Source organism: Grus americana, chromosome 19 (assembly GCF_028858705.1).
Source record: "Grus americana isolate bGruAme1 chromosome 19, bGruAme1.mat, whole genome shotgun sequence".
In the NCBI taxonomy this organism is placed as follows: domain Eukaryota; kingdom Metazoa; phylum Chordata; class Aves; order Gruiformes; family Gruidae; genus Grus; species Grus americana.
In genome coordinates this window covers 12574245-12860568 of record NC_072870.1, presented here as the reverse complement: position 1 = coordinate 12860568, position 286324 = coordinate 12574245, and the positions used below count along the sequence as shown (strand labels likewise).

The 286324-nt window shown below is 47.4% G+C and overlaps 1 protein-coding gene and 4 long non-coding RNA genes across 19 annotated transcripts; 4 read left to right on the top strand and 1 right to left on the bottom strand.

Moving 5' to 3' along the window:
* The first annotated feature begins 43161 nt into the window (after positions 1 to 43161).
* On the top strand, positions 43162 to 166341 carry LOC129215138 (uncharacterized). Of its 8 annotated transcripts, none has more exons than XR_008579916.1 (5): positions 43162 to 43213; positions 133216 to 133401; positions 134331 to 134688; positions 155983 to 156213; positions 162206 to 166341. It is a non-coding gene; the product is annotated as an uncharacterized LOC129215138 (long non-coding RNA). The 8 variants fall into 8 exon arrangements; XR_008579910.1 differs by having other exon boundaries at positions 133216 to 133418; positions 134334 to 134688; XR_008579914.1 differs by having other exon boundaries at positions 133216 to 133418.
* A 1152-nt stretch (positions 166342 to 167493) lies between these two features.
* LOC129215141 (uncharacterized) lies at positions 167494 to 173839 on the top strand. The gene is made up of 3 exons (XR_008579918.1): positions 167494 to 167536; positions 169792 to 169843; positions 173568 to 173839. It is a non-coding gene; the product is annotated as an uncharacterized LOC129215141 (long non-coding RNA).
* Positions 173840 to 188234: 14395 nt separating this feature from the next.
* Positions 188235 to 221947, bottom strand: WSCD1 (WSC domain containing 1). 8 transcript variants are annotated; one of them, XM_054847791.1, is made up of 11 exons: positions 220834 to 221947; positions 220544 to 220588; positions 218582 to 218880; positions 211004 to 211700; positions 206044 to 206158; positions 204661 to 204845; positions 201383 to 201504; positions 194604 to 194769; positions 192943 to 193107; positions 191922 to 192122; positions 188235 to 190029 (listed from the first exon to the last, which is right to left on the bottom strand). In XM_054847791.1, exons 4-11 carry the CDS (start codon positions 211428 to 211430, stop codon positions 189677 to 189679), a joined length of 1734 nt encoding a protein of 577 aa, XP_054703766.1. In that variant the 5' UTR covers positions 211431 to 211700; positions 218582 to 218880; positions 220544 to 220588; positions 220834 to 221947; the 3' UTR covers positions 188235 to 189676. The 8 variants fall into 8 exon arrangements, with proteins under 8 accessions (XP_054703766.1, XP_054703764.1, XP_054703763.1 ...); XM_054847789.1 differs by lacking the exon at positions 218582 to 218880 and having other exon boundaries at positions 220834 to 221032; positions 221121 to 221947; XM_054847788.1 differs by lacking the exon at positions 218582 to 218880.
* A 7545-nt stretch (positions 221948 to 229492) lies between these two features.
* Positions 229493 to 237694, top strand: LOC129215137 (uncharacterized). Its single transcript, XR_008579908.1, has 2 exons — positions 229493 to 235816; positions 236322 to 237694. It is a non-coding gene; the product is annotated as an uncharacterized LOC129215137 (long non-coding RNA).
* Positions 237695 to 273362: 35668 nt separating this feature from the next.
* LOC129215142 (uncharacterized) lies at positions 273363 to 275097 on the top strand. The gene is made up of 3 exons (XR_008579919.1): positions 273363 to 273573; positions 274243 to 274278; positions 275032 to 275097. It is a non-coding gene; the product is annotated as an uncharacterized LOC129215142 (long non-coding RNA).
* Positions 275098 to 286324: the final 11227 nt, after the last annotated feature.

The window sequence follows — 286324 nt, the reverse complement described above, 5'->3', positions numbered from 1 at the left end:
GGAACAGGCAGGTAAGGGGATGGTGCTCGCACCAGCCCTGTTATCCCAGGACAGCTGCAGGCTAACACCGTGCTCTGACACGGGTTAGCCTCACAGCCCCGGACAGCCATGGGCTCACATCTTGCACTGCGAGACAGGAACCAAAGTGGCTCTGGCTGAAAAGTGTCACAAAACTTACCCTGGAGCACAAGGCCAGCTTTATCCTTACAATCCTTTTTTTTCTTTTTCTTTTTCTTTTTTTTTTTTTTTTTTTTTTTGCCGGGGGTGGGGGGCGGGAGGAGAAGGCCGGGTTTATTAAAGAAGTTGTTATTTCCTCTCTAAAAAGCACAGCAGGGCTTATTTCGGAAATCTATGCTGCAGTGTCATCGTGTGGCTGCTGGCGGTACTGCCACGAGCTAAACGGCCCGTGGCTGCAGCCCCGGGGCCGGCGGGGAGCGGAGAACCGGGCGCTGCTCGCCAGCGCGTCCGTCCTGCCCCCAGGCTGCGCAGCAGGTTGCTGCATCGCCCCGAGGCTACACAGGCTTTGGCACTGTTACCATTCAGTAATTAGTAACTTCAGGCTCCCAGCTAGGTTAAACACAACAGCCTCTGGCTAAAGAGACCAGTAAGCCAAGTGTCCAAAGAGTGGAGCGCGCCTGAAGCCTTCCTGTGGCATCCTTGGTGCCCTGCATGCAGATATGAGAGCTGGCTGCTAGGAGTTTGCCTCAGCAAGAACAGAGCCATTTGTGAGCATCCAGAAAATATGAGCCAAAGGAAAATACCTCTCCGAAGGATCTTCAAAATACCTGAAAACAATCTGACTCTTTCCTTCTCGCAAGGTGAGGAAACGGCTGTTACAGGTACATCGACTGTTGCCCTGGTCCTGGAGGTGCTGTGCTTACCCTGTCCAGCAAAGTGACCCCTGTTCCCAAGCTCTGTGAGCTCCCAGGGGAGAAAACAAGGCTATTCATTTTTTCAGAATGACGTCTTTCTAAATTGCTGAGCTCTAGAAGGAGGGTGAAGGACCTGTTCATTTGCAGAGACAAAGGCTGTACGAAAGCAGCAGTGGCCTACACTTGCTGCACATCTGAGGTCTGAGGGTCCATAAGGCATATGGATAGGGTAGCACAAAGTTAAGATTGAGAAGCAAGCTTCCTTTCTCTTTTGCTCTCGTTGGTTTCAAAATTCCCCAGATTTGTAGTCCGGTTTGGTGTGAAAGTGGAAATCGCTTTGGTCACTAGATGGCAATAAAGAATCAATGTGCTCTTACCTGGTCAACAGGGAAAGTTTGTAAGAGCTTTGCCTAGATTTGCCCTGGGAGAAAGAACTGGAAGACGGTAGAGAAACCATGGAAATAAGTGTGCAATCATTCTGCTTGGTAATGAGAATTTGTTTTGTTAGGTTGTATTCGATGGGTTGTATCTACCAAGCAGAAAATGAGTATCAGATTAAAAGTATAATTCTGAGTAAGAAAAGGAAGCTCAGCCTCACCAGGACAGGTACTCAGAGAATACGGCATCATACTCCTGAAACACTGCTCATGTTTCAAATACACTGGGATGTCAGTGTTTTACCCTGAAGCTTAAGACTCATTTTTATTCTTTATCAGTGGCAGGAGGCAATGCATGTCTGTATGATCCTCCTTCCACGGTAAAAACTCACCTACCTGCCTCTCCATACTTTTTTCTTTAACCAGTCTTTTGTCACAGTGAAAACTTTAGTGCAAACCTATGATACCAGAGTGGAGCACACCTCGTATTTGTCCATGCTGGTGGCTTCTCCTCCCTACACTGTGTGCTGTATCTCAGTTTTGCTTGGAGGTTAATCTCGTTTGAAGGCAGGAGTTTTGTGTGTACAAAAAATTGCAAAGCCAGCTGGCATATCCTACTCCCATATAGTAGTGTGATTTGAAAGCAGTGTTATGGGAAGCAGAAGGAACTAAATGAAGAAATTAAAAAGACAATATACCCTACAGTGAGCCGATGGGGAGAGGCTGAATGACCTATTTTTGGATTTGCCCACTGCTGCTTCTTAGTGGTTCTGTTGCAAAGGACAATGTGGCATCTCAGTACTTATTGCTGTCTTCTATGGGATGTGGATTTTCAGTAATCCAGAGGGTAAAGGTTGTCTCGTAAGAGCCAACACAAGGCCCCCATATCACTTCAGCATGTTTAAAGAAAAAATAAGCAGCATGTTTTTTACAAACCATACTCAACTATGTAACTTGCATAGTACCTCATGATTGACAGCTCTGCATTTGCTGGTGAAGGGCTTTCTGGGTTGGGATAAAACTTGGCAGAAACTTGAGCCCAACTACTTTTTTGATTATTTAGAAAAAAACCATAAAAACTAAACAACCTACTAGATAGATGACCGGGACTGGTCATTTCTCTATGGTATATGAACATTTTTCCCAGCAATTCAAAAAGAAATGCAGTTAAAGTGCAAGTAAACAGTGGGGGAGATTGAGTGTTAAAAGTAAATGAATTGGGTGACTGCCAGTAATTTCAGAGCTGTGTGTTTCTTTGATTTCAGAAAGGCACGTTTCCCACAGTGCACAGCCCTAGATGCTGTCTTTGCCTGGGTGTGTGCAGAAGCGGTGCAGCTACTTAGATCAGTTCTTATTAACAGCTGTCAAAACCAATCGCGTTCCCTGGAAGACAGAAGAATACATTAAAAGGATAGCAGCCTTATATATAGCTGTGCATCCTTATGTGTCACGCCATTTCGTTCTTGAAGTGTTGCTGGCAGACTCCTCCTTGGATTTAATGCAAACTCTTTAATACAGGCCCCTTACGACGTGCTGGTCGGGAGCAGGTTGATAAACATGCCCGTCAGGCCAACAGCTTGGTTTTAAAAGAAAAATTCAATAACATTTTCTTGGCTTTGTAAAAACGTGGCATTTCATTTCTACACCGTGAAGTATAATGATAACGGTTGTGACTGATGATTGCTTGGCAAGCCCATGGAGATAGTTATTGGACAAATATTCCAGCTGGCTGTTGGGAAGTCACACTTGTACGCATCGGTGCAAGAGAGGCACATGGAGGTCTGTGGTGAATTCTTCAGTGGCTGATCGGACTAAAGATATGCTCAGCCCTTCTAAGAGTTACCCTGAGACCAAGCCTCAGTGCAGCTTGGGTGGCTCATGAGAGTGCCTGGGTCCTGTGAAGACAGTAATCGCTGGCGGGATTACTCCAGCGAGCGGGACTGGGCACTCTGTCCTGCAGCTGAGTGCGAGCGGTGCTGTGGTGGTACCTGCTGCGTAAGTGTTCATGTCTGTGGGGGAAGAAGGAGAGAATCAGGCTACCCTGTCTGAATCGGAGGATGTGGCTGGCTCCAAAAAGGCTCTTCAGTGTGTTTGATTCTCCTGCAGTGCACATGCTGTTATCTAGGGAAAAATGGGGAAAGAAATTCATCAGTGCTTGCAAATCAGTAGACCGTGGTGAGATTAATCTCCCAGAGCTGCAGATGCCTACAGAGGAGATTGCTGCAGTTCTGTCAGTACCTCAGGTCTTTCAGACCCAACAAGGGCCCTGGGATGTGGTTCCTTTGGCCCATTTTAGACGTTTACTTCAGGATGAGGCAGACTGTGTCCTGGAAGTGCCTGGTTTTCTCTGTTGACTGCAAAGTGTGTCTCAGTAACAAGCTCAGATGTAGACCTCTGCCTGTCTGATGAATCACACCAAAACCAGTACAAACATTTGAAAGAAGGGAACTGCTCATCTTAGTCATTTCCTAAGGCCAGTCCTTTCCAGTCAAGGCAGGTGCCGCCTTAGGTAGAACAAAGGAGAGATAAACGAGAGTTATCAATTAATGTGTCAGTAATTATGCTTGTGTGAAGTCTTTATGACCAGAGTAGGTTTGATGGGTGCTTTTCAAATCATAGTCACCCGCAAAGTATTATACAAAGTGCATGGTACAGTGTTCTTCCTCCACTGCAACTGGCAGAGGCTGTGCAGCCAAGTAGCATGGCTTTGCTGTTTCTACTTTACTTCAGCCTCATTCAGTTATGTGCTTAATCAAAAAATTAATGGCAAATTCAGGATATTGGTCTGTGAGGTGCTGTGCACACAGCTAATGGGTTGTGCATTTTGTCAAGCTTTCTGCATTCATTATTTGCTTGTGGTGGGTCTGACTGAGCAAGGGAATCCCTTCACACAGTTCAGGAGCATTGGTTTATGCTCACAGATGCTTGCAAACTAAGGACAAACGTCAGAAGGGGAATAACCACCATAAATATTCTATGTGGGCATCATAGCAGAAGCAGGTCTTTAGAAAGGACTTAAATACAGTTGGAGCAGAGATTTTATAGAGAAGTTGTGGGAGGGGAAAGTTAAATCATGTCTGAAGTGTCACACTGAAATGAATATGCCAGAATCTGGAGAGAAGAAATATTTTCCTAAATATTTCTTACACAGAGTGTGGATGGTCAGAGAACCCTTATAATATTTTTTTTTCCTCTTAATGGAAAACATATAAATAATTTTCATTTTTGGGACCCTTGAAGCAGGCAGTGGCCACAGGTGGCATGCTGATGTAGCAGTGCAGGGCAGAGAAGGCTGGAGACTCCTCACAGGTGGCTCTGATGGACACAGGTGTGTTTGAGGTGACAGCACCCACTGACACTCAACACCAGTGGCATTTCTGGAGCAGAGGTGCTAGTCTTTTCAAGACATCAAAGCAGCTCACTATCGGGTCACAGTCTTTGTGTCATTTTGCATGGCTACAACACAGTGCTACAAGTCATTTTAATCACTGCAGCTGGCTGAATTGACCATTTGCTTTGTGAAGGGGGTCCACTGAGGTGGCTGAGGAGGTCCTCGCTGAGAGATGGTCCTTGTCCTTCCCAGTGGCACAAGAACCACACGAGGGAAAAGAGTGCACACCAGAAGGTCATTAAAGACATGTCATAGCAATGAGCTCAGGAAGCAAGGGCAACAGCATTAAGTTATGCCTCACTTTCAAAAGCTTCTCTCTGTAAACTGTGCAAGTTCTCCATACGTAGGCTGAGTGTGTCTACAAGTGTGTAATATTTACAGATGCTCGAAAACGTATATACACATCTTCTCACCCATGTATAAAATATATAAATATAGGTGCAAAAATAGATATAAAAGATTATGTTTTACCTATCTTACAGTTTTCCTTTAACTGAGAAGGATTTAAGACAAGAGCCTCTTTCAAACATCTGTCTCAATTTCTGAACTCTCTTCATATTACTTGTATTTTTCTCATTGTCAAAATTTTAATTACCTCATTGTTTAGAAACATAGGTATCTCTTTTAATTCTGACACCAGTTTGCCCTCGGGCTGCTAACGCCACAGGAGCCTAGGGGACCGGGTGGTATGTGTCTTACACACTTGGTTTCTGGGGACTGCTGGTGCGGGTGTGAATTTTGTGGCTGGGATTCTCGTGCAACATGGGGCAGCAATTGATGGTGACCAGACAGCATGGAGAGATGCTGCTGCTTAGTATTGCAGTATTAGTATTTTTGAAAAATGGAATCGATATGATTAGGAAAGCTTTAACATACTGATAAAGACCAAGCTGAAATACAAGAAATAGTGGAAGTTTGACTGTGTGTTGTTAAACAAATGGCAGCATTCTCATTCTTCCTGTGGAATTTCACAAACTCCAATGTCAGGGGAGTAGTGTAAGAGGTACCAACCCAATGCTATTTGCTGGCAGGCATAGGGTTAAAGCAGTTTTGCAGGGGTTTTTTGCAGGTGTGCTGTGGAGGCTGGTTCTGGCTGGGCTCAGCTGTGGCCAGGGTGTTTCCCGCAGAGATTATGGGATGTATGAAAGGATGAGAGGGCAGGGGGTGCTCCTTTGGCGCTGCTGGAGAGAAGGTGCTTGTTGAGCCAGTATGATCTAGCCTCAGGAGGGGGGTGCTGGCATTGCTAGTGGAGAGCAGGCTGGAAGCTTTCAGACTAAGGCGTTACAGGAAAATGAAAAGCAGTCTTAGGGGCTAGATGACCTCTGCTACCTCCCAGTCTCAGCTTCTCTTTCTACGATCTGTGCTATCAGAGATTTATTACCATGGGTGTGTGAGCTGAAAAGTCATAGATTCAGCTTGTTGAAAGATCCCTGAAGCTAGAGACAGCAGCGGATAGTTTGACTGCTGGTGTCTGCGGTTGCACCTCCTCTTAACCTGAGGGCAGTTCTGGGTGGCTGTACGCCGTGCATCCAGAACAGTGGTGCGGTGACAGGTTTGTATGTGAGGAACGTGTGGAAATGAGGTTATAACAATGGCAGTAAAGTACTGCAATTTGCATCAATTCAATCGAGTCTACTAGCGAGTAACGATGGGGGAGGGCAGGAGGCCACAGAGGCTGCCGAGAGGCTGGGCTGGGTCCTGCGCTTAGCACCAGCAGCCGGATTCGTCTTTCTCTACTTCCCTGCCTGTGCCATAAAAATGAGTGGACCGAGGTAGGCAGGGAGCTCCCTGCAGTGATGGCAAGCCTTTCAGATGCAGCAGAGCAGAAGGAAATTCATCTGTGGGCTGTGGAAATCAGAACCCTGCAACTGCACGAAATCCCACCGAGCCGCGTCTGAGGTGCTGGCCCGGCCCGCAGCAATGGCACGGTTCGCACCAGCAGGTACTGTGTGGGAATCCTCCTGCTCCTCTCTGTTCTTTCAACAGAAACATGCCACTTCTTTTTCTTTCTGTGAAGTGGATGCTGCTACTCCCACAGGCCTGCACGAGATAACAAAAACTGGTTTCCCGTGACTGGAGGCAGTGCGAGCAAATGAGATTTTATGCTCTCTGTTATATTGGGAGATCACGGAGGGGGAGGATGGGGTTATAACATCATAAAGTGCTGTATCAAATTTTGACTGGGGCACGGTTCCCTCTAGACATTTCCTCAGAGGAGAAAGGTGGTGAATGGATTTGTTTCCAGTACTCCATTTGCTGTGCCAAAAATAATTTTTCTAGCAAATGCAACGAAAGCTTCATATCTGTTCTTGATTCTTAGAGTTTGTTCTGCCTTTACTGGCCAGAAGTTACTTATCCCTAAGGCTTGAACTTCTTGAAAGCTGATGGTTGTTGCAATAGGTCAGATCACACTACTCCATAGGGAATTCTCCACGGAAGTAACCTGGCTGCTGTGCAGAGCTTGGAGCGTAGGGCCGGCACTCAACATACCAAAGATGCTTTTCAGGAATAGGGAACATACTTTTTATAAAGACTTGCAAATGTCATGGCGTGGGTGTTAGAGGAAACACTGAGTAGAGGTGAAGGTGAGGAGTGAAAATTGCTCTTTTAAAAATAACTTGTAATGGTTAGCAAGAGTGGCTGGTGCGCAGCTCAGTCCTGAGCTAGTTCTCGCCTCCGGCTGCTCCGCAGAGGTAGTTGCAGCTGCGTGGAGATTGTCGTGAAGGAACACCGAAATAAACTCTTGTCTTTCTTTTGTTCCGTCTTTTTAAAAACAGCTTTACAAAAAGGGGTCTCTGGGTAATGCAGCACCTGTTTATTAATCACCAGGGATGGCCTTGCTCCCCGATGGGGTCATCTCCGCAGGGTGCCCCGAATGCCGAGACCACACGGATGCTCCCTTACGGGTGGTGCGTCCGTGCCCCGGCGTGGTCGCTGCCCGGCACCCTGCCGTGTGGCCTCAGGGGCACCGCTGGAGAGGCAGCGAGCTGGGTTACGGAGCGGGTCGTGGCTGGCGACGGCGGCAGCTGCGGTGCTGAGCGTCCCGTGTGCGTGGGGGTGGCGGGAGCGGCGAAGGCGCACGGTGCCCGGGTGAACCTGTGCTGCTGCTGGGCAGCGCGAACCGCGAGTACCGCGTGAACACCCACGGGGTTTCTCTGGGATGCAAGTAAACTTGTTATATTCAATAACTATCATTAGCTTGGAGAACCTCGGCAGTCTTTTTCTTTCCCTCTAATTACGGAGCTCTTCAAGGTGAGCTTGGAAGGAAAACCCCTTACTCAGAGGCTGCAGCTCAACCGAGTGTTTTATTTTTGTGCAGAAAGCTTGAATTTCCAGCCAACACTAAAAAAAGATTGGGAGGGGTTTTTTAGTTGACAATAAAGCTTGTTTTGCCAGTTTGAGAATTACTTTAGTGAGTAATAGAAAATTGCCATGAAAAACAGGTCTCTGTGCACAATGTCTATTTAGGTGAAAATCCAGTTTTCCAGCTGGGCCGTCTTGCAAGCACGTTTTTCTGATTTGGGAAAGCAGCTTCTGTCATTAAGTGCTGACACCAGGCACTGAGAACGTGTTTTCTGTGCTTGTAAAAGTGCCCTTTGTTGGTCTGTAACACCGAGCTGTGCTGTTTTGGAGGCATGGAGAAAATTACAGGAAGACTTGAGTGGGATTTGCTTGTAAGACCTGTTACAGAAAAGGTTTTCAATATTTGCATGAATTCAAACTGTGTGCTGCTTAAGTTTTCTCTGATGCCATTTTTGAATAGAGAGCCTATTATGTCTTTTTGTGACCTGTTAATTTGGTTGAAAAGCTGTTTTTAAGTAAAGGGTAGGCTATTTTCTCCCAGTGCTACTTTAAATTATTCTGTGATGTTTTTCTAAAAAAAAAAAAAAGCCCTAAGATGTGGGCCAAGAGGAATCATAATAGTTGCTTATTGCTCATGATGCTAGCACGTTCTTATGATGTGCCTGGGTTTTGTGCAGGGAGCCTGGTTGTGGGTGGAGGGGGAGGATAATGCAAATTAAAAGAAAATCGGTGGGGGAGACGTGGTAGTGCTCTGTAAAACACTGATCTCTGGTTCTAGGGAAGAAAACATTCAGTATGTCTGTTGTACAGAAGCCTTATGGGTGGAGGAGTAGACTTTAAATGGTCACTTCAAAAGCTGTGAAAGTTTTTTTTCCCACCTTTGTCCTCCGGTTCTCTGAAATCCTCAAGACTCAGAAGAGTTGGTTTTAATGTGCCTCACAGCACGAGCAGCAACCAGATGAATGGTGTCCTGCCTTGGTGTGCCATCCTCAGGTACCAGTGTGATACCACTCGCTCTGGCGAGTGATGGCGGTGTTTTTCAGAGACCAAGAAGATTTATTTCTAGGGAGCATAAGAACTTTCTGTGATGAAGATAGACGCTGTTTACAGTGAGACTTTCTGAATGATGGTGAAGGACTTTACGCAGGTTATATTCCCTGCAGGGCACAAACGGGGTGATTTTGCTGGTATGCCTCAGACTGGGAGAAAGGTGAGATGATACCGGTGACATCCATGTTTTAGTGCCTGCTGAGCTGCAAGGCAGGAGAGCAGGGACCTGGTTTCACCGTGGTGTGCCCCAGACAGCGAGGGTGGTGGGGATGGGTGGTGGGACTCTCCTGCACCCACACTGGCAAAAGCTGGTGTATTCGTGTCTGCTCTTCTGTGTTTTGGTGAAAGGCTCCGCTGCTCCGTGCGAGGAGGGTGTAACTGGCTGAGAGCATGAACCTGCGGTGATGCTGGCCCTGTGCTTAGCTGCAATCCCCAGCTGGGGTTTTTGTATACAACTTTCTGTGCTACTTTATGCATCAAAGAAAGCAAGTTGTTCAAACTGGATCACTAAGACCGCAACAAGATAATATTGAGAGAGAATCATTTAATCTCAGTTTTTTTCAGACAGGCTAGCTGCAAATCAAAGGGCAAAAAATCATTCTCTTTAAGAAGTATTTTCCCAAACTTCACTGAGGAAGGGTGTGTAGCATATTTTTCCAAAATCTGTTGCAGAAGACACTTTAAGTACCAATTAGACCTCCTTAAATGACCTTCTCAATCACTGATGCATAGTGAAAATATATAATGTATATAAGTGTACGTTCTGAGCTATCAAAACCTGTAGGCATGTATTTCCAGTCTGGAGAGGGCAATGAAATGTGACAAAATAGGATTTTAAACAGAGTTGCCTATACATTTTTTTCTTGCAATACCAAGCAGATAAATGTAAACACACATCATAACACATAAAAATGAATCCCATATTGAGTATTTCATTGGAGAAGCAATAAACTGCACTAAAAATTGATGAATGGCAAATATATTTTTATTTAAGCATTTATTTTTATGGCATTAACAAATAGAAAAATATATGGAAGTATGCAAATAACTTTGTAGAGACATTAAAATAAATTGAATAATATCAAGTTGCTCATCCTTCATGGAGATTTTGTGCTTCAGTATTGTGGACATTATTAAAGCACATATAACATGGCTGGCAGAAACACTGGAAATAGATTTAAGTCTTCAAAAGCCTGGGCTTTCACTGTATTTCCCTACTGAGAGCCTGAACTTTTAAAATGTTGGAATAAATCTGCTTCATGTTGCTTTTATGACACACCTTCATGCATGCATATTTTATTATAAGATGTGTAATTGGATCTTCTTTATTTATTTGTCTTCAAGGGTTTAAATAAAAAGTCGAAGAAATAGTGTAAACTGAGAAGTAGAACCTTGTATTAAACTTTACCAGAGGATGATTGTCTACAGTAGGAGTTGAAACTGTTTCTTATGGACTACTACTAGTTTAAAAAACGGGACTCTTGTCCCATTGCTGCTTGAATTTTTGGAAGCCACGATGGTGTCTGTGGGGCACTGAGCTGCCTCTGCTGGGCAGCGACCCCAATGGGCTTGTTCTTCCCTGCCTGCCTGGGAAGTGCCAGCACAGCTGGGAGAACAGCTGTATGCCAGCGGTGCTGCGGCGGGGAGAACGCCGGGAGTCCCCCCAAACCCGGCGGTGAACAGTGGATGCATGGATGGATGTTCCCTTCCCTGTGTCTGACGAGTTCTTGCTGTGCTGTGGCCGCTTTTCAGAGCCCCTATTTATCATCTTTCAGTATCAAGCTCCCTAGCTGGACATGAGATGGATGAGAGAGCTTGCTGGTTTATTTGCTTTTAATATTCCAGTTGCAATTAGTTCCAATGACTTTACATTTGTAGTTTATATTTTGATGGGGGGGAGAGGGAGGGGGGGAAATCTCTTCCTCTTTTTTATGAAGGACCCTGTGCAGGAATGAGGCAGGTGGAAGAGGCCGTCTCTCTTGCTTTTCTTCCATTAATTATCATTTAAAATGTAAGGATAACTAGTTTGTCCTCTTACGCTTTTGGTGGGGATTGTTTCACAGCTCTCCTGCTTCCAGTTGTAAAGGAGGTATAAAATGCTAGCACTTCCTAGTTAGTTAACTTGTGAAAAGAAACTTCGCGCCCGTTTCTATTTTGCCTTAGGTGAATCTTGCCGCTTAGTCTCTCTGAAATAATCTATTTGATTTAATATTAGCCTCACATCACTGGATTGCACGTAATTTCTTAACACGCTGTGGTGATCTGCAGAGCAATGTTTGCCCAAGCTGGGCTGTGGATTCTGAGTGTCCCGGCCAGGAAGAAGTAAACGAGTCCTAACCTAGGAGACACCACAGAAACCTTGTCAGAGAGGAGGCTATCGAGGTATCAACATTTATAAAATGTCTAGAGAGGTGGAAACAGTCCCAGAGCTTTGTCCAGGAGTTAAAAATAATCATTTGTTGCAGAATTATGATTTCCCTAAGAAAGAAAGGACAGATGACTATTATATAGAGCTATGTGCAGATTAGACTTAACAAAAATATTTCAGGTAAGTTCCTAGAAATGACAGATTTCATACCAGGGGATGGTAATGAATTTTATTTTATAAACTTTGCATATTCGTCCATAAAGGTCAGTTGATCTGGCTTATATTTTATATTTTTATTCTTTTTTCAAAATATTTTTATTTATGTTTGTCTTATTCACTTATAAAAATAAACGATGCCCAAACCTAACAAAGAAAGGCAGAGGGAAGTCAGGAGGAGAAGCAGTGCATTGGAAAAAGTCACTTGCTCAGTGACAGAGCTAAAAAGAACCTGGTTCTCCTGGGCTGCGGGCTGTGTCTCTGCTTTCAGGGAAGATGTTGCTGCAGGTCTTTTCAGTCAAAAATCCTTCAGAGGAGGCAGGATCTTCATCTGCCCGCTTTTCCATTTGCTTCCAGCTGACGGACGGGACACTCACGTTCGTGTTATTTGGATGATCCGAGTGAAGGCATCGAGGTGCTGCTCGGCTCTTGGGGTGGAGGCATCCCTAGAGGGTTCCATTTGTGAGAGATGACCGAGTTCTGAGGACGTATTTTGGAAGAGCTGTTCCCGCGTGGCGCTGGATCCGCCCAGGGACAGTCTGGAACGGTCAGCGTGCGGGTGCGTGGGCAGCAATGGGCTGCCCGTCACTTGGGCGCAGGGGATGGTCACCCGAGGGCAGGGGAGTCAGGCCGGGCGCACGTGCTCTTTAGCTTGCACGAGGGACTGTACAAAAAGGCTTCGGTCCAAATGCGCTCCTGCACCGTGGCCAAATGCTGCCTGAGCTGCCTCTGGCTCCTGGGGCCAACCACCGCGTGGCCTTGCTGAAGTCCTCTAAGTTGGCAGAGGCTTCTCACCTTCCTGTAAGTTTGCTTTTTCGTTGCTAATAATTCCTGGGCTTTATCTTCTGCTTGATGCTCAAGCTGTATTTCTCTTTACATCACCATAATTAATTTATAAGCTCAGAAGTGACAGATAATGTTTATTATGGAGATGACTTCCTCGAACAAGCTCCCTGAAATAACCTCCAAGGATTTGTAAGGAGCCTTGCATTTGGTAATTAATTATGCAAACCTACTTTTAACATATCTTTAGGTAATCATAACAAAAGAAGACAGTTGTCTTTGTTAATTATAATGAAAATTTATTTATGAATATTGTAATTATGCACATTACTGTGTCTGCTGTCACTCATGGCCAGGGTACCTCTAGGCAGTATTATTTTCCTCCCATTGTCACTGTAACAAAGGGCTAATGAAAAGGGCTGAAGTTAGAGGTGCTGTAGCTTAATTTCAGAAAACATTATTTACTTGTTCAGATCAGAATTGGAAGCTCAGCGCAGCAGCGCCTGGGGATGTGGGCGAACTGCCCCACAGTCTGCAGAAATGGTGCCTGGGGGGCTGAGCGCAGGTACGTGAGCAGGAGAGGAGCCCGACGTCCACCTGTGCCAGGCGTTTGCAGAGAAGGGGTCTGCACTCGGGGTTAGTCCCCGCCGGTGGCAGGAGTGCGGTCACGCTGCCCATGGGGCCACTGATGCTGCTTTGACATCTTCTGTCCCCTGGATTAAAGCAACGCACCATTTTGGTGTGCAGGTAAAGCAGAACTTTTTTGTGACCACTTAAAATTGCTTTTTAAGGGTTTGAGAGCACTTCCATTTATCTTTGAGATAAAGTTGTATCTACCCATATCAACTGAGATTTTACCCACTAAGTTTTACTGAAGTGTGTTCACAGGTCAGGTTTTCTTCAAGGTGATGAAGTCACAAATCTGAAGGTCCCCTGGCCAGTTCTTGAGCGCTGGACAAGCGTGACAATTAATTATGGACTCAGATTCAGCTTTCTGGCACTTAACGTGGCCAAGTGCCTTGTCCCTCTGCAAAAGCAGGTGATCCATCAGAACAGGCCAGTTCAGCCTTTGCCCCTCATTTCTTCTCCAGCACACAGCTGATAAAGGAAATTGCCATTAAATTAATTGAAGTTTAAAAGTTCACTTTGTAGTTACCCTTTATAGCACAGAGAATGTGTCTGAATTTCCATAGCTTGACACTCACCAGAGGTCAATAATGTATCATTAAATACTTTGTATGTGTAGCTACTACACAATTTCTGCCCTATCTAGTACTGGAAATGTTAAATGGTTTTGATGCCTGATTATAGGCACGCCTAAAGATCTAAGCTCCACCTTTAGCCTGTACCTCCAAGACTCAATTTTCAAAGACGCTCTTGTGTCAGCTTGCTTGAACACTTCAGCGAAATAATTTCAACACCCTACCTGCTTCCCCCCTTTTACTTCTTACCAACGTTATCTCTGTGTGCACAAATGGTGGAACTGGCTCCTTGAAGCACACGTCTCTGTTCTGCTGGAAGCCTGATTGAAGATGGTGAATTTTGCTTCTTTTTGTTATTTGTATGAGTGTTATGCCTTCCCCCAGCTATGCTGATGGTCCCGTCATGTTCAGGAGTGTGTAAACACAGGAGGAAGGCAATGTGCTGAAGAGCTTATTCAAATACATAAGGCAGGAAAAAGGTGGGAAGAGGGAATTTTCTTTCTGCCTCTTGTAGAGACCCGAAGCTGAGACACGCCAATCTCATGTGCATTTTCTGCGGACCGTTGGAGAACCCAGCAGATCCAGGCTTTTGGCTCATCTCCTTTATGCCAAAGCCAGAAAATGGGATGAAAACATACTTAAAGTATGACCTTACTCAGAGCATTTTACAGGAACTAGGTTCTCATGCTTTTTGATGAAAACTCTGGCAGTGGGGTTTGAATGTTTTTACATCTCGTGCTGCGAGATGAGGCCATAACAGCATTTTTTCTTTTTTTGGGGTGGGTGGGTGGAATCTGTTCTCTGCCATTTCCTAAAATCCAGAATGAAACTGGTGAACGATAGCCATGACTGAGTTCCAAATTTGAAACCTGGAGGATGGAGAAATGGCCTAAATCTCCGTAAGATTGCTTCAAAGTTTTGTTTTTAAGTCTACCCCCATTCCCCAGACATTTAAAACTGTAGAGACAGAGACACCTACGGACAGAGAAGGTCCTTGGTTTCAGAACCTGACCTAAACGACTTTGATTTCTGCAAGCAAACCTGCTTCACAGATATCTGCAAGTACTGCTGCCATCCTGTACGCATCATTTTACTGTCGTGCAATTAGAATCTACAACTATGATGCCACTTCAGCTTTGTAGTTTGCCCTTTTAATTTTGTCTGTTGCTATGGTAGCAAGAAATGATTGCAATCACTGCTGTTTATATTGCAATCCAAGTGACATCAATAGAGATCTTGGAACCTAAACAATAAAAATCTGACTTAACTGCATTTGTTGTTGTACGTAATAGGTTGTTCGCAATAATCAGGATTCATCGAAATCTTTTGTTCCTGAAGCATTTGGAAAATTCCTTTAAAGGGTTGTCAAATAATAATTTATTTCCAATACATACTTACCCAGTGCTCTTCACACTGCTGGACAATATTTCTTTTGCAATGTTTGCTGAGGGTATCCTTGAAAACAATTATCTTCATAGCCTTTCTAGTTTTGAAGAAAGGCTACTCTCTATTTTTTTTTTTAACCTTGTACTAATCAGAGTAGTATCTTCGGTCTAAAATAATACATCTTTAAAAAGGTAATTCAGTACTTCCTCCCACACTTTGTCTGTCTTGTCTATTTAGAGTATACAGGCTTTTTGAGGAAGGATTGTCTTTATTTGTGCAAAGGCTCGTGTAAGGGAACTTCTATGAGCTACAACATTAGTAAACTCTAATATCAGTATCTGATTTTGAACGTCACTTGCTGAGCTTTGACGAAGTTGAGAACGGTAGAGGGGAGATAAAGTGGGCACCTGAGTATGTCCGTGGGCAGCGATGGGCACCAGAGCAGGGAAGCTGGGGATGCCGTCTGCCCGCGCTCACCCGTCAGTCTCGCCCTGCCTCAGAGTTCACTTTGGGGACCTCAGGACTGCCATCTGGAAGGGAGTTTAGCTAGTATTGGAGCAAAGCAGTGCGAAAGCCTACGTTTCTGAAGTTTATTGTCTTTTTGCTGTTGATTTCAGCAGGGAGAGGATTGCTCATTCTGACTTCTTCAGCTGTGGAGGGGGCGAGGCAGGAGGCACGCAGCTAAAGGGCTGGGGGACGGAGCATCGCCTCCTGATCCCGTCTGCAGCAGCGGGCCAGAGCAGAGCTTGCAAGATGTGAATTTTATTTTCGGTGTGGGTATGCTCCAGTACCTGCTCTCCCCTCCTACGCAGACCCGTAGCTGCCCTCCCTCTGCAGGTGTCTGATGCCCAGCCCCAGCAGAGTCACTGGGGCCAGGGTCTGCTCTGAGCCCTGGGAAAGCTGAGGCTGTCTGGTGCATCTTTTCTTACAGAAAGTTGAATCTAGACTGCCTAAATAGGAGGCTAGTAAGGCAATTTGCTGTTTAAATGACCCAATGCACATTGGGCATACTGAAGAAAAAAGCCATTTCCTAGTGACTAAATCTCATTAAAAAAGCAATTTTCCAATCAATTACAATGCAATTTAGCTGCTAACTGTTTAATTATCAAAAAAGAAGCTATTTTGTTCTCTGTTCCTATATTTATGAACCATGCCTTAAAATCTCATCTTCAGAGTAGCTGTTTGGAGGAATGTGACTGCTCTATTGATGCAATTATATTAAAGTTAAAATTTTCAGTTCGATGTATTGTATTAGTTCAAGGAAATATTGTTTGCACAAAAGCTTTTGATATAGGAGATTCATTGATTTCTACAAAAACTTGAATCTTTATTGTTATTTTCATGCACTATAAAAATTGTATTATCTTACACAGGTTTTATTAGAAGAGCATTATTTCTTTTTTTTTTTTTTTTAATCCTGTGCAAGAATTTCAGTCCTGGGAACATATGCTGAAAGTAGACCAAAGTTCTTCTCAAAAGGAAGACTTCTGTCTCCGAAGAGACTGAAACAGGTAAAATGTGGAGGTGACTAATAAGGGCCAGAATGCTGGTGCCTGGCTGTGACTCCCTGTCTTGGGGTAAGCACAGTGGCGAGGGACGCACTTACGGCTCAGTTCTGAGAACAGGAAGATGTTAAAGCAGCAGCGCTGCCCTGTCTTGTGCTATTTATTGAAAATCTTGCAATGCTTGGTGTTTCGTCTTAAAGCTCCAGCTCCCAGAGTTATCTGAGACTTTCATAATTCCTTTTCCTAATGCTGTTTCAAGTCTTTGTAGTTTAAAGGAAATCTCAAACCCACAAATTTTTCAGCCTTCAACAATGGATGAAAATGAAAAAGAATGTAAACCTATTGCTTCCTCACAGCTGCTGCTTTTTGATCTACTTTGGGTGAGGATCCTGCACGGGTGTAACTCACGGTATCATTTGACGCTATCCTGAGGCCTCTGAAAGCGCTCGATACCCAGCGTGTATCTAACGTGCTCAGACAAGTCAGCATTTGGGCCTTTATTCAGGGACCCAGCTGGGTGCTCTGCTCTGAAAACGCCTGGGCTCAGTTTAGGCGCAGAGCTCAGCGGAGCGATGCTTACTCTCGTGAGCATCAGGCCACGTGAGCTCTCGAGGCATCCGAGACCCCTCAGCTGGCGCCAGCCGATGGGGTGGGACCGCATCCCTGAAGGAGGTGCCGGCAGTGCCTGCGCCTCTGCGCTGTAACCTGCCCTGGCCGTAACAGGCGCTGGGTGGTCTCCTCGGGCTGCAGCTGTGTGCCTTACTCTGTTCTTGTGTGCGATTACCCTTGTTTTATACAGTGGGCAAGCTGATGGAGTGCCCAGAGCTGCTCATCTTCCTCTGAGCCCGTGAGCATTAGGAGGCTGAAGGACGGTGGAAGCCAGGCATGAATGTCAAACGCTTCTGGGAACGTCCCCGAGAGATGCCTGATGAACCCCAACTTCTGCACACCAGCCCACACCTCTGAAGCTGGAGCAGAGGCATGCCAACCCCTCCTGCTGTCAAACAGGTATTTGATTGCAAAAAGCCGTGAGAACCTGTGCACGATGGAAACAGGGAGGGTGTGTGCTCCACAGGGCAGTGCAGCAAGCATCGGACTCTGCGGTCTGAGCCACGAAGCTCCCTTTGGCGCGTGACAGGGCTCTGCTTTCGTTGGCGGGTCCCCTGGCCTTGGTGCCTGCTGTCACCTGCAGAGGATGAGTGAACGTGTCGGTGCCGCGTCGCTGCTGAGATGGGTGGCTTCGGCTTGGCCCTTGCTTGCAGTTGCAGAGGTGGCGATGTCCTGTTCCCGGGCATTGGCGAGCCTTAACCCCACAAAGTCAGCACAAGTGTCCCCACCCTGGTGAATTTACAACATTTGTTAAATCCCCATAAATAAATCTCCATAATTACTGAAATAATACATCTCGTGCCCTTGGAAAAGCTAATTACTTCTCTGTAAATAGTTTCCAGCATTCAGACATGCTCAGTCGTGTACAAATTCAGAGACTACCCCGACTTTTTTCAGAAAGCCTCAGAGAGCGCAGTAATAAGCACGTGTCCAAGTCATTATTCTATATTTTTCCATTTGTCTAATGTAGTATAGTAAGACCCCTGAAAACGCATGGCAGAAGTATTCTGATTGTTGCCTCCCTGCCTGGCACGAGCGCAGGGTATGTTACCCCGTCTGAGCCCGAATGTGGAACCTGTGTGGCGCGTCGCGTTTAGCTGCACTATACCTCTCTGCCGGAAGACGAGCCCAGCCGGGGATACGTGCAGCATAGGCAGGTCCTCCCAGTTACCAGCCCTCGCCATCTCTGCGCTTCCTCCTCAGCGCCCATCTCCTCGCCCGAGCGCGCTCGGGGCTGCGCCGCACCGGCCCTGCGGCCATCTGCGTCGCCGACGGCGCTCTCACTCGGGAAGGCGGCGGCGGCTGGAGGACGCGGCTGGCTCGAGGCAGAGATGGCAAAGCTCCTTGCTGGTGTTACTTGGCAAGTCCTGGCTGCTGCCTCCGGCGTGGGTTTGGGCAGTGGCGCCGACCGGCTCGTGGCCGGTGCGTGAGGAGAAAAGACAAATGTCTTGCGGGCTTTGTTACTGCTTGTGTAGCTCGTCAGGTAACCTAGAACGGCTGTCTTGTGGCTTCCTCTGAACGGGAGGGATAGAGCTGAGAGGTGAGGGAGTGGGGAGGGCTCTTAATCAGGAGATAATTAAATAGGCATTTCTCCAAGATGTCACGGATATTAAAATGGAGTTTAATGGTGATGGCGACCGGATGTCTACATTTTGTTCCCCCTTTTCTCACAACTTTTAGGTTATTGCAAGAAAGTCATTACATAAAACTCCTAAACAGGTCATGACCCGTATCGTTACCATTCGGCAAATGGTAATCACTTTGCTAACGTTTGCGTGCCCTTGTGCATGTCCGATCAGTGTTTAAAATTATGGTGCAGAAATAATACCGGATGAGGTAATTATGAATCTGCTATTGATGTAATAAAATTTTCAAAAGCCTTTAGTGGTTTTAGGAATAAATTATCAGTTTACAGCTCAGGACCTTTGCAAATCTCACTATTAAGCACTTAGGAAAAGACGTAGTTTTTCTGAGGAACTGCTGTTTTCCCTCTTTTTTTGCACGTGCATGCGTGGTTGTTTATTTCCAGTATGTCTATGTCTGGAAGGTTCTGTTTATGAGCACAGTAGTATGGCACATGCAATTATTTATTGATTTAGCTCAAATGATTAATGATTCGGCTTTAACAGGTCTGTTTTATTGCTGTGCATAAACAGTATTGAGGTAATCTAAACGGTTTGATTGCTTTGCGAGTAAGGTGAGACTTGCCCCCCGCCCCACGTTGCAGCGTCGTCCCGAGGGTGACACTCAGAAAACCCACCACGGGGTACAGCCCAGCTACCCGAGAAACCCCACGCCTGCTGCACTGCTCGGAGCGAGACGCAGTGCGCCGGCCTTTCAAAGGGGAGTTCTGTTAGCGGGCTTCCTGATGAAACTCATTTGGTGAAGTTTAAATATTGACTGGGAAGACAGAATGCCTCTGGTCACGATCCTGTAAAGGCTTATCCTCCGCTTTCACGTTCCAGCGTGTGAGTGGGATGAGTCCTGTGCTTAACGCAGAGGATCAAGCGTCTGCAAGATCAAAGATGCAGCAATCGAAATGTTTGCCTTTCAAGCCGAAAAGCACAACCGCCTGTGCTGATGCAATTCGGTAGCGCTACACCTGTTTCGAAGTGAGAACAGAACTGTGGCTTGGATGAACGAGCGCGTCCTTCTCAAGCCTCTGCTTTGCAAATGGCGGGGGCGAGTCCAGAGCGTTCCGAGCCAGGCAGAAGGCGCTGCCCTCCCCCAGCGCTGACAGGGTCCCTGGGTGCCATCGGCCGCCTCTGCCGTCGCTGTCTGCTCTGCCTTCGCGGGGCTGCGGTCTGCTGGGCACGGCGTCACGCTCCCCAAAAGCACCGAGCACCAAAGGGTGCTTTTTAATTCTGTCCCATGCCGTTCCTGAGGAGCGGCAACAAATTCAGAAGATGACGTGAGTCCAGTAAGTGAATTTTAACTGTGAAATGAGACTTTTATTTCTGCTAAGCCTATCTATTTAGCTTATAGAGCTATGAAATGGTTTGTTCCAGTTTCACTCCTACCAAGTGTCTATTTACATAAAAGAAAGTTGCTGAATAATTCCAATAAATATTATTCAATAATTGATAAACTTTGTAATAACGATTGAGGCATAACCCAGTAAAACCTCAGTATGCCATTGTGTTCTTTGTTAGCTGATTCTGCAGGGGAAAGGACCGTTTCTGTATGGAGGGTTGTTTTTTGGGGTGGGTGGGTTGGTTTGTGTTGGTTTTTTTTTTCTTTCTAACTGGCCTAGCAGGAAGCAGGGGTTAGAGGTTTGGCATTGTGCTCTGTTACAGGTGAAGCCATGACTCAGAGGCTCGTGGGGATTTATTCCGTCTCTGCAGGAGAACCACCACGAGGGCCAGATGTCATGGGCCTCAGCACAGGCAGACAGCTCAACAGTCCTGTCTGGGACCAGCTTCCCTCTAAAATTCTGCAGAAATCAGCCTGTAGGTAAACTATGTCTTTGGATAACTGAGTAAAAGAGTGTAGGAGGCAGAGGTGGTTTTGGCCACAAGGAGAATGTCAGCTCAGCAAAGTCCTGGCCTCTGTGATGAGGCCGTCCCTGACAGCTCATCTCCATCTCCTGCACCACAGCTCTGCAACGAAGGTTTGAGTGGCTCACGTTGCAGACCTGATCACTGCATTGCAGCTGGTCCCTGCGTTAGCGCTCAGGAAAGTTGAGCATATCCAGCTGAAAATGTGAGGTCACTATGCATATTTTAAAACTGTTCCAAGATAAATTAGCTTTCGGCTGATGTGGAGGATTAAGGTGTGGCAATTTAAGGCCGTTTCTGAATGAGGACCTTCAAACAAGGACCTTGTGCATCACTTTCACATTTTTAATGGTTTGTGTCTGGCTTTCTGGCTGGCCCTGTGCCTAGGGGACTCGGTGGTCTAGAGGCACAGCAGCAGCAAAGGGCCTCACTTTCCTAGATTTGAGTTCCATTTCCACCCCTGTGAGTACTCCTGCAAGTTACTGACACATCGGTGCCTTCTGCGAGCTGAGGTTCTCGGGGCAGCTCCTGATGGACATCTGTCCAGCCGAAGCTGGTTCTGGTTAGCTTTTGTGAGAGAGCACCACTGTATAACGTATCCCGAACAACACGACGCGTGAGAAATCACCCTCCGCTCCCAGAGTGCAGGCGCGCGTTTGTTCCCACGAAGCAAACCAGGAGGCTGCGTACAGCTCTGCAGCCGAATGAGAGACCCCAGGAACGGAGCTGATGGCATTGCTCGACCTGGCTCCACCGATGGCAAAAAATCTATGTTGGTTTAGACTAGTGGTAAATCAAGGTCTCCGGGATGATTAGTCCAGGACTTTTTTTCTCTTCCCATGAGCTCTCTGCAACCATCTCTGGAGCCTTGACATTTTATTACAAATCAGTAGTTGATGCGGAAGCACATTTAGAAAAAAATATTCTGTCAACACGCAGTTAAGACCCCCCCTAAGCAAATTTCTTCCCACCATGGGAGTTAATATGATGCAAACAGTGTATTTTACTTGCCATTCATTGCATTTTAGTTTCCCTCTTGAGGTGTACAACTTGCAAAATACCAAGGTGTAATTATAAAGCTTTGTGACTTGATCACTGTATGTAAAGACAGACCTGGGAGTCAATCAGCGCCGCAGGGATGCAGGGAGCAGAAGGCTGGAGGTACCATTGCAGAGTAGGGTCACAGCAGGGGAGCAGCATTAGGCCAGCGGGGAAGCCATGCCTGGCAAAGGAGCATCTCCAGATGCGAACACCATTCGTCCCAGAGCTGCCACGGAGCCATCCTTCCCCCCCTGGGGAGCGGTGCCACCCCGAGAGGGGCAGTTATCCCAGCGCGAAGCAGTAAGGCGTCTGAGGCCACCCTGAAGAACTGGCTGGTTGCTGCCGGTGCCGTGTGTTTCTGTGTGTGTGTCTGTGTGTCTACTTGTTCTGGCTATTAGAGCAATGGCTTTTTCATGGCTAGTACAGCAAGTTTGTCACAGGTGCTATGACCTCCCTCGTCTGGCTAGCACACTTGTGATCTTTCACCATCTTGTGAATGTTGCAAAGACAGGCTGTCACTGTGTGCAGAAGAACGGAGGTCTTGGAAATGGCATATCAAGTGTGCTGCTGTTGTCTAAAAATAAAAAAGAACTCAATAGTGAGTCATATATGCTAATGAAAATCTGCAAATTGATCAAATATTTACCATGTTGAAGCTATGATGACTACAGTGTTTTCTGTGATGAGGCCTGCTCTGGCGGGAGCCGAGGCGTTGCAGAGCCACCCCTGCTCCTGTGCGGGGAGGGCAGCTTGCCTGGGGAGGCCGTGCCGGGGAGTTACCTTCCCTGCTCTATCAGCGCATGTCTTCCAGCAGCTGGCCTTGATTTACAGAGAAACCTTTATGATGCTGTGCCCGGGTATGGCAGAGAGGCACTTGCTCTTTCCCTTACCTGGAAGGATAGGAGCAGTGGGAATCCCTGAGCTCCAAATTGCTAAAAATTGGTGTTGAGGAGCAATTCTCAGTGGGTTCCTACACATTTTTTTCGGTTGATCTGACAGAACCACGAAGCTTTGAATTAGCCAATCTCCATCTACCTTTCAGGAGGAATGATGGGTCACTCCCATTATTGAGTGGGAAGGGGGAGGGAATTTGCATGCTGTCCTTTAGGTGCTTGCAGACTAGTTTCATTTCCACTGAAGTGTAAAATACCCAGCAGCTTGAGAAGCAATACTCTGACCATCGAAACACTGGCTAGGCAAAATAAGTGTTGTTTTATTTCTAAAGTGTTAGTGGTGCACAAAGACTCTTAATTCATTGTTCCTGAGATCCAAAGGGTTGTCGCTTAAAGCTGCTTATGAGTCTAACCACTTGCAAAAAGCAGGCTTTCCGGGGAGAAGGGATATGGAGCTCTGGAAGAGGCTGGTTGATTAATATTTGGTGATTGTAGCTTCAGAGTGATGTTTTAAACACAAAAGCATATCATGAATTTGAAACTGATAGCTGTGAGAATGAACAGAGCTTGGTCTGTATTAATAACTACATTATGCACCATAACAGATTGGCATTAATAAGTACAGATCAGATATATATCTAGGGAAATAATCTGTTATGCTATTAGATGCCAATAATAAAATGCTGTGCTTCCACATTGCAATATACAAATCTATTCTACTTCTCACAATTAAGGGAGCCTTTCCCTTCTAAAACTGCCCATAACTCACCAGTACATGTTATCATTGTATTGAAAGCATGATCTCTGAGAATGCATCAGCAATTTACTTTGATGATAAACCGGTTTTCAAATCTGAAATCATCACTACAAAAGGAAATGGGGCCGAAGAGCTCAGAGGAATGCAAAAGGCAGGGAGGATAAGGCAGTGTGGACGGGTGACTTGTGTACTGGGCTCTGTTTCAAAAAAGAGAATGGCTGTTTCTGGCTGGACTTTTCCATCTGATGCATTTTTTCATGTAGGTCTCGGAGGTTCTATTTCCTTCCTCAACAAGGCCTGTGCTAGTTGGTAGCTCTTTGAACTGATAACTGTGTCTTATGGCTTGTGATCCGATTTGGGTGAGTCTTTCATAATTATCCTTCAATAATGCTTGAATTTCTTCTTTATAGTTTACCGATTTGATTGCAACCAAGATTAATAGTCTTAAATGTGCTATCAGTCTTGGAGTTTTTTCGACAATGAAGAGAGGCTTACCTTTTAAAAAGCAATATGCAATGGAACTGCAGCATACCCTTGTCAGAGAAAGAAGGAATATTTGCTACCTTCTCATCTTCCGATGGCAAGTGCTTCCTGCTAGGCATGAAGAAACGTAGCTGGATGCTTATGAGAAGCTTACAGTCTTTGTACTCGTGCAAAAGTTTCTCTGCATAACAAAGAACTTCAGCCACCAGGCTGCTATTGCGGGGTCTCAGTGGCTTCAGAGAGAGTTAGATTAGCAGGAGAATAATAATGATGATGACAGTTGAATAGCGTACCAAGGTACTAAAGAGTATTTACTAGAGCCCTGGAATGAAGGACCGTTTCCACAGAATGAAGAATTAATCAATACATTTTCCCTTGCTAACACATCTTCCCAAGACTTGCTCAAAGAATGTGCACAAGTGCAAGGTTTTCCTCTAGAGGAATGAAAAATGGATTTTCAGCTGATGCTGATGTTCAAAACCAGTGTTACCTTAATATTGATAAGAATCACAGTTTATTACTGAATTAGCAAAACAAAAGCAAAAAAAGGTGTAGGAAGTTCACCCTTTCAACCTACAGGATTTCTTTGGGACAGACTAGAGAGCCATGGAGGTTAAATTTCCAGGTTTGGTGATGATGCGCTGTGGTAGGCACATACGTGAAGGTAGAAGTGTGTGCATATAAATAAAGCATATAAACTTGCATATATCCTTGTGAATTGAAATGATGTTTTGTCAAAACAATCAATTATTAGCCCAAATTTCACTGAAATGCCATTCTGCTCAAGTGAGTAATGTGGGAAATATTAGTTGTGATAATTACATACCTGAGTTGGATTTACAAAAGCATGATTACTTTATACATAGGTCGGGATGACTTTGATAAACCTGCTCATTTTCTGCTATCAATTTAGAGAAGACAGAAACCATTTGTTTATGAAAATTACCATAAATAAACAATGAGACAAGACCTAGATTTATGGCTTAATATTGTAATTGGGTTTTGCTGAAGAAAAAGAAGTCTTTTGAAAGAGTGAACTTATAATTGTTTGTGTACACAAAGAAGGTGCAGTGTATTGTAGATGGTTCATAAACTGCCTGCCAGCCTATTTATGTGGGCATTCAATGCCAAGCTTACTGGGGAGGTACAAAACTTAACAAAATCCATTGTCAATGATATAAAAAGATAAAAAATGTGTAAGTTTCTGTGTGCAGCCGCACGAGTACATCCGCTGAGCCAAGGTCTCGAGGTTCAGAGCTCCTGCTTTACTGACCTGGCAACGTGCAGTACGTTGCAGTCCGGTTGATGATGAAGGATTTTATTTGCCTTGTTTTAAATCCAAGTGCCCGTACAAAAGGCACTCAGTCCTGTGGGGTCCCAGCTTCGATGCTTGTGTTTATCTGGGGTGGCAGATGTTCAGCCATGGGAAAGCCTTGCTGAGGTCAGTGAAACTGCTGGTTCCACTAAGCTGGGGTGGCAGCGGAAGAGCCGTAAAGGTTGGGGTAACTGGGTAGGAGTTGGTCTTACAAGGAAATGGTATTAATCCTCTCAGTTATAGCTGAGTAAACTCCACTTTTTATCCATTAAACTGTCTTAAGTATCTAGAAGGAAAATATCTCTTGGACTTGTAGAGAAATATTTAATTAAATGTTTAAATCATTACATATATATCTTACAATGAAAACATTTTATCAGACTGTCTTTTTGAATCTAATGGATTATTTTTTCACTTAAGCAAACCGTACATTACTTGGAACATTAATATCTAGGCAGATTTTTAATCCGCTGTCATAACAGAAAAATAGAATTCCCAAACAAAGATTAATATTTATTTTTAAGGCAATTCATCAGTGATTAATGACCTAATGAATCTATTACATCTATCACTTTACTGGCGCATGCATTCAAGGCTGCATTAGATAAACAGATGGTACTGTTTGAATACAGTTAGGAGAAAATGGAAACAACTTTTAAGAGGCCCTCCTTTGAAATTACCTTGAAGCACAACTTTGGAGTTAAACTCTTTGCCTATATAGAAGGTATTAGATTATTTTTTTTGAAAGTCTGCCAAGGTCCAACATATAGAACATTGCAGATGGGGAACAGAATAAAAATCTGGAGACATGCAGATTTTTAAGCTTGACTCATTTTAGTCTATTGTATATTTAATACCATAGTTAAAGCATCTGACTATAACCGTACTAATACCACACCAAGCTTTCCATCTTTGGCCAAATGATGTTGCTGAGATTTCAGTCATCTGGACTGTGTGGAGAGAGAGATCCTGTTGTACTGATGTCCCTGGGGACCAGGGCTACCTCTGTGACACAGTTTTTTTGTTTGTTTGTTTGGCTTTTGTTGTTGTGGGATTTTTTTTTTTCCCTCTAGCTATATAAGGCTGCTGCAACCTCAGCTGGAGATAAGTGCCTTCACAGCCTGGGATGTGGTACCTGGTCGTGGGAGCGCAGTGGAAGTACAGCGCTGGTAAGGAGGTGCGATGCTTGCTAGCATTCGTATGGACAAGGAATGGTTGTGTGCTCAGGCACTGCATCTCGCTGTGAGGTCTGGGGTCTCTCAGGATGGAGACCTTGAGCAGGACCATGCTAAAATGTCAATGAGGACAGGTTCCTCTCTGGTGGCTTCCTAAGCTGTGCAGCCAGCTCACTCTGTGAGGCACAAACGTGGTTGTCTGCAGGGTAGATGAAAATTAATATTAATAGTTTGGATCATGGACTACTACAAACAAGTGTTGTTCAGAGGAAGTCAATAAAGTTCCATTGACTTACATGGGGCAAATATTCGGCTCAATATTTGTATTATTGTGGGGGGATTATATTAACAGAAGGGGTACTAGTTGTCCCATGACCTGTGCTGGTGTGGGGACACTTTTTTCTAAATTCAGCGAGTAATATGTACAATTCATCTTCCTGAACTGAAAATGTGATCTTATTTTGTAGCATACCAGAAGGAGTTAGTGTCCACTACATGCTATCCTGTCACAAGCCTTTAAATCCTCCTTCATGGATTTCTGTGCAATTACAGCCTACTGGGGAGCTAAGAAAGGAAGAATCTGACAAACAGGCTGTAATCTGTGACTTAGATGAATGAAGAAGTAGAGCCTTTCTCCTTCAAATTTATCCTTTATGAATTTTAATAAGGGCATAATTTGCAATAAAAAGTGTGCTCTGTAATAAAAATCCTGCCCTGGCTTTCATGGGAGGGTGATGTTTTGGAGCAGGTAATTTGTAAATGGCAATAATGAAAAGGTGTGCTGCATCTTAACTTCAGGGTGGAATCGGCACGAAGCGTGCTTCGGGGACAGGCGGCATGGGGGTCCACCGGCAGCTGGTATAGCCACAGGCTGGCTGCGGGGAGTGCCGTACCTAGGTGGGTATGACTGCAAAGGTAGGATTTCAAGGGTGCAAAGGTCCTGAAATCGATGCTGATGCCAGTTGAATGTGAGATGCTTGTAATTTTGCAGATTAGTCATAAGTTCATTATATGACTGATGCTTTGTAAATGAGTGCCTATATATGATATTTTCTGCTGTGTATCAGGGTGCAATTCTGTGCTGTACCTCAAAGCCACGCGGAAAAAGAGAATTCACCTGGTTTTGTACTATTAACTTATTCTCTGGTTTCCAGGAGCTGCAGCAGCGCTATCTAGACTATTTTCAGGAGTGTGTGTGTACGTATGTTCCGTGGGCACCTGTATTTCATGCAGGGTCACAGCAGGGTGGGTGGTTGACGTTGAGGAGGGTGTTTCAGAGGGCGCTGTGCAGAGAAGCAGCTGGGGACCAGCCCAGCCCCCGGAGCGGGGCTGTTGCTGACAATGTCCTCTCCCCGTTCTGGGGCTCAAGCTGTGCTGTGGCTGCACGGTGTCATTTGTGCATCTGCTGTGGCCGTGCATTGCCTGCTGTGGTGGCAGCCCTGCCAAGCCTGCCTGAGGACCGGGGCTCTCCGGCACAGCCCCACCGGGCCAGGGCGGTCGCAGGGAGCGAGGCTCCGAGCACTGTTAGCAACTGCGTGGCCTCTGCCGGCGCAGCAGCTTGCAGCTTCGTGGTCTGGTCCTCTGAGTCAGCCCCTCACACACATTTTTATTAGGAATATGTCATCTTTGGAGAGGTTATTCTTCACAGTAATTGCAGAGAGCGGCGTGTCAGACATCACTTTCAGCTGGTTTCCATCTCCCGTCACCTACTGCTGCCCCTTAGAGAAGAGGTCTTGCTGAGGACAAATTGTCTGAGTGGCCTCGCAGGTTGTTTGCGCTGTTTCAGGAGGACTTTGTGAATGTGAAAAATGGAGCTTCCACATTGCTGCGGGTGGGAATGACTGAGCAGCTGCTTTGGGGCATTGATCCAGCATGGCACAAAGTGCCGGGGCTCCTCGCCGGAGCCTGCGCATCTGCTGGGGACGTGTTGGACGGGTCTGGCCTCAGCCCTTACTCTTCCCTATGATGAGACACTTTTCTTGCAGTCAGGTGTTGCAGTATTTTCAAGGCTTTCAGTATGCAGAGACTTGCCAAATAGATTTTTCAAAAGTATCATCTTGCCTAATGGCTGTTCATTTCAGAGGAGGTGCTATGTTGGACAGGAGGACCCGAGCAGGACGGGACACTGTGGTGGCTGCTTTGGGACTGCTGCGGTGGGGTTTGGCTGACGGCAGGTTCACGTCTGCAGGCTGCGCCTGAAGGGAACCACTCTGGGTCTGGCGATGCGGTCAGTATAGGCGTGGGAGTCCCGTGGGAAGCTGATCCCGCTCTCGGATTAGATGTTGAACCTAATCCAGCGGAGTCACAGTCCAAAAGCGACTTTCAGTTTCTTGACCACAAGGACCCAGGCTCCCTGGGCTAGGGGACAGTGGGTCTGGTCCACCTCAGAAGCACCAGGACCACCTTCACTGGGTCTGTCTGAGGAGCTACCTGCGGGAGGATGGACTTGAGCCAGATGCAGTTCTTGCACATGACTGAGTCCTGAGCACGCAGTGATGCTCAGAGGATCGCCAGGGAGGGAAGAATCAGCAGAAAGAACTTTGGAAATGTCCTTTAAAACTGGGGGGGAATCTGCTCAGAACAAATCCCTGCAAAACTTTATAACCTTTCTTGGCAGCTGAACAAAAGCTATTACAGTCTAGTGGTTACTGTATATTACAAAGGTTATTTCCAAACTCTTGGCTTGCACCTGGGGAGAAAATATATGCCTTGTGGTTGACTAGCATCTGAGTGCTTCCTTTCAGAGGATGTACGGCTCTAGCGTAATGAATACAGCAATCATCAGGTGCTGTGAGAAAAGGACAAATATTATTGTTATGATTAAACTGTGAAGGTTAAATGAATCATTTGGGAGGGCTGAGGCGTTCTGATATTAGACCTACTGGGGAACACAGAGGGAGGAAAATGCCTTTGTGAATTCTCTCCCTCTATCTTATTGATAGTGTTTTCATCCTCAAATAGAAGGTCTGTTTTATGCATTTTGGATTTTGGTACATTCTTACCCATCAAAATGAAAATGCTGCTGTTATGCACATGTTCCTCTGAGGGCTGACATTGCCCATTTGCCCCCATTATTGATGATATGAAATGGTGCCATTTTGACTGACCTAGGGCAAGGACAACATGCGCAGGGCTGGATCTGTGACATGTTTTCAACAGGAAGGATCTGATCAGTCCCGTTGCATGTTATCTTCTGCTGCTCAGGCCCTCACCTCTTTTGCTGTCCAAGTCCAGCGAACTGTGAGTCTGGTCTTGTTGTCACTGGGTTTTGGGTCAGCCGCATCGCAGGGTGCGTGTGCGCTGACTGCCAACGCGTTGTCCTCCCGTGGGTGGCCATGGCCACCCCAGAGATGGAGATGCCTCAGTGGCTGGTGTGGCTTGGCTGGGCTGGAGCGGGCAGGGTAAGTCCTGAGCAGGCCCTCAGAACTCCGTAAGGCAGCCCATGGAAAGGGAGATACTGGAAAGTAAAAGGCACATTGGACCTTTTGGGAAATGACTGGAAGGACATAGGAAATAAAATTCAGCTGCTGCTTGAAAATATTTCCTTAGGTAGTAGAAAATACTGTCAAAAGTAGCCATTTTCCTCTCTGTCTGAAGCAAATAGAAGAGGTGGGCAAGGAGGCAGAGGAGAGTAGCAGCCAGGTAATACCAAGAATGGCTGTGAAGCAGAAACAGAGGATTACTCTGCTGAGAGAGGAATGAAAAGAAGCCAGAACTCTGCAATCTTGTTAAAAGCTGAGAAAATACAGAAAGACCATGGCACTTGTGCACTATTATTTGTGCTCTTCCTGGTGGTGGCCCAACTGCTACGGCCTGCGCTGGTGATGCTGGTGCCGGCCCCGTGCGGTGACCCCCACCATGAGAGGGAAGGAGATACCCGCAGCGACCCGGCTCCTGCGTGGACATGGATGCAGGAGCAGACGCGGGCAAGGAGCAGAGATGCTCGTGGGGAGACGGTGAGGCCAGGAGAGACTGTGCTGAGCTCCTAGGCCAATGTAATTGGGACTCGTAGTGCCATCTGGTTACTACTGCAAGGCTGTTGACAGCACCACTTTGGAGACATGAGGAGCTCTCCTCTGCGAGCACAGCTCTGCACATCCTCCACGCACAGTTCTGAAATCCTTTAAAACTTTCTCAGCATCATTGAACCTACCCATTTCTACTGACTGATGCTCTGGCCCCCAGCCTCCAGAGCCCAACTTGGCCCAGGGGTAGTGCTGCTTTTTTTGAGCATGCCAGCAAAATGTCTCCAGGAAGCCCCAGCTGCACAGAAAGGCAGAAGACAGACTTCTTTCCTCTGCAAAGAAGTCTGAGAAGGCTGACCCTGGATAAAGTCCCTGCTGGGATAGCAAAATAATGTCACCCAAAGGTGTATGCTACTTACTCTCTTTGTCTTACCATGTTGCCATTCAGCCCACATATTCAATATGTACTGACATCCGGGCTGCAATTTTGGCTTCCATTGGAATGAGAATATCTACGTCGCCAGTGAAGAACTGCTGAAAAGCTCATTGCTGGCTAGCAAGGAGAGTTTTATTTCAGATGTGCAATAGAGAAAGAAGGAAGACACTCTATAGTGGATTGGTGTTGGGTACTTTTATTCTTCCATAGCTCCTGTACATTTGTTCGGAAAAACTGAAAACGTAAGAAATCCCTCTTTCCATCTGTGCGAAGACTGTAACATATTTATGGTTTGGATTTCTAATGTGTTCGCCATCGCTATCTGCTGGGTTACTTTGGGCAAAGCATTTTCCTGCTCATTCCCCAGCTTCCCCAGCTGCAAAATGGAGATATTGAGACTGTTTAGAGCTTAGGGATGTATAACTGGAAAGCAATATAAAAGAACATATCGTGAGATATAAGGTTTCACCACGTCATGCAGCAAGGAAAACAGAACTACTAAATGTTCTTATGTTTCCACAGATTTCTCTGAGTTCAGGCTTATCTTTAACAGAGAAAGTGGCTATTTTACAAGCATGAGTTGCACTCCAGTGCATTGCTGTGCCTCTGAGAAGTAATTGGATTTGTTACTTGCCTTCCTTTTGAGTCTTTACAGTCATTGTACCAGACATAGACCATTGAGGGGGGAACTATTTTTAATCAGACTTAGTCAGATCTTAATTTTACCTGCTTGCATTAAAAATTGTTTCACTGATCATACCTCAAGGTAAATATGACAAAAGTCAGCTCTTAATTCTCAGTTACACTGCTGTCAGCAGCAGGAAAACCGACGCTGGTCTCTCATGCCCTAAGGAAAACCTCTCTGCCCTGCCGTGGTCAGAGCCTGTATGAGCAGAGCAGGGAGAGAAAAATGCTGTCTGTTCTGAGATCGCTGGCCCACATATGCATTCCAGACTATGCTTGAACGAAAAAACCACTAAGGCTCTGTCTGGCTGTTTTTCAGTCTGCACTTAATTTTCTCCTGCCAGCTGGCTCCTTGCCGAGTTGCAAACTGTAATCTTCAAATTAGCTGGAAAACAAGCACCCCCCAAAAAAAATAATTACTGGAATGGAAATACATGCAGGCTCTGTGTTTTCTATAAATCAGATCTCTGTCATTTGGAGTCTAAGGTCTACCCTGTGAGACGGTTTCCCCTTGCGTGAGAGACATCTCAATGTCTGCTGTTAGGTTTCAGCAGGCGCAATATGGGCAGAGTGCTGTTCCGCTGGGCTCTTGCACTGACAAATACCATTGTTTCCTTCCCTCTCTTTTAGGTGTTGAACAGACTTGGATGTCTCTCTCAACTTTTTCACTGTTCCCAGTTTGAGGACAAAGTTATAAACTCAGTGAAATCTCCCTTTCCTCCGTGTATTCATTTTGTTCTGTGTGGAAGATGTTAAGAAATCTCTCGCAGACCTTAGCTCAAGCTAGGAATAATTTACCAGGGAATTTATGCTTGTATTTTGTTAAACTGGTCTTCCTTTCGGCAGCTGATAAACAGAAATTAACACCGCTGGTGTGCAACCTCTGCACAGGTTCCAGGCATGTTGCTGATTTTTTATTATTTAAATTTTGCACATAAACGAGTGATCAACATCATTGTTGTTTTTGCGCCGGCCCTTGACAGTCTGCAGTTGTATGTTCTTATGCGATGCCTTCAAGATGTTGCTGATGGTGGCAGCTGAAATCCTGAGTGTCTTTTCATTAGTGAAGGTCCTGCTGCAGCAGGGTGGCACCTCGACCTCCGTCCTCGAGAGATCTGCAGGTCAGGTTACTTCTGAGGCGTCGCAGTAAGTCCTCAACCTCTCACAGCTCTTGGGGTTTCACTACGAAAATCTCATCTTCCTTGGCTACAGGGCACTCATTCTCATCCGCTGGAGGATTAAGCAATACAGCAAACATCATTCATTTAGGCTGTCCACGTATTCAACACCTGATATATGTAGTAAAAGGGCAGGGGTGGCTTGTAGCAAGCGGGGTGCAGCTGCTTATTACGACTCACAGAAAACATGACAACGAAGGATTAGAGAACCCAGGAGGAACAGGTTTTGCCGGAACGTTACAAAACATCAGGATGCTGTTAAAGCAACTTAAATCAGAAGAAAGGGAAGTCGCAACAGGAAAATAGGACAGCATTGTGTGTCTGTAATCACGTTAGCTCTGACGGGCTAATTGAGTTCTATGTCAGATTTCACTTGGGAGAGCTTGAGGCACGCATCAATGCGAATCAGCATTATTTAGTCATCACTAGATGTTTGCACGCAGAGTAATCTGATAATAGCAAAGAACTAGTAATGATAGATTTATGCATTTTTTTTCATCCTACGTGCCTTCCAAGCACTTAATTTGCAAAGTTTGCCAGTTAATACCTCCGTCTGTGCTATTGAAAATTCCCTTTCCCCTCTCCAGCTTTATTAACCTGGCCAGAACGTCCGAGATAGCATCTCAATCCATAATCATTGCAGAAACAAATTTTTATCTATTTTTTTTAAAAAAAAGAACATGTGACTTTTGGAGAGACAGTCTCTGTTTTGTTTACAGCCATTAGAGGTGATCAGAGCAGGAGAGCTGCCTTGCTCTGTTGGCCTCTGTGTAGAGGAACTGCACGTGTTGCCTCAAAAATCACATAGCGATGAGTCCCAGACCTCTTGAATCCTGATCCAACCTCTTACAAAGAAGTCTGGTCTTTACATTTAAATCAATTGCAAATAAAGCTGATAAAAAATCCCACTGAAATTCTGATAGGAAGAAAAAATCTTGCTTTTTTTGGAAAAAATCTTTTTAAGCGGCTTTGATGAGGATGGGAGCCTGTGCCACCTGAATTTCATGTCAGGAGATTTCCTTCCTTGCCTTTAAACACATCAGTTTCATTGTGAGGACTACAGAACTGAGCCAGCAGCTTTTCCAAGAGGTTTCAGTTACCCGTTATTGGTGATTTGTCCAAGAATTTGTTGGCAAAAAATTTCTCTGGGATATGCATGTTTGGGGGCAGATTCCCTAGCTTGCCTAAATCAACGTTAATTTTCAGAAGCTGAAGATCTGTACCTGTTCTTCATTCATGGGGTTTTTGGGTTTTGTTGTGTTTTGTTGTGTTTTGTTTTCAGTATTACTAGCTGTGTGGGTGGCTGAATAATCTTCTAGAGGAAAACCAAGGAGCATTCAGCTGTATCTCTCTCCCTGTGCACGCCATCAGCTCATTTATACAGGGAGACTTTTTCCAGCAGTCGTCCAGCTCTAGCTTACAGATTTTTCTGTCGGGACAACCCTGCTCTCTCCTGCACTTGTGGAAGGCTGCACGGTGCTGAATTCGGACGGCTCCGCAAGCGAGCTGAGCCCCGGCTGGGAGAGCTCTGCCACGTCCCGTGGGAAGCCAAAATGAACGGGAAATGGGAAAAACGGGACGGGAGGGAGGGAGGACACATACTGCAAGCACCAGGTGGACATGGCTGGGCTCCCATTTTAGTTTCCTTGCAGCTTTGGGCTTCAAGTTTGCTTCGTTTCACCACCATTGTTTGCCTGTATTGGTAACAATGCCAACAATGTTTCATTCAAATATTCCTAGATGTTCTTGTGCAGTGTTTAAGGCTTCTGCATAAATTATATGCCAATGTATGAACACCACAGAGTCCCTGATCACAGAAAAAAAATTGCATTTGGGACCCGTTGTGATTTCTATTTCAAGCTGTTGGGAAATTCCCATTTCCTGAAATGAATCTTTTTCTTGTTCTGGGAAGTGCAGAAGGTGACCCACATTCACAGGCTTATTATCAGTTCTTCGATGAAAGGATTCCTCTGTGCACGGAGATTTTTTACGTTTCAAAGTTCTAGGTGCAAAGAAGCTAACAAGGAAATAGCGGGGAAAGGAAATCTGTGCCTGCAGACATAGTGTAAGTGATGATAAACTGTCAGAGCAAATGCCGCCTACGGCACGTCAAGCCTCTTCTATCCCCTTTTCAGTATTTACATAATCTCCACAATACACACACCTTAGGCGCGCGCGAGGAGACCAGTGTAAACCGGGAGATTGCAGCATTAGGATTCCTAGCCCCTCTAGGAGGCTGCTGGATTTCAATATGTTCTCCCATATGTTTTAACACTTTTGCATTTCTGCCATCTGTTTCGAGGAAATGTGAAGGAATTTAATGATCTTTTCTAGGGTTATTAAACCAACAGCTGTTGTCATTAATAGAGGACATTCTTTACGGCAGCGTGCAAATTCCAGTGATAAATCCGGCCCCGCCACCCTATATTTCTTTTTAACGAACGCAGCATTTGTACTGAAACTGAGGTTACGAATACAGTGAGTTCTTAAACTATTATTTTATGATATAGCTTTGGCACAAAAATAGGGTGCGGGGTTTTCTCCCCTTGTTCCTGATTGGTTTTGCTATGAAATAAATTTTTTTGCTGTGAGAGACAAATATTTTCTTTTGTTTCCATTTTCCTCAGGGGAGACCTGATGGCTCCCTACAACTACCCGAAAGGAGGGTGCAGCCAGGTGGGGGTCGGTCTCTTCTCCCAAGGAACAAACGATAGGACAAAAGGGAACGGCGTCAAGGTGCGCCAGGGGAGGTTTAGATTGGAGATTAGGACAAATTTCTTCATCAAAAGGGCTGTCAGTCCCCAGAACAGGCTGCCCAGGGCAGTGGTGGAGTCCCCATCCCCGGAGGGATTTAAAAGTCTGTAGATGTGGTGCTTGGGGACGTGGGTTAGCGGTGGGCTTGGCAGTGCTGGGGTAACGGTTGGACTCCGTGATCTTAAAGGGCTTTTCCAACCTAAACGACTCCATGATTTTAAATGTTTCTCTGGCATGCAAAATTGATGGTGACTTTTATTGTATGTGGAGCGTATTTTTGCGTTCAGTGACTTATTGTCCTGCATTGTAATGAAGAATGTAAATATCTGCTTGGATACACTTTATGTCTAATTACACACTATCCTGTTTTTCAATACTTTTGCTTAATACTGTATAGTAATGAGCTCTTTTTCCCCTGCGTCACTCTGATTTCCCTACTATTTTTTTAAGCAGTAACATAACCCAACATAATAATTACAATATTGAGCCCAGTGAAATACATAACATAAGGTAATGATATTGTATGTACTTGCATAGTAGCCCCATATCTAATAATTTCAATAACTTTTCTTGAATATTTAATAGTCTCTTGAAGACTTTAAGAGCTGCCTAGCACCCGCAAGTGGGAAGAACAGAATACTCCAGGGCAGCAGAATCTTCGTTGGGCAGTCTTGCTTTGTCATGTACGGCTGTCATTCCAGGCTTGTGAAACGCAGCAAGATTTGGTGTCCTTAAATCAGATTCAAAACCAGATGTGGTTTGAACTTCTGTCCCATTGAGTCTGGATTCACAGAGTGTGAATATCTGGCTGTACCACAGGAGTCAGAATAAATAGGTTTCAAGGCATTCATCTTGCTGGGCTGCAAATTTAAGTGATTAAATAGTGGAACTGTAAAATGTACCTATTTATTGTCAGATACGGTTTGTAACCAACTTAATTTCCTTCTGGAGAAGGGTAAGTGGAGTCCTGATTTCCGCAGTTTGAGACTCCAGCAGAAGCTGCCCTGATCCCCTTCCCTGCCTCTCCAGGCAGCCCGTTCCAGGGTTTGAGCACCCTCTGGGTACGGAAATGCTTCCTCAGGTCCAGTCTGAACCTCCCCTGATGCAGCTTTGAGCCGTTCCCAGGTGTCCTGCCCCTGGAGCCCAGGGAGGAGAGCTCAGCACCTCCCTCGCGTCCCTGCCCAGGAGCTGCAGAGAGGCCTGAGGTCGCCCCTCGGCCTCCCTCTGCCCAAAGGAGACGAGCCCGAGCGCTCGGCCGCTCCTCAGAGGACGTGCCTGCCAGCCCTGCGCCAGCTGGGTTGCCCTCCTCTGGACGTGTTCAGGGACCTTCCCGTCCTTTGGAATGGGGGGGCCCAAGGCGAGGCCACGCCATCGCTGAATACGGCGGGATAAAGACGTCCTCCTCTGCGGCTCATGTTTTAATGGTGGAGGTATCTGCATGAAAGCAATTAACAGCAGGAAAACGCTCTCTTCTAACATCACTTTCAAAGTATTTGAAGTATTCCAACTAGTGTTAAAGTTGTATGTATACAGCCAGGAGACTTCTGATGAATTTCACTTAGGAGTAATCACTGCATTTGTGTCATTAATAAATGAAAACAAGAAGAAAATGCTTTTCTCTTGTCTTCTGTGGCTTATTCATCCTACACCTTAAAAAACAAAGCACACAACAAAGTCGTTTTTCATCTTGACTGAAATGCATTTTAAAATTAATTGTTTTACTGGCTTGAAAGCTTCATAAATTGGATTGGAATCCCATACATACACCAGCTGCGGGTAATGGGTGATCTGGCCTGTTTGTTATCTTTCTAATGATTTTCTCACCTAGCATTTTAATTAAAATAATCCCTGCACCGACATCGTAAGCAGAGATGGGCAGGAGCTGAAATATTCTCTCTGCCATGGGAGAAGATTTGGGCTGAAATTACCAATTTAAGTGGGATTTACCAAACCTGCACAAAATGCAGATACTGGAACCCGAATTAATTAGCATGCAAATGACTGAGCACAGTTAAATGCGTATGTCCTGTTAGTATTCAGCACTGCTACCATGAGAGGAAAGAAGAAATGAAAGATGGGATAACATGAGCAAGAACAGGAAGAGAAAAAAGCCAGATGTTTCTTCATCCATGGTACTCCTTTCAACAAACCTGCAGACCAATCCAAGGAAGTCATGCTAATGACTCAAAATAAATAGTTTCATTGTAGGGTATCTATGTCCAAGGGCTTCTGGCTGCATTAGAGATAATTAATAAATGATTATGCATCTATCTAGGGACTTTATACTGTCACTTAGCACTGCTGTATGTGCTGCCTTTGGGAAATGGAAAGCAATAACCACAATTTAGGGGTCTTCACAGACTCTTTGGTATATATTCTTCTTTTCTTTTCTTTTCTTTTTTTTTTTGAGCCCAAACTCTGTGTTAAAAGTAGCGATCCCTTTCCCGAAGAGCAGGTGCTCAGATATTATGATTATGAACATCCTATAACTTCCTGGGTGTATGCATAGCGGGACAGATGTACGGTGACACAGATGGATGGATTAAACACTTGACATTCACCTCTGCAGAGAAAGATCCTGTTTTGAAATATAAAATGGAACCGAAATAGCAGTAGATCCTGTGTGAAATATCAGCCCTGGTGTGCATAGTTACTTTGAACAGAGATATTTGCTACCTTTTTGACAAGCCGGACTTGCAGTCTCGTTCTTTTCAAAGGAGGGAGAAAGCAAAAGGAAAAATGCATCTTGTCTTGAAAGAGCAGCAGGAGCTCTGGATCATTTATTCCTTGCAGCATTTCCCCTTAAACAGACCTTTTCTGTCGATGCTTCAGGCTGAGTTTTTAAAATTGGTTCTGGGCTTTATTTTCTCTTCCAAGGAAACTTATTTGGAGGAAAGTTTTCTGGGAAAAGTGGGACCCTCGGAAAGAGAAGAGCATTAGAAAGACTCTTGTTCCCCAGGAACCAGGGACCCTTCTTCCCCGCCGCTGGTGCCCGTGCCTTCCACCCCTGTCGCGGGGGAAGTCGGCTGCTGCCGGAGGGAAACGAGCACCAACGGCTTCCCCAGGCACGGAGCTCGCCTGGGCACCGCGGGCAACAGGCCAGTAATTTCCACACTTATCCTCTCCTCCTTAATTTGCCGTAAGGTCTTTGCAATGCTCATCTCGCACGCGTGCTCGAGTGTGCTAAGAAAAGCCCTCTCTTCGTGGGGTCCCTCGTGTTTCTGGGACACAGAAACTAATAGCAGTGTTGGTATTTGAGGAGTGGTATTTCTTCCCAGCTGAGCAGCAGTTAGAAAAGAAATATCTTTCGCATCATGGAATTAAATATCTTTGTTAAGGGGAAAATACAAGACAGATTAAAACTGTCAGCCCCAATGTGGGAAGAAAAAAGAATGCGTCCACTGGCTGATCTGATTAGAGAAAAGGGATCAATGAAGTGTCAGACTAATTTTGCTCTCTGATTAAAACCCTGAAGTACAGAATATTCTTGAGAAGAGCATTCGGAGTCTCCTCACTTTGAGTTGAACTCTTTTACCCCTTTTGTACTTCTGACATGAGCGTGCAGCTTGTGGAGACAAGGAACACGAGTGATAATCTGAAGGCGGGCGTTTAGAAAAGGAAAAGTAATCAATGCTGCATTTTATCCCTCCGGCTTGGTGGTAATTGATGGAGTGGATGATGATGGTTGGTGTGGCTTTTGGCGAGAAGACACCTCGGGCTGAGTGGGCGGAGGGGAAGGGTCCGTGTGGGCACCCGGAGTCGGGCAGTTGCAGGCCAGGGCTCAGCCTGCCCCCAGCTGACAGCGTCCCCGGCAGGTGGAAAACAGCGCACGGGTCCCTCTTGGACAGCGATCACAATAACAAACCCCATAAAACCAGCTTGTGGCTTGGTGTGTGTCTGACCCAGGAAGGAGCGTGTGACTTCGAGTGGTGCCTTTCGCCAAGCCGGTGCCGTTCTGGGGAGGACCTTCCGTCTCCATCTCCACCTCCGGTGTGGCACAGACATTCCCTGGGCCCTGCCTCGCCACGGGATGGACTGCCGGAGCTCCTGCAGAGGCCGTCAGATTTCTTTTAGGATGCAAACAAACAAAAGCGAAATTTTTTAACAGGGCTTTACAAGAATCAGGCTAAAACAAAAATGCAAATGCTGCCCGCCCCTGAGGGCCAGGCAGGGCAGCGACGGGCAGGGCAGTGCCTGTGCCCCAGCACCTCCAGCCGCCCCACGCGGCTCCCGGGCAGCCTGGGCAGGCACCAGCCCTGCCGCTGGGGCACGGGAGACAGGCGCCCTCCTGGCCACGGGACCTACCGGTGCTGTGCACATCCAAGGGATAATAAATGCATATTTAAGCTAAAAATACTGCCAGCGTGTGCTGCCCAGGTAAATCTCCTGCTGGTACTTGTTTGTATCAAGCCAGAGGGCTTGTTTGGGCCCTTCGACAAAGTGGTTTCAGAGCTGGAGTGAATAGTGTCTGCACGTCTTGATGGTGACCGTGTGGTTATACTGATTGCACAGGGTCTGCAAGAACTGAGCAGGAATCCAATAAACCCCCCTTCCTTAATTATATGCAAAGTTAGGAACAATATTATCACTATTTGTTAGGGGCTACTTTGAAAAAAAAAAAAACCAACCTTGCACTTGTACGCTGTTGTTAATTTAGTAGAATCCTGAGATAAATAATACATCATTACATTCGCAGGCATATTTCTAATTGCTTTTTCCTCTTGTTGCCCCAAGCCGTGAGCCCTTCATCTGTGTATTAGTACAACTACTTCTGTTAGGAAAAACAAAGCCAAAGCCCAAAGAACTGAGGCACGTTTCAATGTATTTTTCCCTATGTGAAAAAGTTGCATATGATTTCCTAAAAACTCCAGGGCTATAGAAGGAGGGGGAGGACTCAGAGCTGTGAACCTAATGAACTGCAGGGAGCATCAAGGTGGGAAATTAAGAGAGGGCTCAGCTCTGCAGCCTGTTGTGCCAGGTAAGCGGGTTCTCCTGGAGCAGCTGTAGTCCCACACAGACGTAGCGACCACCTCTTGGGGCTGGGGTCTGCGCTGGCATGCACCGTACGTGGGCTCCCTGCGCTTGAGTGCTGGCTCTTGCCCTGGGAATTGAGGAAAGAACCATTGCTCCAGGTACAGCCTGCTGGTCTGCTCCTGCAGGCCCGGAAAGAGCTTCTCAGCGGTGGGAGAGCTTAGGCAGAAGGCTTCCTGGCGTGGTAAACTTAGCAGGCAAAGGCGTTGCCAGAAGCAAGAGAAGGAAGGTAATACAGAATATTACCCTCCCTACCCAAAGCCATCTTTTGAGCAAGGTACCATTACTTAGGGCTCTGAGGAGCACCTGAACCTTAAGTTTGGGGATTTTGTTATGAATAAGGCCTAAATTCAGATGGCTTCCACAAAGAAACAGAAGCCAGAACTAGAATTGCCAGCTGCAGGATTAGACCAAAACATGCACCTGCTCATTTAGTTGGAGTTCCTAGTTAACCCTTAGTTCTGGGCTCTCTCTGCCAAACCAAGGGGCATTAAATTGCCCCAGCCAGACTGTCCTGCAACCTCTGCCCACGGCCAAGAGCCCCACGTGCAGTCAGGACCGAGGGATCCTTGCCAAAGTTGTGCCACAGGTACAGCCATGTCCCCCCCTGCCCCCTGCTCATCCAGACTCACTTGACCTCGGCTCCAACTCATTGCCTTGTGTGGTCTGGTGATGCTTGGGCTGTCAGTGGGACCTGTGACTGTCACCTACCTGCCTTGCTCAGGTGCTGTGGGACTGTGTCCTGCTGGTGCAGTCACTTCCCAGCCTGTGCCATGGGTACCCTCGGCTCCTGGCTTGTCCTCCCTCCTGGGGCAGCCATACTCCTGCTATTCCCCAGCATGCTCACAGGCCTCTCCTTAAAGCTAGGCTTAATAAGATTAATTGCATTTCAGAAATGAAGAATCCATCCTGAAAGGGGAGATTGCATTTGAAATATATCTGGGCTTGGTAATGTTTTAAGTGTAATGCCTCCAGCATTTTTCACTTTCAAGGTGACAGTAATTGAAAGATGGATTCCTGTGATTTTGACATTTATAATTCGACTGAGAAAAGGTCAACTTCTTCACGGAATCTTGTTTAAACTGGTAGAATGGCACGGAAATATCACATTGTCTTTCTGATAGTGTCACCGGTGCTTTGATTAACAATAGGTTCAATCTGTAATGCAGAATAAAACCCAAATGCCACAAATAGCTTAATAAGAGCCTAGTCCAAAGTGCCTGAGAGATCAGTCGCAAGATTTCCCTTGATTCTACTAGTTTGGGGATCTGGTCTAAGCGAAACACTGAGAAAAAGAGAAATTGATGTCATTATTCAGAAATGCATTATTTAGGCCTGAGGGAGTCTGGACCCCTTTCCCCTTGTTCAGGAGCTGAGGAGGAACCCTCCGTGGGCAGATCCCACAGGTGTCCTGGCCCTGCGGGTGCTAATGGGCCAGCTGGCCCCAACCAGCCTCACCTGGGACCCCCCAGTCCTGTGTGGGCCATAGGGCTATTTAAGCTCAGCTTGGGGCTGTGTCTCCTTTCTTGCCTGTGCTGCAGGAGCTCCAGTCCCATCTCCACCATAGCCTGACCATGGGTGCCACAGCTGCGCTGCCAGCTCAGCTAGCGGTTTGCCACGGGAGCTGGGTGAGTTGCTTGGGTCTTCTACTGCTGATTTCTCCTGTTTTGGCTAAAGCTTCCCCTGATTGTAGTGGCACTAGGAGGTTAAGTCTCAAAGTAACTTGTAAAATCCTGTGTTTGCAGCTAAACAGTGTAGGTCTAGAAAGCTGGTGTGATGCCCCTTATATGACCAACCGGCTACAAGGGCTGGGCTTCCTCTGTAGATGTGTTAATTTTAGTTCTATTGAATACCCCCTTTGCTCTTCTCCTGTGAAGTTTCAGCCTCTGTTTTTATGAGGAGAGTTTAGGGGGGGAGTGTGCTTGCTGCCTAACACCTGTGTCAACAGATTTTTGGCCCTGGAAGCACTACTTCAGCTGTCTCAGTGGGCCTCTCTCCCTTGCAGCTCTTGCTTTGTTTGCATCTTCTGTGCCACTGCAGCAGTATGCTGCTCCTGCTTATGCTGGCTGCAAATTGAATGTATGCCTGATTAACTCTTCCAGCACGTAATGGTATTTGAAATGTGGCCGTGCATTATTGGATGAAGAGCGTGGTGATGGTGATAAAGACTATATTGCTGTCTTTGAGATCATAGATCTGGATAAAAATCAGTGCTTGGATTTTGTATCGCTTCCTTTGGCACTAAAGAGTCGTCGCACTGACGGCCCTGTGGGATGGGCAGGCTGAGCAGGGCACCTGTGTGCTGAAGGAACGGAGAGCACCATTTCTGGTGCAGGGCCTGGGCAAGGGCTGGAGATGATGTGGGTCAGTGAATGCATTGCTGCCCACAACACAGACCTGCCCCTGCTTCCCATGGGCACTGGCCCCTGGGCGATGCTGGGCTGGCAAACGTGCAAACAGGGCTGCTGCGGCTGTTCTCTGTGGGCTCGTATCTTCAGGACTTGCTCCCTACTGTTGCTGAAGCACAGTCTGGATCTGATAACCTGGACAGTGCCCTGCAAGGCTGCCTGTGAAAGCAAGGGCTGGGCTGGGGCGGCTGCTGGAAGCACTGGGAGATTTGAGCCTTGTCGCCGGTCGGCTCTGTGCATCAGACGCACGTGGGCCTGACTGGAGAGTCTCTCAGGTCTGAGTGTGAGAGTGCTGGGAACGAAAGCTACAGTTAATACTTCAGGAGATGGTTTTAATTCCAGACTTTGTGTGTGTGTGATTTGTTCTTTCAATGCTTGCCAGCAGCTCTGCAACTCAACTACACTTGACCAGTCCTGTAGGGACAGGCATGAGGAGGTGGCGCCTGCCCACGCTCGTACAAATGAGTACGTGGCTGCACTGAACTTGTTCTTGGCTTATCCCTCCCGAAGGCACAGCAGACCTGAGGTGTCCTGGTAAGCCTGCTGTAATCAGACTGGTATCCTGCATTGAATTTAAAAGTTAATCATGACTCTGTAGTTAAGGATGTTAGAGATGGCTTTGCACAGGTGATAAGGATGTTAGAGATGGCTTTGCACAGGTGATAAGGATGTTAGAGATGGCTTTGCAGATAGTTGCTAGGTACTGCTAAGGATGACTGTTGTATAGTCCTACCCCTGTGTTAGTTAATGTTTATCCAAACCATGTATCAATTAAGATGTGATTGTCAAGAGGTGGAAGTGTAACTGATGAATTGTTAGTTCGGTCAGCAGACCCTGAAGAACCATTCGAAATTACTAAAAGTATTGGAAAACTAGGGGAAGGTAATTCTGGCAGGGGTATTGGTGACCACTGACCCGTGAGCCCCCCACCCACATTATACCACCTACTCAAGAGACACGGGTGGGCACAAGAACCGAGCGTGCATTCTAGTTTGCATACTAGGCGAAGAAACCTGAACCAACCCTTGTAACTGGGAGTGTACACCTTGTAACGTTTGTGTATAAGTGTGACAAGAGAACTTGCATTAGGAGTGCTAAATTTGATGGAAATCCACTGAATAAAAAGCAGTATCTCTCCTGTGTGTGTGAGAATTGGCTTATTGCACACGGGGCAATGAATCCGCTTTTGGGACAAGAAGACCTGCTCCCTTCCCACACATAGGGGTGGTTTGTGCGAGCGCAGTGCTGAGTACCTTTCTTCTTTCTGTGTGGCAGGGGTCCATTTGATGAGAAATCGTGATGTAGGGGAAGAGCAAAATGTCATCAGAAGTGAGACACAGGAGTGATAAATCCTGGTAGGTTTTTCAGGAAAGGTTCTCAGGTTTAATAAATGAACAGCTGACAACTTTCTTTGTATTTAATCCAAACAATTATTTATATACTCAAAGGAATGGCACTGAGCTCTGAAGGTGGGGAAGGCTGAAAATTATCTGGAATACAGATTCTTGAATTCAACTGAGGGCATCTCTGCTAATGGAGTAAATTAGAGCACTGGCTTTGAGCAGAGATGCTCAGAGAAACTCCCTGTTTGGGGAAAGTCGGGGGGTGGAGCCTGCAGCTTCATTTGCCGGTAGCTTTTGCAGAAGAACTGCTTACTCTTCTGTCTGTGGACATTGTGGCTAAAGATCTGGCTTTCCAGCTTGTGCATGCTCTGAAGCTTTGCAGTTGACCGCAGAGATGAATTTGGAGAACGTTAGTGGCAAGCTGCCGAGCGGCAGTGCCTTGCTGGAGGTAACAGCCTTGGCGTGCTCCGAGGGAGCAGGGATGCCTGGGGAGCCATGGGGCCCACCGATTCCCTATGGGGGGAGAATGGGGCTTGCGGGGTCGCAGATCTTCAGTGCTGGTGGAAGTGGAATTTGTGTAGTATGAAGTTTGTTTCCCACAAACTCCAGGAAGAGTTGAGCAGTTTGCAAGGTATCTGGCAAAACATTGCAATGGATCAGGCTATTAAGCTGTTGCTGGCTGCACAGACAAAATACTGTGATGCTCTGACAGTTTGTTAGGAACTGTATAACCTTCTGTACATGGACAGTCTTTGCTGGAGTAATTTTATCTGACAAAAGTCAACCTTTGAGCATTTTTAGGAAAAAAGTGAAGTGCTACCAGATAGGGGAGGCTTCTTGCTTCTTGAAATAATCAGTTCATATAATATTTTTCATCAGCTGACTTTTCTGAAAGACAATCTCCTGTTGCAATAGTTTATCTTCAACTTCCAATTTTCAGAATGATTGTGAACCAAGTATTACATGTCAGGAAAATTTTCCACTGACTTAGTGCCACATGTTTCTATTTATAGATTCACTGTTTGTGTTTATTTCTACTGTCACCGAAATCCGGGAATAAACCTCGTAACACCACTGTAGTGTTAAAAGGCAGGCATTCTTTATTGCAGCGCTGGATGCACGGGGGATAGCTCCACCCAACGTGCATGCCAGGTGATCACCAACACACAGGTTATATAGAATCAAAATATACATATTCATTATATTTCCAAGAAAAGGCAGTCCTATGATAATCATTTCTGGGAAATCATTTCCATATTCTCTTCCCTGTCACGCATGCTCAGTGATTTGAGTCGGTGGTCCTCAAGGGTCTCTGGTGGTCGTCAGTGGTCTTGCACCTGTGTCCGCTGGATGACCTCCTTCATGCAGGCATGCGCAGTACCCTTGTTGTAGGTGCATCTACCCATAGCAACTTACTTCATAAGATTAATATTCCCGGGCCTATTGTCCGGTTGGGTAGGGACTGTACAAGGAACATAGCAGCATTGTACCTTGCCATGGTCGGTTAGCTTCATTACCTATTACCTTGGTTACAAACTAATTTTCCCAATCTGATTCTATAGCTACCTTATAACTTTAAGTTACAAATATAATCAAATTATCCTAACTTTTATATAATCAACTTTTGATTGCTTTGTCAAAATATATGTGACACTACCACACTTTGTTACCAAATCCTTTCAATAATTCAGGAAAATACAAACAACAAAAATTGCTGGGCATGTTAGAAGCATGCTGTCAGGGGAAAATGTATCCTGGACCATCAATCTTTGAGGGTTGAAGAGTTTTATAAGGAAAATCCCCTAATAATAGAGCAGGAAAGGCTAAGGTGACTCTTTAACAGGCTAGAAATTGGTATCTGTAAAGAGTCAGCCTGGCGTGAAGGCAGACACATAGGTGCAGTACACAATGTGCGGGAGAAATTTTTGTATGCAGTCTGCATCTGCCTTATCTCTCATTTGCTTGTTCGTGGGCTTTGAGTGTGGAGCTGAAGTGCTTCTCTTGTATTCACTCTCTGTGCAACTGAGTTTCTGTGATTGTGGCACCGTCTGTGATTTAACAACTTAAGCTGTAAGTGGGTTCAAAACCTGTGGTGACATTCATAGAAGAGAATCATTGCGGACCGAGAAATGCAAAGCCCAAGGTACCAAGAACATATTGGGAAAGTATCACTATAAAGATATTACAGCTGTGTACTCTTTTTATGGGTATCCTATGACCTTCAGTGTTGTCAACTCACTTGTCTTGAGTTATTTTTACTTGCTTGAATATCTTGGGAATCAGCAGAATGGATAGATAAGTACAAGTTTGCATCTTTTCACCAGATCAGAAGGGCTTTGGGCTCCCGCTTCCTTCGAACTGAAAGGTCTGAGACTTCTTGCTCCTCCACACTGCAAGCAGGTCTATTAACATTAACTTTCATACCTAGAATACTATCAGAATGACAAATTTTTTGACAGCTGCTTGCTCAAATTGTCAACCAGCATGTTCCAGTAAATTGTTGAGAGGTACTTGACGCTGAATGCATAATGAAACTGCCTCTTGGTGCAGGTGGGCATGATTGTTCCCATTTTTCTTCCCATTTATAGAAAATGTGGCAGTCCTGCTATTATTCATTTGAATAGACATCGCTTGAATTGGAGTTAAGATCCTGAAGTGCAATTTGAATTGCTCTGAATTTAAGTCTGTTTACACAGAACTAAGTGTTTTGTGTGCTTGATGGTGGTCTGGATGTGCCACCATCCCTAGGGCTATGCTTAGAGGAAGGACGAGGTGACCTTTCACAGTTGCATTAATTAGCATCTCTGTTCCTTGGTGAGACCAGTCATTTTCAGACAAAGACCTGCATTCCTCTCCTTTGCCTGAATCCCCTTAGGACAAACGATTCCGTTGGATGGTCTGTACTGCAGCAGACACTGCTGAAACTTTCCGTCACCGAGCCCAGGCAGTTGTCGTTGTTTTACTTGAAAGCTGCCCCTCAGCTAACCGCTTGTGGCACTGGGTAAGCATTTTGATTTACTAGTATTTCCGAGAACACGACTATTCTTTCTGACTTCTAACAATTGTAGGAATCTGTGCAGTCTGGATAAAAGCATCCTTATTCAAGACCAGTGTGAGGTGCCTGTATCCTTACAGGCTTTGTGCCTGAAACCAGAGCAACCTGACAACTTGGCAGCAGCTTGGACAGTCAGCTACGGTGTCTTTATCTAGGATGGCTTTGCCGATTTCCTTATCGCTCCCATTTTAATTGCTGGATGTTTCCATCTCCTTTTTATATTCCAGCAGGATTTCTGGTACCCATAGTGATCCAGGTGAGAGGCTCTGTGTGTGTGCGTGTTCAGGAATACATAAAACTTTGGAAACAAATTTTGTGTCCTGCAGCTCAGCCAGCTGGAAACATCTGAGTCTGCTGATTATGAAGTAAACTAATAGCTGAAATGTATCCCTCAAATCACCTGACAAATATCTTAATTAGAGCTTTTAAAGAAAAGTAATCCTCTAAATGAGCTGCTGATAGCGAGAACACTTTAAAAAAGTGTCTCAGTGGTAGGGGGTTAATCTCTCTGCTGCTCTGATGGTGTCACCTTCTTAAACGGGTAGCACATAAATATGCATTATTACATGCTTCTAGTAGGAAGCTATAAAAATGGACACCATGCAAATATTTATTAGGGCTGAGGAAAAAAGGGACCCTTTCTATTCCTCATTGCCGAGCAGTGAGGGATGGATGCAGCATCAGCTTCCCGGGTGAGCAGCAGCACAGGGAGAGGCAATTATGAAGAAATATGCGCCTGCAGTAGAGGAAAAATAGAAGTTTAAGAGGGCTGGAGGAAGGATGCCGAAGCCCGACTAACAAAGACCCCGGACTACTGCAGCCATGTGTCCGAACACTCGAATGTTCAGAAGATCCACTTTGAGCAGCTTTGGGTGAAAGCACCTGCTGGCTCTGAATAAATGAAGAAATGATCATTTAATGACATCACAGTGAGCTTGAACTATTATCTTAATTTCTGTTCTGTGTCTGTTGTTTGGACCAAGGGATGCCAATCTGTGACTGTTAAGTGCTACAGTAGTAAACATCATTAATCATCAGTGATTAAAATTTTTAAGTGGTAAGCATTGCCACTGTTATTGCTGGCTCTTTTCATTCCTTGCTGCTGTTTCTAAATATTTGACCATATGCAGGATAAACTAATCCATGACCAATTTCTTTTAATAGCAGTTTTGTGCTAAAATGCAATGGTTTGAATGTAGGTGAAATAAAACTTCTAGGGAAAAGTGTCTTTTCGTCTATGGGCTGGACTAGGTACAAAAAAGACTGAAAAGATTTAAAGTATGCAACAGCCGTAGAAAATCTTTTAAGAGAAGGCTTGGGAAGGCTTTGTCCTGTGCTAACACTTGAGTTCCAAGTGCTCTGTCCTGTGGTATTTAACCTCATCGCCTCTCCTCTGGCTAGTCGCGCTCTCTGCTCACCGCCTTTCTTCATAATGCCCTTTCTCGCAAATTATCTGATTAACACCGTTAATTTAAGCACAGCAAACTGTATTTGAGTTTTGTGGGTCCTATTCGTAACCAGAGGAGTGGCTCAAGTACTGGAAAGCCTGCTTTCCTAAGTGTACCGTTTATAGAGGATATTTTCTTTCCCGATGTGCCTTCCTTACACCCCGCGAAGGAATGCTGCTTAAGACCAGGGGCTATTGAGTCAGGACACGTTGTGCTGCTGTTGCACCAGTGTTCCTGGTGTCCCCTTTGAACTTCTTCACCCGAGTGACCTGTGCCATTAAACACTGAGGACTACTCAAGTTTTGGAATGCAATTCCTTTATTTACAAGCATGAAGAGATTGAGTGGAGGCTTGAACTAAAAGCCCATCAAACTAGGACATAAACTTCTTTACAGAATGATTATAATGATATAGTGTGAATTAACAATTCCAACATATCTAAAATATATACATGTATGTAGCTTCGTTTTAATTTTCATCTCTCATGAATTAGAGCCCTGCTGCAACTCTGCGTGGGGTAAATGACATTCTTCTACTACATTCAGCAAGAGCGTGATCCAGTCTGGAATGTTCCACATAATTACCAGGGGAGTGATTATCTTAGATTTTCCAAGATAATATTTAAGTGAAAGAAATATGCTCTGTAACTGATAGCAAAGTGGGTTTTTTGAGATGATCTACTGATTTGTACAGTAAGTAAGCTTAAATTGTACACCCATTTTAAAAATACAATTTGCAGAGCATATTAATAGCACTCAGCGGGGTATGCAGATTCTCATTTCTGTGGGACTTCCAGGTTTTGAGATTTTTCTTTTCATCTGGCCTAGGAAACTCTTGGTAGAAAAGTCTCTTGACATGTTTGGATTGGATTTGTTTTTAAGAGTTACTTAACTTGTTTGTTATAATACATAGTGAAATGAAGGTATGTTTAAAATTTAGTTCTGAAACATGTTAAAACATACCACTTCTGGAGCACTTTTAGTTTTTTCCCTAAACTAAATGTCAATAACAGCACGACACGTTTGCAGTGCATTAGAGGTTTTGATAGAACTGGACTCTTTAGCAGTGCTTGTGACTTTCAGACCTGCTCAAAGTGTATAGATATCCCACTCTATGACTAAGGATGTTATTTTTCTTCCTTCACATGGTGTGTCAAAGCACAGTCAGTCTGGAGTGGTGGAAAAACTTTCCTAGATTAGACAAGAAAAAAAATTTTTATTAACTGAAATTAGGAAAAGTGGCAAAGATATATAATGCTGAAAACTCTGCCTGTTATGTTGAAGTTATTACCTCTTCTAGAGGCTAGAAATGTGTAGGTAGAGTGAGAGGTAATTCACTACTTTCCTTTTACCCAAATTATCATAAGTCCATTTCCATAGTGGTTACCACCTAATTCCCAATGACAATACAATGTCTCCTGTACTTTTCCAGGAAAGATAGGTATTACAATTATTAGTCAAAAATAACTGCACAGAATGTTAATTCGCTGTTTGGTGTCTTAGATGAGTGAGAAAATGAAAGACTGCCCTTAAAGTGACTTGATGGGCAGAGAGCAATATCAATCTGTGTGACATGGGTGCTCACACACTGTTTCAGCTTGTTATCCAGCTCAGCTCCGCGTGTCTGGATGCACTGTTGCTGTAATTTCTGCTGGGTACTTCTGATTTTTTGACATCGATACCTTTACGATTCTGTTTTTAGAGGTGGTCAGCCATCGGGAAAAAAATCTCGTGCAGGCCTGTATGACATTAAGTAGTACCTTCGTAGCATCAAACACATTGAACAAAATACTAGTAGCTAGCCTGAGATCTTGGTGCTTACTGAAATAGTGCAGAAAGGGATCATTTGGTCAGAAGGTGGCATTTCTGAATTACCAAAAAGCACTCCAGTAGACTTCAGGAATGAGATACGTCGCCAGACTTCAGAGATCAATAGTGTAGAAGTCCCAGATGTGAGCCTGATGTATCAATTCACTGAATTTTTAGTATCTGCAAAGAGAAATGAACTATTTGTCCTGCAGTTCATTGCATGCTAAGGTAGACTTTTAAGTTGGTCAAATGACTTATGCTCTAGTGTGCTGTTTCTAATTACACCATGATTAGAGAGCAAGTTGAGCTAACAGCTTGCCTGTAGGTTTGTCACCAATGTTTGAAGCCCCCACTCCAAAAGGGTCTTGTTGCAAAACATACTGGTCAGTGCAAGATTCCCCAGGCGGACCTCAGTGTTTGCTGCAGCTCTCATTCCTGCTCGTGAGCTTTTGGAGATTGGTGGCAACTGCATGAGGTGCAATGTCTGTCCGGGATAACTACTCGACACCTATTGATATTCTCATGGGAGTTCAAGGCTGTGAATCATTGTCAATGGTTTGGAGAACACAAAAATTCTTAGCACATACTGAGGTGTTATCAGTAAATATGTGCTATTAAAATGATTGGCAGTTGGTACAGCATATTTGTGTGGATGGATAAGACCTAACATTGCAGGTCTTAAAATAATGCTGAAATGTGAACCTGTTTTCCTATGATCCTCTTAACTACTGAACGTGACTTCTAGTATCAAGGCACGTATAAATGCACATGTGCTATGTAGACATCCCCGCATATTTCTGAATGTTTTCTTAACTGATCAACAAAATAACGGTGTGTTGAGATTAGATACAGGAAGTTTGACCCTTGAAGGTTAATATTTTTTGAATTAATTGGATGATTCACTGGGGAATTTCTCAGAGGAAGGTAATTACATTTCTTTTTCAGTAAATTGAGTGCTTCACTAGTTTAACAGATTTTTTTTTTCCCTAGGGAAATATATTGTAGAATATAATGTTCTTTAACTCTTTGAAAGAGGAGAAGCTTGTTCCTTCTATTGAGATAATGCTACAGAGTTTCTAGGAGAAGCCATTTTCTTGTATGAGCATTTAGATGTAATCGAAGACATGTGTTTATTTTTCAGCGATGGATTGACTGTTTCAGAGCATACTCTTGACACAGTTTGGTGTTTAGCATGTCTGAATGTGTTCAAAAAGAGCCCTTTAGTGTTAGCTGCTCCCTCCTTTACATCTGTACCTCACCTCCTTAGTCTTACCTTCTTTAGACTAAATTGTTTTTGTCTGCTTTTTCCTAACTAATTTTTTTGAGACCTCAGATCATTCCCCTTTGGATTCTTTCTAGCCCATGTTTTGCAGCAACATGTTGCTGACTCATGTTCCATCTATCATCCACAGTAATTGCCAGATGCCTTCCTGCATGCCTGCTCCGTTGGCAGTTGTTTCGCATCCTGTATTTGCACAGCTGGTTATTCCTGCCTCTGTCCTGTTGACTGCCTGGGGGGCAGCCAGAAGCAGAGGAGACCTTGATGCTGTGCAAGCACTGCTCAGCAGTAGCCGAAGCACCCCTGTCATCAGCACTGTGTGGGTAACAAATCCAGCACACGGCACCATTTGGTTTCAGCATGTCAATTATCTGTGTCTTAAAAAGATCCAGAGGGACTAATGAGCAAGATCTTCTGTAACTCCTGTGTGTCCTTTCTGTGACTTGGATAAAGTATAGAGAGGCTAATGACAGCAAGTTATTGTGTTAATCACTGCTACCACATTGAGTTTGGGGGCTACAATTCTGCATCTCCTGATAATGAAAAGACATGAATTCACTTAACTTCCGAGGTCTGATGTTCCCAGACACCCTGCTTGTACCATGCAAGATGATGTGACCTCCTGCCTCTTCCTTTTTGTGAACTGGTCTCCTCAAAGAGGAGGGAAGAGTACTGTTCCTAAAATAGCAGTGGCTGAACAATAGTAAGCGGCTGCAATTTCGATCCTCAAAAGCAAAGAAACACTAGGCAGGGTGTCCATTGTATTCAGCATTTATATGCTCACCAAAAAAATGGCTTTCAAGGCTGAGCTTTTAGCTGCGGACCTATCTGCAGCGCTGTCCTGCAGATGTGTCAGTTTAACACTAGATAATGCCAGTATTATCTCAGCACAGGCAAAATGCTTGATCAATTATAGCTGAATGCACAGGATATTTAACAAACTGTTTTCCACATGAAATTCCCTGTGTCCATATGGACACAGCTGACAACACTGAAGAGCTAGCTTCAGTGGGCAAGCCGCGGTTGCTCTAGTAACACAGAGCTGTTACTGATTTGGCTTTGATAGGTTTAGGGTGGGTTCCTGTAGCAGCTCAATATGTTTTGTGTGCTTTCTAGGATGAAGTTAGTGGGGAAACAAGCAAAATCTTTGACCAGCATGGGGTAACCTAGCAACAGGATAACACTTGAATCATTTTTCCCTCTTTAGCATCACACTGCTTAATGGGCCGTTCTGGGGCTGACACTTTATGCTTTTTTGTATTACCTATTTATAAAGTTTCTTTGAAACATGAGTGCTTTGACACCTTGGCTCAATCAGAAACACCTTCACGTGGGTTTAACGCAGAGCTCTCACTGTGGGGCCCAAGAGTGATGCCTTGTAACGGTGCTCAGCGTTGCCGCTGTGCGTGGCAATATACGCTGCTGTACAGCGAGCTGCACCCCACCTTGCTCCCCAGCATTAAGGCCCTGGGGAGTTTCCAAGAGCTTGGGCTGCTCTGTCGCCTGTGAGTGCTGGTGGCACTGGGTGGAACCAAGGTAATCCAAAAGATCCCAAACCAATACAAGAATTCATCCTGTGTATACTCCGTCCCAAAGGCAGCACTGTCTGGAAGACAAAGTAAACAAAGCAGCTTTGTGTAGAAGAAATCGTGACCCAAAACCTTTCCAGGCTTGTGTTTTCAACCTTGTCCTTCATGCATTGCAGTGAACAAGATGGATTTGCCCATGTAGTAGTGAATTCGTACAGGGTCCGTGTGCAGTACCTTTAAGCCCACATGTGAAAAAGGATAACAGAGCAGAGCCCTTGAATGTCTCAGGATTTAAAAGGCATGTTTGGGGTTTTTCTATTTGCCTTTTAATTTTTTTCATTTTCAGGCTTTTTTGTATTACCTCCTAGGCCTACAATTGCACTGTGCTTCTCAGTGGGAAGTTCAGGTTTTGGTGTATTCCCAGGACTTCAGGAGCTATGGCTGTAAGTTAATTACCAAAGATCGCCAAGCCAGCAATATGTGCCAGTGGCTACCGAAGTCTGTGGAGTGAGAAATACTGATTGAGGGAACTGGTTGAGTAGTGCGTAGAAACAGTGCTGTAGTTGTTGTTGTATTCTAATGTTCTGTCCTGTGTTGTGTTTTAATACAGGTGAATTGATTAATAGATAAAATGATTGTTTCTATGATGCTAATGACTGATTTTTAAGGAAATTTCTGTGTTTTTTTCTGGCTGAAAGAGTGAGCTAAGGCAGGACAATGATGGGAGTGCTTTGTATTAATGACTGGCTGGCACACACTATTTTTCCACCACTATTTTTTTCTCATTGACAATGAAAGATTGTCTTGCACTTCATTATATAAGTACAGGACTACAGCAAATATAATTCCTACCTCAATCCTTCCTTTATTAAAAGAAACTTGCCAAGAAGTTGTTCAAATTGCAACCGAGAGGGAGGGATTTTCCAAGAAACTTCAGCTTCCTAATTTGCTTACAGGGGGGTGTGTGATTTTGCAGCAAGTACAAGTAATCCTGTGAAAACGAATCCTTAACTGCCTTTCCACAAACTCCTAATGATAGTATCAACCTCTTATCCCATAGATTGCTTTTATGTTTTTAGTTGTTAGGTATTAACCTATAAAAGTTAAATAACTCTGTTCACTTGAACTGCATTTCTGAAGAAAGTGTCATTAAAGCAGAGGAATCATGGAAAGGTTTCTTAGTTCAGTTTAGAAGTAGTTTTTCAGCTGAGTTCAGATTCCTTCCCAGCTGACTTAAATTCAACTGGCTTAAACTCAGCCTAAGGCCAACCTTAAACTATAGTGAGAATGTGGCATATTTTGGTATTTGTAAGGGAAACCCATACATTCAGTTTCTCAGCAAAGGAATCTTGCATTCAGTACTAAGAGTAACTCAAATGTATTACTGATGTTTTCCCAATCTGTTTATCTGCTAAAAGCTTAAATTGTGACTCATGTTTTCAAGTGACAGGAAAAAATTGCTATTTCTGACTTTGCAGAAGTTTCCCAGGAGGGAAATAACACCTTGTTAATTTTCCTCCTTTTATATTAAGTACCACTGAGTTCAAATTATAACATTAGTACACTGTTCTGTTTTTCAAGGTAAAGAATTTTCTGCCAAAAAAACCCAAGAGAAAACTGGTCACAATCCAGCAGATTGTGTATCTGCTTTTTCTAGCTATAAAATGAGATTTTTATCTGTAGAGTATATGAAATCCTGCATCCTTCGCATGAGACTAACTGTTTGGAGTCATGGGCAATAACAGGACGGCAGCGGGCTGGAGGGCTGCTGGGTGTGTGGCTGCCCCGAGGTGAGGCGCTGGGATGCTGCCGTGGTCCGTGAGGTGCTGATATGTACGTGTGCGTTAGAATAGCCCTAGACTAAACCGCACCAGTGGGATTAGCAGATTAAGCTGGTCCACAGCATTGCTGTCCCTGCCCGCTGGTGACTGGGGGCTCCTCCTGAGATGCCGTGGCTGCTGGAGCGCTGGCCTGTCGCGTGCCATCCCGCAGCGGCTTCCTCCTGCCTTGCTGAGACGGGAACTCGCAGCTAAAACTGAGAACAGTGAATTGTCAAGACAAAGTGATGACATTCTTCTCCTTATTGTAGATGTCTGTAATGCACTTGGAGAGATCTTCATTGACGCTGGTTCTGCACATGATAAACATCTCTTGATGTTGCTAATGTTGAATATTGTACGTTTGTTTCCTTAAATTAATTCATACCTCTGCCCAGACATTCTTCATTTGGTTTTAAAGTAGGTTATGCCAATTTAACTCAAATTGATCCTTAGTGATTTAATCTAAACTGACACTTTAACTTCCATAGTATGTAATACTTTAGAACATACTTTAGAGGGGGGAAAAATCATTAAAGATGGAATGCAAATGGAAAGAAGTCAGTGCAGATTTATCAGAAATAGTGTGCTAGAGTAACCCTGTGTGTTTGCTTTTCTCAGACAAAAGAAACGTAACAGTTTTCATCCGTATGGCTTTCGCTAAGACACTTGATAGATATCCAAAAAGGAAACATGGAGAACAAGTTATGAAATGGCTACAAATTGCAGCCATTTTGTGCTGGAAAGGGCGTAATTAGACTAAGCATTTAAAGATCAGTCTGGGCTAACCTTGTGAAGGTTTCATTGTTTGCCTCTGCACAAAGGGAAGCCAGCTGGAGTTGTGAGCACAGAGGGTGAAGATATTGCACTGGGAGACCTGGGTGACCTGGCGGAGTGAGGCAACAAGGACGAGATGGACTCTTAGAGCGCAGATTACAAGATCACACGCTTAATGACTGGTAGTACTGCAATGAGTGAGGGGATGAGGGCTAGCAGGAATATTGAAAAACCTGAGTGCAGTATTAATCACAGAAGAACCTGAGAAACTGGGATATTGTGGGCCTAGAAAAGTCAAATGGGTGCCAGCAGGGATATTACCAAAAGTCATAGGAAAGTTGAGTGCTACAGTGACACCTGGTTTGAGCCCATCCTACTGCAGCTGGCACAACGCTAAAGGTGATTTCTGTGTTGTAAATTAAAGTTGTAGTGTCTAGTATGACTGAATTGCACATACATCTCTTCTGTTCCTTTCTCTGTAACAACTGATATTCAATTTTGACTCAACAGTAAGCAGACAAAAAAATCTCATTGCGATGCGGAGTTCATTATTACAAATCTCCCCAAGCTTGCAGAACAGAATAATGTATGCCCAGGATATATGTCCTGCATATAGCATCATGCATATTAATGAAGCAGTTTAGAAAAATATAAATTAATGGTGCATAATGCACTTCTGACATCCGGGTTATTGCTGCTTTGCTGTGTTTGACGGCAGTAAGCGATCCGATTATGCTGCTGTACGTATGTTTATTCTGCGAAGTCAGGGGGCAGTGAAACACCACTTCTGTCATATCACAGCATCCCTATGACAACCTTTAAGAAGGCAGAAACTGAGACTTGTGATTTGCCTTTTAGGAAGCAGCTTTCCTTTTCTGGCTCCGGAGAAGTGGACTGCTCTTGGGTAAACCTGCAGCTTGGGATCTTGCTGTGGAAATAGTCTTGCCAGCTGCTTCCTTTAATGAAGTGCTATGAGGTATTTCTATGTGGATTAGGGTTGTAGCAGCAGAGCTTTTGCAGGGAATTGACTGTGATAAGCAAACCTTCTTTAAAGCTGATCAATCGCATCGTTGTTTGCCTGGTAGGCTAATTGTGACGAGCACAAGGACCACTGAAGCTGTCACTGCTACCTGTGCAAAATACTTTTGGTGACATTAAGATGCAGTATTAGGACAGAAAAGAGGGGCTGGAGGTGTAGGTCTCCTGCCTCTGACCCAACATTTTCACACATGTAAAATGAGTGTGGCAGTACTACCAGCTGGGAAGTTGGCATCCCTTGGTGCACTGAGCATCTGTAAAAGATGTTACTCCATGGACTATGGCACAGCTGGGAATTAGGTCCTGACTTCAGCAAAGACAGAGAAAAATGATCAGTATGGAAGAGATCATCCAGGAGAATAAAGGCCTGGGTTTAAACAAGGATTTGCATTTGTGCTCTGAAAGCTGGCCAAGTGGTGGGCCCACAAATGGTTCCTGTCTGAATGCTGGCCTGGGACTGTGGCCATGCATTGACATCAGATTCCTCAGTTCCGTGAGCAGCAGGGTGCATGAAATGGGAGAGGAGCACAGCTATCTTCTAGAAAGGTTGATTTATGCATTGAGGCCAGAGTAATACATGGCCACTGGAGTTTCTGTGGAGTCTCTATTTCCCTGAAGATGAGAAATCTGAGTAAGTCACTTGTGGTCTTCAGAGACCTGAGCCTGCCTTGTGAGTGGTCCAGCTTTGTCATATCCTTGAAGCAGAAGGTCATTAAAACAATGTTGGTGTTCTTCTCACAGACCTTTATTTTAATATTTGGTGTTTGAAGTTGCTATTTCTGGCCTGAGAACTTAAACTTTGTAGGTGGAAAGGGAGACTATGACCTCTTTCTGCCTTGCTCTGAGCTGGGGGACCAGCTGGCTGGCAGCAGTGCTGGCCATGCAGGTGCTGTCCCTGAGCTCAGGGTGAGTGCCTTCCCCTGGGCATGTTTCCCCTTCCTCACTGGGCTGCAGAACAAAGCTTGTCAAAGTCTCTTGTGGCTTTGGAAGAAAATTCAAAATGTTTGAAACAACTGCAACAATGGAGACTGACCCCTAAGACACTGAATTCTTTCACAGAAATGTATTGATAGGCATTTCCAAAGGCAGGAAAGTAGGAAGTTCTGTGGGAAGTCTGGGGAAATGAAGCCCAGCAATGGTCATGCTGCGCAAGCCTGTACCCATACAGAGTCAACGAAGCCGAAGTCAGCTCCTCTGCCTCCTCTTTGGGACTTCCCTCCCACAATGCTTGTCCCAGCCAAGGGAGCGCACCAGCCTGGGAAATGCCTCTGCCCTGCAGAGACCTCTCTCCATGCTTCACAGGTGCCCTGGACTCTGCCGTCGGTGCAAATGAAAAGACGGGTAAATGCTCAGAGCTGTGCACCAGGAGCGAAACGCTGGTGAAGTCAGAATTTGCACTGTCCACTGGGTGCAAAACCTATCAGAAATTTTTTGTCCCTGCTGCTGCTTTGCACAGTGCTGGCAATCTTTCTCTTATGGCACTGGAAGGAAATTCACCATGAGCAGCCATTGATGATGGGGTTTCTTGGCCAGTGAAGTCAGCTGCAGCCAGTATTTGCTCTGCAGTAGTCAAATTGTTTTCCTGGATAAATTATAAGGCCTCCAGCAATGCATTAATATTGACTGCATAAAGTTTGAATGTCTGAACGAAAATAAATAAGAAAAAGTAATTGAATTTAGAAGTCCTAAAATGTATAGATCTTGGGTTCCTTACCAAAAAGAAGATCCTTCACTTTAATTTATGGCTCAGGCTTCAGTCAATAATCACAAAGTGAATTGGACATCGAACATCGCTAGTCTTGCCTATTTTATTATGCACAGATGTCTGTTCCATTTCATGCCCTATTATGACCCAGGTGCTAAATTGCCTCTGGCTGCCTTCGCAGGCCTGAGGAGTTCCTGTGGCTGTCCCCGACCGTCGGGGTTTAACCCCAGCAGCAGCTAAGCCCCACGTGGCTGCTTGCTCAGTGTTACGCACGCACCCCGGTGGGATGAGGGAGAGAACCAGAAGGGTAAAAGTGAGAAAGCTCATGGGTTGAGATAAGAACAGTTTAATAATTGAAATAAAATACCATAGTAATAATAAATTGTAATGCAAAGGAAAATAACAAACAAAACTCAAGAAAAGCAAGTGATGCAAATGAAAAACAATTGCTTGTACCTGCTGTCTGAGGCCCAGCCAGTCCCTGAGCAGCGATCGCTGTCCCCTGGCCAGCCCTCCCCAGCTTCACGTGCGCAGCATGACATCGTACGGTGTGGAATACCCCTTTGGCCAGTCCGGGTCAGCTGTCCTGGCCGCGCCGGCTCCCTGTGCACCCCCGGCCTCCTCGCTGGCGGGGCAGGGTGAGGAGCTGGAGAGTCCTGACTTGGTGTTTCTTGGCAATGACCAAAACATCAGCGTGTTATCAATGTTATTGTCATCCTGAACCCAAACCACAGCACTCTATCTGCTACTAGAAAGAAAATTAACTCTCTCCCAGCTGAAACCAGGACACAAATGTAATTAAACATTTATACTCAAATGGAAATCGTGTAGCCATGTCATGCTAAGAGCTGTTGCTCCTTCCAGCGAGGTTCTGCTTCTGTATCGTTTAGGCAAGGTTTAAAACAGGTATTCCACAATATCCAGGCATTTAGGTAGCAAGCAAAGCTGTTAAAATATTTATAAACTGAGGGAGAGAAGTATGCCATCATTCTGTCAGTTGGTGTTATTTTTAATGTAACAGAGCTGAGAAGAAATCTTGAGCCAAGGCGGCAATGGCAAAACTCCCCAGCAGCAAGCTGCGCTCCACGTCACTCATTTCAGCCTCTGAACCTCACCACAAAATTGACGAGTTCTTTTTCCCCTTGTAGCTCTGTAGTATCTGTTCTCAGCAGTGGTATCCGGGTTTTTCTGGCATCTGGGATGTGGCTGGGATGGCGGGTCGGTGCAGCAGCTCCGGGCGGCACCAGGGCCGGCGCTGCCCTCCGCGCTTCTTCCTCGGGCTGCGTTAGGGACAGCGAGAGCTCTTGCGCGGTCCGGCTTAGACCTGGTCTGAGCCTCGTCTGTGCTGTGTGGCAGCTATTCTGGCTGCGGAGAGAAGTGCCTTCAGCTGAATGGGCCCCTTCCGTCTTCTCAAAATCAAAGCATCTAGCCAGGTAACAAGAGTCTGAGAGGAGCTCAGGCTTTCAAACAAATAGCATGAGAAAACCATGACTGGGATGTTAAATCAGGAAAAATATCGTTTTTCTGGCACTTGGTCTTTTAAAGCTGCTTGGAAGTAAGCCTTGTGGGGTTTTTCCTGCGTCCTGAAATATTTCATGTTGCCCTTGATGCTGAGCTTGGGAGAGCGCTGCCACTTACATCCCCAGAGGCAGAAGACAAAGAGTATGCAATTAAACTCATTCTCTACAGGAGGCTTTACAAGGATTTGTGTGGAAAAAGAGCTAGAAATGAAAAGCAAATGAAAGGAAACAATTGTATCTGGAAAACAAGCTGGCTGACTCATGTGAAAGGCTAAGAGCATATTAGGAGAGCAGATGTCTTGGATGCAGATCTTCGTCCTGGATGGTGGCCTGCGTATCACCATTTGCCTGTTCATGGAGCCGCGTGCACCTGCACTACCGCAGGGCACGGAAAATCTGCCGAGGCAGGGACGGGGCAGGCGGCAGCTGGCTGGGGCTTGCCGTGCTCCGGGAGGAGGGAAGGTGAGCCTGTCCCCAGCCTCGCTGCGTGCTCTGAGGTGCTACGGCAGCCAGCAACCATCTGTGTTTGTATGCAGTGGGTGGGGAATGGTGGGCAGCAAAGTCCACTCCAGGGGTGGGACGTGAGGGATTTGGGGACAATACTATCCTGGCACTTGGGTGGCATTCACTTAAACAAAAAATCTACCCCAAGAATCTTATTCTTTGACATAATCTTGGTCCATGTTGGAGTACCTCAATGTCATGATAAAACAGTGATGCTTAATCCAAGACCAAAGAGAAAGGTTAGGAATAATTTTTAAGAAGATGCAATCAAGTAATTCACATCAGAATTAATCATAAATGAAGCTGAGTTGAGAGATGGGCTAATTAACTTGGGCTCCTGCCTTGGAACTGGACAACTGTTTAAAACACCTGAGATTCCCTCCTAGGTGCTTTCTGAACTTACGGAAGGATGGCTGCAGGGTTCCTGCAGCTGGGATGCAAGACTGCAGAACTGGGCTCACGTTTGTCTGAAGGTTTGGTTTTAAACTTGACTCCCTTCAGCTCTGAATATTTGTGTTAGGTCTCATACAGACTGTACCGTATCCTGAACATGTGGGACCATACAGGCGATGGACTCCAGTTGTTTCTAATATCTAGAGTATGAAGTCTATAGCATGGGCATCTGCGCCTCTAGATAATACCTTCATATTTCTAATTTACAGCTCCTGGCTGACAGCACAAAATGTTTGCCTGGGCATCTGTCTTGTGCTGGACAGTCCCTAAATCAACAGGTTGTACATGCGTTGTCTTATAACATACAGATTTTCTAATAGCCTTTGGTACTTATGGTTTCTGCTGAATGTTGGCTCAGCCACAGCTCACGCAAGCATTTGCAGCGTGTGCCGCTGCGTACGGCAGCGATGCTGGTGAGTCTGAGCCTCAGAGAGCAAAGAGTATTGCTGCTGGAGGCTGACTACACCAATGGCCTCCAGAGAAGGAAGAGTAAATTCTTAGCTGTTTGCTGGCTTCTGCAGCCAGAGACACTCAGCAGTGAAAAAGACAGCCGATTATTATCTTGTCTTCTGTGGATAAAGGCTGTTATATAACATTAAATTATGTTCCACAGCAAATCTCACGTAGTTGCTGTGTTAATGAATTGGCAGGTAAGCAGCACAATGTGTAAAAATTGTTCTGGTAGATGATGGCTGACCAGCGAAACCCTGTTTCTTCAGCCGCAATAACCCTTTAATTAAAGGGGTCCCTGAGCACAGGGACAGACAGCCGGAGAGCGTTGGTCACGCAGTAGTAAGAGGAAAGGGGGAGAAGACAGCAGTGTGGAGCTGAGCACGGCAGCCTGAAGTAGTGGCAGGGCACGGAATCCGAAATGGGTTTATCAACAGGTTCTAGAGAACGAGATGTCCAGCCCTGCCTTCAACAGTACAGTGAACAGGGTAATGTGTCTGCGCACCCTTGCCCTGAAGTTCCTTGGCAGGAAGGAACTTTCACTAAAAGTAGATGAAACGCAATGAAATGGATAAAAAATAAGAAAGGTAGTACAAAGATGTGACGTGAGTCCCCTGAAGTCAGTGAGCACGTTAGCACCAGTGTTAAATACAAGCCAGGTCTTGGCCAGATCACTTAATAGACAGATTGCTTTGGATGGGGTCTGAACTGTGCGTGCTAAGACAGACTTTGCTGTTAGTTCAAATGACAGAGACTTGGTTGTTTAATCTGTGTTAGCTTCACTGCTGCTGTCAAGGTTCTAGCAGCAATTATATCTACCAGAGTAACTGCCATGTTCTACAGTGAGCTTTATACAATATGTATTTTTCTAGTGTTTTTTCACTGATGGATTAGTGTATATTGTCTAATTTCTCTGGCCCTCACAGATCTAAGGCATAGTTCCATACATATCTACATGGTTTTGAGTACTAACCCACCTTTACCTCCAGAGTACAGTTCAATTGCTCTTTGAATTTACACACAAACACTGCTCAAATGTTAACTGTTAAAGAATAGCTGCAAGTAAGTATGCAAACTCTCATTAAAATGTTTAACATACTGCATTATGGTTTATTTGCCTATTAAGTGTGAAAGGTTTAGTAGTGTTTCCCTTAAATACACCTCAAAGAATTAAACAAGATCATACATCAGCTGATAAGATCTAAATGATCCAAGTAGCACACAGAGGTAACTGAATCATTTTTATTTTGACCAATGCACATTTTGGGATCCTCTGAATAGCACTTCTGAGCACTGAATTTGTTTAGAATTGATTTCATGTTTAGCTTTCTAGCCAGGAGGGATTGGTTTGGGCTTGTTAGACACTTGGCTGTCCTATGTGACTTTCCTGGATACTTGTCTGATGGTATCAGGAAATCTTTCTCTGGGAAAAAAATGTAGATCTGCTAATTTTGTCAGCAGAACAAAGTACATGTGAGGCTTCTGTTTTTCATAGTCATTACCTACAGTGGTATTGATGCTGCCCTGGTAAGTGAAACTCCATGCTATGCCCTCGTGCTCTGTTGCCTACAGCTGTGTTCCAAACCTGCAGTCCCATGAACTGTAACGCTACCTGCTAAAAGCACCAACGTGGCACCGCAGCACATCGTCGGCCGCTTCACCGTAGGAAGTGTGATCTTAACCACCTGTGACACGATTAAGTCCCTCTCCGATATTCTATCATATCTGAGTACTAAAACCTGTTAATACACCCCACTCGGCTTCTATGCTTTTATCCTATGAGGTGGGAAGAAGGCTGGTCCTGTTTTGTGGAGGGGTACCGAGCCGCAGAGCAGGAGAACAATCGATACAGGATAGCCTCGTGCGCGCAGCGGCAGGGCTTCAAGGGAGGTGGGGACGGGGGGAAGCTTGGCTCTGCCCTGTGTTTAAGTCTGGACTACATGTACCCCCTGTCTTTTCCAGCAGTCTTGATCAGGATGTAGTCGCTGGTCCTGCTGACCACAGGGCAATTCCTAGGTGAGCCTTGACTTTATGTACAAGAGCGCGAGGTGCGTGAGCTGTGCTATCTGTATTTGCAAGTACGTGGCACCAAGCCCCAGCCGTCCTGTGTTCTCTCGTATGTAAGCAGACTTGTAGATGGGTCGATATAGTGAAAGGAGATTGAGGGAGCACGAAGTGGCTGCGATGTGCTGCTCCTGCTGAAACAGGACTGTTCTGCCTTGAAACAGCTCTTACTGTGAATCAGCACCACGTGGAGCGGGGGAAGAGTCTGATGTTTTGGACTCTGTAGTGTACTGGGAGTCCGAAAGAACCTCTGAAGTAGCTGTAGGTACACGAGAGGACTGCAGGCAGGTTTCAGCAGGGAGAATTAAGGTCCTGTCATGTCTTTCACTGTTGCAAGTATTGAAGTTGTCCTCTTTCCAGTGCTTAAGCAGAATGCGTTTCAGAATATCTGTAATGCAGCTGAAGATGCCAAAATGAAACTCATCCAAGCTGCTACTTTAAAGTGCTGTTCCAGCTACGTTATAAGGCACAGAGAAAAGAAAAGGCTATGCAGAAATATTGCCTGTTACTAACGTAAAAATGGTGTTTGCAGATCAGGGAAACGCAATACGGCAGCTTCCTGGCATTTAATAACGTAGCGTGACAGATGCTTCATTCTTTTCCCGATACGGCAAAGAGCTTTACATAACAAAGCCTTGCAACCAAATGGCACCACCATTTTATAATGTCGTCATTGGTTGGGTGATGGTACTCTTGGAGCTATTCCAGCTTGACTTTTTTCATTTTTTTGGGAACAGATCCTACACAAGTTTAGTAAGTTTAAGAATGCTGAATAAACACCATGAAGCTGCAGTTACTGCGTTAGGGGCCCCTAGGGCACGAAGTGAAGTCCATTGAAAGAGGAGGCTTTTAAAAACTGTTAAATCATACTCTAAGAGACTTCTTTCTTGAAGCTCTTGGCTCTAATATCACCTTATGTTTTCTTTTTCCTTGTGGTGCTGTCAGCTGAAGTTATTGCTGCTTCCTTCCCCCCACCAAGGACTCTCTTCTACCGTGGAATAATGTTCTAGACATGGGCCATTGCACTTTAAATGGCAGAGGGTGTGTGTGAATGTCATACCTGAATACCTGAAACAGCAATTCAGCCAGCATTCTTCCAGTTCTCCAAGTGCGGATGTGCAGAGTAAATGCTTCCTGGCTTCCTCTTTTCCTCTCAGCTTTGTTCCGGAAAGGCTGAGTAGGCATGGGGAGGGCTCTTAGTGTTTTCGTGCCTATAAAAGGGGAGAACAGGAGCAAGGCATGATGTACCTTGTGGGTGAGCATTCAGCGGTATTTGGGTAGGCTGCGGATGCCCATTTTTCTGCGCACTCTGTAGAGAGTAATCAGGAGCTCTGACAGCAACTGGAATTTTACTGGCTTTTAGCATAGATGGATACAGGCCAAAGATGCCTGTCTGCACAAGTTGCACTCTATCTATCATGAACTCGGTGCAATAAATCCATAGTTCAAGTTTAAGACAGCACCCAATGTCAGCTCAATATTGATTCAGCTGCTAACTTTATTGCCAAAGGAGTGACATTATAAAGAACCTTGGGCTGGAGTTTTCTAAGACTTAAAGGACGTGGGGCCAGATCTCCAGAGCTGTATGCGTGGCTTAGGGTGCAGATAGGTAACTAGACACCAGTTCCTGAGAGCGATCACTTGGGAGCTAGGCATGTAATCCATTTATTGTGAATTTAGAAAAACCTTTTGGGCACAAAACTACAGTTGAAAACTGATTTAGGGAGCCCGCTTCCCATTGACTTTTAAAGGAGTTTAGACCCTGTACTGCACTTTTTTATTGCATGCCTTCTGGTTTAACCTTTACTTATTACAATTGTTGTATATAATTTGTATAGGAGAACCTAGGGGCTCCAGAGAAGGATGAGGCAATGTTGTGTTAGCACACACACCAAAGATGAACCCCGGCCTGAAGGAGCTTCCTACTGCTCATGCCAAATTTTCTTATGTGGCATTTGGTGTTTCCAAGTATTTGTGTTATTAGCTTGTTTCATCTAACTCTGTTAATCTGGTTTAAAAGGAATGATTGTCTGACAAGTTAAATGAGACAGCTTTAGATGATACACCTTTTGTGATGTAGGATCTGGGCTTTGAAACCTCACGTGTGGCTTGCGTGAAACATATGCAATGATATCGTGATCGCTCTGGAAGTGCAGTTGTGTGTGCAGGCAGGGAGAGCTGTTTGCACAGCAGGAATATACTGGTTTAGAACAGCCGGCACAGCGGGACTCCGAACAGCGGGCTGCAGTCTGTGCCAATCCTGCGAACACTCGCAGCAGCACGTTTGCTACTGAGAAGTGCACAAATAGACGTGCCAGCTCTTGGAAAGGTCCAGGTCTTGGGCAAAGAGGGCTTTTTGGTGTTGGTTGCTCTCATTGATTTTGTGTTTTAACATGCAGACTGTAAACCTCGCGCTGCCCCAGAAGCTAGAGTTCCATCAGAGAGCTGGAAGAAGTCTGGGCATGGGCTGTTCGTTGGCAATGGTGCCGTGGGAGAAACAGTGCCTCTCCCAGGAAGAGCTGGTTTATGCTGAGGAGTTTTCTTTTGTGAGACCTTGCAGAAAATTAGTCCTAGATAACTGTGGAAAGGACATTCAGCTCATGGCTAGAAAAGCTGGTCCCAAAGAGTAAGAGGTTTGAGCGCCCAACTGCGCATTTGTAGAAGGCCCATCCCTGAAAGAAATGCAATCTGGGAACCTCAACAGCAGCAGCTGAACCATGGGATAGTGGCTTTAGTAAATCAAATAGCTGATCTAATATTTCAATACCTTTAATTACAGAATTAAAGCGATCAGTTGTGTCTAATTCTACAAGTTGGGAACCGTGGATGAATAATGTGCTATTATTAGTGGATTCTCAGTTCTAGTTGGGTGGCATTATGAGTAACTGTATTTTGCATTTAAGGCCACTTCAAAAACTGTACTCTAAGTATATTAAACACATTTCAGTAACATTCTGCTTGGTTGGCACAATGAGCCAGAGTATGGTCTTAAATATATCCATTTCCCCCCTTTTTGGCTGCTGTTTTGCTACTGAAAAGTCTCCTGTGCTCTCAGCTGCCAGCATTATTTCAGCCCAGGTAACATTATCTCATCTCAAACACTGTATCTGCTGATAAAGTATCAAGACTGATTTTTTTTTAATAATTAAAAAATCCTGGTTTGAGACCCATCCATTCTTGGTTGAATCTCTTAAAGCGCAGTTATCACAGATGCAACAGGCAAATTGGCTCCGCAGACTGGAGGTGCTAACTAAAGATAATCCAGCTGTGGATTTTGAATGTTAATCTTGTATGGTTTAGAGATTGTGCACTACTGGAGCTCTCTTCCTCAGTATAAAAGATTGCTGTTTTTAACTTCTATTTACTTCCCTTGTTTTCTTGATGCTCGTCCTCTGCCAGTCTTCCTAGGATGAGGTTCAGCAGCCACAGCTTACAAATTTAATTGATCATTAGAATGTCCCTGAGGATATGTCAGTTGCTGTAGTTTAACAAAATGTCAGCTGTGGAATAGACAGTCATTAGGAAGGATATAGTGAGTCATTCATCTTGGTCAGCAATACAGCCTGAAACGGTGGAGGCAGGGAGGAAGGAATGCCTGACTTGACTGTGGCTCCTTCCATTCCTGAAAGCTAAAGTCCTGTTCTCTTTCCGTGGATGTAAAATTAGCCGGAGGATGGGAGTCTCTGTGTGCGCGTACGTGTTTATCTGCTGGCGGCACATCATCAGCTCTGCTTGGGATTCCACAGTATAGCCTATAGGGTCAAACAGTTCCCTGGCAGGAATGCTCCGTGACCTTTCTTTCTGTAATTCCACTTCCTGCCTATCGTAATAAGTTAAGAAATCAGCCCTGCTCGTGGATTCTGAGGTACAGAACTCACAGTGGCAGTAACAAGAATCCTGTCCCCAAAATGACAGCCGCTGCTCTGGAGCTGTGCCCCCTTTCTGCCAATTGATGGCACCTAACGAAATGGCACGTGTGAGGATTCCTGTCCAGCACCCATCACTTGTCTGTTACATTTTTAGGACAAATTTAAGACCAAGAGGATTTGGGTTGAATACTCTGAAAAATGAAACTTTGGTGTAGAGTATATTTCCTTAAAATGCTACAAATGAGGGAAATGGCAGAGTAGTCCACGTACCTTCATAAACAGTTTCATTCCACTTGTGTAAAGCCAAGCAGAAGCAACAGTCATTACCCTTATGGCTTATGGAAGAAGTTGTATTCTGTTTTTGAACATCTATTTTTTTTACCTGTCAGTAGGTCAAGAAATATCTTAAATGCTCCTGGTTTAACCGGTTAACTAACTGCTCTTTAAATTTGAATGAAGGCAAGTGGTCAAAAAGTTGATTACATTTTATGCCTATAAAGTAGTTAATCATGTACAGTGTTCCTACTATGAAACCATGCTGGAGCTCTAAATTACCTGTTTTTTATCCTAAAACGCATTCCAAAAACTTTGTTCAGTTTTGTTTCTCAGCGAGAGCTGTTGCTGACTCTAGATATATGTGAGGGACCTGTTAAGGACAGCATGAAATATGCTGGTGACAAGTACAGAAGTGGGCTTGGTGGCTCTTCCCAAATGTTTTGAAAGCATGCTCCCTTTAGAGGCACGACCAGGTCAGAGCAGCGTGCCTGCGGTGGTCAGGGGTGCAGGAGCTCTGTTCGTGTCTCTTGGCAAGTGGCAGCAGAGTCAGGACACCGTGCTCTGTCCCTGCTTTGTCCTCTGCCTCGCTGGATGACTTTGAAAAACCCACGGGTGGGAAGATGATTTCCAGCTCTGTAGCGATGATCAAGGGCTTTGGGAAGCCAGGGAGATTTGCAGATGATCTGCCTTCTCTTTAAGAAGTCACCACTGAGCCCTAAATCCAGAAACTTCAGTAACAGTAGTGTGTTCATTTGGATTAAAATTAGCTGCCAACAGGAACTGCCTCTTATCCTTTCATGCAGGTAAGTCTTCTGGAAGGGTTTGCCATGCACATGAAGCTTTTGGGTTAAAAAGGACTTTCACAATTGAACTTTTCTTAGTAGTGGCAAAGGCTGCTAAGGCATGAAGAATGAGGGTAGAGACAGTGTGATGGTACTTCTACTGACTACTGTGAATGATAATTTATTAATGATTTCTTTATACTTATTTGTTTCTTGATACTGAAAGTGCCGGAGAGTTGCTGAAACTCACTTCATTGCTACGATGCAATTTCTGTTACCTGAAGAGCTGGTCAGGATTTCCTGAAACGTGATTTCCTGAGTTGGTGTGGTTTTTGTCAGTTTTGTTTGGTTTGAGTTTCATCAATGGAAAATGTTTTGTCTCTAGGGAAAAACAAATCAAAACATGTCTCTGTTGGGTAAGACAAAGTGTGAAAAAGCTGCATCGACTGAGTGGTGAATGAGTTGATGTGTAATTTCCTTCCCCCTTCCTCTCTCTTCCTGGTGTGGTACCAGAGCCTGGCTATCATGACTGTACTTGGAGTCACTCTCTGAACACTTTAAGTGTCTTCTGGAAAACAGGAACTTGGAAAATTATTTTGGTCAACTAGTTGCTTTAGGTAGACATTACTCTATGATGCTTCACTAATGACAAAAAACATTTTTCTAAGCATGAAGTATAGGTCCTAGAAAGGTAGTAAACAGAGGCACTTTAGAAGTTCAGACTCAGTTTCAGTGAGCCCAGTTTTCACCGAGGCCTTTAAATAAGGGACACTTTTTCAGAAGTGCTCAGTGCCCTCCTACTGTGTTAATTGACTTGAGAATCTGAGGGCTTGACTTTGTGCTCAGCTGGGCATTGAGTGGTTCTGAAATCCCAATTTTCCTTTTACCCTTTGAAGCCCTGGGGAACAAAATCACAAAAAGTCCTGTGAATTTTAACATCTTCCTTCCTGGTTTAACAGGCCTTGAAGCATCGCACGCAGCTGTAGCAAAGACAACTCGCGCCAGTACTGACACAGCTTGTTTTCTGATGCTGTCACTGAGACACAGCACCTGACTGTGGTGGATGTCATGTTGGTGTCAAGAAAGAGCAAAGATAATTTTCAATTTGCATGCCTGTGTAAGCAGGAGATGCCGGTATTTGCATTTGCGTTTAGACCCTATAAATGACATCAACGGCAGCAGGCTGCAGCGTGCTTAATGAGATGAGCCCTCCACGGGGGGAGGTGGTGAGGGATGCTAAGATGGCTCTGTCCTTCCCGTGGCTTGCTTTTCAGACCACTAACTGGTGATTTGAGGTTGCTATCAGCATAAGCAGAAAGTATCTGAGTTTGTCTCACATACTAATATTTGCCATAAACTGCAAAATTTACAAAACTGGCAGTGGCTGAGTTTCCTTGCAGTCTCTCCCTGTTCCTCCCGTTGCCCAAGGCAGGCAGGGCAGTCCCTGGGACGGGGCTGTGCGTACAGAAACCAGTAATTCCGAAGCTGTATGGAGCGAGCTATGTGGAATTGGACATCTCGGCAAAGCCCAGTAAGGTCCTTGGACTTTCATTGATTTCACTGGTCTTTGATTCAGATTTTTAAAATTTCAAGGACTAAAGGTTACTTCTATCTGCTGTCTCCCACATGGCTACTTGGCCGATCCTCAGGTCTGATCTGATCCTTGCTTGTATGAACTAATCTTTGTCTCTCACAGAACTCAGCAGAGCCTGCAGATGCTCTGAAGTCTGTATTTGTGTTTGAACAATTATATCAAAGCATGGCATTTTCTTCTGAGAGACTGTTTGGTTTTGAGGGGAATTTTTGTTAGGTTTCTTTGGTCACAGAGACAGTTCAATGGTGCTAGTGAAATCTGCCCAAGGGAATTAGTAGCTGTTTCCACTGACAGCCATCTATGTTTTGCATCCTCGCATCTATTGAAATTCTTCATTCCTTTTCTTTTTCTGGCATTGGAATCATCTATGAAACACTGCACATCATTAGGGATGGTTCTTGCAACTGCATCTTGTTTTCCAGAAAGCTCAAAGACAGAGAAGATACGTTAGTGCATATTCCGAGCAACAAATGCCTCCTCCAACCATGGCATGAATTAGAAACACGAGGCAGAGCGATAAATCCTGCACTCTGAGAAGCCAGTTAGTGGGGGTATACCCATACCCATTTTGTTTCACAAATTGAAAATCCTAACTCCCTGAGAGAATAATAAGGCTTATACCTACTAATTTGAACATTATGTCCTTTTTATTATTGGAAGAAGGCTCTACAAGGCAGGTATTATCATCACATAATGCCTAGTGTGTGCCATTATGAGATTTAGATGGCCACTGTGGGATAATAATTCACACCTTGCTGGGACTTGAAGCTGAAGTCTAATATGCAAGTTTCTTCTGCGAGGTTTAGAAATTGATGCCCCATTGAGCTCTTGTGCTTACCGAAGGTGGGTGAGAGGCAGGGGGCTGTCTCAGAGGCCATACGCCAGATCAGTGCGAGACCTTGAGCGAGATGCCTTGCTCCTGCAAGTGACTTCTTCAGTTCTTGTGCTTGCTGAACACGAGGTAAGAGGCAGGACGGTCTGTCTCCTTTCATCTGTGCTGTTGCTGTCCAGGGCACGGACTAGCTCTCACAGCACAATTAGGACAGTGGGATGCCACCGAGCTTAAAGTCTCCATGTGTTGGCTGACTTCTAACCATCCTGAGAGGATGATCTTGGCAAAAAATGGCGCATTGCAAGTTATGCCTTCTGAGCGATGTCAGGGTCTAACATCACTTAGTACAAGTGTTTGTATTTTAGCAAGACATTAGGGGGAGAAAGCTGACTGTAACAGGAATGATTTTCTTTCCTTGCATGTTGCGTTTTCCAGCTGGAGCTCTGAACTTCCTCAGGTGCCCAGGGCAGAGCACATTAAGGAGTGCAGCCAGCCCTCCCTATGTACCAAGCACTGAATTGCAGGCTATGTCATCAAAGGTAATCTGTTTAATTGACTTTGCACTAGGCAACAGGTGCATTGCTTTGAAAGAGATGGGAAGGACTGGGCCTTGGCTCGTTAGACATCTGTAGTGCCCCTGGACTGTGATAAATAGCAAGTTCAAAGCTGGCAGCCACAGAAATTGCTGGAGTGAAAGCTCTTGGTCTGGAATGAATGGTTATGAAGTAAGAATTGCTATTAATATTCTCCCACTGATATAATTAACCGGAGTGCCATGCTAATGTCTGACCCAGAGAGGTTATCTACTAAAAGAGTTTCCAGTGTGTGAGTAACAGAGTACGCCTTCCAAACGAACCCCTTGCTGCCTCACACGGCGGTTCCCAGGAAGCACGTTCAGCGGATGAGGCTGCTCAGGACAGGTAGGGAGACACGGTGTTCAGGTGGAAAGCGTTTTTTGACTTGTTCAATTTCTCCTACTCTCACCTGCAGATTATTTTTGAGTGGTATCAGCTCTAACAATATTGTGGCTTTGGCCAGCAAACAAAGACCTGGATATTAGGTAGTCTGTTTCCTGCAAATTGGCACTTTTCAAGATGTAAGGTTAGGAGAGAGTTTATAGGTACCTTGTATATCTTGCATTGACTGAGCAATCAAAATTGGGATGACTTCTTTTCTCAGTGTCAGCTAAAGATTAGGTTTTTGCTGTGTATTGCCTCAAAAGTGGCAGGTAAGTGTAGACGCTGTCAGCCCAAAGACGTCTGCTCAATATCAGGTTACAGCACTGAGATAACGTATATTGGACCGTTATCAGGTAAATCTCAGACTTGCTTCTCGTAAACGTGACTGACAGTTAATCTTTACCTTAATTAATAACAAAGGATTTTGTTTGCAGAAGTGATTCTAATTGTCCTTTTGCAATTTCCTATCTCAGACAATCGGTACCATTGATCGTAATGTTAGATTCAATTATTTTGGAAAATTAATTAGCATGTTAATTCTTAACTGCTCTATAGCATTCAACTTCCTTTTTCATCAAAGCATGGGCTTGAGTTTTAGTAGTTGCTAGTGGCTGGGGAAGCTGAAAGACAAGTTACATGAGAACTACCTGTTTTTCAGAAAGGCGGTAAGGAGGGACATGTTTGTCGTGAATTCCCGTTGAAGGCCGGAAAAGGACAAAACCAAAAAAACCCCTTAATTTCAGCAGGACCGTTGGCACTGAAAAAGGCTGACACAGGGAAAGGTAGGAAATACACCTGCCTGTTGTGCAAAGCCATCAGCTCAAGAGTAGTGATATAAAACCAGAGCAATCTGGGAAGTGAGGACTAAAATTAACTCTTACAGCCAGATTCTTACACCTTTATTCAAGCTGAGTCGAATATTGCTTGGTAGTAGACCACAATGAAACAGTGATAAGCCTGAGAAAGCAAAGTGTGCTTTATTGCAAGGCACCTTAGGAGCTCCTTGGCCGTGGTGGTTGGCACATGGAGGAACTTATTAAACTTCTTTCTGATGTTCCCATCTTGATTTTTCTTACCAAACTTGATGGTTTTTTTAGATGCGTGGACATCTGTGCCTAGAGAGTCTCACACAGCTTTCTGGAAAAAGTGAAAAAGTTCCTCTTTCCATGTTTGATGTCATTCTTACTCATTTCTCTACCGTGGACTCTGACACCAGAGTGAAGAGATGTTAGCGGTCTGTCCTTTTGTTTGATAGTCTCCTTTTGAAGATTCAAAGAGGAAGAAGCCTTTGAGTATTATCTCTGCAAACAGCGGGTAGACGATAAGGCAGCCCAGAATCAAGGAATGCTCCCCAGTTCTTGTGAGGATCATTTGGGGTTAATCTTGAGGGTAGACTTTTGTGTCACTTCAGGACATACTGAAGAGGTTCATCATAATGCTCCGTGCTGGTATCAACAATGGTTCCCAACAAAACATGGACAAGCTCAAGCAGAGATGGGGCATCAGCAGTTACTTCTAGGAGTGCTTTGACTTTTATCCTTTTTTCTGACATAAACGAAGAGTGTGAAGGAACACAGTTAAAACAGAAGGTGGTTTCTTCCAGTTCTGTGAATTAAATAGTAGCATTTTTTTCTGTAGACATTTGCTCCAGTTTCAGCTTTGCTAGTTTCTTTTTTTTTGTGTGGACGAGTAGGGTATTTGGCTTTCCCCCACTGGTTTGAGTCATTGTGAGAAGTTTTTTTCCTGGAGGAACTTTCCACACTTGCCTACCACCTGATCTGACTGGTTTGCAGGTCATCTGCTTCTCAGGAACAGATCACTAGTATGGTTTCAGATGTCACATCTCCAGAAGGTAATGCAAACGTAGTCAATGTTTTTGTAAGAGTAGCTGGTGCTCTTTTTAAAGCAATCTTCCATTTTGCTGTAGTTGAATGAGTGTTCTATGTGACAGCTGTCTGGGAACTGTGGCTGATACCTGAAAAACAGCTGAAACACCATCCTGTTTTTCAGGCATTTGCAATTGCAGCAGCTTGGTAAACCTTTCCGACTAGAAAGGCTAAACATTTTAAACGCTACAGGTATTATAAATAGGGCCTGGCTGAATTTCTGCTGAGCCATGGATATACAATACAGAGCTCCAAATTAGGAGTCAAGCAACTTACTATCTGCATTTTATATAAATTCAAATACCTCTTGTATTAGTATTGTGACCATGAATAAAAGGAAACAATTATGTAGCATCCATGTAGCTGAAGCTCTCCTACCAGAGGAGCATGTCATTCCACTGCAGGGTAAACATCCTGAAAGGAACAAAAGACCCAAGATGCAGTACATTTAAACATTGGGCAGTAGACAGACATCTAAAAAGGTAAGACATCACTTACAAGCAGGTACTTTATGAGTCAGTGCAATATCTACAGGGCTGTTTCTATATTTAGTACCACTTTGGAGCTCTGTTCCTTTCCATGAATCACTGCATATGCCTTGAAACGGTAAAGAAGAGTGTGCTTGAACTAAGGATACCTTAGGGCTTTCATTAACCTTGCCAGCAACATCTCTTCAACGGTAGCTGCTGGTATTGTGAGTTTTAAAAAAATTCTAAGATCTGTTTTTAATCATGCAGCCTGCAGATGTTAGATCAATACAAGAGTATATATCTCTAAATGAATTTGAATCAGATCATGTGTCATTCATATCTAAAGCAGGTTTCTTCTTGCAAATTATGGTGAACAAGAAAGTACGTTGCTCTGTCTGCAGCATGACCTTTAGGTGGTGAGATGCAAACATCCCTGACTGTCTTCCCAGTTCTCCTGGGGTATCTGGACCCTAAGGAGCGATGTCCTGGCCCTGCTGATAGCGACACCAGAGCCCTTGCTGACTTGCGAGATGTGGAAGTGTGGCATGATCCAAGCTTTCGATGAGGGAAAAATTTCAGTAAAGCCATCCAATGTTGTGTGATTTTAGCACTCTGACAGAAACTAGGCTGTTAGAATAATTTCACTGCAGTAGGTTGTCCCTTGCTGGCGTTCATAGCTGTGGCACATGATCCTAATTCAGCAGTGCTGTTAGGAATTAAGAGAATAAAGACCAGGAGTCCTGTTCTTCTTGCTTTGTGTTTTCCTATATCTGTGTACAGAGAGTGTTAAGATGTGTTAAGCTTTGAGTTGAATTTGAAATGCAGCTTGAATAATCCTTGACCCAAAACTGCAAATAAATTTTAGGTGATCGTAGAGCACCAGACCAGATGTAATCCACAGTGTGATATTTATTTTACGTGCAGGCTCAGAAGGACTAGATATTGGTGTTCTGTCCAGTTATTGGGCAGGTGAGGAGGTTTTGAGGAAAAAAACCCACCATATCCAGGATGCAGGCAAGAGAGATTACTTATTAACACAGGAACAATGTGGGCTGACAGCAGTTGACTTAGATGGTATCTTACATACCTTCTGATGCCAGGAGCCTGAAGCACTGGAAGGGCCCCTTTTGTGATGTACAGCATGTTGTGCAGTCCTGACGGTACTGCAGCTGAGGCTCGGAGCGGTTTCCCTGCTTTTATTCCATCTACTGCTGTGTTTACATCCCTTCCTCTGTCACATAAATAGCTTCTGTAACTTGCAGCTGCATTCTGCTCGTGCAGAGTTAACTAGCATCAAACATGTTGCCAGGCTTTTTCCTCTAGCTCTGTGTGCTAACAAATACCTTCTGCATTTCCACTGCAGCTGTCTATTTGCTTCTTGGGTGAGCCAGGTCCCATGCATCAGCTCATCCTTATTCACAAATCTGTAAGATAATTCAGGTAGCTATAGATGTTGTTTTCCCCGGGGAAATCTTGTTCATGGCTTGGTGTTTGTTACAAGGTCAGGAGCTGAGACCTTACGGTAAATGCACCTGAAGGTCATGCTGTAGCCAGAGGCAGGACTGCCATTAGTAGCACCAGCTGATAATGCACTGCTTTCCTCTCTTGACCTAAGCCAGCTGGAGGTGTGGAGGAGAGGATGGTCCTGGAGTCAAGTGCTCCTTTGGACCTCTGCTTGCTCATGCAGGCTGGGAATCGAAGGAGAGGCGAGGTCTCTGCTCACAGGTCCAGCCCATGCTCTGCTGAGCACTTGTCTTGGCTTTTTCTCCTTTGCCCTCTGCGTTTTTTGATGCTATGTTGATCTGTGCTTATTCAGCTTTTCCTGCTACTTCCATGCAGTTTGCTTTCTTGGCTTTTCTCTGTTTCTTTATACCCTTTCTTATAGAACGGGAAACTAGTAAGAGATGTTACATCAACGCCCTCTGTTACGCTCAATTATTATCTCAGTTATGCTCTCTATGGCCATTAGAGAGCTACAAACCTGGCAGCGCTGATGGAAACCATACCTCGAATGTGACTTTGCTTTCTAGGGTGAGATGTGTCAGTATCTGTGAGGTGGAGCAGCTGCTGCTGCAGACATCTGACCCCGCTGCAGAGGTGCTTGAGGGAAGACTGTGGTCACACCCGACACAAGAGACTGTCGTCACAAAGGAGCACCCGTTCACAAGAGGATGTGTACGCCAGTTTCAAAGTGACCAGATCAGACAGCAGCTTTTCAAATGAAAAGCAAGCATGGGAGCTGTTGGCTTTTGCACCCTCTGCATCGTGTCACGGATAGCAGGTCATCAGTTTTCTGAACCAAATTAATTGTGGAGATAGGCTATTAGTCATCATTGCCAAGAAAATGCATCTGTGATGAAGGAAGTGAAGTACGGTGAAGGGAGAAGACTAACTGTTGGGAAGCATAGTCAGTGGGAAAGAACAGGAAAGCACATCGTAGTGTGAGTCTGTCAGGACACTGTGCCCACAGAGGAGCGTAGAAGGCCATGGCCCAAGCTCAGCCATGGGAGTGCACAAAGAAACAGGCTTCTGGAATTTCAAACGGCTGAAAGACAGAAAAATGCATCTGGTGAATGCCCTAGGGGAAAACCCATTTTTCCTGGGATGGGATTGCCTGTCTGTGGGGATTTAAAATGCCGTTTGAGCTGGGCTAATGACCGCTAGCCTTTGGTCAAGCGGGTGGTGGGGCTGCAGGACAGGGCAGTACCTGCTGCTCACCGACTGCGGAAGGTAGAGAGGTGTCCGTGCCTCTGGAGATCCAATGAGTTGAGACCTGGGATTTGGGGTGGTAAGTGGGGTCAGGCCCTGAGGGAGCACTGCGTCTCTCTTCTGGTGCTGTCTCTAAGAGAAGCAGGCTGGTCTCGTGTGAGGCTGGGCTTGCAGACCTGGGACGCAGCCAACACTGACGGTGGTGTGGTCTGCTCTGTTGTGGGAATTTTACAAATGGTGAACAGTAAATGGGTAAACTAAGCTGAGAACTAGATCTGAGTAAAATCCTTTAGAGCATCATTTTGTATTAGGAGTTTGGCATTTAGGTAGGTTAAATATTTTTTAAGCATATCTGTATGTCTCCCTGAGCTACATCAGAAAATGTATTTTTCATCTGGTGTTGCTATTCACTTCATTAAGTCACAACGTACAGAAACCATTTCTTCTGTTCCTTTTCTTAAAGTGTAAGTAGTTTGCTAGGCTTTTTTTCCTTGTTCTATTTTTTCAGGTGAAAAATCAGAGACCCTTTTACCAAGTGGAGTCGCAAGCTGCAGGGATAGTATTTTACTTAGTGATTAAGCCACCAGCCTTGGATTCCATCCCAAATTTTTGTGTTGAACCTTAAAGTATGAATTGATGTTTCAGCAAGCTCCCAAAATTATAGTAAATTACATTCTGATGCCGTCTCTTTAACACACCAGATTTTCAGTGAGTATTTAATCCTAAGGCTGAAATGTTTGCGCAGTGCTGACTTGAGGTATTCCGTACTGCAGTAGGTACAATGCAAATACCGCTAGGCTAATTGCTTGAAGCAGCAGGAGCAGGGAGGGGAGAACAATTTCATCGCACCGTTGTACGTATTCCTTCCAAATCTCTGAAGTGACGCTGTTAGCGGTGACGACGGGCAGCTCCAGACTCTTTGGGAATGCGCTGTTACTGGTGTAACAGCTGTAGCTGCAGGTCCAGGGAAGGCTCATGATCATGAGCACCTTGTATGCGTGCACACACAAAATGCGGTCTGTGCCCCAGCGGTTTTGTAGTCATCAGTCCCGCTTGTGCAAATGACTCCTTTTCATTGAAAACAGTGGGGACCTGCACAGTTGACTCTGAGCTCATTAAGAGGTCTTAGGATGTAATAAATTTCTTTTAGCACCAGTGCTGTCATACACAGGTTCCTGTCCTCATCTCTATGTACTTGCCTAGCGCTACCGGGTGCGAGGCTGTAATTCTTGGGCGTAACTGGGACGTGCGTGTGTGTATGGAAAGAGCCTGGATCAGCTTCCTCATAGAAAATTGATGCGCTAATGTATGCAAGTGGAACATTCATCTTCACAGGGAGAAGGTTCTGCTTAGTGGAAATGGCTCTCATGGTGAATATGTCTTTAAACAGAGAACACAAAGCAACTCAGCATTTCATTTGAAAAAATATTGGCTCTTGCTCACCCATAGCAGCTTTTTGAAAGATTTGAAGCTTCATTTTGGCTTAACTTTTCTCTGTACCCAAGTTAGCATTGGGACTCCCATTGATTCCAAGGAGAGCAGGGCTAATCCAATGTTGAATGCTCAAAAAAAAAATCTGTCGCAGAAACATGAGCTTTCTGCTGGCTTCAGGAGAACAGGAAAAGGACACTGACCAATTTCAATTTTTTATTTTTACCTGAAGGCTATGCAAAAAGCAATCTGGCAGTATCAAGGGTGGTGGGGTGGGGAATCAAGCTAGCTTCACTTAAAAACCTTTTCCACCTTTCAGCTATCTAGGCTGATAACTGCAAAGGGGTTTTATTTTTCACATTTTTCATAGCAAAGGCAATCCTCTGAGTATTTTTCCTGTAATTAGGGTTTATCATTCAGTGCTCAGTGCTCCGGCTCTGCTTCTTTCCCAAAAGCAAACTTCTATTTGTTTATCATCTTGCAATTGGTAATTATTCTAAAATATTCACATGGGAATATTCAGAAAAGATTTCTTTTTCACCAAAATAACAGCTACCAGCTACTCATAGCCACTGCAACTTAGGGCAATTCCTGTACTCCCTTACATATCAGGAGCAAAGTTTCTTGAGCCGTCTTTTCTGAATCCTTGGTAAATGGCCTTTCAGCACTTGATGGGCAACAGCAGCGTAACCTTGTAATTTGTTTACCCACACAGTTTTCATTTCTCTTCTTCTTTCTCCCACTAGCATTGTATGAATGGATTGTTTCTACAGGCAGGGAGCTTGTTATTAATGTCAGGTGAACCAATTACTGACACAGGAGCCAGTCAAACTGCTTGAGTGTGGAGAGATAATGAAGCCTGGCATTTCAAACCCAGTGACCTCATTTATCTAAGCTGCAGTGATTCATAATGGAAAAATCCAAGCAACAGACTGAAGAAATACTTGCCACCTTTTAAAGCACAGCATTTAAAAAAAAAAAGCATCGTTCTCCTGTGCCCCATCACCACTTCTCCTGTCTTGTTGGGAGACTGGAGACAAAGGCATATATCTATATTGCTAGTTGTGAATAAAATTACCACCCCCTGCTGAAGTGAAATGAAACTGCTTGATGCAGTAAAGTGTATCTTGAAATTTCTCCACTGCTTTAAATGAGAAATTGTCAGGAATCTTTCAAATTCACTCTTTCCCCTACCAAAACATTGATGTCTGAATATGTCTTTGCAGAATAGGAAGAATCCTTTCCTTTTAGCATATTCTGAACCTCTTGGCCATTGAAGAGATGTTTTTACCTGTATAACACCACCTGACTTGGCATTACTTTCAGTAAATTTTCCCATGATAAGCGTGAGGAAATAGTGTAAAGGCCCAGTTCTTGGGGGGAGAGTGAGCATTCTCCTGTACTCGTGCATGAGGACGTCTGACTCCAGCAAGCGTGGGTGTACGTACACTGTGAATTTGGTGCTCAGTCCTTTCATTGCTGCCCACTTGACATCCCCCTCCAGCTGTGTCTGAAACAGCGTTGAACAAGGGGTCTGCAGATTTGCTGTGCACCTTTGCATCATGCTCACAAGCAGTATTAGCTAACCGCTTGTATTAACTGCAGCGTTTCAAAGGACTTACAATTAATGTTTTGTGCAAAACACCCCCAAAACTATCTTAATATTTTTTGAGATTTAAAAAATTACATATACAGATGGCTTTAAATATTTGTATGCAACAGGCTTCTTGTTCGTTTTGACCAGAAGTTAATATATGAAACTTCTAATGGGAGGGAAATTAACCAGGTGCAAATGCAAGCGCTGTGCTGTTCAATCTTTGCATTTACATATAATAATTGAAAAACTTTAAAAAAGCTTCTCTCCCCCAGATACTTAGAACTATGGTGGATCATATCAATCTTCCACATCATTGGATTTTAATAGTCTTGTGATTTTTTTTTTTAAATGCCAACCCTGGAATCAGGTTATTGGGAGAGAACTGTAAAGTTTATTTAAAACATTAGCACTGTCATGGAGTTCAGTCAAACATCCACCTAATGCAGCACCCTGTTACTACAGTGAGTTTCTGCTGAACAGATTTCTGTGCTTCTGACTACAGAAAAGCCTGAGAATGACCCGGGTGCAAACAGAAGGCATCGAAGCCCCCAGACAAGTTAAAATAAACCTCCAAAAATTTACTCACCAAAATCCCATGTTTTTTCAGTAACAGTTCATTATTTTTCTTATGTTCCTGATCAGAAAGTAAGTAAAATGTAAATAGCAAATTTAGCTTGAGCTGGATTTGTTCCTGGTGCCTATTGCTGTACCCGCGTTGATGTTCTCGGCCCCTCGAGTGTGTCTGAGGGTAAACCACCTCCTCTGCGGCTCGGGCACGCTGCCGCTTGTACAAGCGTGCTCAATGCCAGGCGTCACCCAAAAGCTGCTGAGGAGGGCTCTGTGCCTGGGAGCGCTCGAGTTCCTCGGCTTCAAGCGTCGCCAGGGCGAAGCCTTCGTGCCGTGGGGCCCTGGGGACAGCGGGGGCCATGGGTGCTTGGCGCTGCGTGCCTCTCCTGCTTCTCATCTCCTCGTCCCCTCAGCTGGAAAAGGGCCCTGTTGTGCCATCGCTTGCTCTGGTGTTTCAGGAGTCAGTTCCCAGTAAAAGTCAGAGCTAGCAGCAGTTAGCAGTGACTATGGAACAAGCTAAAGCTATTAAACGCAGCACTTTAACCCTAGAAGGAGCTTTACCATCCTCACCAGTGCCGGAGCAGGGGTGTTGTGTGTGCGCGTGCTCCCGCTGCTTGCACTGAGTTTGTTTTATGTTAGAACGTCATAAAACTCTATCTGGAAATGGCTTTTTTATTTATACATGTCTGATTTTAATTGTGCCATGCTAATGTGAGTCTGGGAAAGACAAAGATTGAGGAAAAATGGGATTCCAATTTATTAGAGGTGAGGGGGAAACATAATTTGTTTCTCAGGGGAGATAGAAATCTGGATTTTCCTTTGCCCCGTGAAGCGTGACACTCCTCTTGCATACTCTTTGCAATCTAAACAGAAAACATGTAATTTCAGTAAGGCCATGTGTCATCCTTGTTCTTTCTACTGTGCCTTTCCAAAACTTGAAAAAAGCTGTTTGGGAAGACATGGAAAAACACTAAAAACTATATTGGCTACTTTTAGGATGCCATCATGTAAATAAAAACGTGCCTCAAGTACCCCAGTACTGGAATCAGGAGTGAAGTTGCAAGTGATAAATATTTGCAAGTCAGGTACCATTACACACATGCTTTGTTTAGCAAGTCTCTTTCCTTCCCGTCTTGCTAAATCTGTCTATTGCAGACTTGATTTGCTAGGAAGCAGTAGCAATTTAAATAAAAAATGGCACAGATTAGGATTTGGTGCCTTGGAACTTTAACGTGTATTTGACAGAGCATCATTAAGACAGGAAGAAAAATATAAAGCCAGAGGAGAATTAATCAGCTTCCCTGGGACGGCAGGAAATGCATAGCTGCTTTTGAACAAGGATTTTTAGTTTTTATTTTGGTTCCCTTCTGACCTGCATTCTAAAAAACTAAGTGAAGTCTCAGGAGGCATCTTGAAGCTGTAAACTTAATTGTTTGGCTCACTGCAAGCAGTATAAAGTAAGGATTTGTTTTCTCAATCAAGCATTATGTCTCAATACATGTCTTTTATTCATAAAAAGTTATATTAGAAAACTTGTTAGCTATTTTCTAGTACCTTGGGGGAACAGGAAGGTGTATGATAGAAGCTCTCCAGAAAATAACATGAGGGCTCTTGACAAAAGACTAAAGGGCTTTTGCCTTGCACTACATAAAAGGCATTGCATCTGCTTGCACCTCCTTGGAAGTATTGTCTTGGGAGAAGCTGCAGCTCCATAAATATATATATATACACACATATAACACTGCTTCAGACACAGACCTCATCATAACAGGATTGGACTCCTCTGGCAATGTGAACTTTTGAAACTTTTGAATGGAAATGGAATTGAAAAGCTTTGAGAAAATGGAATGCGATTTCTTCACTGTGTAATGGGGGAAAAATGTGGGTTTATGCTGAGTGGCTGCCATGCAGCTCTTGTGCTAGGTGTCTGAAAAGATTGCATGGGAGGGGGAGCTGTTGGGTGGCAGGATTTACAGGAAAACCGATCTGAGGAGAGCGGCAGCCGAGCGTCGCTGTGTGTTGGCCGCACAATGGCTGGCAGAGCCACCTGAGGCGGATCCCAGACCTGTGGGAGCGACCCTTCCCCGCGGGGTCTCAGGCTGGCGAGGGGAGGCGCGTGGGCGCAGGACTGGGCACCGCAGCCGTCTGCCAGCTTGGGCTGCTGTGGCCGAGGGCTCAGCCTTACCCCGTCTTCGCCGGGTCTGTAACTCGTTAACTCGCTCGTCCAAGGGCACCAGGGAAATGAGACCAAAGGCCGAGTGTGAGCTGCAGCCATGAGCCTGACCCCGCTGTGGGCAAGGAGCCCCTGGGGAAACAAACCCAGCCCCAAGCCAGCCTGGATGTAACGCCTGTTCGTGGGCCAGGGTGCTCCAAAATGTTTTCTGCTGTAAAGGCTCATGACCCAAGGGCTGGTAGCACCACCCGAAGTATTACAGGGAGTTATGGGCTGCTCAGGAGCGATGGTATGGACCACAAAACATGGAAATGACTTGAGAAAACCATTTTATAAACTTGAACCAGAAATATGATGATCAAGTTTTCAAATGGTTGTAATTCACCTCAGTGTAATTTGGGAACGGATTTATTGTAAGTTTTGTATATGTACAATTTTCTCCTTGAATTCCGGTGTGTTCAGGCTTGCGTTCATTTTTACTAGCGGGGAATATTTCACCTTCTGGCTCCAGTTTAAAGCCAAGAGGGAAAATAAAAACTGTACTTTGTACATTAGTAGAGTAGCAATTTGACAGTACTTTTTTCTGACTGCTACAATGAAGTTTATCTCTGTGTTGTGTCCCCCCCCCCCCCCCCAAAAACCCAGGTCATTTCAGTTTTCAGTGCATTTAATTTTCCTGTTTTCATTATTTTTACCCAAATATTACAATAGAAATAACAAGATGCCCCGTGCGAATATTCTCCTGAATTTGGCCAGGCACACACCTGATTTCATAGCCTATTAAATTCAGTGGGACTAGACACATTAAATATAAATATAAGGTTAGAATACCTTGTTAAGACATCATCCTTAATGACAGTAGGTGATACAAATAAACATGACTTTCATTTGCTAAATTCATGGACAGATGTAGTACGAATAATTTAAAATAGGACTTAACATTGGGTACGTGTGTTATATACAGGATGAACTTGAATTTGATGGAAGAAATTTTCCTGTGTTGTCACTGATGACATAGGAGTGAAACCACTGCTGTCCGTGCAGATGAGATGTAAACCAGCCTCCTTCGAGGCCGTACATGTGATTCTGACTCTCCAGTATCGGGGGAAAAAATTATGAGCAAAATAGCAAGCGTTCCAAGTAAACTTAGTGAATGACCTAAAAATGGCTCCTTTGTGAAATAGATTATATGAAAATACAGACGATATTTGCCAAATCGTGATATCTGAAGTTATGGATGTTATATGTTTGAAAATATTTTGTGGCCCGTATTTCAGTAGCCCATTGCAAGCTTTAAAATACTGTGCAGAAAGCATCCTATCTTACTTTTTTGGTCCCTGGTAATGAGAATTAATTCATTCAAGACATATTTTTGGTGCTGCAGAAAGGCACAGTAAGTGTTACTTTGCAATGTAATTGGCTTTAATTTCCATGTTGATTCTCATGTGAATTTCAGGCACTTAATTATAGCCTACAGGTTTTTAAAGTCGTTGACCTACAAATTCTCGATTAACACAAATATCATCCCAAATAATGTGTAAAGGATTTTCCGAGAAGGAGTAGCCTTCGCTGACTGTCTTGTGGGAAGCCTTAACTCTGCCAGCAGAGCCAGGGTGGGGTTTGGCAGCGGTTCCCTCTCCGGTCTCACGGGCCTCTGCAAGGCCGGGTCCCCCGCGGGACCCTCTCTGGTGGGTGAAATATCCTGAAACACCCAAATCTCTCCCTCCTGCCGCCTCTCCTACTATTGAGTCTGTGAGCGTTCCCACCACCCCTTACGCACCTCTTGCTGCTTTTGGGCCGTGGGGGGCGAGGCGGCTGAGCGGGGGCAGCTCTGTCGTGGTGGGGTAACTGATGGCACGGGGGGCCGCGGTGGGCTCCCCGCCTGCTGTGGTGATCTGCCGGGCGGGAGAGCGGCGGGGTGCTGCCGTCCCTCCGTGGGAGCAGGGTTCGGGCCCACCGGCAGCGGTGCTCGCCGTGCGAGGGCTGCTCTTTCCCTGCTGGAAAAGGCTGTGAAAATTCCCTGGAGATGGGGGGTCTGAGCTCAGCAAAGTACGTACAGGTCTGAGCAATTATCCGGATGCTTAAAGCATAATATTAACATTCATCTAAAAGGTTGTTATCTGACTTCACTTTGACTACTTTGCCACTGAGAGTGCGATAATACAATGGATAGAACAATTTAAAAAGGAGTCAAATCCAAATAATAAGTGAAATTGTAATAAAACCCAGTGCAAAACAGTAACGTGTGTCCCACTCTGCTCCCCACGAGCAAACTGTGTAACAATATTACATGGTTTCTTTTAATTCCATTTTGTTGAAAAGCTATGGCATAATGATTAATCAATGAGGTGCTAAATGAATTTCTATTTCTGATTAAGTCTGCCATAGGGAAGCATCGCTGACTGCATGTGCGTTAGAGGAAGTATTGTTCAGCAGGGCTTAATTCATTTTTGTGTAAAGGTCCAACAGCTATTAAAACACATTATAATTAGCGGTGGTTAAAAAAAAAATCAGTCAAAATTGTGTATTCACTCATTCTTCTCTCCTAAAAAGTGTTTGCGTCTCATAGAAACATCCCCCTCCACCTTGCGTTTTTTCCTGGAAAAGCTCAGCCCTGTTGAGGGTGCTTTGCTTCAGGATGGAGACGCTTCCCACCACACAGCCTTCCCAGTACTGGTTCCCAACGCTCGCAGGCGCCCGCAGAGGCCCCGGACGTGCCCCGGTTTCCCCGGTGCTGGTGACAACCTGCTCTGGACGGGCCCGCACCGGTGCTGCCGGCGCCAGGGAAACCCGAGCACAGGCTGACTCCTGGTTCCTCTCCGGGACACGTCGGGCTTTGGCACGGAGAGGCACTTCACGTCTCCTTTCACCAGCACTGGTGAAGCTGGACCCAAGTCTTAAAATATTATGTGCCGCATGTGTTCTGCTGCATTTTTAAAAAGTTTTTAATTCAAAGATTAAAGCCTCAGCCTAGGCGAAGTGGGAAATAACATTCAATTTACATTAATTTTAATGAGGAGATTCATGCAAATCGCACAGTTCTGCTCTGCCAGGCAGTTTCAGCTCAGCTGGATAACCACGTACATGGGGGGACGCGGAGGGAGTGCAGCGCTGCACTTCTGACTGTTGGGTCTGACTTAGCTAGGCGCACGTACTCGCTTCTCATCTTAAAATCAACAAAACCCCACAAAACCAAAAACCTAAAACAAATGGGTAGTGTGAGACAGGGAGGAGTGTTTGGCGGCTGTATGAGGACAAACAGACTGGAGGTTGTCTTTGAGAGCTTCAGAGTCAGCATATGGCAACTAATCTGTCGTGTGTGAAGATTTTCAGTCAGTTGCTGGGCTGGGGAATCATTGGTACGATAGCAAAACAGGTTGTACCCTCAGCTACTGGAAGCCGAGGAAAGTTTATTGCACGTTCGTAGCAGAGAACCCGGTTTGATGTTAACATGTCTCCCGTGGCCTTCATCAGGGACCTGCTAGTGGGTGCTGAGGATCGGCATCCTTTAAACTCAGGCTGCGATGCTTTGAGCATGTTAGTCCAAAATGCTTTGCAGGCAGAGACGTGATAGAGCATCACTGACTTCAGGAAGTAGCTTAAAATGTTTGTCCAAGGCAACAGGATTTCTTGTGTCACTACACAGCCTATGAGCAGGAAAGATCAGAGTTTCGCATATCCTTTACCACTGAAAAACTAGTTTGCTCCGTTTATTGTCAAGCCCTGTGTTCACGACAGCTCAGCCCCACGGGAGCAGGACGCTGAGGCCTGGCTGTGGGCATAAGCAGTCCGTCTCCACGCTGGAGGAGCGGGCCCTTGCCAGCTCTTGCAGGCACCGAGTGGCTGCCGAGGGAAGACTTGCAGCCTGTGCTCATAGCTGCCTCCCCTGAGCTGGCAGAACTGCGTTACTAATATTTCACTGTGCTTTCCAACAGCCCTTCCACAACCTCCGAGGGGTCTTAACCCATGGTCTGATAAATGTCGTGTTTGTCTTCAGGGCCTGATAGAATGCACAATTAAGTTAGAAGGAAGATGTTCATCAATTCCATTGTGTGCTGCATTTGTCCTTGTGCGATTTGCTGGGGCGGGACTTGTTCTGGTTTTCTTTTCCTACTGCCTCTCCAGTCTCCCTCTGCACCAAGTTAACAGCCAGTTTTGGACACTAGGGATGCGTACGTCTATGGGAAGAACATCGTTTTGCTGGACTTGTACAGATCAGTATTTTGGAAAAGGTCAGCGTTTGATATTCGTAAATCTCTCCTTGAAGACGAGCATCAATGTTAATGGCCCTACAAGTCACAGGCGCTATCTCACAGTTGGCAGGCTCCTGGCAAGGGAACCCAGAGAGTCACTTCAGGACAACAGACCCCGTAGACTGACACAGCAGGAAACTCAGTGAGAAAGTTGGTTTGGCCGGAACGTTTACTGATACTGAGCTACCTGCATTGAGAGCTTCAGGCAAACAGCGCAGCGCAAGGGGCTACGGCACTGTTGGAAAGACCTTGGCTGTAGTTGAACAGCCCAGTGGAAAGGCACGGTTTGCAGTGGGCTGCTTGTCATGAGGGACTTATCTATGTGTAAGGTGTGTTAAAACTGGAGAATATTTTTACAACGGCATGCAAGTTGGCATGGATTTAAATAATAAATAAATCGGTGGGGGACAGTCTGTTTTGGTGCATTTGGTTTATACCTAGATGGAGCTGTCGCCATCTCTTTGACTCCCAGGGCTGCTGCTGCTTATCTCTGATAAAGACACATCAAACAGTCCTGACTTTTCTGTCTGTCTCACATTTTGGTGAATGTGCTCTCAGCTGTCATGCGTTTACTTCATTTTGGTTTTAATGACTTTCAAGGGTCCCTTAAGCAAAACTGGAGCAAAAATAAATGACCTCTACCTTTGTGTTCTGTTAAATTGTAGTAACATAGTGGTACAAGACCACCATTCTGCCTTGTTTCACCTCGTTTTATTTTGATTAAAAAAAATAGTAATAATAAACAGTTGCTAAGAACCTTTTCTCCTCTGAATTATAATTCTAGATTTCCTTGTGCTTCCCTTAGTTTGATCAAGTCAGTGCGTAACATTCAAGAAAAGTGACTGAGAAAAGAACGAAATTCACTTGATCAATCTTTAGGATCAGGCTGGCTCATTTGCAGAATAAATTTTAGTTATCACCCTCTTCTAAAAGTGCAGTTTCTTTTTTTATGTTTGTTTGTGGGGGAAGCAATGCCAGAACTCAGCAACCATAATCATTCAGACTGGAGGGCTGAGCCTGGGGGAATTTAGCCAGCTCCTCTTAATTCCCACGTGTATCCTGCTGCTAACAGAAGTGACATATGCGTACACGTAAAAGCAAGCATTATCACATTATCTGTATGAGCTGGGCGAAAGCTATTAAGTATGACAGTTTTATTTATCTGTGGGCTCAAACTTGGAGAAATATGACTTGGTGGGAAAGCTTTTGGATGGTGCTTTGCCCTTGAAGGCACCCTGCCAGGAGACAGGAGGTGCAGACCACACCACCGTGACAGTCAGGTGTCTCCCCGAAAGGGAAAAACAAACCTCTTTTTTGATACTCATAAAATTACAAAGATGGCTTTGGATCCACCCCATCTACTTTATTTCTTTAGTCAGTAGAGGTAGACAGGTACATCTGGGGGTGACTTAGCCCTCCCCTCTGACACCCCTCGTGACTTCGATTGGTCTCATTGCAGAGGGAGCCTGGGGCAGCTCCTTCGGGTAGCCTGAATTTAGATTTCTTGCAACTCTCATCAGCTTACCATGGACATCCCAGAACTTTTTGCAATTCTGCTCTGAAGCATGTGATTACAGAAGAATATCAAGTTTGGTCTTGTTGAAAGTGTCTGTCTTCTTCACAAATTGCAGAGAAACTTAGATTCAAGTTACAACCTCAGGACAAATAGGAAGAAACATAAATGCTTTTTTTTTGTCTTTGTGATCTTTTGGCACTCTGTCTCCAAGCCTTCACCTGAGCTCTGAACTTGCAGAACAGCAATGGCACATCCTAGCTTCAACTCAGTGTACGGGGCTTGGGAGAGTCTTTCCTACAACTTCAGTGGGAGCAAGCCTGGCAATGGTCTTTCTCCTGCTTAGAGCTAGGAGATACCAGAAGATCAGGGGGTTTTTGCCTTGCCTTGTTTGGCGTAAATGATCACTATTCTCACTGTCCTTTTCCAGAAGTCATCCATTGAGCAAGGGCAGCTGAGCAATTTGCATTTTCTTATATCTTAGTCTCTCTCTTTTTCTAATTTTTCCCCAATTTTTTTTTCTTTGTGTAAAAAGACTGCAAGTACTTCTGGCATATTTATCAAGCCTGTCTTTTACTCAGATTTCTGTCAGCTTGCCAGACAGCCCAGTTAGAGATACAGAAGCAATTTAAGGATGAATATTTCAGTCTAAGAATAGCACCAAGGAAAGAGCATGCCTGGTTTCTACTGTCCTGAAAAGTCCTGTTCATTGGAGATGCTCCTTTCAGATCAGTGCTCACAGCAAGGCATAACCGAAGCCCAGGACCTGTGGTCAGAGGTTTGGACAGGTAACCTCACAATCAAGAGCTGATTTCAGGTAATCCAGAATTATAGATGGTTTGAAGCATTTCATTTACCAAAATACCTGCTCTGCCTTTTGGCAGCCTAGCCTTCTAGTTGACATTTTCTGATGGGATATTTTTCTTTTTGGAATTGTTATTTCATTATCACTGAAAACAAAGGTGTATTGTTATCAAGGAAGTGGTCAGGGGCAAACAAAACACGTGGTCAAAATATACCTTTTCAAAAGTGAAGTAATATGTCTTCATATTTCATACCAAAGTTTGCTTGCAGTTCATATTGAGATGAACTGAAATGATATAAAACGTCTTGGCATTGAAAAAAGTAATTTCAGAGATAGAATATGCTTCCCCCCCTATTCTGACTTGGAATTAGCTGTAGTTTGAAACTGCATATTCTGAGAAATGCAAATTCTGATCCCTGCACAGCTTTATTTTTTTTACAGCTTAGTTCTATTTCCAGGATTTTAAATTGTAATTGTTTCACCTCCTGAATCCTGTTGTACCGTTCTGTGAACAACTCAAATGTTCTTTGTGTCAGATATACGCCCTCTTAGGTAGGTTGAGCTCGTGAATAAATTACTTCCCCCCCCCCCAGTTGATGTTGTGAACAAAATCCCACTTCTTGCTTTTCTTCGTATTGCATGTAACACCACTGACATGATTAAAACCGTTTCTCATTTAAGTTCCTTGTAGCTCTAGATTGCACAAAGTAAGAAGAATCTGTCTCCATTGAAATCACGGGTGGGAATAGCAGGGCGATGTGGTAGTGTGGGTGTTGGATGGGCATGGAGCTGGGATGCACCCAGCTGTGCGATCCAGATAATTTAGATTGGTTTAGAAAGACAGGAGGAGAAAATATATCCATCTCAGCTCTAACGCTGCTCCGCTCTGTGCAGTTCTGGATGTCAGAAGGGCCACAGGAAGCAATGAAGAAATGTAAATACATGCACAGACTACTGCTGTTAAAAAAACCAAACACCAAAACCAAACGAAAACCCCCCAACCTCTTAAATCTTTCTTCTCCTTTACTGCAAGGACAACCTCTACATAATGCCCTCGTTCAGGTATTCCCAACATAAAGAGTAAATGCATGCTGAGATCACGATGATACTTCTGGAAGATTTGCAGGAAGGAAATAAGGCTTGCAGAAGGGAGTGATTTTACATAAGGCTTTGCTTCATGTTTTGCCAGCACTGGCTTCTCTTTTATTCATTTTGGTTCTGTTCATAGTTGTCAAGCTTTCCTCTTGAATTCACTCGTCGCAATCCGAGGGCATAGTCCTGCATTTAATTCTCCGCCTGCAGTACTAGCCAGAGCGCATAGCGCATAGCAATAGGAGTACGCTCAAACACTGGGCTGAACTACGGCAAGAGGAAAGTGGGAACAAGATGTGATCTAGAGAAACTGAGATCCAAGTTAGTTATCAAAGGGGAGCAGGTTGCCAAATCCGATTTATGTTGGACTGCATGGTTTTCTCAGAGCTTTTCAAATATTTAGATTTAGGGAGCAGGTGCTTCCTTAATCAAAACAAAGAAATGATAAATATTAGTGGAACAGTATTTGGGAAATGGTGAAGTGAAAGATACCAACGGGATAATGATTTCAACTGAGAGTGAGTTCACTGGTACCTGTAATTAGCCCTTTGTCTCTTGCATGCTGAGCACTTCTGTCCCTCAGCATGTCCGGGCGATCAGCTCTGCATCCCAAATTCATGCCTATGGCACAAGATATAAAAATGGTTCTGCTTGTAATTCTGTCTGCAGTTCCTTAGATGATCAATGTACAAACATCCTATTTAAACACAGCTGAGGGAATATTTGTGTAGCACTCATTGTGTCAAAGGGATCATTTTCCAAGGCATTGAACTGTTTTAACCTGCTAAGAGTTCTCTCTCCCTCCCCCTTATTTACAGAAAAAAAACCCAAACCCAGAAAAGCTCAGAGGAGAATGGAGCTGGATGAGAGGTCAGGAAATGGAAAGAAATGGAATCTTGGTACGTGAAGGACGTGCACAGCAGACCCTGTGTGGTCACAGACACACTTGTGTGAATGGGTTCAGAATGAAATCATGAAAACAAGGACTGTTTCCCTTGATTTTTGTTTTTAAAACATCACAAAGCGAAGCATGTGTAAATGCCTTGAAAGGAAGGGCAGTCTGTCCCCCACAGGCAGGGCGAGAGCAGCCAGCGAGCTGGGCTCACCGGGGAAGAGGTGCCTCTCCGGAACCGCGCCGTCCCGGGAGCGAAGAAACGGAGTGTTTGAGCAAAAAGTTCGTGAGTGTATATTAAAACGGGGAGAGAACTGGGGGAAGCCGGGATCTATCTGGCACAGAGGACAGATGGTTTTCCAAGCTGGGGATGGGCATCCATCTTCTGGCGTGATCTGTCTTCTCGGAGACATCTGTTTGTTCTCTGCCCCGCAAGCAGATGTGCCAGGTTCGGTGCCCACCGTTTCAGCCAAACCTCAGCACACATTCCTTCTGGAAGAGCTGCAGGAGGATTCAGTAGGTTGGTGACAAGACAGACTGGAAAATAAATTACTGCCCCTGTAAAATACTAATTCTTAGACCACAGGCGCTATTCTTTCTCTCAAGAATAGCTATTCAGAAAAGCATGTGACTCGAGGCTCGTACGGACAAGGCTTCCACCGGGCAAGAACCAGAAATTTCTCTCAATTACCGGTAGCTATTGCTGTGAATTTCCCTGCCCTTCTAACAGTTATTGCACTAGTTATCCTTTATGTTGATGTGCGTTTGCAACTGTAAATGAAAAACAGTTCATGGCAACTTTTCTGTATTTTTTTTTAATAGATTGTGCTTGGGGATAGATAATTGTAACTTCAGTGTCAGAGGACTTCCATAACCTATGCTGTTGCACCTCTTGTAGACATTCAGTACGATGCCATCTGTTTGTTCTCTGTTAATACCAGACTCAATTTCAAACTGTATTTAATTCCTATCTTAGGGGTATGAATTTGACAGTTAATTGAAATGGGTCCATTGTTTTTGCCATGGACCTACAGTGGATGAGATAATCCACAATTCTGCATTCCAGTCATAACCCTGCAGAAGTTACATCTGTCAGAATTCATCACTGCAATTCTAACATAATTATTATAAATGTAATCTATTTAGTGCCCCAGGACGTTCGTCCTGATAGGCAGTGAAATGGCCCTATGGACATGCCAGAGACGGCATCTTTGTGCCGTTCTTTTTCAGATATTGTTCTACAAAATCAAGATGCCTGTCATTCAAAGCTATGCTTCTGGGAAGGTACTAAGGGTATAATTTCTGTAAATTAAACTGCAGCATTTGTACCCGTTAATGGGGAAAAAACAATCTCTCTCTGTGTATTCCGAATGCCTAATTGATCATCTCAAATGGACGTGCGCCCCCGTGTTGGCTACATGGCGAAATTCCTGTGTAAAGCTCTGATCACAATGATGCATTTCCTAGCAGGTTTTTATGAACAGACTGTGATCAGTTTTCAGGCAGCACATGATAGTGTGTTTAATTATGGCCAAAAAATGAAGTGCTTGAGATAGTATCGGAGAAAGCATCGCACAGATGATACAAAAAACTTTGAGCTGTTGTCCATATTTAGTTGAAGTATTATTGGTGCCATTGATTTTCAATTAATATTTAGTATTGACCATTGCTATAAAGAAGACAGCAACATACTGTAGCAGATTTATGGGGTTTTTTTACAAGCCATTGATTTTTTTTTCCTTACTGTGCAACTGATTCCATTAATAAGGCACACATGAAAATATTCTTTAAGAATTTGTTTCTCCCTAGTTCAAGCAGACAGCGTGTGAGAATCTGTTTTCTCTGGCGATGTGCTCTGCAACGCAAGGCTGGTTTTCCCCATTATGAAAAGACGACACGGTTGCGTTCTCCAGTCTGAGGTGCTGCTGGGGATGTCTGTGTATAGTGAGAATTTGGGCTTCCTTTTGGACGCTGCCTTTCTCTGGGTAGTCCTGACAAGTTGCTCTGCCTGGAGTAAATCCTCATTATTAATGTGGGAAATTAACTAAAGGCATGTTGTCGGGGTCGATCTATAGCTGGCAGATGTAGATAATTTGAAGTAAGGAAACTTCATATGCTGCTCAAAGAAGAAATGGCTCCTCAGCAAGTCACACAAGGCTCTGTTTTGTAAAAGAAAACAGAAAATTTGAAATATGAGTATCCCCAAATGCTTTTAATCCAATAACAGCAATAACGAAAAAACTCCCCAAACCCAACACAAACAATAATTGCAATATCAATTAGAAGTTTAACAGGGGGTCAGGAAGAAGGTTTTTGATTCCTTGCTCAGATTGAACTATCTGTTCTAAAAAGTACAGTGAAGTTGTACAGCTGACATTTTTGGACGTCTTTGTTCCATAGAAGGCAGAGCTGCTTTCCACAGGATCGAGTAACCCGTCGCAGGAGGAACCAGAGCTGTGATGTTGGAAAAGAAAAGCTAGGTCAGAGCTGTTATGACCTGGTACAGTCAGGTCAAGTTCTTAAATCCATAATTAACTATTAGGACCATCCTGTTTCCACATGTCCTGCGCTGCTGCACATTCTGTAGAAATTTCTTAAGTTTCAAACTGTGAAGGAAAAATATTTTCTGGAGAACCCATAAAATCGCCAACTGCTTATTTTTCTCCTATGACTATGATTTCTTCCACTGGTTTAGGTTATTAGTCGGTATTTCTCAATCCATTTTCAGCAGCTGACAAGCTAGATGAAATTGGAGTAACCCTATATACATGTATCTGCCAATAGTCACTTTTAAATATGGTTAAAGCTGTCAGGGCACATCAGATGTCCCTCTTGAACAGAAGAACAAAGCTAACCATGCAAGCTAATAACAAGCATTGATCCAAAAAATGAATACATGTCAAAGAGGCTTAGTCAGGATAGCCCGCAATAGGCAGAAATCAGCCCCTACGTCTTAATCACATTTCAAGGAATTGGGTTATTCCATCGTTTTATTACAGCAGAGACTGGTGGAAAGTAAGGTAAAATATCAGCTTTAGCTATCCCTAGTACGCCAGCGTCACGGTGGGTGGAAGCATTTCCCTCCCTCGCCAGCCCGTGCTGCGTGGTGCTGCCCACCCCCGTACCGGCGTGTGTTTCAGCCAAAGCCCGTAATTTGCGGCGACGGTGGAGGAGGCTCCATGACCCCCTGGGTCAGCTCGCCCGCCTCCCTGGAGCAGCGATGCCGGCCACAGGCGCCTCGGGCGATGCTTGGTGTTGCACACCCCAGGGGGGTCGGCCCCGGCAGCCGCCCTCCGGGGAGTTTGTCTTACCCGGCACCGCTACGAGGGAAAGATCTTATTTTTCCTCCTCCAGAGGTGAAAGTGAGGAAGAACTAGTAGGCAGCTGAGGACATCTTGTAACGTCCGTCTCCGAACACTCGGAGAACACCACAAGGTGAACAGGAGTGAGAATGGGCCAATGTTCAGGTTGTTCTCAGCGTGACGCAGCTGACGTGTTAAGAAGCTGGGGAGGGTTCCTCTGACTGAGATCACACAAATCGGTGCATAGCGAAGAAAAGGCTGTATTGAGCGTGGTACTTGAAATGCTATTACGGGAACAGCTCTGGCAATGGCAAATCAGCGCTTACGGTTTATTGCTAAATGCTGTAGGGGTCTCGGTGCTATGTTATAAAAATGATATTATATTAAACATATTGCAGCGTGTGGCTTTTACAAAGCCCAAGAGTAATTCTTGGAAAAGCAGGCTCGTTCTGTCCCTATAGAGATCACAATTTATGGCGCTAGAACTGCAATTTTGTAGTGAGGGGGAACAGCAGCACTGTTTATCTTCATCGTTTTCAGTCATTCTATAGTATTCAGGCTGAGGAAAGCAATAAAGTAAGAAATCTGCAATGTAAAATTATAGCCACTCCCTGTACTTCTCATTATAGATCTACTCCAATTACTGCAGCTCCGTTACCCGGGTCGCGGCAGCAAGAAGCTCAGAAGGCTCGTTTCACATAGGGGCTGCTAGAAGGGCTGAAATATTTCTATCCTCCTGCAAGCTCTTGCCTGCTGTTTGCTCACAAGTGACCGGTTGTTCATTTCTGCACTTCCTGAGTCTTGGAAACAGCCTGCAGGGATTAACCATCACTGGTGGACCACGTACTTTGCATGACATTGCTCCGCTGATGTCTGTAGATTTGCTTTGATTTACTCTAGCTTAGGATCTGATTTTGTTTTGTTTCTGTCCTGCAGGCATTATGACTTTGGTTCTTTTCGCTCACCGCTGTCATTGCTATTGAATTCTACAACTGAATTTGAAAAGGGCTGCGATTTGCTACTGTATTATATAGGTTTTAATTGTAATTTCTATGTCCATTGACTTCAAGTCCTCACAGCTAGAACTCTAAAATATTTTTGTTCTGGAAAATATCTTGCTCAAAACTCTAGCTGGTTCTGGGTAGATGACTGAGAGAAGCCACACAAATGGATGTGGACATAAAGAACAAATTCTGTCTGTTTTTTGCCTTTCGCCACACGATGCACTTGCCTTGTTTCATCCCTGTCACACCACGAACACATCTTTTAAGTTGAGACCTGGATTAATTATTTAATTACACAAATGAACCTTTTTGGCTTTTTCTTTGGCTTGTCCATCTTACTGAGTATTTCTATAACTGGCAGGTATGATCTGCACGGTGGGGGTACTCAACATGACGTTTCCACCCAGCCAAATCGTTGCATTCGTTTTGCCTCGGTGCAGAGGTTCCAGACTAAATTTATCTTCTGTTTTCTAGCTGCCTGGCATTAAAGAGCAGGGGTTTGCTTTCCGGTACCCAGAGTGGTGTAAGACTTGCACGGCACCCAGATGACACAATACCAGATATTAACCACTCCTTAATGTCACGCTAGGACTGCGCACCCGGGTGGCTGCCGCTCATGTCTAACATAAGTGAGCAGTTTGGCAGCCAGCCCCTTCCGATATCCACCAAATCTAGCTAAACAGCCACTTCAGCCAAAGCCCGCTGGTGTTAATAGGAAACTGTTTTCAGGACCATGGTGTGATTCACTGAAATGGAGTAGTATCCAGCGTCTGCTTCGTGTTACTGCTCACTCTGCTGTGAAGGGAATTTACAAGGTGATGCAATATCGGCAGAAAAGTTTTTCCCTGTGAAAACTACACGGGAGGCTTAGACAATATTTGCTTCCTTTAATGGATGCCCAGTGTGGAATAGTGCATTGAAATGTTTTTGTGCACTGCCTTCTAAAAAGCAGATCAAACTTTTAAGCCGTCAACAGGAACGGGCTAGGCATGATCTACGTGGCCGGTGCAGTGAGGTGACAAGCTAATGGCTGCATGCCCGGTCTTCCTCCCCGGTGTTAGTCTCTTAAGTGCACGCACTTCTTACATTAAAAGCAGCAGTGATATTACAGGACAAATGGATTTACCACCATTTCATCTCCTTTTGGAAATATAGTACTTCATTTGGCTCTGAAGCCTTTTGCCCTATTCTGCTGACCTTTGGAAATGTTTTGGAAAATTCTCCTTTTCCGTAATCTTGAGTATATGCTTAAGCAGTTTAGCAGTTGTACTCTGTGTTAGTACCGTGCGTGCTGATAGGGGCTAGCCTTTACTGGGGCCGGTAAAGCCGAACGCTTGATTTTACTCGCCCAAAGCCAGTTACCCCAGGGAAGGAGTGCTTGCTGAGGGCAGAACTGTCCCTTCAAAACTAAGCAGGTGCAGATTACTGAGACTGCACTTCGGGTTCTTCTCCATGATACGAGGCTGTTAATACTTTTTAAGAGATTGCCTATTAATATTGCAATAAATTATATATCTTACCACATTACCATAGCATTAACTGTTCCTAAAACGCTGGGAATCATTTTCTTATTTTTATTAACTAAAGAAATACAGAAATTGCTTCAACGGACAACGTGAGTGTTGCTGCTGTGCATTGCATTCATTAGATAAACTGTTTGCTGAGAAGAGAACTTGCTAAATTAAATGCTGAAGAGTAATTTCGCTTCTTGAAAATGGCAGAAATAATGCAATTCTAAAGTTCTCCAGATATCTGCAGGTGGAGTTCTGGTGCCCTTATAGTTTTGCCAATTTACTAAACTGAGACCAACAAAGAAACCAAGGTGAAAAATCCTCACAGCATGTTATACTGCATTAGCTTTATTTTAACCCTTCAGCCCTGGAAACCCGCATGCCCTGCGTAAGCAATTCAGTGTCACGACCACAAAACGCTGGTGACAAATGGAAGCGTTTGGCATTGGCAAACAGATGAGCTCGCGCAGACGGGGTAAGTCTGAGGCTGCAGAAAAGACGTCCTTCCGTTTACAGCCTCGCTTTTGCATGAGAGAAAATCTCTAAAGCACCCGCCTACACCTGCGGCACTGATCGTTCTGTCAGAGGCGTGTCGTTGAGTCTAAGGGACTTGCACTGGGATGGTTGTTACCGGTTAACAGACCCAGCTGGGAGAAAGGGAAACGTCTCGGGGGTCCCATCAAAGGCTGAAAGCTCAGCCTGAGGCACCTGCAGGGAGGATGCAGATGGTCATAGTGGGTTTTGGAACAGGGGGTATGCTAGGTTTTTGTAGGGTGTAAGCAACAAGAAGAAGAATCAGATGCTTTGTAGGGATAACAATGCAAAAAAGTAATTATTGCTTAGATAGGGAGGTCAGAGAAAGTCTGAGAGCAGCTCGAAGCTGTTTAAAATGGAGTGAGACTACAATTAACAACTGTAAGGGAAGTTCTAGCGTGCTGGTCACCAGACGGAGGATGGTCCTGTCCTGCTCTCAGGCTGGGTTCCCTCGGCACGCTCTCATCTCCGAACAAAAGCACGTGGCGGGCCCACATCACTTGCCCTCACAACGCTTTCATTAGTTGGACTGAAATAACCAATTCTGCGAGAAACTTAATAAAAAGCTCTTCTAGTCTGGACTGTGATTTGGGAAACATCCAAGCTTTTTTCTTCCCAAGCGATAAAGTTGAGGCAGAAATACAATGTGCTTTGCCATGTTTAAATTTAGCAGGCTACAATGAGAAGAAAAAAATCGTGTATCTCTAACTACATTGTCAGCCCTGTTCACTCCAGTTCTTGCTGCCCGTGTGCGTAGGACCCTAGGCGCTGGCGAAAGGCACCCGCAGCTCGTCTGCTGCTCCCGCGGGCTGGGAGCCAGGAGGCAGCGCCTGCTGTCCGGGGCAGGGACGGTCAGCCGTGCCGTGCCGTGCCGTGCCTGGGGCTGCTCTGTCTCACCCTGGCTCTGCAAGCGCTTGGGAGGCTCTGGAACCCCTCTGCGCTCCGTGTCCTCCCCGCTCTGTAGGAAGCAGTGCCAAGCACAAGGTGCGTGCTTAACGAGCTGGACGCAGCGCCGCAGGGCTTGGGAACGACCGTCAGGAGAGGATGAAAGCTGAGGGGGCTGGACAAGGCAGCACGGGGTTGTGCTGTTTGAGGGCACCTGTGCGAAGGCTTTTCATTTTTCCCTTTCTGTGGACGGAAAAAGACCCTTTATGAAATGACATTTCTGCTTAATTTATAGCTAACAATAACGTGATAAATACCTTTGCCTGCTCGTTGCGAACTGGAAGCTTTTTCAGGCGCTGCTCGTCATTTACAACGTTTGCCCCGCACCAAACACCAACTCAACCGTCAGGATGCCGTGGCCCTCGTTCTCCACCAGAAGCAACAGCTGGGAGCGCATTCCCTGGGTGCTCACGCAAACCCGCCGAGGCCGGCTGGGCTGGAGGAAGGTGCTGGGGAGGGAGGGGGCAGGCACGGCAGTTTTGGTAGGAGGAGCGGGAACATCCCGGCTCTGGGCTGTGGTCCCAGGCTGGCACAAGGCACCTGCCCAGGGAGCGCTGGAGGGGCTGGTGGCTCTCCGGTGGCTTGTGCAAAATGAAATGAGCAGTTCGTAGGGCTGTCTTTTTCTCTTCTCACCTGAAATTCCCAATCTTTCTCTCATCAGTAGCCATGCTGCAATGTCAACAGGAAAAATAACGATAATGTCTACGGTGACCCTCCCCTTGCAGGCTTAACTCTGGATCACAGGCAAACTGGCAGATCGGCGTGGTGAAGAAGCTTTGATTAACCCTCTGCACGGGTTGTTCCCAGGCATACTGATCCTGGGGTTGTCAAAAGCACTGCAGCTCATTGAAAAAAATCGTCACAATGAAGGAAGCTTGAACTACTTTTAAAATTGGAGATTACTATTATTAGAATATTTTTTGGTGCTAGAGTGAATATTTTTGGTGTGGAGTTTGAGGGTCGAAGTCTCCCACCATTGTTTCTGTGGAGCAGCGGTTCGATGCCAGCTCTTGCGTTTGGTGAATTGGTTGCTAATCACAGGTGCTAGGACCTCGTCTGTGCATCACCAGTTTGTGGGCTGAACCATATCTCATCTTTGGAGGGAACTTAGCAGCCCTGCAGCTCTCGGAAGTTTGGCACTTGATGTTATGAATTATATGGTGTTTGCACCTCTCGCAATTACATCTGATTTCTTTATGCTATTCGATAGCTCTGTGCTATGATGATAGCGTTGTTCTTTCCCCCTCGATGATGATGATGTCTCCTGTTCCCTCAGCTCTAACACATACAATGTCTGACCTCAAATTGAGCTGGCGTCTTCCAGGCGATGCGTATTTGTGTCAGTCGGGAGGGCGCAGGAGCTCAGCTCACACGTTTATGCTCCGTTACTCACCCCTGCATTGTAGGAAGGAAAGTTGCTTCCTTCTGTGCTTTTCTCTGGGCAATTGTAATTCTACAGCTCAATAGCTTTGAATTTATTCAGCCTAGCTGGATATTATCAGTTTATTTTTATGTGTGTGGAGAGACATAGCCAAGGAGAAAAAGGGAGGAGGAAAAAACCCTATTGCTCTTGTAGGGCTTACAGTGGGATTTACACTGAAGCATGAAATCTTCATATAAATATTTTAGGACTCTTATCTCTGCAGAGATTAATTTTGGAAATACTCCCAGGGGAAACAAGGGCAGCTTGTTCTCAGCCTCTTCCTCGCCTCCCCTTTCTGCACCAAGGGCCATGGTGGGGGGGTTCCCGTGGCACTGGCTGCGTCTCTGGAGGTTTCTATCCCCTGATGCAGAGTGGGGCTGAGCACGGGCTGGGGACAACGCCGGGTCACAGGAGCTGAGCAGTGACCGTGGCCAGGCAGGAGGTCTTAGCTGGGCAGGGAGCGATGGGGGGGTCCCTGTGTGGGGGGTCCCAGTCTGCGGCTCGGCTGGAGCCAGTAGTGGCCGTGGTGCCAGGCTTCTGCCAGAACACCCTTGGCCGTGGCGTCTCCTGGTACGTGCCAAGCTTCAGGTGCATCCACCCTGGCCAGCTGGGACGAAGTCCCTGCCGTGGGCCTTGGAGATGCTCTGTGGTTCAAGGTCTTGCAAAGGTGTGGGACAGCCAGGGCACGGACCTGCTCAGACCTGGCTGATCTCAGGTAGTACACAGCTCTTGAGAGCGAAGGTTTTCACATCGCCACAAGCTAACGAATGTTTAAAATAGCCAGTACCAGATCTGTGGTTTGCATCGCAGGTAGCAAAAGCTGCCTCAATGAACCGCTGGCACAGCAGTGCTGAGGGGCTCATCAGGGGTGGTTAGCTGATTAACAGGAGCTACAAAGGTTTCTTCCAGGGCTTTGCCCTGTTCACCCCTTTCTGCTGATCTCCAGAGCAGCTTTCTGGGATGTGAGATGTTCGATGCCTCCTCAACCCCCCAAAGGGTTATTTGTGATGGGGCTATTGGGAAGGAAGGCTCTGAGCAGCACTGGTGAGCTGCCCGGCGCTCTCCTCCATCGCTGCTGGTGGATCGGTCCCCGGAGGCGTGGGATCGACAAGGTCTTTCAGGGCTGTATGGGCTCCTCAGGCGTGACTGTGGCATCATTGCTATCTGAATTGACATGTTATCTCCAGGACTTGAAATACAGCACTGGAATTTGAAAGGAAGCTTTAGCATTTAAACCGGGCGTTGCGAAAGCACCTTTGCATGGAAATTCTACCTCAGGGTTATTGATGGGTTCTGATTTATTCATGAGATTAATAATGTTGTCTGGGTCGTGCAATCCATGCAGTCGCACCTCCAAGAATTCATGGTTCATGGTCGTCTTCCTTCATGCTTTGTAAGAGGAGAAAAATGAGCTGTGTGACAGAGAAATCAGAAATAAAATTAGAAATTTTTCAAGGATTTAGTGAGCATTCAGAGCTTCAAGCCCTTCTAATTCTATAATAAACTTTTGAGAGAGAAATATAAAATGCATTTTTTTTGTACCTTCACTGTGGAATTAACAACTTGAAGCAGAGAAGTTTGGCAGTCAGGTGCTTCATTATTTTGGTGCTTTCTGTAAGAATTCCATTTGCAAACAAAAGGAAAAAAATTAAGACTGAAAGGAGAAACAGAGTGACGACCAATTTAGCAGATAACTGTAGCATGAGGATCTGAGGTAAATGTGTTTAGGCAGCATTACAACTTAGCAAGTAGTTTGGTAGGAAATGATTCCGCTCACAGGGGTGCATTGCAAGTATGTTTTAAATTTACAGGAGTCCGAACTATGGCATCGGATGTGATTTAATGTACGATTTTTCTCACATTTCACACACCCTGCCCCTGTGAATATGTCAGAGATGTGAACGTAAAGGTCAATGCAGAGATGTGCCTGTAGCGACACTGGCGCAGAAATGATTTGAAAACGTTATTCCATGGTATGGCTGGAAAAATGCTATAGCAGGTACAGGTGCCAAGAAAATGCAGAGATGTAAATCTGTGGTGTGAGCTCGAACCTATTGTACTGCTATTCTACCCCAGGTCTTCAAAATCTTATCTATTATGTGTTATTTCTTGATCCAGCAATTTATATTTGTCCTTGTTCTTGAAAGTTTCCTCTTTCTTTCCTCTGCTGAATGATTGTGATTAACGTTAAGCCATCCAAAATAGTTAATTTGCATCCAAAGAAGCAGGCTTGCTACAAATTGCCAGGATCGCAATTCCGCAGCGCCTGTTACTGACTCTGTAAGTGCACTTGCGGCACCGAAGGGGCCATAAAAATACTTGTCACGGCAGGTACCCTCAGAGGAGGTGACGGGAAAGAGCAAGAGGCACCCAGGCTCGGGCGGACGCGGACCCCTGCGGGTGGGTGCCTCTGAACCGCATCCCACCGCAAGCCTACGCAGCTGCCAGGCAGCTTGTGCCCTCGGGTCTGGCTCCCAGACAGCCTAAGCAGCCAGAACAGATGGGAAACAACCGCGAGGCACCCGCGACATTAACTTGCAAGATAAAACCCCGCACCTTCTGGGTGATCGCCCTGGAGCTGGCTCTGCACATGGAACAGGCAGCATCCAGGCCAGCGCCGCTGCTCCGCACGGGCCCGTGAACGGGCTGCGTCCATGCACCTTTGACTTGCCACAGCAGGGCAGGCTTTTTGTCTTCGCTTTTATATAAATAGGAGAATGCAAGGTTTTTCAAAAGTAAAGGGGCGTGTAGATGATGTTACTCCTAGGAGAAGCCGCTCTGTGCCATCTCCGAGGCGACTTGATCCTCCACAGGCTGTTGCGCTGAGTTGCGTAGTCATGTGTGGAGTATAAGGAAGCGGTGGACGTGTTAGGACAGTGTTGTTAGTGAAATGCTAATGATCCATCATGGCATTTCCAACGGAGAAGCGCTTTTCTGGCTACGTTCGTGATTTTTTCCTGGCTTCAGAGTAAGCTGGCCAAGCTGAGTCAGTTCACACTCAGTTTGCTAAACAGGAGGCAAACAAAAACCCAACCAAACAAGAAGAAGAAAGTATTTAATAAATACCAGTTGCTTATACAGGTAAACACTGCAATGCACATGTTGAGGATTAGCAAGGTTTGAGGGCATGCTTAGAAAACGGTTACAAATGTTTGGAGGAGTCAGGTGCTGTTCAAGGCAAAAGTTTACATGACCTCTTTTCCTTCCTGCTCCTCAGAAAACCACACTCTTAATTAATTTGTAAAACATCTTCACCACTGGCCTAGTTTACTCCTCCGTTTGCAACAGTCTATCTTCACTTAGCTCACAAACAGCAGAGTGAACTCCTTTTAAAGAGCCATTTTTGCAAAACATGAATATCACATAAGAACAAAATTGATTGCTGAAATAAAGGGTGATAGCTGCAATATTTTATATTTATACACTACTTCCAGGAGATCTGGAGAAGAAGTCACAAAACTCGAAAAGCATGTGCAGTTTACTGAAAGATGGATAGTCTTTCAGTGTTTGCAGCACTATTAGTTATTTATAATGTTTTTCATCCATTACATCGAGAGTTTGCTCATTGAAAAGCAGCTTGCCTTCTGGAGAGCAGAGCCATTTGCAAGATGGAATGAAGCTAAGGCTACAGCAAAGAAATCTTCTTGCATAGCAAACGGAGAAAGAAGGGAGAAATGTTTGATCTTAACCTTCCCTCCCCCAGCACAAAACTCCCAGAAAAAGTACTTTCTCACTAGGAAGCTGTACCGTCTGAAAGGACACGTTAATGAACAGCATTCCCTGCAGCCCAGCAGTCAGGGTGGAAAAAGACAAGATCCTGTGGTTTAAGCTAATCAGCTGTCAGATTCTCGATCATCGTGCGACTTGCTCTGATGTGCCTTTGTCCAGACAGGCTAATGGGTTTGTTGTACCGTGCCAGTGGGTGCTGTTTTTCTGGGGTGTAGATACCCATATCGTATACGTTTCTGAGCACCTTCTTGCCTTGCGTCATAATACGTTCGCAGTCACATACGCTCATCTTCACGATACCGCCCTGTTGCAGCCAGAACTGATCCTGCTGTTTTACAAATGTAAACTGGGAATCCAGGGTGTGCAGGCTGCAGGCGCTCTCTCCAATGGGTTCGGGGCTCTGGCTGATTCAGACCTCTCAGCTGAATTTGGTGCTGGATGCCTCCCAGCTCCAGCATGCTCCCTGCGTCCGTGATGTCACGCTTGCACCCAGGCACCGTGCCGCTGCGAAGCCTGTTTGTCAGCAAGTGTGTCGTCCCCTCGCTGTGCTATCAAAATAGCTGTCTCCCGGGAGCCTTAAATCATTCTGTTTAAAACACGGTGTTATCATAATCCCAGCTTGCTCTCTTTTCCTCAATGTCATTTCATTGAAAAGAGCCTGAACAGACTTAAGAGCTGCCGTAATTTTTCAGCTGACCTCCAGGTCTGCTGCCACACAAGGATAGCAGACACGGAGGGATGCCCGAGTTACACAAGGAAAGCGCGTGTTTCAGCCATTTGCCAAAGCAGCTGAAATTCAGAGATCCTTGCAGGACCGTCTCAGCATCTCGCCGGTGGCTCGTGCCGTGCCCGTTGGATGCTCCCCCGGCAGCCACCCCCTTCCTGGGGCTGGTGGGCAGGAGGGGACAGTGTGTCCCTGCAGCGCGGGCTGTCTAAAGGTTAGAGAACCTGTGACTGTACTCCAGCCCATCCTGGCGCCCGTCTTGTCTGCTGGGCTCCTGCAGCTGTAAAGTGTGCCTTTCGGTTCATCTTTGCTCAACGGATGTGCTTAATTTCTATCACGACTTCAAAGAGACTGAAGAATGTAATAGTGATAGTTTGCTCTAGGGCTGAAATGTCTGGAATATAAACCTTCTCCTACTGCTCTTGCTCTCTCTCCTGTCTCTCATGCATACACACAGCCTTGCACGCTTTTGAGCGTACACTGAACATGGTGCATTTATCTACTTTTATCTATCAATTATACATTTTTCTTTGGGTGACTAACCTAGCTTCCTCAAGTTAAAGCCATCTATTCCCCCCCCCCCCCCTTCAGAATAATATCTCTTTCCTTGTTGCTATGCTGGGCACCTGAATTTTAGGCTATCAGAAATATGGGCTCTATTCCTTGCTGTTTGCAGGGAAGAGAATAGTTTCTTCCTAGGCACTAGCTGCACGCAGACCTGTGCACTCTGTGTTCCAGCGGAGGGAAAGGGGGCACTGAACGGACCAGTGACCGCCCAGCTGCGTGTGCCTTTGAAGCGTGAAAAGAAATCTCTTTCCAAGCAGTGGGGGTGATTTCGCTTGGGAGCCTGCCTTTGGACCTGGCCTCAGCACCGTGGGGTGACCTCGGCTGGGCAGCAGCGGCCCCGGTCCCGGGGCAGTGGGCTCCTGGCACGGCCAGTTCCCGGCCCTGGGCTCGCTCAGCTGCTAGTCCCGGCTTCTCCTGCGCGTCCTCTCCGGGGGCAGAGCTGTCAGGCTGGATGGAGCATCGAGCGGCGTGCCAGCTGGAGCACTGAGGCACCGATAGCCTGCAACTGCAGTCCGTGCAGCCAGCCAAACATTTGAAGCCTCCAATTAAAAAAAAAGAAATCAATGGGATTTATTCTCCATGGGCAGCGTTTACTGGATATCGACAGCAGCGGCAGGGAAACAGCCGAAAGCTGAGGGCGGTTTAGGAGGCTGGCTGCCCAGAAGAGGAGGGCAGCAGACCCCCGAAGGGGCCGAGTGCTGAGCCTGGAGCAGCGCGTGGTGCGCGGGCTTTGCTGGAGTCCCCAAGGTGACCGAAGGAGCCCAGGAGCGCTGCTGACCTTTGGATCTGAAATCCTCTGCTCTTATCCCTGCAGGACTGAGAAGGTGTGGTAAGGTTCCAGCTAGGAGGGATTACGTCTCTTTTCCTGTTCTCTGAAGGAAGTAATTGGAAGGTCTTCACGAATCTGTGCTTTTTCTAGTGGGAATCTATGGAATCACATTACTGGATTTTAAATAAAGCTGTGTCTTTTTTCCTCCTTTAAATCCAAATAACTCACTTTCTGAGAAACTTACATTTGAACTAGGATACTGCCTTTTTTTTTCTAAACTTCGAACTTAAGTCCTACTTATTCTAATATTTGGAAGCAGCAGAGACCGTATTCCTAAGGCTACCATAGCTGTCAGACTTGAAGAATAGTGTAAAATGCAAGGGAGTCATAAAAATTCCCAGAAGCCTGATGGCAAAGTGTAAAGAGGGAAGAACCAAGTACGAACCACTAAGATATTTATTAACCTGTGGTGAAGATGCTGTGCGTGCTTTGAACTTTTGCTGTCTCCCAGCTGGATCGTTGCTCGTTAATTTAACAAGGGACGTTTTGTTAAGGAACAAATGAATTGTGAGCTTGTCTGAAGTACAGCTGTCCTGATTTGGGATACTCGGGCTGAAGCTGGGATGGAAAAATAGACAAAAGCCTGGTGTTGAGGTTAATGAGCTAACACTGCAGGGCCTTGAAAATAAAGGGTGCATTTGGTGCACCCGTCGTTGGACTGGCTCGGCACGGTGGTAGGGTTCCCGCAAACTCACATGTGTGAGGAGAGGCGACGATTTTCAAGGGTGCGGAGCTGGGGTCGCCTGGCTGTCCCCCCGTGCCGCCAAGTGCGCTGCGAGAAGCGTGGGTGCTCCGGTCTCCCAGCACCCCGGGGCAGCCTGCAACCGCTTAGCAGTCAGCTCTGTAAACAGGGAGATTAAATGCAATTGCTTAAAGCTCATTTTGTATTTTAATTAAGTGTGTATTAATTTGACTTAGTTACTGAGCACTGACTATTTTATGCATTCCTAATTTAATGAGCTAATGGTGTGGGGATAAATAATACATGATAGAGTATATCTTCGTAGTGTTAAATTTTTCTGGTTTACAACAATTTTAATACATCTGTGTACAAGTCAATTAAACCCACAGTTTATTGCTGATTACAGTGATTATTGGGCTTCTGCACATCATGAAACCTAGCAGAAAAGTCACTGTGGCAAAGAGTAGGCTAGTGGAAGCCAGCTAACGTGAAGGTACGCCCTAGCAGTATCTAGCTCGAAGCTCAGCATGTTGTGTGAGCATTGGTTTGGTAAATGTTAAGTTTCAAAATCAAACTCTCATTTTTTGACTCTGCGCTTAAGGAACCTGGAAAGCTTAAGTACAGCTCAGCCTGGCGGTGATGGTTTTGTCTGCTTGCGTGTTAAAATGAAGAGAAATACTATGGTCTTTCTGTAATTTTCAACTGAAACTACCTAAAGCTGTTCATCGGTTTACTGAGATGAAGGCACAATCTAGGAAGAATAAGGGACATGACATATTGGGAAAAGTGGTCTGGATAACCCTCGTAGTTTGCTTAAACCTCTGACAGGTTGCTGTAACGCTACCATCACAAGGACGAGGTTCCATTTTTCATCTTTACCTCCTGAACAGCAGATACTTCTGTCCAGGCAAACCCCTATGGATTTCAGTAGGTGTCCCAAGAGGCTTTGGCACTGTAATACCTGAGGTGTCTCTTGGTGTGTGCAGCGCTGGTCCTACTAAGGTGGCTTTCGTTGTAGAGATGACGTTTGCTGAGAAGGGACAACCCGCTCGGACTGGAGCCGTGCTCACAATCCAATGTGACGTGCAATCATTAGGGAAAGTCAGCACTTTAAAATAATTTTTTAAATGCTTTAAAAAGAAGGGAATTTGCCTTGTTAACAGGAGACCAATCACTCTTGCAGTTGTAGAATCAGGCAGCCAAGCCGCGTTAGAAATGTCTGAAGTCCACAGACCTCCTGTACGAGTGTCCCGAAAACCAGCTCTAAGTACTTGAATGGTCTTCATTTCTTAATAGCTGATTGTGGTGAAACAGCTTGTTGCCGGGGGTTCAATGGATGTTGGGCTGGAACTAGATGATCTTTAAGGTCCCTTCCAACCCAAACCATTCTGGGAGTGCTGTGCACAGTAGCTTGCCTCACGGTTCAGAAATAAGCCTGAGGCTTTTGGTCCCAGTGCGTTAAACTTGAGTCCTCCCAGGAAGCTCTGCAGTTTGCATTTGGGGGTTTTGTTGTTTGGACTCAAAGGAGCCTTGATGTAGTAGAAGCTAAGTGACACACGGTACTCTCAGAGGCTTCTGGGATCACTGGTGAGAGAGGCGCTGCAGATAACGTTGGAAGTAGCGCACGCCTCAAGTCCCCTAAGAGAGGGAGTTTGTTTCTTTCTCTGTCGCTGCTCGGCGGTTGTGGTGCCTGACCTGTACCTGGGGCTCCGAGCCTCTAGGGACTAAAACCACAAGGTGACTGGGAGATGTAGCTGGGTTTAACTGCTGAAACAGGAGGCTAATTCTCAGCTGGCTTGTTCAGGACGGGTGCCAGGATTTCAGTGAAGCACTGCTGGCTTACACCAGCTGAGGATGCGAGGATGGGTTTCCTTTGTGCTATTAACGCTTTGTCTTTAGAGCCGTATGTTGCGTTCAAGTATAAGCTCATTGCAGAGCACTGCAGTGCATGACAAATAATCTTATACATCAACTTGTCAAGATAACTTCTTTTAAATAGTATTAAGAGTTACTCATTCAGAAAGTCAGACATTTCTTCCCCTGGGGCATATCAGCATACAGCACAACTTGTTGCTATTACCTGTGATAATGTTGATAACAGAGAGATAAACCTATGGGTTGGGAAGACCACGGAGCAGAGGACAGCCGTCTCCCGGGGTGAGTACCCTGCACTCGCCGTGTTGTGCGCATGGGGAACGCTGCCGCGTCTGTCTCGCCATGGACTGCTCGCCGTGCCGTCTGTCTTGGTTTAATCACAGACCCATCAGCCGCAAGTAGTAAGAGGAAAGAAGAAAGAATAAAAGGAGATAAGCGAATATGCAGGAAAATAGAGACGTGGGTGGGAGGAGTATTTAATTCCGCTCTGAACAGATGGTGAGTTGTTCAGGTTTAAAGACTGCTACAAGATAGATATCCGATTGGCAAATATCGTTCAATCCTGTTGTCGTGTTTTGGGAAGAACTTAATGCATTTTCAAATTTGTACTGCTAATTTGAAGACATTCATTAAAGTTTCGAAGGAAATGAAAAATGGACGTTTCTTTCCCAAGTCTACTAACTCTGCTTAGGAAATTGCGTGGCCCTCGTTTCGTATGAGGCTAGAAGATGCTGTTTGCAGCTATCGGTCGCAGCGTACCCAGCAGTTCTGTGCAATGATCAAGCAACTCGTATTTGCTGACACGGCAATGCAGAGGAACATTTGAAATACTGAGACCTGCTCTGACCCTGAGGCTGAAATCCTCTTTCCAGCTCGCCTCTGGAAAAGCTTTGTACCCCGGTTCACAGCGGGTTGCAAGCCAGCTTCACGTGTCCCCTGGTGCCACTGCTGCAACAGCGGCAGCGTTAACGTTTGGCTGATGGCTTCTGAGGTGAGAATGACCATGTTTCAGTACATAATTTCTCATGGCAGTGGCAATATTGTTGGATTTGTTTCTATGCTTTGATAAGCAATTAGGCTTTGACAGCTGATGGAAAATGTATTTTCACTTTTTCCTGTTAAACTGGCATCTTCTTTTATTGGATTATCAGTGCTGTGATAACAAACTGAAACCCCTTCTGCGCTAGTTGGAATGGCCAAGGGAATGGACATGGTTCCTCAAAATTTAATGAGGTTCCTCACCCAGGAACTAGTCATTTCAGCTCTTTTGTAGGGGTCTGTGCGAATCAGTAGGCTCCTTCAGTTGTAGATGGCCGTTGCGGTTCTCTGAGAGTCACCTCAAAAGGCACTAATACTGTGAGTACGGGTTTTGTACGCTCAGGCGCCATCTCTTAGGGAGAGCACGGCACTGAGTTTCGTCAGCTGGACAATACTCAACTTGGTGTTTCTTTAACGTTTGCTGTTTCAGCACGACCACTGGATGTTTTTTGCATTCGTATGTGAGATCCTATCATTTCAATAATCATGAGAAAACATGGCAACACTGGCACCTTGAAAACGTTGTGGCGTTCCATTTTGACGTTTTTATTACAAAAAGCTGCGGTCGTTTTATTTGGAAGTGATTTCTTGTTTCAATGTGTATTTCATCAGTTGTGAAACCCCTTTTATAAACAAAGGGCTGTAAACCAAGCAAATGTTTTAAATATATGGAAAGTGTTCTGACTAACCCCCAAATGTATCTGAAGTGTCACTGCAATTTTCACTTCCTGAAAACGTGCAATATTTTTGTTTCTGCTGTGATTGTGGATATTTTTAAAAATCTTATTGTCCAAATGAAATGGGAATCTATTTTCTTGCTAGCTAGAGAAGAAAAGCAGGGAGGCTGGAAGCTCTAAAGTTATCTGTGAATGAAAAAAGACACCACTGTGCCAGGAATTACTCCACAATAGATAAAAAAACTGTAGTGGTTGTCCTACAAATTAATATTTTTCATACAATAGAAGCATGAAGCGGTCAACCTCTTTTATATTTGCAATGGCATAAGTTAGCAGAGATGTGATTAGTAAAATGTTAATCCAGTTTAATTCCCGGTTGATGCCCAGAGGATTGGGAGAACCAAATCTTACCGTCAGGTTCAACCCTGATCATCAGGTGCAGAAACTTATCCCTATCCAGGGCACGTTGTATCAGTCCAGCACGTGCAGCCGTTAGTTTCTGAGTATACGCTTTACTATGAAGAACATATGTAATATGTGGTAAATATTATTAACAGTGTAGGAGAGTATGTGCTAAAGATTAAAGTTGCCTGGTGCTCATTGGTTTACAGCAGATCTTGGCCCATATGATGGAGAGGATTGTTTTAAATTTGAGTTCATAACGCAGCAGCAGAGGATCAAGTGCTGGGTAGTTTTTCTGAAGTTGTCAACACTATAAATCAAACTGCAGGAGGACCATGATTTAATTCATTAACAGTTAGAAGATTAATTACAGTGCTATTAAATATTTGATTAAATTAAAACTAAAGTATTTAAACATTGTTTTCCAGATAATGTTTGCTCATTAATTAGAATGGCTAAATGTTCAAATTAATTAGAAGTGTGAGTTGTTGGTAAGAAATAAACCCACGTGCATTTCCCTTCCTGGGGTGCTCTCGGCGTTTTCCCACCGCGGCACACAGTAGAGATGAATGATCGCGGCTGTTACCTTCCACAGGCAGAGCTGTTATTTTTTCCGGATCTGTGTGCACGGCCGGACTGAGAGAGTCTCAGGCCAAACGTGCCCCGGGTCCCTCTGCCACCCCAGTCCTCAGGCGCCCGATTCCCAGGTCCGTTTGCTCATTAGCGAGATTAAACACCTCCTAGAGCGAAGAGCCCGGGCGTGAGGAATCCTGTGACGCACTTCTGAGGGGAGAAATCCTGACGGCTGGTGGCTCGTTCCCGTGGGCAGAGGAAAAGCAGCACGCACCCCTGTGCCGCCGAGTCTCCTCTCCCCACGCAGGCTTGCTGGGTTGTGTATGAGCCCAAAGAGGTGTGGGGGTTGGGGCCGCGAGTCCCCCAAAAGTGCCGGCTGGGACCTTGCCCCGGAGCCTCGCTGTTCCCCTCGCTTGTGCAGGGAGCTGGTCTGAGACCCCTCCGCACGCGAGCCTCTCTGAGGATCCCGGCAGCATCGCGGGCGCTCTGACTTCTGAAGATGTTTAAAATAAGGAAGTTCTTCATCTCCCGGTTGTCTTCACCTCAACAGATGGGCAGGCCTGAGTTTTCAGTGATGCAAAGACTTCACAGCACTCTAAAGGAGCATAAAAATGGGATTAAATGCCACTTACATCCATTATTACCCACAGGATAAACGAGAGTTCTGTGCTTAAGGTCAAGTGCTGGTAAAGTTATGCTAGTAGACATTTTGCCCCATATTTTTTTTTAGGAAGAGAGATATCCATCTCTTTCTCCAGAGATGCGGAATTCCCAGTCATCTGAAGTGCCCTGTGGCACAGACTGCTCGTAATGACCGTGGTCGCTAAGCACTCCAGGTGACACAAATAAACATCAAGCAGAAAGTCTGAATTAAGACAAAAATTCTTAAACATCTCGCGCGTATTGTCGTATGAAGCAAATAGGATTACTTCAGACTCAGTGCCAGGCTCTTAAAATGTAATTTTCTATGTAAGAAGGTAAGCGTGAAAACCTTAGTGATGGATGCCTTCACAAAAATCCAGAGGATGAGCCGTTTTCCCCCGCAGAAGTCAAAAGCAGGAGGTGGAAAACATTTCTCCCCTTTCATTGCACCATTTATCATTGTTACAACACCCTGCATCAAGCGTTAATTAAGACTTGTATCCATTCTGTCTGAGCGGACGATCGAAAGCCAGGCATGCATTCGCACGTTTTGGGCTGGAGCGGTTTTTGTTATCTGTGGCGCTCCGTGCCTGTTACAGAGATGAAAGGGATAAATCCTCTTCACAAATCCTTTCCCCTTTTCCGTTTATTGCATCCCTTTGCCTCTGTCTCTCCTGTGGCTTGCTGTCGTTGCAATCACAGGACAGCAAAGGCAGTCCTCTCCGAGGAGTCGGGGCGATGCGGGTCCCTGTGCAGCCTGCCTGGAGGTCCTCTCCCTGCTGCCCAAATGCTGCGCCACCACCCGATGGGCACTCCACGAGACCTTGCCCCCCTCGGGCAGATGCGTTACAGTTCTGTGTCACCAGATGAATAACAAACGTTTGGAATTTATTCCCATATAAATGAGGTCCCCAGGAACATCTCTCACAGCTAGCGTGAATCTGAGTCAATGAAACCTGAAGTGTAGACCGTATGGTATATTTTAATTCTAAATTTATTTTATGACCTACTAAAGATGACTGGAAGCACCAGCTTCAGTGAAGCTCCTTCCAAACCTCCTACGTTCACTGGGCACTGTGGGTTTGCCAATGTCCTTCCTGTCACTACCGCTGTTTTTTAACCCAATACCAGGAGGACTTGCAGCACCTCAGGTGCATTGCCAGGTCTGACCCCGCGTGGGGCCAAATTCCTTGAGTGACCTCCTCCATTCCTGAGCACCAGCGTGGACAGGAGGCCAGATCTGAAACAGCAAGACACAGATGTTCTGAAATGCCCAGGGATTCTTCTGCACTTAAGTCTTCTGGTCAGTGGGGGTTTCCTCGTTTAAGCTCCACTGCCTCAGTCCAGATTGACCTAGTTATGATAGGTACGCTCGTAAGTCTTAAATATCGAGTTTATTCACCTCCCACCGCTGTGGAAGAGGAATTCCCAGTCTCTTGCATCTGAAACGTTTTCTTTTTGGGTGTTCTATCTGATACCCTCTACTGGCATGAAACTGTATGGTTGCTGCTATAACCATGCGAAGAGACTGTGAAATAGTCGGTCGACTGGTGGGAATATAGGTATAGCTGAGGATGATGAAGAAATGCATTTATGGCCAGATTTCCAATCACCTTATCTAGGCTGAAATCAAACCAACCTGCTTAGCCACCTCCTGGCAAAACGGCAGCTGCTCAGTCCTATGGAACGCCTCGTGTAAATAACACGTGTTCATGGAAATGCAGTGACTCTTCACGTGCTCTGTCAGCAAAAGCAAGGAAAATGAGTAAGTAGGAACTGGGGCAATGTACCAGTTTTGGAAACCAGACTATAAACAGCCTTTTTTTTTTTTTTTTTTTTTAATTTCATGTGTATGTTTCTAAAGAATAGGTTTTACTGTCCGAAATGGTTACTGAACCCTATTAAGCTGATTTTCACGCGTTGTATGATCTGACTTCCTGCCAGCAGCACACTAAAAAAAACAAGGGGGAAAAGAAGGAAAGACATTTGAAAAGCAAAAGGAATGAAAGCAAAAGCATGCTTTGCCGCGAGATGTGTATTTCTTTCCTTTGACCCTTTGTTCAAAGTGGTAACAATGGCTATATTGAATTACACCATGTGTCCGGAGGCATTTGATTTTAACAGAATGAATTATTATCACGTCATTTGTACTTTTCTGCTCTACTAATTTTGCTGCATCTTCTATTTTGGTCATTTGCCCTACATTTTAAAAAGCAAATGTGTCCCACATTTCGTCTCCGTTGGGTCGAGGGGGTCTGTACCACAGTTCTCCAGTGCTTCCACTGCAGGCATTTTATCTTGCTCTGCTCTATTAAGCAGCTAGACTGAGGTTCAAACAATAAACTATGTGAGGCTAGAATTGAGTTCATTTTCACTTACGTTTGTTAATTATTGTTTGTGCCTAGTAGTATTTCCAGGCACCTCTTGATAAGTTCTGCCAGCACCCAATGTACTTGGTGTTGCAGGCTGTAGCTCGGGTCCTCAGAGGCAAGTACAGCATCAGTCCCAACCACGTCGCTATCTGTTCAGTAACTACTTCTCTTAAACGCCTTTGGAAAACAGCTGGCGAAGTTTGTCTTGAAGAACATGTTTTAGAGCGACAGTAAAGAGTCTAAATATTTTGAGCTTTGTCTGTACTGGGGATCACCGCACTGAAATAGTGCAGCTAGCAAACTAGAGCAAGGGCAACAGTTGCGTTCCCTCTCTTTCCATGCTCCCAAATTCAGCAGAAATCAAAAAGATGCCTAAGAAACTTAGCCAGCAGAAGTTTGTGCAGGAAACAGGTTAATGCAGTGTTAATTGTAATTCCATTGGTGAGATAGTAACCTTGGGGGAAAAAGATCTTTATTTTATTCGTATACCCTAAACCCGGGATCTTTTTGTGTGCCATATTACACAACCTGAAGCCTAGACCCTCACTCAGTAATTCCTGTGCCTAGAACATCTGTTTAAACTAAAATGTGTCTTTTCAAAAGGTATCTGATCTTTAAAGAGTCAAATGATGAAGAATTTACTACATCTCCTGCTTGTCTGTTGGAATATTTAATTATTTCACTGCTTAAAATTGGGCTCGTCTCTATACTTTTATACATTAATGGTCATGTTCTACATAAATTCTCTGTGAAGAAAACAGGAGTATTGTATATTAATTTCTTTCAGTGACGCTCAATGGGGATCACAGGAATGAGGGGGTTTGAGTGTAGAGAGATGTGAGACTGCTGTGAGCAGCTGGAATGTGTCTGATGAGGTGTACAGGCATGCTCATGCATAAATCTCTGTCTCTGACAGCATATTAAAATGGCATCTATTTTTAGCATACGAAGAAAGGTCCCATGTATTTTCTTCTGATAACTGTTAAGATACCATATGTCTTATTTGCCTTTTTCTTTTCAATTAAAAAAAAGAAAGACTCCATCTTTTTCCTGGAAAGGCCAGTTCATCCTGTGTCAGTGAGCTTTCAGAGAATATGTGACGCTGGGATGGCAATGTTTTGGTCATGAGATGTCTCAGGCACCTTTTATCGTGTTCTTTTTTAGTAATAACGTTTTATTTGTCTTCAGTGTACTTGTACCTAAATCCAAAGTCTTATGAGGGACTGAGGTTTGTCAGATACCTGAAAGCATCCTGCAGATTTGAGAGGTGCCACTCGCCTTCCCAAAAGCTGTGCTCGTTTACCAGTATCTGTTCATGCTCAGCTAAATCCCTAATTCAGTTCTAACGATCCCCACAGTCCCCGGTGTCCGTTCTGCAGGTGCTCTTGCCGGTACCCCGGGTTCGCCTAGCACTAGAAGAGATGCTAAAATTCAGATTCTCTGCAACGCAACGATCGATAATATAAACCCGCCCACCTTTTAGTGCTGTCCAAGAGACGCTCCTGGGTGACGATGGCTTTGGTGCACGCGGTGAGTGCTGTGGGCGGTGAGTGCCCGGCGCCTGCGGCATTGCAGCAACTGGCAGAGGGGCTCTTGTCTCTCCTGCTCTCGTTTATGAAATGAGTTAATGAACAGTGCTTTGGGGGGAGTGGTTAGACTTCAGTTAACAAACACGTACTCGACCAGATTCCCTGTTATGGTCTGTCACAAATATGGGCGAATTGGCCGCTTAACCCAGTTTAACAATGGTTTACATGGATAAACCTGTAAAAAGCTGTGGATGCTACCAATGGATTTGGCTTCAATTTCTCATCCTTACAACTCGAATTCAAGTACGGCTGGAGTCCACAGCAACGTAAAGGTGCAATACAGCAATTTTCATTGTTTCTCACGTTTGACTAAGCCTCAGAAGCAATCCTCGCAGCTTTAACAGGTTGTGTCCTGGCTGACTCCCAGTCCTTTCAGGAAAGGCAGGAGCGGAAGCAGCAGAGCTGAACACCCCCGTTGTGCAGCACCTTGAGGAGGAGACGGAGCACGAACAGCTGGGATCTTCTTGGCTAGCGCTGCCTTTTGCCGTACCTGTGGAATGTTTTGCAGGATCCAGGGCTTTCTCCTGGTCTGCCCATGTGCTCCTGCTCTCATGGGTGAGGAACTGTAGCACAGGTACAGGAAGGTCGCCTCTTGAGGAAGTTTATGGGATCTCTGGAAACAGGTTAACCAAGCCAAGTCCCGGCTTTCACACTCGCAACTGGCAAATTAATTTTTGTATCAGGTCTGCGAATTATTTTTCCATCGTCTTTCCACGACTGCATGCCCATGCTGGTTTGAGTCAGTGGGTCTGTTCTAAAGAACCAAAGCCAACGCGAAGGGATCCGCGCTGCCAGGGGCGGTAGGCACCTGGGAAGGGAGGGATTTTTCACAGGCTGGATGAAGGACGGGCGTTGCCGAGAGGTGCCGAATCCTCCGGGGATGGCGGCGCTTGCTGCAGCCAGAGCTGCTCTGTGCACAGCGACACGATTCACCTGCTCAGCATCTGAGATCAGGCATTGCTCTCCAGAGAAATCTGACGGAAAGTTTCAATAAAAAGCCCTGGAGCCTTCTAATGCTTATTTTACTACAATACTTTCAGTTGCCATGAAGGACAGGGCAAGATCCCACGAGTGTGACCGAACGTAGCCTGGTAGCTAAAGCCCATCTGATTCCTACTGGGAATTTGCTTTTTCCTCAAGTGATTATATTGATTCATTATTTTTTCCTTTTAAATTCAGTATTTTCCCCAAAAAATCATACTCGGATTGACTGAAATTATTCAAACCTATGCTGAGAACATTACATTATTTTGACAGACACCATCTACATTTTTAAAGAAGTTGAAACATTTGTGTTTCCACACTTTGTTTAAGAAACAAATTGTAGTCTCAAGGGTAAACACGATTTTGGTTTCATTTAAAGAAAAACAAACCTGCAAACCTTAGCCAGTAAACAAGATGTTTCAGTCAATTTCAACTATGCATTTTCCAGCTTCATATTACCTGGGAAAAAAATGTTTATTGTTTCTGTTTGGTCAGTGAGCCAAAAAATCAATTATTTGTGCAGCTCTACTCTATTGCTCTCTGGGGGAAATTCCAATCTCACAGAAATAATGGGATCAATGAAAAACTCTATGGCTTTTTGTGGCATGCATGGGTTTTTGCCATCTTCACTGGTCTGGATTTCTACTGCTAGGATTTCACCACCAGCTTTTCCTCAGCTGAGCCTGAACTGGTGTCCTGGGGGCGGTGTGGACATCCAGGGGACGGGCGTCCCGAGGGGTCCGGCACCCTGAGCTCGATGGTCCCGCAATGTCTCCCGGTACCTCTGTGGGAGCATCGCTTTGTCTTAACAAACTGGGCTCTTGTCTGTGTTCATCAGTTTCCCATACTTGTTATCTATCAGGGCTTTAAAAAGTGTTACATACTATTTTAATGGTATCTCTCTAAGAAATAATTACTTCACTGTGCCATAATCCAGTTTGTATTTGACGTGTCACTTCTAATAACCTGCAGAATTTTTCTTTTTCGTACAAGAGACCTTATTTGTCACAGTTCTAACAAAGAGCTCGTCTCTTTTCATTAAAAACAGGCCTTTCAGCTCAGTGATTTAAAAACAGGAAATAAGATGAGGAAAAGAACAAATAGACTCTGTGCTGCACAGCTCTGTTCAACACGGGTGAACTGTACAGCAGGGGAGGAAAAGCAGCGCCTGGTTTCTCTGCAGACGAATGAGCTGCAGCAGAGGAGGTCCCGGTACCCGGGATGTAAATGGGCGCTGGCGGGCAGAGGGGACCTGCCGGAGTTGCAGAGTCCCCGCAGAAGGGCGAGAGTCTCCTCATCCTCACGGCTCCCCCGCCTTCACCAGCTTTATCTTGAAAAACGGGGTGAGGACGAAGGGGGAGCATTCCTGGGTCAGCAGCCGCATCCCACCGGCAAGGCCCGTGCTGCCTGTTCAGAATCCAGCCTGGCCCCGCTCTGCGGAGCTCGTGGGGTACCTGTGGGTTGGACTCCGTGGCTGCCCAGGCCGTCTGACCGAACCGGGGACCCGCCTGGGGCTTGGGGCTGCCCAGGGATGGTTGGGGATGGGCTGCGGGGCTGCCCAGGCCGTCTGACCGAACTGGGGACCCGCCTGGGGCTTGGGGCTGCCCAGGGATGGTTGGGGATGGGCTGCGGGGCTGCCCAGGCCGTCTGACCGAACTGGGGACCTGCCTGGGGCTTGGGGCTGCCCAGGGATGGGCTGCGGGGCTGCCCAGGCCGTCTGACTGAACCGGGGACCTGCCTGGGGCTTGGGGCTGCCTGGGGATGGTCGGGGATGGGCTGCGGGGCTGCCCAGGCCGTCTGACTGAACCGGGGACCTGCCTGGGGCTTGGGGCTGCCCAGGGATGGTCGGGGATGGGCTGCGGGGCTGCCCAGGCCGTCTGACTGAACCGGGGACCCGCCTGGGGCTTGGGGCTGCCCAGCTCCCCCTGGGTTCGGCGTGGGAAGGGTCCCACTTGTCACCACGCTCCTGCCGGGGCGAGGGGGGTGCGGGGCGGGCGGCGGTGTGGGGTCCCTGGTGATGGCAGCCGCAGAGCGTGGGGTGACGAGCTCCGCGCCGCCCCACGAGGCCCCGGGGGCAGAGTGATGCAGTCAGGCAGGTAACCGGGGCTGCGAGCTCTGAATACGGATTTCCCGAATGCAAGGCAAAAACGTGTGCAAGAGGCTGGCTTTGTGCTGCGTTCACCTTTGTTTAAAAATGTCATGCTCGAATGAGTCAGAAGGCTGTTGATGTGAGGGGGAGTATGGAGAAGCATGTATGACTAAGCCGTTTTTCTTCTGTACTGGTGGATAATATATGCAAAGTAAGTTTCATGAAATAACAACCAGATCATTTTGTGCAGTCACAGCTTTCAGATTTGTCATTCCTTCTGGGGATGGGAAAGACTTGTCAATCCATTATGTAAAAATCAAGGATGAATATTGTGAACAAAAGATCGTTAACATCAGCATTACGAGAGGGGGAAGTAGGTTTGGGTTTTGTGCTTACTGTTGTGTTGTGGTGGGGGTTTTTTGTGTAATTAGTGTCACTGAATATACAGCTTTTGAAGGACTTAATGCGCAGGAACATCTGCTCTCAGACTCTGGAGCCCTTAGCACTCCTGTCCCGTGATGGCAGGCATACTGGGTGCCAGCGTATCGTCCCAGTGCACGTGAACTTTCTTGCCAATAACAAGGGTGAAAGATATTCAAAAAACCCTTCTGCTGATGGTGCGCAGAACCGTGATGTGCACGTTACAGGCAAGGGGACTGGGAAGAGAGGGCAGGATCCGTCCTCGGCTGGTGTAAATGCAGCATAACCATGGGCAGTTCTGCTTGCTTCTGCGCCCGTGAACACTAGCCAGGATTTGGTCCTCATTAGTTCTGTGTTACTCGCTTATGCCAGTGGCTTTTGCACGGAAACAGGAACACTGTGTAATCACCTCTCACTGTGTATATTCCTAGTAGAATAGATAAATCCTTTCGTTTTGACATCATAATTAGCAAGATAGAAATTATCATGTCCCCAAACCAAAGACAATTTCAGAAGAGAGGAAAAAAAAAAAAAACCTGCACAAAAACTGAGCTAGAACTGATAAACTTTGGATGCAGAAATCTAGTTTTTATGCAAATGCCCTAATTACAGAAAGAACAAGACACAGCATCTGCAGAGAATAAATGCTACACAAGCAGGATTGTTTTCAGATGAAACAGGTTTTTTCTGAGCTCTTCCCGTGGTACCAGCGGGTCTGGGGGTCCCTCAGGACGTGCAGCGTCTCGGAGCTCGGCAAGCAGGCAGTGATGTATTCGTGGTGGTAGTGGAACCGGCAGCGACACCGCCGTGAGTTGGAAATGTGTCTATCAAAGCTGCAAGGGCTTAAATAGAAACGATGAGAAATCCGTGTGTGGGAAGCTGGCCCAGCTGCTGTCCGTATCTGGTCTGTCTCTAATAAATACGCCAGCCCTTAGCTTTCATCAGCATCAAGCACATACAAGGGACAAGTGCGTATACTGCGTCTAATTCCTACCAGTTATCTCTGTGATTTATTATGCCTTTACTGGAGTCCTGGTGACGCTAATTACTATGTACGATTGCTGTGATGGTGACGATAAGAGTTTAGAGGTGATGGTCGGGTGTCGGGGCCTCATGACACAAAGCCTGACTAGAGGCATAGGTGCCCAGGGGGCTTGCAGCCCGAACTCCTGCCGTGCAGAGACCCAAGGGCATCAACTCCGGGCTGCAACAGCTCCTGAAACACTGCGGGGCTCACGTAGGGTGAGATTTGTCTCATTAAACCTTAGGTATCTGAAGGTGAAGCACTCTAAACTAGTTGTCAAGGGCTATCTCCATCGTTAGTAGGGACAGATCCCATCTGGAAGGAGAAAGATCTGGTTTGGGATGGGGTGAATATTTCGCAGGAGAGGGACCACGAGCCTCAGAAGATGACTGGGTACTGGAGAGTGCGAAGGCCCCTGAAAGCCCTTAAGGTTGTCATGCCTAAGATTTATTCTTGCACTTTTAAATCATTATTCATTGCTCATCCCTTTCCTCTCCAATTTCCAATGAAACTAAAGGTCTGATTTAAAGTGGAAAAGAAATTGCTTTAAAACCTGCTATGTTGAAAAAGACTAAAGGTGCTGCTACTCAATTTTTGTCATTCTGACACCTCAGTAAGTGTTGCGATGCAGAACAGTGAGGGACTGGTACCCTGTGGCTTGCTAGTGGCTGCCAGTGGAGTAATGGTACAGGAGACTACGGGGGGTACTGGAACTCCATCATCTTTGTTTCTGTCCTTTGTTTTGCAGTAAATTCCCTTTTTCCCCTGTCATTCAGTAAAAACAAAAAAGCTCGGAACAGCCCTACTTATGTTCTTTTTTTTCCCCATTTAGTGAATAACCCCTTGCTCCTTTCAGCTGTATGTCTCAGCTTCACAAACTCCAAGCCTACCTACAGGTGGGAACTGATTTTGCTCTTCCCGCCGTTCGTGAGGTCTGAGGGGCTGCGCGAGGGGTCGGCTGCAGGGACTGCCCTCCTCGTCTCGCCTGTTCCCCGCTGGTGCCGGGGCCTTGGATGTCTGCAGCATCCCTGACCTCCTCTAATCTTGACTCACTGGCTTTTGCGGTGTTTGTCCAAGCGGTTTAGGGCAGCAAGGGACGGACAACAAATTCGCATGCTCAGGGTGGTGGGACCAGGGGATGCAGCATCTTTTTTGCGCTAAACCCTCTGCCTTACCGCTGTCCCTGGAGATACCTGAGGCTCTGCCACTTTGGGTACAGGAAGACCATTTTAGCAGTTGTCCACCACCCAGCCACGGCATTTCTGCTGGTTTTGGGGAGCAGCGGGCAGGCTGGCTTGCTGCCGTCCTGGAGAGGAGCCGGTGGAGGTGCTGCCAGCAAGGAACCACTTCTGTTCCTGCCAGCATTGCTCTGCATTGCTGGGAGACACCGATAGCCGGGCGGTGCTCTGGGCACGCGTTAGCAACCGGGCTGAAAGAGGACGGCTGTCAAGGTGTCCGTTCGTGCCCACGTCCCCAGGGCGATAGCAGAGACCTTGGCCCAAGACACTTCTGCAGAGCCTGTAAGATCTGTGGGGGGCTGGGGACGCTCTAGTTTTGTAGATGTGTTGGGATGAACTTCAAGTATCATGTAACTGGCTGTCGTCTGTGTTTAATTTCTCTGTCTTTGGCATTTAGGGCCAGCTTCTCCCTATGCAAATCAGCCTAACATCAATTTCTCCCTTCAGAGTGACAGTAACTGGCAGCATTTCAGAATATGACCTGCATTTACAGGGCCCTGCTGACCCTCTTTTGAGTGTGTATATATTTATTTAAATGATTTGTCTACTGATATATGGCAGCTTGGCGAAATGAGTTGTTACCACATTAACCTTTCAAGCACTTAAGTCCAGTTTAAGTGATTATTAGATCAACTTTGACAGAATATTGGCATTATCATAGCTTATCTCACATCTACTGTAATACAGCATTTCAGGTTTTTGCTGGAGCCACCACCACCATCCTAGCATTTCAATCAAAACCGCAGTTTTCTCACTCTGGTTTTAGAAATTTCAGTTCTCAAAACAGCGCTATTAGTAGACTGCCACCTAACCGTGTTTTTAAAAGCTTCCTAGCTCTAGCAGACCACAGGTGCTGCCTGCAAAAACGTGAATCCAAATCTCTTCATTTAAGCTGCTAAACCCACAGCCGCTGCTGCTTGTCCGCGCTGTTTTCTGGACGCGCTCCCTCCCTGCAAACCCCCGTACGCGTGCACCGGCCGACGGACGGCCAGCGCGCACAGGGTGCTCGTCAGACAGCGGCGTACAGAAATCAGATTTGTCGGTGACGGTGCTGAGGGTCACCCGGAGAGCCGTGGGGTCACCCCAGCAGCATCGCGCCCTCCTGCTCAAAAAGCGCGCCTGGCAGGGCGCGTGCTGCCCGTTGCTGTTGCTGTTTTCTCTGTTAGATTGAAAGACATTTAGGCCCTTGCGTTTTTCTCCCTGTGAACACATTAATACCCTGTAATCAAGTCACCTTTAGCCTTTTTTTTAATAAACTAAGCAGATCGAGCTCTTCAATCACTCGCCGTAGAGCATTTCCTACAGGCCTCAATAATTTTTTCAGGTCCTTTCTGAGCTCCCTCCGATGTTTCATCCATGAGCAAGCCGGAGCCTTTAAAAATATCTCAGTGTCATCTGTAAGCCTCAGTCACATTTCATGAGCTATGTCTGGTGTTTAAGGGATGAAAAAATAAGAAAGAAAAAGAAATGAAACTCCACACTTGTGCATAGATAACATTAGCAAAGACATCTGGATGAATATCATCGCTTGAAGCGATTTTCATACTATTGCTTCTGGTATCTGAGGAGCAAATAGCCTCTCATTTAATTTATACTGTAATAAAATCTCCTATTGATTTTAATAAAATTGAAGATGATAATTTTGAATGAAATCCCTAAGGCAGCTTCTCTATAAAAACTGACTCTTATTTTCTTTGCACGTGTACTTTGCAATTCATGGCTGATAACAGCGAACTGGGACTTTGTTTCTGAAAAAGCTGGGGAATAGTTTTGAGTAAAGAGTGTGAAGAGACCCTTCATTAGAAAATAGGTGTGTGGAGAGTTCCGCACAAAGCCCAGCCCTGCTGTTATGTTCAAGTACTGTACCGCTGACAGGGATTCGCCGCTTTCCCTCCCGTCCCCGTCCTGCTCTTCCCTGAGGTGACAAAAGGTGACGCAGGCGCAGGCTACCAGCCAGACCCCGTCCCAGCATCACTCACCTGTACCGGTGCCCTGGTCCTTACCTCCTCAAGAGGCACCGCGGACGGGTCCTGATGGGACGGGAGAGCCCAAACCGGCCGCAGGGTTGCAGCGGGCTGCCGGGGAGCAGAACATGGGCAGCAGGACAAGAGCCACCCTTGAGGGACGTCCCCGGTGCAGAGGCTGCGTCCCAAGCTTAAAGCTGCCATTGAAACCAGAATGCCCTGGAGAACCTCTAGGGACTTAGTAGTTGTTGTTGTTATTTATTAAACTGCTGTGGACTTTGCATTTTACAAATCTTTAGTATTTGCTACGCACCCCACACGTATAAATCTCGTCGGTGTTATTTTTCTGTCCAGCCTTGGCAATAAGTTTAGTCGCATATGAGAATTTGTGGAACTACAACTTAGAAATGAGATCTGCTGAGGAAAACCACAACAGCAGCATAATTAATATTCACCTTGATGTTCAAATTTCACTTTGAAACATACTTCCACAAGATAAACTGCTAAGCAGAATTAGGATTTCATTGTTGAATGAATATTCAATATGCTTTTAATACCGCTTCCTTCTACTTCCCCAAAGCAGTCTCTAGTGAGACATCTCTGATCAGTTTTGTTGCTAAAGTCCAAGGGAAAAAAAATGCAACGCAACAAGAGGAAGGTGCTGAAAAAGAAATGCAGCCAGAACGCCGGGACCAAACCTGCTCATCTGTTGCAGAGTTTGTCTTAATCCGCGCACCTGGAAGTCGCAGCCAGGGCTCCCTTTGCGAAACAGCAAGCAGGCGGGCACGTTGGGGGCGGACGGAAGGTCTCAAAGCGGGTGCCTGGCGAGAGGCGGTGGCACCGGTGCCTGGTGCTGGCTTTGCTCTGCCAGCCTTTGGCAAGGGCACGGCCCTTCGCCAACCGCGGGGCTCCATCCGTGCCCCGGCCGCCGGGCAGGGCTAGGGAGACCTTCCAGCCTCCGGTGACAGTGGGACACATGGATTTTGCACTTTTGCATGTTTTGTTGTTGTCGTTGGAGCTGGGGAGATAGAAACGGTGTTTCAGAAGGAAATGCCTCCAGCTCCCCAGGGGACCCGCCAGCTCTGGCCTCGTGCAGAGAGGAACCTCCAAAGAACAAACCACAATAATAATTTTGATCACTCATCCTCACACTCGAGCACTTTATAACCTGATCTTTCCACAGGAAGCCTGCAACACATTCGCTAGGGAGCCTTTTATCTCTAAATAATGAGCTGCGGTGTATAAGATACTGAGAATTAGTGTGATGCTTATAACGTGGCCCTGGAAAGTCCCTGTGCGTGGGGTTGTAACCAAAGAGCGGGAAGAGCGGGTGCTGGTTGTGGTGCTGGGGCTGTGCTGGAAGCAGCCGGCACGTTTAGGTGCAGGGCTGGGCACGGGAATTGAGGGAATCGAAATCCCTGGACACGTGCAGTGAATCGTATTAAGTGCTAGGGAGCATTCTCATCACCCCTCTCCGTTTTCTGCCTTCTCCCTTCTGCACGTCCGCTCTTTCTCCCTGACTTACTGCACTTCTGACGCATATTTGACCGTGTAATAAGCAACAATAGGAGTGAGCTAAAACTGGCAATTTTTTTCTCCCCTTTTCTCCTTCCTCCCCCGCTTTTCTGGTGGAGCTGTGCCGGTCTGCCCACCCTGCCGGGGGCTGCCGCGCGGGAGGTGCAGCCCTCCTCCGGACGTACCCTGGCAGTGACCTACAGCCCCAGGAGCTGGTGCTCCCCTCTGCTCCGGCCAGACGAGCTGGGGCTGGAGCATCTGCATCAACACGTCACGTTCCTGAAAAGACACGCGCACCAAAAATATCACTTAAAACTTTTGTAAGACTAGCTGTTGTGCAGGGGGTGCTATTTTCTCATTACGTTGCTATCTTAAGGGAAATAAGGAATTATTTTCACATTAGATTTATACAGTCAATAAGACACGAGTTGAATAGTGAATAAGCAGCCTGGAGGAAATTGCCTTGTCACAGCGCATGAGGATCTGGTGAGAGCGTTGCGTTATCTCTGCTATGCAATTGCAACACAGGGCAAAAAGAGCCATTCGTATTTCGTCCTGCTTCCTAGCTGGCTATTTTTCTTTCTCAATTTGTTTGTTAATTATGGGAAAATACATAATATAGAAACTGAGGCTATGATCCCATAGGGTATTTAAACACATATCTAACTTAGGGCATGGAATTAGGTCAGTTGTTTTCCCTGGAAGTGCATTTGTTGGAAACCATATTTTTGCTGTGCAAGGTTTAATTGGAGAAAATCCTTAAGTATTATTTGTGTACACAGAAATGAAGTATATCAAAAGATGAGGGAAGACCGATCAGCGTAAAGGCTCTGTGTGTGTGTGTTTGCTCTGACCAGCATAGGAAGCCAGGATTGTACCTGAAAATGACATTCACCTCTCTTGAGTAATATTAAGATCAATTTACATCTTGTCCCTATTTTGAGGATTTTTACTGGAGCCTTCTGCTGGCCTTTGCCAAAGGAGGAGACTCACCCCTAAATAACATTTAAACTTTGGAGCAGGAGATCTAGGAGCACTGCTAGCATCGTTCAGATTTAGCACATCTGCTCAATACGAGCAAGCAGACTCAGGCCAAACCAAGCACCTTTTCCACTCCCCGCGAGGGAGGGGCGGGCTGGGGTCCCCCCGGCGTTCTGCCTCTGCAGGGTCGTGGTGCTGTGCCGCACTGCACCTCACTGGCAGGGAAACGTCCCTGCCCCCAGAACTGTAGCTGTGGTTAGCGTGCTTGGGGGTCAGAAATAGTCCATCCGCGTGGCTTTAGCAAGGTGGTGGGGGGCAGGAGCTTTGCTGTTCTCTGATGCCGTTGTTGAGCAGGCAGCCATTGGATACGGCACGGCCATCAGATACGGCACGGCCATCGGATACGGCACGGCCATCGGATACGGCACGGCCATCAGATAGGGCACGGCCATCGGATACGGCACGGCCATCAGATACGGCACGGCCATCGGATACGGCACAGCCATCAGATAGGGCACGGCCATCACATAGGGCACGGCCATCGCACGCAGTGCAGCTCTGAGCGCGCAGCAGTGCTGGCCAGGCAGTTTTAATGTGCACTCTCACAGTCCCGGGGCGAGCGGGGGAGAGTAGCCCTGCTGTGATAATGGCAGCCGGGCGCATTAAAAGATGACTCGCTTTGCCAAGCGCTGCTGGTCAGGGCTGTTCTCCGCTTCGGCAGGAGGAGGGAGGGGGGCTGCTCGCTGCCAGCCACGCCACCGCAGGCCAGGGCCCCAGAGCCACCCGTGGCGCTGGAGGGCCGAGCGCCGGGAGGGTCCCTCCATGCAGGCTGAGGTGTCGTTCCCACCACTGGCGCGGCAGACCCCATGGGACCCCCCATGCCTGCTGCCAGGGTCTCCTGGTGGAAACGTGGCCCCGGTAGAGGTGCAGAGGGAGGCTGTAGGGCATGGGGAGGCAATGCCGGCTCCTCGCGTTCCAGAGAAGGTGTACAGAAAATGCCGGGCCAAACCAAAAGGTGCCGGTGCTCTTCATTGCAAAGAGCCCATTCCCTCTCCTGGGAGAAACAAAGGTCTCCCGCCCATGCAATCAAAGGCATGTTGGTTTTTTTCTGCCCGTTAGCTTTGCTCACAGCATGTTTTTCGGAGCATGGATTATTTTGGGTAGATGAAGAGTGGTTCTCTCTGCAGGTGATGTGAAAACAAGCACTCCCCTTGATTGGATTGCTCCTTCACAGCAAGTCCCGTGGGTAAATCTGCTGTCTCTGCATTGCAATCTGAGCGCACATCAAGCACTCCAAAATTTATCTTCCAGTGTTGCAAGTGGAATGGGTACAAATGGAAATGCAGGAAATTACGTTTAACATCAGAAAAAACTTCTTTACTGTGAGGGCGGTCAGACCCTGGAACAGGCTGACCAGAGAGGCTGTGGGATCTCCATCCTTGGAGATACTCAAAACCCGACTGGCGGTGGGTCCTGGGCAGCCTGCTCTGGGTGACCTGCTTGAGCAGGGGATGGAGGCTTCTCATTGGAAATTGTGTATTTGACAATCCTCCTCTTGTTCCCACCTCCAAAACCGCCTCAGTCGCTTCTGAAAACAATATTTTGCGTTTAGAGTTGCAGGTGTTGTAGGAGGTGTTATGGAGGAAGGACTGAACCTCGGGCTTGTAAAGAAATGGTCTGGGCGGATTGTAGAGACAAGATACTCAAATGTTGATTTGGAGGAAAAAGCCACAAGATGTGTCCTCTGACTGTGATACCCTGCCCAAACGCTGCAGAAGCAAAAGGGCTGTGCTCCTGAAAGGAGATACTCGCACCTCCGGGAAAGGTGGGATGAGATTCCTAGTGCTGCAGGAGATGGGTGAAAGCATCCCACAGGGTTCAGATGCTGTTCAGTCTTGGTCAGCTAGGCTTAAACCAGTAAAAAAGCAAGAAACAAGATGTCTCGAGCTGCCATAAGAGCAGCTGTATTTGCTTTATTTACCGCTTTTTTTTCAACAAGAAAGAAAATAAAAAGGAAGAAAAAGGAGCAGGGAACCCAGCAGGACCTCTGTTCCGAACGTGCAGGCGCCAGGGCTGAAGCGCAACCTGCCCGTCCTGGTGCTCCCTCCACTCCCACCGCACACCTCCAGGTCATCGCGGGGGCCCTGCGTCGTTCTGGAAACGCACCGTCTTTTCAGGGAGCCTTAGACCGCTGCAGGCTTCAACGGAAAGGGATACAGGGAAGCCTTCTATTCGAATGTATTTCTGGCTTTGGAAGATACGACTTTCCAAGAAAATTATGAGACCAGCCATGCTGAGCCTGGGAGTGCTCAAATGCTCTCTAATTAGGCTGCTCTGGCTTTACGCTTCCCAGCAGGGGTATTTCTATAATATCGATGGTAGCCAGTTACTGCTGCAATCGAGCTGTTCCTACGGCGGAGTGCGTCCTCGTAGTGGTTTTCAAGGACTGGCACGTATGGCAACGGAAGTCTGCGGGGGACCCCCCCAGGCACCCCGCTCAGCCCTGCCGGGGACCCCACCCGTCCCGTGCGTTTCGTTCCTCTCTCGCCTCCTCACGCAGCTGCACCAGCTCAGTGCTCTGTCCGTGGCTGGGTGAGCGGTAGCTAATCTTCGCAGCAGAGGATCGCTGTGGTTTCAGGTGCTGTGTTCTGCGTACGCATCTGCACTGCACGTGCGAACAGCCCAACCGCTGGCTGCCCCCGCGTTTACCCCTGCGCTGAGCTCAGTGGAGTCGCCCCTCTGCTCCCTGCACAGCCTGGAAGGAGTCGTGGAGGGAAAAGCTTCGTGGGAAGAGATCAGCGCTGTCGGGGAAGAAGCACCTCTGTGAGCAGCAGCACCAGGGAGGAGGATTTCCTTTGACCCAGAACTGCCGGTCAGCCCGCTCTGCAACCAGCAGGCTGATTTGGGGTGAAACTTGTCAGAACTTTGGCAACTCAGAGGCCCTGGAGTTCTTGCCAAATTCCTTGGAAAACGGGCAACGGGATAAAAACGTATTAAAAGGGTTTGTGATGGAGGATGAAGAGGCGAGGCTATAAGGTGACCTACTAGCCAGCAAAGTTAAAGAAGAATCATTTCCTCAGGAACTTGTACCAAAAACTTGTAGCGCTGAGAATCTGCACGTCCCTCTCACACTCATCAAACCCAGTGAAGCCGCGCTGACGTGCGCCCACACAGCACCCGCGTCTGAGCACCCTCCCCGACCAAACCCACCGCAGCTTGCAGGGCGGACAGCCACCTCGTCTTGGCAGCAGGTAAACAACCTCTGCTAATGAAGCCTTGGTTTTCCGAGTCAGGCTTTAATTCCTTGAAAATGTAACGCTGGGTTGTTTGTCAGTATGCTGAATGCTAAACGGGCAAGGGGATGACGTCCCTGTTCCCTGGCCTGTCGTGTAAATCAGGGAGGTGACAGGTTTTCAGTCTCCAGGGGATAGTTTGCAGAACAGATGGAGGTTGTGGAGTGCAGGTGACATTGAAAGACTCATTTGAAAATCTCCACCATATTAAGTTGGATGTGGACCCAGAGATTGGGTAATTGTGCAACTGTGGGTGTCCCAGGGACTGCAGATCTTAAATGACAATTTAAAAATGCAGGTATGGAGGACGCTACTTCACTGAGGCTCCTTAGAGACACATTTCCAGAGGCCTGGCGTCACTGGATAGGACTGTCAGATATTTTAAAAGCCTCATTCACTACTTGCATCATTGCACATCGATGGAGGCATGGCCACAGATCAGAAATATGGGAAGACTAAGACTGGAAAACAAAGCCTAAGATCCATAGTTACTTAGGCGGTCCTGTGCATTTCAGCACGGTGAGGTACCTGCCCCACCGTTAGGCGCCTTTACCTCTACTCACCGCCGAGTTGCTCCACGGGCAGTGTGAAACGCGGCGGCCCCCCGGCTCCAGTGGCACTCCCTGGCTTTGCCAGGCTGAGAGGCTGGCTGTGAAACCGGCGGGTGCTCCCCCTCCGCGGCTCACGCTGCGCTGCTCGAGGCTTCGCCTGCCCCAAGGAGCAGATCACGCTCTGCAGCACTCGAGTGTTAACACAGGCTTGACATCCGTGTCCGCCGAACAGCAAGTTTCATCGTGTTCCTGGAGCTGTTTCCTTTCACCAGGATGCTGCACAAGCTGCTTCCTCAACTCCCGCAGCCCAGCCATCCCCTCAGCCTGCCTCTGCCGCTTCTCTGCACGCCTCTGACGTCCCGTCTGGGCACGGCAAACCCCACCTAATGCCAGCCAACAGGAGCAAGCGCCGTGCCCGGAGCCGCAGAGATGCTGCTGCTGCAGACCGCAGTAGCTGCAGAGTGCGCTCGCGGGGGGTTAGGAAGCACACCTCAGCGGAGCCGTCGAGGGAGCTGGAGAAGGCGCAGACACACCCGACAGCTCCCGAACACACGCAGCATCGCTTTCATCACTGCGGGCAAACGTGCGGCAGGAACAGAAATGGGAATTGATGGCTTAAAAACCGCACACGTAGTTGCAGGGAGAAAGGGTGAAATTCTGGACCAAAGAATGCGGTTTTTCAGCCAACTAGCTGCAGCAGGCAGTTCTGCCCTGCATCCATGGAAACAGCCTGCACGAGAGCTTGCCGGTGTTTGTTTCACTGGGATTTGTATGTGCACGACTGTGTTGTCATCAAATGCTGCGTAATCAGAGTCAACATTCACTGCTCAAATTACGCGTTCTTCCTTTGGAGACCTCCACGCGCTTTGCAAGAGGGGGGCGGCAGGCAGAGGCCGGGCAGCCGGCAGCAGCCGAGTGACCCGCAGCGGGCGCAGGCAGGCGGGGAAGGGGCAGAGTCGTGCCCGGGGCAGTGGGGATGCCCGATGCCGGCTGGCAGCCTGGGCCCTGCCGCCCTCCCCGGGGACCCGGTGCAGGGGCTGCCAAAGAGCGCGGGGGCAGGCGGGAGGGCAGCATCTTTCCACAGGAACCTTCTTCCCCTGTTGAATCAGTGAAGCTGCTCAGTCGGACTTCCAAATAACGCCTCAAACGTCAGAACGCTTTGTGGAGGCATTCCGAGAAGGAAGCACATGTCCTTTCCTGCGCTTAATTTTAAAATGTCCTTGAATTTATATTTTTCAAAAATAAAGCTGAAGCTGTGAACAAGAAATGTTTCTTTGAAATGTGTTGGGGAGGTACAGGAGAGCTGAAGAAGCGCAGTGCCCCTCTGAGGTCACTGAGAAATGTTGGAACCCCGAGATTTCTTGCAGAAGTTACCTGAAAAATCCTTTTTAACAGGACTTGCTGCTGCCACATCTGACTTCCCTGAAATGTGTTGGTTTATGTTTCTGTTTACCTCATTATGGAGGCAGCTGAAAAAAATGTGAGCTTTTGACAGGTACTAATTAGGCTTGTTTTTTCCTTTGGAAACCAATTCCCTGGTGCAGGTGGGCACAGGGAATGTGACTGGAAAGGAGCAGCAGCACTGGGGGGGACAGGGCTGGGCACCTTGCCTCCCGCTGCCTACGCCGGAGGCAACTGGAAGGGGAGCTTCCATCTCATGGGAAAGAGTGTTTATGAGGGGGAAATAACATGTATGGAGAGGGAGAGAGACAGAGGTGTGATTGGGAATGATGAAGTGGAGTCACGCGCAGGGCAGGTAATTAAAAAGAGAGAATTCTGCTCCGGGAAAAACCAGAGTGTGATTGATAGCATGGTACCCTGGCCGTGCCATCTCGGGATCCCAGGTGCCACGGCTGTCTGGAAGGGAAGGAGGCTTGCAGGGAAACGAGAGAATTTAACAAAATTGCTTGCAGAAAATGGTCTGGAGTCGAGAGGCTGACATTTTCTGATGGAGAAGAGGTCTGCTGGGAAATTTTCACCCCGGGCTGTGTGCAGCAGCCAGGTCCTGCTCAGCGAGCGGTGGCGGTGGCATTGCTGGCTGCTCAGCAAGTGGCAGAAGCAACAAGGTGGCTCTGTGCTGGGCAGCGGAGTGGGGGACGGGGAGAGCGTGTGCGTCCCGGGGTCTCTGTGGGAACAGAACCCTTCAGATGCTGTTTGCCTTCCTGCAGACCACTGCCACCGGAGCTGCAGGGGGACCTGCTGGGTCGTGACACCCCGCTGCGCTCGGCCCTGCTCACGAGATTTTAAAGTTCCTGCTGCCTCTTTGTTTCCTTGCACCTGGACACCGCAGCAAGGATTTGTGCAAGGTTATTCCTTGGCACCCTGCGTGAGTTCTGCTTCATTTCTTGCCAGGACAATCCAGCTGGCTGCAGGCAGAGGCGCGTGCCGGGGTTAGGGAGTCAGCCTTGCGGCCAGGACGGCGGATGCAAAACCCTGTTGTAGCACGGCTTCTTCCTGTAACCTCAGACGAGACTCTCGCCTCCCCCCACCTGCGGGAAGGGGACGGCAGAACCTCTCCTCCCTTGTCGCTTCGGAGGATGATTTCGCCAAAGCTGCTGAGATGAGGTGGTCCCTCAGAGGCTGGGGGTCGTGGCTTCTGGGTGTGTATCAGAGGCTCCAGTTCAGCAGCGCTGTCCATGGCTTGTTCAATTTTTTTATGTATTCATTTATTTATTGGAGAGACTTTTTCAGAAGAATGAGTTAGCTGTTTTGAACACGCCTTTCTGGTGCAGTGACCCTGATGGGGATGCAGGTATCTTGTAAGAAAACCAGAGACACCCAGACTCCTTTCCATTTGTCTTATTCATGAAGGCCAATTTTCTTCCCTTGCTTTATGTAATTGTCTCGTCCTCAATCTAATATTCCAGGTTTATGAGGAACAACAAATCAATACTCTCTTTTTTTGAAAACTGCTGATTAATTAATTGCTGGTGTCTGCCTGCATGCTACAATTGTATTAGATGTCAGCAGTAATTAATTTTTAAAGGAAATTGTTCTTGCTGATTTTTGGACACCAGCTCAGATCCCATCTTTACTGCATGTTCATCTGAAGGAACATTAGACAGCTCCCTGCTGGGGCATATTCCTGACTGATGGGGTGATGAGCAGACCCAGCTCGTGGGGAGAAAGGGAAGGTGACACATCGGCACTGTAGCTCCAGGGAGACTCTCACAGCATTTTCGCATTAAATATGTTACTTGGGCCTCTGAGAAAGTGAAAACGCATGCAGAAAACTGAGACAAAGATATATATCCCTTTGGAAAAAGAATAACCATCTTTACCAATGTAGGAAAAAAAAAACCCTCTGCCAGGTCCCCTTCTGCTGCTTTACAGACACATTTGCTGTTGTATCATATATACTTTGAAGGAAAATCAAACCTCAGCTTTTCTCTCTGGCATACAAATTACTTCTTGTTATAAACCAGACTGAACCGAGCTCTCGTTATAAGTTTTTAGAGAGACTACAGGATAGACAGGAAGGCAACGACCTGTCCTCTCCTCCTTTTTTCCTCACTGGTGATAACATGTATTTCTTGAAGTTTTACTCATATGGTTTCTCTCCCTTGAAGGTCAAGTGAGGAAGCTCAGTCACGACTCACTGCCTCCTACCTGCCAGGCCAGCTCGAAAAACATCTGTCTCTTCGTCCGACATCGAGGGGTATTCGAGACTGAATTCTGGGCTCTTCGCATTGCCTGTCCTTAACACCCCTGCTCAGAGCCTGCCCCTCTCTCCGAGCGTATAACGGATATACAACGTAATTCTTCCATTTATGTAAGCTCTCGTCTTGAAGCATGCGCTTCAAAAGAAAATCTCTGGTGGGTATAGGAATGGTATATATGTGGCCACGACTTCACCCACCACTGAAATGCAGCCGCCCCCGGGACTGGATGCTGCAGCTGCCCTGCGGTGCTGAGCCAGACGAGGGCAGAGGGAGATCGTCCTCCCCAGCTAACAGTGGGGGGGTTTGAGAACGCTGGGATATAATTAAACAAACTGGAATTAGGCCAGCATACCAGTGTTAACACAAAGTGTCAAGAACTCTAATATTCCAGGGGGTCCCAATTCACTGCAATTCTGCCAACTTTACAGCTTAATAAATGACACCAACAGCCCGGGAGCATCGGTACACCACCAGCATGAGCTACAAGCCAGCAAAACATTTGCGAGTTGGCCTCATTATAAGCATGTGCTGAAGTCTTATGGCCTTTAAACAATGGGGGAAGAGAAGAATACCTTTTGTCGATTCACTATTATGCTTTAAAAATGCCTAAAAATTCTAGTGAAACCTCAGCTCTCTCAGTTGTTTCAGTGACTTATTAATTTAAATAGTTTCTTATTCTGATAGACTTTTCCCTTTCCCTTTACCTGTTGCCTCAGGGCTATTTCTGTGAAATCACCTGAATTTCTTGTTGCATGAACATATTCCGATGCTAGCAGCACTGAATTACTCTGTCATACTGAGAATTAAGGGGTCATTTTCCAATGATGTTGCCTGTAGTCGGTATCCTTCCCTATCCCGGTTCGGTCCTCTGAGGGTCGGGCTTTTGATCTGCAGCTCTGAAGTAGCTGGGGGAGGCAGGGGCAGTGCAGGGGGCAGAGGTGATTTTAGCTTTGGCTTCCTCTTATTTCCCTCTCCTTGCTTTTTGGATACTTTTGCCCACCCTGACCTCTTTGTGCTTTCAGCAGCATCCCTGCCATGCCCAGGACGTGAGGGGATGGCTGAGCTGGCAGGCGCGTTTCCTCGGGCTCTGGAAACGGGTACCACTGCCGCAGGAGCCGGAGACAGGGCAGGAGCCGGAGCACGAACAGGAGCAGGAGCAGGGGCCGGAGCAGGAGGGTTCTCACCTCCCGGAGGACTCCACAAAGTTCATTGCATTGTTAAAGCTCCATTTGTCAAAGATGGGAGGAGGGAAAAAGATCCAAAGTCCTGATGTCATAGCAGTCTCTGCTTCCATCAGAAGACCTTCTCCAGACTGCCTGAAAAAATGCTCCTGCAGTTTGAGGTGCCGGGGATCTAGGTGTCTGACAGATGGGGAGTGAGGTAAGCACAAGTAAATCTGCTCTGAGTTGTGGAAAATTTATAATGACGGCAACTTGGGTCAAGTTTGGTTTTACACAAACTCTACTTGCAGCTGCGCTTCTACTCACAGCTTTGCAAAGACAGAAATTTGAGTCCTGTTACTGCAGGGGAAAATGCAGGATATTGGTGTTTGTGTGTCCGATGATTTCTGCTGGTGATGGGTCTGTGTCGGTAGGCAGTGCCGGTTTGCTGCCGTTCTGCTGGGGCCGTACAAACATCCCATCGGGGACTGACACGGGCTCCCCGTGTGGCTGCGGGTAAGTTACCTCCTTTGGCTGCATCTCCGCTCCCTCTCCAGTCAACGCTGGGATGATGGGAGCCTACGATCTGCCTGTCCTCTCTGCGCTTAAAACCCCTTCAGGGCAGGGGCAAAGCCGGGATGTCTGATGCTCTGAGTCCCGGCCCAGCCTGTGAGCTACGAGGATCCCTTCCCCAAAAGCTGTAAGGCAGCGCAGCCCTCCGGTGTGCCCGGGGACCCTGCTCGGCCCTACTGCTCGTGTGTCAGCCCGGTCCGCACGAGGTGGTCCGGTGCCCCCTGGGCCAGGGGTGCCGGGGGACGGCTGGCTCCACGGACCCGCCTCAGCAGCAGCGTAGGTGTTACCGTACCGAGTGCGGCGGCTTCGCCCTGCGCAAGGTCCCAGCACGGTCCTAGAAGACGCCATGGCTTCAAATACCCAGCCCTGGTGCAGGTGAACCCTGCCGCAGAGCAGGGACGCGGGAGGGCAGAGGAAAGGGGCTTTTCCGGCAAATGCACGGCGTAGTTGGAGCTGCGGTAAGCTCTGTAGGTGTAAAGGCGTGCGGAGGGTACCTACAGCTCAGATCTGCGCTGCACGCGTGTGATAACGTCAGCCGGAGACCTGGTCTTTTCACCCAAACCGTTCTGGATAGAGCCATGCTAACTCTTCTGACCTCTTCTTTGAAAACATTTGGAACCGCAATGTTCAAACAGTCTGGCAGAATATTTTTCACTAAATCTTGAATGTGGCAGTTACATTTTCTATACCATGCTGGAAAAAGGATTACAGTATTTACTGCAGAGACAGGAAGATTGATTCTCAGTTGGAAAATCTGCCAGATTTCTTGATTTAGAGAGCTGATGATTGGTGGAGTGCTTAGACTTGATTTATATCAAGTTTTCTTGCTTGCTTTCTCTCTTTCTTTTTTCCCCTGCACGTTCTTTTTATGTTAACACGAGCTAGTCTTATTCCGAAGGGTTCTTTGTTTAACAAATACTGGTTTGTTTGGATGTTTTTGATATTCAAGTCAAAACTCTTCTCTAACACCTGCTTGCTTGGAGTAATGTGACTAAATTTCACTTGCATGAGGTCTAAATAAAGTCACTGTGCTTTACGGTGAGACCACCTACGCTCCCCAGCGCTGGGGTCAGAGGCATGCTATTTCAGGAACACCAGTCCTTCCTAAGGACCTAATCTGAAATCTTCAAAATTATGCAGCGATCTAAGCTCATCCGTACGTTCTTCTGAAACACTTTAGACCCCTCTTACATGAGCAAATAATTTGACTCAAGGGGAGGCAAATACATCAACCGTCACACGGAGGCTCGAGGGTTTCCTGTGGCGAGGGCTGCCCCGCGCCGTCCCCGCCTGCAGCACCCGCGGAGCAGCCGCCCGTCTGCGCCCTCCGATTCGGACCCTGCTGAGGCGAGGAGGAGGAGGGCGGGGAGGAGGAAGGCGGTGGGGAGGGCTCCTGCGTGGGTTTCTAAGTCAGCTCTGCGGGGCTCTTAATTCCACTCAGGAGCTCTAAATTCAGCTGAATAATTTAAAACGGAGGCAAGCGAGCAAAGAAAATGAACCCATCAGAGGCAAAGAAACTTAAAAGGATAATTGATGCCCTATCGTTATCACTACAACAAGCATCCTATATCACAAAAGTAATACATGACACTCCTATATTACAACTAGTTCTGTATCATTAATTATACTATGAGAAGCTTGCTTTCCTCTGCTTTACTTTCTGGCCTAGCCAGCCAGGCTCTTAGTGCCTGTAAATAACTCGACCCAACGCCCATCTCTTCCACCCAGTCTTTGCTAACTGAGCACCCCGTGTGTGCTTTTGTCTTCTCTCCTCCTCTGATTTTCAAGGATTTTATTACGATTAATTAGTGCGATGTGTTATTGCAAAAATTGATTCACCAAATCAAATGATCATTAAAAAAATGCCAGGCAAGAAGTGATAGCTATTCTGTTTTGTAATATTAGCAATTAATAGTATTTATGAGGGGACGCTCACAGTGATTAGGGCAGTTGCAGTTGTTGCATTTGTATCAATCCGAACTGAGACAAAGTGATATAATTGATTATAAGAGAAGAGAGGAGGGAGAGAAGGATTAAAATCATAGAACATCTGCAGTAAGGCATTGATTTTTACTTTTTTTAATCTTTTTTTAATTCCCATCCCGCAGAGGGATGTTTTGTGAACAAAAGGATCAAATGCTTTGGGTAAACTACACCATGCTGAACTGGGCTGTGCAGCCCTGCGCTGTTCCCTGTGCTCTGCACCATCGCACCGAGGTACTTGTACAAACCATCCCCAGCAAAACAAGCGCTCCCATCCCACAGACAGTTAAACCCAAGCTTTTAATCTGAAGCACGGGCAGATGCTTGTTCCCCGTGTGGAAAAGTCTTCTTGGCCCAGAAAGCTCTGCAACAGATTGTCTAGACCTTTAAAAGTCAAGGTAAATAATATTTTCTTGGCCTAGCCATGGGAAGGAAGACAGTTCGTAGATCCGCGATTCCTCGTCTTGTTTTCAGGACTCTGTCTCACAGCTCACAATGTCTGATAAGCCTGGTTGCAAATGAACACGTGCATGTAAAATGTTTAAAAATGGTCCTCCACAAAATACCCATTAGAATTTAACATTTACAGTCATATGTTGAAGGGAAATTTTCTTTTCTTCTGTTCAAATATCATGTAGCTGAGCAGCAGCAGTCAAAGTGAGTAATAGTTGAATATGCATAATCTTGATCTAATTACATTGGTATTGAATTGCAGGTGAAGCATTAAATTGATTTGAAAAAAATCTCTTCGCAAGTATCTGGTATTGATGAAAAGGTCATTATGCATTTGCAGTGAAGTCTGCTTCTGTGCAATGAGGTCAGATCAAGACCAGCGTAGTACTTGTGCCTCCAGGGCTTGAGTGGGCGTCAAATTCTGCATGGGAGTAACACCGACCGGCGCAGGCATGAGTTTCACCCTTCATACTTCATGCAGCTTTCAGCTAATTAGAAGACATCTGGATTTATCTCTTATTAAATCTTTAGTGCTCTTTTAACAGTAAATGGATATATAATTAACATAGGCAATCTTATTAAATCCATATTAGGGCACTTATTTGAGACAATTGAAATTTTTAATTGGCGGTGTTGCTAAATGCCTCTCCTTCTTACAATAACGATTGTGGTTCCTTGCTGAACACGTCAGACCCGAGGCAGATAATACCCATCAGGATGTTCCTCGGCTGGCACACGAGCTTTGAAACTGAACAAATAATTCAGGCTGAATCGTTTCATTTTCAACAACCGTGCGCGGTTCGTCTGTGGATGCACCGAGTGTTTGCAGCGGTTTCACCCGTTTCTGCAGGAGGGGCCGGGGGGGCAGCGGGCTCTGCACCGGGCAGCTGGCGGGGAGCACCACGGGCACCTCCTGGCAGGTGAAATCCTGCTGAGGTCCTTGTGGCCGCATCAATCTTGTCTCTGCTGCTAATGAGGAAAGACTTGCTCCTCTTGCCAGCTGTAGTCGCTCCTCTGGCTTCTCTGGATTTAGACCTTCACCAGAGTCCTGAGACCAGAAATCTTGGCGTCGTCTTTGCTCTGAGCAGTTTGCTTTTACCCTTCTCTCTTCTATCTAAATCTGCCTTGCTCCATCTTCATTACATTGACAGGAACTCTGACTTGGTTGACCTTGTGCTGACTGAAATCCTCTTTTCTTTTTTTTAAACCAGATTTTTTTTGTATCTCGTTAAGCTTAGGGGCAACTCCTGCCGAGAGCAGCATGGATCCCAGCCATTCCTATTAAACGTCCCCCTCCCAGCACTGCGTTGTTGTGCAGTGGGACGGATGCTTATGTGCAGCGAAGGGGAGGCGACACAAGCCAAGGTGTTTTGGGTGGCAGGGGCACAGGTGACAGCAGCAGCCGGTCCTCAGATGGGGTCACCTGTGCAGGTGGGTGTCTAGTAGTACCGAAATACAGATGCCAGTAAATCAACATGTTAATTAATACTTTCAGAAGTGACCTGTGGTTTGTGATACCCCGTCTTTGTGCAGAAAGGAGCATGCCTGGGATACCTCATGGGAACGGTTTGAAAATGGTGGGCACAAACCTTCCTCGGAAGCAATTTCTCTGCCACTGTGGCCCAAGATGTGTCGGCAGGGAAGGGGCGGACGATGCTCTCGCAGTGTGGCCACCGCCTGGCTCTTTGTTCAGCTCAGTGGTGGCTCGGGGGGGACGGCGTGGCAGTGGGGACGGGGCGGCTGCTGGGGACAGAGCTCCTCTGCATCCCCCGCCACGGAGTCCCTTGGTCACGACTCGGAGGCCCCCAGTGACTTGCTAATCTTGGAAATCGTCCCCCGACAGATCTGTGGTGGGATCAGGACTAGGTCCCAAGCTGGTGGCTCACATCCCGGGCTCCCCAGGCACTGCCTGCGGCTCGGTGCCTGCGCCAGCCAGAGCAGCCCCTGCGCTGCAGTCGTGGCGGCAGTGCTCAGTGGTGTGTCCTGGGATGCTCTGAACGTGCAGAGGAAGTGGAAAGTCAGGAAAAAAAACAGGAAATACTGAAATAAAGCAAATAAATGCAGAAGCAGGTGGAAGGAGCTCAAGGTCATTTCTTGTTTTCCTCTGTATTCATTACTCAGACAAACAAGAAGCAACTTTTTTTGGGGGGTACAGCTGCTGTCACTGCTGCTGTCCTTTTTCCCCATCATCTTCTCCTTGATGAATACATTCAGATTATGTGCCAGAAATAAAAATCAGCCATCATGCTCCTGAAAGTAGAGGTCAAGATAACATCTGCCTTCCCTACTCTGTTCTGCACTTACCAGTGTAATAATCACGCACAGGAAACATCTGCTTTGGAAATAACTTAAGCAGTGAAGAAGCCTAGCTCCGTTGAGTCAGAGCATCCTGCGGTAACTTGTCATTATGGCCGTTTGTTTTTCCTCTGCTGCAGGGAGCCGTGCTACCCTTTAAATTTCCCTGTCCAAACTGTTTGCTTTTCTGCAAGACAATGAGAAGCTGCCAGCCTGCAGCCCAGCCTGCCAACTGGGCGAGTAGTCCCAGGACGTACACACGGGGGGGGGTGTGTGTATGAAATCGCATCTCTGGGATTTGTACTTCAGTTTGTGGTTAGACTGAAAGGCATCTTCCAGACCCGGAATATTAAAAGCCAGCTAGACTATTTTTGAGAATACGCTTTGTGTGAAGTGGCCAGGACCCCCACGCCATGCACGAGAGACCCTTTGGCTGGAGGATAAACCCTTGCGTATTCATACAACTCCAATTGCAAGAAAAAGCAGAGAGGGTCCCACAGGCAGCCCGTGACCAGGGACTGCGGGAGCCGATCTTCCGCTCGGACTGCTGTAAGGAGAAGTCTAACTGTATGTGTGGAAGTGTTTGGTTTAAACACGAAAGAGCCTGTGGCTCAGGTGGAATTGCAGGTCACCCCTGCTGTTCGGTGCGCTAAAGAACAACTCGGTGTTTGAGCTCTTTTCCATGTGCGCCTGTAGTCCCCAGCTCCTGGGCGCAGCACCAAGACCAGCCAGAAGCTGCTCCTGGCAGAGCGTTCTGACCTGCGTTAGAGTTGGAAATTTCGGCTGGGTGCTAGTCCCCAACCTGCACGCCAAGGAGGGCTCTGCGGTACGGGCAAGCAGACGGCTCGGCGTGCTTTCGCAGAAGGAAATACAGAGCTAAACAACAGCCGTGTCAGGGTCTAGCGTTACTTTACGAGGCAGTGTTTCAGTTCTTTTCAGGACCTCCACAATCACGGTGGTAGTGCGCTCCCTGAAGCCCCTTTAGACACTGGGGTGATGGTTGCAGGCGGTGGGAACGTGAGTCTGAGGACAGGAGTAAAGTAGGTGGAGGGACGGGAGGGGATGGAGCCTGCCCGGAGCAGAGCGGTGCCACACCGGGAGGGTCGCGTCTTCCCGTGTCCCCCAGGGCCGCGCTGCGTGGGGCTGCGCTGCCAGCCCTGCCGGGGTGGGTGGCCCTGACCCTGCACCCGTGAGAGGGAGCTGGGACCGCGGCGGGGGTGGCTCCTGCCAGCTCCTGGGGCGAGGGGCCGGGGCGAAGCCCCCGCGCTCCGCAGAGGCACCGGCGTTACGTGGCAAATAAGTGTGGAAAACCGCTGAGAGGAAAGTCGCGACCTGGTTCGCGGGCGGCCTGTAGGGCGGATTAGAAGGCGCCGTTGCTAATGAAGTGCTAGCTATGAATTATTCATCCCGCAGCAGGCTGAGTTGGTGCCGCCTCTCCCGCAATCAAGGGGCTGAGAGGGACAGGAGGCCCCGAGTTCTGCGCAGCAGACCCTCAGCCAGCCTTGTCCTTTCTTTTCTTTTTTGTGTCACCGCAGCTTGTGGAGAGCACCGTGGAATTTGTTCTCCTCCTGCCCTACTTGTCTCACCAGGCCCAGGCACATCCAGTCAGACCAGCAGCATTGGCCCAGCTCGGGCAGCTGCTGTCGGGGGCAGACGTAACCCGTCGCGGTGGATGTGCAGCGTGGCTGCGGCTTCGTCCCCGGTGGTCGTCAAAGCAGTTGGCAAGGCGGGAGGCTCTGCGGGGGCAAGGCTCAGTGCTGGGGGGAGGACACAGCCCCTGCAGCGACAGTCAGAGGGAGCCGGTGCGTGCCTGACTTAGGACCGGCGGAAATTGCTTTGTAAATCTTGAAGCAGATAATTTAAATAATCCTCATGCTTTTCACAACCTTTTATTCCTCATTTCCTAGTGGGCGAGCGTGCCCGGTCCCTCGGGAGTGACTCTGTGCCGCAGCGGGGCCAGGACGCCGCTTTCCTGGGTTCTCCAACGCAGCCGGGTCGTCGCTGCCCTCGGGGGCAGCTGGACTTAGACCTCCGCCCAGCAAAACGCTGTGCGTCGCCTTTTCTGTGAGAGTAGTCCCTTATTTATGTACTCAAAGTTAAGTGTGCATGTAAATCTCTTTCTGGTTGATTTGATTTTTTTTTACTGAGTTAGTAAAAATTTTTGGATTTTCTTTTTTCCCTCCCAAGCAGGAACAATTTCTTTTCTTTCCTTTTTGAAGAAGGACTAATTTTCTGAGCCATCTCTCTGGCAACTTGGAAGCCTGCAATTTGTGGAGCTTTTTGTTTTCCCTTTGGGTATGTTGATCAGCAGGGGAAGAATTATGCCATCACAGGAGAAGTCCAAAGACCAAATTCTTCTCCATACAGATTGCATCAATGAACCTTGTGTGCATAGCACTGAGATCAGAAATGGGACTCCAATCCTTGTCTGAAAAAAGGATTAAAATATCCTTTATTAGCATGGCATTGTTCCTAGCATTTTCACATGAGTAAAACCAGAGCTGGGTCAAACAAAGGTGACTAAAATAGGCAGAATGAACAGTTCCCTGAATGGTGTCTCACTCTCTGTTGCGTGTGAAGGGAGCCCAGGCAACTAAAATGAGACAAATACATTAATTCGTGGATAGCTTGGTGAGATAAGTTCCTTCCTAAGGACCAGCAAGTAGATCTAGATAACTTATAAGATTTTACCCAGTCTTCTACACATATGAATGTTCCCATCATGTTTGTGATGATGCGGTAGATTTGGGAAACAGGTGACGTTGCCCTAAAAAGGAGTTCCTTTGATCTTTCTTCTGGATTCTGCTCATGTTTAAGGGTGATGAGGAGAAAGGAATCTCACTCACGTGCCTGACACTAGAGTGAGATTTCTTCTTAGGGACAACTCTTCCCCCTTGTTTCACGTGCTGGCTCTGTCACCACCGCAGTCAGGACGGTGGCTGAAGCCAACAGCTGGTGAGAGCCACTGAAATCCTCGGGCACTTGTGGGGAGAAGAATTTGCCTCTGCTCCCTCTTTAACGCTAGCATTTGTCAGCCCGGGGATCGGCCGATCTCACCCCCCAGGGATGAACGTGACTCACTGAAGAACTGCCCTGCCGCTGCCCAGGCGAGGGACTGATAACCAAGGGTTAACTTTCCCAGACAGGCAGCCTTTCAGCTACATTTTTCTGTTCCAATACTGTAGATCTTGCTGCATGATTATTGATTTATTTTTTTTAAGCTACTAAACTGCTACATTTACTGACTCATTCAGTCTTTTATCATATCCAATAGCACCACGCACATTTTAGAAATAACATCTTTCCCATTCCTTCAGAGCTTGTGCAAATCAAATTTATTTTTGTCACTGAAAATGTCAGAAGGATCCAGCCAAAACAAAGGTTTCTCCTTATTCTATTGCAAGAGCAAGCACAGGCTGTGGTTTTCAAAAAGAGTTAAAAGTCAAGCTTCTGAGCCCATCACTAGAAACGAAGCACCTCAATGTTAGACAACGTCTGGAGAGCCCCGTAACTCCCTCCGCTTCAAGCCTGAGGCTGTCCGAGGCGCACGCCGCAGTCTCTGCTGTAAATTCCCCGCCGGACAGGAGGAGCCAAGCCAGATATTCCCAGCTGTAGCTCCAAGTGCCTTATAAAGCAGTCAGAGATTGGTACCCACAGAAAAACAGATGCACAGACAGGGACGATGACTTTGCTCAAAGTCAACCACTAGATCGATGGCAGGAGAAGGAACAGACCTAGTGAACAAACATCTCTGTGGGAAAACTGTCTCCCTTACCATCAGCCAAGCACATCCTCTCCTGGCATAAAGTTGGCGTGCCGAGTGGAGCTGTGCCTGGCAATGGCGTGGCCCGAGGACCGCGCTGCTCCCTCCCCAGGGACACGCAGCACCCTTTGCTCCTGGCCGCTGGTGCCTGCGAAGCCCGGGGAGGGGAGATCCGCAAGAGACCAGAAGGATCCTGTTCTCAGCGATGCTGGTGGGCGAGGGGGGGTTTCCTCTGGCCTCGCCTGTGCCCACAGACGTTCCTCTGCTCCTCGGTGGAGCGTGGCGTGGGGCCGCCAGCACCCCTCTGCCGAAAGCGGCACCGTAACCCATGGGGCGATGGCGGGACCGGGGAGCCGAGCAAAGCGCTCGGCTGGGGCTGCACATGGCTGGCTGCAAAACGCCGCTCGTCGCCCGGCCGGCAGCGAGTGGTCATGGCTGCGTGGCGGCCCCCGAGCATCTCCTGCCCCGTCTGACTGCCCAGCCCCACGTCCCAGCCTCGACTGGTCCCTCCCGGGTCACCCTGCCTTCTTCCTTGCGCTGCTTTTTCTGGTCTGCGTCTGTTCTTTCACAAACTCAGAAGTTACAAAAGCCTGTCTGGGACATCAAGCGTTTGTTCCAAAAGAAGGTTCCATGTTGATTTTTTTTTTTTTTTCTTTATGATGGCCATGACTGAAACATTTCACCACCTATTTTTGTTGCTGTTGTGGTTGTAATTAATGTAATTTATTCTGTAAAATATCAGAGTTATTTAGCAAACATGTCTATAGAGATTTGTCCTGAATAACAGTGCTTTACTAGAGATAATCCTTAGCTACTTGGCTCAAACAACTTTTCAGAGCTGGAAATCTCTCACAGAGAAGCCAGTTGTGAATATTAAAAGGGATTTGGAGGAGGAGGCAAAAATTACATTTTCAAATATTCCACTGAATTGAAGATTTAACCTAGCAACATCACTGAATCCCTGCACGGGCTCACAACCTCATTTTGTTTTGTATTAAAAGACTCTTGGCTGCATTTTAATTGTGTACATAATATTATTGATATTTAGCAATTGTTTCTGTCACCTTCCACCTCAATCAGCATTGCAAAACACAGCTTGAACTAACTGGAAAGTAATTTCCTGGCTAATATTCCTTCTCATCTCCTGAGAGGAGCTGATATAACAGCTAGCAAAGCATGGATCAAACAGCCCCCATTTCACAGATCTGCTCTTTCTCTAGGCTCCGTGTCAGCTCCCGTTGAAGTGAGAGTTATTTTATCTGGCATAATGAGCGGATGGATTCTGAATTTTCTGAGCTAAGCAGCTCTTCTCAGTAGTTCAAGCAGGATGTGCAATGTGACTCGTAATTAAGCACAGGAGACACACAGGAAGCGTCAGGGCGCTGATCCAGCTGGAGGGCGACTCGCTTTTCCCCGTGCGTTCGTGCTGGGGTTTGGCTGCTCTGCAGTGCTGAGCGTCCCGCGGTCAGAGCGGGCTCAGCCTTAGGGCTGCGAGCTCCCGCTCTCTGCCGAGGACCGAAAATGATGGCAGGTTTTCATCCCAGCCCCTCGTTTGGCAGAAGCGCGGAGGAAAGACCAGAAGTGCCACCCACAGACAAACTCCATTGTGCTGAATCTCATTTTCCTCCCATTAAAACATACCCTTAATAAACTATGCGTGAGATTTATACGGCCTTTACCCTCGTTGCCACGTTGCTGCCCTACAGCTCAGAAGCTAATTGTCCTATAAGTAAAGCACCTACTCCACGTCCCCGCCACTGGCGCCTTATCCTCTTCCTGGGGCAGGCAAACAGTGTGAGCTCCTTCTTACACAGATAGCGGTACTGCCGGTGAGAAACATTCTTCCCTCTTGTCAACAAAGTTTTGTAATACTAAGTGTTGTCTTCACCTTGAATCAAACCCACTTCCTAACTCCCACGGAATCCAGTTCCACTGCAGAGGCAGCTGCTGAAGCAAACACCCCAGCTTTTGCTTACCTGGTGTTTCTGCCTTGCAGAAGTTACACGTAGCAGTAACTGCATTGTCTGCTGGAATTCCCCACTTGCCATTGATGTAATTGCTTGGTTGGGAGCATGTTAATTGTTTATTGACACTGTTCAGCTCCCATGCTGGGGTTAGACAAATCTTCAGACTGAGCTGTGCCATGGGCTGAAGTCTCAGATGAGTTTGTGCTCTGCAGACTATGAGAAAGTTGTCTTCATCGCTACCCACCATCGATGCTGAGCTGTGCTCGCTCATGGTGCTGGGTTTGCCCAGCCGGCTCAATGCTGATAGAGAATAAAGCGTAGAAAATGCTCTGTATAATTAGTATATAGCTATCTACATTTTCTGGGTCCAGTTCATGTGTTGGGTCCATGAAATCTGTGTGCACCATGATGCAGGTTCCGTCTGGACACTGGCACTGACCCTGACCCACGCCTGTGGGCTGTGGAGGCCAGTGGCTCTGCAAAGAGACGGAAGGCATGGTTATCCCTGTGGTGTCTCCTTCAGACACGCAGCCGCCGTACAGCCCGGCCCGTCTCCCTGGGTCGTGTTTTTGGCACCCGTTGCTGTTGTACTGAGCTGTGCTTACGGTCATCAGGCACAGCATGTGTCCAGCAGAGACGGTTCAAGGTTGGCCCTTGTCCAGTTCTCAAAGGCTTTCCTCATTGCATCGCTTGATGGTGTCATAGCCATGCTGCGAGTGGTACCTGTGGTCTGTAACTAGACGTGTCTGTGAGCGCTGGTCTCCCCAGCACTAGGCATTAACCAGCATTTTGCCAGCGTTCAGAGATGAGCACTGTAGGGCCAGCTGAAGCCTATTTCTGATACGAAAAGCACGTTTTCTTCAGTGAGCTTTGAATGAAGCTCTAACAGTTTCAGGTTCAGTCAGAAGTGAAAAAAGAAGGCCATTTGGAGAGGGGAAGCAGGTCTATGTATTATAATATCTTCATGCTATATATATATATATGAAATCCGCTTCGCTGTTCTAATTTAAGCATGCACAGCATGATAACATGGAGACTGTGCCTGGCCATCTCCTGATTATGCTGCAGCAGGGAAGATTTAATTTAACCTTTTGCTATTCTGAATGTCTCAGAAGGACTGTTTCTGGTGGATACTGTAATAGTTTTCATATCACTAAATTTTCCTAACAAGTCTGCACTCTAATGAGGAGCTAAGAGCTCTGGTCCCCCCTGATTTTTAATAAAGTGTATCACTGCAAGTCAATAACCTGTCAAGTGCTACTCACCGCGCTCAGCTAAAACAACCGATGGAGTCTGTGCTGATATGCAACCAAGGGATGTACGCAGGGAGGTTTGAGCCTGGTCCTGTGCAGGGGGGGGCTTTCAAAACCGCCGCATGTGGAAGGGGAGCAGATGCTGCCTGTGGGTGCTGGGGCTCTTGGCCAGGCTGGGATCAGCAGCGTTGCGCAGGGCAGCCCCCGCTGCCTCTGGCTCGCCTGGACCGGCTGTCAGGAGACTCTCCCCTTCTTTGGACACTGAGCTCGTCTTAGTGGTGCGAAAGGAAAAGGGAAATAACAACCGGGAGAAGAGAGCGTCCAGTTCAGAATCCCTGCCAGCCCAAGAGGAAATATTGCCCAGCAAAAAGAAATCAAATTAATTTTGAAATTCACCACTGTCAGAATAACTGAGCACTCACTCCAGGACATAATTTAACTGAGATAACTGTAACTGAATAGGCAGTTCTTCTCTTGGAAAATACTCCTCTTACAATTCCCATCCATGCAGCAGAAGGGAGATCTTCTGTGCCGGAACGCAAAGGGACAGCACAGACCAAACCCTGCAAAGCTGGCGACAGGCACCGAGTCTCCCGCCGGCTGGACCGGTGCCGTGTCCACTGGGCAGGGCTGTCTGATGCGTTGCTTCGTCCTTGCTGTATGCAGGAAGCCATCTCTCCTCGCCCCTAAGTGTAAGCCCCATCTGGAAAGAGAAGGCAGCACACAGCACCGTGGTCTGCGAAAGGAGGGCAGCATAGCGTCTGGTTGACATTACAGGATAACAAAACCTTCTCTCTCCTCTTCAAGCGTCTTTTAATTCGTCAAGAGCGACGAGTGTTTCTGCTCTACCACTCCTGCCCTACCAAACGGGGACCTTCTGCCTTGGGCTGACCGTCCCTGGCAAATACAACTGGCTGCCATTTTAAATGTCCTTTGCCTTCTGGTAGTTTATTTTTTTAACTGAAATTAAAGCTTCTCTGAAATCACAGTTTCAGTGCCTCTTGAAAGGTTCTACCTTTAACATTTCTGACGTGCAGCTTTTCAGCATTTCTACCTCAGGAGAGAATTTCCAAAATGTTAAATTTTCCTTCCAGGAAGTGGACGTTGAATTGTCTAAATTTCCTGAGGAACTCAGAAAGGGGCCCAAAATTAGAGAGACTGTCTTGACTGTATGGTACTGACTGTGCACAGCACGGTTTGCTGTGAAAGCACGCAGATCTGTCTAAAACTTTTCCCCCATTCTAATTAAAAGGTGTTAGAAGAGCATCCTTTCCTGATGTCACTAGAAGCTTTCCAAACAACTTCTTGAGTCGATTGCTTGAAAGAGGGGTGTGAGGTAAATTCCCTTAAAACAGTAATCAGAGCTGTGAAATAGGCACGTGACAAATTTGCACAGATTTATCGTTATGAACAAACCGATACACCTAATATTTATTAGCATGAGGAATGTTTCTGTGTTCGTGATGTGGTGATTGGTTGCATCTGTGATTCCAGCTGCTTTCACTCATTGCTCTTCCTTTTCCTGGAAGATTCAAGCAAAGGGTGGCTGCTTGCTGGGGCAGCAGACGGACAGACGGACGGACAGACTGCCCCATGAGCTCGACCCACGTCAGGAGGGTTTCTGAGCCTCTGGTTTAGCAGCAGGATTGTGCAGGTGGTCTAATTATAAAGCTTTTGGTAATTAAAACAGCAGCTGTTATAATTAAAAGACTCTTCATTAAATCCCTAATAACTGAAGCTTAAGGTGGGTTCTCAGTGAAATGCCAGCAGTGCAAGATTTCTGAAGCAAGAAAACGTATTGGGGAAGAGGCGAATGCTCTTCAACAGAAGATGAAATCTATTTAAAATCTCCTTTTCCCCAGCAGGCGTTTTTATAAAACCTTCCATGGAAAAGTCAGAGCAGGAATGTCGGAGAAAGAGCCTTTGCCTTGGACTGTTGAAGGTCTTGCGGAACAAAACAGACACTACAGCCCCTGGCTGCTGACCCAGAGGAAAAACCGCACGAGGCTTCTCCTGTCCCCAGCCCCCACCAGCGGAGTGACACGCCGACACAGCCGGCCCGATGGCACCCAGGGCAGTGTCAGCGTGGAAACCCACTCAACCGTAAGCATCCCCAAGGGGCCAGCAGCAAGGAAAATAATCTGATCTCCCCAAGCTCATTCTAAGACAAGGCAGCCTCAGCTACTACAAAACAAACGAGAAACCCAAATAAACCAAGAGGCAGCGCGGCTGGCACGTGCCAGGTACGCGTCATTGCAGGAGCCGGAGAAACGTCCTGAGCGGTCTAATAGGATTTTTTAAGCTCATTCTCCATTTACAGGTATTTGGCTTTCTTGCTGCCGATTAAACATTTTGCAGGAAGACATATCACAGAAGGGATTTTGCACCGGTATCCATGGAAACAATAGACTGTTTCCATCTAACATACATATTAATTTTTCCAAGCTGTTATTAGCTATTCCTGCCAAAGGGGTTTAAAGCAGCATTAAGAAAGCAAAAGCATGTAGCAAAAGATGTGAAACAGAATCACTGTTACAGGAATTATGAGGACAGGATTTTTTTCAGATCTTTTTTCAAACTATGTTCCTACCAAAAGCAAATTTTAGGCCACATCCTTTAAATGTACAGGAGTCAAGTCATTAGCATAAAAAATTGACAGCGAGTTAAGTCAGACCTGTACTGCCAGAAGACCTATTTACATTCTAAGACAGACCGTCGATAGCAGACGAATTCACTAAGGTGAATCAGGAACCTGCTCTCTTGGCCAGTTCTGTCGATGTTTCCGACAGAACTAAGAGCGCAGGTGCCACGAGAGGAACACGCTCATGGGCTGCCTGGGCTCGTGGGAGGGGAAAGGCAGCAAAATCAACAAATGACAAAGGACCATGAGGGAATTTTTTCAGCTATTTTGAATCCTGGAAGGATGCTAATTGGCGAAGACTTTCAGCCGTACGCTCACAGAAAACCCATGAAGGTCTCATAAACGTTAGACCTGAGTCAGGGTGGGAACAGGAGAACAGTGTCGCGTTGCCAGTGACAGTAACCAATTCTCTGCTTTTGCAGAAAATAGGAGAGAGACTGAACAGCGTTATGGCACACTTGTAATATCATGATCATTACTTATTCCTTTAGCATTAATTATTGTTAGATGAATCATAATGAACTCATCTGGCATTAATATAAATGTAAAATGCAAATCCATGCAAATTCCTGTGTAATTCGGCATCATTTAATGTACCGTTAAACTTCTTCATGGGCTTTCCCTGAACTGAGGTCTGTCTTTGAAAGAGTCCAGCTATTACTGAAGAATAAAGTGATAATTTGGCTATTGGGCACATTATGGGACTAGCAGAAGGCAACAGTTAGTCGCTGTGAATGACTATTAAGAAGAGAGACTTCTTAATTCAGAAATTAAAACTGAGCAATGTGAGGACACTGTGCAATTCCAGCATCAATTAAAGGTCATTTATTTTGTTTCACTGCTCAGTAGCTGTGTCAGATCTGGGCTGTTGTAATTGAAGGTCCATTTCATTGTTTCTCCCACTCCCTTGAGCTATTGATGCCACTTTGAGCTGCAACATTTTTAGGAGAAGGAGGCAGAAACTCTTTGGGAACTCTTCCAGTGTTGCAAGCCTGATTGCCAATGCCTCTCCTCTTCCTGGGCAGCCAGGACGTGCTGGCGCTGAGCGCCCTGCTCCTGGGGCAGGGGAGCTGGGAAAACCAGGCAAGAGCTTGCCAGGGCTAAGAAAGGAGCAGCTGAAGCCGGAGACCTTCTCTCATGCCTGCATTTCACCTGGCTGGTCTTCCTGAGGGTAGTGAATTAGCATTTTATCTATTTTCCAGTTTTCTTGCTCTAACAACCCCTTCCAAAGGGCTTTGGAAAGCATCCTCCATCATGCTTCCAGAGGGAAACAGGTTCAGTGCTGACTTTTCTGCTTTTATTTCTGGGAACACCTGCACATAATCCTGGGTTGTGTTCCTTTGTACTTTATCCACTCTTGCAGTTTATCCAACTCTGCCCGGCTGGGACCTCAAGCAGCCAAAATTCTCATGAGGCAGTGTCCTGTTTGCAGAAATCCATGAAGTGCCTGCGCTGAGGGAGGTGGCTGGGGAGTTTTCATTCCCTTCCTTACAGATGTACATGGGGTACTTGAACAGGAGATGGACGTGTGGTTTCCACTGCTCAGTCAACTTAGCTGTTAAGAATGGCCTGAATTTGTCTAATTTAAATTCAAAGGAAAACGTAGTATTTTGTTCTTAATTGGAAGAACCTACTTTAAAACTGTGGAAATGCTTTTGAAATGGAAATTGCAGTTCCCATCTCCGAGGTAAAGGTGCACTGAGAACCGCTTGGCATTTCTTGCATGATTTAAGATCACTTTCCTGATGAAACCGTTCCTACTTCTTTCATCTCTCAAAATAGCAGAGAGCCACCTGCCTGGGGGTTCGCCAGAGCCTGTCCCGTGCCTCCAGCAGGAACGGCCCGTTCGCAGGGGAGGGGGGACAGGGAGAACCTGTCACTTTCTTGTACTCATTTACAAGTCTGTAATATTGCTGTAATTAATTATTCACTGTCCTTCCAATCAAAAGCAGTGCAGAACAAAGGAATAAACTATTTCCTTCTTAGAGGCAACGTCTTAGAAATCAAAACCCAACTTACAGCACACATGAGACACCTGCATGATTATCATAATTAATTTAATTACAAGTATTTGCTCACTTTTAAAAGATGAAGAGCATTAAATACTAGATGTCTCTTTCTTTAACAAAATATCACTAGACACATTAAAGCAAGACATTTTGAAAGCAGATCAGTTCCCATTTGAGCAGCAGCCTTCATACAGCGTGTGATGAATTCACCGCCTGCAGCTTCCACCACATCAGTTTCAATTAACGTAACAAGCAAGACAAAGAGCTGGACGTGTGCAAGTGTCTCTGCCTCAGCTGTGGAAGGCTTCGTGGCCAGCTGAAGTGGGACAGAGCTTCGTATGTCACACGACTGCGAGCCACGTTCAGCACACAAATATAATTTTCTATGTGGAATGAGCAAAATTGCAATTTGTAGGTGATGAGTTCAAAAAGGGAAGATTTTTTCTGTGTTCTGACAAAAAAAAAGGTGATCTTTTCCATGACCAGGGCCAAAGTGACTCCTGGTACAGAAATGCACTCCTCCATTTCTCCCCACGCCAGCAGAGGATGTGCCTCCTTCTCCTGGGGAGGTATGGGAATGGTTACTGCTCCGATATGTTCCTCCCGTTGTGCCAGCTGGTTGCAGAATGGGAGCGTAACTCTTCCTTACTTTGACTTTAATTTAACAGCCTTTTTATTTATTTTATATTCCTGTGCTGTCTCAGAAAGAGCAAAGCTCCTAAGTGGTGAGCTAAGAATGAAGCGAAGCAAATGTAAATGAGAGAGAAAGCAGAGCAGCGTGCGGGCAGGGCAGCAGCATGGCACGGCACAACCAGCTCCTGCGACAGGACATCGTCGCGACAGGGACGGCTGCCATGTCGTGCTGATAGCAGCGAGCTCTCTTCTCCGGAAAAGGGCAGTGACCACACAAGGGGGCTGGAGCACGGAGCAGCTTTGTTTCCAGTGACAGAGTTTTGCCCAGCCCTGTGGCGGACGAGGAGAGAAAAGGATCTGGTTTGGTTGGTGTCGTGGTATTGATCTCTCCAAGCAGAAATTAATGGAAGTGTTTCTCCTCTTTATTGCTTCAGGGCTGGCTGTCAAGAGGAAAAAAGAGTCTGTTTGTGATTCTCCTTGCAGTTACTTCTTACAGCAATGCATACCCAATTTTTTTCTGACTTCCTTTCTTCCCATTTTTAAATGTGCATGCTTAAAATAATTTTGCCCACTGGGTATGGAAAGGAATCTTCAGTCCTTAATACTGGGCAAGATAATTTCTGATAATGTAGGCGAGCAGGGAAAGAATAAGCCTTAAATTATCCTACCCTCCCTCCAAGAAAGGGCACACATTTGCAATAGTAAGTAATGAAGGAAAATTATTGCACTCAATGTCTAGTGTGGCTCTCACCTGGTCTGTCTTTTTCTAGACTGAAGATGTATGCATCCTTTTCTCAACAAGACAGGTTATGAAAGTTATAAGGTTTTGGCGGCTGTTTCTAAATGAAGTGCAACTTTTAATGTTTAAGTGCTATCTCTATACGTGCATAGTAAACATCTGGGAATATATATATATATATATATATAGTGAGTGGCTTTCAGATCCGCCCTGGTTTGATATATCAGCAGTTTTCTTGTCCTTACTCTATTTCCGGCTTTCGTTTAAATGCTCTCCCCTTATAATTGAATATGTAAAACTCCAACCTTGCGAGCAGCCAGGGATCAATGAGGGCTGACATTGAGCACAGCAAATATATGGGCTAATGGCTCCACTTTTATCGAGCCCATTTAACACCCTGTGACAAGGGGCCCTGCCCTCCCCTCACTGCCACCCTACGAGTAAATCTGTCCCTGTCCCCAGCAAGATGAGCTGGGCTTTCAGTTCGGCCCTCAGGGTGGTTTGTGTGCCTGACGTACAGAGTTTGCTGAATCAGGGCCTCGTCGAGACATATATCTAACGGAATCCAGCATTTGGGGATAAAAGGGATGACAGGACAGCAGCAGAGGCATATGGGGTGCAGTGTCCCACTCCCGGGCCCCTTGCTCGTGCTGCCGCAGCGGGGGAGGATTTATCCGGCGCCCCACGCGAAGTCTTCGGCTGCCCCAAATCCCCATGGGGTCAGTGCCGTGCCAGCCGCCCCGCGGGACGAGACGCCAGTGGGCTCCGATGCCCTGCTCCGCGGGGGGACGTTTGGTGAGGACGGGCGAGCAGGAGGGTTCACCTCCATTCACGGCCCCGCAGAAACTGGAGCCCTCGAAGCCAGGGATTTAAGGAGTCAGGAGGCTCACCCTCCTCCTGTGGCACCAGGCCATCGGGATGTGCACGCTGTGGAAAACTCCTTCCCTGCATCCTTCTATTTTTCTGAGGTGGCATTAAGCGGAGTTGTAATTTAATATTTAGGTTTGTTTGAGTTATGAGTTTGTTCTCTTTTCCACCACCTTCAAACATAGCGCAGCTGAAGGCCTGCCTTTCTAAACCCGCCTGGCACTGTGCGCACCGTGAAATTCTGGAAACTACTCTTTATTAATGGTGTAAATCAAACTCTAACCTTTATTTCCTAACCCCCAGTGGGGCATACGTGCTTCTAATGTTTTCCTGGCCATCCGTGCCCTTCTCAGCCTCTCGACCGCAAGGCCAGGGCTGCCGGTTCCTCAGGGCTGTCGTCAGCACCTTCCCTTGGCACCCAACTCTGGCTCGTAGTCCTGTGCACAACAGGGTACGGAGCCTTCGTCTAAGTGAGAGCAAGGGTGGTCTGGCATGTTACGGGCACCAGCAAACCCAGGCTTCCCTAGGCTGGCTAAGTGCAGTCGTACACAACCATATACTTACAGTTGTATTCGGTGAGGGTTTGGCTTATCTCCATTTCTTGCTGGCCCTGCTCCCAGCCACCAAATCAAAACTGATGCTTCAGGGCGCTCACGTGTCTGAACGTAGGATTTTTCCAATTGAATAGGGTCCTTAATCCTGCAGTAATATTTCTGCTGGTGAATTAAACCCCCTTCTGTGCGTTACTAAAGCATATGTGCAGCTCTCGGCGCATGAGCAGCACCAGTGAAATCAGCTTTAGGGGTGAGCACGTAGTGCAACTGGGGAGGAAATACGACGGCATGTGCAAGGAAGGACAATGTGCTCAGGAAGACAAGCTCCTGCTGAGCTCCTCTTGGACAAATAACAACATCTGTTCTCTTAACTAACTTTAATTCAGTTCTCTCTTCGCCAGTCTGCCTGAGACAATATTTAATTGATATTAAAGGAGCATGCATGATATTGAGTATGTGCTTGAATACTGGGAATAAGGTCTATCAACATATCAGTGATATATTGATATCTAACTAAAAACTTTGATTTGCAGCATTTTCATTATATTGATATCTAACTAAAAACTTCGATTTGCAGTATTTTCATTATGGTCTTGTTTTTTCTCTAATGATTAGAGAGATGGAAAGAACAACATAGACTATGATTACCCAGGTACTTTGTGCAGATTATTAACAAGGAAAGGCACCAGCACACCAAAGTCAAAGAATGTGAGGTGATAGCAGATTTTTCCAAGGCAAAAGCCGGTTTAAAATAAAATCATAGGTTCTTTTCTCCAGGCTTGCAGAGCCTGATACGTTAACATGTTCAGACTCTGGGTGGATGGATGGAAGGGCAGAGGATGGTCTTTCTCCTGCCGGTGTTCAAACAGAGCATGTTGACAGATGGGGGGAACCTCACAGGGTTCCTTCTCTTTTCGTCCCCATCCTGGTTCTGGCCAGGACAGAGTTAATTTCCCCAGGAGCCAGGACAGGTGAGCCAGGCTGGCTGGGGGCTATTCCACGCCATGTGATGTCATGCTCATCACAAAAGGGGCCGGTCGGGGAGGGCAGGCTCCGTGTGGGGCTGAGCTCTGGTCGGTCGGTTGTGGGATCCGTAAATTGCTTTCTGTTATCACACGTTGTGAACATTCCGTTACCAGTGCTGTTGTTGTTCCCCTCTCCCTTGCTGTCCCAGTGACCTGCCCTTATCCCAACCCTCGAGGCTTTGCCTCTGTTTTTCACTTCTCCTCCCCATCCCGCCATGGAGGGGTGAGTGAGCGGCGCGTGGTGATCAGCTGGGGCTGAACCATGTCAGTCCCCAAAATGCGTGGGGTTAATTTTTTGTCCCAAGTTTTCCAGAAATTTTGATCATCTTGTATGCCCATGCCATGTGTGTGTGTCTGCGTACACTACCTTGATTTTTCAGAAGTGGTTATTAATTTTGCCTGACATGCTCACAATGAGCCACTCCAGGTTTATACTGAAGGACTAAGAAAAGCCAGCCCCACCTTGCGCTGGCCGTAGGCAATAAGGTTAATCTATGCTCAGTCAGAGGTTTGAAAACCTTGGATATTGTGACTACTTTTTCCCCTCTAAAAATTTTCTGCCTTTCTTTGTAGCCCTTCGTTTTCTTTTTTTTTTTAACTTTCTCTTCTTCTCCATGGGCTCACATAAGAACAACATGAATTTCTCACCCACAGTTTTTCGAAGGGGTTTGAAATAAGGCAGTATAACTGCAGTCTTTCTTTTTGTGTGCGTATGTTCAAATCACATTTCACATTTGCTTGTTTTTTTTCCCTTCCCAGCTATTCTTATGCAGATGTCAGAGTATATTTTTTCAGCAAACCTGATCACGGACTCTGCCCAAGCCACCAGAATTCTTCTGAGGACCCCTTGCCACCAGCTAACCTTAGCCATCATTGAGGCTCTTCAAAGACAAGATCACCTTGTTTATCAAAACTATCCGCATGCCTGCGTGTGAAAGTTGAGGGTGCGTGGCTTGCGTTTTCTCCATTCTTCGAGAGACATCAGTCATGGTGAGCTGAGTAATGTTTTCATTCACGCAATTACTGCGTGGCAGTGCAGATCTGGGCATGGGGAATGCACAGCCTGAATCGTTTGGCGTGTGGAGGAGTTGTGTGAAAACGGCAGGCTAATAGCAAAGATGCAGGGGATTGGGAAAGCCTGCCTCCCAGTTTTATGCACAACAAGTGGGAAATTACATGCTTTCTGACCGCAAAAACGTTGAATGGCAAGCGAGTTTCGCTGGGAAGTGTTGAAGAAAGCCTTCCATCACTCCAACGTTTTTCACTCTCCAGCACTCACCACGGGCAGGGACTTCCAGGGGAGAGGGGAGCAGGCGCCGAGTTCCCATCAGATGGCCAAACCTCAGCTGCTCTGCAGGGGTTGCTCATCCACCTCCTCAGCAGACGGCAGCAGGCAGATCTCAGCCGGTGCGACCGGGCAGAGCTCCCTCTCTTTCAGCAGCACCACCACCTGCCGAACGCCGAGATGGAAATGTCGGCCTCGCCCCGGTCGCTAAGGCCAGTCCCCATTACAGAGGATCACCCAGGAGAAACCCCCCGGTGCTTCCCCATCTCCTTTGTTCCCGGACACAGAAAAGTTTTCTGGAGCTAGGTTTTTGTGTTGGGGGAAGTCACCAAAGTGGTTCTGTTTATGACAAAGAAACTTCCTCAGGAAGAACCTACAGCATTTGCTCCAAGCACTTGTGCTCTGGATTTGCCCACACAAATTGTGGGGAAACTTGCCCTACACTGTCAAATAAGAATTTTTTTTCTTAGCTTTCCTGCTCTCCGCAGACACTCCCAAGACTTTCAATAGGCTTTAGGCTTGTTGATCAGGCCTAGCTGCATCCTGGGCTGCTTTATAATAAGTTCATATTTGCTTGTCTTTCATGTGAGTTTCTCAAAACTGTGTGTAGACATTTGTTGATAAATCTTCAAAACAGGCACAGAAGTAGGTTTAAAAAAAAAAAAATCTGGCCCTATTTTACAGAAACTAGAATTAAAAACAATACTTTTTTTTTTTAGCTGCATGGCCATTTAAAGACAGATGTCAGGCCTATTAGAGATCAATGGCCTGATCAGCACCTGGCTGTTATAAAACCCAGCAGGAGCCAACCTCTGCTGATGAGCAGAGCTGTAAGCAGCTTGAGAGGAGTCTGGCATCTTCCCTTTCAAGGCTAGGATCAGCTTGGTAGGTCACCTCTGGTTTTATGCTATCAGAGTACAGTCATGTACTCTTGAAGGTTTTCTGGCTGGGGTATCATCCTGCTTTTTATTTATTGTGGATTTTTAGTGTCTGAGACAGGAGTCAAACCTGCTAGCAAGGATATGCTCTGTGTGAGTGGGTGCTGACCTGGCAGGTCCAGATAAACTGCAGTAAGAGCTGATTGTATTATGCCATGGCTTCCCACCAGCATGTAGGTGGTTTCCCAGTCTCTTACTGGTTGCAGGGAGTTGTAGAACCTTTGGGGGGCTCTGCTGCTTGCTCAGGTAGAAGGTGTGCTGGGAGGAACCTGTGAGTCCTGAGAAATCCCTTTATTTTCATATGGATTGGACTGCTGTTGTGAAAGTAACTAAATTAATGGGATGGGGAAGTTAGACCTGTGCAATGACTGTGCTGTGAAGGTTATAGATCACGTGTATGTCTTCTCACATATTAACTCAGAGTGTTTGAAACTCAAAATGCCTTTAGGCATAGGATGGGTGACAGAACAAAAACCACCCTGTTTTATTGCACTTAAGCACTTCAGCTGTGGTGTGACCCTCATGTACTTTATTCCTCCTCAGTCAATCTAAGTCCTACATCTGCAGCCTCGTTAGGCAGCAGAGCAGCTTCATTAAGCCCTGCATGTGGCAGTAGCCCCTGGGAGGGCTGCAGGGTGCTGTGCTTACTGCAGCAGTGGGAATCAGGAAAAGCCTCACTGAAGTGCAAGGTGATGCTGCAGGTAGGTACTGGTTTCCAGAAGCATTTAAACAGGTGGGCTTGGGCTTAATGAGTGGGGGCTGAAGGCCTGCCCAAGCCTACAAAACCCCCTGAGCTGCTGAGCTTCATGTGCAGAAGCTGCATTAGCCCAGGGAGGGCAGCAGCTGAGTGACTCCTGTTTGGTTTTGGCTCCATGGCTGCGATGGGTAAGTACCCACGGGTTCTCACGCTGGCCAGGAGCCCTGTGGCAGCAGCCTAGGGTGCCCCTAAATGTAACACACCCCTGACTTGTTGTGCCACTGCACCCCGGTGCTCTCATGAGACTGGGACTAGATTTCAAGAGCAAAGAACAGGGTTTTATGCAGGGCTCAACTTGGTTTTATTTTTTAGAGTCCTAAGAAGGGCCTGATATTCCCTGTTAGCAGAGACGTTCAGGAAAATGTGTACGCCCTAGACCTTCATTCACATCTAAAGTCTGAAACCCTTGAGAATCTCCTGTTCTTCTGTCTTGGTGCTTTGTGCTGTCTGACACTGAAATACCGTGCTGGTACGGGGATGAATCCTGTTCACAGCGCTGCCTCTATCGCACTGTCTTCCCTTTCATGGTGCTGTTAAAGTGAGTAGGTACCTTGGGAACGCGTGCCAGAGTCTCTCTTGCTATTTGGCTGCCGCGATACTGGCAGGTGGACGCAGGCTGCTGGGGTCATCCCTCACAACGTGCTTGTGGCCACAGTCCTCCGCTGATGGCACTGTGGCTGTCCTGGGGCACGCACGTGGCCAGCGCCTCCTCTCCCAGCTCGTAACGCAACGATGATGATGATGTGTGCTGTGGGCTCATCCTGGTTTTGCCCAGCTGGGGTAGGGGCCCCTGCCCGGCCTCGAGCTGCCACTTGCCCGCTGGCAGCTGCTCCATCAGCCATGCCCTGCGCTGGAGATGCCAGAGCCCCCCAGGAGAGCTGGGGGGGCCACTGCCTGGGGGCATGCCTGACCTGCTGCTCCGGTGTGCCGAGGCGCAGGAGCCCTGCACTGCTCCATCCTCCCTGGAGAGAGAGATCTACCATCGGTGCAGAGCATGCCTCTTTCAGTTGTTAATCATCCTTGCCCTTAAGGAAGTGGGAGGATATCTGAATGTGTTCTGGACATTGCCAAATTATAGAGAAAATAAGCTGTTCAAACCCTGCCTCTCACAAATAAGGCCAGATTCTCAGCTGCTATAGGCACTCTTTTAAATTACACATGTGGAAACAGTCCCCCAAACTTCATCTGGTTTCCTTCACTGATGTGTAGAAACCTAGAATTATAATCAGCACTAAATTGTAGCTGGGATTGTATTACACGATTGCTTAGATCCTTGTTGCTGCTTTTGAATTTTCATTTTCTACTTTCTTTTCACAGGATGTGATATGTAGTGCTCAAATATATTCTATAGCTGCAGGGTGAATATCACCTTCTTTAATATAGTTTAATGGAACCTTCTTTCCTTTTCTAATCCCATGGAAATAGGAGTTGTACTGGGTAAGATCACACATGAATGTTACCATAATTTTGCTCTGTGTCAAAGATATGATCTCATCAGAGCTTGACAGTATTGCTAATTTGAGAAAAGGGCACAAGCATTAAAGCTGAGATATGCAACTTTTAGCAATCCTTCAGTTTGTATGAAGGTATCTGGAATGCAAATTGTTGAGCATTATGCTCTGAAACGTTCCAATAACTTTTGAACTGCAAAATTATGTGACTGTCAGAATTGAGGTCACTTCTATCCCTCCTCCTCATGCTGTTCTTCTGTACCAGACTACAAATCTGAAACACTGCTTGTAAGGGAAAGACGAATGCTATTAGTATTCAAATGGATTTCCTTTTCCATATGAAAAATGGAAGACTTCATTTCTAAAAGTAATTTTAGTGTTAAGCTACCTATTTATGGTGGGTCCTGCACTCAGCTTGTATGAAGTAGATGTATAAATACTCTTTCTAACCAAGGGCTAAATCTTGGCCTTGGCTCTGAGGTGGTGCACAGGGAATAGGTCCATGTGACTGGATATAATCCTGACAGAGGAATTGCTCCTCTGTTTTGTTGGGTCCCAGGAAGTACCTAACTTCTGACAACTTTGGGAACTGAGGGGTAGAGCAGTGCCAAGCAATCCCCGGTACAGTGTCTCCAGCTGGGCACCGAAAAGCCAAGGGATCTGAAATTGCACCTCATTTTAGACAACATAGGCCATAAAATATTTTATTTAGAAGCTTGATCCTAGGGGATAAATCCCTCTTTGCTGTGGTAGTTGCTGACCACACTTGGAGCTCCGCGTCTCTGGCGTGTGCTTTGGTCCAAGTTGTCTGTTGCAGTGTGGTCCTCCCGGTGAGCTCTAAGGCACCTCTCCCAGTTTCCATTCTGGCCAAAGGAGGCTCCAGTCTTTCCCTGAAAAGTTTTGACACCACCCTTAGCTTCATTGGAAATGCAGGAATGCCGGGGAGAAATGCTTTTGCAAACCTTAACCTGCGTTTTCATCATTCATCGGAACCTGTCATTTATGCCACCCTCCTAACGTATAAATCTGGCCAGACGCAACATAAAAGCTCATATTTGGCAGCTGTTCACCACTGCACAAGCGTGTTCTGTGCTGCTGCTTCCAATAGCTTGCGAAAATGATAATATTACGATTATTTTATGGTCGGTTTTGATGGGATGGGCTTTAAATGCTGACAGGCTTACCAAGTATAACAGCTTCCTTCGAATCCTCGGTGGTCAAATTCAGCTTGCAAAGTGGCAAACTGGGCGTAGCATCTGTGTTTTCCTTAACGAAAAAAGAACACCGCAGTCGGCATTTGCCCTTGGTTTTCAGGTCCCTGTAGTTGTCCTTGACCATGGCAGAGGAGGGTGGTATGGTAGCGGGCTGTTCCCCTCCCGAGTGCCAAGGGGTTTGGGTGCTGTTTGTCGTGCCCCCCACCTGCACCCTTGAGCTCTGGGGATCCTGCTCCTTCCCCACCTGGGCAGCTGCGGTCAGTGCATCTGCATCCCTCCTGGGCAAGGCACCAGGGATCGCAGAAGGGCTTAGAGAACTCAGGATCCTGAATCCTGCTGAGTTATGTGGGGGAATTCCAGTGCTGATGAAACTGCTGGCAGAAGCTTTCCTGGCCTCCCACAGCCCCCACTCTTTGCTCCGTGGGAGGCAGGTACCCATCACAGCCCCGGGCCCTCTGCCTCCCAGTCCTGCCCAAATGGGTGGGAAGGGTTTGTTCTGTTTCTCTCTATGTGCAGGGAAAACAGTGCAAAAAGGCTGTATGGAAATATTAATAGAGTTTATGGATGTGGCTAAACATGATTGAAATGATGCTTGTAAATGTGGGTAGAACTTGTCAGTGGCTGTTTAAAATTGAGTAATACCATTTTAATTGTTATCCTTACTGCTATAGATAACAATAAGGTTATGTTGATGGAAACATCAAGCATAGTAAATGCTGTAAGTACAATATGTTAGTAGTAATTATAGAGTAATTTAACAACAATGTATATGAAGAGGGCAATTTTGCATGCCAATTCACCATAGTAAATTTAATTGTATGGAAGAAGGGGAAGACAAAATATTTTCAATGAAGAGTGAATGATAGATACTGGTTGCTTTTCCAGTGCTGGTGACATTCCTGATTCCTTTTGAAATGGTTGCTGCCACTTTACCTTACTGAGCATCCCGCTGGTATGTATATCTTTACAGGGCACAGGTGATTTCAGACTGATTACAGGACAACTCTTGACTCTTCTCTGCCAAAGCAAAAAAATGTTATTTTTCATTGAGAGAGGTAAGCTGAGAGTTGTAGTGATGTGAAATGTTAATGGAGAACATGCACAGGAATTACACCTAGGGAGGGCAATGTAAAAATAGGCCCCTGGGGGTTTTTTTCTTATCAGGTGGCAAGAAGTCAGAAGCTGTTACTCACTGAAAGAAATGGGATAATAGCTTTGACTTTTTTCCCCTCCAATTATTGTAATTTACAGTCCTGAGAAAGTATTGAATTTAAGAGGAGTTTAATTGTTTGGGGTAAAATAACTTCTCTTGCTTTTTGTTCTTATTTATACTGCAGTTGCCTTTGACTGTTCTGGAAACACAAAGGGACGTTTTGGAGTCTGCAAACGTCACTTCTGTCCTCTTTAAGGCCCCTTCTTGCAGTCGAGCTGATCCAGGTTGCCTCAGTGTAAATGAGCCATCAGGCTGTGGCTCCTGGGGGGCGATGTGGAGGGGTGAGCTCGTGTCCCCTGGGGATGGCGACTGGCCGAGCCTCTGCTCCTCCCCAGGCATCGCTTCTGCAGATGCTCCAGATTATAAGCAAATGTGTCAAAACCCTTTGAGTGATTTTCCTGCCTATTCTGCAGACTAACTCCGAAAAACATTTATGTTCAAGTCTCCACTGGCATTTCCTGATGAAACGGCTGCTGCACTCTGTTATCCGATGGTACCTCGGCAGGTCCCAAGACGCACCAGGCAGAGCAACCTCGTCTGGCTCAGGGGGGTTTGGGGCAGAGCAACCTTTTCGTCCCGTGACTCTTAATGCCAGTACAATACGAAGATGAATTAAAAGACAAATTACTGTGGCACAATGAATCCTAGAATCATTTATGTTGGAAAAGACCTTTAAGATTGAGCCCAACCAGAAAATCCCTGCTAGTTCAGTTATCCTAAGAGCAATTTCCTTTTCCTTGCTTCCTTCAGACTTCCTCTGTCACAGACAAGAAATCAAATTTACCAGGTGAAAATGACTCTTGCCATGTCTGGAAGAAGGCCAAAGTGATTTCAAGAGATCAGTATGGCCCAATAACTATATACTTCTTTATTCATTGCTAGTTCAGATCTATGTATTTTTCTGCTAGTGTGCTCTTTGTGTCTATGTAAACATTCAGTTTGCATTTTACTATATGTCAGTATCAAGCTATTTTATCTAGGAAGTGATGAATCTTCTCATCCTCTTGGAAAAATGAAAAGTGAAATAGACTTTTAAATAGTGTAAAAAATTATCCACATTGTTTGCATCTCATCAGTTCCATCAATTATATATAGCATAGGATTTTCAAGAATACATTTATAATATGTAAAAAACCACTAACATAACTAAATTCTTGCTAAATGGGGTATGCGGAACACTTATTCCTGTGTTTCTCTTTCTGCATCAGGTTGAACTCTGCCTATAACAGCATCTGTATTGTAACAGCTGGAGTGTGGGAGGTACATTGCAGAGCACCATGAAAAATATGCAACTCTTGGACCACGCTTCCTCCAAGACAGAGGAATGCCTCAAAGCCCTGTGCTGGGACCTGGAGGACTTCTAGTCTGGCTCTGCAATTCTTCAGGCCCTAAACCTGGTTTTTATTTACATATGCTTCCCAGCAATAACTTTAACTTCCAGGTCTTGTGAAAAGAAATGAGGAAATAACCGCACAGGACTGGAGAGAGACCCTGGCAGATGCGTCCCCTTCTGGGGAGGACAGAGACCCATTAGAGCCACTCTCGAGGGGCACCCAGAGAAGCCTTCCCCTGCTTCCTTCTCACCTTTGGAAACATAGGAATAGGAACCAGTCCACAAGGAAGCTAGCTCGGTGTTGCCAAAGCCCCTCCTTAACATCATTTCACCCAAGATAGTCTTGGTTATTTGCCCCTTATCTCAAGTCTCACATCCTACTAGGAGCCATTTGGGAAGAGATTTCCCCAGGGGCTATTAACTCTGACTGTGATTCCCTATTGTGTTTGCTAATTCTTCTCTTGCCTTAAATTGATCTGATACAGATATTACAGAGATAATGAGTATAGGGTAGAGCCTACTCTGCTGCATCTCCAGTGACTGCAAGTCTTCCATCGTCCTAATGGGGCACATGCTCTACCCGTACATCAGCTATTGTATGTATACTAGTTTTTCTCCGTTAAAAGTGATCTTGTATGCTACCTATTCATTGTAAAGAATGATTACAGAAGGGATTGCCTCTGAATAATGCAAGCACTCTGGAGTCTTTGAAAATGCAAAACTGTTGATAAATCTATTGTAGCTGAAACAAAATTGAAACAAGCTTAAAAATATTACTCTGGTCTCTTACCCAAGGTGAGTAAATAATTTCTTAGTGGAGGCCAGCTCATGACATAACTGTACTTCCACTGAATGTCTGAGTTAACTTACACAATGGCTACTGTATGTGACTAATGGGTCAAGGTGCTGTGGAGCGACAGAAGAGAGCGTGCAGGCTCCGGTCCTGGGCTGGAGGGGGGTGCTGGCTGCCAGCAGGCATTGGGGGGCAACACGGTGGCTGCTGCTGCAGATGCTTGGCAGCACTGCCTGACCATCACTGTGGTCTGCTGGGGGCTGATGGGTCCCATCTGTCAGAGAAGGGGAAGAGCATCTTTGGTCACAGGCTCGCAAAGCTGGTCAAGAGGCTTTAAACTAAAGTTGCTGTGGCAGGGGAACCTCAATCCATCCCACTCCTACCAGTTTGATGCCAGCGCCAGCAATAGGTGCCCAGAGCCTGAAAAGGGTCACAGGTCAGCAGAACACCTGAAGTGTGGGACAAAGGAATTCCAGCTGGTAAGTCAGCTTCATCGGGGTTCCAACTGAAATGCCTCTGTGCAAACGCACGTAACGTGGGGAACAAACAAGAGGAGACATATGCATGCCTGCAGGGCTATGATCTCATTGGCATCATGGAGATGCGGCGAGATGGAAGGGTACAGGCTCTTTAGGAAGGACAGGCAGGGGAGACAAGGAAGAGGTGTTGCCTCTATGCCAATGACCATCTGGAGGGCACAGAGCTCTGCCTGGGGATGGGTGAGGAGCTGACTGAGAACTTACGTGTCAGGATTAAAGGGAGCACAGGGACAGGGGACACTATAGTGGGGGTCTGCTACAGGCCATCCGATCAGGGAGAATGAGTGGATGAGGCCATCTATAGACAGACAGGACCAGCCTCATGTTCACAAGCCCTGGCCCTCGTGGGGGACTTCAGCCACCCTGATATCTGTTGGAGGGACAACACAGCAGGGCACAAGCAATCCAGGAGGTTCCTGGAATGCATTGATGATAACTTCCTTCTCCAAGTGATAGAGGAGCCAAGGAAGAGAGGTGTTGTGCTGGACCTCGTTCTCACCATCAAGGAGGGGCTGGTAGGGGATGTGAAGCTCACGGGCAGCCTTTGCTGCAGTGACCATGAAATGGTAGAGTTCAAGATCCTCAGGGCAGTGAGGAGGGCACACAGCAAGCTCACTGCCCTGGACTTCAGGAGAGCAGATTTTGGCCTCTTCAGGGACCTGCTTGGTAGATACCATGGGACAAAGTGCTGGAGGGAAGAGGGGCCCAAGACAGCTGGCTAGTATTCAAGGGTCACCTCCTCTAAGCTCAGGAGTGATGCAGCCCAACAAAGGCCTGCATGGATGAACAAAGAGCTCCTGGGCAAACTCAAACCCAAAAAGGAAGCCTACAGAGGCTGGAAGCAAGGGCAGATAGCCTCAGAAGAATACAGAGAAACTGTCCAAGCAGTCAGGGATCAGGTTAGGAAGGCTAAAGCCCTGATAGAATTAAATCTGGCCAGGGACAGCAAGGGCAACAAGAAAAGCTTCTATGGGTATGTCAGTGATAAAAGTAAAAATAGGGAAAATGTGGCCTCCTCTGGAAGGAAACAGGAGATCTCATTACCCAGGATATGGAGAGGGCTGAGGTACTCTGTGATTATTTTTTTTTTTTGTTTGGTTTGTTTTGTTGTTGTTTTTGCCTCAGTCTTCACTGGCAAGTGCTCCAGCCACAGCAGCCGAGCCTCAGAAGGCAAAGGCAGGGACTGGGAGAATGAACCACCTGCTATAGGAGAATATTTGTATCTGTTTTATTGATGAGAAATGTACAGGCAAAACAGCTATTAGCAACATTTAAATTGTCATAATTGCATTGCGAAGTAAACAGGCTTTTCTGATTAATAGAAGTGGTTTGTTTCTCTGGGAATTATTATTTTAGGCTCTGCAGGCTTTGTCAGTCTGCAGTACTGGATATACTAGGCTTCATTTGGAAGGTTTCTGAGAGCAGCTTAAGAAAAAAAAAAGGTTTGTTTTCATTTTAAAAGATGTATCTTATTTCTGGGAAGACCATGTGGCTGGAAGAACAGGCCGCAAAGTAAAATGCAAACCCTCTGAATGTGAGCAATTCCACAACAATTTTCTGTACCTTTCAATTTATAGAGCTTATTTAATGCTAGCTTTCTGCTTCACAGCCAGCGCAACTCTAGATAAAATCTCTCTTCAGTAGCACCAAAGAACAAGTCTCTGTTCATTTGGGGTTGTCTTTCAACACCACAATCTTCATATTGTTTCAGCGTACGTATCTACATACACATATTGTAGAACAGCTCGAGTTGGAAGGGACCTGTGAGGATCAAGTCGCCCTTCATCCTCACCCTGAGGCTCTCAACTGCAAGCGCCATAGGATCCAACCCTTCCCCTCCACGCATCGCTGCCCTCCCGGAGCGTCTATAGCCACCCGTCACAGCACACCAGGCAGTGTGTCATCCCGCCGGCTTTCGCTTACGCCGATGATGTCATAGCTCTGGGACTGGGCCAACGCTTCTCGCTCTTGTTTATTCCTCATGTGTGTCCATTAGTATAGAGACATTTCAAACGTGGTGGGGCAGACTGAAGGACCTTGCTAGCACTCGGACGTTGGTGTGCTGCCCCCAGGCTCACCTTTACTGCGCCTGGTTTTACCCGTTTCCCCCTTCACATCTAGTTTAAAGTTCTTCCAATGACTCCTGCAGAAAGATCCCTTTCCCCCTTTGAGGAAGGTGCACCCGTCTGTGTCCAGCAGGTCCGGTGTCGTGTACGCCGACCTGTGATCGAGCCCCCCAAAGTTCTGCTGGTGAGGCCAGGCTCGGTGCCGGGTGTTGATCTGCTGGGTCTGCCTGTTCCTGCCCTGGAAGCCCAGAGGAGAGCGGTGCTTGTGCTCCTCATCCCTCAGCCCGTCCTCTTAGGCTTCGGGGCCTTGTCTTGAGTGCCCTGGGGCTTCTTACTGTGCCCTCACCGCTGACCACCTGATGCAGCAGTAACGGGCCGTGACGGCCGGGCCGGGCCGCGCTGGCGGCCCCGCGGGGTTTCCTCCACAGTTGGGGCTCGGCAGCGGCAGCTCCTGGCCCCGCCCGGGTCTCCTCAGCCGCGACTGCCGCGGGCGCTGGCGGGGCTCTGCGCTCCCCCCGGGGTTCCCCTGGTTCGGGCCGCCCCCTCCCCCGCGCTGGAGCCCTGCGCCGCGGACCGTGTCGGCCCAGGAGGTGCCGGCCGCGGCGACTGAGCGCCAGCGTCGGTTAACACCGCGTTCAAACCTCCCGCCGCCGCTCCTGGCCCCGCCCGGCTCTGCTCGGCCGCTGACATCAGCTGCCAGCTAACGTGGATTTAGCAAATGAAGGTAAGTACAAAGGCGGCCATTTGTTTCCCCTAGGCGGAATCGCTTGCACTCTATAGTTTATTTGGCTGGTCCTTGACTGGGCTTTGTCTGAGACAGCAGGCCCTGCTCCCAGCGAGCGGCACCGCGGCAGCTGCCCACGGGAACCCCGGCCCCACGTCGGGCACACGGCGTCCGGAGCGGCGGCCCCTCAGCCCGGCCGTGGGAGCCGGTGGCCGGAGCTGAGCTGGCTCTGGAGGAGCTGGGAGGGGGTCTGCGGGGCACAGCGAGGGGCGGCGGCTCCCGCCCGCCTTGGCAAGGTCAAAAGCAAGGCGCAGGACTGGCGGTAAGGCTCAGGAGGGCCGCGGTGAGGGGAACGATGCGGGGTGCTTGGACTGAAAACATGGACGGCAGGACGGGGCAGGAGCCCTGCCTGGGGAGCGCATGGGGCAGGCGAATGCTGCTCGAACCGGCTTCGTCTGGCCAAAGCCACAAATAAGTTTGTACTTGTTCTTGGCCTCTCTGGCATCGTCTGTACAAGGATGTTCCCAGAAATCAACGTGCTTCTGCCAAATCCATGGCTGATGTAGATTAACTGGGAATTTGGCCTTTAACGTTGCATTTGGCCGAGTCCAGCGGAGCATTTTGTTTGCCTCAGGACTGTAAGATCTCTTGACATGTCCTGGGATCACCTCGGCCAGCCTGAGCTATCTGGAGGGTGGTGACACTCATGGCTCTATGCATCTCTTTAACAGATGCTACCTCTCCTGCCTCCGTCGCTCGGAGATCCTCTGGGCTCGTGCTCAGCCCAAAGCATTGTAGTAGCTCTTTACTTCCTTTGGTGGGTTTTTTGTTGCTTGTGAAAGCCCAACTCGTCTCTGTTAAGCTGACGCTGCTGAGCTGTTTCACTGTTTCAGGTGCCAAGACCTTCTCACTCTCGTCGCTGTGACGGGCCAAAATATAAATATGAGGGTGACCTGGTCTGTGCTGAATATTGAAACAGCAGAATTATTGACACTTCCTTTTCAAGGTGGTTACGAATTCTTCTTCCTGAAGTCTGGTAGTTGTTTTGGCAGTTGTTATACTATTACTCCCAACAGAGATAGAAGCCTGTGGATATTAATAGACCTTAGTTTTATCATTTGAGGCTTTTCCATGTAAAACTGCATCCCTGTTTTTGCCAACCTTTTGACAACACTGCTCACATGTGAGGCTAACAGAACAGCATCTACTGATGAGGCTGCTGCCAGACAAGCTGGTGTCTGTAACACAGAGATGCGTTATGTGGTGCAGATATGCCCTCTGTCTTGGAAAGAACTGGCATTTATGAGACCAAATGCTAAGCACCTGTGAGGACCTTATTGTACGGCAACATATTCATAAAAGGACGAAGCCAGATGTTTTCGGTGGTGTTCTCCTACTGGTGCTGGTTTCTGACTTGGTGACTTCTGACTGCAGACCAGAAAGACTGAGTGGTTTGCGGAGTTTGTTGGTATTTATTTATAAACTGAATGGGAACAGCAAATATTTTCTCTGAAAAAACTGTCACTTCAAAAACACAAAGTCTGGAGAAGTGTAAGTGCTGTCTTAAAGCAGATGTATAACATGCATCAAAGGAATTGTGCAGCAGTGGTGCCCATTGCTCTCGACTGACTGCAAAGGGTGCGTAGCTGCTGAGGCTGAAAGGTGGGTGCCAGTGCTATAGATGTCTTGGTCCAGGCAGACAAACCCAGCCCAGGTCTGCTAGCAGAAAATCAGGACTGTGTTCATCCAGAGCAGAGGAACAAGGTGGGCTGATCCTGTACAATCCCTGGACATACCCATGGAGAGCCTTAACAGGAGCATGGGGAGCTTTTGAATTAATGCAAAACTCAGCTCACAGGACACAGACTGTTTGTTTTGCAGTAACTTGGGTATTGCATGGTACAAAGCTCTTGCAATTTCATCCCTGCCACAAGCAGAAAAAATAGTCTAATGTGTTACTGCTTCTGGATATTTTTCTAAAGCTCAAAGAAAATGGTGTCTTTGAACCTTCCCTGTCGCCAAAAAGCTGATCCTTGCAAAATGAAAATTACCATCTGTCCCTGTGATCTGTGACTGGTATTTGGGTCTGACTGCTCTGGTGGGTTTGGACGGGATATTGGACAAAGTACATAAACACATATCATTTCCATGAATATTTGGTTCATGTTCCTCCATAACATTATTATGTATGACATCTGGCATAGAGAATAATTTAAGTTAACACAGCCTTTTTAATTCTCATTTCTGTTTCACAGAGAGCCAACATGTAGGTCCTCCACCTCCTTCTGCTTGACCCTCCTGGAAGAGGTAGTGACTATGATGACTGCGATACTGCCTTTCTCTTGCTAATCTCATTGTCATTAAAATCTTCTTAAATCTGTGCTACTTCAGTGCAGCACTTTCCCCTCTTTGCCCTTTTGTGTATCCAAACCCAAGTCACTTCATGACTCCCTTGTCTGTTTTATTGCACACATAGCAATATAAAAATATCACTGAGGTATCTCTTCAGACTTACAACTTGCACTTAGAAATCTTTTTTAATGTTTCCTTGCATGGACTGTTTATCAGTCATAATGGGTTTTTTAAACAACCTTTTTATTACCCTGAAATGGCTGAAGGAGATGATCCTCAGCAGTTGATAAACCAAAAGAAATCTGTTTGAAGTCGACAGAATGATGCTAACTTTTACCAGCTCAAGAAATGGTCCTTGACAGCACTAGAACAGCAGGATGACTGCCTCCTGAGCCATATAACTTTATGGCAAAACTCAGGTGAATTCAGCGGGGGTGAGAGCAGAGAATGAAATGCTTTTTACCTGGTCTTGAAAGCAGCAAAAGCTCTCCAAACTTAGTGGCATGCTTTTCCTTTAAAATCTGGTTTCTTTGAGCACCATTTACTGATAATTTAAATACCCATTTTTTTAGCCTTGTCCCAAACTGAAAGGTTGCTCTGCTGGCCCTTTTGGGGTTTGGATTCAGTAGTCTGGATGACGGCAGGAGTTTCTGGGAAAAGAGGTTTTGGAGGGCTCTGTGGTGCAGACTTTCCCAGAAATGGAGCAGAAGTTTTACCTTTTAATGTGCCTGATCTTTGCCATAACAAATGTAGTTTTGTCTTTAATAGCACCTTTAGTGGTGGGTATGAATGTGTGTGGTAACTGCCCTCCCTGCAATATGAGGGGGACTCCTGCTTTCGAAGATCTCAGCAGCACCATTGCTGCTTCCTCCCCCCTTCCCTTTCACTTTCTTTTGCTACAAAGCCCGTAAAGTACGAGCACAGTAAAAGGATGGAAACCCCCAAAAAACGGTCCCATTTCAAAGGTTAAGAAAGTTGCTGTGTAATTTGCTTCCCTAGTAGGTGATACTGTACCGTGGTTTGTGAGATTCACTCTGAGAGACAGATGTTAAAAAAAAAAAATAAAAATCTTTTTGGCCTGCAGAGACTTTCGATTAAGGCCTAATGCTGTCTGCTCCTTCAGGGATGCCCCGCGTGTCACGGAGACGACAGCTCTCCTTGCAGTGGAAGCAAAGTGCTGCCAAAGCAATGACTCACGCTGCGGCGATGGGATTCCCCTCCACCCCTCTCCTCTCCTTACTGCCCGACTGGGGCTGGGAGTAAAATGCTTGCTGAGCACTTCTGCCTCAAAGGTTGCTTGTCTCTGACAATTACAGTGACCTTCCTGCTCGTCACCGGCAATTTGGCACGAGAAGGAGAGCCGCAGCAGGCGAGGGCGGGTGTGGGCAGCGCAGGGTGCTCCCCGACAGCTGCTGCGGTGGCCCCGTGCCCTGGCCCCCCAGTTTGGGAGCAGTGGTCAGTCCTCCTCTCCGTGCAGGGACCGGAGCCCCTGGGGCCGGTGTCCTCGAAGGCAACGCGGGGGAGCGGCCCCTCTCCAGGGGTGCCCTTCACGGGTGCTCGCCTGGGGGGAACCGAGCTCCCGGGGCGCTGCTGGGAAGAGGCCAGAAACAGCAAGAAGGGAGCAGCGACGGCTCCCCACCGTCACCGGGACTGCATGGGGAGCATCCACAGAGCTGTCAGGGCTGTTTGCAAAACCTTATTCTGTAGGTGAAAAGACCGCCCTTACTTCATTGATTGTGAAGTTCAGGGGCCAGCTTTCGAAACCCCTGCCAGCTTGGCGCATCCCAGCCACGCTGTGCCAGGCTGTCCGGCACGTTCTGCCGGCTTTGCAGAATCCCAGCGCCTCTGGTTGTTCCTGGTCTCATCCTGCAGCATCTTGCTGCCGGGCAGATGTTCACAGTCTGGGGAGGGCGGCTTGGAGCCAGTGGCCCCAGTGACCCAGGCTGTGTGTCATCTTTAAAAGCGTAGCATCCTGAGGAAGGTTTTGTCCCTCTTGCCCATAGACTGCAGGGTGAGACTCCGGCCCAGGTTCCAGAGTCTTTCAACTTCTGTATCAAACTGTTCCTTTGCAGAAGTTGCTGTTAGGATTCGTTGTGAAAACTACACTAGGATGTAAGGTGAAAGCCAAGTAAAGTTTTAAATTTCCAGATGCAGAATCTGGAGAACAAAAAGCCTATAGAAGCTGAAGGGGAGCTAACAATGGGCTTTTAGTTTAAAGTCAAATTCAGAGGAAACCAAAGAGACCATTTTCGGTCCCAGGAAGGTCAGGCTGTGTCGTTGCTTCTTTGATGTTGCCTCTTAATGGCTGTTGGGTTAGTTTAGTTCCATTAATGTCTCGGAGCAGCTCTCGAGCTGGAGACTTTTTTCTCAGGAGTATTCTTCAAATGTATTTCCAAATGCCCCGTTTACCCGTTACTGATGGTTGGCTGCACCCTTTCACGTACCTCTGTGAATATGGAATATATGGCACCTTCGTGTTACCTTTGGACTAATGGAGTCCTCCTTTTGTAAGCTCTCTGGCTTCTTCCCAAAGTCTATTTGCAGACCACAGGATGCTCAAAGTGCACGTGCCTGACTCGTAGGGAATCCAGCCTGATCATCTCCTGTGTTTGGAGTCTCTCCATGGTTACAAGCAGCTTGTTTTATCGATTGCTGGAGACATGCTCATGTCTTTTAAAAACCATTTATGGCTTTTGTTAAAAGTTATTTAATTCAGGTGTTGACAGGATAGCTCCTGGCAATATTCCCCAAGTCTAATCATTGCACAGAGAGGGAATAACGGGCACTTTGGTAATGAAAAGCATCCTGCAAAGGTTTACATGTGTGTGCAACTCGCACACTGTGAAGAGTCCGTGGGCTTCTGTGTTGATATTTAGTGGAAAAGTGGAGAGGAAATCCCTCCTCTCCCTCGCCAGCACTACCAGGTACAGCATGTGCCGGCAGCCGCCTGCGGCAGCAGCTTGCAGTGGCGACAGCCCTTCCTGCAGCGAGCTCCTGCATGGGTTTTGGTCCCAATTCTTACCAAAAGAAAATACCAAATTGTCCTAAAACTGCTAACTTATGCAGAGAATAATTTGTACCCCTTTCCACATTGACATCAAAATTAAAAGGTATAAAAATAAAGATTTCACAAAGGAAAAATACAATTTCTTTAAAGTGGCTTTCTCAACTATGTGGTGAATTGTGGTTTAAGATAAAAAGAAATATGACTATTTTTGAAGCTGAAGAGGACAAGCATGGCCTTTTTTGTAGTCTTGTTTTCTTTATTTTAGTCAATAAACAGACACTTGGAAGATACAAAGCGCTACTTTATGCAGAAAACAGCAGGGAAGAAATCTGAATGGAGCACAGATATAGGGGATTAATGAATTAGTAGCACAAAGGAGAAATGCAAAGCATGTACCAATGCCGGAAAGAGACCGAATGGTCCCTTATCTTTAAGCTTGTCAGATAGCAGTGCAGTTATTTCTACACTGACTTCTTAGCAAGAAAACATTGTTCAGTGACAAAAAAATTCAAAAGGCTGTTTTTAATTTGGGAGAAAATGAGGCAATATGAGAAAGCTCTGCTTGGCCTAATTAACTAAATCGATATGTTTTCTTTCCTGAGGCTGGGGCTCTGTTTTGTTTACATTGCTGTTAAAAACAGGCTGAAGCTGAAAGTTGTATTGTGGGTTCAGTCCCCAGGTCAGCGTTGATTGTGGTGATTTTCACCGTGCGCAAGCTCTACGCCAGCACAGAGCCGTTCCTCCCTCTCGTCCCCCGGCAGACCCCTGCTGCAGACACCCACGGCTCCGGCTCCCCCCGCAGCTCCCTTCCCGGCCGGCACCCCGGATGTGCCCCGTCCCTCGGGCGTCAGCACGTGTCCCGTAGCGTCTCTCCTTGCCCCTCGGCAGGACGCATCCCGGCGATGGAGGTAAATGCAGAAAACAAAATGGAGCAATAAAAGTGCTTGTGCTACGACCACCACAAGAGATCACGGAATTGCCCCTGCACTGACGTTACTGGGGTTTGTGTTTCCACTGAAACGCCAACAGACCGGGTCGCTGTGCGTGGTTCGGGGGTGCTTGCTGTAGCCACGGGTTTACCTTCAGCCCTGGGGCTCGTGGTCCTCAGGACTAGGACCAAGCTTGGTGTTAGATCCTTCTGAAAAGGGCCATGCAGCCTTAACAAAGCACAGTATCAGCAAGAGTTATTCTTCCTGACACCACACCAAAAAGTTGCCGCTCCTGCCTTTAATCAGTTATCACAGGGAGGAACTACTTCCCTTTCTCTTCCCCGTCAGGATTAACCAGCTCACTTCAGAAGTGCTTCACCTGTCTTCTGGTGCACCAGGTGTTTGTCAGAGGTGAGAACAGACGCTTGGGGCTGGTGAGGGACCAGCGGTCGGCGCAGCTGGGGCTCGTCCTCTTCTCCTAAACAAGGTGCTAAGTGTGTCCTGCTGCCAAGGGGCTGGGCCTCGGCTGCTGCGGGGGTGGCAGTGCTGATGGGGTGGAAGGAGGTGATGGTGGGACCAGGTATGGCTCAGAGCCGTGGCTCTCGCGGCTGAGTGGGTCGGTGGACTGCTGTTGGTGGACTTTGTGGTGTGGGAATGGTGCCGTGGCAGCCGCTGGTTTCTGCCCCTCTGCGGGCAGGGGCTCATAGCGGTGCTCTCGCTGTGCCCTGCGGTGCTGCTTGCCTGGACTGCGACAGAGAGCGGGCGCTTTGGTGGGGGAAATTCCTCACGAAGTGGGAAATGCTGAAGAACCACAGGACTGCCGGCTCTTGCAGTTTGTCGGGTCTCTGCTTGGCTCCGTGAGTAAAACAGTCTCATTTCTTTGGTGCTCAGCTCTGGGAAACCTTTCAGTCAGAGCAAATGCTCAAATTCACCAGGGCAGCGTAACAAACATTTCAATGATTTTTGTCAAAGTATAATCAGTGCTTAGAAATTCAGCTGTCCGGGGGACCACTGTTACTGCACGTGCTGTAACAGACGATTTCTTGGCTGTTGAGAGTGGCCGCTGGTCAGCGGCTGGCAGGACACTGGTCCTTGCTCATGGTGTTGACGATCTTGGTGCTGCCGAGGGGTCCCTCGCGCACGCCCCTTCCCCGGGCGCTCCTCTGGTGTTACCAGCTCGTCCTGTCTTTAGTAAAACCAGTGCCAGGGCTCTGCTTAAACGTGCCACGAATGTCGCTTCCTCCTCCAGTGAACAGCTAAATCTGTGCTTTTCGTGTGTGTGTTGGTGTTGTCCTGTTAACGGTGTTGTGTTGAAAGAACGTGAAATGTATTTGTTTGGTTAACAGTGTACGTTCTCCTTTAAAATGATGAACCAAGCAAGAACAAGGCACTGTGCAGCTGGGGCATTATTTAAATCTGTTTGGAAACCTCATGCTAATATTTAAATTGCTTCTCATTTTAATTGAAATATTTACTTCTGGGAAGGTGGAAGATAGAGGCGTTGCTTGCAAACCTTCATGGCATTGACACAGCCGTGGTGGGTGATAAATACCAACTTGCAGAAAAAATAAATATGTAGAGGCATTTTCTCTAGAGGCTCAGCAATGAGAAAATAGTGAGTTAAAATGTTTTAGTTATGTGTTGGAAAAATTAGCAAGAGCCTGCATTAATTGAAATTCAGTTCTTCATGTATATCAATTCCTTATCCTTCTGGGATTCTGAGCAGTAAGAAAGAGAGCAACAGATTAAGCTAAATGTTGGCAACGACAGAGATAAATTGAGGGTTTAAAGCCTGTGTTGAGACAAATTACTACTAAAAACCTGCTTGCTCTCTTTTCTTGACTTCTTATAAGACCGAGTACTCCGTAATACAACAGACCTGCTGTTTGTAAACCTGGCTGTGGCAGGTAACAAAAGGAATTTAAGCTTTGTGGATGTGATCGTGTTAATGTTTTTTTCTTCCATGACTTGAAAGTGGATGCTGTGGCACCCTTACTCTGTCTTAAGGTCTTTGTGGCGTGTTTGAAACAAAATGTGTATTTTACACGTACCACATGTAGAATAAGCCAGTTTGCTATTCTGCGGTATTGTTTTAATTTCCATCCCCTTCTACCTTGCGGGTACTTGTCTAATCTAAAAGTCTGCAAATCAGGCTTGGTAATACTAGTAAATTTTAAATCAGCATAAATAACACAGAAATTAAAACCTAAGAGCGCAGGAATGATTTGAGTGTGGGCACTATCAGAGGCTTTAGCTGCCTTCTGAGCTTTCTGCATGTTGCTGACACATTGAAAATTATTTATAGAGCGTGTGTGCGCTATTGTTTCTAATTTAAATATGTGCACTGACTGTTTTAAGGCCTGGAGCCAGCCCCACTGGAAGCAGGAAGGCTGTTCTGTGCTGTTAGTAATACTGATCAAAATGGACACATAGACCAAATCGTGCTGTTGTGGCAAAGGAAGTTCTGCAGGGTCAGGACTGAAATGTTTCATGTTGCACACTAAGAATCAAGTGGAATTTTTTTCTCTTGTTGGGTGGAGGTTTTTTTACTTTTTTTTTTTCCCCCAGCAAGCTGGTTGAAAAGTGTTTTATTGAATTAGGATAATCAAAAACTTATACCCCTGAGACCGCACAATCGATTAAGTTGTAGCTGTGGAATCCAGAAATTGAAGTCCAAGGTGCAGTGGACTCAGTAGCCACAAATGGAGGGTAACTAATCTCTGGATACTGTCATTATTTCTGTATGTTTCTTTGGTGTCAGCTCAGCATCATCGCAGTTCTTAGTGGATCCGCACTTGTGCGTAGTGAGTTGTTCGTGAAGCTCTCATTAAATGCCTGACACGAGCGGTGGAGTTGCAAGCAAACAGCAAGGTCTGGCTCCGCGTCGGTCCCTGCGCTCGGCTGCCCGGGCGCTGCGGCAGGGCGAGCACCCCACGGGGCATCCCGGCAAGGAGCGCGGGCCCCGGGAGGCGATGCCGTGCCCTGGACGCCAGCCCTGCTTTTCAGCACGCTCAACTGCGGGGCTGGGTGCTCGACCGAAACAGCGGCCGGTAGAACGCGGGCTCGGATGGCGTGGTTTGGGACAGGCTGGACTGGGTCACACCTTTGGAGAGTGAGAAACTGCCCAGGATTAACGAATCGCAGGTCTAGCCGCTCAGACCTGCACTTGCACTGGGCCCTCTTTGCCAGCGTCTAGAACTTACCTATAGGCTCATTTCAAATTAAACAATAAGCATCTGCATTTGTAAGTAAACAGTTGTTAAATTTGCCCAAATATTCAATTTGTTCCATCCCAAGGATTTCCAATCAATATTGCAGTCTAGCAGAAAAATAATGTAGTAAGCCATTATTAGAATAATGTTGTGTTTGTTTGTTGATGCTCATGACTGACAGCAAATCTTTATTTTAATTAATTCTTAGATTAGTTAAATAAAAGCCGTTCTCATTTTTCATTCTGCTCTTTTTAAAGTTTTATTATGTGCCTGGTACTGATAAAATTGGTAGCATTCTATGTTCTGATACTCTGTAACTGTTATTTCTCAGCACTGTTGATGCAGGCCTATTTTTATTTTTGGAAGTTGAGTACAAATAGCAATACCAGTTTTCATAAAATGCTGTGGAAACAAGTTGGTTTGGAAGTTCCACTCTGCATGGTTCTGATTAAAGGTATTTTGCATATATGCTAATGCCGTAGCAACTTCCAACTTGGCTGTCTTTACGCGTATCTCGCAGGGTATGTTAAAGGGAAGCCTTTTAACTTTTCTAACTTGAAAGAAGTGTGCTGATACCTGGTTATGGTTATCCCATAAACCAAGAATCTTTCTCATGCAACTCCAGAGAACATCAGTGCATGGTTTGCGTCTTCTTTTCTAATTATGACTGGCCATATATTTATAGCAATAGCAAATAAAACATCACTAACAATCCTTGGACAAATAATGCAGCAAGTACACTGAGAATAATTTTGTTGTGCCTACTGTAGGTGGAGAGTCGATAGAGGTTGTGTAAGTGTTTGTAATAAACCTCTGTTTTTAAAAAAGCTCAGAACTTAATTTTAATGCTGCTGTAGATAGGAGCATATTGTTTCCTGTCCCAGAAGAAATTTGAGGTTTCAATTTCTTTACCCTCTTTACTCTCCCATATTGCTGCCACCTTAAGTGAGAGATGGAAGGACAGTTTGTGTGCACGTGAATGTTAATTAGGTTAATTAGTCTGAGGAAGAAAACAGGCCCAGAAAGGATGTTGCTTCACCTTCAATTGCTTAAAAAACCAAGCAACTATAAACCGAAATTGTAAAGCTACTGTACTCTGAACTAAAACAAATCTTTTTCAATGAATGCTGCTTTGGCAGTTGCCATTTTTATTTTTTTTCCCCCCCAAGTTTGTTTTCTTAATTTGGGACGTTTTGAACATGGCCTTTTTCCATAAGCAGTTTTTGACAGAGCAGGAAGAGGATGTTTTTGTCAGCACCTAATACCTGGTACCTCACCTCTCTCCTAGTGCGCCAAAGTGACCGGAATTAGAGAACTGAAGAGTCCGTGAAACGTATTGATCTTGCTTAGCAATGTAATTAACTGGAGAGGTGCTCAGGTACTAGTTATGGGCATCAACACAAAACTCAAAGACAGACTAAGCAAAGCACTAGATAATAACCTAGAAGCCCAGGGGAATATCCTGTGCTATCAAATTGCTGGACTGGATAGCCTAACAGGATTTCTGTCCCTGGCAATTAGGATTAATCCTGTTCACAGCTGGAAAAGAGTTGTCAATGGCAGAGCTTCTGGCCTCTCTCCTTTCTGAATGAACATTAGGAGAAATGAACGTGTGCTCAAAGCTTAGACCTGTTTCACCCTTCAATAAGGAAATTTAATCATGACAGTGGTGGATGAAATGATATCTTGGACATTGCCCAAGGAGCCTGGAATTTGCAGAGACATTTTGGGTTTAGAATAGTTCTTAGTTGGTATCTCAAGGTGTGAAGAGGACTGATTTATCCTGATAAGTTTTTCTTTTTTTGCTGGTTTGTTATAATCACATTTGGGAATGCAATTTATTTTAGTTTCCATGAAATTTGATGATTGTTTCCCCACTGTATAGCTATTTAGCATTGGGAATTGCACGTCCATGCCAGGGCCTTTAGGGACTCAGCAAGTTGTGCAGCCTGTCACTATTACTTTGTTCCTCTCTCTTTCTCCTGGCTTGCTTGTGTGCAGCAGAAAGCATGGACTCTCGGGTTCAGCACTTCTATACGTATTCTCCCTCGCAGGCCATGAAGGTTTTAACGGCAAGCTGCTACTGTCTCTTTTGCATGCTTTGCATGCTTGTCTTGTACGCGTGTTGGAGGCAGCCCGGTGAGAACCAAGTTGCTATAGACAAAATGGGTTAGAAAATGTCCATTAAATTTCATACTGGAACTTGAAAATTAGTCATGCTTAATTTTAATGTAATCTCACAGTAAACTCTTCTAGCTGAGGCGATTGCAAGTGAGAACCTTCACAGAAACCTCCTCCCCCTCCCACGCGTGCCATGCTGCTAATGCTCCAAGGCACTTTCTGCTGCGTGAGTTGCTACAGGGGCGCTGGCTCCGCCGAGAGGGGCGGATGGAGAGGGGCTGACCCCGCGTAGGATAAGGTGGGCTGACCGTTGTACGAGTGCATGCAGCAAACTCTGCCCGATGCCGTCTACGTGAGTGCCGATGCGCTGTGACGGGCTTGGTGATGCAGGAGGGTGCTGTGAGCGGTGCTGTGCGGCTCAAATCCTGCAGCGCAGGAGAAACTCACTCTTGCAGCCTCAAGGTAAAAGCAATAGTGGAGGCTACTCTGAAAAGGTAAGGCAGCAAGGCGAGTCCTGTACATCTCATGCCCTTAAATATCGAGGCCAGGAAAGGGAAGTAGATGTGCAATTACTGCACACATCCTGCCCCCTCCTTCCAGGAGATGTTTTACTTGCAAATTTGAAGTGTTGTGCAGACTAAACTCCACTTGTGATGGTGTTTCTCCTTCTCTTGCCTAAAGTAGACACGGATAATTTGAGCTGCTGTTGAAATACCTCTTGCAGCTGAGGTGCTGTGGGGGAGGATCTCTTGTGCTGAGGATCCTGATGTTACGGGAGAAGCTCAGTGTTGCAAATGGATCTTTATTGGCCTTCTGAACTAATACAGCTCAATTTAAACATTCAAAATTGACTTTAGCAGACTGGAAAATGAAAGGGCTGGTGATGCCATTTGGTTTGAAAGTGAATTTCATCCTTTAAAGTTAACTTTCCCAGTACTTCGAAGAGGAAAGACAGTTTTTTCTAATTTATACCAGGCTGACCTTCTCGATAGCAAATGTGCTATAAAACAAGTAATGTAACAGTCTACAATCCATATATTTTTTTTTTTCAGGAATAATACACGTAATGCCCTGGCTGGATCCAAAATATGATGTGAATATCACTAGAAGAGTTATTGTTCCCTGATGTAAACCCCCCCTAAACTTTGTACAGTCACCTGAAAGCAGAGTGGGTCTCCCGCGGTTTGGCTGAGGGCGCTGGTGTTGTGCGGAGAGCGCTCGCTCGCTCTCCTCTGGTCTCAGAGGAGCACGATGGCCTCGGAAGGGTGATTAAAGGACAGGGCCAGTCACAAGGTGAGACCTCTTCTCTCGCTCTCTTTATTTGGGTTACTCAGCTGGCTTCTCCCGCAGTTACTCTGATTTAGGCAAGCATGAGCAGACAGAGAATCAGGTCCTAGCTTTTAAGACTCCTCACAAACCAAAGAAGTCAGCGTGATTCCAACAGCCGTTAGAGTAAGTGAATAATTAAGACTGTCCCTTTTTTGGAAAAGGTCCTTTATATGCAGGAAATATTTCTGCTTGCCACATCTCTCTGCTTGTAGCATAATCTGTTTCAAATAAATAGCGCACGTTGCCGCTCTGTCAGTTACTGTGCTTGCCGCAAAGAGCGGGGATGCTAACGTGGTTCCTGTGCCTCCAGCCACTGCTGCTGGAGCACGATTTCCAACACTATATCCAGCGAGACGTAGCGTTTCCAGTAATAAGGGCTGTGCCCTCGGCTGCATTGCTTGCTGTGCAGAAGCCGTCCGTCAGCATGGTGTCAGGATACCCGCCAGTGCCGTGACGTGCAGCGGTCGTGCAGCATCGCTGCTCCCAACAGCCCTGGAAAGCAGTCGGGTGCGTGGGGGCAGCGGGCCGTGGCTCTGGGCTGCTGTGCCGGTGGTCTGTGGAGCCCTGAGCCCCCCGTGGGCGTGTGGACGGGCTGGCGTCCCACCAGCCCTGCCCGTCCCCGCTGCTCCCCCCTCCAGCCTGGCACCAGCGGGTGCACAGGGCAGGGAGCGTCCTCCTGGTCCTCGTAATCTCCTGGCACCGTGCCGGGCTGCGGGCTGAGCTGGACTGGGGTTACTCACATCGGGAGGGTTTTCCAGGAGGGGAGGGGGGAAAAAAGACCAAAAATGTGTGAGTCTTTCATAATAAGACCCAATAATAATTAAAAAAAATTACTGCATCAGCTGATCTGCTCCTTGAGACAAGTATTTTGTCTAAATTTCATGGCATCTCCAGGTTTTCCTGCAGTACGTAGTCGTATGCAAGTTCTGCAATTCAGGATGACGCAGGCTTAAATTAGTCCAGACTAGTGTATACTAGGTACAGTCCAGATGCATCCTAATATTGTTGTAGTAATCAAATACAAACACTAATTGGGACTAAATTGTCATTATTTTTCCTGAAAACTGAAATAATACTACTACTAGATCCCCTAAGACTATTACAATGCCAGGAAAATCCTTGCAAATAGACATTTTGATAGACTACATACTTAGTCAATGGCAAACTGGCAGCTACACAGTTTTATGCAAAATTAAAATGCTTAATTCTTCCCTCCTTTTTGGAAAACCTTATACACATTTGTAGCCTGCCAGTTTTCTGAGCAATGTGTCGATGATCCATACTGAGGAGAAAAGTACATGCTCATATTGGGTCACTTTTTTTCCCTAGCTGCTGTTGAATATTAATGATGTAAGTTGCTGTGTCAAAATATTAAATAATTGTAACCTGTATAAGAAAGGAGTTTTATTTTAACCTTTGAAAACTATATTTACATGTTTTAGTATATATGAATAATGCATAAAGTTAGGCACTAAGGTTATTTTCAAAGTCAGTCATTTCAGGATCAAGCTGTAGAAACAATAAAAGAGAAGAGTGGTTTCTTTTCTCTTGCTCTCTCCCTTTCTTTAATTCCCTAGGATTCAGGAAATAGCATTGAAGTCTTATGCCATTGGGATTTCGCACTAAACTTCAAAGCTTAATTTAGTCTCTGCTGGAATGGAGAGAGGCATAAAACAGGCACAGTGGAATCCATTTAAATGAGTGACTGCCAACGAAATACAGTTTCTAAGAAAACAAATGTTCTGCACAGCCTTTTAACAAGAAATTCTCCATCGGCACGCGGTGGCTAAGACGTAGCTGTGTCCCCGTGCTCCACGGTGGTGGGTGCTCCGTGCGGCGCTGCCCGAGCTGTGCCCTCCCCGGTGTGGGGGCGGCAGATCCCGGCTGGGGATGTGGGGTGGGGGTCCCAGCCCTGCGCACCCCAAGGTGGTGTGTGGCTCTGGGGGGCTCGAGGCAGGGACGAGCCTCCTGGTCCCTTTGCAAAGGACACGGGACCAACTGCCCGTGCGGTCACATGTGCCCGTACTTGCACGCGTTGAGCAATTTTCCAGAACATCATTTTAATAGGGTAAGTCAGCATGGAAGATTTGGTTTATTTTCCAGCGTATTTGATGCTTCATGAAGGATGCAGTTTTACTTCAGACCGCTCCTTTATAACCCTACTCGTCAAAGGAATGTTCTTGTCATTAGCAAGGTGTTTCCTTTAAATCATTTTGCTATCTGTATTTTTTATCCATTGTGACATGAATTTTATTCTACGAAATGAGCTGTATAATTTTGCTAAGGCAGTGCTAAGTGCTTTATTTTAGAAGCATTATAGGTTAATGCAGACTTTCGACATATCTTAAAAAACCAAAGGCTATGATCATTTGTTCTGCCTCTGCAGTGGTTTTATGATAATTGCTTGTAATCCAGTCAATGCATATCTGCAGGAAGTGCTCCAGCTACGCAGTATTTCTTCTGACCCACCCCACTGATGCAGAACTGACCTTGAAAGATCTCTCCGCTATGGTCCACACGAGCAAATTGTTCTCCCTTTTGATAATTGTAAGAGCTTGCAATTACATAGCATCTCCCATCCGCAAAGCTGAGTGCTTTACGTTTAGCACTGCTGAAAGGCAGCAGCAATAACCAGGTGAGCAGCCAGATGTTATTCATTGCACCGGGGCAGGACCCGAAGGAGCTCTGGCGAAGGCTTTCATGAATGTTGAACCTCAGAAAAATCCCGTCTGGTGTCCCCAGGCGTCAAATTGGTGGCTGTGGACCACCCTTCCCTGGGCTGGGAGGAGACGAGTGGGCTCCAAAAATAGGGGAGAGACACAGCTCCGCAGTAAATGGCGGGGCGAGGGGTAAGACCAGCTTGATGAAATGAGATAGCATTAATTAGAATTGATTTCATTTAAAAATCTTTGGGGCTATCACACCATGTTAACTATTGCATAAAACATTTCATTTTAATAATGCACTTTAATCGTATCTCTTCATTTATGGGAGTGCTTGACACAATTTCACGTGACTGAGAACAGCCATTCTCTTTGCTCTTATAGGTAGCTTGGTCAAAAATACGCACCCGTTAATGCTGACCATGCCCCTACGTGTAGAAATTATATACTTTCTAGTATGCTGCTTGCATTTTCTTGAACACACATGTGAGTTGCTGTAAGAAAAATAGCGTTATGGTGCCACTTGAGCCCTGCAGATTGAAACTGGACCACGGTGTTCAGGTGGTAGGCTGAGTATTGCAATAGGAAAAACTTCTGAGAACCATTAATTGAAAATAAATAGGTGCTGTAAGGAGCAAGAACAAATATTGAGAGAGAGATATGTTTGCTGGCACGAGTATGAAGAAGGCTAAAAAATGCCTTCCTACGAGGTGTTGTGGTTCAAAGGGGAAGAGCTGATTTACAGTCCATTATAATTTGTACATCTGGAAATTTGTTAGAGTAATTAAATGCTAATATAAAAAGGAGATTCAAAGGAATAGCTTCCTTAAAGATTACTCTCAACTACCCAGGGTCAAAAGTAAATTATAAGTAATGCAGTGGAGAAGTTGGATCTTTCTGGCTGAATAAATGTCACAACTGAGAAAAGCGGTAACTCAACTTTCTATATTTGAACATCTCATTATATTCTAGGCCATTGAAAGACACATTAGGTTCCAGAGAGGTGACACCTAAGGTCTCATGCTGATAATCCATCCTTTAATTATTTTATGGAGGTTAATGTTGCTGTAGTAGAGTAGTAGCTTGATCTTAGCAGTGAATAATAGGTTTTAGTAGAAATGAGTTTAATGGAAAATTAATAAAGCAGTGCAGAATGGCTGAATTGCATATGAAGGCTGGTGATGACGTTTATGCTTTTTTAGTATTGCTTTAAAGGCTTTATTTTGCAGTTGGTTTCCAGGAAGCAAAATCACTTACTCTCTGTTCCTAGTCAGGTTTACCACCTCCTCACCCCCATAGAAGAGTGAGAGTGCACTTGAGTACGTAGATCTCTAATTGAGATACCGACTCAGTCTCTCTAGGTTGTCTCCCACCTACATATAAAAGTTTTCCAGGACCTCAGCTTTGACAGGGCAGAGGAGCTCACTGTTCCTGTTTTCAAGCCAAGTCTGGCAAAACTTGGTTTTGGTTTTGTGCCGTTACGGTGCGTGTCCATAGTAAGCTTACGTGCATACGGCAGTTTCATATCTGGCCTGGTTTGTAGGGAATGTGGCCACCTGCACCGTTACTGCCTGTTGTCTTCGGGCATATTATCAAAAAGCCTGGTCGTTCAAGCTGTTGGAGCACCGGGGAACGTTGCTCGTTGACACAATGGACCTTGCACGGGCTGCGGAGAGGTGGGAGGGGGTCTGCAAGCATTTATCCTGTAGGTCCTGGCAGTGGCTGTTCTGGAAGGAGAGGAGAAATGCAAAGCATGAACAACTTCTGTCTTTATGAGAAAAGCTGGTCAAACTTGGTGGAGCGGCTGGAGATTGGCTTTGAGGTCTTGTGTCAGCAGGAGAGTGGTTAAGATCAAACGGGAGAGCAGTCGGGATAACCTGAATCCAGATGTGCAGCAGGACAAAATGTAGCTGCAATTCAATGGAGAATCTTGATTCCAACTTGTTTATTGTGACAGTTGTTCACTTTGAAAAATTCAAGTGTTTAAACTCTTCTCCTTTTTCAGATGTAGCATCTCTGTTTTGTTCTAGTTGTCTGCTTATGACTCATCGTAGCCTTAACTTCCTGAAGAAAACTGAAAGCTTGAGGGAATTGCATGCATGTTTCCATTTCTAATATGCTGCTATTGAATACAAAATATGAAGGAAAATGTATGTGGAGTGAACATCAACATGGCTTTTAATGGCACGATAGCTTATTTTTTTTGACTAAAACATCCTGGTTAATTAAAGCTCAGTGTGATAAGCATAGAGCTTGTTGAGTGTAGGAAAACCTGCCTTGCAGGGAAATTGCTTGGGGTTTTTTTTTTTTTTAGTAGTTTTCTTCATCCACCCCTATGTTTCATTAAAATGGATGCAGGGGGAGAAATAATTCAATAAAACCTAATATTTGCCAATAGGCTTCTACTGTATGACAGTCCCAAATGCGACTTACTTTGGCTGATTTTAGTAGATTTATTGCTAGTGTTACTCCCTGACCTGGCATGAAGCAGAGGAGTGCCTGTAAGATTTGATCCAAAACCTGCGCCAGATATAACCATCTGCTGCTTCAGAGCCTTCTGCGCTCTCGATCCGGGCGGCAGGTTTTGGACTCTGACCATTGCTTCACCTGCCCAGATACATGGCGAGGTTTATGTGGGCGGCTTGCAATGCATGAGGGTCTAAAATTGTATGTTACTTCAGGATATCCTCTGTTTGGAGATAACCCCACGGAGAGTGGGAAGGATGAGCAATCTGTAAACCAAGTTCTGGGGAGAATGGGACAAATACAGCTACTTGAGGCAAGTTCTGTGGGTCTCAATTTGCCAGAAGTCCTCTGTGGCCAGAGGGAGGTGGCCTTCCAGGAGAGGAAAGCAGACAAAAGCTTTCCTGTCTGCTGACCTGGACAGCACTACCACACATGGTGCTTCACTCTTCCTGCTTTTGCACGTCTGACCAGAGTGCATGCACCCAGCGGTGACTGTAAGTGAAACCTGCACGCTGTTTTTGTAAGGAATGCATGTTTTCATATTCCATGAATGGGTATAATACCTGTGCAAAATTCTTGTGGTGCAGCGCCGCATGGCAGCATCGGTGTCTGCTGTGCAAACCTACTGCAGCGCTCGGGTCGGCTGTGGCAGAGCGCTTTGTCTTTCCAAGGGCCGTTGAATTGCTGATGTAGGACTCAAGGCTAAAGCAACACAGAGTATTTGCCCTTGCAAGATGGAGCTTGAGAGAAGATATGATCAATGTCTGTTAGCACATCTTGGGGCAAATAAGAAGGGCTACTTAACCTAAAAGATGATGCTGGAAAAAAAAAAGGGGGGGGAGCGGGGAAGGGAGAGCAGTGTGAGCTACAAATAGGTTCAGGCTGTGGGTTTGGAGATGGTTCCTAACCATTAGAGAAACAGATTCTGCAGCCTTCTTCCTCGGAGAGTAAGGGGTAAAAATGCTGCGACTGTTTTTAAGATAGAAGTCAATGTATTTGTGTGAATAACTTGCGTGCGGTGATGCAGGCAGTAGCAGGGATTGTGTGCAATGGCCCAAGAAGTCCTTGTCTATTCCCACAGTATTAAATGAACCTTTGCAGAACATATAGCAAGCTGATATGTACGTGTGGGTGTTTATACCTATTTATGTATAATGTATATGATGTGTGTATATACATTTTGTGTAATATATATATATATAAAAAGAGGCAGTCCCTGTACCTCATTTATTAAGAATTGGTTAGCTACAATTTCTTTTTTAAATGAGCTGATTTTTGGCATCCCCAGAGCTAATGAATATTCATAGTTTTTGCCAGTTCTAATTTTAGCCACCTAGAGTCTTCATTACAGGACATGCACATAATTAAATAGCCTTCTTGAGAGTTCACAAACTGTCCTTACTCTCACCATTAACAGGTTTGAAATGGTCAAAATATTTTAAAATGATCCTATAAAGCTATACCAGGCTAGAAAGGCAATATAATAGAATGTCATTCTCATAATCTCAGTGGTTTGTGGTGGGCCCAAATTCTGGTCTGTGGTCTCATGCATGTGACTCCCTGAGGCCAAGAGCAACTTCTTTCTGTGAAGCAGTTGTGCACCTTGCACGGCCCGGGCCACGGGCCACGAGCCACATCCATCAACAGCTGGTGCCCACATGGACCTTAGAAGCATTTCGGTGCCTAGTTTCAAAAAGAGTCTGCTCTAAGTCACAGTAAAGATGATGATAGTCCTGTAGCATCCTAATTTACCCACCGTATGCGTATGTTCTGTACCTGTGTGTTTATATACTGTGGTGTTCGCTACGTCTGTCTAGTGCAATATTATTTGTTTTTGAAGCTAGTAGGGGGCTTGTGGAGAGAATATTAAACCCAGACAAACGCGCACAGCAAGGTAGCAGCCCCTGGCAGAACAAGCCCCGGAGGTTGGCTTCTCCTCCCCAGCCGGCGCTCTGATGGCCGTGCCTGCACCCTGTTCTGCCTCTCGCTCCCTGATCCCCAGCACAGCCTGCCGCGTGTGTCCGTGTGTGAGCCATGCTCCTGCGGGATGCGTGTGTGAGCCGTGCTCCTGCGTGGGGGCCGCGCGGCGTCCTGGGGAGGACTGTGCCCCGTGCTGGCGCTGCAGTCTGCAGCACACGGCCTCGTGCACGTTGCACCCCAATGCCTGCCTGTGTCCCCCCGCAAGCGCACGCTAACAGCAGCCCAGTGCAAGGGCAGGGAAGGCTCCAGCTAACGAAATGGCGGTTTGCTGATTTGAAGGCAATGTATGGTGCAGTGCATGTATTGTTTTAGAAATATGGCCACTTTTGTTATTTAAAGCAAGTACTTTGTAAAAATTCTTCCCACTTGCCTTTATCTGGACTTGCAGCATCCTAACTCAGTTGTTTTTCTTCAAGCTGCACCACTTGTGTGAACAAAAGGAGATTTTGGCTTTCCTTGTGCACCAGCTCAGTCGACGCAATCCCTGCGGCCCCTGGGGCCTTTGCTGCCGAGGGAGGAATTGGGGGAGCGGAGATGGGGGGCAGGAAAGCCCCGCAGCCAGGCCTGTGCCAGCCAGGTGGTCCTGAGCACAAAGACGAGCTGCATGTGCAACACAAACGGGGAGAGACTCAGGCTAAAGTGTGCTCCGTGTCCTGTATTTTTTTTAAAGCACCAATGATACACACGTAGAGGAAGTCCAGCTCCCTTTATATAAACTTCCTGTTTTATTAAAACTAGTATTTTCACTCAAGTTTTTAAGGAATCCTTTATTTCACATGAACAAAAGCACCTTGCAGCAGGGCAGCCCCTTGGGCTGTGCAGTTTAACCATCTCCCAGCTGCTCCGGCGGCTCCCGCACTGCACCATGCTCCCTCCGCACCGCACAGGCGGCCCAGCACGGGAGGAAACAAACTGCAGTGAGTGTGAAATAAAACACACATTGCTGCTGGGGGTGGCTCTGGAGAGCAGCAATAAGTAGCTTAACATTTTTCAGGTTGGACTGCCTTGGCCTTCCTCCAGGGATGGGAGGGCAGGCAGGATCCTGCCCGTGCTGGGGCTCATCCCCTCTGTCCCCGCTGCCTGGGTGGTCCGGGCTCACCTCAGTGCTGCCTGGCTGTGGCCACTTGTAGCACCAAGTGCACCGAGCGCAGCGACGTTTGGCCCCGGTGTCTCCCTGGCCCCACTGTGACTCTCCGGACGCAGGGTTGGAGGCACAGAAACCTGTGCCGAGGTCCGGGCACGGGCGGCTGCCCCTCCTCTCCCACCCCTCTGGGGCCTCCTCCGTGCCCCTGGGGCCAGGTCTTGGGTCTGTTTGGGACTGGTGGCACCCAGGGATTTCCATCCCCAGCCATGCCGAATTTCTGTTTTCTCCTATGGGTCCCTGGCCATGTACCTCGCCACAGGGGATGCTGTGGCTGCGCACCTCCCTGCGGAGCTCATGCTGTTCCCGCAGGGAAGCCTGGGGTCGGTCCTGAAGCATCTCTCTGCTCAGCATCTAGGGCACCTTTGCCCACTGGTGCTTTTGTCCCCCTGCACCTCTGACACTGCTGTGGCAGGTGATCTGACTAGCAAACGCGGGAGAAGGAAATTAGTGGGCTATACTAAGAAGAAAGCAACTGATTTTCTTAAATGCTCAGATGAATATTGTTGATCAGTGTTATGACTTTTTTCTTTTTTCGTCCCCCTTAATGTACGTCCACTTCCAAGACCGTTGCTGTGAAAACCCAAGCAGCCCCTGGCTGGTCTGTGGGGGCGAGAAGGCAGCGTGCCTTCTTCAGAAGCAGGGGTGCTCCGCTGTGAAGTTCTGAGCTGTTTGTGCAGGGAGGGGCACACGCAGGTAGACTCTAATAGCTTTTTGCCTTGGTTTATAACCCAATTTCCATCCTTCGTTGCTTGCCTTCTGGAACACTTAGTGCCCTGAAAAACACCCAGGAGTGGAGAGAATTTGCACTGCTCAGCAGACTCCACAAGTATCTTTGCTTTAACTGCTATAAAGCTCTGGTCTTTTTTCTTTTTCTTTTTTTTTTTTTTGGTAGAAAAAGTTATTTTATTTTTAAACACAGCTGAGTGCTACGAGGCTATCATCTTGGCACGTACTCTCTGGGCAGCCCTGTGAAGTTTCTTCCCCTCAGGGCTTCATCTACTGTCAGGATGTATCTGTTGATAAGATCTTTCATTTCCTGGGTGAATGGCTCAAAATCCTTTTGCTTAGCACCAGACCGCTTGAAATTCCCATCCCTGTTGTTCTCAACGCAGAGCAGTCGGTCCTCTGTCACTGTCATATTCAGAAACTCCACCATTTCCTTCAGCTTGGGGATGAGACTCTGCTTCAGGTCCTCGTAGTGGACGACGAGCAGGCGCTTCCCGTACTTCAGCCAGTCCAGGACATGGGAGGCCCACCAGGACGCATAGCTGTTCACGAAATCGGGCCACTCTAGAGGACCAGAAAACCAGGAAAGTGAGACAACGTTAGCCATGCTGCGTTTCAACTATTTTCCAAATGTTACCTTGTGCAACAAGACCGGCGTTGCTGGACAAGGTCTGATATTGCAGGGTGGCGCGCGCTGGAGAAGCGCAGCATGGCTGGCTGTGGGGCTACGGCAGCGTGGCTTTGCAGCTTCTGGCACGGAGAGGGGTGATGCTCGACCCCGCTGCCCCCCAGTCGCCTGGACTGCTCCAGCCTCGTGGCCCTGAACAAGGCTGGGACTGTCACCGTGCTGCCGTAACCCCGGGGAGGGCCGGCTGGGCAGAGCCGCATCTTTGCGTCTTTACTGTGCCTCGTCTATAGGAGCTGAGCTCTGTGCACACCAGCGGTGCGTGCGCTGGGCAGGCGGCTCCGTGCCGGGGCTGGGGGAGGACGGAATGCCCCGGGGGAAGAGGCTGACTGGAAGCGCAAAGGGGCATGAGGGGGGAAGGCAGCGCGTGTCGCTCGGACGGTGGCTTAAGCAATGCTTTGCTGGGTAACTTCAAACAGACTCTTTCACTTCTGTGGTTTTCCTACCCTCTTACCTCCATTTCAAATGTAGACTGAGAAAGAGACAGGTTTATTTTTTAATATATATGTAAACAAGTAATATATAATAATTACGTAGTAATACATTAATGGTTTTATTATGTAAATACAGCATCAAGACACTGATCTTGGCTGGGACCCAAGGTGTTGCCGACTTCCAAATCTGTCAAATAACATATCTTTCTGCATGCTTACCAGCCTGCTATGGGGAGACTGGATAAGGAAATCGGATTAATAGGGAAGATTCTTCTGTTCCTGGCACGTGGGAGGGATTTAAGGTCACCCGCCAGGATCACCGGCACAAAATTTACTGAATTATTTTTCCATCTTTGCCTTGGGCATTAATGACACCTCAATCTCTATTTGCTGTCTGTGATAATTTAATTTTCTGAGGGTCAAGATAGTCCTCAGTAAAGCTTTTGGGCTGGACAAAGAGCATTTGTGGCTGAAATGTAACAATTTGTAGTTTGCAGTACAGGAAAGCCTTTTCCTCCAGAGTTTTTTCTCTTTTCTAAGGGCTATTTTGTCTGGTTTTTGATGAATAGGTCTTGAGTTGTGACTGATGAAAGCTGATACGTGAACTTGGGAAAGAAATGTGCTGTGACAGAGGATGCTTCCCCCGACCCCCCAGCCCCGTGCTGCGTGTTTGCAAGCTGCAGCTGTAATGCCTAAAACATGCACGAGGAGAAATGCCAGCCGAATCTCTTCTCTGCTGCAGGCTCTGAGTACAGCAGCGTATTTGGTGGGGAAATTGTAGTCACACCATCCAGCTTGCCAGTCAAACGCATGAAGCGTGGCAGGCGTGATCTGAAGCCTTTTCATATGTTCAAGGAACACTGCATCTCAAGTCCCCTTATTGCTATTATCCTTATTTATCTGCAGTGCAGTAGCACCTGTGCAGTGCTATAAAATTTCCTTCAGGAAAAGTCATGCTCCATTGAATCCTCCAAATCTTAAATTAGCTTTCTCACGGTTATTACATGCTGCAGGGGCAAATTTTCTTCACCTCACACAGCTTGGCAAATGGGCTGTACACAGGGGTATTGTACCTGGACATGTTTTCTCTGCTGTGCTACCCTCCTCTCCATGATGGTGGATGTACGGTGAGACCACAACCACTCCCAAAGTGCAGGTCTGAGTGCTTTTGGGACAGATCTTGGCTGTGGTGGGACTCAAGTCCCGTTGAATTTGTTTGCAGTGCTCGCTCGGGTCCCAGTGTGTTACCCCCTTCCCAGCAAGCTGAGAAGATGGGTTTCAAACTGGGTCCGAAGCGGTAGCAGACACCCCCAGCCCATGTCGGGGCGGTGCATTACCTTTGCTCTTCCAGTTGCGGTCGGTGGCGTACCCCAGGTGCCCGGCATATTTCCTGTTGAACTCTGCCATCAGCGACTTGTACGGGTTCCTTATCAACAGGATCGCTGAGTCGAACATTTCGATCTCTGTCTTGCCACTTTCATGTGTTTTCACGCAGATGGTCCTTCTACTTCTCCAGTGGTCTTTTTCTCCTTTAAAACCTGTTTTACAAGACAGGATTGTTGGCTTTTCCCTTGATTATACATGCGTCTGTGCCTTTTCACGCTCTTAAGTCATTACTTACAGTGGTGTAAAACTGTTGTGAAAGTACCAGTCAATTAAACCCATTGCCCAGGACCTGGGATCAGGGCCTGAATTTTATTCCTGGCCTGCCACTGACCTGCAAAGCTTACTGACTTGGTTGGGAACCACCTCCTTGTGTGTTCTCCGCGCCTATCCTGGCTGGAGCCCCAGGCGCTGAGCGGGGTGTGCGCTGGGAGCCAGGCTTTCCCCGCTGAGGAGGACTGTGTGGCACCTCGCTGCTACAGGGCTGTTTTTCACAGGGGCAGTGCTTGGTGCTTGCTAAACGTGGTGCTCCCTCGGGATACTGTCCTCCCAGAATAATTAGTAACATTTAAAAATTTAAGCCTCGTGTTTCATGTGCTACTGAAGGGTCTTACCCTCAGGGTTTAGCCAACTTTTTTTAGTCAGCTGGTCTTTTGGACCAGTCTTTTAGACAGGAGCCGTGCGTGTGCACGTGCACAGCAGCACCAATGCAGGCGATGTGCAAATTTTGCAAAACGAGAGCCTGGCTGTTGTCTTTGAAAGTAGCTGCCTGTCAGGCTGCGCACGCTGCTGGAGCCATCCCTGCTGCTGTCAGCACCGCGTGAGATCGCTCGTTCCAGGCACGTGTTTAAATTCTCCCAAATGTGCTGACAGTGACAGCCTTTGCTAGCTCCAAGCAGAAGGATGCCAGAGCGAGTAAGTGAACCTTCGTGCCTCGGAGGGGCTTTGAGTGTCCTGTCCCTCTGGGTACAGTACCTTTGTTGTACAGGGCTCCATCGAAGTAATAGCTTCCCGTGTAGTATCCTGTGGCGTGTTCTATCAAATGGCGAGCCCACGTATTCCCAGCCCCAGGAAAGCTCGACAAAGCAACAAACACTTTGGATTTGGTGGTTAAGAATTTCCTGTCTGTGCAGCGGGTGTCTGCAAGTACAGAAGATATTTCATTGTTAGCATTGTGGCTTTTTAATAATTCTACTGACAGCTCTTGATTACAGGGTTTATTGCTTTTCTTCCCTCTCTTACGAATATAGGATATCAATTTGAGTCCAGTTGTGAGTCAGCTACTTCCCAAAATTAATCCAGCCCTAAGAGGTCAAAGAGATTATCCTCAGAAGAAGTTTTGCTGGTTTTGTGTAAGGCAACGCTTTTCTGATAGAGCTGTGGCAAACCATTGTACTTGCTAGCAAGTTGTGGTAAAAGCCCCTGGTTGCCTGTTTGTTAACGGCCATTTGCCTGGCAGGTTGGCTCTTCAATGAAACCCTAAATGTGCCATTACACCTGGAAATTGCGAGTTTTATAACCAGGAGAACCCCCTCCTAGTGAAAGGAGCGGGCGTTCAGTTAAACCTCCAGGCTGTCATTCCTCTCCGAAGGGCCCAAGGCAGCGACGAGCCCACCTTGGGTTAATCTCCCTTGGGGGCTAGAGCCCAGGTTTCCGTACATGCTTTTGTAAATCCTAACCTTACTTCTTAGCATGCCAATAAAAGCAAGGATAGGATGAGAACCAATCTTGACCCTCTGTGATGATTCAAAAAAAAGCCAGGAAATAAATTAGAAATTACTCCCTTTATTCTTCAAAGCAGCCTCTAGATGAAGCCATGGCTAGAAAGTGCCAGCACCGTCCAGAGGAGGCTGTCTTCTGCTACTACTGATCTACACAGATGTGGAAAGCACTAGCAATGTCATGAAAGCAAGTGTTCCTCTTGCATGATCCTTTCACATGCTGGTGTCTGCAATCTACCTCTGACTGAGAGATGGAGGGGAAAAAAAAAAGGGTGTCAGAGAAAAAAAGCCTAGCACCAATCCCAAAAAGCACTTAATTTGTTTAATTTCAAGCTTGTGAGAGGTTTCACTGAACTCGGTGCAAATCATTGCATGGATAAAGTTGCCAGTACCACCTAAATGGTTTCTTGGATTGGAGCCTTACTCGGCTTTATTTTCTGGCTTTGAAACACGTATGCAGATGAGTATTTCAGAGGATGATGGGTAGAGCAAAACCTAGAGTCTGCAGAGCTGCCTCGGTGGCTGTGTAACATGGGGGCTGGGTGTGCGTGTAATGAGCAGGACTGACCCAGAGTATGGGGTCCTTGTCCCCGGCTGCCCGGCGTGCTGCATAGGTTGGGGTGTGCCTTCCCAGGCTCTGCCTTGTTCTCTCCATTTGCAAAATAATTATATTTTTCCAGGGTGGCAGGAGGCTGTGCTGCTCCACGAGAGAATGGAAAGATGTGCATTTACAAGCGTGATTGCGGGGGGGGTGTGTGTGTGAGTGTGTGTTTAGATAAGGGCTGTTTCCTGAATTCCTGCCTGTGTGGTGACACTAACCCTTGTGGCTAAGACTGCTGTAAGCTAGATCGCTTTTACCCGCCGCAGGAGGGGCGCAGGGGCTATTTCCAGCAGTGGCGAGGCTGGAGCTCGTACCTTGCACCGGTGTCTGATAGACCAGGCAGTATTTTCCCTCGGCAGTGCTGCTGGCGTTGCGCGTCCTGCTGCAGAGCAGCCCGTCTGCGCCGTCATGCAGCGAGAAGCGCCCGGTGGGGTAGCCGCAGTAGCACTCCTGCCCTCGGATGACTGCCAAGGGAAACTCCTACGAAAGAGAGAAAATAGATCAGTGCGTAAATGCCACGGCATCAACAGCCTGCGGGGAATGCTGCTGCTATACAAAGAAAAATAAATCTTCACAAGGCCACTGTCAAGATCAAAGCAGTGTTTGATATATCATTGTAAAGCTCATGCTTCTTATTGCCATATGAAAGACAGTAGTAGTATTTCTTAAAAAGTGGTTTTCAGACACAAACCTCGTAAAGCTTGAAAATTCACAATATTCTGGGTTTTCTTCATTATTCCTAAAAGATAATTTTATAATATTCCTGCAGCACCTAATATGTAATTCCACTTGCAAAACATCAGTGTGGGAAAATTTATTTACCCCCAAAATGAGTATTTTGAATTGGATCATCTTTTAAACTTCCACTTACATTACCCCAAACTGAGGAGTCAGCTATTAAAAGGTTTGCCTTATTCGGTTGATTTTACCAGAGTTTGTGTAGAGGAAACTTGCCCTTAAAGAATTAAAGGGAAGAAGGAACTTTTAGACCCACCAACCGCTGCAATCATGTTTAAAAATAGAAAGAAAAAAGTCAAGCCTTAAAAAAAAAAAAAAAAAAAGTCTGCATCTTAGTATGACTTCTTCACAGTTTGTAAAAAAATGAATGCACATTGGGGGCTGATGCAGGGTTTGAGAGCTATTTGGTATAGTTTTGGAAAAACTATTTAGAAATACGATACCAAGTAATTTTTGGCATCTCTATCCAGAAGGACTGCGCTGGTGGCGAACGTGGGGCCGCGGAGGCAGAGGGGGACCTGCGGCGCTGAGCACAGCCTCGGCCCTGCCTGGTGCTGGGTGAGCCTAGGGCGCGCACGGCTCTGCCTGCCGGGGCACGAGCCCCAGCTCAGCTGGCGCCTGGGCTGCGTCTCCAGGCACGGACACGTCTCGCTTTCTGCTGCCTTGCTTCTGGATAGGGAAACCTCGTGTGAAATCCAGACTGACCGCTGCGAACGTGCGACTACAAGAAAGTTATAGGTAGTGTTTGTTGCAAGCAAATAATTCCCAAGGAAAATTTCTGGCTGTAAGAAATTTCTTTTCAATGGATTTGGTGAAAAGTAATTCAGGTTTTGGTGCAGCGGTCTTACCCAAAACAGGCCACAGGCTGGAAAGCAGTGTTGCTGTGTGGTGGCAGAGCAGTGAGGCTGGGCTGCTGTGCTAATATTGATGAGAATTAAGACAAGTTTGAGGGAAAAGTGTGCTAATTATTTGCTGAAGAAATTACCAGTTGCTTAGGTGCTCAGTAGAGAAAGCACACTTACTATTTTGCTGAAACTGGCCCTAAAATTCAGTTTTTTCTCCTGTTTACCAGGAGGACTGGGGTTGCTTTTCCTTGGGCTTCCAAAGTCCCGCGCCGGCTTGCTCGGCAGCCCAGGGGTGCGCTGGCGTGCAGGGACGGGCTCGGCGCAGCCACAGAACGGCTGAAGGAAGCTTGGGGGTTATTTGGGTGCAGAGTCTTCAAGTTTACCTATTCCATATCAACACTTTTTGCCTTTTAAAAGTCTTCTGGAGTCTGGGAGTGTGTGACAGGACTGCTGAGCAGCTTATCTCTCGCTCTTCCCCACATGTTCATCCTCTGATAAGGAGTCAAATACAACACATGTGCCATCTGTGCCCAAACAGCCAACGTTTGCTTAGCGAATGAGATATGACATTGTCAAAAACTATTTACAGATTTGATCCAAGGGCAAAACAGTTCTGTTTCTGCCTGCAAACAGAAATTTTCCCTTTACAGTGAAGCAGTGTTTCTCAGTTTGAGAAATTAGTAAGCGCCCGGCCCTCTAACACAGCCTGGAATAAAAACGTACGTTGTACCTCATGCCAAGCGGCGCTCGCAAGCGATTGACTTCTCTGGAAGGCTGGAGATTTTGTGAAGGGACCTAAGCAAACGCTTCTCCGTATTTCTGCGTCTGCAGCAGCACTGGTCGATGCGGCGCTGTTCTGCAGCCGCTCCGCTTGCGATTCGGGGTAACGGCGGTGCGGGGGGTCGGGCTGCCCCTTGCCTGTGCAGCCTTCCTGCCGCTCGGGCAGCGAGCGCGTGGAGGAAGGGCAGAGAAGGGAGCGGGCTTCGCAAGTGAAAGCTTCAAAGTTTCCGTGGTGGCAGCACACGCGCTGGAAGCAGCACGACAGTAGTTCTGGGAATTGCAGCAGGATCCGCAGCGTTGGTGCAAAGCGCCGTAATCAGCCGGCTGCTTATTCAGACGGTCTGTCTGCCTGATGCAGCGCACAAAGTGATTGCAAAGTAACTTCTTCAATCACGACTTCCCATCAGTATTTAATCAAAACTACAGGCCATCAACTCTGCTCACCTGCGCGTTTACGTAAGCCCCAGGCTGTGGTTATGGCTTTAAGCAGCCACGTAACTTTTAAGTGCAGGACTAGTCCTGAAGCTCAGCGCACGCAAATCTGCGATGCTTCGCTTCAGTTAAACACAAGTGTATTGCCAGAGAAACCTGTGGGTCTGTGAATAAGCATTTTTCTGGATTGAGCTTTAGAGCGTGCCTGGACAGGCTCAGGTGTCCATCCTACAAGGTGTAACTCAGTGAGAGGTGATGTCAATGGAACTATTTACATAAGAATTTTAGATGAAGCCTCGACAGGTATTTTAAGGGCTGTAAGGAAAGCAGTCATTCTCCAATAGCAACGCAGATGATGTGATGATTCAATCACTGATTGTTTATTAGATTGCGTCCAAATTAAGAATTATGAACATATTAAAAATACACTTATCTGGTTCTACTCTGATTACTAAATTCCTTTCTTTTCCAACTTCCTATACTAATCTTCCTATCTGATGCAGTTAAAAGTTTTGTTTAGGTTTTTTTTTCTCAATCTACCAAAAAGAAGAGATGGAGGGCTAAACATGGAAGGAAATTTCTCTCCCAAGTAAAAATTATGCATTTGGTTTATTTAAAAATGGGCATGTTCATTTTGCAACAAACCTAAAAGTAATTCTTCAAGTTTTCTTTGAACTGGATATGCTAAGAGCAAAGAATAAACACCCTAAAGCAAATCACGCCCTTGCATAAATGTTCTGGCTTGTTTGATGCTATGATCTGGTGAGGCCAGGGGACAATTCCTCCGTGCACTGTTATACCCAGCGTGACGCTGATTTGAAATAGTCCTCTCTCATTGCCACAATAAAGTCAGCGAGGCTGTGGTTATCTGTGCCAGTTGAGGTTCTGGCCTACTTATCTTTGGTTTATTGTGTTTAAAAAAATATCTAAATGAAGCTATGGAAACACTCTGTATGAATTCCAGAATAGGATTTAGATCAAAATCCCAGAAGTCTTTTGTTTATGGGTAAATAATGGCATGTAGCTACATCTGGAATCCAAAACAGCAGGTCTGGTTTTGAAATTAGGAGTTTGCTGTATTCTGTATGTTGCAGCATAAGGAAAAGAAAAAGCACTTTAGAGCTGGTAATGTTCAAGTGTGCAAACTTGCTAGCATGGCTTTTGGATGCATTAGGTTACTGAGGTGCTCTCCTCAAGGCTTAGTGTAAAATCTCCCAGATTTTACTCATATCATCATACATAACTGCATACAGCAGCTGAGTGGTAAAAGGACTTTATATTTAAAAATATAAATTCAACTGGAGACGGCTCATTTAGTATGCAGGTTGGCTTATAAAAGAGCATATATGAAAATTATGGCTTCTGGCCAAGGGACCTAGCGCAGAAACACACGGGTCATGGGTCTGTGTTATGGGGTAATAATCGGTTGCTATTAAGCCATGTCAATACTCTGTTAATTAAGAAAGAAATTGGTAATTAAGGGTATTTAGCAGGTTTCATCTGAAGATACCACCCCAAATTCTTATCTCAAATGCTTCCAAGGGCTGGAACTACTATTTCAGCTGCAGAGAGCAATTTGCAAGACTAGCAAATAAATATGGTATGTCTCAATTTGCCCTTCTTCTAAGTCCCAAAGAGCAAAAGACTTACTCATGTGTTTAAGCATCCAACTAGTTCCTTTTAAAAGCCCTCTAGCTTTTTCAGGATACATAGGAATTGGTGGGATAATTCCTTTCAGCATAACAGGCTGGACTAAAATGACAGCGCCTTCCTGATTTCAGGAGGGCCAAGTATGTTGCTATCGGCTAGGAAGTTGTCCATGTTATTTTGAAAGGAAAGGAACAAAAGTTGGGACAAATATTCGTAGTGTCATAATAGGACTTGTTTTGCTGTCTAAAGCGCAAATTGGTGTGTAACAACTGGACTTGTGGATACGCAATTGCTGCTTGTTAAGTGGAGGGGAGACCTTGCCAGCCTTTTTGTAGGCAAACGTCCTCTAATAATCGCTTTCCAACAGGTAGCGTGGTGCTGGCAGAACTAAAGGCAGGGAAGGGGTGAGGATAAGCAGGTTTTTACCTGCATCATTTTAGGGAAGGAATATATGAGAGAGGTACCAAGCCTTTTCTTACCTTCCTTCAGTACCTTTTTCTCTTAATGTTCTCATTTCTGCAGCCCCCTCCATGCTCTCTGTGCAGAAGGAGTCTGCTTAGATAATCCTTCAGAATATCTGGTTTGCTGATGGGTTTCTCACATAAGCTTCATCAAGCAAATATGCATTGACACGAACTCTGGAAAGGCACTAGCTGTTCTGCAGAGATGGGACAATTTCCTCCATCCTGCTGTTCTCCTCTATCCTAGTCCTGTTCGAATGTCGCGCTAATGCAGTGCGTCTTGGTTGTGGTCTTTCTCCTATCCTTCTCAGTCACCAGTAATTTCAGATGCTTCCACTTTTTGGCTGCGTGGCTAGAAAACCTTGAAGGAAGTACACTTCTGACAACCCACTTATTTAGAAAAGTAATCTTCCAAAACCAGATTCGCATGACTGGGCTTAAAAACATTGACCTCATGTTTGAGCACATCTGAAAACAACTTCTCCAGATATTTCACACCATTCTCCCAGACAGAGGAGCAATAATTAATTGCACTTCATCAGTAAATATTAATAAAATAATGTTACATGTGGGTAAATTGACACAGAAAGATCAAGATTTTTTTTTTCCCCACCGTTAAACAATAGATTAATGGCAGAGCTTGGAAAGAATTGCTCATGAAGTCCTGCTTTACTGAACACTTACATGCATTGAGGATGTGAGGGTGTGTTTGTACGCCTGTTTGTAAGGCACTATATACAGGATATCACTATATGCAGGGTATATGGGTGATTCACTGCAATTCGCTGCACGGAGCTAATTCCATGGTGCATTTTTAAAACACTGATGAGCTGGTATAGAATATACGTTGACTGGGAAAAGCTTTCCCACTCTACCTCGTAATTAAGGTTTGTTGTTCGTGCCTTAATAGTTTTAATCAATTTTGTGATGCTAGAAGACAAAGTAATTGAACATTCAGTTTAGTGCATGAGGCTGAACATGGCTGCGGGCTAAATCTGACCACACAGTGAACCCTCCTCTGTGCAAAAAAATAAGCCCCGTTGAAGTGTGCAGGAAGGGAAGGGAACCAGCAGCAGCAACAGCCACTAAAGCAGAGGCTGCCCTGGGCCGGACGTTCCCTCCTGTGGGGATACCCTAGTCCATCAAAGTCAAACTCTTCCAGTTCTTAAATCCATGGTCTTAATCTGTGATCAGTGTGGAGGACGAGCAAAGATGACGCTTCAGGCCAAGAGAGTGCACGAGGACAGCAGATGTTAGCATGTCCCTTCCTTCTCACTTTCTGTCCAAAAGCCAATAAGCACACAACTGACCTTATTCATTGCTTTCTTGTCTTGCATATCGGCGTGAAGTTCTACAATGATTCCATTTTAAATTAAAATAAATTAGAGTTATGTAGGTTATTGTGAAAGTGGTATAAATTCTTCTGGCGTGGAGGCACATTTGTGTGAAAGTACTAGGAAAGTCCACCTGCTTTCAGTGTGCTTATCTGCTAAATTTTTTCTCTGGCAGACTTTTTTTTTTTTTTTTAATATTTAAGATTGTATCACGTTCCTAGCCAACACAGTTACACGCTGGTGTAAAAATAGTGTGTAGATACCTCAGCATTGATCCTCATTTGCTGTGGCAATGCCTGCTGCTGCACTGTGGAGGAGCCTGAGACCCAAAGGACCACCTTGGAGGGGAGCACACAGGGCTGCGCAAAGCGCTGGGAATTGCTTCTGCCTGCCCTGCCCACGCACAGCTCCCCCAAGCTGAGCGAGGACCAGCTCCTGGGAGGGCACTGGAGCCACGTTTTGGGTGCTGCCAGCCCCCATCCACCCTCCGGTGGTGTATCTCCCCGAGAGCCACAGCCACCGAGACCTCCCCCGGGGTCAGAGCTGGCTCTGGGCTTGGTTTGAATGTGACAGGAAATGGTATCGATTTCCTCATGGTCAATACTTGTCACTTAGAACGGCTTTTCTGTGCATCATATTTAGTGGCATCACTGATGGCTTTCCCTCCCGCCTTCCCCGCTCCAGAGAGCGGTTGGACCAGATGCATCACTGCGTATTTACTCTGAGTTTTGTCCTTTAAAAACTCATGTACAAATTCAAAGTTCTAAGGCACTAATCTCTGCTAGTCCCTTAGTAGATTAAAATTTAAAATAACAAAAAAGAAGAAAGGATGTGAAATGAGAACTGTTCTTACTTTCTTGGAGCAAAATTCAGAGCACATCTCCACCGTCAAATTGGGCTGTATCAAAGAGGCTGGAAAGGTGTCTGTTAAATTTTCTGGAGCTCTAAAACATCCTCGATAGATAACATTCCTCCCTGCAGGGATATGAAATAGGTTTCTCTTGAGAAAACAATGTCCGTAGTATCCTGCCTTTTTCACAAAGAACAATATTAGGTTCAGACGCTAAAAATAATTAATAAAATAAATTTTATGTTCCAAATGCTGTAGAAATAAGAGAAACCATGACATACACTAGAAAAATGTGTTGCAAATCCTTTGGTATTGAAAGGAGCACACGCCTTTAGCTTTGTACTAACCACTGAAAGTAGGGCTGCAGCAAAGAGTTTAAATTAAATTCCACCAGTGGAGGGCATTGCTATTGTTTGCAAGTCCCAGTTTTCTTTTGAAGACATGCTTTCCCCTGAAAGACTTAAAAGCCCCGATAAAAATCTACAAAGCTTCCCAGGATCTGCACCAGAGAAGGAAAGGAATTTAAACGGATCCCGAAAGCCCCCGCAGGGACCCACCTTCCCGCACATCTGCTCGGCTGCTGAGCTATCCCTCTTCTCTTCCCACTCGCTTTCTTTTCAGGCCAAGGGAGTTTGCTGCAGCCTTCGAAATCTAAACTAGGCTTTTGTGAGCTGTTAGGGAAGCAGCTTTCTTCAAGTCGTTGGCATCAGCCTCTGATCTCACCCGCTCCTGTATAAATGCCACAGAGCCTGGCAGAATTGCTCCGTTTTTTGCATCACTGCGATTGAAGTCAGGATTTGGCCCAAATGCTTGTTAGAAGCAGCAATACAGTTTTCCCTCCTGCATAAGAGAGACATGTCCTCTGACAACCAAAGGAAAGTCCAAAGCTATCATGGGAACTCACTACCCCAGGTGAGGCCATGCATTTGCACAGATGAACTAATGGTAATGAAGAAAATACCATTGTGTGGCTGGTTAGAAAAGAAAGTCTGTGTGTTGTGTGGCACTTCTGTAGTTCTTAGGATTTTGTGGGCTTTACAAAGGTGGAAAATGCCTTTACTTCATCGCTCTGTACTAATTATTGACAGAATTTGCCTAGCATGACTCAGTAGGGGGAAAGGTGGATTTGGGAATGAATTTGGGTCTTCTGAGTCCTGGTCCGCACCTGCTGGCTACCTTAAACAGTACTCACCAGAACTGAGGTGGGAAGTGTGTTGGATGACAGGAGAGATGCAGGGCAGTTTTGAAGGAAAAATTTGGTTCTGCATGAATTTCCTGGCAGAAGGGCCCAGATTCTCCAGCACGAGCCAAGAGCAGTCTGAGGAGAAGCTGCTTAAATATTGCTCTAATAACTGTTCACGCCAATCACTAGAAACAGTGCTATATCTTTGGGATCACTCAGGAGATGTGCAAATAAAAGAACTCAATGCAAGTTGGAGGGAAACAGGAGTCTCCCTGGGACCAGATCACTGCAAGCACGGCACCAAAGAATAAAGGAACAGAAGTGTTTTGGCTTCTCAGGATGGTTTTGAAAGATTTCCTTCTAGATCTCACACCAATATTTAAATCCTGAAACAAAATGTTTATGAACATGTTTAGAGTTGTCTCAGAGGGTCAGGAAGAAAGCTTGAACTGCCCACACCAGCGCTTGGTGGGGAGCAGGGTTTGCAGAGAACCCACAGATCGCACTGGAAATGTGCTGTATTTACGTCATCTGCCTGCTTTCTGGGGAAGGATGGCTGAATCCTGCCCCAGGGAGAAGGGCACTCTGTGCCGCAGCGATCCCCGGGCTGCAATAGCTGCTGACTTTCAGCTTCATTGCATTTAACGTGAAGTGGGGGCACGAGTCCTGCGGTGCAGGAGCTGCGCAGGTCGTGGTGCCCAGGGAGCCACGGCGGGAAGGGGGAGGTGAGGGACGGAGAGGGGAGCCAGCAAACCTGGGAAGGTTTAAACAAGATGCCACTGGATCTGCTCTGCGTAAGGAGAAGCCTTATACAAGATCTGTTCTGTGTGTTGCATAGCGTAAATCACGGATGCCGTTACAGTTTCAGAGTTACTTTCCAATATACTTGTTCATCGTGATTAATGCTTCTGTTGGCCCCTCGGCTAGCTTGTGTCAGTGGGATTCTTCAAACAGTCAAATATCAGGTATTACTAAGGGCAAACAAAATACAAATCTAGCTCCAGGCTAGACTAATTTGATGACTAATTCATTAATACTTAAGAAAAAAATAAATGCCGCCTTTTCCTGTGAAATATGTATATATATTTTATGCTGAAGATTTAAAAAGTGATGCATGTCCTGGGAAAGCTGCCAACGTGCCTGTCAGCCTGACATTAGCAATTTAGGTCTGTGTACCTTTGATATATAATTTATATGTAGCTGGGTGGATTATTGTACAAACCTTGACTTGTCTTTAAGAAGAAATGAAGTACCATCAATACTGGCACAACCTAAGGTCTTGGTGCTGCTTCTCGGTAAATAACATCCGTAAGGTCTTGTGAGCTTGCCAAAAGTAAAGACTGCTCAGCTGTTTAGGTATTTTATGTGCTTTGTGTTGGCCCAAAGGTTTATTGTATCTCCCATGGTAGCTAATTGAGTGACGAGCAGCGTAAGTGTTGTCATCTAAAAATGAAACAAAAATCCCAACTGCTCCTAGAACAGAAGTCCTTGGAAGAGCAAAACTCTGCGCTCTCATTTCTCTCACTTAGGAAAGAGATTGGTGTGCCCCTCTCTCTGGCTTCTGCTTATTCTCCTGCTGCAGTCACGTAGTACCTATTTAGGATCATTTCTGAGCTTAGGGTGGCATTGATACCAGTGCTTTTCTGCCCTTCCATTGCAAGGCATCCACTTCCAGGGCTGTTTCTTAAACACACGTGGATTTGTCCCTCTGCAATGGATGCGAAAGGGAGTAGTTTTTCAGCTGAAATTCTGCTGCTGTTGCAGTCGCTCTGCACTGTACTTTGTTTCTTCCCTGGTGACACTAACTTCCTATGTGGCAGCCCAGAGGCAGCCGTGCCAGGGGAGTCTCGTCGCTCCCAGGCGGCAAGCAGCGCTTGCTATTTTGGGGAAGGAGCCAGGGACCAGACCAGCAGCAAATGGACACTGTGCCCCGTGGGCACCTTTGGCCTTTGCTGTTTCAAACTCTGGTGACAAACGGAGCGAGAGGAGCAGCGGGGGCAGCCCACGCGCTCAGCCTGGCTGTGGCATCTCCCCCCTGTGGGGCAAGCATGGCTCCTGGGGAGAGCGGCCTCCTCTCTCTGGTCGCACACCCACTTACGTCGTCTCGCTCCTGCCCGCAGCTCCTCCACCCTGTAGACAGAGAGCCGGTTCACCCCTCCGCAGATGGAGCCCTTTTCCCCCTTGCACTCGCTGTTGCACTCCTCGGGCTTCGAGGCGGTCGCTGGGAGCTTGTTCCCGCAGTAGCACTCTGCTCCGTACGCCAGGCCCGCGTAGGTGTAAGCCCTGCAGGGAACAAACCCAGGTGCTGTTGGTACCGGCACCCTGCTAACGAAGGCAGGAGCCTGTCCCCGTGTGCAGCGTGCACCTCTGCCACCCTGCTCCAGAGATGCAGCCAGCCCCGGGGACCAGCACGGCCTCTTCAAGGCGGGCAGCCACCTTGTACGGCCGGCGATGGCAGGGAGCGGTGGTGGTGGGTCCACCCGGCGCGGCCTGCCTGGGCCCAGGCACTCCTCCTTTGCCTCCCAGTGCGGGTGTCTGAGCGACAGCCCCATCTCCGGCCGCACGGACGCGCTTGTGCCGTTCCTGCGGGATCAGGGCCGGGCCTTCGCCCACCCCGTGCTACAGACGTGTCAGGCTCGCTGCGGGGGGCACCGCCGCCCCCACCCAGAGCTACCACTTCAGGTTTTGATCAGAAATGCTTAGGGTGGTTTGGAGGTCAGAGAAGAAAAGCCCCTTTCAGAGGTTCTGTTAACTGGCAATTAGTCGAGCACTTTGGATCCAGCCTGGCTCCGTGTCCTCCAAACGTGGAGGCCTGAGGGTCTGCCCATCGGAGAGCAGAGCACTGTTTGCTTCACCCAAGGGACAGCCCCGTCTGGAGCGTCTCTGTCTGCAGGGGACTGGGCTGGAACGGGGGTCTGAAAGCCAGTGAGAGGGGGTTAATCTGCAGTTCGGGCACCCCTGACGCGATGGGCTCCACATGCGCTGCGTGGCCCTGTGGACCAAGGGAAGCAAATTTCACAGGAGCGGTGGCAGGAGCTGCGCCTGCCTGTTCCCCAATGACTGCCAGCTCCCCGGGCGGTGCTGGGAACGGCCCTGCTCCTTACCATGCACTCGGCCGTCTTGCTCTCTCCTGTTTCTGGGAGTGCTAGTTTGTTCATAGGGGTTTTTTTAATACTTTAGATCAAAGATTTGGGCTAGAGGGCAATATCTAACAAAGACTATCTAACAAAACAGTAATTTTTGGCCAGGACAACAAAAAGTATATTGTAAGTAGCCATACTATAATAAAGAGAATAGGCAGCAGTGAAATAGTCTACTTTAAGCAAAGTAGCAGAGCTATACCATGCCGGAAGGTATGAGATAATCACAGTTTTCACAGATGCTGTATGTTTAATGTATGCATGCTTTTCCCATTTCAAACTCAGTTCCACTTACTGTCAGAAGAGAGAGAGAAAACTTGCAGTGAAAAAATACCACTCACCTCTCAGCACAAGCTTCCTGACAGTGAGATACTGTCATTTTTCTTAAGTCATAAAACACAGCTCCCTTCAGTGTCCTCTCCCTCGAATCATCGCTGAAGCATCCCACGTAGGTGCCTGTGTGCATGCAAGACCAGAGTTAGGCAACGCGCATGGGATGGAGACGGGGAGAGGGGAAAGCATCCAGCGGCGATCCAGCGCTGTAAGTTGCAAGCAGGGCTGTATTCCATCAAGTCACAACCTGTCCGGGGTCCTGCCTGCTCTGCACGCCTGCCTGCTGGTACTGAACCTTTGCAGGTGCTATTGCAGGGTAAGCTCAAATGTCCAGTGGAATGAACAGAAGGGAAATTGGACTTTTCCCTTGCCCAGGCTACTGTCAGCAGGCTTGCCTTTGCAGACCCAGAGTCTGCGACCACCCGCAGGCTGCAGCCACCTGCTCGACTCCCTTCGGTGACAAAGCATGGCAAATTTCTGAAGTAAAGGAGAAGGTAGTCTTCAAAATGGTATAAACTTCGAGAAATCTTGTTGGATTTCTCCCAAGTTTTCTTGAAAATCTCTAGGTGGTAATGAGATGGTGCAAGAGAAATATTAAGAAAATCAATTTCGTTTGGGTACAGAGAGTTGTATTAAAGCTGTAATGGAAAGATAACTTCAGTCTTAACTAGGCAGCACTGTCTAGCTACTGCATTGAACTGTCTCTTTCTCTCCAGTGCAAATGAATCTCTTAAAATATGTCTTCTTTACTTAGCATATGAAAGATAAATATTTATCTTAGACTGCATCCTATGTTAAGCCACTTTTTTGTTGTCATGAACAAAATACTATAACAATCCAGCCCATTTTTTAATATACAGTTGGAAGGATGATGTGGAGTCCTGCTGTTACACAGCAATTGTGTGTATATAAGTACATTTTATCATTAAAATATGAAGGAAAAAGGAAATTTGATTTTAGAAGTAGCATTATTGAGATGATAACACAGGGAAATTAAATAACACGAGCCGTGGACAGGAAAAGAATATATGATGAAAAATGAAACTAAAAAGTATTATATTAACAATAAAATAATCCAGAAGAAAAAGAAATTTCAAGCCACTCTGACAGAGTTTTTGGAACTAGGAGTAATAAATCAAACATTTAAATATTTCAAACACAACAGATTCACAGACCTGCACATTGGTAATTTGCAAACATGCAATTAGAAAATTCACAAGCTGTGAATATACACCCACAGCACGCTGGTAATGAGATGGGAGTCACACACCTGCGATAAGGATGTTCTGCATTTTACTGGAGACTTGATGTGGGCACTTTGATTCAAACCAGTAGCAGCAGCAAACTCAGCGTGTGGGGCCAAAGAGCCCGAGCGGGGAGGCACGGGCAGGCCAGCCGACGCAGGCGGCATCCGCCCTCCTCCCTGCATCGCTCCCACGCTGCCGCCAGCCCGGCAGCGATATCTCATTCACGTCCTCCTATGAGTGAGTCACGGAGAGACTCCGCTGTCTTAGAGCTGAATGTCACGTCAGCGATCCAGTCCCTGTGACCTCTGCATCCTGTGCCATGCTGTACCCAGGCCAGGGAAACAGACTGAGTCTCCCCATCCGCTGGAAGTGTTCCTCACAGAAAACTTTCATTTTTTACCTAACAAATTCCTGTTTTCATTTGTTGCACTAATAGTATTTGCAAGTCTCCCTGGCAGGATAAGGTGGGATCCCTACCCTGAGCCACTTGCAATGTAAGCAGATGCGATAGCTTGACATGGAGGAAAAAAAAAAAAAAAAAAGACTTGAATTTTCTCACCCAAGGCAGCGTGATCTGGGGTGGGCGCAGAGCAGGGCAAAGCGAAGCGGGAGGTGGTGTTCACAGTGTGCCGGAGCAGATGCTGTCGCTTTTGTGTCAGGTTAAGGGTCTGCCCCGGGAAGCCCGCTGAGGGCTGGCTGGCAGCCCCCGTGTGTGAGCAGGGCAGAGTGGCCGTGCCGCCGCGGGAAGCACCGGCGTTATTAGGATGGCACTGGTGAGGAGGGCACAGGCACAGCCTCCGCGGTGAGGCAACGTGCCGCTTTACTGAGTGGGAACCACAGGGCAAGGCTGAAACTTTAACGACCATTATAACCACGGAGGAGTTCATTATTTCTTGGAAGGGATCCATAATGAAATTACAAGCCTGTAAGTTTGCCTGGAGAAGTGGGGAGGGGGAAGGTAACGTGTCCTATATAGGTAGTTAAAGTTTTAATTGATAATTGCCAAAGGCATTCCAATGCTGATTAACAATACTGTTATTAAGCATGTCACTTCATGTTCAGTCAGATATTCAAATTATGCATATTTGAATCAACGTGACTCAGTGGGATGTAGCACGAAACAGTCTTGGCTCCTCTCAGCAGTTAGAACTTGAGCAAGGCACCAGCCTTAAGTAACTTTATGGATAATTTTCAAAATTAATCTTTTTTGTTTTAATTGAAGTTTTTAAAGAACAGGTTCATACTCTGCTTGGTATTAGAGTAGCTCATAAAGACTCACCACGTTTCTCTACTTTTTATCGATTCTTTCGTTCATTGGCGGGGCGGGGGGAATCACCAAACGCAAGGGGGAGCAGAGCCGCCCGAGCAGCTCCAGTCCGCGAGGGCAGAACCGGGCGTGCTGTCTTTACGCAGTCGGGACTGGGGAAGCGGCAAAGCCAAAGGGCTCGTGGGCACTCGCCGAGCTCAGTGAGCCAAGTTTACTTCGCTGAACCCACCAAAACTATCCGTGCTGCCAGAGCACACGCAGCGTGGAAGTACAAATCGCAGGGCAGCTGGAGCAAGGGAACGTAACGTGCCCTATGTTATTGTGCTGCTTCCTCCAGTCTCCCGGCGTGGAACAGCAAGCCTGCGCGGCAGCGCCCTGCCTGAGCCCCTCCGGGTTCAATCGTCAGCCTCTCCTGAGCAGCTGAGACCAGGGTGTCTGCTGCTCGCAAGAGAGTGAAAAAGTAATACTTTGTGAATATTAAATCCTGGTTTTATGAGGTGCAGGTACAAAAGTGGTAGCCTGGAGGGTTCGTGGGATTCTTTACTGCAACTGTCCATGAAGAGCCTATTAAAGTGCGTGGTGACCAATGTTAGCAAAAGATGCATTTGCTGAAGGTGAAGGTGCGTCTCCCTCCCGCAGAGAGCCAGCAATGTCTGCGCCCAGCCCTTCCCAGCAGGGACGGGGATGGGGCAGGGCCCTCCCCAAAGCTTTCTGCTCCCCTGCACCAGGCGTGGTCACTGTCGCAGGATGGAGTAGCTGCAACCTTGTGTTTCGTGCTAGTCCAGGGGCCGTCGTTAGGCTCTGAGCATCCAGGCTATGTGCTCGAGGCACATCGCGAAATGCAGTGGGGTTCTCTGGGAGACGTCTGTGCCTTGCAGCCTGTCTTCTCTGCCACCAAAACCTGCTACCAATGGGATGTCGGGATGTTGTGAAGCGCCTGTGGAGCACTCTTGGAAGCTCCAGCTTGGTGCTTCAGGTAACTCCAGCCGTTACAGTTTGCCTGACTCATGCTCCGTAACTCATCTCCCATCCACCATCACTGTCACATTCTTGTTCCCATTTCTGACAATTCACTCAGTAGGAGTCATGAGGTGGCACCCATTTTGTGGGATTTTTGCAGAAGGTGCCCCTTTGTTTGGGTAAATTTATTCAACAAACTACAGAGCAGTTTAGTAATGTGGTGTCTAGTCATCCAGATCCTGTTCCTTTTTTATTATCAGTGAAACATCTCCAAGAACAACTAGTACTTTTAGCTAAAAGGCAACGGATCAAAGATCTCAAAGTCATAATTTGATGCTGCAGCCTTGAGAGCATGGTCGGTCACCTAGCTTGAATCCTGATGCTTTCTGCGTTGGGCTGCTCAGGGAGCTTGTCTGCTCCCTGGGGACGCTCAGCCTTCGGAGCTGCTGCAGTTGGGCTCCAGCTCCCCGCTGCAGGGCGAGCAGCTCGGCTGAGTAAGAGCCCAACGCTGTGGGCGCCCAGCTTTGTGCAGCTCCCTGCAGCGCCTCGTGCGCCCGGCGAGGGGTGCCGTCCCACACTCAGCGGGGATGGTGCAGCTCTCTGGGGGGTCATGAGGGCATAAAGCCAGGCAGGAAATGTGAATATCTACAGACTCCTGGTTTGCTTCTTGCTTGCTCTGGATAATAACTTTCTTAAAAGCTTTCCTACTGAACAAACCAAAGCAGCCCATGCACGTATTTATCAGCAGCACTTAGGGCAGCAGAATCAGGCTCACGGTGAAGTGAACCCACGTCTCTGTGAAACCCGAGTGGCTTCCCATTTACAGCTTTGTACCCTGTGCTCTGGTCACCGATGCGCTGCACCGTGCAGCGGTGTGGATTCCCCTCGTGTTCCCCTTGGCCTGTTGCAAATTTCCAGCAAACTCGCCAAACACCAGGAGTTTGTCTCTGATTCAGGAGGGTTGTATGGCCCACAACTTGTCCCCCTAAGGACAGTGGGTTTGCAGAGACGGTCACAGAGGGCCGGTCAGGAACAGTGAATGTCTTTGCAATAGCAGAATTTAGTATATGCTAGAAAGCTTTAGCAGCAAGGAGGCACTTCTAGACTTAAGGCATTGTGAGGTTTTGGGTAGTTGATTTAATAAAACCCACTTTTTAACGTGTTCCCTGTTCTGAGAAAGAAAATCAATTAAACAGTGTTCATCTCTGTCTGCTTGAAGAGAAAATAATTTAAATTAGGGAAGCATATTTCACTGTCTGGCCTTCCGTTCAATCAATAAAAATACTTTTTTGGATGAAGTTACAGCTCAGCATGACCAGGGAGATCAGGACTGTGCATACGCTTAAGAACTGGTTTGAAAGTGGTGATGAGCCAGGAGGAAGGCATTTCTGCGGGGAGACTTTGCGGTGCTCGCCAGTCTCTGCCTGGGACGGTCCTAGGAGGAGGTGCAGTTTATGTGCGTGCCAGAAAACGGGGCAGGGGTACATCCCTTACCTTTGTGTTCAGCAGTGTGCTTCATAACTTTAAATCCCGCTGTTTGCATGGGCTCCTGATCGCTGATGAACCTGTGAAACCACCTTCTTCTCAACTGCCTGAGCTCCGAGTTGCGGGACACGAGCCACCGCGGGCTGTGCCGCTGGTCCAGGGCCGGCTCCTGCATCGCGTCCATGCCCACCAGCAGCCTGGGACCGGCGCGGGGGTTTTGCAGCGTCCTGGGGTCGAGGACCCCGACCCCGGCCATCCCATCTGGCACCGGCAGGGCCTGATTAGCAGAGGTACCGCGCAAACCTTGCTGGATAACCAGGCGGGTCCGCTGTAGCAGCAGGAGGCTGCCAGCCATCAGGTAAGCTGCTGTGAGGAAGAAGAGCAGGAACTGGGTCCGACGGAGAAACTTCTGTAGCCTGAAGAAAGCTTTGGCCATGCCCTTCCTGAACCCGGGCCCTTCACGCCTCCCGACGGGCCCCTGAATCTCTGCCTGGCCGGGCACCGGTTCCTCCCATAAGTTCAGCCCATCACTTCGGTGCCTTCTGCTGATGAAAAGCCTTCTTCCCGGACGGCCGCGGCAGAGGGAGTGGGCTGGTGCGGCAGTGCCGCTGGCCTCAGGCGCCCGGCTGGCCCTGGGGCTCCGCACGCACCCGGGGTGATGCCATCCTTGTGCTCTGCTGAGCCGCCCGAGAGCCGATGCGGAAACCTGAAATACCAAGGGGGAAGGTTGGTTCGCATCCAAACAGAAAATAGCTGTCATCAGGGTGACTTTCCCCCACCCACCCCTTTGTTTCGTAGCTGAGCGTTTCTCCATCTGTTGTTTATAATTATGCACTTTAAAAACTGTAATCCAATGAGAATGATTGATTAAGCAGAAGCTCATTTCAGATCTTCAGCCTTTTTTTTCTTTCTTTCTTTCTTTCTTTCTTTTAACTTGGAATGCACAAGAAATACCTTTAAGATGAGGTTATTTCTCTTGGGATGTTTGGAAAAAAAGTTCTTTATTTTCTTTTGTCAATAGCCGACGTCTCCATTCTTTGTCACTGGCTGGAACAGGCAGCCACAGTGTAGGCATCTTTTTAGGAAGGTATTATCAAATTCCTTCCTTTCAGCTAAACAGTAGCTAAGCTGCAGATGCAGATCAGAAGGAAACAGCCGTGCGGGTGTGTGGGGAAAAAAAAAATTGCATCAACTTACAATAGATAAGATAATAATTAATCTCAGCACAACAAAGTCAGGCTTTATGCTGGAAGGACATTTGGGGATTCTGTACTTACACGCAGAGCGGCGTGAGTTGCTGTGCATGTCACTTTAAAAGAAACCAGAGATCCTGCTATTGTTTTAGTAGATTTCTATTGCCAAATATTGACGTGTGGATGCGCATGGATAAAAACTAGAGAATGTTTGAAAAAAATTCGAGTTTCACCAGATATCTCTTGACTGCTTCTGAGCTTTGCAGGCTTTAGTGGTGCTGATGTATACCATGATGGGATTGTGTGAGCAAGAAAAGCTCCTTTGTGCTCTAGGGAACCTTTAACCTCCCGTAGCAAATAAAAGCTGGCATCTCCCCATAAGTTCCTGTTTTCCCAGTCAATCACTGCTCTGTGGAGCCAGGCAAGTGTTCAGAAAAGATGCAGTGTTTTCCAGAAAAGAAAATATTATGGCTTTTGCTTAACTTGCAATTGGGGCATGCTCTTGAAATCCACAGTCCTGGCAAAGAAACATCCGTTCACTGTATTTCTTGTTTCAGTATCTGATTTGAAGCTTTGTGGATATTCACTAATGCCTCTTTCTTAAATAGTTGCTACCGATTGAGTCTCCACCTATTCCCTTTTTCATTTAGCTGTGCAACTTCTTTCTATCGTAAGCAGCAATCAAAATCAAAGCTCAAAAACTTCTAGGCCAAAAATATGTTAAAGCTCAGCTGAATCTTTTGTCAATTGAGCCCGAATTCCTTTTGTGTGACCTTTCAGCCTCGATTGCTAAACGGGGCTGGCACAAGGCAGGAGTCCCTGTCTTCTAATCTTACGAGTCGGGTGGTCTTGAGGACCTGATTTAGGTGGGGTTTTTATATAGTTTTGTTCAAACGCATGTATGCCGGTCTCAGTTGTACAGGGCTGAGTAATACCCAAAATGTTCTCCGTGTTAATCTCCACACTTTCTCCAAGAACTCGGCAGAGCGAGCAGGTGCGAAGGGCTGCGAGGCTGTAACGCGCTGTAGGAAATCAAGACCACTTCTCCACTGTAAAAGTTAACGCGCCTCCCTTCTGATAGCTCCAGGGCCAAAGAAAATACATTGATTTACACCAGCTAAAGAGCTGACCCTTAAAGTTAAATTATGGAAAATCTCTGATCAATGTTGTGAGTGCTCAAGAATTACAGTAAAAAGGGTCAGAAGTACCTAGAGAGATGAACAGGAAATTAGCCATAATTGGATACTGCAGATTGTTACTGCACTAATTTATCTGAAGAAATACTGTCTATCAGCATAGGTATGATTTGATTCGCTAGTTTTTCCTAACACGGGGCTACTGGAAACCTGAGCTATTCCCAAAAGAGGGTGTCTAACGTAAAAGAAAGATGCGCGCGCGTATGAGCCATTTGAGATCCTGACTGGCAAACGACTGCTGACAGCACGCGGTGTTTCCAGGTCAGGCTTGGCCAACGGAGCAGCCGGCCGGTGGTCGTCATCCGTAGGCTCGGGGATGGCCCTTCTTAATACAAGCTGCTGCAAAGCCTCATCAGTGAGGTGACAATGGCTGCAATCACACAGGTATTCAAAAGGTTTAAGAGGGTTTTTTCCCCCCTACCAGCAAGGTGAGGCTAGATGAATTTACCAGCCTTGCAGTCATCTTTGCCCAACTGTCATTCAGGGTTCTGTAGCTCTTGGTTTACTCACAGAGTGATCAAGTTGCAATACCAAGAAATGCTTCGAGCCAAAGTTCTCAAGCACGCCCGAGGCAGGGCAGTGCTGCGGCAGCCGGGAACCTTCCGGCGCTGCTGATCAGCGATGCGAGTGGCATCGGCTGGAGAAGGACCATCGGAGCCGTGTAGCGGAGGTCGGGCACGTTACACTTGAAACTGCATCAGTGGCCCAATTTAGTCCCTTTTAATGCCGCTATGTGCTTGAGTCTTTCAGCGGATTTCTGTCGAGTTTCTCCATGTTTGCAGTGATGTAAAGTGGAGCAGCTGGGAGCTGCGTCATCCCGGTGACGAGAGGATCTGCCGTTTGCCCGGGCAGCACGCGGCGATGCCTCCTGGTGCCAGGGGAGACAGGGCTGGCCACCGCCTGCCCGAACAGCCTGCACGGGGCACCGTCGCTGCCTCCCACGTTAGCAGGATGAAAACCTGCTATGCATCAGCAGATCCAGCGTAACTGCCTGAGATATCGGACCTAATTTAAGTCTGTAGCAAGCTCTGCAGCCAAACACCAGGAGACGTTTGGCATTGCTCCTGTTGCTCTGCCTAGTTTGTTTATTTATTTATTTACTAAGGAGAAGCTGCTTCTGGGTCTCAAAAGGCTAACTTTGCTTTTGCCCCGTGGTTGAAAAAGTTTAAATGGTACAAGCCGATTTTACTGCAGTCAGTATGACTTATATAAATTACCTCCAGATGCATTCGCCTTCAGTACAGTTGCCATGACAGTACATTGTAGTAAAAACCAACCAAATAAATAAGCAGACTCTCCGCCCACAGCAACTGCTGCAAATGTGCAACTCAAAAATTAAATGTTGCTTTTTAGTGGGGAAATAGCAGAGTGCTGCTGACATAAAAAAAAGTCATTTGATTTTTCCATAAACTGCATATTGCAATATCATCAAAGTATGCCTAAAAGAATTGAAGTGCATCACTTTTGATGATGATATTAAAAAGGAAAGAGTAAGGAGGATATGAGCTACTATCTGGAAATAGAAAATGTATCATTTGTCTTTTTCATATATGTTTCGCTTAAAATGAAGTGAAATGGAAGAAAAGTAGTCTTCTGTTCCTATTTATCAGTTCTCACAGCCAAAGGGGTTTTAGGACCATATTAATTGAGAGTTGAGTTAGTCAAATCATAAAATGATAATTGAAAGGACTTTGAGATGGGCAATGAGAACTGTTAAACAGCAGAGAAGACCTCTAGGTGAAGAGAACAATGAAAGGGTTAACGCTGCAACCTAAAAAAGGAAAATAATTGGCACTGGCAAGGATCAGAGGTTGAGCTTTGGAGATGGTGAGTGGTAGCTCAGAAGATCTGCTGGGTGCTGAGCCTTCAGCCGGGAAAGGATCCCGTGCACCACTAAAAAGGTGCTGTGTCTGGAGGCTGCATTTTTATAAAATGGATAACTATCTGGTTATTGAGGGCAAGGATTTGATGGGCTTCAGAAAAGCATTGAGTGATCTTATTTTATAAAATGTGAATTTATTCACTTTACTAGTGACAGGTGAATTTTCACCTGTTCAGAAGTCAGATAACCATTCAGTTATTTGACCAGCATTTTTAGCTGTTTGTGCGTAAAATTTTTTGTCTGAAAATGTCATTAGCAAAAATAGTTTTGATTTGATTTCGTTTGGGTTTTTTTCCTGTAAGACCTCTATGTAAACCAGCAGGACTGAGTGCAGAGCTGAAAAATGCATCTTACCTGAAATCCCAGAATCTCAATATATGAATCGGTTCCAATCTGTTTCCTAAAATGGGCGATGCTGCAATTCTTCTCACTGGCTCTGGGAAAGCCAACATCTTAAAAGAAAGATCCCTCTAAAGCTGGCATGACTTGGTGACCAGTGGGCTTGCTGTCTGGTAGCCAAGTTTTCAGAGCACTGTCCCGGTGCTGGGGGGTCCTCCCGAGCACCGCTGCCGGTGGGTTATTTGTTTATCCAGGTGGTGTCAGGCTTCAGAGTGCGTGGTGCTGGGTGCCGGCTGTGAGATGCTCTCCCAAAGGTTTTGCACGGATCTGCAATGCTCGGACAAGGCACGGTCCTGCCAGCACCCACAGAAAAGCCGCTTTGCTTTTCTGCGACTTTCTGCAGGCCACATTGCTCAGAGCCTGCTTCCGTGGAGTCTTGCCATTGCCCGGGAGAGCGGGGTGGCAGAGGCAGCAGTCCTTGAGGGAACCATGGCCGCATCCTCTGGCACGAGCTCTGGCAGGCACGCAGCGCCCAGCTCCTCGGAAGGCGCCCGTCAGCAGGCAGCCGGCCGTTTTCAAGGGGTCTGAGCCCCGGGTTGAACTCGCTGCAGACGCCAGGAACAGCCGCTGTGCCTGGTAAAGGATGATGTATCTCCGTAGAGCCCTGTCCGTATTTCATAGTGATGCGGTTGACGGGTAGGGGAACACCTGCACCGCTGACGTGACCCTAGGAGCGCTTTTGGGAAGGAGGCAGAGAAGGGATTTGTCCGCGTGTGCTACTGGTTTCAGGCCACTCTGGAAATGTACCCCCCCTCTTGGTGTCTTCGCAGTGCTGCAAGGTTACGCACAGCGTTGAGAAATGCCAGAGCATGGATCGTGAACTCAGCACGTCGTGTCTGAGAGTGCGCTGACGGGACTGAGCACCTGAGGCATTTCCAATTTTAATTGCTAGTTTTCTTTTAATCCTTATTTTTTCTTTCATTATATATATAATACCAGATTTATATCTGCCATTAAAAAGTTGCTGTAAGGAAAAGCAGGTCAGTACCTTGCTTCCAAAATGATCTCACAAAGTGCAACAGAAGATGTCACACTAGGTAGCTGCATTAATATATTTGTAAAGAGAAATAGAAGAAAAACGGTAAAGTTCTTGGCAATTCTACTCTCTACAGAATTTTTAAGGGAAGACTGAATACTTTCAGTGATGCTGCGAAAGCCGGTAAATGCTGAAGACCAGCCCCAGACTTGCCGGTGAAGAGTTGCTCGGCTGAGGGCTGTCCCTTAACAGGTTGCTCGATGCAGAAACTTGGGTCAGTGCTGCACTGATGGCCGCAGCTCATCAATAGTTGATCTTGTCTAAAGACCAGCAGGATTTTGCAAATTCAGAGTTCTTGGCACAGAAGCAAGACTATGTTTTCTATGGTAAACTGAAGGGAATTGGACTCATGAACGCTATTTTTAGAGAAATCCATCCCTCTCCCCCATTTCTCCTTTCTTTTGTCAGCTTTCTTTGAGGACAAATGTCGTCAGTTGGGAGGTAGCTGAAGGATTCTGGCTCGCAGCCTTTCTTTCGGATACACACTGCCATTTTCTTGACGCTGTTTGGAAAGTCAAGGCCGACATCATACTGCATGAATGCACGTAGGAAGAAAAACTCTTGAGAAGCTGCAAATTTAATGTCGGGATCCTGCCAAAGATTTGCAGTTCCCTTTATTCCGATGGCTAAAAGCACCCTGAGTAACCCTGGGTACCGGCCAGGGTTGGTCCCGAGTCTGTGCGTCCCGCAGCCAGCCTTCCATACGTGGCCAGAGCTGTCGTGAATTTTGAGAAGAGGGTTAAAGATGACGAAGGTGAGCTGTCTGAGCTCCCCCTTGATACCGCGAGCGGAGTGGGCAGGGAAATTCCACATCATCCCAGTTTCCAAATCATGGGAGAAGAGAGGAAGATGAAACTGTGGATCACGTTTGTGTGGAAAGCAGCACATGCTAAAAGTAAAGCTTAGAAGAAACATCCCAGTGCTCTGCTGCCTTAAGCCAAAATCCGCTCAGATCAAGATATAGGTTGATGCTGATGGATTTTAGCTCAGGCCCATTGTTACTTTTTCTAGCTCCTCAAGAAAGTGTCATGTGGAATCGTCTCACTAACTGAACAAGGTAATTTAGGAATTCACGCAAAGGAAAGAAGAAGAGGTGATTCCCTAATTCCAACACCTGTTCTAGGATATTCTTTCACCAAAAAGAGGAAATTTTTGATGAAGAGTTACTATAATATTCATTTCCTTCACCAACTTGAACATGTACTTTTCTACGGAATGTAACCTGATCGTTGGCTTTTCTGGCGGTCGCGGTGCAATGCTCAACCGAGACCTGTCTAGAATCCAACAGCCTGGCCTTCCCGCAGCATTTGGCCTCAGGCGGAGAGCAGGAACACCCCCCGACTCTGGCCCGGGGCAGGCGTTTCCCCCACGCTCCTCCCATCACCCCGCAGACGGGGCTTTCATCGCGGGCCCTGGAGCCGCCACAGCCACCGTCCCAGCAGCGCCAGCTGTCCCGCCCTGGCCCTGGCGTGCCTCGAGCCTCGCACGGCGACGTGCCGCGTGGCTCCAGCAGCCGCGGCAGCCCACGCCGTTCTGTTGCTCTCCGGTTTTCTCATCCCTGCCTTTCCTGCAAGGCAAGTGGAAAACGCAAGTTCCTTTTCTTCATCTTCGTTCCAAGGCAGGATGTCTAGCTCAGGCATGCGAGGCTGAGGATGAGTTAGCGCCCGTGCTTTGCTCGTGCACGTCCTGCACGTGAAATGCGCCACGTCGCTCAGTTCTGCTGCAGAACTTGCTGAGGGTTTGTATTTAAATACAATAAAAGGGTTTCTTCCCCGTCTCTTACCAGGTCACCTCCAATTGCTTGATTTAGAGAATAATTTGGCTTTTAAATATTTATAGAAACTAACTCTTCCAGCCCTTTTCAATCAAAACAAAACTTACCGTCTAGGGATTTTCAGTAAAGTAACGAGGTGACCGATGAGATGTAAGTGAAGGGGCTTTCGGCCTGTCCTGACCGCTGAAGCTCCGATGTGTCGCGCCAGCATCCCTACCGAAAGATCTGGCCGTGCTGTCTGGGCGCTCACAAGCAACAAGCTCGTCTTCCAACTTAGAAAGTTTTACGTGCTGGAGGATGGATCAGTGCTGGCTTGAACGCACCTGCCCCCCTCGAGAGCAACGCTTTCCTGACACGGTGCTGCTTTGAGTGTTACTTTGAGCAGAGCATATGGTCGGCCAACAGCCTAGAAATGGGGTAGAAGCACCACAATTTTTCCACATGCTGAGGTGGCAGACATTGCAGCTTGAGGCTTTCTAGCAAGTTTATCATTTCCTCCCTCACCTGTCCTCCCTTCCCACACAGTGTTGAAAGTGCGCTTGCTACAAGATGTAATCAGATTGCAAAGTTATCTTTGATGCTGGTATCATGTTAAAACTTAAATAGCGATGAACTGTGATAAAGCAGAAAAAAATCTTTATGCAGAGATAGCAGAAAGGTGGAGAAAAACTCTATGGTCCATAAACCAGTCAAACCAAGTTGAAACTACGCCAGTTAAAAATATACGTGATATCCCCTGTATACAATATGGGAAGTGTTTTACAGTTGACAGATAATTCAGCTTTGGAAGTGAAGGGCGATGTCACAGAACAGAGCTGCAGCCTGAGCACTAACCTGTGCCAATTTGGTCACAGCAGCTCTTTCACTAGACATTCCGCTTTGTTGAGACCAATTTTCTAGCACAGGTAGGTGTAAATCTAGGCACGGATTTTGGTGGGGACGGCAGTAGCCTATGGCGAGGGCTGCGGAGGAGCCTGCCGGAGGCAGCTGGTCCAGGAAGGCTTGTTGTGAGGCAGAGTGCTGACTTGGAAAGTGTTCCAGCGACAGCTTGTAACAGCGAGCACACCATGGCGACACGGTATTTTATCCATTAATCCAATACTTTTTACCTAGCTCAGTGATAAAGTAATAATCGGGAGGACTGATTCCATGCCAGTATGGAAAAGATGCAGACATATACTTACCCATGTTTTATACGTATACATGCACCCAGATCTATATGTATGTGTGTATGCATTCTGTACGTAGAGGGATGTGTACTCAAAAGATAACGTGCAGTCTGCTGTCACCATTCACTGATAATCTGAGACCTATCAGCAGACAGTATTCTTGAACCTAGAAAGTATTTTGATCAATAATAAACCATTCATGCATAATGTACATCCCTTTGATAGGAAGAACTCAAGCACTCAGCAAATGATGCTTTATCTGCAATTTCCAAAAAACCCACAATATGGTTCTGTGGCTCTAGGATGAAGTTTTGAAAGAGATTGTTGTACAAATGTGCCATATATTGATTTTTGCCTCATCCCACAGTACCTAGAGATGAGATCTTTTCCTGCGTGCAATGAAATCTACTGGCATTAAAATAACATGCAGCTCTGCAACTAAATCATAGGTATTTAAAAAGTGTCATTCATAAACCTCTCAACATCCAAATTCCTGCAATATCCACCTACTAAAAATTGTTAGCCTGTTTATTTAGCACAATGATGCTTCAGAAACTGTTTAGAGAAGCCGAGCGGTCTAGTCTGCCTCACCAGGCTGTGTGACACAAACACACACTCGCATTATCCGTGCCTACTTTTCAAGTATAATGTTTCGTGGATGCTCAGAGAAGGGCATCTCGAGAGCAAACTGCAATCTTTATAAATAATGCAGCTAAGCCTCGTGTGCTTAGATGCCATGGATAAATTTAATAAATCAAACAGCCATTCAGAATGCAATGAACGTTAATACCTCAGCCTCTGCAAAAAGTTGTCTGGTTATTACTTGTGTCAAGGCCAGCTGACAAACAGTTTGCAGGCACAGATAATGCAATTGTACAGGAAAAAGGGGAAAAACCTCACCTTTCTGTTATGGTCGAGGAACTCCTGTTGTAGCCAGGCAAAGTCCTAGACAATCCAGCGGAATATTATAAAAAGCTGTAATGCATATCTGAAAAGCTGATAAATCCTGCTCCCTCTGCCCTTCCCCGCTAATCCTTCTCCTGCCTCCCGCTTCCAGCGCGCAGAGCCGTAATCCTCCCGAGCACCCCTCCGTGCTCTGCCTGTGTCTGCGCGGCGCTCCGGTCCCTCCAGCTGTTTATATCAGTAACTAACCCCGCCGCCACGCAGCCCCGCACATGCTCCCTGCTCACCGCCGTCCGTCACGGTCCCTCGCCGGGGTCCCCGCGGCTCACGGGGCCGGGGAGCCGGGGTCCTGCGCCGTGCTGGGGCTGGCGGGAGAGAAACGCTCCATGGCCTCCTGCGCCAGCAGGCAGGAGCGAAGCAGCCTCAGCGCTGCGCTGCCCAAATCCTCAGCCACGGTCGGCACACTCGTGTTTCATAACGCTCCCCCTGTTCGGGGAAACAGAGCCTCTCCTTGACGTCTGCTTCACGGAGGAGCTCTGCAGCCTTCCGCAGCTACAGACGTTTCCAGACCTACCCGTACGCTCTATCTGTCTGTACGTTTGTCTGAACGCGCGGATGGCTGCATAGGCAGATAGCTAAGTGGCGGCAGCGTGAAGACCCAACGCGATCAGCTGAACGGATGCTCCTGTGTTTGTTTCTCGGTGCCTCTTCCCACTAGGGGCAGATCCCTCTGGAGACCCGGACCCCTGCCCAACAGGTCCAGAGGGTCCCGGGAAAGCGAGTCCCCGGCAGCCTCCCGGCACCAGCTCCGAGATTTCAGGCAGCAAATTGTTATTCTGGGCACAGGTGGATAGAAGTAAATTATTTATAAATGTGAGAGCTGAAAGGCAGTTTGCTCGGCGTCCTTAGGACTGCCTGCTCTGCTCTGCTGTCTTCACTGCGTGGACAGGCTCCTTTCTGCTACTGGTTCACGTGGAGATCGATCGATTTATAATTATTCTTAAGGCATCTGCGTTTAAATGCGAGTAGGCTGCTCACTTGTAACTGCATGTGGTTCTGAAGCACCCCATAGTCTTTGCGTATTTAAATGAAACCTGTGGAGATTCGTCTCTTGGAGCCAGAATCGGATGCGGTTATACATCTCATATACGTACTCGTTTGCTTCCAGTGCTGAGGAGTGCGGGTCAGTAATGTCAGACCGAACACCTGCCTGGCTGTGAGAAAGCAGCACTCGGGGGTTTCTTGGATCTGAGAGGAAAGAAGGAATTCGGATGCCACACGGGGACCGATCCCGTCTCCGTTCTGTGTACCGCGCGGTCCTTCACGCTCTGACCAGCCCTGCAGGTTTCAGTGATGCTGCGTGCGTGGATCTCTCTCCGTACGGCACGCCTCGTGAGCGGGATCTGGACCTGCCACCGCGATGCTAACCCTACTTAGATCACGCTTGGCTTTTCCATCTCTGCACGGTTTAGGGGAAGAGGGACCTGGTCGGTCGTTTCAGATCTCTGCACACGTGCTAGCAAGTTTCAGAATGCTCTAGTTGTGAAGCAGACCTGGGTTAGAAACGCACCCAAAGACGGGAGCTGTAGACTAATCTCACTGGTTCGCTACTTTGCAAAAAATAGCGCAGTGATGCTGGAAAGGTTCAATCTTCGGTTGGTGCCAGGATCGAGGGATCAATTTTACCACCTTTGTGTTTGCGTTGCTTTAGATACACGTGTGTTTCTTGTCTTAGGCCTATGTAAGCAAACTGCGCTCTGCCTGGCTACTGGGGTTTGTCAGTTTACTTTTTCTTTCCCTTTTCGAAGGATGTTTTGTCTTGTTGTGTTTTGCTTTAAAAGCAAACAAATGCAGGAACTTCTGTTTCTGGCTACAGAACGCAGGAAATAATTTGCAGTCATGGCAGACCAAAAAGAAGGACTTTGCGTTTCTTCTCGCTACCTTTCAGGGGCCAGATCCTTGACCCCCACAAAAATCCCCTTGCAAGCAGCTTTGGCCGGGCGGTGGTCGGGAAGCCCTGGCTGGGGGGGTGGCAGAGCCCCCTCGCCTCGGCGGCAAGCCCGTGTGGGTGCCGCACAGCAGGAGCAGAGCCCAGGCTGCTGCCACCGGCACCCAGCACCGCCTCTTCGGACGGCCACCGCGGCGCTTTGTGCCTGGCCCCTTCACGCCTGGCGTTTCCAGCCCTCCCTGTGTTTCCGAGGGGCGTGGGCGAGGCGGGCACTGGTGCCGTGGGGGATGGCTGGGATGTGGGGGTCTCCTTCCAGCTCTGCCCCTGAGGTCCCGGCGGCCACCGGCAAGCTGTGCGCCTCCAGTGCCGCGCGCCTCGTCCTGCTCTTTGCGTCCCTTGCTGCGTCCGACTACACGCCGCGGTGCTGCGAGCGTGTTCTTTGGGGCTCACGATAGAATTAAAAAGTATAAAATCATAGTGACAACTGCAAATCCATTGAGCCACAAGATATGCCTATATTTGTCTATGAGAAAAAAGGTGCAGTTGCTGGCAGAAGATCCTTCTATGAACAATTTTGCAATAGTTGCAAATAGTTTTCATATACAGAAATCCAGGAAGGAAATATAAAGACTTTCAAGCTGTTATAGCACTCACATAATTCTGACGGTCCTTCAGACTTGGTAAGACGTGAAAATGAACAGCTAAAATGCTTTTGCTCTTAGCAAATGTTTTCTGGGACTTAATGTATTGATAGGGCTGCAGTCGTACAGTGCTTTTGTGAACTTTGATTAATGGAGAACACTGAGACTTAGCAAGGTAACATTCAAATTTTGAAATACTGATGTCCGGAGACGTATTCTTACCCTGAGAAGTCGTGCACCTGTTAGATCGCAACCCATCCAACCTCCTGTATGTGTGTGTACAGCTTTAAGGCTGCTAAAGTCTGAAATTAATTTAATTTTACTGAAATTAAATTAATCAGATGTTTAATGTAATGACATTTTTAAATGTTATGCTGGGTCGGGGCCTAAATCGATAGAATTACAGGAATCTGCCCAGGTGAAGCAGTGGCAGGAAATGGAGTTCAGCATCATCAGTGAGAAAACCGATGCTGAAAACGTACCAAACTCCCGATTTGAACGACAGCATAGCAGCAGCGCGGCACGTGCAGCCGTGACGTTGCACCCCTAGGTGCTGCAGCCACGAAAGCAAAGCTCCCCTCCCCAGGACCTGCGGCAGCACCGGGCCCTTTCCCTGATGTCCCAGCCGTGACCAGCCGCAGAGCAACCTGGTGCGGCGGGAGCCCAGGCTGTGCCGAGCGCTTCCCCGAGCAGGCACGCCGGCGGCGCGGGCAGCGCCGGTCTCTGAAGGTGCGCGCGGGCAGGGACGGCCACCCGGGCCTTGGCTGCAAGAGCGAGCGCCAGCTCGGGTCTGCAACCGCCTGGCACGCATCCGAAGGCATTGGCGGGACCTGCTTGGCGTGACGAGCGTGTCCCAGGGACGTGCCATCGCTTTGACGTACGATCTGGTTTCACAGATTTGACATGAAAACAACCGTTGTCGTTTGGGGGTCTTGCAGCTGTGCTGCCGTGGTTTCTGAATTCAGGCAAAGCCCAGACAAACTGCCAGGTTTTATAAAACATCAGCCGCCCTGCTCTAAGCCCTCCTTACCGCCAGCTTGTTTCCAGGATTTTGTGCACAAAATACCGTGTGGGGCCTGGCTTTGGTGCGGCCATGGGCAGGACCCCTGGTGCCACGAGGTGACCCGACCGAGGGGGCTACGGGCTGCAAGCAGCGGTGCCGTGTCGCTTTGTTCAAGACTGAAGCCAGCACCGTTTTGGGGGATCAGCAAGGAGAATAAAGGAGGGGTAGAGTTGTATCCCAGGGCAGATGGCAACACTCCTCTCTCCTGAAATTATTGCAGCAGAGTATATTGGGGTGGGGGCAGGAGGTGCTCTGTGTCCCCTGCTGATGCTGCATCCCACCGTACATAGCAATCGTGGGGGGCACGGCTGCCCTGGCCCCTCGGAGCGGGCACGGGCAGCAGCAGCACGCACTGCTCTGTGTGGCTAGGCATCCAGAGGTTTTTCCGTACACAAAGTTTCGCTGATTTAATTTAACTTAGCTAAAGCATGCAAAAGACGGTTTTAACACTTGCTTTATTATTTCAGTTGAGCTTGTCTAGCGAGACTAGATCAGAAGTTGGTAAAGCCTTTGGACGGGGTGATGTTAATAATCGCGGGGAGCCGTGAAATCTCAGTCCTGTGAAGATGGGAATTATAACGTGGTTTCAGTAAACAAAAGAAGGCATTCATAAATTGAAGTAAGGTTGTCCACATAAGGTTTGCAAAAGCTTAATTAAGCCAGCTGAATTAAATTGGTGTATACTTTTACAAGGCCACGAGATTAAGTGCCATAATAAGGTGCTTTCCTGTCACCATACTCAGCACCGGTAAGACCTGCATCACACTGAACAGTCCCTTTTTAAAAAAAAAAAAGAGTTACTATTCAGTAATTAGATAATTAACAAATCTCTAGTAGTACCATCTGGCATCTGACATTAATTTTGCTTTTTTCTTACCCGGGGTAACAAATAGGGATTAAATCCCTGATAGCTTTGGGGAGGCCATTTTAGCAAGTATGCTTTGCATCTCGTACAAAATACCTATATATCAAATCTGCGAGGTCTCCTCTACCTTTTGTTGTGCTGGTACTTCATTTTTTCTGTACGTTGCAATTATCTTTCATTCCACAGTGCTCATGTCAGCTCTGTTTTGTTACCGATATGCTATTACACGGAAAAAAATAATGATCAAAAGAGTGTTCCAGCTGAGAAGATAGGAGGCCAAACTCTACTTTTTCTGTGCCCTGATGTAAATCTGAAGTGACTCCCGCGAAGGTGCTGGGAACCACTCCAGATCTGCACCCCTGTAAATGAGAGCAGGACCCTGCCTGGTAAACCTGGGAACGTGGAGGTGGATGACAAAGAACATGACGCTGTTAAAAAAAAAAAATAGAAGGTTAAATGTAATGAAAACTGCTGTGAAAATGCTGCATTTTTTGGTAAATAGAAAGGCGGCTGACATAATTGACCTCTATATGAAAACCGTGATGTGAAAACTAGGGGTGGTCGTAGGAATCTGAATGTCTTTTGCAAACGCTCGTCGGCAGCACCTTGGTTCTTCTAATCCAAGAATATGCAGGATACCAGTTCACCAACATCTGGATTTCAGTTCAATCCTAAGAGGCAGTACTGTTTGTAGCATCTTATCCAGCCTGAGCATCTAGTCTAATTCTTCATTTCACATGGCTTTAATAAAGACAGGACTTCCTAGGACTGGGAATGGAGCTCTGACCGGAGAAAAATAACTGTAGAAACCCTCTGAGCCAGGAAAGCATTTGAATTTTGATGAGGCAGCTGGCTGAGGGGGGCCCGTTTCTGCTGTTGGTTGTGCCAAATTCTGTTCTCAAACGTGGATGAACGAGAGAAACGCGGCGTTTTGCCTAAGACAGGAGCCGTTAACTTGAGGGGCCTGGGCTCAGTTCCTAGCTCTGCCACGCACTCGTCGTGGGGTCTGCAGACATGGGGTCTAAAAGCCCTGCAGGGAGACTGCTGGTGCCTCTTGCAGATTTTGGAGAGAGATGGAACCCAAATACCCTTTGCAGTCCTGGCCACGATCTCTGCTCTCCCCGGTTTCCCGGCTGGTCGATGATACCGTTTTTCTCCCATTCCCTGGGGAATTTTTCCGTCCGCCGCCGGGAGCAGAGGTTGATCTTGCGATGCGCGCTCTGCCTCAAAGCCGCGGGACGATCGCCTCCATTTAACGCAGCCCGACCGCAGCGGGGGCTTGCCTTAACGTTTTGCTCACAGTTGTGGTTTCCATGCCTTGAAGAGAAATATCAGTTCTGCGTTGGAAGTGCTGACACAGTCTTGGCTGTGGCCAAGCAAAGTCATCACTCCGAAGGGCGAGACTGCAGAGCCTACCTGCCTGAGAAGCTTTAAGGTGGTTGTGACTAACGGGCCCTCGGCACCCGCCTGCGTTAGCTCTTGTGCCGCCGCCTTCCGCTGCTGCGCGGGGCTGCGGAGGGTACCTGCCGTTCGGGAGGGGAGGTTGAAAGTGCGGTGTGCTGCATGGGAAGAGGCACGAGTGGTGCTCGTTATGAAGAATGGCGTGAGATTGTTTCACGTGTTTTCGGACTCAGACCTACAGGACGTTATTCTTGTTTTACGCTGTTTTCTCATCTGCGCCGTCCCATCACCTACAGAGAAGTTGTACCTTGACAAGACCCATGTTAAGTGCCTGTTGCAGCTCCTATTAAATTAAGAGGGAGGTGGATCAGATTGTAAATTCAAAGGGCGATCTGATGCTTTGCATGGCGAAAGTAGTATAAGAATGAGCAAAGAAAAGGAAAACTAGGTAAAAAGCTGAGCAGGATGCAGACGTAGAAAAATGAGATCTAACGACACTAAGAAAAAAGGGGCAAAACTAGGAAAATAAAGCATGTATGCGTTGTGGTCATGTTGTAAAATCAGTCATTTGGTGGAATGAGTGGCAGCTGGAAGCATTCTGCATCTGAGTAAAATCCTAAGCACTTTCTCTGCTTGATGGTTCTGCTTGGTTGTTGCACAAAACACAGCGCAGAAATTACAAAATGAGTGGCATTACTTTTAGAATCCTGTTGTGGGAGCAGTTCTTGTGCTAAATGACTCAAACTTTCAGTCACTTCAGAAAATAGGCTCAATTGTAAAAGTAAGGATCAGTTGAGGAAGGTGACAGTTTTTGCTAGCGTGGTTTCAAGAAGAAACATCTAAGAGACTGTGTGCTTTCATAAATGAACGTAATGTAGCAAATAGTTTTCTGGTCCTTTTTATTTAATAGCCTAAATACTCGGGGATTAGGCATTCCATGTAATGCCTACCTACAATTTTCAGTTATTTCATGAAATGACTGAGCAAAACAGCTGTTCAGTGCAGCGGTTGACAACGTCATTCTTTTTCCAGAATGACTGGTTTCATAACATAAATGCCATATTATGCATAATGTAGGGAAACTATCAGGTCTAATACAATTATTGGCAAAGCTCCCAATGATTTCGGAGCATCCAATATGTCAAATGCCATGCACAGAGCATTTGTTGAAGATTGTGCAGATGAGCGAAGAATCTTACGTTCCTCAGACATCTCTTGGAATTTGCTTCAGCCGTGCAAAGAAAGGCAGATGCTAAAATGGCGCTAAGCCGTAGAGCAACACCGTGTGCTTTCTGGGCGTTAGGCTGCTGCCGCTGACTCGGTAACGATGGACCGCGGTTCGGAACGGTGGGAAGAGGTGCCGGAAGGTGCGAGCCCACATCAGCCCGTCTGGGTGTGGAGCCTCCAGCTCTGGAGTTTCCTCTTCCCTCCTGTCATCGCTGCTAAGGTGGGTCGTAGTTTTGGGAGCAGCCGGTATCACTTTGCACTTGGGGGGGTCTGAAAGGACAGATGCTGTTCCAAATAACGAGTGCTGGAAGAAACAACCCCTTGAAAGATAAATGAACGAAACAAAAAGGGTAACGTAGATGAGGGTCTCGATCACATTCCTAGTGTCTAAGTGGAGGTGAAATAACATTCAAAGGTATAAGAGATGTAATAAAGGAAAGCCACGTTAATGTCCAAATTCAGGAGGGGTTTGAAAGGTGAAGGTAGACTTTCAGCATAAACAAGGACTGCTGTAACTGTAGCTGTTCCTGTTGCTCAGCTTCCAGTTTATTAAAGACTGAAGTATGCTGTGGAAAAGGAACAGGTAAATATGATGAGTTTTGGTCAAGATGTTGCTGGCTTAAAGGTCATTAAGATTTTGTTTCTCATCTTTAACATAGCATCACATAAAATGGTGAGAGGAAGCTTCAAAATAACAAAAAGTTGTGTGTTTCTTTGCACCGTGTGCAGTTAAGCTGTGCATCTCCTTACTGCTTCAGTAATCATCACCTACCACTAGCACAGAAACGTGGGACTGGTTTGATTCAACTCAAAATGGAAGAGTTTTGCAGAAAGCAGCTGCCATGTGCACGTTTTGGGAACAGGCTTGCTTGGAAGCGACGGGTGCGGAGGGAGTTCTGGCAAGCTGGTGGGAGAGGGGGATTGTGTAGCACTTGTGCAGGGTTTTTTCCCATTTCAAACATGGTGAACTTGTTGATGTTCCCTTACTTCAGGCGCACATTATGTTGTGTTATGGTCTTTGTCATGTTTCATTTACACTCTTATAAGTTCCACAGATATTTAAATATTTCTTGAAGAAGTGCCAACTACACAGATGGCAATTGCACATACCGCTGCACAAGGAAGTATTGGTGGTGTGGTTAGCATCCCTGGGAAAAGAAATGCAACTGGTGGAACAAAAATTAGATGATGACATGGCTTTTCCGTACCGATGGTGAGGAACAAGACAGCTAGGTGTTGTCAGTGAACAGGAGAGGATTCAAGGGAATCAGCTGCAGGGTCTGAGCAAAGTAGGTAGGCATGTGAACATGAGTTCTGGGGTAGAATTTATTGTTATTTTTGCAGTAAAAATCAACATTTTGCTGATCTCTGCTGGTCTTTGTTCATGCAAAAGCAATTGAATCGAGAGTATCATTTGACCTGACCATTAAGAGATGATGGTGATGCAAAGGATTTATTCTAAGTGGCCACTAAAGGTAAATTTGCTAAAAGCACCACTCGAAGGTTCAGACCCAAAGACCGAACACTTCTGGTCAGTAATGTATTGAGCATATTGCAGTGTGTGTGCAGAACAGTTTCATGTACCTGTAATCTTTGAGGTGATTCGATTACGATTTGGGGAGTAACAACCTTAGTTGTAAGAGATGGTCTCTGGTATAGCATGACCACAGGACACAGTTGTGATGCCACTTACTGGGCATTTAATGGTCTGTATTCTATAGGAAGCTGGACTAAATGGTTTTCATTCTTTTTGACCTCAAAATCTGTGCAACGCTTCTGGTAGCCATCCTGCAGGCGCCTCTGCTCTGCCCACGTGCTTCTCTTGGTTCGTGCCGTCCACCGTCCCTCGCATCAGTAGAAGTGCTTTAACCTGCCGGGGTGGCCACGTGTCGGGGGAGCTGCAGCCCCCCGTTTGTTCCGCAGTGTCTCTCCGCCGGGGCCAGCAGTGCCGGGCGTGCCCGAGCCCGGCAGGACCCACTGCAGCTCTGCGGTGCGTGTCCGGGCCCCGGCCATGCCGCGTCTCCGTGCTCGGCTGGCTGGTCCTGCCGTGGCCCGAGGAACCGGAGCCAGGGAGCAATGGCAAAACGTGGAGCTTGGCTCCTTGGGCGTCCTGGTCTTGAGTGCGTAAACACCGAGGTTTGTAAAGGTACGCGGACTGGAAGAAAACCGTGTTTGCAGCCACGCCATGTGAAGCGGAGTGCTTCCTGCTATTCAAGTGCCTTCAAATGTAACTTGAATACACATATATATATTCCTTCCTGGTATTGTGTGTCTAACTGTGGGATCCCTTTGTACTCAGCTCTAGGGAGATGGACAGTCCTTGGCCAAATCAGCTTACTACCTTTGTCCTTCCTATTCAAGTGTTTTTCAGCCTCAGAAAACACATTTAGCTTAAAGTACTGGTGTTTTTCTGAGTGGTGCCTTTTGATATTCTTGACTGGTATTATCTTTTAAATGCAGCTGTTTGTCAAGGGAAGAAAGGCCAATGTACCTGCAGTGTCACCAGCACCTTGTGTCACTGCTCTTAGGGACGCAGTGGGTCCTGCACCACACCGACCCCGTGAGATGTTGCCTCCCCCTACTGGGACCCAGAGCTGGGTTTCGAGGGGTGCTTTGTTGGAGCTGCTCAGCCAGACCGTGTGAACGAGTGGTGTGGATGATAAGACCCTACACTGCGGTAATCACAAAGCAACACTAGCCAATGTCTTCCATCATAAGTCTGCCTTTGTTTTCTGCTTGAAGGCTTGGTCTTTTGACAAGTGCAAGTAACGTCTTGTTCTTTATTTTTAGTGGGCCGTAATAAACCTGAGTAGATAGAAAGTCACCTGAGCCATAAACATTTGAATGTCTCCAGTGTCTGCCCATTTCATGAAATACCAGCACCTCTCAGAAACCTTCGTAACCCTGCAGATTCTGTAGAGAAAAGCGGGGAGGTTAGAGCGTTAGATCAGGGCTTTGTCCCATGCTGGCTCAACCATTCATTATCAGGAACCGACAGCAACAATTAGTGAGCCCTGAACGCCCAGCACAATGAAGATCACACTGATTCGGAGTTTAAATGAGAGTCAGGATACCGTGCGGTGCTCTTTGCGAGCTGGCCTTGCAGTTAACACTCACCACCTTTTCCCAGCTTTGAAAGGAGAAGTAGTTGAGTCCCAGCAATTAGTCTGCTGTCTTCGGTGCCCGGGAGTTGGGTTATTGTCTGGCAGCACTGTCGGGTTGGCCAATTAGGTTTTCTGTGGCAAAAGCTGCCCCCTCCCTCCAGTTCTCAGTGCATCACAAACAACAAACACGGCAAACCGTCAGAGGTGAATCCAACGAGTCGGGTATCGCGAGGGAAGGACAAGGGCGACGTGACAGAGAGATGTAGGAAGACGAAAGATAGAGAAAGGGTGAACCGGCGGTGCTAAGTTCATTTCTCTTGTAACAGCGGAACAATCGCAGCAGGTGTTCAGCAATGCTCAAAGTGAGTTTCAAGATGTAAAGAGCTGTTTGCACAGTTGCCTGGTGGCATGCGAAGAGAGAGAAACGTATTTATGTACGGAAATAATATCAGTCCCGTTAGTGATGGTTAACAGAATGAAATAGAGGAGTACAGAAAAAGCATTCGTTTCTCAGTTATCCACAAAACAATTTTCCTGTGTGCTCACAAAGGATGTGCAAGTAGTCAGCATCGGTGACAGGATGCTGAATTGGGTGGACAACTGGTTTATGTCCCCAGCCCCCATTTTTTATGTGGTGAGCAGAGCAGATGTAGATGGGCATTTTTGGTTTGGCATCCTCAGCCGTCTCGTACGACGTTTAATCACTGTTTTCCTGCTAATGTTTCAAGCCCAGACGTTTGAGCCCAGAGCTCAGCTCCAGACAGCTCGGGGCGTTTGGGGATGCATGCTGCCGGGGAGGTGTTTGGGGCACTTGAGGCCGTGAAGTTCTGGGGCCAGTTCTCTTCACCAAATGGGTGGAAATAAAACCCCCCAGCTCTTTGTACAGCTTGGACATAAGCTTAGATTTTTGCCAGCTCAAATCACAGCCTAAATTAAGCACATGTGCCTAATTCTCATTTAGAAAGTAATGGAAGTAACAAAACAGCTCGTGGATTAGAGAAGCGTAATGATATCCTTGTCTGGAGTTACTGGGATGAAACACCGTGGAGCTCTGGACCCAGCCGGCGTCGTGGGGTATGAGCTGCTCACAGAGAACCAGCCTTGAAACGTTAGGTCCCAGGAGGATTTATTTTCTTCTTTCCATTGTTAGATCCCTGAGCCGTACAGAATCCTGCAAAACACTTCAGTGTGTCCAATGCATGCGAGAGCTGTTACCTTTAATTTAGAGTTTTGTTTGCTGTTGCCCTTCGGTTTAGTAATACACATCAAATAATGCTCATAGTGACACCCGCATAAAACTAGCGCTCTTCTGCTGCACTTGCTGGGTTTATTTCAGATTTTCCTCTTCTCCCTGTTCTGCAGCAGGCTCCGTCAAGTGGAATGCATCCGTCGGTTTTCCACCCTCTTTACTTTCCCGGCGCCGGTTTGCGCCTGGGCAGGGGCTGCGGCCGCTCCCTGCGGAGGATCCCGGTCCCGCAGCGCCCGCTCTGCGGGCTGCCTGGGCTGTGGGTACCGCTGGGGGTTTGCCCCCCACCCTGCCCCCCGGGCTCGGAGGCGCTGCTGGCAGCGGAGCTGGGGATCGGCTGTTGCTTGGTAACCGCAGCCACATTTCAAAAATGTACCCTTTTACAGCCAGCTTCCCAAACTAATGGCTTTGAAAGGAACAGTTGTTCTTTCAGGATCATTTTCATTTTGTTCTTTCTTGAAAAAAAAAAAGGGGAAAAAAAAAAAAAAGAGTCTTTCAGCTCCAGCTTTGCTTTTCTTCTCGGCTCCCTTTCCTCGCATCTGGTCCCACAAAGGGGAGTAGTGTCACATGCCCGGGAGCGAAGCCCTTTCATCCTCCTCCCCTTGGGGTTTAGCCGTTATCATTTCTGAATTTCAGCCTGAGCGGAAGGAAACTGCAGGCGCTTCCCAGAACGTCTGCATTTGTCTTACCTCTGCTCTTTGCTGAGCCTAGTTTTCCTCTTGTCAGAGTGACATATTTCACCCTCCTGAGGGAGGGAGGTGGTGTGGTGGGTAGGACCGGTGCCACAGAAGCGTTCAGTGTCTGTTCTCAGCTCTCATCACGGTTTGCTGGGTGTCCCTCTTGGACACTGAAACTGAACTGCTGCTGTTCAGCTAACGTCAGCCTAACGGACAGCCATCGCAGCCCTGCGGGACGCATCTCTGCAAGGCACTGCGTCGCTGGCTGAGGTCAGCAGAACTACCTGTAAACCTCCGCAGGTGTGATCGGTTGGCTTGGCTTTAATCTTCATGTTCCTGCCCGTGTAGCACCTCTGTCGTGGATGATGCGACTGCTTTGATCTCGTGGGAAGCTGAGCAGCCATTGTACGTCACTCACATCGCAGTTGTTCCCAAAGACACAGTACAGAACTGTTGTTAGTAATTCATTTCTATCCGGTCTTAAGTTTTTGTATGGCATCAATATCAGGATGTCTTCTACATAATTACTTTTACAATGCTGGCCATAAATACCAGGGAGATGATCGCTCTATCCTCATCCCTTGATTAGCAAATTAGAAACTTTCCAAATTGCACACACAAGGGCACGAATTCTCACACCCATTAAATTGCTGGGGATGGAGAAGTGGCTCTGCAAAATAATCAAAGTTCATTGGTGTAATGAAATATAAACCTTTATCATCAGAGCAGTGAGAAGGTCTGCTTGGTATTTTCATGCCAAGGCAGGTTTTTCAGGTTTTAATGATAGTTCTGCAAGCTGTAATGTTCCTTGGCTGTCCAAATGGCACTCTTCCTACCTCTGAAAACATCAAACGCTGTTGCTGTTGTTTTGAATTTCAGTCCAGCCTTTAGAACAGGGTGTCACAGAGCAGCAGATGAGAAGGCCAGCCACATTACCAGCAAAAGAAAGTAGCAGCGAGGTATCTTTCTGTGCTGCTAGCAGAATAACATCTAATTCTCTTGGCCAAATTCAGAGAGAGACAGAGCAGGTTGTAAGCATCCTGATGACCTGCAAGTTGCTGCAGTAGTCTGTGATGAAGGTGTTAGCCATGCAATCATATGGCGTAGGATACCGAGGCAATTTTGTCTTGGTCCGAGACTCTCAAACAGCAGGGAGTGAGCCCACGCAGGGATGGGGACGGGTCAGGTTCTTCATGCAAATTCAGCGCTAGGTGACCGGTGGTCTGAGGCTGGTGGAAGAGCCCAGGGTGACTCCTGGTGTCAGGACTGTGCGCCTTGCCCGGATGTACAAGTAGCGGCAGTTCCAGCGTCAGTGCTGTGCGTGAGAGGGCTCCTGAGCACGGATGTGCAACCCCTGTCCAGCAGCACCCAGATCCCCGACTGACTGGCAGCGACAGCGGTACGAAACGTTAGGTCATCCCTTGTGCTTTAAACGACAGTACTACGTCTTGGGCTCGGAGGTCAGTCCCACCAATCATGCTAAAACCATTTAGTGCGTCTGAAGAGCTGCATCCAATTTGTGCCAACTCCATCTGCTTAAAAATTGAAATGACAGTGTTTTAACAACACTTGACGTGCGCTGTCGCTTCTTATTTCACCACTGCTGTCCCATCACCTAGGAGCACACACAGCTGCAAAAGCAGAAACGGCTAACAGTGCAGAGGACACGTTTCTGAGCCGTATCCCAAATTTGTACTGTCACAGCAAGCGCAACAAGCCGGGCACCAAGATTACTTTGGTGCTGGAGCCAGGGATGCCTCGCTTCATGAGTTCAGCGCACTGCTGGAACCGGAGATGAGGCTGACTTCAGGTGTCTCTGTGCCTTCGGAATCCGAGCACCGAGGCAGGTCCTGAAGGACGTCCATCACGGCCCAGGACTGTTTCAAGGGCCCGGAGCTCTGTCGGCTCTTTGGGGACCATTTCAGGGATGAGATGTGAGAGAGCACGTCGTGCCCCAGCTGTGAGGCCCTGATAACAAGTGAATGTCGCAAACACCCGTCTTGACATGGGCAGGGATGGGCTGATGATGACCAGGGAGTGTTGAACAAGGATGGAGCCTGCGGAGGCAGGATAACGTCTTGTGAGACCACTCCTCTAGTCCTGAAACACCTCAACAATGACCATCTGTGCCCTGTGTGCCTGTGACAGATCACCACTCGCTTGGTCAGCCCTGAAGGGGGGGGGGCAGTGAGACCCCCAGGACCCCCCCAACCCACCGACTCATTTCTAGAACATTTCTGCACATTCCCGAGCACATACTGCTCAGTGATGACAGACACCCGCCTGTGGGGCGGGCACATCGGGTTATAAAAAGTGGAAACACAAGTTTTCGGCGCGCGCCCACCACCGGAAGACTACAACTACGAGCAGAGAACATCGCTGGATCCAAGGGTGGTGATATCTTCTCTCTCTCTCTCTTTTCTCTCTCTCTTTTCCTCTCTATCGCTCTCTTTGTCTCTCACTTCATTTTTGGCACATTAGGGTAATATCGTCACGCGTTTTGCTAAACCCTTACCTTTCATAGTTCTGCTAAATTTTGAGCATTGTTATGACTTTTGCCAAGCCTCTATCTTTTGTAGTTCCACTGAGTTTTAAGTAAATTTATGATTGGTTTGAACCTCTGAAGTAATTGTCGTTACTTCCGATTACCGCGCAGAGAATTAAAAAGTTAACCTCGCCCTCACCCCGAGCGGGACGGGACACCAGCTGTCCCGCAGGATGGTGGTCTCCCTTTGGAAATGCGGCGCTCAGCGCTCTGGTGTTTGCCTGCGTCGCGGCGGATCAGGTCTCTGCAGCGTTAGTGGGCAGCAGTCTGTTCTCTGTTCGTTGCCTTTCCTTTGCCCTGTTCCCCTCGTAGGAGATACTCTGCTAATGTGTTTGCTTGTGATCTGCCTGAAACCCTCAAAGAAGGTGAAGCGGGATGAGGGAAAAGAGATTGTCTAGAATGAATTGTAGGAGAAGAAACATTTCCTTGGTAGTTTCCTTTTTTTTTTTTTGACTTTCACTGTGATGAACAACAAATCTATAAAAAGTCTCTACGCATCAAAAAGTGCCAATGCATAAAACAAGAATGCTGTTCCACCACACAATTAAAACAGGTATAATTTGAGCAACGTTGGTATTCTTTCAGAAGGTAGTGCTGCATTACAGAAGTAAACACTGCTCACACATTTATAAACATCTGTCAGAGCTGTTTCCCGAAGCAAGGGAAAGTGACATCCAGCACAATCTCTTTACTGAATTTATCCTAATTTTCACAGCTGTGTATGTAAAAAAAAATACAGCAAATACCCTCTCGTGCTGTACTGCTTTGGTGGGGACTGGGCTGGAGGAAGGCATACTCACTTGGTCTTCACCCGTGCCAGGAACTGGGATTAACACCTTGTAGGCCACCTGCCAAATCCCAGAACCCCAGCCTGGTTTGGGTGGGCAGGGACCCCACAGCCCACCCAGTGCCACCCCTGCCATGGGCAGGGACACCCTCCACTAGCCCAGGTTGCCCAAAGCCCCATCCAGCCTGGCCTTGAACCCTGCCAGGGAGCCAGGGGCAGCCACAAAATGTGTCATTCTTCATCCACGGCTGTTTTCTTGTGTCTCCTTCAGGTCCCATTGAAGTCCCCAAGCCCTTTCTGCACTGTCCCTCTGCGCTTCTCCGTCAGACCTGGCTGGGTACGATTCCTGAGGCAGCGGTGGCCTTTGCTTATGCCCCAAGCAGCACCACATCTGTCCCCGAGATTATTATTCTTGATAATAATTATAATCATTATCATCATTTATGGGCACTGCGATAGCGGGGTACAGAAACTGCAAAGTTGTGATGATGAATGTGGTGTGAAAACAGAGCTGGCGGAAATCTCATGGAGAGGAGTCAGCGCTAATAAATATTGCATTAATAACAAAAAAGATCTCTCGCATCTCAAGCTGAATGTACGCTCACCTCCTCTTCCAACAGCAAGTTCAGAACCAAGTGTTCGTTACCGGGTTTTGTTCTGCCTGTTTACTTTTAATTTCTGATTCTCTGTTCTGGATGGTTGCAGCCATCTGAACCTTTGGATGCATTAATATTTTAGCGAGACGGGCAACAGGAGGCTGTGAAACGTCAGTCATCTTTGAAAAGCAAAAAGGATTTGAAACTAGATGGTGGGGAGGTGGTTGTCTTAATTCAGCGTTATAACAGCTGAGATAACACTGACTCCCTCCTCTGTCTCCTCCCCCTCCCACACGTGCTCACACCGAAAGAAGAATAACAGACATTTGCATTCCTCGCCAAGCTGGTGATGTGCCCAAAAGGATCTTTATCCAGCCTGTAAATAGTCATGGTTCTCTCCCCTTCCCCAAATTCTGGGTTGATGACGAGTTTCCCTTTGCTTCTCAGATGGATGGGGCTCTACAAAACCATAAGCATGGATGTAATAAATCAGAGGAAGAAGAAAAAAAGTGCACGCTCATATTTACGTATCTCAAAGGACTTGCTCAAGACAAGCAAAAATGAAGTCAAATGGCACACTACTCAAAGCCGGCGTTTTCAGAAAACTGGAGTCAGACCTTCCAAGTCCACACTTAGTGTCCTTTTAGGAACTACCCATTCATCAGAGTATTTCATATAATCTGACAGGAAATTATATTTACGACGCTTTTAGCTCCATTTGGGACATTTTTTTAATACTACTTCTGGGATGTAAATTATTTAAAAATCATCAATTTAGTTCTTTACATGAAGAGATGAAAGCTTAACCAAAAAGCTTTCCTGTTCATGACAGTCTTAAATTCTGTGGGAGATCTATGTATTTTTGCTTAATTGAACACCTAAAGAAAAAAAGGAGCTTGGCCTCATAACATTTTTAGAAGTAAATGTTAGATTTATTTAGCCCCATTGACTTTTGAAATACAACCACTAATAGCATCTGTTTAAATATTGTCCTCCAGAATGGATAAAACGTTTTATCACCAGGCATTAAATTCACTAACGGAGCATTTTATATACCTCTGTCCCTTGTACAGCTTTTCTGGCGGCTCCAACCGTTGGGGCGAGCAGAGACGGGCTCCCCCGGGGAAGAGGCGCTGGCAGCGCGGCCCGGGAGGGGGGGCAGCCCGAGACCCCCTCCCTGCAGCCGGCGGGGGACCCCGCGCGCTCGGGGAAGCCAGGGTGGGCGGCGGGCGGCTGGGGCTCGGGACGGAGCCCGGGGGCCGTCCTGCTCCCCCTGCCCGTCCGGAGGTGCCCACGGCTTGCGGTTCCACCTTGGCTCTCGCTGCTGGCAGGGCAGAGGCTCCAGGACGTGGGGGGAGAGGCTGCCCACCCCCCGCGTTCGCCAGCCGGCTCGCCCAACCTCCCGTGTCCGCGAGTCGCGCTTTAGCCGTGGCACGGGGCAGTGCTCCGTGTGCCGGCTCTGGGCACGCTCCTTCCCCACAGCCAGCCTGGCCTGGACGCCAGCAGGGCTTGTCCTGTGGTGGAACCTTCCGGTCACAGAAACCGATGTTCTTCCTCCTTCGGTGATATTTTTGGTTGCGTATGATTCTTTCATCTCGGTAATTCTTGTAAAGAAATAATGGGAGCAGCGTTTGAGAAATACTTGAGCTCGTGGCAGAGATATGGCAGGTGTAAACAACCTCAAAGGCCAGAGATGAACGTAATTGAAAAGTCTCCAAATAAAAGATACCGTTTTTCTCTCTGAACAGTTCCAACCCCAAACTAACCCTCAGGAAGCGGGTGTGGGATGGAGCCTCAAAACCCACGGCTCCTAGAAAAGGGACTGCTCTAATTGCACAGGAGAATTGCAGTGAATGGTTTTGACATTCTTTTAAATCCAAAATACATCTGTCATGAATAAGGGTGCGAGAACTTGCTGAATATTCATGAATCTGAGTTTTCTTTTGTTCCAGTTATGCATGGGGAGTACGGGATGTTTCCCCCCTACCAATTATCGGCTGTCTGATCCCTGTCAGTGCAAATCCGAGGGCAGAAGGACACGTTTCACACCAAGGTGCTGTGCCTGATGCTGACCTTAAAAGCAATATGTGAAAAGTTGGTGGTTGCAGGTGGGTGTCACTACAGATGCACTGGAGACGCTGGGATTCCCCATGGTAATTAGCATTGATCCCCCTTTCATTTGGGGGCTTTGTCGCCTGTGAACTCATTAAATTGTGACCTGCGTGTAAGACTTGCATTTATGCTCTGGAAAAGTCAGCGTATTTGCTATAGGTTATTATACTCCTGAGGCTGCAGTTGTTTAAATGCATGTGATGAGAGGACTGTTTAGAAATATTTCAAGTAAGAACTATAAAAGCGGGTTCCAAGGGTACTTTTTTACAGCCAGAATCTGTTCTCTTGCCTAAATGTGACATAGTAAAAAGGCAGCACTCTGTTTATAAAACCAGCGTGGAATCTCAATGCCTGCACTCATTGTTCCTGATGAATGGGGGGTGGCAACAGCACTGATGGAGCTTACTTGGAGGTTGATTTGGCTCAGTTATTGCTTTCTTTAGGAGGACTTGACTCTTTTTTTTGGTGCTGCACTGACTTCCAAGTGCTGCTGGAAACCCCAGATCCAGCACAAGGTGCAATACATCCAGCGGGGCTCTGCAGAATCCCATGGGAATCTCTGAGGGCATCCAGTGAGTACTTCTCCTTGGCATGGGCTCTCCTCTGGCTGAGCTCCTATAACCAGGTGTTTGGGAGGAAGCACTGCTTGAATATGGCTTGAAGTAAATAGACATCTTTGTCCAAAAGGAGTGAGAATAAAAGGTAATTTTCATGCAGGAATGGAGGTAAATAAACTCCGTTCTAAGACAAGAATCACCACACAACAAACCAACAAATCTTTGGTTACAGTGTACGTTTAGACTGATCTATGAGATAAAATATAGCTTGCTCTCTGGAACATGAAAGTCCTGAGTCACAAGTTACACCTGGCAAATGCTTTCATCCAACTAATCTTCTGGGTTGGACCCCTGTACGGCTGTGAGCGCTCTCCCAGCCGTTGATTACCTGCAAGGTCGAGATGACTTGGATCTAGTTTGGTTCGACACATTTGAAGTGTTTAGCAGGGCAGTGCGAACCAATGAGCTATTTGCTCTTCGTTGTCAGAACAAAGCCATCCTGGTGTACCAGCTAATGGGAACTCATAATAAGTAACTGTCCTGGTTTTAGCTGAGAGGGTTGATTTTCTTCATAGTAGCTAGCGTGAGGATATGTTTTGGATTTGTGCTGGAGACAGTGTTGATAATATAGAGATGTTTTTGTTCTATGGACTTATTGTTGAGCAGTGTTTACACGGGGCCAAGGCCTTTTCTGCTTCTTGCACTGCCCTGCCAGCGGGATGGCTGGGGGTGCACAAGAAGTTGGGAGGAGACAGACAGGACAGGTGACCCAAACTGACCAAAGGGATATTCCATACCATATGACGTCATGCTCAGTTTATAAGGAGCTTGGGGGGAAGAGAAGGGGGGGGCGGCGGCGTTCGGAGTGATGGCGTTTGTCTTCCCAAGTAACCGTTACGCGTGACAGGGCCCTGCTTCCCTGGAGATGGCTGAACACCAGCCTGCCCATGGGGAGTGGTGAATGAATTCCTTGCTTTGCTTTGCTTGTGCGCGCGGCTTTTGCTTTACCTATTAAAATGTCTTTATCTCAACCTATGAGTTTTCTCACTTTAACTTTTCCAATTCTCTCCCCCATCCCGATGGGGGGGGGAGCGAGTGAGCGGCTGCGTGGTGCTTAGCTGCCGGCTGGGGTAAAACCATGACAGTAACTCGTGTTGCAAGAGAAAAGAGCTGGAAAGAACTGCTCCGTGTGTGGTTGGCTACCTTCAGCCGTAAACAGCTCCCCTAGCAAAGAAAAAAGGCTGCAACCTGGGACTAATCCTAAAAAATAATGCATTGTTTGGAGACCTGTAAGCTTGATTTTCCAAGGCAGAATTCCTCAAGGCATGGGGATACGGAACAATTCCCTAAGGCCATGTATGTACCTGAAACCCTCTGTTTAGGGAGGACCTAGATTTAAAGGGGCGATGGGATCTTCTGCTGGTTCCCTGCAAAGAGATAAATGTCTCCCTTACGTGCTACCCAAAATTTAGAAGCTCTTCTTCACTGTAAGAGACTAGGTGAAATATGTTTATTTTTAGACCACACTCTGCCTGGAAAGGTACCCTCAAGTTTGTGCCGTAAATAAATACACAAACCACAACCACGCCTGAAGATGTCTAGAGATAGAAAAGCACATTTTGGCATTGTGACGAGAAATTTATGGTCTAGCCCGAGTATTTTAAATGATGCAATGGACGGTGATAACCCTGAGAGTAGCTACGGTAACACACAAAAACTTCCTTTGTAGACAAAAACATGTCTGCATTTTTATTGCCATCAGACCACTAATTAAAAGAAGGGATCACAACAGAGAGGTCATGAGAATTCAACACAGTTTTCAGCTCTGGGTGAGGCTTGCTTCCACTTTTGCAACGTGAAGAATTTGTGTGGTGGCTGTAGGACCAGTTCTGTGCAAAAAGTGGGACCGTTGCGACAGAAAGCGTCTCCCCTCTCTGCCTGTGGTGTGACGCGGGGCAGGTCACGTCACCCGTCTGCTCCGCTCCGTCAAAGCCTCCTTGTTTGCCCGCTGGTTATTCCCTGGGACTCTGCTCCTCACCAGGGCCACCGAGGGTGGTAGCAGAAGTTTGCAGTTCCTCACTTCTAGAGCGTGGTTTGTGGGGCAGGCACGGCGGTATGTGTGGTCAAGGCGCCTAGCAGGTATAAGGTGAAAAGACCATGAGTTATAACTACAATTTGCCCCAGGAAAAGAGACGTGGAGATGCAGACAGGGTGGCACCACAGGCATCTCCAGAAGCCCCTGAGGCAGCAGGCTGGTACCCGCTCAGGTGAGGACCCCTGAGGAGCAGCTTGCGGACGCCCGATGTCCCACCCCAGTCCCTGCAGGCAGTCCCTGGAGCTGGGATTAGCGCCTGGGGCAGGGGAACGGCGCGTTGTTCCGCAACAAAACCGAACAAACCAGAAGGCGAGCCCGGGCACTCGGGCTGCTCTGGCCGCTGCGGGAGCCCCGTGACCCTTAGTGCGGTCAGCGCTTGGGAGGGAGGTTGCCTCAGCTCTGCGGAGGTGACTTAGGAGCACGTGCGTGGTGACCCCTGGGGCTGCGCCCGTCGCGGTGGGCGTCTCTCCGGAGCCACGTCTGGTTGTGAGGTGAAAGCGCTGAGCGTGGTAATGCAGGCGTTAACTAAAACTCTGCATAGAACACTGCTGGATGGAACAAACGTGCAAGCGTCCTCGTACTTTTCTGTAAGACAAAATTATTTCAGAACTCAGGGGATTTTAAAATTCCAGGGATTTTGTTCCCTGTGTTTAAGGGGCACAGGGAGTAAAAAAAGAATTAAAATGGGGAAAAAAAGACAGAAAGCACAACAGGATGATCTTAGAGCAGCAAGATGGTGATTAGGCATTTGAAAAGTCTCCCCCTGAAAACTAATATGGCGTGAAAGTATAAATGACTTATGCAGAACCTAATTTCCTAATCCAAAATAAAAAGAAGCCCTTATTAAGAAATGAATCTCGTTGTCCTTACATGTGTTAGGCTCCTGGGATATGACTGTCCTGTGCCTTCATTACCCTCCTGAACATCTTTATGTATATTCTTAACTTTATCAACAGATGCAGTTCCAGTGGGACCGTCGTTACACTGTGCTGTATTATTCTACCCTATTCTCCTTTATCCTTTTTCTCCCTCTCCTCACTTTTAACCCTGGGTATTATGTTATTCTAGGATGGGTTTTTGTCTTCAGAAGTCCCCCAGTTTGTTTCAGTTGATGAATCAAGGACTCGAGCTTCCTTTTAAGCACTAATTGGGAACGTGCTTCGTCCTTAGAATGAAAAATGCACCCTCGTGCTGCTGGCGGGGCTGAGGATATTTGCACGACTTACGGCTCTCTTCCTTTATGTAGCTGCAGCACAAGTTTTGACCCTGTTGTCAGAGAAACCAACAGCTATTACACAACTGTACGGCAATTTCAAATTAACCAAGTGAAGTTCAGTTTTTGTTGCCATTATGGAGCCGGTTCGTTTGCTGATGTCAACGAGCACCACTCCGTTGACTGGCTGGGGTGGGTCTTGGTTTGCGCTAGCCTCGCGTCCTGTCCGTCGTGCAGTTCTTGCAGGGCCTGGTGCTTTCCTGCAGGATGCTCTCGCTCTGCCTCCAGCAAAGAAACAGCCTTTGCAGAAGCTAAAGTAATGTGGTTTCCAAAAATTACTGATATACAAAAACTGGACTGTTTTAGTCTTGAGCTCAAATACTTGATCACTACTGCTTTTTTTGACTGCTGGGGCCACTTGAGATTGCCTGCTCATCACTGCGTGCAGCTACCAGTCCTATCTAGACACACGGTTGACTTTAAAGTACAGATCCCGTTTTCCCTGTGTCTCTGCTAAATATTCTACATTTTAAATTAATTCTGAGTTGCAGAGCTGGTGCAGATTTACCTGGCAGATCTGGGATAGCTCCCCTTAGCGCTGTTCAGAGGGACGCGAGTTCCATCTCACGTCACAGGAACGACATTGCACAGAAAATGTAACCCTGCAGTAACTGCGCCAGCATTGCAAAAGGTGTAAGAGAGGAAAGTGTTAACGGGCCTGCGTGTGAAAAGTAAGACTATATCTGTGTCTGTGACCAGAGTCGCCTTCCACCCGGACACCGTTCCGGACTACACAGAGCCGTCAGCAAGGCTGGGAAGCTCACAGCCGTGCAACCAGGGTAGGTATCTCGGGGTGTTTGACCTCACCAGGGGTGTTCTCCTGCCGTACACGAGGCGTGTGCACTGTGCCTGTTCTCAAACACTGACGTGGGTCAAGAGAACAGTATTTCTACAACTCTGTGGTGCAGCTCCAGAAGTAAAAATGTGAGGAAGATCTAGAACTGGTTTGCAGAACTGGGCTCACGTAAAATGAAAAACATCCAAAAATCTTACAGAGATCAAAAATAGTAATATCGAGTTGTCATAATAACGTTGTAACTCTTAACGAGGAGCTGCCCCACAGATAGGGGTGGCTGTAGCACAGGTTGAGTCATTGCCGCATCGCTGTGCAGACCGATCCGTCGTCGCCCATGGCATTGACACGGAAACGTCATCGGCAGATGGCGGGGTTTGGTCTGGATTAGGCACCTTTGATGGAGTTACGCCGTTATCGCAGTATCACGCATTTTGATGATATTCGCTTCCACTGATACCTCCTCAAACTTACGAGCTCAAATTTAGGTTAGTAGCACTGGAACACAGTGGCAGCTGAGTAGAGCATAGATTTGCAACTATGTGGACCACAGTAGGAAGGTAAATAATTCAGGAGCATTTCTTTTCCTGCAGTTTTTACACTCTAACAGCAATTAGCTTGGGTTCTGCTGGGATTTCTCTGTTTACACGATGCCTGTGATCTTTGATCTAGATAAATTTCTGTCGTCTTCGGTAACAATTTCTTCTTAAGTGCAGTTTGTTGGGTGAGCAAAGCGCCGAGGGCAGAGTGCGGATCCGCCCTAAGGCTGCAAGTGTGGTTGAACTGGCACCGAGGAGGAACGCGGTTATCAGCGGGGCGCGGGCCAATGCTGTCCTGCGCTCTGTACGCTCCGACACCGCGCTGAGCGCTTCTGTGAGCAACGGCAGCTGGAGCGAGGCGTAACTGCAGTGATGGAGTAACAGCAAGGGGGGTTATTACAGCTGTCCCCGTGGAAAACTCACACTGCGGTGTCACTATTCCGTGCAAACAAACCCGCGTTGGTTACGGCTGGAGAAACAGTCCGGATGTTTAATGAACTCAGGGCGCTGCAGTAAAGCTGCCGGCATGAGGCTGTGTATTTCAGACAAACGGTCCCTAACGGGAGCGTTAACGGCTTCGTGTAAAGCTGAGCTTTCATTCGGCAGCAAAAATATCAATTAGCGTATGTTGCAGGTCAAAGTTGGAATAAGAATATTTGGGATCAACTGCAAGAAATCTTTTTCTTCTGTTTTCTAGCCTAGTCGGGAAACTGAACCAAACATAATTCAGTCGTCTTTGGTCAAACCGTTCTTTCAGCCTGAAACTCAACTTTGTCAAAACCAACCTAGCGACCTCAAAAACTGCCTCAAGGTTAGCATCTCTTCATCTCAGTTGGGCTCCAGCTACCCACTGCATCCAGCGCCATTTGACTGTGCCACTACGGGCAGCATTTTGCAGTCGAGATCAGAGATGTTAAAATCTCCTGGAATTATACAATTTCCAATAGCATATTTTTTCCTCTAATTGTGGCTCTTTTCTCTCTGCCTTCCAGTACAACTCTACTGGCGACAGCAGACTCCCAGTATCACTGCATTCGCACATCTTTCGGCAGGTTAGTCCCTGATAATTTTGATTCAGTTTCTGCTGTTGGTAATTATCTACAGATTGCAGAAAGCATTTTGCCAAACCGGTGGCCTGGGTGCATGACCCGGATTCACCCCGCTCTATACCGGATGCCACCCCACTACGCTCCTCTTCCCTGCCCTCCCCGTCCCTTTGCACCTGAGGACGACCCTGCCACACAACCTCTTTGTCTGACTTCATGCCCTGCTCGGCTGAACCGGGCGCGAGTTCCGTGCAGAGCGCGGATGGCGCTGGGCTGTCTCGGAGCTCAGCCTCTGCTCCGTGCGTGCCCGAGGGGGCAGGCAGCCACTGCCGGCGTGGATGCACCCCTCGTACTCACCCCGGCTAGAAAATACCCATTGCTGGTTTGGTGGCACAGAAGTTAGGCAGCGTTGGAGGTTTTTTGTTTTATTTTGTTTTGGTTTGCGGGTTTTTTTGGTGGAATTTGGAGCTGAACGTCTTCATCTGAACTGGGGCTCTCAGAAACACTTGAATTAATTACACCTTGCTCATCAAGCTCTTCCTTTCAAATAGAAAACGAGGAACGACTTCATTTCACTACGTGAGCCGTGCGGGCTGCCTGAGTTCAGCAGCGGTGTAGCTGGCAGGCATCTGAAGAGCTCTCGACAGCCCTGGTACTGTCGGCTCTCCCCAGGGGCTCTGAGAGAATATTATGCACTTTGGTGGTTTTTTGTGGGTTTGGGAGGCTTTTTTTAACTGCTGGATTCAAAACAGGAATTTCACCCGGTAAGGCAATTTATTGTCCCCACTCTTAGGCCAGTATTCATCAGGGGGCCAATTAAAATGGTGCAGTGCTCGTTAATAATCATTCAAAGTAACTTTTCAGTTCAGTTTTGGTTTATTTAGTGGTGCACGCTGGGACATAGCCGGCATGCTTCAAAGGACCAAGCACGTTGCACGGACCAGACGCAGCTCGGGTTCTCTCCTTTTAACCGTGACTTACCAGGGCAGCTGAAGGGCAGTTTCGCTGATTGTCAGTGGAAATACTGAGAAGTTAGGGAGAAATCAGCACCAGGTTTAGATATTGTTTATGTCCCACTTAACTCCTGGGTGCTGAAGTGGAATTTCAGTTAAAATGCTGTTGTGGTTCTTTGCAGTGTCTCTACATTAGTCGATACGCTACATAATAAAACCATGGTGTGATTTACATACTTTAGTAAGTAAATGGACACACATCCAGAGGTCTCATAAACTAGCGAAGCTCCAATGATTTCACTCCTACAGTTAATGAGTTGCTGGAATTAATTACAAATGTGGTTGATGATATTCACCTTTATATAGCTCTATTTAAACCTCTCCCCTCCCAAAAAGTAAGCATGTGCTTCCATTACTTGTACTCATGAAAACTCCAACCTGTGTTTTAATTTAGAGTACGCAATTACATCTTACTAATCTCAGTGAGGTCCTTCATTGAAAAGAGGAGTTGTCTTTAGATATGCTCTGAGGTGTATTCTTAAACGTGGGCGTCTGTGTACGGTGACAGATTTGAAGTAACTGTGTAAGATCAGAAATTATGGAAATTTTGAAGGAGGAAACAAATGTTTTTAAGCCTACTGATACATCTGGCAAATGCAGATGGTTTTGGGGTGCTCCAGTCCCTCCTGACCTGGGTGCCCTCAACGGAGTCGCCCTTTCAGCGCTATGAGAAGGCTCTGCCGAGGACTCCCGGTTAATTAATTGCCTTTGTCTGCGGGGCTGGGGCTCCGCGTCCTCTCCAAGGGCCCTTTGCCGAGGCCTCTCCCAGCTCGTTGGCTGCCCAAGTGGGAGCACCTGGAGCCTGGGAGGGACCCCCGGGCCAGGTGAAGAGGGGCTGGAGGGGTGGCTAGTGGGGGCGTGGGGCAGAGGTGCGTCCCGTGCAGAGGGCTCCAGGCTCACCGCAGCGGCTGCAAAGCTCCTGCTCTGGGGCACGGAGGCTTGTTTTGCGTTATTCCTTAGTCTCCCAGGTGGTGATCTGTGTTCCTCGAGGTGAGCAGTGATCGAGGTGAGCTGCATCTTCCTGCTGATGCTTCTTGTGGAAATTCCCCGTGGTCTCTCGGGGCAGGGTGGAGGGGTCGCGTCTCTGCTCCTGGCTGATGGCACCGGGGCACCTCATGGAAACCAGTTACAGCTTGCTGTAAAACTCCCGGTTTATATCCTTCCTGCTGGCTATTGTTCCTGCATGCACAATACCTCTGGCCTGGAGATGTGGGGAATCCCTCAGGAACCTCTCAGGGTAGCGGCATCCGCCATGTCGGAGTCTGATTTCCTCTGATCCGATAATGCGTCAGCCTACGGGATCTTCCCGCCTCGGCGCGTTCGGATAAAGTGGTTGTACGGATCAGTGCTGTGGTTCAGCTAACGATCAACGTAAGTATTTCCTCTGACGTTTTCTTTTCCTAATACTAAGGTGGAATGAGTCCAGGATTATCGTTGTGCGGTAAGATGAAGGCCGGTAACCAACCGAGTGGAACTGGCGTGCGTGGTGCCACGCGGCGCGCTCTGCGTTGGTCACAAGTCAGAGAGGGGAAGCGCGATTCCCACCCTCGGGGTGAGGGCGCGGGGGGCCGGCGGGGTCTGCGGGACAGCGACGTGCTGCAAAGGCAGAGCGGACCTGCGCGTGCTCAGGAGGAGAACTGGGCGCCGAGGGGCCCTTACTGGTGAAGCTGGGGGTGCTGGTGTGTCCGAGAAGCGTGCTCTGGGATTCAGCTGGCGGTTGTGCGGAGCCGTGCTTGCCGTGCTTGTGCCAGAGGAGCTTGGCTGAGATGGCCGCTCCCGCCAGTGCTCGGGCGATAGGATTTAGTTACGCAATAATTGGGTTCTGTATTTATGAAACCTTGTGAGAAGAAAATCGAGCTGAATACGTACAATACATTGAAGTGTAATAAAGCCAACTTGAATGGGTATGTTATTGCAAAGCAGACTGTTTAAATGCATAACATTTGTGCGTTGCCTGACAGTACAGTCCTCTGAGAAATACAAGAATCCTCATGACTTGCAAAAAACGTGAATGAATTCCGCTACCCCTAGTGTAAAACCTGTATCGGCTCAAAAAGCCTCCCTCTGTCCCTAAAACCTGGTGGAAGCAGCAGGTCTCTCCCTGGCCAGCCCCGTGCGGTTCACCCAGGCGCAGAACAGCGTTTTGGAGCGGGCAGAGCGCGCCTGGCCGGCGCCGCACCACGAGGCAGGAGCCCGGTGATGGCAGGACCCTGCAGGTTTCCAAAGCTAGAGGTTGTAACCCTTTTGGATGAAATGTCAACTTTTGGCTTTCCTGAAGTAAGCGCTGGGCGCTTCCTTTCCCCCGCTGAAGCCCTCTGTTGTCTCACAGCGCAGAGAAGATGTTCCCATCTTGGAAACAGCCTGTTCACCCTGTATCAGCTCCTGCAATTTCCTTCTTCCCTGGGACCGAGAAATGCAGGAACAGAGATAATTGCAATGGTTCCAGCCTTTCTGGTCCCACGGAAGGAGCTCACTGTGAGAGAGGAGAGCCAGAGAACTCCCGAGCACCAAGGAAACTCTACTCCGGCTTGGGATGCGGAGTGCTCTGGAACAGCGTGGGCTGTGGTTACAAGGGTTCTCCTTGTGCACTTGCTTTGTTGTATGACTATTTGAAAAATACTCCCATCTTCGTCTCTTGGACTAAAGATATATCCTGCCTTTAGTGTGGATTTGCAAATACTTCAGCTTTTCTTGGAACTCATTTTCAGAGAGTTTATATTTCTCAAAGTACAAGTTTCACTCACGTCTGCAGCCTGGCCTCCCGGCAGCGATGTGACCCGCGCCCCGGAGACGCCCGTGTTCGTGAGGCTCCTGCTGCGTTTCCTCTGTGAGCTCCTCTTTAGCTAACTCCGTAAGGATGTATCGTAAGCTCTACCATTTTGGTGCGATGATAATTTTCTTTAAAAAGTGGCTGTAAGTGTGAATTTAGTCTACTTATTTTTGATGTCCAGCGAAGCTTTAGATAGCAATTTAATCATTATTATTGCTGTTGTACAGCTGCTCTCTGGAGGAGCTTAAACCATGTCAAAAAGGGAACCAACATAATGAGCCTGACAGAATTTCAGAGGGAGCGATTAAATTTAGGATAATGAGTTCTGCTGAATTTTTAATGTTATTGTAACAATTCACACCACTGCAGCCTGTTCATCTCTGGACTCAAAACTGAAACGGGCAGTTGGGAATTGGGCTGTGCAGATATGTCCTTCTCCAAGGCTATTCTTCTTAAGGAAAAAAGAACCACCAAGACAAAAGGAACCCTGCGAGCGTGCGTGCTCCCCCTCCCCTCAGGTTTCTCAAATCTTCAGGCCGTGCTGCTGCTGGCCACCCTGCCCAAATTCAGTGCTCGCACCAGGCAAACCTCCAGCCCGGGTGAGGGTCTGGCTGTCTCTGTCCTGCTGCTTTCCCGTGGCTGCGGACAAGGTCCCAGACCAGTTTTCAGTTTTGTGGATTATACTGTCCTTGGTACTTGGGGACCCAATGAGTGGAGGTAAGTCAGCTTCATTAAACTGGCTGGTTATCACTGGTTCTTTCGTAACGGGTAGCGGGAACTGCAGTGTGATTAGTCGCAATGGGCGGAGGACAGCGCTGTTTCGTTTGGGTTTTGGTTTGCTCCGACGCGTGCTGGAGTTTCTCACACCACAGCAGCTGCTGCAGATCCGCAGGGAGCAGCGCTCATATCGCAGTACTTACAACACGAAGCATCATCCAAGTCTTGCGGCTTTTGCTACGCTAGCTGTAGTCTGCAGATTACAGCCAGGGTGAGCTGTGCAGGACTCCTAGCCGTTGCAATGCAAAATCGCTGGTAAGGGGGATTTTGTCTGGAGGGTAACAGATATTAAAAGATGTACTGATTGTTGCACGCTGAAGAGCTGGAAATGAGATGTTTTGTGCTGTTTCTGGCTGGTGCTATAAAACAGAAAGAAAATGTTTGTCCAACAGGTGAACAAGCACTTGAATTCAAGGCTGTCGTGTTCCCCTGAGCTCTGCTGCATGCTTTAGAAAAGCTGCTGAGGCCGTGCACCCTCGCAGCTCCCCGTGATAGAACGAGGTTCCCTGCAGTGCGTGCACGTGGCAGCGGATGTTTGCTGCCGCAGCCGGCACCCTGCGGAGCCAGGCAGGCGAAGGGCCACCTCGGCCCCGCGGCGTGCCACAGCCCGGGCAGGGCTGCAGCCATCCCTGCTCTTCCCGGCGTGCTGCGGGTCCCATCCGCCCCTCGCACACTGGATCTTTTTTCAGATATATTCTGGTTTCTGTATCTGCTTAGCAGCCTCTGAACAAAACCTTTATCCGTTCCTGGGTGGGTTTGAATGAATTCCACCCGCGTATGAGCTGAAGCAGCCCGTTCGTGCTTTCCTGAATCAGACGCCAACATACAGATTAACTTCAGCTTTGTTAACTCCTATCTGTGAATTTTTAAAGCTCAGTGGTGACTTCAGAGACGGGAAGCAGTGCGGCGTACGCTGACGTTGGTGATAAGTGTGTGTGTGTGTGTGTACTTACCCACAACGGGGAGAGGTGCCTGGGGAGGTGGCTTACTTCCACGGGTAGGAACGCATTATTTTATTGCCAGGGCTGTGAGCAGGGTTCAGAGCTCAGGAGTGCAGATAAAAGGCATCCTTCTCTGGTGAAGCGTCACTTCTGGACTTGTTTACCTGTTCCTCTCAGCCTCTCTCTCCCGACAGGAACAGCATCTCTGGTATTGAGAACAGTAATTCCCTTATCTTTGGTGTTGAACAATGTGATATAATTAATAAAAGTAATGACAATTTATTCACTGAATACCAATTAGTGTTCAGCTTTCTAAGGGAACGGAAAGCAGATTGGATGATACCACATAAAGAAATTATTTCTTTGAAGTAAAAGACATTAATAAAGTGTATCATCCGCAACAGGATGAAAAATGAGGCAAGCTTTATGGAAGCCATAAATATTTTCATCTCTCAGTTGTTTGTCCTTTAACGGAGACCTGTGGGAGCATAGTGCAACACAAACACCCTGGCACTCCTGGCCCTAAATGTCACCGCTTCACTTGGGAGTTCACTCTGTTCTGGGGATGCAGTCGCTGCAACAGGATTTCTTCCACCTGAGGAGATGCGCTAGTGACAGAAAGGAGAAAGCACAGACCAACTCAAATTTATTACAATAAAATGGAAGAAGCAGCCCCAAATTATGTTGTTACTCTGGTTTAATCAGACCACCCTGCTGCTCCTGCCCGCGCAGAACATCAGTTGCTAAACCCATCTGTGAAATGTGGCATTTGAGTTGCATTGGCTGAGAAAGAACAATATATCTAATGGTTGCTTAATCTGTTGTGGGTTTTTTTTTTTTAATGGTGTGCTGAAATGCCAGGGTGAAATCTGAAATGCCTCATTTATTAGCTCAATATTAGGAAGAATAAGGATGCAATTAGGATTTGGAAAAATTAGGTTAAATACCCATTTCCTGATACAGAGATATTAAGGCTCCTCCTGTTTCCCATTAAGCTCCAAACTGGAGGGCAGACTGGACGGCAGCCCTGTAATTGGTGCAAATGACACAGGACATGCTTGGAAGCATCTCAAGAGTTTAACTCCAGCTAATCTGACCCAAAGAGCTGCAGGAGAGTCACACATCCTCACGCTTTTCCTGCAGGCTAAATCGCTTTTGTCCTTGCTTCTCCTTGTTTAGCCAAATCCCGTTTCCAGTTCAAATCTCACCAGTTTCTTGATAAAATGGACGATGGTCTTCATTGCTGCTTGTCCTGCCCTCACTCCTCTGGTTCTTCTCCACCCCCTTTCTCAGTCTCTCGCCCCTCTCAAGTGTTTCTGTTCGTTCTCTGATGCCCTGGCACGTGAAAAGAGTCTGATGCTGTTATGGGAGGTGACATACTGCCGAAAACTCACAGGTGTCCCAAGCAGACCCTTCTCCCTGTGCCAGGCCAGGTAAACCTATTTCTTTCTGGATGCTTGTATTAACTTTCCTGAAGGACCTGATTTTTGGAGGTGCCATAACCTCTCTGAGCAAAGAATTGCATCGCTGGGTTCTTAATCTTTGAGCCAGCTTGGAAATGCATATTCCTGGGCTAAACAGAAATGTACAGGGGAGAAGTTCTGGAGCTGGTACCGCTAGTTGTACGTTGGTTATCTCCAAGCGCTGGGGTGAAATGAAGCAAGCCCTACCAAATCCATCCGTACCTGTATTCCTGCCCCGCTGCAGAATCATGAATGACTTTTAGCGTGGAGTCAGGAGCCGTGGGTTTGCAGTGACGTACCGTCCTCTGTTAATACATCCATAGCATTTCCTTTGAAATACCGGTGAATCGGCCCAGCGTTGTCTCGCTGATGAAATGCAGCAGCTAATTGGTCCCCAGATAAATGGCCTTCCAGCAAGGCAAAGCCTTTGTCCTAGAAAGTGCTCTTAGAAAAGCATTCTTTCTTGAAAGAAATGGTTTTAAAAATATACTTACTTTCCACTGTGCATCCCCCTGGCAAATGGAGCGTGATGTTGTTTAAGTGCTCTTTGAAAAGCATTCTTGAGATAAGATCATTAGTAGATAAAAATGGTTTCTTAGCAGAGGCAGCTTTTGTTGGAAAACCTTCATTGGTGGTAGATTGGGAGTAATTAAGTGCAATGTAATTTAATGACTCAAAACAACAAACAAGCTTTGGCATAGCTATTTATGAACGCGCAGTTCCCCTGGGGAAACCTTCTAAGTTGAAATGGGTGTGTAGCACGCAGTGTTTTCAGGGGGTTGCCTCTATGCCACGACAGACGGACAGGAGGAGCATTTCTGAATTGCAGCGTGGCTTCAGTTCCGTGCAGAACTGGTTCTCTCCCCCAGGGATGCAAACCCCGCAGTGCTGCGCTCGCGGCTCTTGAAGTGCTTGGAGGGGTTCGCCTGTCCAGCGCGGCTGGTTTGATCCTGACCCTGCGGTTCCCGTTTGTCTCTGCTGGTCTGTAAGGTGCTGGGAACAGGGACCTTCAGGTGGCTCTGGTTTTGCATACGGCTGTTGGTCTTAGTTGTTAATCTGAGTTCCTGTTGTCACTAACTTGAATATATATCCTCTCTGTGCACCTCCTAATCCTTGATGCGCCGCTAAATGCAAGTGGTGGAGTTTCTACGCCAAAGCGGAAAAACCAAATGCAAACAAGAAACGGTCTTTGCAAGGATTTATACAGAAGGCCGATCTCCACTGCGTGTGTTTTACTCCAGCTCGGGGACGTGCAGTGCTGTCCCGGAGGACAGCCAGTCCCGTGGTGCTTTGTAGTACCTCTTGGAGACACACGAAGATCAGAAGTTAATATTCATGCCTCTTCTATAGCTGCTTTATAATTAATTTCTCTGAACCAGTTTGTTTTTCTGCTGCCAAACACTTCAACGCTTATATGGAAATTATCAACATCTGAAGCCTTCTTTCTTTAGAAAAGAATACAGGGCAATCATCAGATAAAAGTCATTACATATTCAGAGCTATTCTGCTCCACTGATAATAAAACATTCTTAGGGGAAGGTGACCTTTTTACAATAGACTTATTAATGTCAGGACTTCAGAATTGTCTTTTCTCATTACAAGTCTTACCAAAAACATTAAAAAGAGTGAAGTTTATGATCTTAAAGATGTGTCAAAGCACAACCGTTAAAGACATTTTCACAGAATGTTATTTATATAACCCATTTTTTGTGTTTTATGTGGCAACTATTGTGAGTCTTAACAGAACTCTACATTCATGACTACTTTCTATTTCTGACCTTATTCTAGAAATTCCAGGTAAGGTTTCCAACAGTCGTATTTATAGACTTGGAAATCTCCCTGGCTGCCTGTGCGGTGCGGTTGAGTTGGCCTCCAGATGAGATGGACTCACCCAAACTGCTACCCTCCTTTGAGGGGGCAAGTTGGGGGATGATTTTTAGGTGAGGACATACAGAATTATTCTCCCAAGGGAAAAAATGAAAACTCTATTGTAAAATTTAAAAGTAGCTTAAAAAAAAAACCTGCTAGTACCAACTACAAACATGGAGGAGGATGTTGACTTCCCTTGGGAAGGGTTAGACGGCTTTTTGAGAGGAATCCCATTAGAGCACCCATTACATTAAAAACATGGGATGACAGTCCTGAAGAAGCATAACTTGGAGGGCACTAGCTAGTAAGAAAGATGTAGAATATAAAGCTGCAAGTTTAGGAAAAATTTTTTTAAACCCATATATTACAGTATGCCTCCAACGTAACGGAGGCTGGCTGGGAAGCGTATGAGAAAGAAGGGAGGATGGCCATCTCGAGGTTCAGTGGTATTGCTGCACAAGAGCTAGTTACTCGCTTGTCAGAAACGTACAAATGCCAGCTAGGCGGGAACCTGGGAGTGAAGACGCTGCAGGAGCTGGGCATGGGGTCAGGAGCGTGTTCCTAAGGGAGCTCACCGCTGCTGACCGCGGCAGGGCACAATATCCCAGCTGCCGACTGTGCTGAGCCCCTGTAGACCCACCTCACTTCACTTGGGAGTGTTCTTCACGTTTAACGTAAAGCTGGGGCGGGTTCGGTTTAGTGCCAGTTAAGTTTTGCGTCCATGTCCTAGGAAGCGGGATCTCCGTGCTGCGAAACCAGCGTGGCAGCAGACACACGTAGCTGCAGTCCAAGAGGAAAGCCAGTCCTTCTCAGCGCAGGCAGGACGCAGGCACCTCTCGGCTGTCCTTTGACATTCGCCGGCGCTGGGTATGTCACCTTCGTGACTCTGAGCACCGCCGTGCCCCCCAGGTTTTGAAGGTGCGCTCCCTGCCTCTCATCTCTAGCCGTGATCTGTCACATGCGCGGCAGGGATCTTTTGTAAGAGCTACCGTATATTTTTCGTTGCTTTTACAGAGGAAGAACTGCAAGTTATCCAAAGGCCGCTGCTGCGGTTAATGTTCAGGAAGGGTATTAATGTTATTAAGTACGTGCCCAGCTACGGGCATCTGAGCTTTGAGAAAAGGTGCAACTCCATCATGGTTTCTTGCGTGTTTTTAAATAGAGGATGTGCTTGGGTGCACCCTGAATTGCTGTCTGCCGTGGGCAGAAGATATGCGTAGAGCCCTCTTGAGAGGTGAGTATGTGAAAACAGACAGATTTCCTTGTCTCTAATTTCAGATTTTGAACTCGGCGGTTCTGGCCAGGTGCTGTCACTAGTGCTACTTGCCTGACGTGGGCCGCTTCAGCCCGTTAGCCTGGGCTGAAGTTCTGCAGTAACAGGAAAATCACATTTTCATTGCCTGATATGTGCTGGGAGATTGCGTCTCCAGAATTGGTCTCAATGAAGCCCAGAAAGTTCCAAGGAGGAGAAGAGCACGCTTAGTGACAATGAAAAGCTGATACCAAATGAGTTTGGTGGGGTTTTTTATTTTATTTTTCAGTTAAATGCTTTGTGAAAGTGGAGAAGATTATTTGAAACATTTTAACTGAACTGTGTGACAGGCTTTAGCAAATGAAGAAAAAGGTGGAAAAAGAGAAAACTGGGACTTAATTTCCTAAATTTATCTTTGAAAACATTCATAAGATTGAAAGGTGAACCCATTTATCCAGTGAGTTACAGTGATATATGCAAGTGACAACTTGATAGGTCTCTGTCGTCAAATATTCCTGTACACGAGGAGAACATCAACCCCTTCAAATGTGACAACGTTTTTGTGCACCGAGCCGAGGGCAGCTCCGTTGAAACGCCAGCCCAGAGCTTCCCTCTGCTTTTTTGGATTTCCATCCCGCCCTAGCGTGGCCGGTGATGCTCGTCCTTCAGCTGCCGTGACAGCAGGAATCCAGCCCCATGTGCCTGCGCTTGGGCACCTTTCCAAAATCAATATTTTAAAGAAACTGAGATTATTCCTCCTACTGGAATCATGATTCATGCAATGATAGCATCAATATTAATACAATAATCGAACTTTAATTTCGGTTGCTAAGTAACCTGTCATCCCCACAGAGCAAACTGGACTCGAACCAGAACAGCTGAAAATGGAGAAAACTTGATGTGAAAAAGGAAATATTAAGGGGGGGGGTTTTTTGAAATGTCAGTCGAGTACCAGTTTCTGCAGAACCATCCTCTCGGCTCAGCTACAAGCCAAGATCTTCCCTTTGCAAATGTTCCCTTTCTGCCTTTGCCCCAGTCCCGCTCTCCTGCCCGAGCCCCGAGCCTCTCCTCCCCAGCTGGGCACCGACCGCGGGCAGCGCTGCTGCGAAGGGCTCGGGCAGGATTGGTGCCGCGGCTCTTCCTTGGCTTGGTGGATATTCAAATCTCCTGCCACTTGGTATTCAAAAGGTAATCGTCGTCAAGAAAAACAAAGTAAATATAACCCCTGAAGTTCATTCTGCTGCGTGGGTGACGTCTGTAAGGTTTTTCAGCATGAAATGTGAGTCGGTAAGAGTCTGAGTCTCAAAAGGTCAAACAGATTTCTCAGTTCAGGCAGATTTCATGTCAGAAACGTTCAGCTACTGCCGCGCTCGTGTCGCCTCGTGAGCGCCGTGGTTTAAGCACTCGCAGCCGCCGATGGTGCCGGCGAAGGGGGAGGTTTGCGTTTCTGCTGGCCTCGGGGTTTGGGCCAGGGTGGCCGTTGCCCAGGCGGCGGGCGCCGCTCGGTTGGATCTGGCGCGGTGCTCAGCACCCGGCACAGTGGGGTCTGAGCTCAGAGCTGCCGGCAGCACCGGAGCCACTCCGCAGCCACAGCGCCCATCGTCCCATCGCTGGCAGAAAGGGCCATGTCTGGCTCTGTTCGCATTCTGTTGAAATAAAGGATCAAGAAGAAATAGTTAAAGAAAAGATAACCTGATTTTCTTTTTTTTTCCCGCACGCTTTTGAAGATGACCAATTCAGTGTTTTTCTTCTGGCAAACTATTTTGTCAGAGAAATCCCAGAGAGCTCCATTTCTGCCGTTTGAAGGTTATCTAATAGATTTCAGTGTGGCCAGTTTAGAAGGATGTGTCTTGACGTGCAGAGAGCTGGGATTAACAGAAGAGAGGAAAATGACTTATTTCAGTAGCTTTTTAAGTAAAAACTGTAAGTGCATTTAAAAGAGGAAAGCCCATGCAAAGTATTTCCATTGTACTGGGTTTTTTCATTAAGCATTATCTTGAGACACCCAAAGAAGTCTGTTTATCTAGGAAATGAGATTTTGTTTTGGTAGATGATGCAAGTGGAGGTTGGGAAAGGGTATCGGAGCCAGCTGGTGCAGAAGGAAAAAAGAAAAGAGGTCATTCATTATAATTTGTCCTCATGGTTGCCAGCAAAACAGAGGAAGGAACATGTCCTCTGGGATTTCCCAGCTGGCAAGAACATCCTTACAGGCTGACTTCCAAACACACCAGCAAACAGAGGTGGGGGGGGGAATAAAATCACTAGAGACCTACATCTCCGTGGATTATGTCAGCATGTTGGCTAGCGCTGTGGTGGTTTTACTCTGAGGAGTTGCACGATGGTGTGAAGTAGAAATAAGATCCCCAACTCTAGGAACATAATCCAAATTGCTCCTATTTTTGTTTTTCAGAGCTCATCAGTGTTTCTCCGCCTTTTCTGTCTTTGCCTTGCTGTGCTTTGCTCCTCCTAAAAAGCAGTTCTGCCTTTTGACCACGTGTGATCCCTGTGCAGAGCACGGCGATGGCCACGGAGAGATGCCTGGCAGGTCTGTCACAGTCAGCAGGATGTTTTTTCATTTTCCAGACATCAGCTACCTCATTTTCCACTGACTGTAATTTCCTTCTTGTCTCTCTAATTAGCTCACCTAATGCATTGGCTGCAAACAGCGACCCAGTCTGCTCTTTCTTCTTTTCACATATCGATACATCATCCGCTGTGACTACTAATTTATACAGCCCCAGCTGTCCTGCTCCCTCCTCTTTCTACTCGCTTGCCTGTTTCTCCACCTGAGGTTTGGTACCGCGGGATGGGAAGCCTTCTGACCGCAGGGCTCCCTGCCCGGGCTCGCCATGAATTACACATGTTGAGCTGGACCTAGACCCCGGACAAGTACATTTCTGGATCAAAAGTTGCCTAAGGGCCAAGACTCTCTCTGTGGCATTTATTTGTACAGAAGGCGGTTCAGGCAAGTCTCTGTCGGAGCCTTCTGGTGCTCCTGCAGAATTACTATTAAATGGCCATCATTTAGTTGTTTCTTGGGAACCTTGACCCCGCCTGGATGCAGAGATCAGCAGGCGCTCGGCAGTTTTCACTTGGATTTATTGCCACTGCAAACAAATGAAATCATGCCGAACTCTTTTCTCTCTCACTTGTGCCATCGTGTAGTTGATTAGCTTTATGGGCAGCTGTCAATTGAAGGCAGACTCTTTTGTGCTAATCATCAGCAGATCTCACGTGATTTTTTTCTGAGTGTTGTTAGCCTGTTCACACCAGGCAGTCACGGCATGGACGTTGGAGAGGTGCTCGGTGTCGTCTCCTAAGTCAGAAAGGAGGTCCCGCAGCATGAGCAAACCCGCCGTCGAGTGAGAACCCAGAGGCCTCTTTGCCATGGGCGGTTCTCAGGGATGTTCTCCCTCCCAGCAGTCCTCGTAGGCTCTGCTTGATTACCTCTTAGCTCTCCAGAGGTTTCCTTGTTCTGCTCAGATTTAGTGTCTCCGTGGCTCTGCCACAACTGGAGCTCAAGGTCTCATTTGCTAGGTCTGATCTGTATTTTGTATCACATATATCTGTGATAGGTGTTTTATCACTGCAGGCACGAGGTCTTGAGTAGTCGCTCCAAGCCCCCTGTCACCTTCAGGTGGTTAGTGCCTGTGGTACCTGATATCAGCTGAGTGCCGGCACTTCATTGCAAATCCTAATCCTGTTTATAAGGTCTGGTCCAAAGAAGTGAGAAAAGCTTGCAGAACTTTATGTGATTTTAAAAAAAAAAATTCACTTTCATGTCTTAAAATTCCGAAATGCAAATTAAAGGAGGCAGGGGGATTAAATCCACTTACTCTGGGAAGTATCCTTTTTGGGGGGGGGGCTGGGGTTTTTTTTTTTGTTTTGTTTGTTCGTTTCACTTCGTTTGCATGGTTTTCTTTCAAGGCATAGTCCAGAAGCACTGACGTCAGTGAAAGTTTTGCTGTTGACTTCAGCCGCAGCAGGATGTCTCTGAGGCCAGTTTGGGTTAGGCAGGGCTGGAATACAGAAAGGGCTGCTGTAGCGTGCATGTCCCGCTCAGTGGCTGGGGGAGGGATGGGCTCACTGGACCTGGGGGGTTTTGAAGAGCGTGCGCGTTGTGCAGTTGTTTGGGCAGATGGACGGATCCTTCTCCCTCTGCTAAAACTGGTGGTGCTGCAGCAGACACCAGCCCGCCACTCCTGCTTCATCACCAGCACCGAACGTATCGCACCTCCGCTTGCAGGAGAGTATCTGGTGTTACCTGAAACGAAAAGCTCACCGTCCTGCTGGGTGAGCAGTTTAACTTGCCGAGCTTAATGTGATTGTTGTTAATCCTCCGAGCGCTGCGCTTGTCTTCCAACGATAGGCGATGAAGTAGGGAGCTGCAGTGCTCGGTCTGCAGTGAGCCCTGGGTCAGTGGCGCTGAGCTTCCTTAAGCCACAGTGCATCCTGCACGAAACAGCCTGGTGTTGCCCCCCGGGATGGGGGGGATGTGTAAGCCCGTGGGATTCCCAGCCCCCTTCTAGAGAAAACGGCTGCGTGCACGCAGCGTGCCCCCATGCCGTGCAGCTCTCGGGCCCTGCCACGAACCACGTCTGCAGGGTCTCGCTTGCTAGGGCTGCTCTAGCTTGAAATAAAGCCTTGTTGGGTAAACATGATGAAATGGTGCCTGATAAATAACAGCAATAAGGAGTACATGTGCCTTTTCCCTTCTGCTGGCGAGCGTAGCTAACAGCGAGTTGAGAAGTCTCTGTTTGCACAGACATGACAGCACCAAGATGCTCCCGTCGGCTCCGCTCCCGTTCAGGGTGCTGCCCCAGCTGGATCGCGTGGTGCTGAGCCGTGCTGGGCACGCAGAGACAGAGCCTCAGCAAAGTCACCTCTGTGCTCTGAGCCAAGGTAACGCGCGACTCGGGAAAACTTGACATTTTAGACTCTGCCGCTTCAGAAAACGCGTGTGGCTGGATGCTGGGGGGGAGCGGTGCAGCCCCGGCGCCGGGATTTCAGCGGAGCCATCCCGCCTTGCGGAACTTGCGCACCCCTAGGAAGGGAATCCGGCCGCCTTCGGGGCTGTGCAGCGGGGAAGCAACACCGTGCTTTGTATTGCTGAGTTTTTCTTTGTATCTGAATGAAATTCTCGCTAGATAAACCATTAGTCTGGGGTTTCAAAGGAGCTTGGAGTTAGATACCCAGCTCCCCTTGCTGTGCTTTTTCAAAGGTGAAAAGAGAAATTAATCGCAAACGCACAAGGGGAGGGAGTGCTACAGCAAGTGCAATCTTTGAACGTGATGCTTAGTGGAGCTAAAGAAGCTGTTGCCTTCAAAAACTGAGAGTCAGGGGACACGGTAATCTTACGCTTGGACAGTGAGAAAGGCCAGTCTCTGTCAACCTTTTCTTCCAGCCTGCACCGATCTGCATGGGTGAGGGGCTTCTTCCTCCCCAGCGCTGGCAAAGCTATCCCACATCAGACCTCGAGTGTCTGTGGGAGTCTCGTGCACGAGCCTGACACGACAGAGACATCGCTAACCTATACCAGAAGGTAGACTTTTCTTCCCTCTGCATCTTCTGGCTTTCCTGAGGGTGGTGTTGACGTTTCTAAACAACAGTTCTCCAAAAGGCTCTTCTCTTTTTCTGATGTAGGCTATATGGAGTCCACTTACAGTCTTTGTTAATGGGAGTTATCCGTGTCTTACGGGAGAACACCGTTGCCCGGGCATCTGTATCAGTGTTGCATCCCTCAGCGCGGCATCTGCACTTGAAACGGATCCGTCTAGTTTGTCTGCCATAGGAAATAGTTTTAATTCTAACTATATAACGTAGTTCTACAATCCACCACATTTTGTAAAGCTGTCTGCATGGCTTTGATCCCGCAGCAGCCCAAAGTACTGCCAAATACTCCCAAAAAACACCAAACAAAAAAGCCCCCAACCCAAACCCAACCGCAGCCCCCCGCAGCCAGGGAACGGCGTGGACCCGCGGCTGGCAGAAGGCACCGCGTGCTGTGCTGGGTGCTGCTGCTGAGGCCCCTCTCACCGGGGAGCTCGGCTGCGTGCGATGGGCCGTTCAGCCCCTCGGGACACGCACCGGTGTGCCGCCTCAAACCCCGTCTGTGCCCAGCAACGGGAGGTCCGGAGGGCTCCCCGAGGTGCTGGGCGCGCTGCGGGTCTCTGACCCTCGTGAGCGTGGCCGTGCTGCAGGAGCTGCACGAGCTCTTGCCCTCGGGCTGCAAACCAAAGCCGCTGGAGCCCTACGGGGGGGCTAGATCAAAAGGCAGAAATCGCTGTTAAGCACACAAATTTTGCTGACTTTCAGTAGGCGTCAGGTCCTCCAGTGCCTCTTGTTCTTTCAAAAAAAAAAAAAAAATAAAGGACCTTGATTAAAGCAATCGCAACAGAGAGTAAGCCAGGACTTTGTAATTGTAGGGAGCCTTGACGTTGTCTTCTGAATATGTTGAGGGCAAATTATCCATTGCAAATTACTTTGATCACTGCCTCCATTATTTGGTCTTAATCCTAACTTGATACCTCAGGCTAGATGATAAAATTCTCCCATTGCAAACAAATTACACCTTTTTTTCTTTTTTTCCCCTCTCCCGAGGATTTCAGTTGTTCTTGCCGATGTGATTTCTTGGAGGTAGGCTTCTGCTTCTTTCCTTCTTCTAAACTATGTATTTTTCACAGTTCTGATTTTTCTGCAGCTATTTATTTTTGCTTTGAAGGAAAGTAGAAATCGGACCTAAATAAGGTGCTCGCTTTTTCTCTGAGGCAGCTGTGCTGGGACAGAACCCATCCTTCAGATCTGTTACCTTTTACACAACACAGATAAATTAATTACAGGGCTTTCCCCTGACATCGAGACTCTTGCCTGCAAATGTTCACATAAAAGATGAATGACAATGAGATTCTCATTACAGCTTGATGAATTAGCCTTTTCACTTCAGTTACAGCAAAGTCTACTTCATGGACAACAGTCTTGTTTAGGCCCAGCCATTTTTTTTTTCCCCCTCTCTTTGAATTCAAAGCAAACATTTGCTGTCAAACTGCTTCTCTCGGTGCAATCCGTTATTTTGCACTGCCCATTGGAACCTTTCGCTTTTCCGGGGCGTTTGCCACACCAGATTACCAGGAAACATGTTACTCCTCAGCAACGTCTTCCTCATTTCCTGTAGGGCAGCGGGTTGTACACCTGCGGCTGCCTCCAGACGGGGAAGCTTCCTGTAAAACAAGGACCAGAAGACCGCTGCCCCGCCATCCCGCGCGTAATCCCCCTGACCCAGACAGGCCCCCCGCCTCCCCGCCAGCTCGGGTGCCTCAGGGACAGAGCGGGCGAGGGGGGGTGGGACGGGAGGGGTCGGTGTCCCCGTGGGACGGGAGGGGTCGGTGTCCCCGTGGGACGGGAGGGGGTCGGTGTCCCTGTGGGACAGGAGGGGTCAGTGTCCCCGTGGGATGGGAGGGGAGGGGTCCACGTGCCCATGGGACAGGAGGGGTTGGTGTCCCTGTGGGACGGGAGGGGTCGGTGTCCCCGTGGGACGGGAGGGGGTCGGTGTCCCCATGGGATGGGAGGGGAGGGGGTCCGTGTGCCCGCAGTCAGCGCTGGCCATGACCGGGCCCCCGAGGGTGCGTCCCTGCTGCAGCCCCCGCTCTTGGGCTGTCAGCCCCGTCCCGTGCCCGCTCCCCCGCCGCTGGTGGGGGGTCGGAAGGGTTGTGGGTGAGGCCGAGCCGTGGGCTTTGCAGCTCTGCCAAGGCCAAGGCAGACGTGCTGAAATGTGGGAGACGCCCTTCACTGGCCTTGGCCCCAGCCTCTGTCGTGCTTCCTGCCCTAGCTCCTGCACAGCAATGTTGTCATTCTACTGCTATCTGTTTATTATTTTTATTTAAGTAGCAGAAGCTTAAAATAACATCAATATTTTATTTGGCTGGAGTGGATGTTGTAATACAAAAGCTAGAAGGGAAGAAAACCCAGTTATCCTCCAGCGAAGCAAAGGGGGGGAACAACTGCTGCCGACAGCCCCCGGCGTGTTCCCGACGGAGGAGAGGGGACTCGGCCCCCGCACGCCCCCCGGCCGGCCGGCTGCGAGGGGCGAGTGCCGTTTCTGTCTGTCTCTTCCAGGCTCTCGGGGCTGCGATGCAGCCGCCACACGGGGCACATCGGGGAGCTTTCATCTTCAGGGGAGTGCGGAGCAAAGCAGTGGGATGTCAAGGGTAGGACGGGAAGTCCTGCGCCAGCACCGACCTGCCTGCAGTCCGGTCCTGAGCCGGCTCGTGGCTGCGGGTTTGTTGGTGCGAGCGCGTGCTTCTCTGAGAACCACTGAGCACGCGAGTCTGCGGCGTGAAAATGAACGTGCCTAAAGCCGTTCACCGTGCCGAATGCGGGCTTCACCCGTGCAGAGGTCCTATGGCAGCGCAAATACTTAAAGAACGTCCTCGAGAGCCCACTGCATGTGCTGACGGATTTTTTTGGGGTGGTGGGTGGGGTGGTTACACCACCCCCTGAGGCATCTGCCGCTGGCCGCTGTGTCCCTCAAAGCAGCGCCTCGACAGGTTGCCTGGCCTCTTCCAGGGATCGAGGCGGTTCGTAGGAGCGTTGGGCAGGAGTGCTGCACAGGGATCCGAGGAACCCACGGCTGCCACAAGGACGAAAGCACAGGAAGAGAACGGTTATTTTGCAGACCCTCTTGGCGGTACTCGGAGTTAATGGTCAGGAAATGAACTTGGAAATATCTATCAGTTCTTTCATACCAACTAGGCGTGCGCACGCAATCATCTGGCCGAAGCGTTTAGTTAAAACTGAAATACAAATGGGCAGGAGGGCGACGTGCAGAGGATTGTCCTAGGAGCGGCACGCGCGTGCATTCGTTCCCAGTTCGTAAGCGGGTGGGACAAGTGAAGATACGGCCCCCCGTGCCCCCGCGTCTCCCTGCAGCAGACCCCGGCCCGAGCAGGCTGCAGCGCAGGGCACCTTGGCTTCCGGGGCGCAGGTGCCGTTTTGCCGACCTGTTCTGCCGTGAGAGGCCAAACGGTTTTCCTGGGTAATTTGAAAAGCTATTGTCTACACAAAACCAAAGTCAAAATAACCATCCCTGCCAGGTGCTGTTTTACAAAGAAAGAACATTGTGTGTCTTGCTGGTAGTTCTCGGCAGTTTATCATGTTCATTTGCTTGTATCTTTAAGTGTCAACACCTTGATCAATTTTATTGCACCTGCCTGTGGTCAGAATATTACTAATGGCAGCTCTGATTGGTGTTTAGGGACAGGAATAAGTCATTTATAATGACCATAAGTGAAAACATCAAAATATCGGTAGCAAAATTGTAGCCATAGCGTCAAGCTGTTGTTATTTATGTGGCAATATTTACTTGTATATCTTTTCTGTGTATCCCAGTGCTTCCCAGGCCACGCTCTCTTTGCTGGCTGCCCTTGGTTTTAAGAGGTTTGTGCGCTTCTGGAAGCACTGTCAGAACAAGGTGTCAGGCAGAGTGATGGCGATGGTCACCCGGCGACTTGGGCATCAGGAGGCAGCGCCTGTTCGTGTCGTCCCCTGCCTCCGGGGCAGGAGAGCCGAGCGTCGGTCTGAACCTCACCGACACACGCACGCGTCTTTGGGGACGTCGTAAGGTTTTCCAGAGTTCTCCAACCCCCCCTTATCTGTCTGCCCAACAACTCCCTTTCACCGAGGACAAGGCAAACATCGGAAAAAATTATTTTTCTGTGCACCCGGTGTGTGAAGGATGCGTGTGCAGGGGTGTCGGAAATAGGGGAACTGGGGCGGTTTGTCTGCCAGCCCCGCCTGCCCTGACGGCGCGATGGCTGGTGCACGGACCGTGGCACTGCTGGGTCCGGTGGGGTGTGCAAGGCAGCGCGGATCCGCCTGTGCAGCACCACCGAGGAGCGGTGGTTACGTCCCGCAGCGGGGCTGTCCCAGCTCTCCCATCCCAGCCCCGCGGCTCATTAAATCACCTCCCAGGGCACCTGCCGCCTTCCAGCCTGCTGGCAGCTTTTAAAGTCTCTGTAGGGAATACAGATGAGGGGAAAACACGCTCAGTCCTTTGCCAGCTGCAGCAAACAATTCTCCTCGCATACGATGACTGCAAGAGGTGCAAAGTCTCCACACGCGCCGCTGGATGTTTTTAACCTGCGGCCCCTTTGCTGCAGCAGTTTGTGTGATCACTCGGCCATTGCCGCTGCTGCTCATGACGACGTCTCTGTCCGTGTAATCGTTATATTCATGCGAGGCCAAAATGGTGATTGGCGTAAGCGACTCGCATGGAAGACAGCCAATGCTATCCATCAACCGAGGAGGAAATTGCTTTGATATCACGGTTTTCTCCTATAGAGGTATGTGTATAATGCAGCGTCACCAGAGCTTTAGGCATTTATTCACCGTTATGTTAAAAAACAAGGGCCTTACGCAACTCAGTTGAAAGAACAAGTCATTTCAGTCATAAAATCCCTGGGTGGAATTACTGCAGACGAGCTGGGGTGGGAGGGAAGGAGGGTGCTACCTCTTTTCCCCGCGCTCCCCGGGCAGGGCAGCTCCGCAGCAGGGACCCCTGGGCAGAGGAGCGAGGTGCCGCCGGGCAGCTGCTTCCTGGGGACCCGTCTGCGGCTCCGCACTGGGACCTGCTCTCGGGACTGCCGCAAACCCGGCTCTCCTTGCTAATCCAACCTGCCTGCGTTAGTCTCCTTTGTAAATATATATGATTTCTGAATTTCATTCTAGTCTGTTTCAAGCTATTTTATTGCCTTTAGAATGTTGTTTTATTATTCATTTCAGACAATTGCTTCGATTCTTCATTTTAGAAGTCCGCAGACAGTGAAACATGGGGATAGAAAGATGCAAAAGTCATTTGTACTGAGCAATCAAACGTTTTTGGCTTTTAACTTCTCTTAAAAACACTCGTTAAGAAATCCCCTTCCTCCTCGAACACTCCCTATGAAACATAGTTGCTGAAGCAGAGCATAATTATACATTTGAACAGAATACAATGATTGCATAAAATCTAGTGAGGGACTTGCACGTCCCCCCAGAGTCGTTGTGCCTGGGCGTCCCCGGCTCCTCAGCAGCGTCTCCTCACGGCGCAGTTGAGGACATCAGCGCGTCCCTTGCCTTGCGCGCATCGCATCGCCAGCCCTCGCCCACGGGGTCTTTGGTTGATGCTGTGGGTCGGGCTGTAAGGAACGGCTTCTCGGGGGCTTGGTGCCTGTGATGTGCCTGAGCGCCCGGGACAATGCCGCGCTTCAAAACCTCTCACCCTGCCTTTTCCCCCCCCCCCCCCCCCCCCCCCCCCCATTTTTAGAAATCGTGACCCTAAAGTAACCAGAGGGAGCCCGTATAATAAACAAACCAATCTGGGACATGATGTGTGTGACAATCACTTTGCCAGAGGCCTGCTGGCACTTCCCTCCTGGCATTCGCAGGGACTTTCACTGCCGTTTGAGGTGCAGCATCGTCCCGTCTCGCCGTCGGCGCTGGCGCGGGCGCCGTTCTGCAGGGAGGGGCACAGCTGAATTTGACGGCTGACCATGCAGGGCACGTTTTGCTCAGCTCTGATTCCCAGGGCTGGCTCTCCAGCAAGTTTCCCCTCCCGCTTCTCCAGCACTTCTTCGAGGAGCTGTCCTCACGCTCCTGCACCATGGCTCTGTGTCCTGGCACGTCGCCGCTGCTCCAGACGGCTCTCATCCGCGAGAGCCCTTGAGGGACACTTCTCCTTGCAGCGAGCTGCCAGAACAGGAGAATCCCCCGGGAATTGTGTCTGCTCTGCCTGCCAGCTCTTCAAGGAAAACTCCCGTCTCTCTAACCGTGAAATAAACCCAGGCAGAATATCGGTGAGCCATACGGACACGGAGCAGCGTAACACCCTGATGTAAAGCACTCCCTGCTGTCTCTGGTGCCAATTATCAACGCGGCTTAGGGCAAAGCTGAGACTTCTAATGCCCAAAGCATGATGCGCTCCTTTGACCTCGTAAATTATTTTTATTGCTGCTTTGGCTAGGTGTCTCTTTTGCAGGTTGCTGGGCTGTGAGCAGGTACACCAGAAATGGCGGAGACTGCAAATTTCAAAGGTACGCAGCGTTCTTCCACAGCACGTGGGAAACATTAACGTTTAGAACTCTCATTCTTGCGACATAGGTTAAACTTGGCACTGCAAACGGTACCACAGAGATGCCTTCAGTCCCTCGTTCTAACGCAAATTATACAAATGTCCGTGTTTACATCCTTACCTGGTACCTGAGTTGCTGCTGCCTGGGCTCTTCTGGGCGGCTTTTTCACGGCAGCTGGGATGGACGGAGGATTTTGGACGTGTGGGCACACGGCTGAGCTGGGGCCGGAGGAGGGGAGCGCTGCTCCGCCGACGGGCACTGCCGGAGAAGGGCAGGGTGCTCAGCCTGGGACCGTGCGCTGCCTGGGCTCCAGAAACAAGCCGTTTGCTTTAGTGAAGGCTGCTTAGCCTCCAGGCTCTTAGTGCCTGAGCGCCCGGGACAATGCCGCGCTTCAAAACCTCTCACCCTGCCTTTCCCCCCCCCCCCCCCCCCCCCCATTTTTAGAAATCGTGACCCTGACCCTCTTACACTCCTTTATTTCCTCTTAAATGCATGTTTTCCCCAAAGACAGTCTTTTTAAGGCAGTTCTAACAGGTTTCCAATTACTTTTCATCACATTAGTCTTCTGTTCTAAAAATTTCTCTCTGAACATTGAGTCCATTTCGAGAACTTGGGAGTTTTTTTTCTTCTTGTTCTATTTTTGTAAGGTGAGCGTGTTCACCAAAGAGCTTTCCCAAACCTCTCTCCTCTTTCCACGAAGAAAACCCCAGTGAATTGGTCAAAAATAGGACCAGCCTCTTCTGCTCTGATAGCAAGGTGCTTTTACCTTGCCTGGTTTGTGCTTCAGAAACTTGCTGATAAATGGCCCTCTTGTAGCAGGCGACTCGAACATTTTGGGTTAGGAAAATATTTAAATACGTGAACTTCAGATGTAATGAGAAGTGCCATTTTAAGTCATGTTGAGTAGGTACTTAATCTGTGCTTATGCTGAACCATATTCCAGACGGCATTTCAGCAGGTTTTCTGAAATCAGGGCTAACAGATCAGATATGGTCCATTTAAATCAATGAAGTTATTTTCATCAGCGTTACTAGTCCCTGGATCTTCCACAGTTGCAGAGGTGAGTTAACTGGTATTACGTTTGGGTATCAGTCAGGCTGCGAAGTAGGATAATAACCATTATATTCCTCTGTTTTAGATCCTGAGAGGAGCTGAGGGTGAAACACATTACTGAATATTCATTAAATTTGGGAAACTTCAAGTGGAAAAGCGTATCATAAAGATGAACATTTAAGATTGAAGGAAGAGCCTCTGTCCTTCCCATCAACTGGAGAGCAACAGCTAATGTCAGAAAGATTACTTCCACCACCCGGTAGTTCTGAGATTGTTTTGCAAAATGGCCACGAGTAAAGACTTGCCGTGCCGTGCTCCAGGACGGTCGTTTCCCGATTCCTCGCCAGCTGAAAGTGCGGGAAGTCGGATGTCGTGACCGTCGGAGCAAGGCAGGACAAGAGGGGAAAGGGGCTCACAGCACGAGAGCAAGGCGTCCCAGAGCGCTGCTGCTGCTCTCACAGCGCCAGGCAGAATTCGGTAGCGTCGCACGGGAAATACCAACTGCTCCTCTGCATCACACGCAGACGCGGAGCTGGATGAAATTTCCCGGAACGGGGCTAAGCACTTACAAAAGCGGTGCTGGCATCCCGTCGGAGGCAGGCTGACGCAGGACTGGCAGGAGTGATTGAATGCTGCTTTGCATGAGATGAAATGTCAATACTATTAATTTTATGGCGCAGCAGCCAAAATGCTTGTAACTGTCAAGGACTTTCATCAAAGTAACATCTTTCCATCTATGATGCTGGAGTCCAGAGGAATTTCAGTTTCTTACTCTTGAAGTCTTCTTTATGTAAAATAATAACAGTAAGAATAATTTTCTTAACAGAGTGCTTTCCAAAGCAGTTTTCGACATTTATAAAAATTGGGAGTTTTTACTGAAATAGAAATTACATAAGAAAATTGTTTCCTTCAAAAAGCATATAAAATATTTTAAATGTATCAAAATGATAATTTACATCTATTATTTCAATTATTCTTGAATATGGCAAAATCAAATGTAGAATGGCATCATAAATGGATAGAGTGAAGTCATCTGCCCCCCTCCCCCTTTTTTTTTAATTTGGTGGTGTTCTGCTGTGCGGTCCTCCGCAGTCCGAATTGGGGAATGCTTAGGTTCTGAGAAGCCCGGGAGGTTTAGGGCCAGGGCTAAGACCAAGGAGAAGGGAAACCGAGCTCCTTCAAGTCCAGCCACTGAGCCCTGGAAAGCATTTCATCTTCCCTCCCAAAGACGAAAAACAGAATAAAATTGGAAGCTATTTATTTAGTGTAGCCCTTTTATCTTGTCCGTGTTGGGGCTCTGTTGTGATTGTTTATTTGCAAGCCCTGGAGAACTGAGGCTTAATGGCACTGGTGTTAATTAGAAGTCAATTTCTGTGATCGCCCAGGAAGTGCTCGTATTCCCGTCCGGCCATGGAGAGAGATCGGCACCACGTCACTCCGACAGCCAGTCTCGACGAAGCAGTCACCATTCTCACACAGAATATTCAAAATAATTCCCTGGAGCGCAGTGTAAGAAAAATATAAGGAAAAAAGGAAATTGCGAATTGCCGTGGGACTTTACACAGACCAGCAAAGAGCTGCGTTTCAGAACCACCGTAGCGCGTGTGGAAGGCTTGCCTAGAGGAGGAGCGACGGACGTCAGCGCAGCGTAGCTGCAGGAGCGAGCCGTCCCAGCAGCGTGCTGGGCGTGCAGCTATCCCGCGCCCGGGGCCGGCAGCGCTCCGGCTGGGTCACCGGCTGAAGGACGCTGCTCCGCCGGGTCCTCGCACTGCAGCATTTTCTGCAGCCTGTCATATGGTTAATATCTGCAAAGCTTGTGATTTCATTGTTTGATATAATTTTATTCAATAAAGCTGCCTCATTGCATAAAGGTCTTGGTATTTAATATTTAATAGCACAAATCCCACGTGAGTCCTAGGCAGAGGATGAAAATTACATTTCAAATTAATGTGCGCTCAAAGCCTGCTCTTGTTTCTTTCTGCATTTAAAGGCCAACGGCCATTTTCAAGCGCGGTACCAGCTCCCAGAGACGAGGTCCGTATCGTCCTCTTTCAGAATGGCTAGTTATCATCAAAAGACGTGGTAATAACTGTTCATATGCCAACACCCATTTCTGGTGGTGTTGGCAACGTGAAGACAGACGCTGATCGACGGCGTTTCTCCTCCCGGAGCCGCGCTGCGCAGGGGGAGCGCCATGCACCTGCACCGCACGTCGTGTCGCGGGGACGCAGCCCATTGCAAAGGTTCCTCGTTACTGGTGACGCAAAGAGCTAATGAGTAGGGTAACGGTGTGACTGCGGTCCCCGACGATGGGCTGAGCGCAGAGTCATCTGCAGGAAAGGAGCTTCCCGGCAGCATCGGAGCAGGAGCCCCCGTTATCCCGGGGTTATTGCCCTCCTGGGGACGGGGAGCGGCCAGCTCGGCGTCACACCTCACCGGTATTTTCCAGCAAATGAATTCTATCATGAGGTGATCGAAACATGTTTTAACAGGCTTGTGGCTTTTGCCACTGAGGGCCAGGGCACTCCCGGGACCGTGGCTTTTGAGTAACGTGCTCCAGCTCTTCAACAAGTCTTCAGCTGTTACAAGCGTTATAATGTACGTGACTTTGGTGGAGATATTCAGCTTGCCCTGTTTGCATCAGCATTGAAGTATGCCAGTTTTTCTGAAAACGTGGGTCAAAATTTTTCTTTCTGCTGTATAGGTGAAGACAGTTACCTCCAGCTGGGTGCCCCGCGTACCACGGTCATTTCAGCACGGCCGCCTGGGATCCACGCCGTCTTTTATGGCTCTGTCGTGCTGGCAGCGTGTGACAAAGGACGCCCGCAGCAGTGTCCATGGCAGAGCCCTCCTGCACGGCTTTGGGGTCTCCCGTGGTGGCTCAGCTCGCTGACACCAGCACGGAGCGGCTAAGGACGCGCAGCAGCAGGTTTCAAACAACGCGTCTCTCGCGGCTGGAGCAATAACCAACAGCTCTTAGAACCTACCCGGTCCTGCGGCAGCGCGTTTCCAGGCTCGGTTTTCAGAGCATCGTCAGGCCATCAGAACTGGCCGTATTTTCAAAGGATTTCAGCATGCAGCGCGTACCTGGTATTTCACATTCTTTTACAGATTTGGCTGTTTATAGCACTGCTTTCAGGGAGCCGAACTCAGCGGTGACTCCTGACGTCTGACCCCAGACAGTTACTCATCAAAGCATGCTATGCACTTACAAATTAAACAGACGCTATTTTAAAGCCCAGTCTGGCAAACACTCAGCAGCCAGTTTGGTACTTATCACTTGGATTATCCTAAGTGCCTTCAAGCTCGCTTCCCGAATAAGCTTTATTTATATATTGTGAATAACTGCGTCCAGGCCAGGCAGAATCTCTGCTCTCAGTCTCGGCGGCGGGGAGGAGAGGCAGGAACGGCTGTGCTCTTTCTGTGCTGCTTTGAAAGCCTGAAGTGCTCCAAAAGGAAGGTCAAACAAAGCGTTTCTTCACATTAATTCCTTTGAGTGGCATTTAGACTTAACCAACTGCGTTACAGACTTTTATTACAATAGCAGAGTCGGTGCTGGGAAGTTGGTGCTCTCGCATGGTTTGTAGCTCTAGCGCTGCGGAGACCTTTTAAGAGCATGGGAGCTGCTGAAGAGAATTACCTTGATGTACTCTGGGGCCTCTCTCTGCTGTAATTCTGCCATCCCCTCCAGCGGTGGGGAATTAACCGCGCGGTGCTGCTGCTCTCTGAGCGCTGCCGGGTTTGCTGCCGGCCGATGCCGTCTCCTGCCCGGCCGGCGGCTTCCAGCACCGGTTACCTCCTGCGGACACAAACCCTTGGAAAGGCAACGGGACGTGACGGCGGGAGAGCAAAGCTTCGGCGTACGCCGGGCGCAAGCGCAGGATGTGCAGCGCGTTCTGCCACAGCAATGGCTCCTCTGCGCCTTCCCAAAGCCCTCCAGAGCGGGGCGACACGGCCTGAAGTATCCTTCCTGGGAAAACCGCGGTGAAGCATTACGGTTCTAGCTCTGGCTGCAGAATGCTAATCTTGCAAACGCTCTATGAAACGAAAGGATGACGATTTCTTTACTTTCTCTCTGACGAGTTTTAGCACAAATTATTTCCTTTTTGTTTCTGCTGGGATAAGGTTTGAGCTGGAAATCTGCACCTAATTTTTTTGTTCTTGAGACATAGCAGCCAAAACTGTGTTCAACTTGTCACGCAGTTTATAGACCCACACCTAGCAATAGACATTGTCCCTGAGATGTAATTTTCTATAGCCGCAGTGAAATTGATATATAAATATATATATACACACATTCAACATTTCAGATTATGTAATTCCACCATCTGCTGCTTTACGTAAACAGTGCTCATCTTCCACCTCTGCTGCTTTACATAACGGTGTCCCCCATACAACTCATTACTTAGGTGCAACATGGGGCAGCCGATGAGGGAGGGACTGTACTTTTTGTTCTCCTCTAACAGCATACTCCTTCCTTCTAGTGAAGCAGAGGTGGAGAACTTGCAAAGCAGAAACACCACGTATTGTAACTTTGCCCATTTGTTTCCCACGTACTGTCTTTGTTCTTACATATGCAAACCAGGCAGATTGTGTTTACTTTGATAAGCAACTTTACCGCAGGGTCGAGTAGAAAGAGAAGATTGGCAGGAAAGGAGCAAATCCCCCTTAAACAAAAATGCCTGCAATAATTAGCAGATGTGGCAAAAAAGGGTTGATAAACAAGTAAAAGGTGAGAAGTGAAAGGTAAGCTTCAGGGCAATTCATTAAGATGGTAAATGAAGAGCAACCCAAAATTTCTGCAAGCATTTAGCAGATGGGAGGGTATTCTGGGAGCATGGCGTTTGTTCAAGCAGTGAGTAAAAGCTAGAAATACACGGATTTTTTTAAAGGATCTTTGGTTTATTTCTCAGAAGCAAGCCATGAGATAGGCAAGGCAGTGTTTACATTTTCTTTGCCTGCATTTGTATTTCTGCTGCTCAGGGAGCCTAAAACCCCCCCAGCCTGCTGTTCAAAGTTGGAGACCCCACACCCAGCCCTGCTTCTCCACCGCAGGTGCCAGTACAGTGATTGAATGAACCTGCGGCGCACACGCAGCTGATGCTTTGGGATCTCACTTGCAGCCTGCCGTGGAGCCGGGTCCTGCTGCTGTGCACCCTTCCCGGAGGGTGCTCCCACCGCCGCAGCCCCCAGAAGGCGGCCAGGCGCTCACGCTGCTGACCGGGGCTCCCCATGTAGCAGAGGAGATGCGAGGCCAAGCCAGAGCTCAGGTGGGCTCATCCCCCCTCTGTGACTGTCAGGGTAATTAATTGGCTGAGATGAGTCACTCCAGGAGGTGGATGGATTGGGAGGTGGATAAAATGTGGGGGGTGACCCTGCCTCCGCCCCTGTCCTGGTGCATCCTGGGTTTCTGTAGCTGGCTGAGCCCACGTGAGAGATTTGGGTAACTGCAACTGAAAGCTGGCTGCTGCTGGATGAAGGGGCTTCTGCTTCATAGCAGGGGTGGGGGGGCTGGCACCCTTTAAAGCTCTTCTGAAGATTCTTAAGAGACTTGGCCCCAGGCTCTCTCCAGAGCTTTCTTGCTCCTACCTCGAGGAGAAGGCTTGCTTTAATGACTATGCCATCACCCCAGTTGATAGTATTTTAAAGACTGGAGCACGCTTGACTCCTTGGGGTGGGCTGCTTTATGACAGTTATTGTTAGGGTTCTTTTTGGGGGGAAGGGGTTGGAAGTGCCCTGCAGAGGCAGGACTGCCTTCCATATGTTCAATTCTTGGTGGTTTTATTTTTGATTAGGAGCAAGGGACTGATATATGTTATGAGGAAGTGATGAATTACCTGGCATGTCGAGCACTGGGGATTTTCTCACATCAGGATGATGGTGATTGATTTTTCTTTCTTTTTTTTTTCTTTTTTCTTTTTTTTTTTTTAAATCTGCAGCAGAGGAGTTTCTTGATGCCTGATTGCAGCCGACAGGTAAGCTGTGGAACTGGCTCACTGGTGGCTGTGACAGAGCTTCCTATCCCCACTAAATTTTAGACTTTAATGGCTTGCTGAAGACATGCTGTCAGGATGATGGAGATGGTGAGATTATTAAATGAGGACATCTTCTACTTGCTAAATTGCTTTAATCTCACAGGAGGCTATATTAGCTCATATTGGCCACCCCTTTATAGGGGTTAGAGGAGAAAGCAAAGAAACAAAGAGCAAGGATGAGGACTGCAAAAACCCAGCAGTGTTTGCTTTCCTGAAAAGCTGTCGCAGAGCCCAGGAAGGAGGGTGGGAATCGCACCTCGCTCTGCCCGCGCTGCTGGCACAGTGCTGGTCAGAGAGGAGGCAGGAGATGAGTTTAATTGATCCCAGCACGTGCTGGTTCCAGAGGACGATTATTAGCTTTGGTGTGTGAAGCACAGCACATCTGGTGTCCCGTCCCTTGCTGGCCATGGAAATGATGAAGAAGTTATTCTGTGTCAGGCTGCTTTTTCCTGCACTCTGTTATGTGGGCTAAAGTCCCGTACCGGGGGAGAAGAGGGTTGCAGCATGGGGGCTGGAGTTTGGGTCCTAAAGTTGAATATCTGTTTCTCTGGAAACTAGATTGCAGTTGCAACTTAGATAAAATTGCTCTTTTCAAAAAGAAATGATGGAATTGGTTTGGACTAATTAGAGTTGTTCCGACATCTTGGGTGTGATAGCGTGACTTGAAATCCCGTGCACTCCATTTGTTCTCAGCTTGGGAGATGGAGGGAGAAGGAGGCAGAAAATACCGAAAGGACCAGAAATTAGGAAGGAGCTGAAAAAGGAATGAAGAAAAAAACAGAAGGGGGAAGATCTGTGTGAGGAGCAACTGATACAGTAAGTGCAGCTATCCTCAGGCAGCATCCACTGCGAATGGGAAGGCATACACCTACATTCCCAAGGTGAAGTAGGAAATAATGTGTGAGCTATTGGTGATTTCTCTTACGGTTATTAGTTGCTTGCTGAATTAAGTTCTGTTGGATGGCTCTGCAGAAAGGACAGTGGTAAGAGCTGTAATGTGGTGATAAGCACTTAAGGCACGGCTGCTGCGCTGGCACGAGGAAAGGTGTGCTGGGAGAGGGACCTCTCCTGTCACCGGGGGAGTTGTTCTGCAGACTCGGGAACGGTCACGTCTCCTGAGATCTGGGCGTATTTCGTAGGGTAAATGCTTTCTTGTGAGTGAACTTCCCCAACCGGCATAAAGGCAGTGAGTGAACAGAGAGACGTTCTGTGCCAAGGTCAGCCTGTATTGCCGTAGTGCTCTGCGGGTGTGATCAGTCCAGCCGTCGCTCCCACGGACTCGTGACAGGCTGGGTTTCCCCAAGGGCTCTCGTTCCAAGGTATTGTACTCCTCTGGAAGCGAGGTATCTCTTTTTCAGTCTTATTCAGCGCTTACGGGCCAGTAAAGCACAGCTCGGACCTCCTGCTCGGATGAGCTGCTGGCCCTGGATGGGCCTGATCCGGCTGATTAGGGACAGGCAGAAGCACAGTGACTTGGTGGGTGTTTTTATCCAGCTGGGACTCGGTGCGCAGTGAAACTTTCCACTAGAGTTTCCTTGAAATCCCGCGTGCCTTCCGGGTTCTCCGCGTTACCTGTAACTTCTCTTGCAGCAGACCTAGCTATGCTGGCAGGGCCGCGGGTCTCCCAGACCCCCGTATCCCCGCGGGGGGAAGCAGCTGTGGTCCCTCTGAGGGACATCCCAAACCTCCTCTGAGCACGGCCACAACACCCTCCCCGGTCCGGCGTGGCGTTGCTGCGGACAGACGCACGCAGCCCGTGCAGGGCGATGCCTGGGGGCACCAGACGGCTCCCAGCTTGTCTCTGCGCGGGGTCCGGGGTCCGGCCGCCTCCAGCTCGGGGGGGGCTCTTGTCTCTCAGCAAGGGTTCAGTCCCACGACTTGCCGTTGGAGGAGACCAGAGGGGTGACAGCCTTCCTTTCCCATCGCCTTTGTTTTAACTACTTAAGAAAGCCTGGCTGAATTCAAAGAAGGTATGCCAGCTGCCCACAGATGAAAATGTGGTCCCATTCCTCTTCCCTAATGTTATACAACTTAAAAAAAAAAAAAAAAAAAAAAGGGGGGCGGCAAACATGAAAACCCCATGGAAAATAAACTCCACAACACTGAATAACCTTCTCTAAATAGGCTGGAGTTAATCAAGCTGAATTTATTAAGAAGATCTTTGCAACCAAATGAGCTGATTATCAGTAGGAAGAAACTTAGTTTATTATTTTAAAAGCTTGAGTAATTTTAGCCATTGACTTTATTGTCAGCCAAAAGAACTATTTCAATTATTATCTCTAATAACTTTGGAGGACATCTTTAAAGTTCTTTTCCATGAATCCTACTTCAAATGCTACTGCGGAGATGAAAGGAACAAGCTTAACCCAAGGAATAACTGATAAACCAGAAATATCACTGCCTTGCCTCGAAACATCACAGATCGGAGCTCGTCCCTTGAATATAATCATAGTGTATGCTATCTCTGGCCTTTATTGGAAGCGAAGCTCTTTTATGATATTCTGTCATTTATGACAGTTCCTCCAGAGAGTTCATTAGGATGAACATTAATGTGGCTGAATCCAGGAAACTGCTTCTCCTGACATAATGCCAACATATATTACAATACTGTGCCAATGCAGCGGGGGAGCTTTATGGTTGTTTAATGTGTGTGTGTGTGTTGCAAATTGCATCACTTTTTAACTCTCTCTGTAAAGCGCATCTTTTTTCTGCATTGCCACCACTATAAATATATGTAATGGGGTGCCAGAACAGCTGTTTTGTTCAGCAGTTATCTGTGATGATTATGTATTCATAGGTTAGAGTTTCCGGCACTGGAGAGCTGTGATTGATCTGTACGGTGCTTCAAACCATCGGAGTGAGCACTCGGGTTTTCCCCCTACTTTACTGGTATTTCTTAGAGGTCCTTGTACATAAAAATCTGTGCTAGGAATTGAGGCAAAGGAAAGAAGCAATGGCAAAGAAATAGCTGATGACTTCCTCCTCCTTCCATCTGTTTCCACAGAGCTGTGTTAGGCGGGATTAGCTAACTCCGAGTCCAAAGTCAGGTCACTCATTTCGAGCCTAGCCATGGTGGAGCGTGCGAGGCCAGCAGGACCGCTCACTGTGGGCGAGCGGAGAGCATGTGAGGGTATGGCCTTGCTGTCAAAGGGTTTCATATATCTTGTTATGAAACAAAGCTTAGTTGAATGCCCTTGCTGCTGATTTTCTTTTTTTTTTTTTTTAAAAAAGAGTGTTGCTGTGTCTCCTGACGAAGGACAGGACAGATGTAAGAACTGCACTGAGGGGAGGGAAGGATAAGATATTTTCTGGAAAAGTAAGAGTGTCATACAAAACTGCTAGAGGAAAAATAGGCAAATGGCCAGAAAAGAAAGGATATAAATGTCCATAAGCCAAAGCAATAACATGAAAGGTTTAGAAACAAAAAGCCAGACTAAAACATGAGGCAGTAGAAAAGGTGACTGAATGTAACAGCCGCTTCAGAGATCCCAGCAGAATGACCAGAAACCCAGAGACCAACGCTCTGGAGTGAGGGCAGCCCAGCTCATCTTGCCGAGTTCATGCAGGGATGGCCCAAGTCCGTTTCTTCTGCTTTCCCACCCAAACTTGATATGGTGGGATAGGGAACTACAGAAAATGGCCAGTTTCTTACCTGGGGTCACCCGTTGAATATCCGTGGGGTCCAGAGTCTGTTTGCAATGATGCAGTGTTACATAAGCGTATGCTGGAATATTATGTGGCTACTCCAAGGAGGTGGCTGGGAGAGCATTATAAAATGCTGTTCTTAAGGGACTAAAAGGTTAGTTTTATGGTTGTGCATTTTTCTGCAAGATATGGGTGTCAAAACAGCAGCGCAAAAATAATTAGAGTATCATGTTGATAACGCAAAGTATGTCACTAATTGCATTCAGGCATTAATTTGTTGGTGTCTCAGTATGCCGGACAACTTTATTCCACAGAAGTCTACATCTGATGTCATCATCCAGTACCACCAAAACTATCAGGCCGTGTGTGTGTGAGCAACTCTATTGATTTCACAGATTGTGTGCTGTGGCTGAGCGGGTATCCTACGTGGTTTGGTACCAATGTTGTTACCTAGATAGACGTACCCAGCACAGGACGTGCGTAAGAACACTAGCGTGAACTCTTACACGTAACAAAGCCTTCTTACATCATTCTGATCCACCAAAAAGAGGGGCAAAGAGTTCCTGAAATGACCGTGTATCATATTTGTGGCAGAGCAGCTTAAAGTGCCTGTCCTGTAAGAAAGAGCCACGCTTTCCAGGTCCGCTTTGTGCTGCAGAGAAGGCAGGCTGTCGGCGTGAACTGGAGTTTGCCCACGGCGCTGGTTACGTGCCATCCGCGCGTGCGGTTTAAACTAGCTCACCAGAACCGCGGGGCCAGGCACGACTTCTCTGCTGCTAATGCTGACAGAAGAGTAATTTCTGCCGGTGGGAGCCGATGAATAAAACTGGAGGTGTGGAGAGCGGACCCTGCACCCGAGGGATTGTGCTCTGTTGGCTTTAGCGACTTAGTGGCGCTTTGCGGTGGTAGGAGTGAAATCAGGCTGCAGCTTATCGTCTATTCCTTGCATGCTTAGTTCGGATGGAGAACACTGAAGCCGTAAACTACCTCATGCTTTTTCCCATAGCCTTATTCTAATCTCCTTTCTGGGTCAATTCCCAGGTAAGAGAGCCGTGCCATTACATTTTTAATTGTTTTCAACTCAGTCTTCTGAATCGCCAGCGAGGGGCTGGCGGAGCCGACAGGACACGCTGTAATGCATTGTGTACAAGCATCTTATCTGGTTGGCGCTGCCGTGGGTACCGTGCTTAGGAGACTTCCATGCATATGGGCATTTATCTTAGTCAGCCGTAATGAACCGCATCTGCCAGGCGGGGAGAGGACGGCCGTAGTGGATCCAAATCAGCTCCGTCTCTGTCAGCGGCTGCCTGCCCTGTGGGCTGGGATGGAGGGGATCCTAAGGGTCTGAGTCGGGAAACTTGGCTAACGGGCAGGAATGTGACTTTGGGGAAGGACCTTCAGGGCTGGTGAGTGAGTTGCTGGGTCTGATGTGGGATGAACTTGGAGCCCCAGTAGCCTTGTGGGGGTGGGGAACTGCAGGAGCATCCATTCAGGGTTTGTCAAGTTTGGATCAAAAAAGCAAGGCGTTACGAACTGCCGATGGCTGCTGAGAACCCGGGGTCCTGAGACCTGCGCGGTGGGAGGGGACCGAGCACAGCAAGGTGCGTAGGGTCGCCCAAGAAATGGGATTGGAGTGTGGAAATGGGAGAGAAAACCTACAAATCCTGCTGCGAGGCGTGAACCCGGGGCACCGGGATCATCCCTGACCGAGGTCGCAGGGAACACAGCTTGTAAGGACAGCGCCTGCTTTGAAGTGATTGTGGTTTGAAGGGAGGCAGAGCTGCTGTGAAACTGGAACGTAACAGATGGGGAAGTGAGAGCTGGGGAGGCTTGGCTTTTCTGCCTGCGTTGGGCAGAGCCGAGACCCGGTGTCACGGAACGGTGGGGCTCGGCAGGCACCTCTGGCGATCATCTGGTCCAACCCCTGCGAAAGCAGGTTTCTGCCTCCCAGGAGCAGTCTCTGTAGGCAGTCGGCCGTTACCTTGGCTCGCAGGGAGGTGTCGGGAGGAGAGCGCTGCACGTGAACCGTTCTTCACAAGCGTGCCTTGCTTTGCCAAATGGGAGCCTCTGCTTGTGCGTGGCTTCAGCCTGCGTCGGTCTGGCAGCGCCCTTGGGTCTGCGTATTCCCGTCTGCCCTGTGGGCATCAAAAACCGCCCAAGCAGTGGCCTGACGTTTTATTGCCTTCTGAGGTCTTGGTAGACCCTCTGGGTGAGCCGGACTGGCCGCGGGGTTCATCCCCTGCCGAGCTCTGGGACACCCCGGTCTGCTGCGCCGCGGGCAAGGGCGTCCCGTGGAGGGGGGATGCTGCTGCTGCTGCTCAGGGCTGGGGGAACCCCCCGGGTCGTGCCGCCGGCCAGCGCTGACCATCCCCTCGCTCCCTGCAGCTCCTCACTTTCCAGAGAGCCCGTGAAAGCCCCGGTGCCCATTCCTGGCCTGCGTGGCTCGCAGAGGCGGCCTGTGGCCAGTGCCAAGGCTGCAGGAGCCGGTGCGGGCGTTGCTGCGAGGAATCGCGCTGGGCCGGGGGCACAGCCAGGGCTGTCCCTGCGTTTGGTGCTGGTGCAGAGCAAGGAGAGGAGGATAAAGCTTTGTTTTGTAGCTGCCCTCTGCGGTGCTGCTGAGTTGATCACATAGATTTTTTTTTTTTTTGCTCTTTCAAGTCTAACGATGTCAGAAAGAGGCAGCCAGGTTATGACTCTATTCTTAATAATTAGGAAGGTTGGTATAGGACTGTGGAGAGGTTTCCAAATGATTTTTAACAGCTAGTTATTTCCCTGAGCAGCCTGGATTAGTATCCCATATAGCTGATGACTATGCTGGAGTGGCTGGATTGATTGATAGTAATTCTGGGACGTGACTGGGAATTCAATCAACTTTTAAAAAATGTTTAGACAAACAGCTTGAGCAGAGTTGGTTTTGTGGGGGTTTAGCAGCCTTGAAATTTTGTTCCAGTTTGGAACAAAGCAACAAACCCCTCCCAGACTTACTGGGCTATTAATGCTTTTAAGTGATTTTGCTTTGCTGCAGTAAAATCATTCTGTTCAACTAAATCAGTGCTTCGTTCGATTGTATTTTACATGAATATTGATATCTGCACAGCGCATAGTACTATTTTGTACCATCTTGTGTTCTCTAATGATTTGAATGATAAATAACAGCACAATTAACTTCAAAATAAGAAACCGTTTCAAAGCCAGCCCCCTCCAATTCTCCTCTCCAGTAAAGTCAAAACAGAACAGTTTGACAGATCCGAGGTACCCTATTCCTAGGTTTTTTTTTTCAGAACGCTTTTTTTTTTAATCAGCACCAGCACAGGCAACAGAGAGTTTTGCTTCCAAAAAGACATCATTTTCCAGCAGAAAAACATTGCTTTTCACGACCGTGATCAGCCGCAGCTCGTCCCTCCCAGAGCCGCCCCGGCGACGGCCTGGATGCGTGTCGGGGCGCACGCGGTGCCGAGGCTGGCGCAGCCCCGTGTGGGCATCGTCCCGTGGCGCGTGTGGGCACCGGTGCCTGCCGAGCGCTGGCCCGGCGGTCGCGGCGCGGTGGGAGGCACTTCGGCTAAGAGGCGGCGGTGGCTGGCCTCGGCACCTCGCTCGGCCGCGCTCCGTGTCGAGCGTTTGGCAGCGCGTGCGTGAGGGCGATTCGCGGGCTGTCGGCGCCGGCGGCCAAACCGGAGGCAGGAGGAGAGGTGCAGCCCTGCGTTTCCCAGCGTGAATGTCATCTCCGCCTGCAAACCGAGCCTGCCGCTCGTTGCCCCCGCGGTCCCGGAGGGCTGCTTAAAAGTGGGGGCGGGGGAGAGAGGGAGAAAGAGAAAAAAGAAGAGAATAAAGAAACGATCGGTTAATTGGTGAAAGCCTCTCTCTTTGGTTGACTGTATTTGTTTTGACAAGAGCCTCCCCTTCTTCCCCAGAGTGCTCTGGCAAGTGAAACTCTTGCAGATAAAGCACAGGATCTGCTGGATGCGCAGCCATGCATAATTTAGTAACGCTGGAGCCTTCTGCACGTCTCATCACAAACTTGCATTCAGTAAGTGCTAACACAACTCCTTTGTGGATAGGGATTTCTGTGTGTTTCTTCTTTTTTTTTGTAAGCTTTGGACATCAGACCCCTGCCAGGAATTAAAAATTGACGGTCAGGAAGCTTGTTCGCAGGGCTAACGTTTAACAGACTTAATCCGTTCATACGTACGCACATTTAAAATAAAGAAATGTTAGTGAATTCTTGAGTGGCTTGACATGAAGGATAGTATGAATAAATAATGGAAGACTAGGTTTTCCTTGAATTCACACTATTCACCCATAAGTCATAAAAACAAGCGATGCTAGAGAAAATAGCTGAGGGGTGGGGGGAGGAGACAAAGCTGCTTTTATTCTAAGGAGGAAAAAAAAAGATGGTTTATGTCTCCAGACTAGCTGTTTGAGAGGAAAAAAAGCCATAACTCTAACTTATGCGTGTCTGTCCCCATCAGGTAGATGTTTCATGCAGGGAAGAAGACAAAAAATGATTAAAACTAGTGTTAATATTTACTTGGACTAATAGAATGTTGTGCAACATCACCTGAATTAAAATCAAGATTGTAATTAGTAGGTGGTTCATTCTGTTCTAACAATGCAGAATAATTAATTCTTCCTTTTCACCCCACAAATAGTAATTAAAGAGAAATATTACATAGCTGCACCTGTTTTCCATTATACGGTTGCCACAGTGAGTAAACCAAATATTTTATTGATGAGAACAGCCGCAAGTTTGTTTCATGCCCCTTGAGTGAAGAGCATGAAACCCCTCTGAGGTTCCCTAGAGACATGTGAGAAATCTGAAATTATTAAAACATATGGTGGCACATACTGATTACCAACAGCTCCTACTGTGGCTGAGCGCCCTAATTTCTCTTTGACTTTCAGCTTTTCTCAGTATTCTCAACTTGGTTATTTCCTCGCTTCCTCTGGTAAACCTCTTGTGACGGGGAATCAGCGTGACATTGCGTAAATAAAGACCGTTGCATGTTGTTTCCCATCCACCTTCCTCAATGTTTTCACTTGATAAGGTTTTTTATTTTAATAGCCTAAGAAATGACGCACTCGGAGGAAATGCGAGCAGCATGGAGATGGCTTCTTCCTTGTGTCCACGCTTATTTGTGAGGTGAGGAGCAGGCCAAGGGAGGCGATGGGAGAAGCGAGGAGTTGGTTCAGATAACTGCCTTCGATACGCAGGTGCTTCTCAGAAGCAAGCGGCAGAAAGGTATTCAAGGACAGAGAAATCCTAGAGTCAAAAAAGGTGTTGCTTATTGTGTTGAAAAGAACCTTAAAGTTGGAGATCTGGTGAGTTGAAAGTGGAAAAGGTGAACTTCCGAACAAGGCTACCTCCAGCGGTGCGGAGGGGACAGTGCCCTGCCGTATGTCTGAAATATTCCCTTGAACGTTGGCTTGAGAGCAGGGAAGGGGAAGGCAACCCTCGAATATAGTTTGAGATAATAGCCACAGTGAGTGAAAGTGCCTGTCGTAAGTGGGTGACCATTTATCTGCTTTGAAAGAACGTGAAAGGCGTCGTTTCAGCAGACGTCAACGTGCGTCGGTCTACAAGCGTTCCCCGCCTGGTGAGCGGGGGTGCTCTGCTTGTTCCCGGAAATACTAACGGTATTCTGGCACGCTGCTAAACACGGTGGTGGCTGTTGTTTGCGCGGTGGCAGCGAGCGCAGGCGCTGGGGCGGCCGTGCCGTCCCATTCACCCCTCGCGTGCTGCGCCGGGTCGCGTCGGGGTGTTTTGGGATGGGCGAGCAGCCAAGCGCTCCCCAGCACCCGCGTCGGGTGCTCTGGTCAGACGAGTGCTGAGACTGCCGCGGTCCCGCCGAGAACAAATCTGAAGTTGTTCCAAGCCGTTTTTCTATCGCTCCGCCCGGGAGTTTGACAGGAGGCGGCACACGCGCCTCGGGTGGCCGAAGGGGCTGCCGTGCCCGTGTAAGCGACCATCTCCCCTCGTGGGAGGAGCGCTGGGGGTCTGCTGGGGAGGGGACCCGGCCCCGAGGGGGCTGCCTGGTGGCTCTGCGGCTCTTGCTGGACCGACTGCCCCCCAGGAAGCCGTGGCCCGTTGTGCTGGCGAGCAGCAGGCAGTTGTGGAGGTCAAAGTTTGGATTGCTTGAACCTCAGAAATCGTTTCTCCGTGCTGGTGAAGAGGCTGAAATGTCACTGTTTGTAACTGGGTTCGGAAGGGCTGGACTCATTTAGCTGATCGATTTCTGTATAGGTGGACAAAATTATAATCTACTGTTCCTTGTTCCCTGTGGCGTTTTATCTTGATGCTGTGCCATGCCAGTTTAACAGAACGCTTCAGCAATTATCAAGAAAAAAGTCCAATCAACGGATTGGATTGCTCCAGTGCAGGTTCCAGCCTGGGACTGGGATGGGACTGGGATGGTATCACCTTGTGACTGTCGCCTGCTTTGGAGACAGGGGGAAAGCTGTGCTAATATTCAGGTGTGATTTCATGAGAAGATGGGTGACTCGTGTAGAAAATCTGTCCCCGCAGTCTTGGTGCGGGCTCGGGTGCCCGATCAGCGCGTCACCTCCCTCCCCTCCTCGCGCAGGAGCGAGTGTCGTGTTGCTGTCGCCGTTAATGATCCAGAGCCCTCGGCCAGGGGTAGGAGGGCTGTTCTGGGTGCCATCCTGCCCAAACCAGGGCACCGCATCGTGCGCAGAGGGTGCTCCGAACCACCTCCGCTTGCAGCACTCCTCAGTACGCGGCAGCGATGGTGAGAGGCTGGTCCGTGCGAGAGGCAGCTCCTCTGGGGCTGCGGATGAACCTCCAGCTGCTGATACGATTTTGAATTGCAGCAAACGGGGCCAAGAGGTTATCCACAAGTAAATATTTTCCATAGGAAGGTAACAGCAGGCAAAATCCATAAGGAATTGCACTGCAGACCTCTTGCAAACACTGGCCAAAACGTACCCCGAGGGCAGCGGTCCAGCGGTGCCCCGCACCCCTTCTGTGGGGGGACGCGGCCGGACTGACGGACGGTCCCGCTGCAGGGGACCTTCTCTGGTCTTCGTTCTGCAGCATCCTCCAAGCCCCGTCCCTGTTAGGTGTACGAGGCAGTTTAACATCCTGTTTGCCTCAACAGCCCCTTGAATCACTGGGCTTTATTTTACGGTGGGTTTAAAAACAATGTCGTAATGTAGCTGATTTTAACACCGAGTGTTTACACTTGGTATTATATTTGGGCCCCGGAGAGACAGTATATTTGTACGTCTGGTTGATGTATTTATACTGTTTGCCAAGTTCCCCGAGTGCAAGGACGTTCACTACCACTCATTGGCCGTTATCTGTTGCTGTTCCCTTTTTATGCATGCATAAATATTTATTGATATTGATTAATACTTACTTATCATAAATAATACATCGCTTTGATTCTGTATACTCCATTGAGAACAATGCAGAAATACCCCAAAGTGTAATAAATAAGGTAGTGAAGCTTGCTCAGTACCCTCGGGGAGCTGCCCCCGGACTCCAGGGCCGGCTGACGGCAGCGCACGATCGCGCTCGGAGCAGGGCACACCTCGTGCGGCGCTCGTACCAGCGTTGCTGCCCAGGACGTTCTGGGTTCAGACCCCAGCCAAGCTGGATCTGCTGGTTTCTGGGCGCTGCCGACACCACCGCTTGCTTTAGGAGGAAAGGCTCTTTCCTCTGCCCCAGCTAGGGCAAAGCACGGAGGAGCGTGGCAGCAGACTGCTCCGTTGGTGCCCGGCGCCAGGCCGCGGGGACGCTGGGGATGGAGCGCTCCCGGCCGAGCAGGCAGCGAGCCGCAGCCTGGGTGCTGCCGGATCCCGGGGCCGCCAGCCGGGGAGCAGGGAGCTGGGTCGGCGGCTCCGGCAGCACGGGTGTGCGGGTGCAGAGCCAGCTCGCCGCCAGCCCTCGGCCTCGCCTTTGTGTTCAAGCCGTTGACGAGAATGGCGGGGAATGGCCCGGGGCCGGGGTTTTGCACGCTCGGGCGCGGGCCCAGGGGAGGTTTTGCTTTCAGTCGTGCCAGGAGGAGAGCTGGCACGCGCAGGTGGGAGAGCGCTGGGTACCGTGGCTGAAAGCACATCGCTGACGACTGCCTCGCTGAACAACTTGGGTTATTAATATTAGTAATTTTTTGCCTCAGTAAGATTGGAAGGGTCTCATCAGGTCTCACAGTCCCATTGTACCAATCGCGGTGTAAGTAAATAAGATAAAAGCGAAGCCCTGGGAGAACCCACGGCGCTGGGCTCCATCACCTCAGAGGTGAGGGAAGGAGGAAAATAGCAGGAGAGGCGAGCACGGCCACGGCTCCTCTGCGGGCAGAAGTAGGTCATTTTGAAGCAGTAA

Bases quoted from the DNA above. Each gene is read 5' to 3' on its own strand.
- WSCD1 (XM_054847791.1), bottom strand. From the start codon at position 211,430: ATGGCCAAAGCTTTCTTCAGGCTACAGAAGTTTCTCCGTCGGACCCAG. The intron at 201,505-204,660 runs GTAAGTGGGTGT...ATATCCCTGCAG, and splicing joins GCGGGCAGGAGCGAGACGAC to GGAGGAATGTTATCTATCGA. The intron at 190,030-191,921 runs GTAATGCACCGC...CTGGTCCTCTAG, and splicing joins CCGCAACTGGAAGAGCAAAG to AGTGGCCCGATTTCGTGAAC.